Source organism: Pristis pectinata, chromosome 4, assembly GCF_009764475.1.
Source record: "Pristis pectinata isolate sPriPec2 chromosome 4, sPriPec2.1.pri, whole genome shotgun sequence".
Taxonomy (NCBI): domain Eukaryota; kingdom Metazoa; phylum Chordata; class Chondrichthyes; order Rhinopristiformes; family Pristidae; genus Pristis; species Pristis pectinata.
In genome coordinates, this window is record NC_067408.1 from 64,828,155 (window position 1) to 65,041,180 (window position 213,026).

At 40.9% G+C, this 213,026-nt stretch overlaps 3 protein-coding genes across 11 annotated transcripts; all 3 read right to left on the reverse strand.

Annotated features, from left to right (window-relative positions):
* Nucleotides 1-36,422: 36,422 nt before the first annotated feature.
* LOC127569993 (E3 ubiquitin-protein ligase SIAH2-like) lies at nt 36,423-51,199 on the reverse strand. Of its 2 annotated transcripts, XR_007956285.1 has the most exons (3): nt 50,993-51,199; nt 39,265-40,096; nt 36,423-36,457 (listed from the first exon to the last, which is right to left on the reverse strand). XR_007956285.1 is itself a non-coding variant. In XM_052015148.1 (2 exons), the coding sequence occupies exons 1-2, from the start codon at nt 51,125-51,127 to the stop codon at nt 39,554-39,556; spliced, it is 678 nt and encodes a 225-aa protein (XP_051871108.1). In that variant the 5' UTR covers nt 51,128-51,199; the 3' UTR covers nt 37,505-39,553. The 2 variants fall into 2 exon arrangements, 1 of the variants encoding a protein (XP_051871108.1); XM_052015148.1 differs by lacking the exon at nt 36,423-36,457 and having other exon boundaries at nt 37,505-40,096.
* A 29,131-nt stretch (nt 51,200-80,330) lies between these two features.
* Nucleotides 80,331-173,809, reverse strand: zc3h13 (zinc finger CCCH-type containing 13). Of its 7 annotated transcripts, none has more exons than XM_052014727.1 (20): nt 173,638-173,809; nt 157,647-157,779; nt 152,662-152,771; nt 149,196-149,307; nt 147,098-147,212; nt 143,001-143,140; nt 142,374-142,522; nt 138,827-139,027; nt 136,644-136,829; nt 132,062-132,366; nt 125,458-126,396; nt 122,794-122,985; nt 120,977-121,442; nt 117,839-117,936; nt 115,249-116,250; nt 111,815-112,276; nt 105,466-105,618; nt 100,145-100,345; nt 85,123-85,286; nt 80,331-82,253 (listed from the first exon to the last, which is right to left on the reverse strand). In XM_052014727.1, the coding sequence occupies exons 2-20, from the start codon at nt 157,761-157,763 to the stop codon at nt 82,083-82,085; spliced, it is 5,283 nt and encodes a 1,760-aa protein (XP_051870687.1). In that variant the 5' UTR covers nt 157,764-157,779; nt 173,638-173,809; the 3' UTR covers nt 80,331-82,082. The 7 variants fall into 7 exon arrangements, with proteins under 7 accessions (XP_051870687.1, XP_051870686.1, XP_051870685.1 ...); XM_052014726.1 differs by having other exon boundaries at nt 105,466-105,615; nt 132,062-132,369; XM_052014725.1 differs by having other exon boundaries at nt 132,062-132,369.
* A 12,450-nt stretch (nt 173,810-186,259) lies between these two features.
* Nucleotides 186,260-206,074, reverse strand: LOC127569472 (carboxypeptidase B2-like). Of its 2 annotated transcripts, XM_052014163.1 has the most exons (11): nt 205,936-206,074; nt 205,504-205,579; nt 202,187-202,311; nt 201,644-201,755; nt 195,520-195,621; nt 195,328-195,432; nt 193,404-193,508; nt 192,750-192,840; nt 189,525-189,727; nt 189,338-189,422; nt 186,260-187,176 (listed from the first exon to the last, which is right to left on the reverse strand). In XM_052014163.1, the coding sequence occupies exons 1-11, from the start codon at nt 206,010-206,012 to the stop codon at nt 186,992-186,994; spliced, it is 1,266 nt and encodes a 421-aa protein (XP_051870123.1). In that variant the 5' UTR covers nt 206,013-206,074; the 3' UTR covers nt 186,260-186,991. The 2 variants fall into 2 exon arrangements, with proteins under 2 accessions (XP_051870123.1, XP_051870124.1); XM_052014164.1 differs by lacking the exon at nt 189,338-189,422.
* Between the last annotated feature and the right edge of the window lie 6,952 nt (nt 206,075-213,026).

The following is a 213,026-nucleotide window of genomic DNA, read 5'->3' on the forward strand; positions in this document are numbered from 1 at the left end:
CTATATTTAAGACAGGGATTGATAGGTTCTTGATTGGTAAGGGGGGGTTAAGTCTTACGGGGAGAAGGCGGGAGAATGGGTTTAAGAAAAAAATCAACCATGATTGAATGGCGGAGCAGACTCAATGGGTTGAATGGCCTAATTTTGCTCCTATGTCTTATGGTCAGGTAGCATCTGTGGAGAGAAAAGGACAGTCGAGGTTTCAGGTCAAATCCCTTTGTCTGGACTGACTGGACGAGTTCAGTCATCCAGTCAGTTCCTCCGGCATCTTGTGTATTGTTCCTGATCCCAAAGAGCTGAGGAGATGAAATAATGCACCAGAGTGCCTCACTTCAAAGATTTATTTCCTGTCCAATCCACTCAACAACCAGCAATGTTTGAAAGTCAGGTAACGGGTGAGTTGATACAGGGGTAAGTGAAGCTGGAATTCCAGTACATTTTATAATTCACGGATGGTTGAGAGAGATTGGAAGCTTGGATGAGATTGAAGGAATGATGGAATGAGTAGTGGAATAAGATGAGAGGTACAGTGACTGAATGACAGGAAGGGAAGGGGCAGGAGAAGCCCAAAAGTGGGAAAGGGTAGGAAGATATAATGGAGTCAGCTGAATTGCAGACTGAAACTTCTTTTCATAGCTCCTGACCTGCTTGTCAGGGATTTACACTGGCAGCCTGCATCAAAGTATAACATGCTGTCAAGTTCACAATGGAGCTAATCACAAAGTGCATACAGATTTGAAGCTGGGATGCTAAACTCGCTCTAAAACCTCTCACCAGGGTGACAGGGATAATCTCAGCCACATATACAATCTCAGCTGGCATTGTGTTCATCATTTAAAGGGACAGCATCCAGGACTAAACAAGGCACAACTGCTGCACATTGGCAGCACTGATGTGTTGGCCTTTCGACAAAGCCTTGCTCCAGTCATAAGGTGATGCAATGTTCATGGTTCTTGTTCCTAATCCATATCTGAACAAAAACAAGAGTAACTATTTATATTAGGGGGTTGCTAACATTGCTGAGATACCAGGACAATTAGGCCTTGGGTAGTTCAGAGTTCTTATTATAAAATGAAAGTGATGTCCTTTTTTTAAGCAATGATCTAAGCTTCTTTTACATTTTCTCCCATTTCATAAAGCTTGATTCTGTTAAAAAATGTATTGACAAACTATGTTTGCATTACATGCAGAATGTACTCTCAGAATACCTTCTCAGAATGTACTTTTGCATTGCAAATCACAGTTCAGATATACAATACATATTCACAGCTAGTATAGTAGATAGGCAGAGTTCATATTCACAATTCATTGTATATTTACAATATATATCCACTGTGTATATTCAATATACAATATATGTTTATGACATCACAGTTTATTGTGTCAACTAATGGTACCTGTTTCTGGTACGTGATTGCAGTGCTGAATATTTACTGTATATATTACAGTATTGATTCACTATCTGTTTGTGATATATAAACAGAGTCTATGCTTGTAGAGTAGATTCATGATATATACTTAGTGTATAATCACAATAGATGTTTGCAACATACGTTCATAGAGTATTACATCGACTCACAGCATCTGTTGTGAGATGTATTCAGAGCTATGCTTGTAGTGTAGATTCATATTTTTACAGTATATAGTCACAATAGATTTTTGCAACATATGTTCACAGAACTCACAGTATCTGTCCTTGTTCTGCATTCACAATTTATGCTTGCTGTGTAGATTCATGATATACATTCAGAATATATGTTTGAAGTGTACATTGCAGCTTTATATTCACTATGCATGTTCCTGTTCTAATGAGTTGCCAACACACTGAACCTTTCACAATATTCTGCTGTCAGATGCATTGTTTTTTTTTGACTGTTGATGACTGTTTGGGGAGCTACTCCTGAAAGGTTCCAATTTCCAAAATGATGTGAAAGCTTTCCTGCTCTAAGCCTTTCTCTCATCTCAATGCAGGCTAGATACTGTCTCAAACTGTAAAAACACTTTAATTTCTGCAGTCTGGAGACATCTCTCACTATTGTATTTCTAGCTGTCAATGTTGAATTATTCTGACAGGCATGTATGCAAAATAATTCCTTAGAAAAACATTTACAGGACAAGAGCTTCCGTGTACAGGTTTAAATTGGCTTTGAAGTTGAACTATCTTCTGTTGGGGACTAACAGAAATATGGCCAGTATGAAGCATTTTCCTGTTTTGCGAGTTAGGATGTTCCCAGACCTGGCTCAATATCGTTGAAGATTAAAGGAGCCATTGTTTCCTCTTTTATTTTCCCTTTATCAGGGTCTTTTGAGAAGTGCAAAATAGATAATATCAGTTAAATGCTCAATGTATATCCTGATCATTCTCGCTTTTACCCAGTCCTGTTACCCCAAGTGATGCACCCTCTGATTTACACTGGTTGTTTGTCCAGTAATAACTGAACTTTAATTCCCACCTTTGCTTTCATATCCCTGCACAACCTCAGCTTTCAGTCACTGGAACCACCTCCAGCCCAAACAAGATCTTTGATAATCATGAAATCATGGAGAGATAGCACAGAAACAGGCCCTTCAGCTCACCTAGTACATGCCAACCATCAACCACCCATTTACACTAATCCTATATTAATCATTTTTTATTCGCCTCACATTCTCATCAACTTCCCCCAGATTCTACCTTGGTATAAAACCGTAGGAGCAATTTACAGTGACCAATTCACCTATCAACCTGGGATGTGGGACGAAACAGGAGCACCCAGAGGAAAACCACTTGCTTACAGTAAGAACATGAAAACTCCACAGAGAGCACCCATGGTCAGGATCGAACCCGGGTCTCTGGTGCTGCGAGGTAGCATCTTTACTAGTTGCGTCATTGTGCAGCCCACTGAACTTCCCTAAGCTTCTGCTGTGCTCTCAGATGAAGCTCCCAAACAAACCTTCCCTCCATCGGAAAGGAACAGGCAGAAGATACATTTTGGGAGTACTACTGAGGCTACATCATGCACCATGAATGGTAGGATCTTAGGGAGTATTAAGGAACAGAGGGACCTTGGTGTACAAGTCCAAAGATCCTGGAAGGTGACAGTGCAGGTAGATAACATGGTTGAGAAGGCATGTGGGAAGCTGGTCTTCATTAGTTGGGGCACTGAATACAATAACAGGGAGGTACTGCTCCAATTTTATAAAACATTGGTCAGATCTCAGCTGAAGTACTGCATGCAGTTATGATCACCACCCTATAGGAAGGTAGGTGATAGTGCTGGTGAGGGTGCAGAGGCCATTTATCAGGATGTTGGCTGGGACAGAGTGTTTCAGTGATGAGAATGGACGGGAGAAGCTGGGTCTGTTTTCCCTGGAGCAGAGGAGATTGAGAGGGGACATGACTGAGGTATATAAAACCATGAGGGCTATAGATAGGGTAGACTGCAGGATACTCTTGCCTATCTCACAGGTACATAATACTAGAGGACATAGATTTAGGGTAAGGGGTAAGAGATTTAGAGGGGATCTGAGGGGGGCCTTTTTCACCCAGAGAATGGTGAGTAGCTCGAACACGCTGCCTGAGGGGGTGGTGGAAGTAGAGTAATTGACAGTATTTAACAAGCACTTGAATTGCCTCAGCACTGAAGGCTATGGAAGTGCTGGAAGATGGGATTAATATGGGTGGGTGCCCCTGGTCAGTGTGGACGTTGTGGGCTGGAATAGCCTGCTTCCGTGCTCTATGACTCTTTAACAGCAGAAGTTCAAAGTGCACAAGCAGTGGACAGGTCAGGACTGTGAGAAGTGCAGCTACTTTGAAATTGTGGATAAAACCTAAAACAAAACTTTGCTACTTTTAGCCTTACATTGCAACAATGTCAATTTAATGAGAAATATTGCTAACACCAACCTCAAACAAATGTACTGAGGCAAAATTACAGACACCTGCGCTTTCACAAAGCAATTAAAGCCCTTCAGCCTCAGTTTAGAGTTTGGAAATGTCACTTTGCGGGAATTGCAAATGAGTCAAATTTAAAATGCAGATCGAGGAGCCTTTTCTTTTGATCTTGGTCTGTGTAAGTACCATTCCAAAAGCTGCTTTGATCCCACATGAATATCTGGTGAAATTATGAGGGCTAATGTCGTTATAGATCTCATCAATGATCATAGCTTGAGGAGATTGGCTTAATCTGTGCTCATTGTGGCTAGGAGCCTGTTGCAGCTGCAAACCAGCCCCCAGTGTATCCGGGATGTGCCACTGGCTCAGAACCAAGCTGATTATGAAGATTGCATGCGGTGAGGTTTAATTCTGCTCTGTAAATAAATGCACCATTGGAGCCCCATCTGCCTTTCACGTGAGGCTCTTTAACAAGAAAATGTAAACATTATTAGTGGGGACAGTGAAGAGGTGAAAGAGAGGAATGGTAGGAAAGTCGGAGGGGATAGAGGGTGGGGGATAATGGGGTTATATTAATTAAGAGACAAGGGAAATAACACCAAAATCTTTAACAATGATTACCAGCAGAGAGAGAAGGATCAAAGTGGAAAGAATTCAACATCTCTGAACAATACCATCATAGCTAGCTTTAAAAAGCAGTTAGTATGGTAACATTTAGTCTAAAGCAGAACATACAGAGGAAGTGTCGCATTGGTCTGAAGTGGCTTCAAATACAGTTGATGTTGCAGTTGCAGTATAATTGGGAATCATAGCATGACTGGACACCAGAGGCAGGTAGGCAATACTCTGGGGGCAATTGCTTCACTCCACTTCCTTGATAGGCCAACTTCTACTCAGCAAATTTAAGTTGGTTGATAGCAAAAACCATTTAGTTGTTGGCTTAATGCTGGGATATCTTCTCCTTGTTGCTTTTAGACATTCTCAGCTTCTGGCTGAAGTGGGAAACCACAACTGATGTGTAAGGAATGACTTACACACCATTGCTCTTCCATAGTTATTGACTGGTTCTCGTGTTGGTATCTCTTAAAGATGTTGGTTTGGTCATTACTTGGAGTCACTGATCCGACTGACTACCAATAATATGTTGCTCAGAGATAACTCTCCCCCCAGCCCTTAACCCACATACACAGCCTTAAACTTAGCCTGTGATGCAGATTTTATATTCGCAGCTTCTTCAATCTCATCACAGATAGAAAAAGTGAATCTCAAAACCTGACACAGCAGTGCAGCTGGTAGAGCCGCTGCCTCACAGTTCCAGCACTCAGATTCAATCCTGACCTCAGGTGCTGTCTGTGTGGAGTTCGCATGTTCTTCCTGTGACTGTGTGGGTTTGCCCCGGGTGCTCTGGCTTTGTCCCACATCCCAAGAACATGCAGATAGGTCAGTTAATTGGCCACTGTAAATTGCTCCGAGTGTGTAGGAGAGGGGTAAAGTCTAATGGGGTTGATGAGTATGTGGGGAGAATAAAATGGGCAAGGGTAGGCTTAGTGTAAATGGGTGGTTGATTGTCAGTGTGGACTTGGTAGGATGAAGGGCCTGTTTCTGTGCTCCACTTTCTATGGCTCTATGACTGTAATATTCAATAAACTATGTTATATCAAAGTAAGAAGGGGTTAGAAAATCAAGACTGGACACATCGGGCTAGAAATTCTTCCCTGTTGAAGAGGTGCTCTATGAATCAGGAGAGGTGGTCAATGTCATTTGGTAAATTGGTTTGTTATTGTTACATGTACTGAGGTACAGTGAAAAATTTGTCTTGCATACCGTTCATGCAGATCAATTCATTACAACAGTGCATTGAGGTAGTACAAGATAAAACAATAACAGAATGCAGAATAAAGTGTCACAGCTACAGAGAAAGTGCAGTGCAGACAGACAATAAGGTGCGAGGTCATAACAAGGTAAATGTGAGGTCAAGAGTCCATCTTATCATACTAGGGAACCATTCAATAGTCTTATAACAGCGGGATAGAAGCTGTCCTTGAGCCTGGTAGTACGTGCTTTCAGGCTTTTGTATCTTCTGCCCAATGGGAGGTGGGAGAACAAAGAATGTCTGGGGTGGGTGGGGTTTTTGATTATGTTGGCTGCTTTACCGAGGCAGCAAGAAGTGTAGACAGAGTCCATGGAGGGGAGGCTGGTTTCTGTGATGTGCTAAGCTGTGTCCACAACTCTCTGCAGTTTCTTGCGGTCACAGGCAGAGCAGTTGCCATACCAAGCCTTGATGCATCTGGATAGGATGCTTTCTATGGTGCATCAATAAAAATTGGTGAGGGTTGATGGGGACATGCCAAATTTCTTTAGCCTGCTGAGGAAGTAGAGGTGCTGGTGAGCTTTCTTGGCCATGGCATCTACGTGGTTGGACCAGGACAGGCTATTGGTGATGTTCACTCCTAGGAACTTGAAGCTCTCAGCCCTCTCGACGTCAGCACTGTTGATGTAAACAGGAGCATGTACTCCGCCCCCTTCCTGGAGTCAGTGACCAGTTCTTTTGTTTCGTTGACGTTGAGGGAAAGGTTGTTGTCATGACACCATGTCACTAAGCTCTCTATCTCCTTCCTGTACTCTGACTCATCATTATTTGAGATACGGCCTACTACGGTGGTGTCATCTGCAAACTTGTAGATGGAGTTAGAACAGAATCTGGCCATGCATTTCTGGGCTCCAGCATTCAGTACCGTGGGCAGAAGACCCACGGTACTGAGCATGGTAGAAGAGGCACAAGCACTCACAAAACCCCTCCCTCTGTTATCTCCAACATTATGGGGTGCAGGGGGTCATGGAGGTGCATTGGTGGGCAGGGGACATTTGACTGGCGGGCAAGACTCTGGTGGGGAGGTGAAGAGTGGATTGTGGGGAATGGGAAGGAGAGGATGATCAGGGGGACATGATTCAGGAGAGATTACTGGAACGGTGCTGAGGAGATAATTGATGAGGGCGGTGGCAATAATTGGTCCAGCGAAGGAGGGAGGGAGTCAGGACTAGGCTTTTGACTATCACCAAAGTAGGCGTCAACCTTCCAGATAAGGCCTAGGGAGCTCAAAGACCAAGTAAATGTTGGAAGGGTTTCACACACACAATGCAGGTTAAGCATTGATGGCACTGCACCTGCCTGGTAATGTGTTTATACGTGTGTCACATGCAAAGAGCAGAAAAATGTTACACCAAGTGAAAGAATTTCTTGGCCACTTAATTCAAACAGTATGCCTGATCGAAAGCAGAGAATATTCCATATTTTCCATTTTCCACATCTATATTTCCTTATAACATAGAAAGAGGCCATTTTGGCCCATCGAGTCAATACTGGCTCACAGAGCGATCCCAATCCCCACTAACTTTCCCTGTAATCCGTTCTCCCCACACATTCCCTTCAACTCCCCCTAGATTCTACCCCTCACCTACACACTAGGGGAAATTTATAGTGGCCAATTAACCTACCAACTCACATGTCTTTGGGATGTGAGTAGAAACCCTCCATCAACATCTGAGGGGGGGGGGGGGGGTGCGGTTTCACCACTGACCAGAAACTGGACATAAATACCATGGCTGCAAGAGCAGGTTGGACTGGGTGTTTGCGGTGAGTGACTCACCTACTGACATCACAAATGTTTCCACCACCTACAAGGCACCAGTAAGGAGTCAGATGAAATCCTCTCCACTTGCGTGGATGAGTGTAGCTCAACAACTCTCTCGAAGCTCAGAGTAGCCAGCGCAATGCTTGATTGGCACCCTGACCATTAGCCTGAAATTTCATTCCTTCCACCACAGGTGTACAGTGGCTGCAGTGTGTACATCTGCAAAATGCACTGCACAGGCTACTCCAACAGCACCTCCCAAGTCCACAACCTCTACTGTAAGAAGGACAAGGGGAGTAGAATTTGTGGTGGATCGTGGCAGATCTCTGCAGACACCAACATTGAAGAGAAGATATCGAGGACTCTTTGCAATCAAGCAGCCGCCTGATGAGAGCTTAACCTGCTGAGACAGAGAAGGATCCTAATGCTGACTGGGAAACCAGTCTAACTCCTCTGTTCAGCAACCACATCAGGATGACGGCAGCGACGAGCACCTCGGGAGGAGGAATCCGCAATACTGTCAGAGTGATGGTGAAGAACCTCAGCGATGGGAACCCTTTCACAAGGGAGCTCTTCATCAGAAAGGTCTTGCTGGATATGTGCAAGTTTGGGGTGAAGGACATCTACTGCCTCCAGGACTTCAGGGGTAACGGGTACTTCGACGTTACTTTCAAGCACCTGGCGGGATGGCAGAAGCTGCTGGAGGACTTTCGGGAAAAGGGGAACGAAGCTCCACTGTCACTGCTGAAGGTGCAGCCTCTCTTCACCCTCCCCACCCAGAAGGAACGTGTGGTAACGGTGCACATGTTTAACCCACATGTGCCCATGGTGGATGTCCTCACCTTCCTGGCTCGGTACGTTGACGGAGCAGGAAGCTGCGTCGACATCAAGGACCTGTTTGGGATCTGGACCAGCAAGTGCCAGGTGAAGGTCAAGTTGAGAGTTGACATAAATGGATCCATCATTCACCCCCCCCCCCCCCCCTCAGCGTTTGCCATCGGAGGGAACCGTGGATACATGGTGTACACGGGACAACCCAGGGTGTGTCGCAACTGCAGCAAACCCGGACACGTGGCGGCCCAGTGCAGCGCAGTCATCCGCAAGAACTGCAAGCAGGAAGGTCACGACACAAAGGACTGTCAAGCAAGCAAACGTTGCAACCTGTGCGGGGAAGCAGGCCACCTCTGCAAGGCCTGCCCAAAACGGGCCTGTACCTACGCACAGGCAATAAGAGGGGGTGTCAGCACCAACACGCCGGGGGACACTAACACACCCCCCACCAGCACGGGGGCCTCAGAAGAGACTGAGACCAGGGAGGGTGAGGATAGCCCGACCGCCTCGAGTTCCCAACCCCCAGCCGTGAACTCCCCGCCCCCTCCCCAAGAGGAGGAGTCAATGGAAGAGGGAGTGGGGGAGGGACAGGAAAGGGAATGGCAGACTGTGGAGAGGAAGAAGGCACAAAAGACACCACCCAAGAGACAACGGGCCACAGAAAACAAGGATACTGGAAAGAAAAGAATAATGCAACAGTAACCTCTCCTCGTCGGAGGATGAAGGCAACAGCAGAAGCCGACGACGGAGGCAGAGGAAGCGGCAAAATGGAGGAGAGAACGTGGAAGAGAAACAACAGACAGGAACAAGTGAGAGAACAACCTTGCCTGCCGACCCCCAGCTCTGGGAGACCGGGAGCAGCACAGAAGCTGTCACCCCCCAGCTCCGGGAGACCAGGAGCAGCACCGCATCTGATGCAACCCAGCACCGGGAGAGGAAAGAAACTGAACCACCAGGGAAAGGAACAGGGGCACAGTCGGATCCACCCCCAGCGACACCATCAGCCTCGCCATAAGGGACCCCACACCCAGGGGGAGACCACTCCCAATATCTGAGCCCGGAATCGGTGAGGCAGGTCACCAAAGCTGTGGGCATGAGGGCCCAGGACAAATGAAAATGGACTGTGTAACTGGAACTGAACTCCAAAAGAGCCATGGAGATAAAACTGGCATCTCTAAACATGCGCAGTGTGAAGAGCAGTTCCTCGCCAAGGCAAAGGCAGATGTGACTTTCTTACAAGAGTGCGGGCTACCACACCTCCACAACTATCGGAGGTGGCCGCGATGGTGGTCCCACAGACTGTCGGTATGGTCAGGGGGCAATGATTGTCGCGCTTCCGGCCTGGGGATTCTGATGCGGGGGGGGACTTCTCAATCACCGGGGTCAGAGAGGTGGTGGGGGGGCAGCTCCTCGTGGCAGATGTGATGTACCAAAACACTCCGCTCCGGCTAATTAATGTGTACTCCTCACCCGTGCGGAGCGAGCGGCTGGCTGTCCTCCAGCAGCTCCCACCGCTGCTGGCGACGTCCCGGCCGGTCATTCTGGCCGGTGACTTCAACTGCATCATCGATGCGGCTGGATGATCCGGCAGTGCCGACAGCAGACTGGACGGCACCTCCAGACTCCTGATAGAAACGGTAAAGGATGCCAAGTTGCGCGACGCCTTCAGCACCCATGCAGGCGGAGCACAGCCACAATACATCTGGTCGAGGTTGGACGGCTCAGCCCGGTCCTGGATCAACTTCCTGTTCGTGTCGGAGCCAATCGCGGTCAGATCCACCAACGTCACGCCGGTGTTCTTCTCTGACCACTGTCTCCTTCAGGCCTCCTGTCACCTACAGGAGGACCAGAAGGCAGGCAGGGGGACATGGAAGTTGAACGTCAAGCTGCTGACCCCAGAGAGCATTGAGGAACTAAAGAGGGATTACATAGGTTGGAGAACCGTGAAACTCCTCTTTGACTCCCCTGTGCACTGGTGGGAAGCGACAAAGGAGAACGTCAAGAGGTTCTTCATCTGCAGGGGGGTCCAGAAAGCAAGACAGAGTCAGAGGGAACTGTGCCAACTCCAGACAGACCTGCAGCAACCCCTCCTTCTGCAGTCGAGGGGGGTGGATGTGAGGGAGGAACTACGAGAGGCAAAGAGCCGGCAAGCCCAGCTCCACGCCTCCGAATCCTCCAAGATCATCTTCCGATCCAGGGTTCGCTCCGTGGAGCAGGATGAGATGTGCTCACGTTTCTTATTCCAAAAGGTGCACAGGGGGAGCTCTGTGATCCACAGCCTTAAGGAAGAGGACGGCTCAGTAGCATCCTCACAGATGGACATATTAAGGATCTGCAGATCCTTCTACGCCAGTTTGTACGACAAGAAGGCCACAGACAGCACCACCTCCCAGAACTTCCTGTCCTCTATCACGGAGGTCTTAGATGACAGCAAGCGGGCGAGTCTGGACCAACCACTGACCCTGGAGGAGATGACTGGCTCCATCCGTTCCTTTGATTCGAATAAAACTCCCGGAAGTGACGGCTTACCAGTGGAGTTGTACGTTGCTCTGTGGGACTGGATGGGCCCGGACCTGCTGGAAGTGTACAATGCTATGCTTCTGTCTGGCAGTATGTCAGAGTCTATGAGGAAGGGCACCATTACCCTCATCTACAAGCAGAAGGGGGAGAGGGCAGATATCAGAAATTGGAGACCCATTTCACTGTTGAATGTGGACTATAAGATCCTGTCCAAGGCCATCGCCAACAGGGTCAGGTCTGCTCTGGAACAGGTGATCCACCCGGACCAAACCTGTGCTGTACCTGGCAGGAAGATCTTTGACAGCCTTGTGCTGCTCAGGGATACCATCGCCTATGTGTAGGACAGAGGGGTGAACATCTGCCTGGTCAGCTTGGACCAGGAGAAGGCCTTCGACAGGGTATCACACATGTACATGCTGGACGTGCTCTCCAATATGGGCTTTGGGGAGAGAATCGGGAATTGGATCCAACTGCTCTACACAGATATCAGTAGTGCAGTCCAAATCAATGGGTGGGAAACAGACAGCTTCCCCATTAAGTCTTGAGTCAGGCAGGGCTGCCCTCTCTCCCGTCTTGTTCGTGTGCTGTATAGAACCCTTGGCCAAGTCCATCAGGAAGGATGAGAGCATCAGAGGGGTGACGTTGCCAGGCAGTGAGGTCACCCAGGTGAAAACCTCCCTGTACATGGACGACATCGCCGTCTTCTCGGACTTAAGGTCAGTTCACAGATCGACCAGCATCTGCGACCAGTTTGAGTTGGCATCAGGGGCCAGAGTCAATCGCACGAACAGCGAGGCCATGCTCTTCGGCAACTGGCCCGACCGATCCATCGTCCCCTTCACCGTCAGGCCTGACTATCTGAAGGTGCTGGGGATCTGGTTCGGATGGGCTGGAGTGTGCAACAAAAATTGGTGGGAGCGGATTGGGAAGGTGAAGCAGAAACTGGGACTGTGGGAACAGTGCTCCCTATCGATAACTGGGAAGAACTTGGTCATCAGGTGTGAGGTGCTCTCAGGGCTGCTGTACTTGGCGCAGGTGTGGCCTGTTCCTCACTCCTCTGGCTTGGGAATCACCCATGCAGTCTTCCAGTTCATCTGGGGATCCAAGGTGGAGCGGGTCCAACAGGTCACCATGCACAAGTCCCTGGACAATGGGGGTAAAGGTGTCCCCAATGTCACCCTCCTCCTGATGACCACCTTCGTCTGTGGCTGCATCAGGCTGTGCGTGGAACCCAAGTATGTGGGCACCAAGTGTCACTACGTACCGAGGTTCTACCTGTCCCTGCTGTTGCGAAGGATGGGCCTGGCCCCGTCGCCACACAACGTCCCAGTCAGCTGGATGCCACCGCGCTACCTGTCCTTCATGGAAAAGTTCTTCCAGACCAACACCTTTGACCACAAGTCCATCAGGCAGTGGTCAGCACGGAACACCCTACAGGAACTGCAGGAGAAGGACTCAATGGATACTGTGGGGTGGTTCCCTGAGCAGACTGTCCAGACCATCTGGCAGAATGTCTCATCGCCAGAACTCACCAACAAGCACCAAGACCTCGCTTGGCTGGCGGTGAGAGGGGCCCTCCCAGTCAGATCCTTCCTGTATGGTTGGATCCTCACTCCCAGCGCGCGCTGCCCCCGGGAGGACTGCGCTGGGGACAAGACAGTCGCCCACCTCTTTGCGGGCTGTAGGTTTGCGAGGAGGGTGTGGTGAAAGATGGAAGGGTCCTTGTCACGGTTCATCCCCAGCAGCTGCGTAACAGAGGATTCTCTGATCTACGGGCTGTTCCCGGGGACACACACAGAGACGGACATCAACTGCTGCAGGAAGGTCATCAACTCGGTGAAAGACGCTCTTTGGTCTGCCCGAAACTTGTTGGCCTTCCAGCACTGTGAGATGTCCGTAGGGGAATGCTGCCGGCTGGCACATTCCAGGCTGCATGAGTACGTGCTGAGGGACGCACTGAAGCTGAGTGCAGCCAACGCAAAGGCTCAGTGGGGAAGGACTACAGTTTAGGACTTTTCTGCCACTGGAGAGGGAGGGGCAGGGACAGGCGAGAAATCCCCTAAATATTGTAAATACGGGACCGGGTAGCTTCCAGGGAGCCACACGTGTGGCATCGGTGCTGTGTTTTTTATATATATACATAAAAAGGTAACACTAATGAATGATCTGTACAAGAATGTAAAGGTTTGCACTGTTTTGTAATTGTATATAGTTTGTCTTTTATTATGAATAAAGTTTATTTTGAATTAAAAAAAAGGACAAGAGGAGTAGGTGCAGGGGAACACCACCACCTGTTCCCCTCCTGGCTTGGAAATATATCTCTGTTCCTTCAGTGTTGCCCAGAACTCCCTCCCCAATAGTATTGTGGGAGGATGCTCACCAGAAAGACTGCAGCAGTTCCAGAGGGTGCCTCACCATCATCTTCCCAAGGGCGATTAGAGATGGGCAATAAATGCTGGCCTTTTATCCGGGAAGCAACTAACTGGAGTAAATTGTGCAAGCTCCCTTGAAGAGTGGTTGTGCTTGCTGCTTAGCCTGCACAGTAAACTTTCAGAACATGATTCACCCATTAACTATTCTAGTCCACCCATAAATATCAAAGGTCCAGTAATCCATGTGCTCCTGTGATTTACTCAGGAAGTATTGAGTGCTGGTGAATCCTCTTATTAAACAAAACCCTGTATTTCTTAGAATGTCACATCATATTTGAATTCAAAGAGAACAGCTTTGGAGCTGTCTCCTATGCATTGAACATCTCAATGAAACTTGAATATATTTACTGATACCTCCAAACTCCTTTCTCGATATCATTCCTTGATTTTCTCCGCTTGTCACAGTAAAGGATGTTAGCCTGTCATCCTGTCTCGAGCAGTCAATGTTTTGCTAACAGTCCCAGCAAAGCTCGCGTCCTGTTTATCACTGAAGTGACGTCCAGGAGGAAAATCAATCACCTACCCACATCTCTGTTGTTTATGGATGGCATCGCCGTCTGTGAGACTCCCCGTGGCCCAGTGGAGCTGCCTGCTCCTGCTCTGCAGTACATGTGACTGGGGTTCACCAACAGATAGACCACAGAGAAGGAAGAAAGCGTATGCCCTCCAAAAGAAAGATGGAAGCACACAGTTCAGTTGGCCTCTGGAAAAAAAAGCAGATTGGTCATAGTCAGCAAGAGATAAAGCAAAGAAACAGGCCTTTTGGCCCACCAAATCCATGCAGACCATCAACTATTTACGTGAATCCTACATTAATCTTATTTTTTATTATCCCCACATTCTCATCAGCACCGCACCCCAAGATTCTACAACTCACCCACACACACTGATGGCAGCCAAGTAACCTACCAATCTACATGCCCTTGGGATGTGGCAGGAAACCAGAGCACCCAGGGGAAACTCACACAGTCACAGGAAGAAGGTGCAACCTACACGCAGACAGCAGCCAAGGTCAGGATTGAACCTGGGTCATGAGGCAGCGGCTCTACCAGCTGCACTACAGTGCTGATTTCAATGGATTCAGTGGCAGATTACACTAGATGTATTAACCTGTGGAAGGATCTGCTCCTCCTCTCCAGGTGTTGGCATTCTCTGACCTACCATGCTCAGTGGAGTCCCCTGCTGCCTCGGCCAGAGCTTCTGCCCTTGAGCCCGCCTGGTGCAGAGGTGACCATGGGAGGGCAGGTTGGGTAGGAGGAGTCCTTTATGTTGTGTGTGTCAGCCCCAGGGACAAGACCAAGCCGGAGCTGAGGGGAAGACCTATAGACCTGCCCGAGTTGTTGAGGTTATCCGGCGCTTTCAGATAATGTTTCAGATTTCCAGCACCAGATCGGTTATCATTGATTAGTTGACACCCTGAGTGTTGAGAGTGTTTACTTGTGCAGTGTTTTATTTTTGCATTGTAAGCAGGCAGGCAGGGCCTGAAGGCAAGTCGTGGGGGGCCTGGGGTCATGTCTGCTGCCAGAGGACAGCACAACCAGAACAAGCTCCCTTTGCATCTACCTCCTCCTCCTGCTCCCTGTGCTCTCAGGGGAGTGAGACTGCACGACACTCTGCTGCCCACTCCATATCCTGAGAGTGCCACTGCCAAGTATCGCACAGTTGTCATGGCAACATGGCGGAGGCTGAATACCTGCCATTCCAACACCAGGATCCCAACAGCTAGTGCATCAGCAGCCAGGACAAGCGGCCCAGTAGCCACCCTTTGCCACAGTGGCTCAACTGCAGATGGGCAAGTGGACTTGCTGATTTGGGGCGGTGACTTGCATCACTAGCAGTGGGGGGGGGGGGGCGCGGTTGGCATCTCCTTCTGTTACACAACACCTCTGTGTGGGTACACCGTGTCTGCAGAGCAATGTCAGTGCAGCCAATGGGATCCTGCACTGTGGGATGCCAGGCATTGTCAAAAAGCTACAACCCACTCTGACAGGGAAGGATGGAATGTAACCAGCTCCCCCATGCAGGATGCAACATCCCAAGTTGTACCTGCTGCTGGAAGGAGCCCTTTACGTAAAAGCTCATGACCCCAATCATTTTGACAGTCATTGGCAAATGCAGTCTGTGCCCTGCTCAAAGCTTGCAGCAGATTTCAACACCACCTTGCTTCCTGAACTGCAGCTGCCTCACTCATTGCTCCTCACAGATGTTCAGATTGGGAAATTGCTCCCTGGGTGGATATCAGCTCCTGCTGAGAGCCCTCTGCATCCTGTAACCTGGTCACATGTCCTACTCTGCTTGCAATCTGCTTGCCCTCAATAATGCTGCAATGCAAGGGCAATACTTACTAATGCACACATAGCTGGGAACAGCTGGTTTGTGCAGAAGTCTTGAAACCAGTGCAAATTTATTCAGCACCTGGCACACACTCCCTGCAGACTCTAGTAATTTTAAAGAATGCTAGAAAGCACCAAAATCTTGTAAATGTGTAGCGAGAGGCGGTGAAAATCAACGAGCAATTAAACAGGGAATAACTGATGATCCCTCTTGTTCCTGGGGGTACCTTCCTGTGTGGAACATGTCTGTCCAGCATGGTAGTGGTAAGAGCACTGAACTCCCAAACAGCAGCTATGTTATCAAACCACTGACTCATATCCTGATTTCTGAAGATTAAGGGAATTGAGGGATATGAGGAGAATGCAGGGAACTGTGGCTGAGGTAGAAGATCAGCCATGATCTTGATGAATGGTGAAGCAGATTTAAAGGGCTGTACAGTCTACTTCTGCTCCTCTTATCTTAGGTTCTTATGTAAATGATGTAAGACAAGGAAATTATACTATTATACTATCAATGTTAGAAATATGACACCCACACAGTGTTACTAGAGGAAGATCCATCAGACCATCTGAACAGGGATAAGCCAGAAGCCTTTTGTGGCGTAGAGAACACACTGAAGAGTCTTGACAACACTGGCTCCCATCAGACAGACTGTTCACTGTGGCAGCTAATTGCAGCTGCAGCCACCACCCAACCCTATCACAGCTGGATCATAATTTGCAGCCAACATCTGTCACAGTAATGTGGACAGTCAAAGTCAAGTTTATTGTCATATGCACAATTACATGTATGTACAGGTGCAATGAAAAACTTACTTGCAGCAGCATCACAGGCATGTAGCATCAGAGACACAACATTCACAAGAAAAATATAAATTATACAAGAATTGTACAAAAAAAGAACACAATTAGAACAAATAAAAACAAAGTCCATTGTAGTGCAAAGTCGTCATAGTGTTGCTATACTGAAGTAGTTATTAGAGTTGTGTAGATTGGTTCAAGAACTGAATGGTTGAAGGGAAGTAACTGCTCTTGAACCTGGTGGTGTGGGACTTCATGTACCTCCTGCCCGATGGTAGCTCCGAGAAGAGGGCATGGCTCGGATGGATATTCCAGGAAATTGTGGTGATGGCCTTGAGTTATTTCCCAGTCCATGCCACAGTATTGGGACCCTCCTGCAGCTCCAGAGACCCTCACCAGATGGCTACATGTCAGAAGTCTGATTAAATCAATGATCCACTCGAGATAGCTGAGTGAAGGGAATGAATCTGGAATGGCCAGAATTGAAGTATTAAACTGCTGAGCAGATTACCCTGAGGCTGACCTGCTCCACAGATGCCACTGACATTAAAACTTTAAGTAAGAAGGCACTTTTACTGGCGATCAGGCATGTTCTTTGACTGACAACAATTTTTATGTGAACATTTATTAAGCTCCTGTGTACATGTGGACTGCAACCAGCAGCGATGTGTGAGCAAGGATTGCAGGTGGCAAGGGAGACAACAAGAAAACCCTCTGTATAAGGGTGTCATCGAGTCCATAGAGTTAAACAGCATGGAAATAGGCCCTTCAACCCAATTAGTCCATTCCAACCAGATGCCCATCCAAACTAATCCCATTTGCCCTCATTTTGCCCATATCCTTCTAAACCTTTCCTATTCATGTACCTGTCCAAGTGCCTTGTAAATATTTTTATTTTAGATGTCTCAACCACTTCCCCTGGCAGCTCATTCCATAAACCTATCACCCTCAGTGTAAAAGAGTTGCCCCTCCAGATCCTATTAAATCTTTCTTCTCTCACCTTAAACCTATGAACTCTAGTCCTTGATTCCCCAACCATGGGAAAAAGACTCTATGTATTCACCCAATCTATGCCTCCCACGATTTTATACACCTTTATAAGACCACCTCTCAGTCTCCTATGCTCCAAGGAAAGAAGTCCTAGCCTGTCCAACCTCTCCTGATAACTCAGTCTCTCGAGTGCTGGCAACATCCTTGTAAATCATTTCTGCACTTTACCAGCTTAATAACATTTGCTTTTTAACTCTGAGGCAAACCAGTCATTGATAAATGAAATTAGTTCTGGATATTTCACCCATGAAGACTGGACCCGGCACGGTGGTGCATCTAGTAGAGCTGCTGCCTCATGGTGCCAGAGAACCTGGTTCAATCCTGACCTCAAGCACTGTCTGTGTGGAGTTTGCACGTTCTCCCTGTGACTGTGTGCGTTTTCCTCTGGGTGCTCCAGTTTCCTCCCACATGCCAAGCACATGCAGATCTGTAGGTAAATTCAAACTGTAAATTGCCCTTAGTGTATAGGTGAATGGTAGAAACAAACACTCTGCCCCAGGAAGGCATTACCAGACAGAAAGAGGATATGGTTCGTGGATTTTCTTAAAGCCTTGAAAAAATGCAACATTCCCCACTGACTCCTGGGAATCCCTGGTCAATGACCACTCAAAAGTGGAGAAGCATTCGAGAGACACTGAGAAACTTGAGCACAGACAGCAGAAAAAGTGCACTATCTCCCAAACTATCCAACTGGCTGCTCCATTGGGCACCTCTTGCTCCAGCTGGCCAATGGTCTGTAGGTTCCACATTAACCTCATTAACTACTGCAGGATCCACAAAAACAGAGTGGAAATAAGTCATTCGTGATCCTGATGGAGGGCCTTAAAAGCAGTAAAGAGATCATAGTAAAATGTCCCAAGACATTCAAAGGATCAATTTTTCAAATTTCCACATAAAGCAGTCAGCAAGAGCTTGTGCAAAGAATTAGGTTTCAATGAGCAACTTGAAGGCTGAAGGTATATGATAAAATGGGTTAAGGCAGCTGAAGGCACAACTGCCAGCTGACTGATAGAGTCATAGGGTCATACACCACAGAAACAGACCATTTGGCCCATCATGTCCATGCCAACCAGTGGGCACCCATCCATATTAATCCCACCTTCCAGCACTTGGGCCATAGCCTTCCATGCCTCACCGATTCTAGTGCTCACTCAGACAGTTCTTAAATACTGTCAGCAAACTCTGCTTCCACCACTCTCTTTGGCAGTGTATTCCAGGTACTCACCATTCTCTGGGTGAAAAAGATCCCCCTCGGAATCACTCCAAGTCTCTTACCCCTTACCCCAAATCTATGTCCTGACTGATGAAAGGAAGGTTTGGGCAAGAGGTTGGAACTGGAGGACAGAGACCCAGGAGAGTTGTGGGGCTGGGGGGAGGTTACAAGGAAAGCCTGGTCAGGTGAGACTTGTCTGCATATCAGCTCCATGTGAGATGGAGCCTGCAGACTTCCTCCTCCAATGTCAGTGTCAGGTTGAGCTCTAAATCCTGAATCATCCCAGAATTTAGCAATGGTGAGAAGTTTGGCTGTAACCACTGGCCCACTGTACAATCCCATTCTATCACTGTACAACTTTAATCAGCATTGAACTTTCAATCAAATTTATCAGACACTACCTCCCTCGACAAAGTCATGCTGATTATCTTTGATTAATCCCTGCCTTTCCATGTGTGGATTAATCCTGCCCCTCAGGACTTTTTCTAATAACATCCCACCACTGATGTTGTTTCTCAGGCCTGTAGTTATCAGGATTACCAGCTAATGCCTGCTGTTCTTCTTGAATAAAGGTACCACATTGACTATCCTCCACTAACCTGTCACCTCGCTCATGTCTGGTGAAGATTTAAAAATTTCTGTTGGGGTTCCAGCAATTTTTGTCTCTTGCCTCCCACAGCAACTTGGGATACACGTCATTAGGCTCTGTGGATTTATGAAGCCTGCTAAGATACCTAATATCTCTGCATTTATAATGTTAATATCTGTTGAATTTCACCTTTCCCTAACCTACCTGAACACCCCAGCTATAACGCCTTTCTCCTTGGTAAATGCAGACGAGAAGTGTTCATTTAAGACCTCTGGCTCCAGGCTGAGACTGCCACTTTGATTACCACTCTTTATCATCTTACCAACTTGGCCTTAATATACATAAAAAGCTTTGGAATTTTCCTTAATCATGTCCACCAGTGATGTTTCATGTTCCTCTTTGCCCTCCTGATCTCTTTTTCAAGTACCCACTACACTTCCTAAACTCCTGAAAGTCTTCCCGTTTTCAGTTCTCTCTACCTGTCACTTACTTTCTTTTTTTGTCTTTAACCAGCCCTCAATGTCTCTTGACATCCTTGGTTTGTAGGGTTTGCTGTCATTTCCATTCACCTTTAGGGGAAGACACTGTCCCTGAACACTTACTCCTTCACACTTAAATACCCCCCACTTGTCAGATGTGGACCTACCCAGAAGTAGCTACTTCCAGTCCCACTTATTTCCCTGTAACCCACTCTCTCTCACATGCCCGTCACCTCCACACTGACTCCCCTGCCACTACCTACATGGGATAATTTACAGTCACCAATTAACCCAACAACCATCATGTCTTTGGGAAACTGGAGCAACCAGGGGAAATCCACGGAGTCACAGGAAAACATGTAATCTTCACACCTGAGATCAGGATTGAACCCACATCCCTGGAGCTGTGCATTGTGCTGCCCTGACCTTCCATCTCCATGCCCTGAAACCTATTCTGTGAAGCACTGACTCTGATCAGATAAAGAAGGGCACCAGAAGCCCAACAGCAGGAGTTAATAGAGTCATAGAGTCATACAGCACAGAAAAAGGCCCTTCAGCCCACCCTCTCCATGCCAACTATCAAGTACTAGTTCTATTTACCAGCATTGGATCCATAGCCTTCTATGCCTTGGTGATTCAAGTACTTGTCCAGACACTTCATAAACGTAGTGAGAGTTTCTGTCTCCACCACCCTCTCAGGCAGTGTGTTCTTCATTCCAACCGTCCTCTATGTGAAAAAATTCTTCCTCATATCCCCTCTAAACCTCTTAGTCTTTACCTTAAACCTATGCCTGCTGGTTATAGATACCTCTGTTATGTGGCTCAGTTAGTGTCTGCTCATTAATTCACAACATGCAGGCGGATATCTTTCATCAGCAGTGTGCTTTGTCTGTCCCATTTGATGGACCAGAAAGCAAATGTATCATATCCACTGATAAAACATAGATTGCCTGTACTTGTGGGAATGTAGGTGAGCTGGAGTGCTGAATATTGCTTCCCCTTCATGCTACACCTATCCTACAGTGAACTATAATGAAAGTGCTTGCTCCAATAGCACTGTTAAAAAGCACAATCAGTGGGGACACTTGCCTTGGCAGAGTCCCTCACTCTTAGTCTGAGTCAGAAGGTCATAGCTTCCAGCCTCACTGCAGGAGACAGCACACAGTCCAGGCTGACACTTCAGTGTTGTACTGCACACTGTCTTTTGGATAAGATGTTACGCTGAGGCATTGAGGTATTGTTAAAGATCATCTGGGACTATTTCAAGGAAGAATAAGTTTATCCCTCAGTCAACATTACAGTGAAATACAACTTGGAAGTGAATGCAAAGCAAGAATGAAAGGAGAAAAATTTGCAATTATACAGTGCCTTTTACATCCCTTGTGAGGAATCCTACAATGCTTTAGAGCCAATGAAATATCTTTGAAATATTTCTGTGCAGAAATGTATAAGAAGTGTCAGCCAGCTTGCACACAGTGGGATCCCTCAGAGTATTCCATAGAAACCATAGAACCATACAGCACAAAACAGGCCCTTCGGCCCACCATGTTGTGCCATCCATCAAACCACCCTCACACTACCTAACCCCTTCCTCCCGCATATCCCTCTATCTCACATTCCTCCATATGTCTATCCAACAAGCTCTTGAACCTGTCCAATGTATCTGCCTCCACCACCAACCCAGGCAGTGCATTCCATGCACCAACCACTCTCTGGGTGAAAAACCTCCCCCTGACATCTCCCCTGAACCTCCCACCCATAACCTTAAAGCCATGCCCTCTCGTCTTGAGCATTGGTGCCCTGGGAAGGAGGCGCTGACTGTCTACTCTATCTATTCCTCTCAATATTTTTATATACCTCTATCATGTCTCCTCTCATCCTCCTCCTTTCCAGTGAATAAAGCCCTAGCACCTTAAGCCTCTCCTCATATTCAATACTCTCTAATCCAGGCAGCATCCTGGTAAATCTCCTCTGCACCCTCTCCAACGCCTCCACATCCTTCCTATAATGAGGCGACCAGAACTGAACACAGTACTCTTAAGTGTGGCCTAACTAGAGTTTTGTAAAGCTGCATCATCACCTTGCGGCTCTTAAACTCAATCCCGCGACTTATGAAAGCCAACATCCCATTGGCCTTCTTAACTGCTCTTTCCACCTGTGAGGCAACTTTCAATGAACTGTGAATATGAACCCCCAGATCCCTCTGCTCCTCCACACTGCCAAGTACCTTGCCATTACCCTGTACTCTGCCCTGGAGTTTGTCCTTCCAAAGTGTACCACCTCACACTTCTCCGGATTGAACTCCATCTGCCACTTGTCAGCCCAGCTCTGCATCCTATCAATATCCCTCTGTAAGCTCCGACAGCCCTCCACACTATCCACAACACCGCCTATCTTAGTGTCGTCCGCAAACTTACTAACCCAGCCCTCCACCCCCTCATCTAAGTCATCTATAAATATCACAGAAAGTAGAGGTCCCAGAACTGATCCCTGCGGGACACCACTAGTCACTGCCCTCCAATCCGAGGGCACTCCTTCCACCACAACCCTCTGCTTTCTACATGCAAGCCAATTCCTAATCCACACAGCCAAGCTTCCCTGGATCCCTTGGCCTCTGACCTTCTGAAGAAGCCTACCATGAGGAACCTTATCAAACGCCTTACTAAAATCCATGTAAACCACATCCACCACACTGCCCTCATCAATCTTCCTGACCACCTCCTCAAAGAACTCTATCAGGCTTGTGAGGCAAGATCTTCCCTTCACAAAGCCATGCTGGCTGTCCCTAATCAGTCCATGATTCTCTAGGTGTTCATAAATCCTATCCCTTAGAATCCTTTCTAACAGCTTACCCATCACAGACGTGAGACTCACCGGTCTATAATTCCCCGGCCTATCCCTATTACCTTTTTTGAACAAGGGGACAACATTCGCAACCCTCCAATCCTCTGGCACCATCCCCGTGGACAATGAGGACTCAAAGATCCTTACCAGCGGTTCAACAATCTCCTCCCTAGCCTCTCGAAGCAGCCTGGGGAAAATCCCGTCAGGCCCCGGAGATTTATCTGTCTTAATATTATTTAACAACTTCAACACATCCTCTCTCTTGATATCTACAACCTCGAGAACATTACCCCTACCAGCACTCCCTTCCGCGTCATCAAGACCCCTCTCCCTGGTGAATAACGAAGAGAAGTACTCATTGAGAACTTCTCCCACTTCCGCCGCCTCCAGGCAAATTCTCCCACCTTTGTCCTTAATCGGACCTACCTTTACCCTAGCCATCCTCCTACCCTTCACGTACTTGAAAAAGGCCTTGGGATTTTCCTTAACCCTACTAGCCAACGCCTTTTCATGTCCCCTTCTAGCTCTCCTCAGCCCTCTCTTAAGTTCCTTCCTCGCTACCCTATATTCCTCACGGGCCCTGTCTGAACCTTGCTGCTTATACCTCATGTACGCTGCCTTCTTCTCCCTAACTAGTTGTTCCACCTCTCTCGTCACCCACGGTTCCTTCACCCTGCCATTCCTTCTCTGCCTCACTGGGACATATTTATCCCTAACATCCTGCATTCTGGTAACATTCTGGTAACAACTAGATGATCAGTTTTAGTGATGGTGAGTAAGGGATAAACCTTTGGCAGGACATGGGGATAACCTCTCTGCTCATCTATGGAATAGTGCCACTGGCATCAATATCGAATTCTTCACCTCTGATAACTAATTTGATTGAGTTTTTTGATGAAGTGATTGATGAGGGTAGGGCAGTTGATGTTTTCTACATATAATTTAGTAAAACATTTGACAAGGTCCTTCATGGTAGGCTGGCCCAGAAGATTAAGTCGCATGGGATCCACAGTGAATTAGTATATTGGATCCAAAATTAGCTTGGTCATGGAAGAGAGAGGGTAGTGATAGAGGGGTGCTTTTCTGACTGGAGGTCTATGACTAGCGCTGTTCTGCGGGAATGAGTGATGGGATCTTTGTTGTTTGTAATATATTTTAATGATTTGGATGAAAATGTAGGTGGTCAGGTAGTCTGCAGATGACATGAAAATTGATGGAGTTGTGAATAGTGAGAAAGGTGTTCAAAGGATCCAGCAGGATATGGATCTGTTGGACATTTGGGTGGAAGAATGGCAGATGGAGTTTGCCATTTTGTTTGCCAGACAAGGGTGAGGTGATGTATTTTGGGGGGGGGGGGTCAAATGTCAGAGTATACAGTAAATGGCAGGACCCTTAGGAGCATTGCTGTACAGAGGGATCTTGGGGTATAAGTCCATCGCTCCCTGAAAGTGGCAGCACAAGTGGATAGAGTGATAAAGAAGGCATACGGCACTGAGAATAAAAGTTGGCTAGTCATGTTGCAGCCTTATTGAGCCCTGCGTAGGCCACATTTGGAGAATGTGTACATTTCTGGTCACTACACTATAGGAAGGATGTGACAGCTTTGGAGAGGGTCAGAAGAGGTCACCAGGATGTTAATGTCCCGTTAGCCTTTGAAATACAGAAGGGGTAGATTTAACCCACCCTGCCTGATGGAATGAAAGGATATGGATGCTTTGGGGAGGGTACAGAAGAGGTTCACCAGGATGTTGCCTGGATAAGAGAGAATAAGCTATTATAAGGAGAGGTTGGACAAACTTGGATTGCTTTTTCTGGAGTGTTGGAGGCTGTGGGGCAACCTGATAGAAGTATATAAAATTATGAGAGGCATAGAAAGGGTGTATACTCAGAGTCTTTTTGCCAGGGCAGAGATGTCAAGTATTAGCCAGCATAGCTTTAAGGTGAGAGGGGGAAGTTTAAAGCAGATGTCTGAGGCAAGTTTTCACACAGAGAGTGGTGGGTGCCTGGAATGTGCTGCCAGGGGAGGTGGCAGAAGCAGATACAATAGCAACATCTAAGAAGCATTTAGACAGACACATGAACAGGCAGGGAATAGAAGGATAAGGACCATGTGCAGGCAGATGGGATTAGGTTAGATTGGCACTGGGGCCGGCATAGGCATGGTGGGCTGAAGGGCCTGTTCCTGTGCTCTATGTAACGCACTCTCCCTGTCTGTATCAGAATTGGTCATTTCTGTTGTAAGTCATCCATCTGTGATATTGGTTCAGACTTCTTCCCCCTCCATTAACACGCCTGATCCAGTATTTGCAACGTATCACACTTCTGCATCACCCTTTAACTTCCCCATTAACAACTCATCTCCACGGCAGCCTTGGCCTCACCCTATCATCGATGTTCCCTTTGTTTTATCCATTCCTCTTCCTACACCCTCTGCAACTTAAAACTAACTTCTTTCTCTCTTTCCCAGCTCTGACAAATGTTAACTCTGCTCCTCTCTCCACAGATGCTGCTTGACCTGCTGAGTGTTTCCAACGGTTTCTGTTTTCATTTCAGATTTCTGGTACCTGCATATGTTTTGATTTCACCCACAGGATTTTCCCCATCCATGCGAAAGAGCAAACTTTGGGTTAACATTTCATCTGAAAGACCTCTTACATCTGAAGAGGTCTTTCAGATGAAATGACTTTGAAATAAATAGAGAGAACAGTAAGATACAGACATTGGGAACTAGATAGCCCTGAAATGAGTTAAGAGACACAAGAGACTGCAGATGCTGGAATCTGGAGCAACAAACAATCTGCTGGAAGAAATCAGTGGGTCGAGCAGCATTGTGGGAGGAAAGGAATTGTCGACTTTTGGGGTCTGACATCTGATTTAGGACTGATGCAGGTTTTCGACCCGAAATGTCAACAATTCCTTTCCTCTCACAGATGCTGCTTGATCCACTGAGTTCTCCTAGCAGACTGTTTGTTGCTGAAATGATTTAATTTGTCCCAAAGAGAAGATACTGAACTGTATCAGGACCATGGTGATCATATCTATTATCATAGTCAGGATATTTAACCACAGCCTTTAGTATTCTCCAAACACTAAAAATGTCTTGTTGACTCCAAGTGCTCATTTAAATCTGGAAAGCTAGAAAATACTTTGTCTCAGACTATCAGAGATGCAAGTGCAGTTATTTCTGTACTGTTGCTAATTACGGTTTATTTAAGAAATAAAAATGTTCTTGTGTTGTCGACTGCACAAATTGAAAAGCTGAACCAACATTTGAAATTGAACAATTAACATTTAATTAGACATACAAAACTGTTGGTTTAAAGCAGCCCAGGGGGAGCTATCTTATTAGTTAATTCCAGCACTTTAAATTTTGTCACAGATTTACTAAAATTGCTTTTTGGATGCTAATGAAGTGCTAATCTAAAATGAATCTCCAGGGTTTGCAAAAAAAAAGCAGCCTATACATAATGGGAGAGAGGCATCATAAAACCAGCGTCTGGACAGACTATCTTAGACTAAAATGACTTTGTATAAAGGCAATAATCATCGTTATTATTCCCTGCCTCCCAGTCCTCATCGTTATTAAACCCTAAAGGATGGTGCTTTATTTCAGATTAGCCTTTGGCTCATACTCCAATTATTGCAATATTATTTGAGGATTAGGCTAATTTTTCTGATCTACAAGTAATATTCTATCCTGGTGTACCCCTGCAGGAAACCTTATCTGACCCATTCCTAGATTCAGAGTTCTAAGCTTTGGTGACTTGTTACAGTAAGTTACCATAACTTCACAAGCCCCAGATTGCTCACGAGTGTTAAGGGGATGACAGTCACTCTTTTATTTACTGTGCTTGAACCGACTCTTGCTTTAAGATGGTTTTCCCAAGTGGGTCTCATTTCTGTGACTAATTATCATGTACTGTTTATCAAGCAGGAACACAAGGATATGATGTTTCAAACTCATTGTTCCAGAGGCCAATGGGGACAAAGCAATCAGAGAGCTTCATGTGTCACTGTGCCAATGCTGTGTTGAAACAGGATATAGTCTAACCCCTGTGATTATCTCAGCAGCTGGGTCATTAAGAAAACTATGAGTATGCTTCCATGGGGAGTGTTGCTAACGTGAGCCTCCAGCAGCAAGTGACAGGCTGACATTGAATGGGGGTCGGGGCAGCTGGCTGGGACCAAGGGAGGTGAATGTCGAAACAATGGCTATCAATGACCTACAGAAGTCGGGGAGAGCTCCAATAGAGAAGGGGATAGGCAACTTGCCCTTAGCTTTAGATGAGAGAAAAGGAGATTTTAAGGTTACAGCACAATGAATAGACCTGCTGCCTCACAGCTCCAGCGACCCTGGTTCAATCCTGTTCTCCGGTGCTCTCTGTGTGGAGTTTGCACATTCTCCCTGTGTAGACCGCATGGGTTTCCCCCAGGTGCTCACACATCCCAAAAACATGCGGGTTGGTAAGTTAATTGGCCACTGTAAATTGCCTCCATTGTGTAGGTGAGTGGTAGGATCTGGGGGCGGGGGGGCAGAATTTGATAGGAATAAAAGGGGGTTAGTGTAAATTGATACTTGATAGCCATCATGGACTTGGTGGTCTGAAGGGTCTGTTTCCGTGCTGTACAACTCTGTGACAAAGAACAGGTTCTCCAAAGAAATGTTGAAGACTTCAAACATCAGGTGCTAAATCATAAGTAAACAGGCAAAAAAGGCACACTTGATAGAATTGAATGAAGTGTGCAGTAAAGAGTGGGGACCAACATATAAACCTCCTCCTCTCCCTTTTCTGGGACTACAGAACCTCCCAATGTACACATATAACTAGCCTGCTCTATCATTTGGCATTCCTTTGCATGTTATGATATGAAAGGAAATGAATGGTGCTCATGTGAGTGTAGAGAGCCTTCAACTGTTTAGAGTCAGAGTTGGAGTCAGGGCTTATTGAACAATGTTGAATTGACAGCTTCTTTTTGCACACAGTGCCATTTTCTTTATCATTGAGCTTATAACCTAAATAATGCATCCTTATATCGAGCTGCCTCTTGCCCATTCCTTCAACCTTTTCTGGTAACTTGTTCCACAAGCCTAGTGCACTTTAGTCATTTTGTCTCTAATTTTCTCACCTTGTGTGATGCCTTTTCTAACCTCAGGATTCCACACCACCACACAGTCATTGAAAATATTTCTGAAGTGTTATCACAGATATATTGTAGGAAATATGGCAGCCTGTTGTGCTTGGCAAGGACAACAAACTGGAACTGACAACAGCCTGATCATCTGTTTCCATGATGTTAAATGAAGAATATCTATTCGCCAAGGCACCAGGGAGACCTCCCTCCTCTTCTTCAAAGCTGTACAGCGATATCTTCCACCTTTCACCCGAGAGGCCATGGCTCATTTGAAAGACTCAGAGTGCAGTGCACCAGATGGTCAGGGTAGATTTTGGCCTGGAGGGAAACCTGTAAAATTCTAACCCAGACAAGAATGCCACCACGAGCCATGGATGACAGATTTTTGTTTTCCTCTGTATATTACCTCATACCAGGCAGAATCTTAATGAATCGGTCCTACAGTCGTTCCATTCATAGAGCCACACAGCTTGGAAACAGGCCCTTTGGCCCAATAGGTCCATGCCGATCAAGATGCCCCATCCAAGCTAGTCCCATTTGCCCATGTTTGGTCCATATCCCTCTAAACCTTTCCTATCCATGTACCTGTCCAATTGTCTTTTAAAAGTTGTTATTGTATCTGCCTCAACTACTTCCTCTGGCAGCTCATTCCACATACATACCATCTTTTGTGTTTAAAAAAGTTGACCCTCAATTTCCTATTCCCTCAATAACATGCTGCACTTGCTCAAAAATTGATACCTTGCTCAGATTTTTCACACAGATTCTCATCATAAATACATTCTACAGCCAGACTTACATCTAGCTACTTTTGCTAAGGTGCCAATGACCCCTCTTCTCCAGCCACTGTTGTCTTTGTAGTGAAGGTACTTCCAACGGATGGCAAATTCCTGGATCTCGACCCAGGGAGGATGAAAGGATGGGGCTACATTTCCAGTTAGGATGGTGAATGACATGAAGTGTAACGTGGAGCTGAAGGCACTGCATATGCCTGTTTGCCTTGTACTTCAAAGGAGTGTTTGAGATCTCTATTACATCATAGCTGTCAAAATGATGAGCACTTACCTGCCTCAATAAAATCCAACACCCCATTAGTTTGTTGTCACGTCCTTGTATGTTTGGGTGCTGCTTTCTGTGTTGTGCCAACTTCACCCCCCAAATCCCTCTATTTCTTCACATATAAATTTTAAATTTTTTAAAATTTTGTTTACAGCGTGGTAACAGGCCCTTCCAGCCCAGTGAGTCCGCGCCGCCCATTTTAAACCCAAATGAACCTACCCATACATCTTTGGAATGTGGGAGGAAACCGGAGCACCCGAAGGAAACCCACGCAGACACAGGAGAACGTACAAACTCCTTACAGACAGCGACAGAATCGAACCCCGATCGCTGGCGCTGTAATAGCGTCGCGCTAACCGCTATGCTACCGTGCCACCCATCTAACAGCTCAACCATCTCTCCCATAGAAGCAGAAATATTCAGCAGGTCAACTGGCATCTGTGGGAAGAGAAACAGAGCTAACGTTTCAGGTTGATTACACTTCATCAGTTAACTCTGTTTCTCTTTCCACTGATGCTGCCTGACCTACTGAGTGTTTCCAGCATTTGCTGTTTTTATTTCAGGTTTCTAGCATCTGCAGTTTTTTTGGATTTCCGTCTCTCTCAATAGTTTTGTTTGAACTTCTTATTCCGAATGCAAATGTAACACTTAACATCAACTTACTTTACAGCAAATGATGTTAATGAGTTTGAGCTTATCAGCAAAGATCACCTTTAATTGATTGGATGTGTAAGTAGCTCAGGAAGACCATTTATCCAGGCATAAGCCTTTATATTGTAAATTGCATCATATTGTCTTTTAAATTTGAATGTAGATCTTAACATGGTGCTGTCCATGGTATCCCTTGGTATCTCCCCTGAATGCATTCAAAGGTAAATTATTCCTTCCACTATTAGCACAAGGATATGGGATGACTCCTTATTGTCTCCTCTCATGTCAGTTCACAGATGAAGGAGGTTCTCTGTCTCTCCCAGTAACTTTAAATCACCACACCTTTGCACACAATACTAGTACAGATATTGAACTAGCTGGGAGCTGTTTAACCAACTGCTTCTTAAAAAAAAAAGTAAAAACGGAAAAATCTAAATGTTGTTGTTCATCATTAAGAAATGCAGTTATTGTATAGATGTTCCTTTCATTTTATAAATCCATCCTGAAAAGTTATGCAATTCCTTGCAATTCCCCTCTGCTTGAAGCAATGGGTTTTAATGAACATCTGAAGCTTCCTAATATCCCAGAAGATTCTCCAAACAATCCTTTATGTGGGCCACTCAATAGCATGTGAATTATTCAGCATATCTTTATTCCACAAGTGAGAGCTGTTTCCTGAGCTGAATGTGGAATTGCACTCCAAAGCTGGGCATGTTTTATTCTGAGTGCCCAACGAGAGTGAGAGACCTCTGTGGGTTCCCACTCAACAGGCTCAATTCAGAAATCCACACCACCCTCCCCTCACTCTCTACTGCTCCAATATACTTCTTGAACATTTCTGAAGGTGAGTTATAACATTTTATTGCAAGCAGAGTCAATAAATTCAGATTCATAGGAATGAAAGGAGAGGAATAGGCCATTCAGCCCCACTAAATTGTTCTAGAAATATAGAAGCATAGAATGGTACAAAAAGGCTAATTGGCCCATTGAACGTGCTCTGGTTTCTTCAAAGATCATCCACTTAATCCCATCACCATCCTCTTTACATTTTGCATTCTTTTCTCCTTTCAGCCTTTCTCCAGTTCTCCTTTGAAGCAGTTATCCTATTAAGTTAGATTTCAGTTGTTCTGCATCTTATCTCTTTGCTAAACTAAAACAAATAAAAACGCACTTTCAAAGTGTTTTAGATTCAATTGTTCTTTAGGGAGAGAGTTTCAATTATCCATTCCCCTTTGTGTGAAAGTATTTTCTGGTTCTAGAGTGGTTCATGTCTATTTTTACACAGGATTATATGAGACAGGCCATTCAGCCCAGCACAGTTCATGCTTCACTCAAATCTCCACCCATCTTTCCTCATCAAAATCGATCAGCATGACCCTCTATTCCCTTCTCCCCCATTTGCTTGTCCAGCCTCCTGTTAAATTCATTATTATTCACTTCAATCACTCTCTGAGTGAGAATTCCACATTCCACTCACTTTTTGGATAAATTGCCTATTGGATTTCTTGATAACCTCTACTTGTGGTTTTCCCCACAAGTGGTAACATTCTCTCTGTATCTACTCTCTCCAGACCCTTCATCATTTTAAAAACCTCTACTGGGTTATCACTCAACCTTCTTTCCTCATGAAAAGAGACACAATCAATGACTGAGCCTCCAGAGTCCACTTCAGAAAGAATTCCAAAGATTCACCACTCTCTGGGTGAAGAGATCCCTGCAGATTTCAGTCATTGAAACCTACAAAATTCTCACAGGACTCAGCAGGGTAGAAAGGGGGAGAATGTTTCCCCCAGGAGTCTAAAACCAAGGGATACAGTAAGAGAATAGGAGCTGGGCCATTTAAGACTGAGAGATTTCAATCATTTATTTATTTAAATCCTCTGGTTTCCTCCCACATTCCAAAGACATACGGGTTAGAAGTTGTGGGCATGCTATGTTGGCACTGGAAGCGTGGCGACACTTGCGGGCTGCCGCCAGAACACTCTACGCAAAAGATGCACTTCACTGTATGTTTTGATGTACATGTGACTAATAAAGATATCTTATCAAGATCATAGATTTAGAGTCATATGGCTTGGAAACAGACCCTTTGGCCTACAGAGTCTGAGCCAACCATCAAGCATCCATTTATACCAATCATACACTAATCCTTTTTTGTTCTCTTCATCTTCCCATCAAGTCCCACCACTCCCCCAGATTCTACCAATTTACAGTGGCCAGTTAACCTACCAACCCCCACATCCTTGGGATGTGGGAGGAAACCAGAGCACCTTTAAAGAACCCATGTCGTCACAGAGAGAATGTGCAAACTCCACACAGATAGAATTGGAGGTCAGGTCAAACCTGACCAGCAGCACCTACCACTGCACCACCACAGTGCCCTTTCATAATTGTTGCAAATAGCTGTATATTCCTAAGATCTGCAATTCCTTCCCTAAACCTCTCCACCTTCCCAGCCCTCTTCCTATTTAAAACCCACTCCTTTGGCCAAATTTTCAGTCACCTGCCCATTACTACATCACTTTATATTGCTAGGTGTTAGAAAAAGCACAATTTGATACAAGTTACCAACACTGACTTCTAAAAAAAAGTAAAAAAATAATGAGGGGCTAATCACCTTAAAAAATGCCACCGAGTCTATTTTTGGTAATTTGCTCCTTTATCCACTATCTTAAGCAGTCTGGACAGTAAGTTCATTAAATCGGTTAGAAAATTTCCCACTGTTTTACGAGTACACAGTGAGTGTTATCCTTAGGAATCCTTGCGTAAAGTACCTACAATGTAGAAGATCATTTTCCTCCGCGTGTCTCTTAAACCTAAAGTATTGTAATATTCAATCACTCTCCTGCCAGAGAGGGCACATCAATCCAAAATAGGTTCCAGCTGCAAAGTAAAACCTATACTGAAATTCTAATCCTCTTCACAAGCATTATTTCTCTTTTTAGATAAAGAACCTGATTTCTTAATGGAACAAAACCCTTGGTAAACTATTTTCAATGCAGCATTAGAGTTATCTCTACCAGGTAGGTTTACTGAAAGGAAATTTATTTACACAAGCTAATTCTCCACAAGACAAGGCTTAACTCTTAAATGACAGAGACTGTGACACCTTATTGTAGTTAGTAATTTTGGAAAGACAGGAGTTAGAAAATTTTTAAAAATGCAGATGCTGGAAATCTGAACTCATGTTAATTGATTGTTGTCCCCGCAAACAGGATGCAAAGATAAGGCACAACATAGAGAAGATCAATTCATTTATTCACCTGTGAATGAAAAAGTCACTGGTAAGTTACACAGAAATCCCCCACAACATAACTGTTACTTTTCTCCAGCACCATTCGGTTAACACACCAAATAAAAATATTCATACATATAAACTATTCTACAAATCAAAGACCACTGTTAATACACACACATATTTGTTGTTTTCTTAGTATAAAAAGATCCATAGATTTGAGCATCAATTCCATTATCAAATTACAATCCAATCAATACATGTCACAAGATTAAAAAGGGGAGCACAGGATTTTAATATATTTTCCAAGCACTGCGAGTATAAAAATAATTATCAGCAAAGATTAATTGGGAATGTTGAACAAACAATTTCTCCAACAGTACACTCCATGAGTACATGAGATTTTAAAAATATTTCTAGTTTCCAAAGTGAGGTTAATGAAACCTAAAGAAAGCTGGGACTGCCATTGTTATAGCTGTTTTCATGTTGTTAGGAAAACCCCAGTGCATTCTGCTATCAGTGAAGTACCTCAGAAGCGTGGTCAGTGTTGCAAAGTAGAAAATGTGGCAGCCTAGTTGTGCACAGTCACACAATGAGGAATGAGCAGATGATGTTTTTAGGTCTTGGTTGGGCAGATGTATATTAACCAGGGAGAGTTTCCACATTCTTTGAAATAGCACTCTTCTTCCCCTCCCCACCACCACCACCACCAGCCTCCCCCTGCCCCCCCAAGGGCAGACAGGTCCTCAATTTAACATCTCATCTGACAGATTTCATCTCGGATGGTGTCATACTCCCTCGGTGCTGCACAGTGTGTCAACCAAATTCATGTGCTCAAGTCTCTGGAACTCCCTCACTCAAAGGAAAACCACTGAGCCACAACTGATTAATGGGGCCTGATTTAGCAGAGAACTTCAGGGTGAACTATACTTGCCATGTATATTGACAGCTAAAGTAGAACATGGCAAATATGGGGCACAGAACCATTCAGCCCATGGGAGACTGGTTAACAGAGAGGAATGTGATAACAGTGTGGTGAATGAACCAGGAAATTGGACACTGTCAGATGATACCTTCATCCATATGTTGTCATCTAGAGAATGAATTACTCCATTGGTCTCCTGGGCAGCTATTCATTCCTCACTCTCCATAAGCCTGATCCTATACAAAACTCTTTCTTATCTGATGTCAAGTTCCACCCAGTCTTCACCTCCCAACCTCACTGCTACCCCCATCATCTCCTATTAAAGTCCAACCCTCTGTTTAAACTCCTGAACACTTCAGACTGTTTTTCAGCCCCTCCCCTACATCCTACTTTGGCAGCTGTGCCTTCTGCGGTCATGGTCCTGCTTTATAAAATCCTCAAACCCCTCTTCTTCTCACTTGCTCTTAAAGAACCTCCTCTGAATTCACTTCCCCAACAAAGCCATTCTTAATCCGTTCTTCTTTGTCTCTGTGCCTGTTTTCTTTGCAAAGCATTTATGGGACATTTTTCTACATTAATAGGTTACATAAATACATTGTTGTTGATGAAGATGATAATGGGTCTAATGTGAAGTTCAATCATAAAGCTCAGGTAATATGATGGATAACAATGGAGCCAATCATTGCATACAAGTAGTCATCTTATCAGTGAATAAGGTCACTGTTTGCCAGGACAGACCATTAGGTCTGATGGTTGTCTTTCAAGGTTCTATAAACTAAAGCAACATAAAATAGTGAGGACACAAGAGACTGCAGATGCTGGAATCTGGAGCAACACACAAAAAGCTGGAGGAACTCAGTGGGTCAGGCAGCATCGATGTTTTGGGTTGAGGCCCTTTATCTGGACTGAAAGATGGCAGGGAGATAGCCAGAATAAAAAGGTGGAGGGAAGGGGTAGAGCAAGAGCTGGCAAGTGATAGATGGATCCAGGTGAGGCGGAGTAAGGGGGGGGGGGGGTGATAGGCAGATGCGGGAGGGGAGAGTGGGAATGATGCCAGAAGCTGGGAGGTGATGGGTGGAAATGACAAAGGGCCAGAGATGATGGAATCTGATAGGAGAGGAAGGTGGAGCGTGGAACCAAGGGAGGGAGGTGGGGAGACCAGGGAGGAGTAGCGTGGGAAGGGAACCAGTGGGAGGAGTGTGTGGGTGATGGGCAGATGGAGAGAGTGGAGGAGGGGGAAAGAGACAAGGTGATTGGGCCCAGGTAGGTCAGGAGGAGACAGAAAAGGGACTGGGGTTGGGGAAAAGAGGTTACCAGAAGCTGGAGAATTCAATGTTCATGGCACCAGGTTGTATTCTACCTAGGTGGAATAGGAGATACTGTTCCTCATTGTAAATACGAGCGCTTCATATCCACCTCAGCAGGAGCAGCACCTCATATTCCGCCTGGGTATCCTACGACTTGGTGGCAGGAACATTAAATTCTCCAACTTCTGGTAACTGCTCCCCCTCTGTCCCTTTTCTCTCTCCTCCTCATCTATCTGGCCCCCTTGACCATGTGTCTTTCCTAGCCTCCACCCTCCCCACCTGCCCATCCCCCATAAAATCCTCCCACCAGTTCCCTTCCCCCATTGCTTCTCTCTGTCCTCCCTTGATTCCAGGCTCCACCTTCCTCTCCCATCAGATTCCATCATCTCCGGCCCTTTGCCACTTCCAGCCACCACTTCCCAGCTTCTGGTACTCCCACTCTCCCCTCCTGCATCTGCCTATCACACGCCCAACTCCCCCCCACCACTTGCCCCTCCCCCCTCAATCCACCTTTGCCTGCTAGCTCTTGCTCCACCCCTACCCTCCACCTCTTTTTACTGGCTATCTTTCCTCTATCTTTCAGTCCAGATGAAGGGTCTCAACCTGAAACACCAACATCCAATTCCCTTCATTGATAGAGTAATGAAGTTCCTGAACTGTGAAGTAAATTGCAGCAGTGGGATCAAAGTTGCACTGAACCATGGGCCGAACCTCCAACAGAACCTGAGTTGCATGAACAGGGAGCTAAACCAACCAATGATAGAAAGTAAAGAGGAGGAGAGACAATGGACATCACTTCAACACTGGGTGTGAGACAAGCGATTTTGAAATGGTTGCCCAATACATTTCACCCAACTTTAGCAAGAATACGAAATTGAACTGGCTGTCTCAACTGAACAGCCAATTCAATTTTGCATTCTTACTAAACTTGCAATCAGCTTATATTTGACTACAGACAGCTTATATCAGACTAAATTAAAACCAGTGGGCCAATAAAACAGATGGCAAGGAAATGGGGACCAGGCACAATCACAAAATGGTGTACCACCAGATAAGGGAGACATTGTTACCAATGCAATTGACAATGATGGGACTGGCCTGCCCCAGAACTGGAAGGACAAGGTCATACAGGCTGCAGGGCTCACTGAGACATCAAAGTACAAGACCCTGAGAGATGAATAGTACACTAGAACCAGCAGGTCATGTGAAATACCCCTTTTACGATGCCCTCTCATATTTAAGCCAAACAATAAACTTGTGTTCCTGATAATTTTATTTAAACACTGTTTTGCATTGCGTCAAAAGTTTAAAATTTTATGATTGTTCAACTGTTTTGTCAGAAATGGCTGACATCAAGGAAGAGGTAAGATTCCTGCAGAACATTCATTATGGGACTTAAAGAATGAAATGCAGGACTGAAGTTACAGTGTTAAGCCAGCTTTGAGAACATGCTGCTGAGAGCAGTCCATACATGGGACACCTTTCCTCTCCAGCATCACTTCCTTGTCAGGTTGCTGTCCATCACTTGCAAAAGGCTAGTATGCAGGTACTGCAATAAATTTGAAAATGAACAGTGTTATTGTGTATTGTTAAGGAAAGTAAGTACAAAACTAGTGACATTATGATTGTTATATAAGGTACTGGGGAGACCATTCTGGAGAACTGTGTACAGTACTGGTCTCCGTATTTAAGGAAGGATGTTAGAGAAGGTTCAGGGAATATTTACTAGACTAATACTTGGAATGAGCGATTGCCTTATGAGGCAAGGTTGGACAGGTTAGGCTTGTACATGCTGGAATTTAGAATTGAGGACTTGATTGAGACATACAGATATTGAGGAGTTTGATAAGGTAGAGGTGGGAAGGATGATTTATCTTGTGGGAGAATTAGGAGTCACTGTTAAATTAAAATATTGCCCATTTAAACCATAGTTGAAACATTTTTTATCATCTTGGAGGCTGTGTGTCTTTGTAACTCTCTCCCTCAAAGGTCAATGGAAGTAGAGTCATTGAATATTTTTAAGGCAGAGGCAGACCTATTCTTGATAAGCAAGGGGGTGAAAAGTTACCATGGGTAGTTGGGAAGGCTGAGATTACAGTTAGATCAGCCATGCCATATTAAATGCTGGAACAAGTACAAAGGACTGAGTGGCCTATTCTTGCTCCTAACCTGTATGTTCCTATCATGCTGTTGATGAATCTTTGCTCCCTCCCATTGGCAGAATATTTCAGTTCTGACCCAGAACTCCTGTGCTCTCTCGCCACTAACCACACCCTCTCCTTAACCACACTCTCACTGGCACCTTGTTCCACCTTGAACCAAGCTCCAAATTCCATGTCACCAAGACCACGTTTTCAGACAAGAGTTACTGTGGCTGCCTCCGTCCTCTCTCAGTTCCTCCGTCATTTAAACCATTATCCAAGCATTTTTACCCTCTGTAAACATAACCTTCCAAGCTCCAGCTGCCATATACTGCTCTGTTCGATATCCATTCCTCCATTGTCCCCCTCCTCACTACTCCATAATGGCTTCCTGTCCCTCACCTCCTTTCGGTCCTCTCCCCACCCTCCCACGTCTGTACCCTTCCAGCTGTCTCTGCCTGTCCTCATCCATCAATAGCAGTAGAGCCTTTAACTCCAGACTCCTCCACACCACAGCAACTCAGCACATACAACATCCCTTTTATAACACCTTCTTATATTTAAGTCAATACAATAAGCTTGTGTCCTGATAATCAAAGCTTTATTTAAACAACTGCTTTTCCTTGTGTTGAAAGATGAAAACCTTAACACTTCTCAGTCCTTCCCCAAAACCAAACACTAGTTCCAGCAAGGATCAAGTCCTCCCACCTTGGCTCATTGACCACCCTCCCTTACTATTTCCATTTACCAAGTGCCCTACAAGAAGGACAGCTGATAACTGCTATGTCCAGTAGGAAGGAAGATTTCTCCTGACCAATAAACTTCGCAAAATCATAAATACAAATTTAAGGAGCAGATAGTGAATATGTAACCAATACTTTGTCACATGGATTACTTAGTGACTCAGCATTCTGTACTTTGTTTATAATGGCTAGCAGCTGAGGTGGATGCTGATTGTGTGGGACAGGTGATAGTGAACAGCAGCTTTCTTTATATCTTCCCCTGATAGGTCCTGAACCTCAACATTAACTGTTTCTCGCTCAAAAGATGCTCCCTGACCTGCTGAGAATTTTCTGTTTTTATTTCAGAATTCCAGCATCTGCAGTTTTTAATTTTCATATCTCCTGCCTCTGGTGTTGGTGGAATTGTAGGTCAGGGGAGCTGTGAGACAGTTACAGAGGTGAAGTGGTACACCATTGGTCAGTCGAGGTTCACTGCACCGTCCCAGCCAAACCCAAGACTCTGGTGGAAGCCTAGAATTCCAAATTTCTTTGAGGCTGTTTAACAACTTTGCTGGACTCTTAATTGGGGAAGGTGGTATCTAGGGATGTATTCAGGTTATGGTGATGTGGTGTTGAAGCTGGACTTCAAAAGTTTGGACTACTGACCTTGAGAGATGGGAGTTCAAACTTCACCCTAGCTGCTGAGGAATTTAAATGCAGCTAATTAAATTTTTAAAAAAGCATCATTAATGGTGACCATGGAACTACTGGATCGTCATAAAAACCGACCTGGTTTACCGGTATTCTGCAGAGGAGAAAGTCTGCCCTCCTCACCCTGTCTGGGCTAAATGTGACCACAGTCCCAACAATGTGTGGTCCTTAACCATGGGAAGGATGTGCTGGAGAGGGTGCAGAGAAGATTCACCAGGATGCTGCCTGGATTGCTGTATTTCAGTTATAAGGAGAGATTGGATAGGTTGGGTTTATTTTCCCTGGTGTGGAGGAGGCTGAGGGGTGACCTGATAGAGGTGTACAAAAATTATGAGGGGGATGGATAGGGTAGATAGTCAGAATCTTTATCCCATGGTGTGGGTGTCTAAGACAAGAGGGTATAGGTGTTTTAAGAGTTAGGAGGTTTACAGGGGATCCAAGGAGGATTTTTTTCTCCCACACAGAGAGTGGTAGGACCATGGCACGCGCTGCCCGAAAAGGTGGTGGAGGCAGGTACTCTCACAACATTTACGAAGCACCCAGATGAGCACTTTAATTGCCAGGGCATAGGTTATGGAGCTAATGCAGGTAGATTGGATTAGTATAGAAGAATTCAACAGTCAACCTGGACATGGTGGGCCGAAGGGCCTGTTTCTGTGCTGTACTACTCTATGCCTCAGCAAGAGTCTCAGTTTGAGGGCAGTCAGGGATCAACTGCAAAAGGTTTACCAGGACAGAATTACCCACATCCCAATGACCAGTTACAAAGCGTTTGCACTTACAATAACTTCTGTAAAGCAAGCCTGTCTTACAACCAGGACACAATAGTTCTGGGCTGGGGCCATTTCTCATTCTGTGGAGATCAGTGCTTCAAACCATGGCCTTGCAGGAGGAGCTGAGAAATGTTCAGTGTCGGTGCACAACCTGGAAACCTGAACCGTGCTTGCTCCAGGGTGGTGGGACACAGACCGATCCATTACAAAAAAGAAAAGTCAGCTCACGGGCTTGGTATAAAAATGTTTAGGAAAACGTCTGGAATAGGAACTGAGGAGGCAGTGGTGGCTTCGGCCGTCAGCAGGAGGATATGGTCACGTTGATGGCGAGACTTCCGTCACTTGCAAATGTTTGGGCCATCACCGTGTCAAAGACCAGGCTGTCAGTGCTGGTGCCAGTCGAGGCTGGTCCCTCTGCCACCCCCCGTGGAGTGGCCTCCCAGGTGAGCCTCCGGCGGTGTCCGTTCAGCAGCAGCCGATAGGAGAAACCCTCCGCTTGCCTGGATGTCCCGAGCAGCAGCACGAAGGCCAGGAACCTCTGGTGCCCCTCCTGCTTCTCCAGCACCAGCACAAAATGGTGTCCGAGGCAGGACTGGACCGTCACCCAGCCTGCCGAGCCCGGCAGGTGGACACCGGTGGCTAGGAAGACCACGCTCTCTCCCTGCAGCCTGGCCACGCCGCGGTGGCTGGTGGCCAGGTGCGGCAGGATGGCATTCAGGGGCCCCTCCCACTCGCAGGTTGCTCCGGGGCACGGGCAGGCCAGCAGGCGTTTCTCGGAGAGGTCTTCGGTGTCGGGCACCACCTCCCGGTGCAGAGAGAGTGGGCTTCGCGATGGCAGGCGCTGGGCAGAGCGATGGAGGAAAGGGAAAGAAAATACGGAAGAGCCCCAGTTAATATTCCTGGACGGTCATTGTCACAGGCAGTCAGTGACAACAATAAATGGTGAGACTGGGTCACCTGGGTGCAGACGTTGGGACTGGATTATCTAACCCCTTGTAGAGTCAGAGTCACAGAGCACAGAATCAGGCCCTTTGATCCATCGTGTCCCTGCCGGCCACCAGGTGCCTATCCATCCGCTGGAGGAACTCAGCGGGTTGGGCAGCATCTGTGGGAGGAAAGGAACTGTCGACATTTCAGGTCCAGACCCTGCACCTGAAACATCGACAGTTCCTTTCCTCCCACAGACTCTGCTCGACCCACTGATTTCCTCCAGCAGATTGTTTGTTGCTCCAGATTCTGGCATCTGCAGTCTCTTGTGTCTTCTACCTGTCCATACTAATCCCATTTTTCCAGCACTCGGCTCAAGTCCCCTCTTACAATTCTAAACTCTAACCTTGCCTCATGAGGCAATCACTCATTCCAAGTATTAGTCTAGTGAATATTCCCCGAACCTTCTCTAACATCCTTCTGAAAAGCAGGGGAATGGAAATGAGCAATGTTACAAATGCACAGCAATAACATTAAGTATCTGCTGGCTTTGGCTGTGCAATTATTCAGCGTGCAGGGAAGAGAGCACGCTTCCTGTCGTAAAATGATATATAATAATAAGATTCGCATCTGTCAAGGATATTCCTTTGAAAATCTGAGCATATGTTTGAAAATTTCAGGTTCATTGCTATCAAAGGTGGCAATTTACAATGAATATCAATTTCCACAGTTGGGAAGTGATTTTTATTCATGTTCTCATTATGGCTTTCACTACATAATCACAATGTAACCTGTCATGTCTAAAATGTAGCAGATGGATAACCAATAGCCGGGATACATCACTCACTTACAGAGATGCATACATTGTTACAAAGCCACTTTAAGATGCGGACTTAATTTTAGATTCAGCCACTCCACTCTTCTTATTTGCATGTAATTTTGGAAAGCAAGTGTAAAAACTGGAAGGGCTAGAGTGCACGCAGCAGAACAAGTATAAAAAAGGAAATAAAAGGGAGCAGGAGAATGTTGCAAGTGAGCTGATTAAAGGAGGTGAAGCAAGTTCTTTTGTCGGACAGATCAAAACAAACCCAGAAGTGGAGAGCTCGAGCTGAAGACACAGCTGCTTTCTGTAAAATAAAGGCTGGAGAGCCTGCTGAATAAAAAAAATGTTCAGAGCCAAAAATGTGATGTCTGGAATATCAAAGTGTTGATATTCCTTTGAGGAAGATTAAAACAGAGACATACAGCACGTAAACAGACCCTTCAGCCCACCGAGTCCATGCTGACCAGCAACCATTCACTTACACTAATCCTACATTAATCACATTTTTTTATTCTCCCCACATTCTCATCGACTCCCCCCAGATTCTACCACTCACCTACAGTAGGGTTAACTTACAGTGCCCACTTAACCTACCAACCCAATGTCTTTGGGACGTGGGAGGAAACCCACGCAGTCACAGGAAGAACATGCAAACTCCACACAGACAACGCCGGGGGTCAGGATTGAACCTTGGACTCTGGCGCTGAGAGGCAGCAGCTTTATAAGCTGCACCGCTGTGCTGTCCATAAGCACAATGTCATTCCAGCAGATCAGCTGATTTAGATATTTGATAGAGTGAGGATAGGAAAACTGACTTCCTTGGTGGGCAGGCCCAGAATAAAATGCCAAGGGCTGAATGTCTCACTGCAGCTCCTTTCCCTAACCATAGACAAATCAATCAGGCTGTAAAAGCCCATTCAGGAAATCACAAAGGGATTAAAGCAACACCAAAGAAAGGAGAAAAAATTGTGGATGCTAGAAATCTGAAATTAAAACAGAAAATGCTGGAAACACTTAGCAGGTCAGGCAGCATCTGTGGGGAGAGAAACAGAGTTAATGTTTCAGGTCTCTAAATTGGGAGAACTGTCCCGCAGCTTAATCAAGCAATAGCCAGACCTAGTCATACTCATGGACCAAACTCCACCGTGACAATCCCTGGGTATGTTCTGTCCCACCAACAGGACAGGCCACTAGAGGGGGTGGCATTGTAGTGTTCAGGTAGGAGTGAGAGGCCCTGGGGGCCCTTCACACTAGTCTTGTGGCATCAGGTCAAACAGGGGCAAGAAAACCTCCTGCTGATCACCACTGCCCATCCTCGCTCAGCTAATGGATCAGTGCTCCTCCATGCTGAAAAACTCCTGGTGGAGAGACTGAAGGTACCAAGAGCACAGAGTGTACTCTGGGTGTCCATCATCAAAAGCGGCTTGGTAGCATCACCAAAGACCAAGCTATCTGAGTCCTGAAGGACACAGCTGACAGACTGGGTCTGGGGCAGCTAGCGAACAAACAAGGGATAAGCCTACTCAACCTTGTCCTCACCAATCTACCTATGGTGAATGTATCTGTCCATGACAGTATTGGTAGGGCCACCACATGGTCCTTGTAGAGACAAAGTCCTGTCTTCACACCGAGGGCACCCTCCATCATGCTGTGTTACATTACAGGGGTGGCACAGTGTGCGAGCAAGAAGAACTACTGTCTCACAGTCCCAGTGAACCAGGTTCGATCCTGACCTTGTGTACTGTCTGTGTGAATTTTCTCCAGGTACTCAGGTTTCCTTCCTCAAACACATGCAGTTTGGCAGATTAGTTGACCACTGTAAGTTGCCCCCAGTGTATAGGGAAATGGTAAAATCTGGGAGGAGCAGATGGGAATGTGGGGAGAGCAACATAGGATTAATGTGTAAATGGATGCTGGATAGCCAGCAAGGACTCAGTGGGCCAAAGGACCCGTTTCTGAGCTCCATAACTCTATGATAAATGAGACAGACTTGGAACAGATCTGGCAGCTTGGAAAATGGGTGGTGTATAGCAAGGGTACAGCAACTGGAAGCCTTGCTCTGTTGGAACAAGGAAGTAACTCCCACCCAATGTACATTTGCCTCTGTGTCTTAACAACCTGCACTTATACAACTCCTTTAACATAGTAAAACCCAGGATCTTCAAAGGGGCGTTGTTTTTAAAGACAGAATTTGGCATTAAACATTTTAACATTCTTTCATGCAAGGGTAGGTGATAAAATGCTTTGTCAAATATTTACTTTTAAAGGAAGAAAGGGAAATGGAAGATTCTGGAGGGAATTCCACAGGTTAGGCCCTGGGCAACTTGAATGTGAACCAATGGAGCAAAAGGTCAGGGGTCACCTGAGGTCAGAATTCAAGGAGAACAGAGAGCTCAGAGGATCATAGGGCTGGAGGAGGTTATAGTGATAGGAAGAGGTGGGACCATGGAGGGACCGGAACTTGAGAATGAGAAATAGTTGATGTTTGAAAGACAAGTAGAAAAGAATATCTGTGTAAAGAACAGGAGTAATGTGAGGAATTGTGAAGGAATCAATGGAGAGCCAGCATTTGCACATTATTACTGGGCATGAGCATTGTCTGGGAGTCAGACTTTGGACAATTCCTTTGAGAATTTGGGAATAATACTTCTGTTTATGACACAATAGACAGGAAAGTAAGCTGTATGTAGAACAGAGGAGACTGCAAAGGAATTTATATAGGTAAGTGATTGCTCAAAGACCTGGCAAATGAAGTATGATGTGGGAAAGTGTGAAAATGTCCATTTTGGCAGGAAAAATAAAAAAACAAAAATCACATTATCTAAAAGGTGAGAGATTGCAGAGCTCTGAGATAGAGGGAGGTCTAGAAGCCCAAGTGCATGATTTGTAAACATGGATTAACTGGAAGGCTCTCACAAAGCAGGGGCACAAACACAATGGACCAGACAACCTGGCTCTGCTGTACAATTTCACGATTGGCTGTTAGTCACATGTTTTGGATTGCTTGGACACATTTAACTCAATAAACTGAATATCTGTTCAAACTTTTTTTGTAAAAGATGCTTCATTCTGTATCTAACCCATTTAAATTTTTTTTATATAAGAGGGAGCTTTGTTGTTAATCAGACCCATTTATTTGTCCTTTGTACCTCAGGCCTCATTTTTAAAAAAAATGTTTTTCTTATTGGCTATTTTAAGAAAACTTTGCAAAAAGCAACAAAACAATAAAGAAACAACAAGTTTCAAAGCAAAAGCTGCCAAGCTAATTTGAAGAGAAACCGATGAATAAAGTGGAGCATTACAAAATACAACAATTTGTATGTGAGGTCGACTGTGTCCTTCTCCACACCCAAGTAATGTGCAAAGGCATTCCTCTTTATTGCTAACATTACATTTATCTGTTCAGTTAAGTTCTTCTGAGAAAACTATTACAAAAAAGATAGTGGTTTAAAATTTAAGCCAGCAATTCAGAAGCTCTCCTGAAATTCTGGTGATTGTGTCAAGTGAGGAGACACTCTGAACTCTCAGGTTGATTCAGTATTCTGGGAGTGTGCATTTGGGTAGTGATGGAATGGATGGAATTCACCACATCAATGACCAGAGTTTTATATTCCAACCCATTAATGACTTCTCCATATGCAGTATCTGAAGAATGCTTGTATTTTATTGAACGTAGAGTTATACATAGAGGAAATAGGCCCTTTGGCCCACCAAGTCCATGCTAACCATCAAGTGCCTATTTACATTAATCCTACATAATCCAATTTTATTCTCCCCAAATTCCCATCAACTCCCCCAGATTCGACCAGTAAGCTACACACTAGGAGCAACCAACCCACCAAATCACAATTCCTTGAGGCATAGGAGGAAACCAGGGCACCTGGAGGAAACCCAGTCATAGAGAGAACATGCAAACACCACACAGGCAGCACCATGCTCAGTGATCCCAACTAAAGGCTGTCCAGGGCAACTGCGAGGCTGAGACCCAGTGGAATGATAAGCTTGTCTTTGCTCCTGGGGCAACTACAGTGGTTCAGTGTGTTTCCTGCAGTTTGTGATGAAACCCAGTTGAAAATGGAGTCTTTATGGAGCTTCCGCTCAATATTAACAAGTTGCATAAAGTGGATCAACAGGAGAGTTAACAAAAATATTGGAGCATTAGAACATAGAACAGTACAGCACAGAACAGGCCCTTCGGCCCACAATATTGTGCTGACATAGCTAATCCCTCCTACCTACAGGACGCCCATAATCCATCTCATTCATGAGCCCATCCAAGCCCCTCTTAAAATCCCCCAGTGAATTTGCCTCACCGCCCTATCAGGCAACGCATTCCAGGCATCCACCACTCTCAGTAAAAAACATACCCCTCACATCTGTTCTGAACCTACCCCCTCTCACCTTAAATGCATACCCTCTGGTATTGGATCGCTCAGTGATGGGAAAGAGATATTGCTTATCCACTATCTGAGCCCCTCATAATTTTATACACTTCCAACAGAGGTGCACTGGTGTAAAGGTGCAAAAAAAATGTTTCACATGTACTGTATGTTGGATGGATGGTCAAAGGATGTGAAGTGGTATCACATATTGAGCAGATCAGAATTACTCAATGATGCCAACCCTTCACACTGCAACTATGCCAGTGTCCATCTCCCAGGCCCTGAAGAACTCCATAATCAGTGATGGAACAAGAAACCTTTTGGAGTGACCTGGGGTGTCAACAGCTCATTCAAAACCATGCCCTTTAATAGGCATCAAGGGTCAACTACATACATACTGCTACCTTAATGAAGCCCAGGATTAGACACAGGGTATTTGGTGGAATGTGTGGATGTGGGGTGCAGGGAGGGAATGTGGAGAGTGGACAAATATGGAGTGAGGAAAAAATGTTTAGGGGAATATGGAGAGATATGATGATGTTGATATAAAAGGGATGGAAGGTAGATATTAGTTATAAGGGGGTCTGATGAGATGGATGTAGATAAGAATGAAGGGGGGTCTGATGAAGGGCATATGGAGGGATAGAGAGATGATGAAGGGCATATAGAGGGATGGGGAATATGAAGAGTAAATATGGAGAAATGATGGATTAGGTGAGGCAGATATGGAGTATTGGGGATCTGATGTGGATATAGGGGGACAGGAGTATGATAAAATAGATATGGAGGAGTGGGGGATATGAATGGATGTGCAGAGGGAAGATCTGCTGAGGTAGATATGTCAGGTAGATGGATCTGATGATGTTGATATGGACGAGTGGTGACATGTGGATGGTTTTGAAGGATGGGTGAATGTAACAGATGGACATAAATCCTTCTCTGTCAGAACTACCCCATGAAGAAAACTCTTCCCCCCCCCCTCCCATGACAATTTAATTGGGGCAAGTTTGCAGCATTGCAGTATTAATGTAACACAATCTCATCTAGTCCCAAGAACTCTGTGCATGGGGTTTACAGATAGAGCACTAACTCTTCATTCAGTGAGTTCAGTAGGCATCAGAGGATGTGGAGGATCTTCACAGCCGCATGACTGGACAACTAAACCGGTTAGTGCACAAGACTCAAACTCTAGATATTCTGTGCATCATGCTGTGAATTTGGAATGGGTTGTTTGAAGCTTAATGAAAAGGAGCTGTCGAATGGAAAGGCCAGTTTCCCAGATACAATCAACATTGCAGACAGGAATATGTTATCAGAGTTCCGGAGGAATGAGCAGAGTGGGATGACATCAGCATCCTCAAGGACCTTAGTGAAGAAAGGCCAATTGGAAGTAGGGGAGGGAGATTGATTGACAGTAGGGTTTTTTTTAAGGATCAAGGCAAGAGATTTGCTATAGCTGGTGGAAGAAACAGCTGAGTAAAGCGTGACTGTAACCTTATGTTTAGGAGGTTGGTGGGTGAGGGAGGGGGCATAAAGAGAGGAAATGGAGAGGGTGAACAAGGGGAGGCATTCATAGAGCTGGTCTCAAAATCTTGGATCAGGGAAGTAAACAAAAATTAAGGAAAGTACAAGTTTATAAATGTTCACTTGCAGGAAGAATATTTTGTAACTGAAGTCTTCAACAGCACCGATCTGTGACATTTATTGAAATAAATGTCCTTTAAAAACCTCTCTCAGTCTAAGTGCCATTAGTAACATTGCCAGATAGTACTCAAATTAAGAAACATAATTACTTTTCCACCCAGAGCAGCACTGTAATAGGTTGGTTAAGCACTAATAAACCCCAAGGCTACAAATAATTGCTAAATATACTATCCTAAGTGCTGTTCTTTAAAAGTACATTTATTTTCCAAATAATATTACTTCCATTTTAAGAGACAGTTCTGTTTAAATGTTGAATCAAAGAGTCTTTAAAAAAAACTCCATATTCCCTAAAGGAATTTCCTTGCTAGCACTGTCAGATTAAAGGGGGAGGGAATGCAGAGGAAAATAATTGTCATCATCAATACAAAAGGCTTTTAAACTATGCAAAGCTGTTAGTGTCACAACTCATTTCTTGATTCACCCTCCATATCATGCAGGATGAAGCCCTACAGATGTTATATAAGTTTTCTTTGGTTCAATTTGCATCTGAATATACTTCCAAAACGGTATTTTGTTAAAATGCAATACAATTTTGAGGGATGGTTGAAGAAAAAAAAACTCCTCTCCACTTGGATATCTGGGGAGGCGGCACGGTAGCGTAGCGGTTAGCGCGACGCTATTACAGCGCCAGCGATTGGGGTTCGATTCCCTTCGCTGTCTGTGAGGAGTTTGCATGTTCTCCCCGTGTCTGCGTGGGTTTCCACCGGGTGCTCCGGTTTCCTCCCACATTCCAAAGACGTACGGATAGGTTAATATGGGTTTAAAATGGGCAGCGTGGACTCGTTGGGCCGGAAGGGCCTGTTACCATGCTGTAAATAAAATTTTTAAAAATTTAAATTTAAATCAACCTGGCTAGAAAGCCTATGAGTTCTCAGCTGGTTTATCTGATAGTTCAAGGTGGAATTTGCAAGAACCTTAAAGTCATCGTTAGGACACTAATGGGCAAGATCAGATTAGCTTCATTTGATTACCTCATCGTGATACTCAGACTCAGCAACAGAAAGACTCAGATACTTCGAGCCAAGGGATCAGGATCTCGGTTTACTCCCTGGGTGTGTAGCTGCTGACATGGAGCAGCTGCCAATGTTCAACCCCTTGACCTGAATGGAAATAAAACTCCAGAGTTTCTGTAACTCTAAATCAATTTGTGACACCAGTTGTACATCCAGGCAGCAATCTGATAATCAACCCCAAAATACCCTCCTGCATTTATGTAACTTCCACTTTAAACTGGCATTGATAATGAGAAGTGAGGAGTTGTGTTTGCTGGCCTTATTTTGCAGGTGGCTACTAGGATGGAAAGTGTGCACTTCCATCTCTTTTTAGCTCACTCACTCTCTGCTGTGAATTTTGTCATTTTGCCAGCCTGAACTCCCTGTGAGCCGAGTTCAATCCTGACCTCCGGTCCTCTGTGTGGAGTTCTTTCTGTGACTGTGGTTTCCACCCGCCCCCCCCCCCCCCCCCCCACATCAAGAGCTCTGGTTTCTTCCTACATCCCAAAATGTGCTGGTAGATTAACTGGCTTCTGTAAGTTACACCTTATTGTTGCTAAGTGGCAATCAAATAGATGTGCGTGTGTGAGAGAGAACAAGTACAAGGAGTATAAGGAAATAAGGGGTGGGAGAATGGGCCTGATGGGATTGCCCCACCCCCAGAGTCAGCATGGACCTAACAGGTCACATGGACTCCTTTTGTGTTGTAATAAGAAAGAAAGACAAGGAAGTCATCATCTTTCTGACGGAACATTCAACTAAGACCTGAGCTGTCCTACCAGGTAGACATTAACAATCCATTGACATTATTTTCTAGAGGGGGATTGGGCTGGGTTGGGAGGGGTGGTCAGTGGTGCTCAGGACTAGTGGGGGCACTCTACAGTGTTATTACCAAAACAGACCATCTGATCATTACTACATTGTTGTCACAAATTGGTGCTACGTTGCCACATTTTCTTCACTGTAACACCAATGTAAGTGCATTTAACCGGCTATAAAGTGCTGACAGGATTGGTCTGCTTGGAACCAGCATGGGGTCCATGGGCCAAATGGCTTTGTTCAGTGCTGTGATAACCCTGCGATTCTAGCTGCTTTGGGATACCTTGAGGGCACAAGGGTGTGTGTATATGCATGTGTACCGTAATAGAAAACAGAAGCAGGAGTAGGCCATTCAGCACTTTTCATCCGCTCCACCATTCAACATGCTCATGGTTGACCCATATTCCCACTCTCTCCCTGTAACCCTTGATGCTCTTCACGTTTACAAAACTAGTTGCCTGCTTCTTAAGTGTATTCGGTGACTTGGCTCCACTGTCTTCTGTGGTAGAAAATTCCACAGGTTCACTACCCTTTAAGTGAGGAGATCTCTCCTCTTCTCCACCTAAAGTGTTTTACTCTTAAATTCTGAGACTGAGGCCCTACATTCAGCCCGCTGAACTCTGTCAGGATTTTGGCGGAGGGGAAAGCACACCTCCAGTGACTCGGGACCCAAGGTGCTGTCTGTGTGGAGCTTGCACGTTCTCCCAGACACGCAGACGGGTAACTTAATTGGTCGCTGTAAAGTTGCCCTCAGTATGTAGATAGGTGGCAAAATCTGGAGAATCTTGATGAAAAAGTAGGGAGACAATAGGATTAGTGCAGGTGGGTGCCTGAAGGTTGGTGCGGATTACGTGTACCAAAGGCCCTGTGTCCATGCTATATGACACTGGTTTTCTTTGCACTTCAATGAGATTCATCTTATCCTTCTGAACTCGAGCGAATACAGGTCTGATCAACCCTACCTCTCCTCTCCAGGAGAGAGTCTGGTGATCCTTCACTGGACTCCCTCTGTGACAAGCAAATCTTAGGTAAGGAGCCCAGAACACCAAGGCCCTGTACAACTGCAGGAGTTACCGTGACGAGTGACGTCCCAAGTCTTAGCAACACCTAGATACTCCCCGCACATTACTCTGCAAATTAACATCTTTTCTTTAGAAAAGGGCGGTTTGGGTTCCCTGATGTTCACCGACTGGCAGCGGACGAGCGAAAAATCAGACGGAACCCGCAAAAACACGAGGGGCGCACCGCAAACTTCCAGCCGCGAATTCGGGGCAAACTTGTTCCTTACCTGCCCGGGCGGGCACCGAGTGGCGACTGTGCGTTTGAATTCGTGGAAATGCAGCGGCAGGATAGAGAGACGGCTTAAAAGCGGCCGAAGTAAGCGCCAAGCGCAAGGCGGAGAGCAACGGCGAGCTGCCCTGCACCTTCCCTCGGGTCCGTTCCGCACGTCACCCTCCGGTCAGGCGGCAGCACCACGGCAGTTCGCGGCGAGGGCGGGACGTGAAGCGGCGGCTCCGTGCTCTCAGCGCCGGCAGAGGGGGTTACAGACAGAACCCCAGGTCGGGGGAGGGCTATGGACAACCCGTGTTGAGGGGAGTTACAGACAGACGCTCCGGGGCAGACCACGGATGGAGAGGAGGGGGAGATTCAGGAAGACCCTCCCAGGGCAGCGAGGGTTACAGGCAGACACCAGGGTTGCAGACGTTACAGGCAAAAAACCCCACTGGGACAGAGGGGTTATAAGCAGCGCCCCGAGTTGGGGGTTTCAGGCAGACCCCCAGTACAGAAGGGTTAGAGACAGACCCCCCCAGAGAAGGGCGGGGGGTGTGTGGGTAGGGGCTGATAGACTGCCCAGGGTAGGTGGGTTACAGGTAAGACCCTCCCAGGTCATGGGTAATGGGCAGACCCCCCAAGGCAGTGGGTGTTACAGTCAGACCCCACTCTCCGGAAGGGGGTTACAGGTAGACCCCGATAAGGGGACAATATTCCACAACGCCGATTGATCCAGGCTCGTAGGTCCAGGTTAAAGCGCACCGCTGATTTCCGGGACCGGACGCCCCACGGCTCGGTCAGCCGCCTGCTGGACTTACCGTCAGGCTCGGTGTCGGTCGCACAACGCACACAAGTTGGACAGCGGCTGAGAAAGCGGCTCTCGCCTTGCAGTACTGGTACCTGAAGTGCACAAAGTCTAACACAAAACCGAAGCAGTGCGTGAAGAAAAGCATCGCCACCAGCGCACGGATTAAAGGAGCGAACTCCGATCCACAAGAAGCGAGCGAAGGGACAGCCCCAGCAAACACCAGAGTTTGGTGGCGCTTTGCAAGTTCTGATATTTCCCTTCAACATAAAATACTCGGGAGTGCTTGCAGCAACGCACCAGCCAATCAGGAGCCCGGCAATGTTATCCTCACGATCCAGGACCTCCAATAACAAATAGCCCCGCCCTCCACTCTGACCTCCCCCACAACCCTCCCCCGCCCAAGGAACAGACCAGACTGAAATACGCCAAAAAATAGCCCCCAGACCAAACAGTCTGTGATTTGTAGCCAGTCAGCCTGGGTGATTTTCCGAGGACCAGAGACAGCCACACGGTCTCGCAGAGACCTGGATTACAAGTGGCAGCGCTGAAAATATTGCAGCATCTCAGCGATTTGCTTTAACGCAGCACTTGTGAGTTCGTTATCTTTGCTGAGCGAGTTTCAGAGATTAAAAAAACACGTTTAAGTGGTCGCTGACTCAGGCGAGGAAAAGCATCAAGATCTGCAGACAATCTGAACTGGAAACAGAACAGGTACCGTTGGAAAGGTACATGGATAGGAAAAGGTTCAGCAGGTTATGGGCCAGACGCTGGCAAATGGGACTAGTTTGGATGTGCAACTTGGTCGTCATGGATTAGTTGGGCCGAAGGACCTGTTTCCGTGCTGTATGGCTCTATGACACCCACATACATAGGGTTTTCTCATTGTCTCCTTTCCCACCTGCAATCCTTGCTGACACATCAATGCTGGTTGCAGTCCACACTTAGTTCAGGAGCTTAATAAATGTTGTCATAACTCTCAAAACAGAAAACAACACAGATTCTCAGCAGGTCAGGCGGCCTCTGTGGGAGGAGAATCAGAGTCAACGTTTCCATCTGATGCGTTGACTCCTGTTTCTCTCTCCACTGATGCTGCTTCACCTGATGATTCTTCATAACATCCTCTGTTCTGAGCACTTGACTGATGAAGGGGTTACTGTGGAGGAGTTAGGGTTAGTGGAGCTGGCCAGGAGGTAGTTGCCCCCTCAAGTGGCATTCCAACCATTTTTATGAGAGTGGGAGATGGTGAAAGCATTCAAGAAAACACAAGATCATCAATCCTTTCACCCACTCTAACTCATCCCTTCTGCTCCCCTTGTGTAGCCTCCTCAGTTGTCAGTTTTACTTGGTCTAAATGCCTGCAACTTTTCCACTCATGCCTTCTGGGTTTTTTTTGTCCTTTTTTTTAAAAGTCTTCCTTTTGGAAGTTTTGCTAATCCCCAGCCAAGATTATGTCTGGGCTTGATTTAGAGCCCCCTTGTCATGGTGCCTTCCTGTTTTAGGATTTATTCCATAGATGGTGTTTATTTATGCATGATGTGTTGTCTTGAGCTTCAACAGTTTGGGTTGGAGATGTGACGGTTTCAGAAAATGGGAGATCTGGTTTAGATTAAGATGAAGGTAAAGAGAATAATTGGGGTATTTTAGGGCATGGATTTGTTGTTAGGACCCAGTACTGCCAGACTCACTGATTACACAAGATGGCCCTGTGTATATTTTTTTAAATATAGAATTTCATTCCCTCGCTCCAAACTAAAGTTTCTCTATCTTTTGCCCTCTGGTCACCCTCAACATAATCCTTAATTCCTCTGTTACTCTCTGTGGATTCTCTCTTACACCACAGGGTCTCTCCCTCTTCAGTTCTTTGCCCTCACCTAGTAAACCCTTCACCTATGATCCTTTCCTCCAAATATTATCCCCCCCCCCCCCCCCCCCCACTATTACAGGTCTCTCTCTCTCTCTCTTCCTCTCAAGCTGGCTCAAGCAACAACACTGGTAAACTAGCCTGTGCTGCAAATGGAAAGAAAGATGCACCACTTATCCCCCTGTGTGCTGTCTGACAATTCAACCCATACATTTGTATCACTTCATGTTTGCAGATATTACAGACCTGCTTCTTAATGGCCCAGATGTCTATTCAGAATCAATCAAGGCAGCTTTAATTATACAGGTCAAAGAAGAATTGAAAAAGTGGGGAAAAATTTTCTTCCTATTTTCATGCTTGAAAAGACCAATAGATGAAACACAGCTCTCTGTCAAAGCTCTGACAATGCATAGGCCATAAATGTTCTAATTGAAATAAAATCACAGGAGCCTTGCTGTCTAGAACCCTGGAAAGAAAGAGCCAACTTCTAGCAAAAATACTGGTTTGGCTGAATAGCAACAAAATCATTCAATGTATCCAACAGGTTACAAAACATTTGTGGAGCATCATGTCCTTCCACTTACAGTAAAGAGAGATGTAACAATAGAAGCTTCTTTTTCAGTTATCCAACTTCCTTGTCATTTGTAACAATGTAAACTTTTCTTCTGCTTTTTTTCTTTCATTAAGGCAGTCGAAAGAGGAGCAGAGATCAACAAAGTACACATCAACATAAGATTTAGAGGGGAAATGGGACAAACACAGGCAAATGGGACTAGCTCAGGTTGACACCTAAATTGGTATGGATGAATTGGGCCAAAGGGTCTGCTCCTGTGCTGTATAACTGTATAACTCTATGACTCTAAGAAACAGGAGCGGGAGTCAGTCATTGAGAGCCCCTCAAAACAGCTCCATCATTCAATTATTGGGTAGTCTGGATGAAGAAGAATGTCTCCAATAAAAAGAAAAAATTGGCAACTCCTTGCAACATTTAAGAAATTCAATCTCAGTGACAATTTCCTGCACCACTCCCATATCCCTCTATTCCTTTAATATCCGGTAATATCCAGATCTTTAATATCCAGATCCCTGTTTTGTACAAAGTCGATGACTGAGCTTCCACAGCCCTCTGGGGCAGAGAATTTCCAAAGGTTCACCACCTTCTGAGTGAAGATGTTTCTTTTCATCTTAGTTTTAAATGGCCTATTCCTTATTCTGAGACTGTGAACCCTGGTTCTAGTTTCCTCACCAGGGGAACCATCCTCCTCTCTGTCCAGCCTTTAAGAATTTTGTATTTTTCAATGAGATCTTGTCTTCTAAACTCTAGACAATACAGGCCTGGTTTACATTATCTCCCCTCAAATTGCAAACCCACCACTTCTGGAATCCATCTGGTGAATCTTCAGTGCACTCCCTCTATGGCAAGTACATCCACAGGTAAAGAGACCAAAATGATACACAGTGCTCTGGATGCAGTCTCACCATGGCCTCATTTAATTGTAGTAAGGCAGCTTTCTTCTAGTACTGAAAACCTCAAGCAATAAAGGCCAACATACCACTTGTCTTCGAACAGCTTCCTGCAACTGCATTTTGGGTTTCAGCAACTTGTATACAAGGAAGACCAGGTCCCTTTGAACATTTCCCAATCACTCATTATATAAAAATGTTTAATAAAATCATTGAGATTTTACCTTTTGGAAGACTTTATCATCTCTTAGGAGCTACTGAGTCCAATTAGCTGAAGTCCTTTTGTACTGAAATTTGGTTTCTCATCAATGGCCAAATATAAATGATAAATGCCACTGTCACATAGTGGGAAGTATCTTACCATGGGACATCCAGCAGTGAGGGGGATAGCGATGGAGGAAACCAAGCTGCTGGGAATTATTGGGTAGTCTGGATGAAGAAGAATGTCTCTGATAAAAATAAAAAAATTGGCAACTCCTTGCAACATTTAAGAAATTAACTTGCCCATTGCTGTTTTCTACAGTAACAGAGAACTGACCATTGTGCACTTTTGGTGTCAGTGAATGTGCTCGTGAATTCAAGGCTGCAAGGAGAGAAATGTTTACTCTTCAGTTTATAAACTGCTTCCTGGCAAGGAGAGTGACTCTGGAATACTATACCATTTGATAAATGATTGTAATAAACGGCAATTAGATACAATAAACTTGAGGGTTGGAATTACTCACTGATTTAGTATTACACAGTGAAATCAGGTGGTAATGACATATTGTTCCTTTGGTGTCAGCATTTCCTCTCTTTAATACAAATTACACATACAGAAGGCCACTTTAGCATGTTAAATCTTTGTTAAAATGCAGTTCTCTTATGCCAGTTGAAGTAAAGACCAACTTCAACAGGAGCAAGAGAGGTCAGCCAGGATGAATGCACTGGTTTAGATTAAGGGCTAAGAGGTTTAGAGGGAATCTGAAGATGAAAATTTTTACCCAGAGGGGTGTTAGAATTCGGAACAGTTTCTGCAAGGGTGGTGGAGGCAGAGGCTCTCAGAATATTTAAGAAGTATCCGGACAAGCACTTGAACAGCCAAGACATAGAAGGCTATAGACTAAATGCTTGAAAATGGGATTTGTATGTTTGGGTGCTTGATGGTTAGCATGATCATGGTGGGCTGAAGGGCCTGTTTCTGTGCTGTTTGACTCTAGGATGATGAGAGGTGTGACTCCAAATGCTGCTCTCTGCCCCAGGTACCAGTCCCACTGTAAGGGACCAAGGGTCGTGGGGAAGTTAAGTTTCTTACCAGTATCACTAACACTTGTACTGATTGTATTAGCCATTTTCTTACTACTACGTTGTACTGACCTCTATTGGCTTGCCATCATCTCTGAAGAAGCTGTCTCACGAGGGAACTATCATATATCTGGTGTTACCAGGCTGGCCCTTCACCGTGAACAGAAGTACTGGAAATTTCCATTATCCCAAATGTTTCACCACCAAACACCCACCTCACATCACTACAGCAGATTAACTCATGAGAAGCTATGCTGACTTCCCCTTCTCCATCACAGTGTCCTGCTGCTCAACACTATTGCAGATGTCCACCGTGACATTGGGTAGCAGCACCCAGTGCAAAGGTGGATCCATTTCATTATTAAACTCTGGTTGCTTGAGAAGCAACCTTGTCATTGAAATGTTCCGTCAATTTACAAGTCATCTGTCTCTGCATCAATATAATTGTTCAGCTGAGTTTCCATTCACTCTGAGACTATGGATAAAGATGGGCCATTTAGGAATGAAATGAAGGGAAATATCCACTCAGATCTGGTGGATGTCTGGAATTCTCTAACATGGAGATTGATTGTATTCAAAAACAGAGATAAATAGATTTCTGGATATGAAATAAATAAAGTGATAATAGGGATAGGGTAGGAAAATGTTACTACAAATTAGGGGTAGAGTAGACCACTTGGCCCCTCAAGCCACTTAATATGACCATGCCTGATCTGATTGTAACCTCAACCCCACTTCCTCATCTGTACCTGGTAGCCTGTAACTCCCTTCTTTATCTAATATCTGTCTAGCTCTGCCCTAAAAATATTCAAAGACTGGTTCCACTGAGGAAGAGCATTCCAAATGCTCTCGACCATATGCAAGAAAAAAAAATTACTTATTGAAGGGTGTTCTGTTACTTATGGCCTTGCTTATAGCTTTTTAGCTCTTCAGAAAGACAGTTCCTCCGAAAGCACAGAACTCGCTCAGTGCTCCACCGCATTGTCAGTGCAGATTACGTGCTCAAATTTTGGTGTGGGAGGTTTGGAACTACAATCAGCTAACTTGGAGATGTCCATTTTCCCAATCAAGTGGAGATGATATCTCCTTTGTAAAGAGAGGAGACTGTTAGTATTTGTCAAATGCCTCAGTACTGCTTGAATAGGAGGCATTGTGTATATCAGATGAATTACAGGACAGCATTTAACATACACTGGTTACAGCATTGTGATCATTGACCTTCCTCAGGCTCTGCCTCCATTGGGAAACTATGTAAATCCCAGGGGAGACCAAGAGACCTGATACAGAGAGACCACCTCTAGAACTCATCCACCCCTGGTTATTAAAGGCCATATTCTCCTACTTGGGATAACGAAAGGAACTGCTGCATGTGATCCCTGGAGTTTGTGGCACAGTGGTGCAGCTAGTAGAGCTGCTGCCTCACATTTCCAGAGACCAGAGTTCAATTCTGACCTTGGGTGCTGTCTATGTGGAGTTTATAATTATAATTAGCCTCTTCTTTTGATGTGCAGTCAGCCTCTTGCAGGTATCCAGTCCTGAGCACTTAGAAGGTTTTTTTTGTGTATGGACAATATAGTTAACACACATTGAGTTTAATTGTGTGCCATTTCATAATGTGATATAAAAGCATCTCCACAGGTCCATACTTCACAGATTTGACTTCTGTGCATAACACTGTATAGCAGACAGCTCAGGAGATGCTCTAGTGGATATTGAGCAGAAAAGAAATGGTTTGAAGGCACAGCAAAATAAATGATTTTATAGGACATTTGAAGATAATAGTGGGAGCAATTGCCCAGTGGAGGAAACAGCTCCCTCTGATGGTGGCACGGAACAAGTAATAGTCAAACTCCAATAATTCACTATCCGCACATCCTGATGTTTCAGCAACTGGCACACTGGAGCTCCAGTTCCTGTACTCCCTTTAAACTTGCTGGGTTCATTGAAAGTGTATTCTACTGTGTAACATCTTTTAAAAAAGTGAATTAATGTTGTGTTGGAGTATTAATAAAACCCAGTTTGGAAAATGTACTAATTGGGTAACATCAAACTCTTGAGCCTTAAGGATTAAAGAAGTTGTACTGTAGTTTGGGTTCATGATGGACAGGGAGCATGTGGAACAGGTGGCAAAAGGGGATCATGGACTGAGTATGACCTAGGAGGGATTGGAAGAGAAAGATGAAGAATATAGTTGATTCACTGGGTGACGGCAGGGTTCAGGTTGCTGAGAATTTGTATGGGATAGGATGGATGAGACAAATTTTGAATAGATCGAAGCTTATGAAGAATGGAAAAGGCAGCTCCAATGAGGAAGTTGATGAAGATCATGACTGATGCTGGAGAAATTGTGGTTAATATTTCAGTAATAAGATTTTAAATGGGTTGCAAACTACAGGTGGAAGAAAGCGGCATGGCAGAGAAGCAAGTCTGTTGGCTGAGTGTCGGAACCCTCGAGGGTTCAACCAGGAACCAATGGGGTTGAATCCAAAGGCTAATACACGATGGTAATTATTCATAATAAACTATAATGGTTGCCTTATTCAGATGACCCCACTTTACAGCTGTTTGGGTTACAGAAATTCACTCTTAGAGAATTCACAAATCACTACGCAAAAAGTTGAGATATGGAATAAAATTCACTCTCACGGAACTGATGTGAATGCCTAATTTGCAGCAAAATGGGGAAATCCACCCAGTGGGTTCAAATACTGCCTGGGGTGTTGCATCTTTGTTTATCATTGTCATCAGCTGCAGGGAGGTGGATGAGAGGGGGTGGTGGTATAGGCATTCACTACTATAATTTGCTGCACTGATGTCACAAGGGAAGAATGGCATTGGGCTTGAGGGAGTAACTCGTACTGAATAACGAGTGAGATCTAGAAACTAAATGGAGCCAGAAGTCTGCTTGTGCTGGAAAAAAAATCTGATTTATTTCAATAATGTTCCAAGGATTTGATTGCACTTTTGAAACTTCAACTTTATCTTTAGAAACTCATGCTATCTGAAGATTTCCCTCCAGGAAAATTAATAAACCAGTTGTGCCTTGTGTCTTGATCCTTCCTTATCTCATCCGAGGCTCATCACGGATCAGTCACTGAACAGCACTCAAGGCACTCATTCTTTCTAATGACACAGATAAATCCTGAATATGAGAGTCTTCTTCCATCAGATCTCCAGGCAACTCCTGTGGTCACCCTTAGCTGGGTGGCAATCTGGTCTTTAATTTTATCTTGGATCCCATCAATTCTGACTTTAGCTGTGAATTAGGTAAAAGGAACATCACGATTTTCATGCAAGCTGAAGTATTTCCATCACGTTATTCTCCTATCGACTAAGTCTAATAAATTGATACAGAATGAACTTAGATAAATCCATCGCTTGTTTAATTAATTGCTTTTATCCTTGCTGAATAGTCTTGAATTGTCAGTGTTTCTGCAAAGTGGCTTGCTATTCCCAAGATCATGCACCTGACCTTTCCTAAGGATCAGAGTTATGTCAGCTATTTTCTAGTCTCTCGAGGACAATAATACTGTACCATTATTCTCCTTCTTTCTAGACTCATTTATTTTAGTCCTCTTGGATGTGTTCCACGTGAATGAACTGTCTTTTTCACCTTCAGATACTCTCATTTTCGAATCACTGGTACACACTTAGAATACTGTGCACAGTTCCGACCTCCACAGTACAAAAAGGGAAACAGAAGCATTCGGGAGAGAGCAACAAAAGTTTACCAAGGTAATGTTGTAAGTGCCAAGGAACAGGAACCTTTTATAAGGCAAAAAGAGAGGTGATCTAATAAAATTATGAAACAATTTCACAGCATAAACAGTGATGTTTCCACAATGGGACATAAGTGCATGATTGTCAATATGTTTTCAGCAGGTAATTCAGGAATAACCTCTTTACTCAGACAGTGGTAAGATGCTGGAGACAGCTGCTGAATGAAATGGTTGAGGTGGATACTCTAGATAAGGAGAGGAACTGAAGATGGGTATAACATGGCTCTAAAATTCCATATAATTTAGTGTTATTTTCCTGGCAAAGAAGGTCCACTGGCCTGGGCAGTGAAGTGAAAGCTGGTGTATAAAATGCTTTTCTCTGCCCTGACCGTTACCTTGTTGTTAGTGGGATATTAGTGTGTGAATTAGATACTGGATTTCCTATGTCATTAAGACCACACTTCCAAACTTCATTCATTAAAAGCTTTGGGCAGGAAAGGCTCTGTATGAAAGTAACATCTCTCACTTTCTTTCTTTTATAGACAAAACTTTATTCTCATGGCTACCTCAAGAAAAACACTAGATAAAGATTTACCTGTAACTTCGAGTTCATTTTACTTGCTTAATTATTATTAAATAAATGCACCATGTATGGCTAGCTCTTTCTGTTTACAATTTGAAGAATCATCACATCAGCAGAAAAAGCTGAGTTATCATCAGGTGAGTCATTAGCACAATCCCTTTTCTCTTAAAGAAGGATGTGAATTCTATTTTCCCTTATTTATTACTACTTGACATATTCGTTTATCACCATATAAATCCTATATGTGACAGATGTAAATCGAATGTGGCTTCTCTGACACATATGTTTTGGTCCTGTCCTCTTTTGGAAAAATACTGGAAAGACATTTTTAACATTATTTCAACTGTATTGAATATTGATTTACAATCTCACCCTATCACTGCAATTTTTGGATTACCAAGGATAGAGTCTGGCCATTTATCTGCTTGCGCTTACCGTATGATTGCCTTTGTTACATTAATGGCCAAACAATCCATTTTGCTTAAATGGAAGGATCCAATACCCACTACTACTTTTCAATGGTTCTCTCACACTATATCATGTTTAAACTTGGAAAAAATTAGGAGTGGTACTGTTGATCCTTTGCTTAAATTTGAAGATATTTGGAGTCCATTTATTCAATATTTTCACATGATATAGATCCCTCTTCAATAACTTTCCAATTTAGAGGAACGGATTTGGTGACATAATATTGCTCTGTTTCTATTGAGAAATTTCAGTCCAGTCTTTTTTTCTTCTGAAATTTTTCTTTTTAGTTTGGTTTGATATATTGTTTATAATTTATCTTATTGATTTGGGGATTTTTTTCTTTTCTTTTATATACACAATAAATCTTTTTCTTTTTTTTTTATATTATATTCATTTACTAAGAGATCGTGGGATCTACAGACTTTTTTTTATATTTTATTATCCTTTGTGATTATCTATGCCTGATCTCTTTGTATTACATGTACAAACATCGATGTTTCCAATATTAATCTGTATTAATTTGGAAACTAATAAAAAGACTGAAAAAGAAAGACATTCATGAGAATATGCTGTTTAAAAATGTTCTTATGAAGATAATTACTACTATGCGCAAATAACTTGTAAAATTTCCCTAATAACCAGTGATTTGCTATTCTATTTCTTTTTAAAAGAGACTTACAGCCCAGTGTACACACACTAATCCTACATTGATCCCAGTTCATTCTCCCCACATTCCTGTCAACTCTCCTCCCCAGATTCTACCCCTCAACTACAAGGGGAATGGAGTAACTAGGGCAGAGTTTGGAATTTAGGGAGGGTGGAGGATGGGAAAGAAACAACAGGAACTTTTGAGCAGTTAGGTCTGGAGGTGACAAAGGTACATGTGAGGGGTTTAGTGACAAAGGGCAGAACAAGAATAGTAGGTTGTATAGGTGGAAAGAACCAGTTTTTGTGGTTGAACGGATGGAGAGTACTGTTTCATATCCTTAATTTCTGACTTCACAAGAACAGAAGAAACAAAATCAGGCCATTTGAGTCCTCTTGCCTGCTCTACCATTCAATAAAGCCTCAGGATCATTTTTTAGCACTAACACTCTATCCCTTGATTCCCTATATATCCAAAAAGAAAATCAACAATCTCTGTCATGAATATACTCAGCAAATTCCAAAGATTGCTCCTTGTCCACTTTGAGTGGTCATGGGCCAGGAATTCCCAAGTTCCTGGAGTCATACAGTGGGGAAACAGGCCATCTATGCTAATCCCATTTTTCTTCTTACATTCCCAACAACTCCCACAGTTACGCAGCTAGTAGACCTGCTGGCTGACAGCTCCAGCAACCCAGGTTCAATCCTGACCTTGTGGGCTACCTGTGTGGCATTTGTTTATTCTACTGGTGACTGAGTGGGTTTCCTCCGGATGCTCCAGTTTCCTCGCACATCCTAAAGACCATTAAGATGTCTTTATTAGTCACATGTACATCAAAACACACAGTGAAATACATCTTTTTGCGTAGTGTTATGGGGGGCAACCCGCAAGTGTCGCCACACTTCTGGCACCAACATAGCATGCCCACAACTTCCTAACCCGTACATTTTTGGAATGTGGGAGGGAAGTGGAACACCTGGAGGAAACCCACACAGACACAGGGAGAACATAAAAACTCCTTACAGACAGTGGCTGGATTTAAACCCGGGTTGCTGGCGCTGTAAAGCATTACGCTAACTGCTACACTACCGTGCCTGCCCAGGATATAGGAGCAGAATTAGGCTAGTCAGCTAGAGTCTGCTTCGCCATTCAAACATGGCTGACTGTTTTATTTCCTCAACCCCACTCTCCCGCCTTCTCCTCATAACCCTTAACCCCCTTACCAATCAAGAACCTATCAATCTCTGCCTTAAAGACACTCAATGACTTGGCCTCCACAGCCCTCTTGTGGCAACAGATTCACCACCCTCTGGCTGAAGAAATTAATCCTCATCTCAGTTCTAAAAGAATGTCCCTTTATTCTGAGGCTGCGCCCTCGATGAGTGGGTTGGCTGCTGTTGCCCCCAGGGTGTTGGTGAGTAGCAGAACCTGGACAGAGCTGATGGGAATGTGCGGAGAATAAAATGGGATTAGTGTAGGATTAGCCTAAATGGGTGGTTGGTGTTCAGCACAGATTCAGTGGGCCAAACTGCCTGTTTCCATACTGTATGACTCTATAACTCTCAATGAATCAGCATACAGTCTCATGTTAATTTTATTACAACTTATTCCCAGAGGTTGCAATGTTAAATCCAATAATATGATTAATAGCACGCAAACACACCACTTGCAAATTCTCATGCTTACTACCAAATATATCAGTATAGCCTCAATCCTGGCATCCTTACCAATGTGCTGTATCCAGTCATCCTACACTGCCTTTGTAAACTTACAGGGTAGATTTTCAGCCACCAATCAGAAGCAAGGAGCCAGTTGCTTGTTTCCTGCAAAAAACAAAGGTTTCTGCAGTTTTGAGGTCAGTTGGGACATCAGTGGTAACTAAGCGAGACCTTGGAGAGTAAGGAAAGTGAGCTGGGAGGGTTGAGTCTTAGCTAGTTAAAGCCTTTGTAATGTTTGAGAGGCTCCACCAAACCAAACACTGCTTCACCTGTGGGATCCCCTTCAGAGAGACCTATACATAAACCAGCTACTGTCCCTCGTTGCAGTGCAGACTACATCTCAAAAAATTCCTCAATTTGTTGTAAAGAACATCCTGCTATTGTGAACAATGCTATATAAATGCATATCCTTCTTTTCTCTTTGACTCCCTGCCCCCATTGCTGGTCCTGAACATACACACCGTAATGGTGCTCCCTATAGTGGCAATCGATGTCCTCTGTATTAAGACCTCAGCATACCCATTCTAAACAAGATGTTTATAGTCTGTCCACCAAAGTAATAGGCCCAGGAGAGAACTTCTTTGGCTATAACTGAGGCATTGTCAGAAAGGGAGCATTCCCTATTCCCACTGTTTTCTGGTTTCCAACAATTAAGGAGTTTACTCAGGAGAATTAGGCCTCTTCATCATTTTATTCAATTTCTAGGCAGTTAAAATCATCTCTAGTTCTAGATTTTCCAGCCCCTTCTTGTGATAGTACAGAAGCAACATGAGAGGATCACTGTTTCAGAACTTCTGCAGGAGCTGTTTGCTCTTTCAACAGTCTGAATTGTTTCCCTTGAGTGCACCCTGTCATTGCAGCTGTAAGTTTCCTGTTCCTGTAGAGATCCTGTTCCCTTCAGCCGTCACTCACACCCAGACAGTCTGTGTCCCCTGAGCACTATTTCTCCAAGAAACCATGACATTATCAACACTCCCACATAAGGTAGACTCAGATTGTGAAATGAGAAAAAAGACTTGCATTTTCATGCTTGCAATCTCAGGACAACCTGAAAGCACTTGTGAAATACCTTTTTGAAGTGTCCCCTCTGTTGTAATTCAGGAAACACAGTGGACAATTTGTGCACAGCAAGCTCCCACAAACAGAAATGCAAAATATGGACAGATCAGCTGATGCTGATTAAGGGATTAGGGAGGAATTTCCCTTCTATTTTTCAGTGCATTGCAGTAGAATATTGTTTGTCTCCTGGAAAAGCAGGTAGTTTGACGCCTCACCCAAAAACAGCAGCTCCAGCTGTGCGACTCTCCCTCAGTTCTTCGCTGGAGTGTCAGCCCAGATAACATGTGGTCAAGTCTCAGGAGTGGGCCACTGCCCTTGGACTCTCAGCAGAAGAGTTGCTATTAAGCATTGAGCAACATCAGTGCATTTACAAGGATCGAAGGAGAAGGACCCAGAGGCAGTACAAATAATCTACAATAAATAGCACATCCACACACTGCTCTTGACAGCTTTGAATGTAGCCGGTCTCCTTACCAACATGATGTAGCAATCTTGACTGAAGATAAAAAAAACTGCAGGTGCTGGAAAGCTGAAATAAAAACAAAAAATGCTGGAAACATTCAGCATGTTAGACAGCATCTGTGGAATAAGAAACAGTTAAAAGCCCACACAAAGTGTCTTTGACCTAAAATATTAACTCTGTTTCTTTCTTCACAGATGCTGTCTGACCTGATGAGTGTTTCCAGTATTTTCTGCTTTCATTCCTGCACTTGCTCCCAGTTCCCTTCCACTCAGGCCAAGTTCCCAATATCCCCCTTGCTCTCATAGTAAATGTCCTGTTAGCCTTTGAAATATGGAAGGGGTAGTTTTAACTCACCCTGCCTGACAGAATGAAAGGGTGTGGAGGCTTTGAAGAGGGTGCAGAAGAGGTTCGCCAAGATGTTGCCTGGATTAGCTATGAGAGGTTGGACATACTTGAATCATTTTCTCTGGAACATTGGAGGCCAAGGGGTGATCTGATAGAAGCATATACAACTATGAGAGGCACAGGCAGTCAGAGTCTTGCTCCCATGATAGAAATGTCAAATACTGGAGACTATAGGTTTTAGGTGATAGCAGGAAACTTTAATGGAGATAAACGAGGGAAGTTTTTTTTTTACACGAAGTGGTAGGTACCTGGAACATGCTGCCAGGTAAGCAGAAATGCTGTTCTATGTTCTATGAATGGTTATAGTGCTGAAGGAAGCTCATCAGCATGTCAGATCTGTACTGGATCCATGCAATAGCAATCCAGCTAATCTCAACACCCCGCCTCTCTGACAAAAATTAAGATGAATTCCAGAGAGATATCTACAATGATTCAGATAAAACAATTTGTTAAAATGAATATTTGGCTCTCTTTGAACTGTCATTTTTGTTAGAAATCCCTGCTTCAATAGGCGGGGATGAATTTTCAAATCCTCCAAATATAGCTGAAGTGGAATAAAGAAAGTTTTTCTATCATAATGATGACACTTCAAAAGTACTTTGAAAATCCCAAGGTCAGGAAAGGTGTTACATCACTCAAGTCCTTTTTTTTCTATACTTCTTTTTTGAGTTAGATTGAATCTATCATGAAATCTATGAATTTGGTTGTATGTTCCTTTTATTTAAAAAAATCTACCAGACAGGCAGAGCAGTGCAGCAGGTAGTGCTGTTGCCTCACAGCTCCAGAGACCCAGGTTTGATCCTGACCACTGGTGCTGACTGTGTGGAGTTCACACGTTCTCTCTGTGACCAGTTTCTTCCAATATTGCAAAGCTGTGCTGATTGGTTGGTTGGTGTACTGGCCACTGTAAATTATCCCTACTGTAGGTGAGTGGCAGGAGAATCAGTAGAGTTGATGGGCCTGTGAAAAAGACTGAATGAGAAGGAAATAAGTGGGGGAGTGGGACTGATGGGAATGGTTCGAGAGCCAAAATAGACTTAATGGGTCGAATGGCCTCATTCTCTGTCCTAAGAGAAATATAAAACTTGCTTTGTATACTGTATGCAAATTTCAATGCATACTGATTTGACATTATATAGATTCAAATAGCAGAACAGAACACTGTATTTGCCTGCTTGAACATTCAGCTTTATTAGCTGCTTAGTAATAAAGTACAGCACATTATGTATACTTCTTGCACTTGCAAAGATCAATTTATCTGCCACACTATGTGAATGTCCTTATTAGAGTCATCCTATCCATTGTCCTTTGTCTTGTTCACTTTACTGCCAGGATCTTGAAATTGTTTGTGATTATCACATTGCGATTGCCTGTAACCTCTCCTGCCCTGAACAGGCTGCTATCGAAATTTTCACCTCAAGGTGAAATCACAGCTGCCAGATCTGGCAACCAATTTGGGAAAAGTGCAGGCTAATTTTGAGAACAATGCAGAAGCAGCAGCAAATTTAAAACAAGTATTTGACTGTCAATTTTAGTATTGTGACATTACAAGTCTTTGCTTCACAGACAAAATGTAGTGTGAGTGGAATATCTTCACATAAAATCTAATACACTTGAATCTGGAGCAATTTCCATTAAGACAACAGTCTGAGTGAAAACAGAGAGCGGTGTGTATTTATCTGGATTCAAGCTCATCCTTACATTCAGTTATCCTAGGAAGAGATATGCATCAAGAGCATTTAAATGAAAACAGTTAATTTACTTTTACCCAGCAAATAACAATTGCCTCAATTGGGAAAGTTTTGATCAGTATTTAAGATATTTATTTATTAGTCACATGTACATCAAAACACACAGTGAAATGCGTCTTCTTGCGTTACTGAGAATGTGCTGGGGGCAGCCCGCAAGTGTCGCCACTCTTCTGGTGCCAACATAGCATGCCCACAGCTCCTAACCTGTACATCTTTGGAATGTGGGAGGAAACTGGCGCACCTGGAGGAAACCCACGCAGTCACGGGGAGAACATACAAACTCCTTACAGACAGTGGCTGGAATGGAACCCGGCTCGCTGGTGCTGTAATAGCATTAGGCTAACTGCTACACTACCAGTCATTGAAAGTGCCAGGGCAGGCTGAGAAAGTGGTTAATAAGGCTTTATCAATAAAGGTATGGAGTATAAAAGCAAGGAAGAAATACTGAACTTTAATAAAATGCTGATGGTTTTTACCCAATTGTTCACTGCAGTGAAATCTGATTGGTAAAGGATGCACAAAAATAGGAATTTGCAGTAGGAGTAGGTCTCTTAGCCCTCAAGCCTGCTTTACCAATCAATAAGATCAGGGCTGATCTCCTTTCATAACCTCTTGTCCTGCCTATCTTTTAGCAACCACACCACTGGTTCCTTCATCCAAATCATTGATATAAATTGTAAAAAGTTGAGATCCCTGTTCTTATCCCTGTAGCACACCACCTTGCATCCTGCCAACCAGAAAAAGACCCACTTATGCCTACTCTGTATCCTGTTAGCCAACTGCTTTTCATTGTTATTGTTGGTATCCAGCAGAGGTTTTGTACAGAACGGAATATAATGCTACAGAAGGCTTGTGATAAGGTGCCACATTATAGGTTTATTAGCAAAATTGAAGTACACGGCATAAAATGGAGATTGATAACACAGATTTGAAGTTGTCTAAGTAACAGACGGCTGAGAGTCCGTGGTGAATTTTTTTTGAACTGGAGGAAGGTGAATAGTGTTGTTCCCCAGATATTAGTGTTGGCACCTTTGCTTTTTTAAAAAAATATATTAAAGAGATAGATTCAGGGGTGCACGCCACAATTTCTGAATTTGCAGATAGCACAAAAACTGGCAGTACAGTATTGTGAACTGTGGATAGTGGTGGATTACAGCACAATATAAACAGACTGGAGGAATGGGCAGATAAATGGCAGATGGTTTAATGCAGAGAAATATTGAAGTGGTGCATTTCGGTAGGAAGAATGAGGAGAGGTACTATAAAGGATACTGTTCCACAAGGGCCAGAGGAAAAGAGGGACCTAGGGTTATGGGCACACATCATTGAAAGTGCCAGGGCAGGCTAAGAAAGTGGTTAATAAGGCTTTATCAATAAAGGCATGGAGTATAAATGCAAGGAAGTAATGCTTTATAAAACACTGATCCAGGCTCAACTGGCATATTGTGTTCAGTTGTGGATACCTCATCATAGGAAGGATGTGAAGACATTAGAGGGGGTGCAAAAAAGATATATGAGAATGGTTCCTGGAATGAGGGATTTTAGATAGAAGGATAGATTTGAAAGGTTGGCATTGTTTTCTTTGGAGAAAAGACAGCTGTGGAGAGGTTTGATAGAAAAGTTTTTCCTCATGTCACTGCCCATTCCCTTTCCTTTTACTTGATACCTGTGACCTCTTGACCCTTACCCCTCCAATAAAGGGAACAGCCTCCTACAATCCACTCTGTCCAGACCCTTCATCATTTCATATATTTCACAAGATCACAAGACAAGGGAGCAGAAGTAGGCCATTCGGCCCATCAAGTCTGCTCCAAAGAAAAGGAAAAAAGAAAAAGAAATGAGAAATTGGGGGGGGGGATAAAAAACCTTACCCCAATTTCCGGCCTTATCCCCATATGCCTTGATAACCCAACTATTTAGATATCTATCTATCTCTTCTTTAAATGCCTCCAAAGACCTGGCCTCCACTGCTGTACGTGGCAAGGAATTCCACAAATTCACCACCCTCTGGCTAAAGAAATTTCTCATCTCTGTTTTAAACCTGTACCCTCTAATTCTAAGATTGTGCCCTCTCCCACCAGAAGGCACAATCTTAGAATTAGAGGGTACAGGTTTAAAACAGAGATGAGGAGAAATTTCTTTAGCCAGAGGGTGGTGAATTTGTGGAATTCCTTGCCACGTACAGCAGTGGAGGCCAGGTCATTGGAGGCGTTTAAGGAAGAGATAGATAGATATCTAAATAGTTGAGGTATCAAGGGATATGGGGATAAAGCTGGAAATTGGGGTTAGGTTTTTTTTGGCCCCCCCCTCAATTTCTCATTTCTTTTTCCCTTTTCTTTGGAGCAGACTTGATGGGCAGAATGGCCTACTTCTGCTCCCTTGTCTTGTGATCTTGCGAAATATATGAAATGAAGGGTCTGGACAGAGTGGATTGTAGGAGGCTGTTCCCTTTATTGGAGGGGTAAGGGTCAAGAGGTCACAGGTAATTGGCAGTGACATGAAGAAAAACTTTTTTTTAAAACACAGCTTGTGGTTGGAGGCTGGAATGCACACCCTTGTAGATGTGGGGTTGGTAGGCTCCATTTTGGCCTTCAAGTGGGAAGAAAACACATATATGGTGGGGAAAAATCAGTAAGATTATGGGGAAAGGATTGGGGGATAGTGGATGGAAGCTTACATGTAAGCTTCAGCAGGATGATGTGTACTGGAGCTGAGACTTAACGTTGGGTCACCAGATCTTACTGATATTTATGAATCAATGCTGTTAAGAGTAAGGGTGAAGTTGACTAGAATCAGTAGAAACAGGAATTACAATTTCAGCAACCAGAGATTGGAGCAGGAACCCCTGAAATGTAGTACCAGGTCAGTAGATGAGATGTAGAAATCATGTGATTTCCCAGAGACCGATTAACTTAACTGAAACAAATGGATAGCCACAGACAGAACAATGTTCTGAGTGTTTGTTGAGGACAGTCACAAATCGATTATGTTTGTGATGACGGCCACAACCCTGATGTGAACTTCATTGCTGTCATGTCCAGGCTACAAGTAGAATACACATCAGTGGTTGAGCAACGGAAAATAAGAACTGTGGCTCATCTGAGGGCCCACACAATAAATGTAATCAGAGGTCAAATGTAAAAGGCAACAAACAGCACAGTACTTCAAGCACAAAATAAGAAAATAACAGTAAATCTAAAACAGAAATGTAACAGTGCTTAAGGCATTATTTAATGGACTGCAACTTGAGAACAGGATGGTGAACTAATGGGTTCAGACTCCTTCTCTGACATCTCAACCTCATCATCAGTTTCAGCAGATTAGTTTGAGCAATAGTAACCTAGCAACAGCTCTCCAGGGTGGCATACTTCCATGCGAGTGGCAGGATCAATGTCAAAATTATCTTGGCTTTCGAGATGAGACCAAAATTGAGTTTTTTTTCCTGTCTAAAAAGCATTGGTGCTATTCAGAGACTGAGCTGCTATTTAAGGGACAACTTCTACCAGTGACATTCCCAGAAAGAAATTTAGGTATTTTATTCCATTTCTCATTTTGTTCTGGTCTAGATATTAAGATATGGTGAACTCAAAACCCTGCCTTAGGAGAAGATGGGGATTTGGAAGTGCTCTTTTAAATAAAAAAAATGATTTTATTTTAAAATTGTTGGTCTTTTAATCTAATTATGTTTTCAGGAGCTGCATATTTCAAAGCCAAAAAACAAACAGTTGGAGGAACTCAGTGGGTCAAGTTCCTCCAGCAGTTTGTTTTTTTGGCTCCATATTCCAGCATCTTGTGACTCTGTTTCAAAGCCATTTCAATATGGTTTTCAGACCAAAACAGGCACACCTGTATTTTTACTTCTTTCCCCCCCTACCCCTCACCTCACCCTCCAACCATCACATAATTACTGCTTGGAAGGCTTATGAAAAGAATCACTTTATTTAGTTCCCTGAACTTATTCTGTCATTCATTTAGATCACATCCCACCTGTACCTCAACACGAATTACTGGCCTTCAGATTACACATCTTGATATCTTACCCACCAAAGTATATCGAACCCAATAATGGCATTTCAATCAGTAAACACAAACCTTTGCAAAAGAGAATTAGAGATTTCCATTTCCTTTGCAAGAAAGAATGCCAAGTGATTTTTCTGCTGAATAACCCGAGTCTGATCTTTGGATTATGACTACTTTGTTCTGGTATCCTACCAACTGATGGGCAGCCTTTCAAACACTTGGGAATTCAAAACATCTTAATACTTTGTATAACTTCTGTTGTTTGGGATCTGGGCAAGGCCAGGATTGACAGCCCATTCCTAACTTCATTGCCCTGAAGACCATAAGTTATAGGAGCAGAATTAGGCCATTCAGCTCATTGAGTCTGCTCCACCATTCAATCATGGCTGACTTTTTTTCAATCCTATTCTCCTGCCTTTTCCCCATGACCCTTAACCCCTTTACCAATCAAGAACCTATCAATCTCTGCCTTAAATACACCCAATGACTTGGCCTCCACACCCTCTGTGGCAATGAATTCCAGATTCACCACCCCCTGGTTGAAGAAATTCCTCGTCATCTCAGTTTTGACACTGTGCCCTCGGATCCTATACTCCCCTACTAATGGGAACATACTCTTCACGTCCACTCTATCCAGATCTTTCAGTTTTGGTAGGTTACAATGAGATCCCCCCACTCATCCTTCTGAACTCCGTTGAGTACAGGACCAGGGCCATCAAACAGTTCTCATACATCAAGCCTTTCATTCCCAGAATCATTCCCAAGAAGAAGGTGGTATTGAGCCACTTTCTTGAATTGCTGTGGTCCTTCTGGTGAAGGTGCTCTCACAGTGCTGTTGGGGAAAGAGCTCCAGGATTTAGACCGGGTGACGATTTGGATTTGGAGGGGAACGCAGTCTGTTCATGTAATCATAAAATGCCAATGGTTCTAATGGTGGCCATTCAAAGAACACATGGAGAAGCTGAAAAACGAGAATTTAAAGAACAGTGTATTTCAAGTTTTCTTTCTTACCAGATGCTGCCTGACCCACTAAGTGTTTCCAGCATTTTCTGTTCTTATTTTGGTGTACTCCAGAAAATGGCCAAGAGAAAATGGACAAAGGACCCAAAATTTCTTTGAGCCACTTGTTGTGCTGCACATTACTCAGTTGTTGAGAACTGTTCTCCAGTACTGAGAACCAGGCTGCTCTGAACGTAATGATAAATTAATAAATTAGTTTCTCCTTCTTTCAAAGCAATTTTAATTTCACTGATATTATCAATAACATGAACATACAAATTAGGAGCAGGAGTAGGCCCCTCAAACCTGCTCCTCTGTTCAATGAAATCACGGCTGACCTCATTGTAAATTTAACTCTGCGTACCCACCTGTCACCATAACTTTGCACTCACCTGCTTATCAAGAATCTATGTACTTCTGCCTTAAAGCTCCACCACCCTGAGGAAGAGAGTGGAACTCGTGACCTTCTGAGAGAAAAAAAATTCACCTCATCTCTGTCTTAAAAGAGTGACCTCATATTTTTACAGTGATTCCTTAGCTCCAGAAAACAAGCTATCTTCCTTGTTTAGCCATGATGATATCAACTGTCCTCTTGAAACCTTGAGAAGGCGTAGCTTTTAAAGATTGTATTGCCTTTAGTTTTAAATCCAAGGTTAAAATCAAAGATATTTATTTTCACTGTGAAGCATAAGGGGACTATCCTCAGTGATCCCTTGGCAGCAAAATCAATAGAAACTGGATCTGTCTGAAAATATGCAATAGCATTGAGGATTGTCAGTCTAAAAAATACACTGAGTTCAACCATCCATCAAAAAAGTAGCTTATGAATAAAACATCCAGTTAACAAGTTGAGGCATTTGAGCCACTAAATCGTCTTGATAAAGTGCCACTAGTTTTAATATTGATGGTCAGGCAGAGATGAAGCTGCATAAAAACTTATATTGCAGTTATATTGCAGTCCATCTATAAACCAGAATACTCAGCTCTATAAACAGTGTGCTTGCATGCAGTTTCATTTACTGCCTGCTATATTCCTAAATTTTATATTATTAACATCAGTTTCAGCATTGGGTGATCTTCTGCGAGATCTAGCTGATGCATATACATCCCAATTATTCTTAAAAATAAATATACCAACTAATGCAGGCCTTGAAGCAACAAGTCAGGAATCTTACAGGGATTAAACAATACAGAATACAAATTTAAAGGCAGAAGTGTGAAACAGTCTGGAATGACTGTCACTGCTTGTATGATGTATGACAAGTGAAGGAGAGTTGCACGGAACAGTGACTACTCAAAGCCATTCAACACGTTATGCATCAGATTGGCCATCGCAGAAGTGCACTAGCAATTTTTGCTTGGGAATAAATGTTGTATCTGCCTGTTTACTAGATCAATATTAGACTATTCCTATAATAATATAACATTCATAATCAAGTTCTGTTGGGTCCTTGTGGTGCTGAAATTCTCACAGGATACTTACCAGTGGTGATGTTCCCCTTGTCCTTCTTGGTGATAGAAATCACAGGTTTGTGTGGTTCTGTTAGAGTAGCATGGATGAGTAACAGCAGTGCACTTTATACATGGTACATAAAGTGCTATTGTGTCCCTGTGGTGGAGGGAATGGATGCCGAAGAAGGCAGATGGGGTACCAATCAAGCATGCTACTTTGTCCTGGATGGTTTTGAGCTACTTGAACTTTATGCACCTGCACCCATCCAGGCAAGCGAACAGTATTCCATCATGTTCTGATGTGTGCCCTATAGACGGTGGAAAAGTTCTGTGGTGTCAGGAGGTGAGTCACTTGCCACAGGACACCCAGTCTCTAACCTGCTCTTGCAATCCAATATTTATATGGCTGGACTAGTTAAGTTTGTGGTCAGTGGTGACCTCCATGATGTGGAGGACTCAGCAAATAAAGCCACTGAATATCAGGGGCAGAAGATTAGAGTTTCTTGCTAAAGATGAATAACCCTTGGCATTTTTGGGGCATGAATGTCACTTGCCAATCAGCAGCTCAAACCTGAATGTTGTCTCAGTCTTGCTGCATGCAGACATAGACTGCTAAGGAGCTGTGAAAGGAACAACATTCTGCAATAACCAGACAACATGCAGACCTCTGACCTTATGAAAGGAAGGTCATTGATGAAGCAGCTGAAAGTGAATGGGCCTGAGGAACTTTGGCAGTGATGCCCTGAGGCTGGTGTGATTGAACTGAACCCAACCATCTACCTTTGCATGAGATGGGACTCCAACCACTGAAATGATTTTCCCTTGATGCCTATTGACCAGTTTTACCACAGTGCCTTGATAGCATACTCATGTCAAATGCTGCATTGATGTCAAGAGCAGCCACTCTCACCTCACTTCTGGAATTCAGATCTTTGGTCCACATTTTAATGAGGTCTACAGCTGAGTGGTTCCAGTGCAACCCAAACTAGGAATTAGTGGGTGTGTCATGTGCCGGTACATGCCATTCGATAGCACCATTGATGACACTTTCCACCACTTTGAAGATTGAAAGATTAATTGAACAGTAATCAGATGAATTAGATTTGCCCTGCTACTCATGGACAATACCTGGACAATGTTCCATTGTTTTACAGATGCCAGTGTTGTAACTGTACTGAAACAGCTTGGCTACAGGCTCAGCTAGTTCTGGAGTTGCTGTTTGATCTCATAACATTTGATGGATCTATCGTTCTCAACCTTTTCTTTATCTTTTTAGAGTGAATCAAATTGTCTGAAGATGAGCTTCAGAATGCAGCTGATGGCAACAAAGTGCAAGACCCCTATGGTAAATTCCACAGGCTCCCCATCTGAGGTAAACAATGGAGAATCTTTTCTGGATACCCCTTCTCTTCAACTGGGGCTGTCCCTTGCTGCTCCAGTTGGAATGTTGCATTCTTTTTCCAAGGAAGCTTTGAGAACATCTTTTCCATTGTTTTCCAATCTTTTCTTCTATCCACCTTACAATCTTTTCCCATGGCAGAGCTTGGGATGGAGTGATTATTTAAGGAGTCTGTTGTCAATGCTGGGGATATTGGTCTGGGAGAGGACACCTGACATTGGTTCACTTATTTTTCCAGTAGTTCAGGAGGATTCTGTAAGGTACCTGTTCAATGTTTCAAGGTGCCTGTTATAGGTAGTCTAAGTTTCAGAAGCATATAGGAGGGCAGGAATAACTGCTACTCATTAGACCGTGAACTCTGCACTTGGTTTGAGATGTTAATCTTCAAACACCTTTTCTCAGTCAGTCAAAGGCTATGGTGGCACATTGAAAGTGATGATGAATTTCATCGTGCCACCGTGAAGCAGATGAATTTCTGTGGCAGATTTTTACTGGGGTGCTCTGCAGTTCCTCATTGTTAATGGATTCAGAATGATTTAGTGAGATTGAAAAAAGCCATGAATTGTGGTTGGTGTTATTCACTCCATTTCCTTGAAGTTGTAGTGCACTGAAGATCACCTCCACTGTGCCTCTAGATGGACAGAATTCACAATGCGATTCAGGGAGCAGCTCTTTGGCCAATGGGAGGAGGCAGTTGAGGAGAATCCTGGTGTTGACTTTCCCTGTGGTAGACAACAGGGAGCTCCCTTCGTAGTTATCATAATTAGATTTGTCTCCTTTTTTTTAAATGAAGATGGTCATAATTAAGGTGTCTCTGGGCTCTCCTGGCATATCCACCTCTTCCCAGATGTGGCGGATTTGTGACCACAGGTGCTTACCACCAAATTTTAGAACTTCAGCCAAGATACTGCTAACCTCAAAGGCCTTGTTTCTTTTAGGTAGATCTCAAGAAACCTGACACAATCCAGAACAAAACAGCCCACTTGACTGGCACCCATCACATGTCTAAATATTCATTCTCTCCACCATCGGTGCACAGTGGCTGCACCTGTGTACCATCCACAAAGTGTACTGCAGTTACTTGCCCAGGCTACTCCAATAGCACCTCACAAACCCATGATCTCTATCGCCAAAAGGAGAAAACATTAAAAAAGATACCTTTTACTAGTTAGCTTTTACACTTCAAATTCTTTTAGAAATTATATCAGCAACTTGCAAAACAACTTTAGACTGACATATTCAGAACCCATTAGTAATGCAATGCAGAAAAACGGAACCAGAATGGTCAGTGAAACAGAGAAGTTCCGGAGGACTGCTATCAGTAAGCACGTACATAATATCTGGCTGAAGAAATTATAACTTCTGCAGATTGTTTGAATATGACTGCATCTAAGACATATAAAAACTAATTATTTTACTCCTACCATGGTGAATAGGATGAAGGTGTGGGTATGGGGTGTGCATCAATTGGATCCAAAAATCACTCTGCTTCTCTGCCTGGCCAAGTACAGGTGTTATTCAAACACAGAATATTGCATATGTTCTTTAACCAAGTTAATATGATTATCTGCAATTTTTCAAATTTGTCAGCATCTGGCCAAGTCATTAAGGACTGAAGCACAGGGATAAAATATTATTGATTGCTTCGGCTCTAGACTAGATTAACATCACCTTTGCCATTCTTTCATTTGCTTCTACAACACCTCTTAGTAAAAAAGTAAAAACAAACTTAAAATAAAAGAGCGTGATACAGATGTTAAAAAAAATAATTGCCTCCTGTCATTGAGATTGAAGAATGTGATCTTGAGATTTTGCCACAATCCACAATTTAATCAACTTTCACCCTCAAGTTTATAGGATCATTAAAAATCCAATATTTCTGAACATACATTGCATAAGACCAATCAGCTTTGATAACAAGGCATGAGTCATAACTTTTTAACGTACCTGCATTTAGCTTCGAACAATCATATGGAGGATGGGATCAACCACTTCACAGTTCCTACTGCAGCCCAAGTAGTATATATCTTGGATAGACACGTTGATCAGCAAGGTGCCAGGTTTGATCGTTGATTGTTTTGAGTCAATGAATCCAAGCACTGATTGCATGCTATAATTAAGTACAATACACATCACAGAAATAGTTTGGTGTTTGTCAGAGTTTATGCTCCTCCATCCCTTTTCCTTGGTTAAAAGCACATCAAACTTTGGAGCAATTTGTAAATAACAAAGCTTATAAAGTGGCAAAAATTTGAAAGAATGTAATGCTTTAATACAGGGCACAATAATAAAACATAACTTACATTTACGATTTAAAAATCTCATTTAATTTTCCTACTAGCATGAGTTTTTATATTATGAGCAGACTCCCTGGAAGGACATTTGTGTTTTAGGGTGTTAACTCTTCATTGAAGCTGTTAGGCAGGAGAGGGCAGGAAAATTTATGTTTTTGAAATTACATTAAATACATTAAAGACCATTATTTTAACTTTTAACTTGCAAACTGAGATTTATACTTTGAACAATCATACCTTGAACAAGTAGTGTGGATCCCAAATCTCCCTTCTTTAAAGATGATCTCAGGTGAAAGGGTATTCCTTTAGGTTTGAGGTAAATGTATATTATCAGGGATAAACTTTGAACATTTTTCAAACTAAATGGATGACATTTAATCGTAATTTTTTAATTTAAACAATACAAACATCAAAACAAATTGCTGTGGCGATATCCAGTCCAGCTGGCAAATGGATTAACAGATCTCTGAACATTAAGCAAGAAGATTCTCGTATACTGATGGTGATACCAGTGTTAAGTTAAAAACATGCTATGTAACTAAAAACTGAATTTTGAAGGGACATAACTCATAATTTTAAATAAACAGCAATGTATTAAAGTGCCTTCTAATTTCAGAGCATGTCATCATAAATTCCTGCAATTTATAATACTTGAACCATCAATAACATGGTATACACTTAAAATGTACTCCTGGACCATCCATTATCCTACATGTAATTGTTTTTTTTTCTCTCAGTATGGATTTCATATATAAAACAACTTAGAAAATTAGCTCAGTTTATCAATTAAAAAAACATTATTAAGCTCCAGAGATAAAATGTGATTTTGATAGAAGAATGCTCCCTCTGGGTAATGTGTTAATAAGTCCTTGGACATTGCACTTCAATGGGATACAGTCAATAAACAATGCATTGATTACATGACAGAACACTTCATAATTTAAATAACATGCTGCAATAAAGGCCATTGATTCATGTTTGGAGTTATAGCTCTGTTTTCACTACACGGGAAAAGGGACATCAGGGAGGTTATTTAACAAAACAATCAAGGTCAACATTTTTTTTTACAGATCAATAATCTGTTCACGACACACAATGAGTTAGTTTGTTTATTCATTAATTTGTTTTACATTTCACTTTACTGAGGATAATTCCTTGAAAGGAAATTTTGTCCAGTATTGGTATCCAGTAACTTTATTCTTATTTTCCCATGGTAACCTGAAGAGTATGTTTCAAAGAGAGAAACTGTATTTCAGATGACTCACCAAGTGTACCCATTGACTCTAGAGAGAATAATGGGCTGTAAGGGACTGGTATTAGTGCCCATGTATAGCAGCGACGCTTCCTTTAGTCATCTACTAAATCAATTAAGATTCACTTCCCCTTTTACCCTTTCAATACACTGCATAATATAGGGATTTAACAAGTAAGTATCACCACACCAACCACAAGGACCTCCAATGTTGTGCCGGCCCAGCTTCTGTAACCTGTTAACCTTGGTTACAATGAGCACTTACTTCACATGTTGCAAAATTTCAGGTTCAAGTTGTCCCTTTATCAAAGCACAATGCTCTGTCGTCATTGTTTCATAAGGCAGTTGTCCTGACAAAGGCCCTTTTGGAACAGCATGAATACTCAGTCTGATAGTTATTCACTGAACTTAACTGGTAGATGAGAACAAATTGATTTCTCTCAGTGTTTTCCACGGCAAATAGAGGCAATCCGGATTGCTCCTTAAGGAGGCTATAGATTCTGGGACAACAACAATGTTAAAGACTAAGATAGACTTCTGTTCAGTAATCAAGTAAAATGGAATTTAGGTGCACACGTCATCATTTAACTGAGTATACCTTAATGAACAGTCACCAAATTCAGTTATAGAGTGAATTACAACACGGGTTATATGGCCTTCTATTCTCAGTAATATTTGTACGGTGACCTTAGTATTTCTTTTTTCCTTAGGTTTGTCTAATTTCATCTTTGAACAAGCTTTGATCTGTGAGCAAAGTATCTCAGTAATCAGCCGAGTTCAGGCATTTTCCCTAAATATTTTTCTTCCAATTAAAGTACCCACAAATGGATCTTAGTATCTATAATGAACAAAAACACAAGATACTGGAGGAACTCCGCAGGCTGGGCAGCATCTGTGGAGTAAAACAGTCAATGTTTCGGATCAGGACCCTTCTTCAGCACTGAAGATAGGAAAAGGGGAAGCCCAATATATAGGGGCGAAAAACAGAGCAGTGATAGGTGGACAAAGGAGGGGAGGCAGGTTGGGCACAAGGTGGTAATAGGTAGATGCAAGTAGTCAACAAACCAGCCAACAAAGGTGGTGCCACGGTAGTCTGGTGTACTGAACTCTACCTTGCAGAGGTCAGATGCCAACTCTCGGACACTTCCTCCTACCTACCTCTGGACCATGACCCCACTGAGGACCACCAGAACATTATCTCCCACACCATTACAGATCTCATCACTTCAGATCTCCCCCCACAGCTATCAACACGATAGTCCTGCAACCTAGGATTGCCCAATTCTATCTTCTCCCCAAAATCCGCAAGGAGGACTGTCCTGGCAGACCTATTGTCTCCGCATGCGCTTGCCCCCCTGAGCTCGTATCCTCGTACTTGGATGCTATTCTGTCCCCCCGGTCCAAACCCTTCCCACCTACATCTGTGACACCTCACATGCTCTCCAATTCTTCCATAACTTTAGGTTCTCTGGCACACACAACCTCATCTTCACTAAGGACGTCCAGTCCCTATATACATCCATTCCCCATCATTACAACCTCACCAGCCTCCACTTCTTTCTCGGCCAGAGACAGAACCAGTCCCCTTCCACTAACACTCTCCTCTGCCTGGCTGAACTTGTCCTCTCTCTAAACAACTTCTGTTTCAATTCCTTTCACTTTCTACTGCATTCGGTGCTCCAAGTCTGGCCTCGTCTACATTGGTGAGACCAAACACAGACTAGGTAACTGTTTCGTAGAACACCTATGCTCCATCCGTAACTGCGATCTGCATCTCCCTGTTGCCAGTCACTTTAACTCCCCCTTCATCACTGATTTGTCAGTCCTCGGTCTCCTCTACCGCCAGAGAAGTCCAAATGCAACTGGAGGAACAGCACCTCATTTTCCGTCCTGGGACCTTACAGCCTAGCAGCACAAACATTGAATTCTCCCACTTTAAGTAAACCAACCCCCTCCTCCCCTACCATGCCTCTTTTCTTCCCTTTCCTAGCCTCTCTCTCATTTTTCTCCTTGCCAATTTTCTTTTCTTCTGTCTCCTTTTCCTTTCCTCCTCCCATGCCACCTGCCTCCATACCTTTGACCCATCCCCTGGTGGCTCTGCTCTCCCCTCCACCCCCCGCATCTGCCTATCACTATCTTTGACCTGCATCTACCTATCATCACCTTGTGCCCACCCTGCCTCCCCTCTTTTGTCCACCTATCACTGCTCCATTTTTCACCTCTATATATTGGGCTTCCACTTTTCCTATCTTCAGTCCTGAAGAAGGGTCCTGACCCAAAACGTTGACCATCAGTTTCTGTCCACGGATGCTGCCTGGCCTGCTGAGCTCCTCCAGCATCTTGTTGTTTTTTCATTTAGATTCCAGCATCTGCAGTCCTTTATTTTTCTTTAGTATCTATAATCCAGTAAATTCCAGGCTATCAGCAATTTAATCCACATAAATATGTTTGCTGAAGTTAAATGTTGGTCATGGCAATTTACCACATCCATTTCAGAATGGTGAATATCAGACTAAGACCATTTTGACAGACTAAAACAACTAACATATTTATTTTAAATTCAATAGGGACATAACGTATAAAAAATTCATTATAAAAAGCAAACAGTGCAATATACAAACAGAACATATAAAAATGTCCACTTTAAGCCAGATATCCTGCAAAATTTGATTCTGACAAAATATAGGTTTAGTAAGGCAAGTTTGTCTGCTATTGGGGAGATGAATTCAAAAGATTTCGCCTTTTCTTGAATGTGGTTCAAGTTGATTCCTTCAAGTGAGCTTTTGTGTAACCAGTTACCAAAAACTGCAAATTAGTTTCACAAACTTGCAAAACCTGTTAATTTCAAGTTAGATTTACAGATGGTGCCTGTGCTGCATCATTCTATAATTCAATAGTTTTAATATTAACATATGGACATTTTCAAATAAATACATTTATGCAATTGTGGATACCAACAAAGTTCACACACTGATAACAGGAACACTGCATTTAGTCTGTGGAAATTCATCTGCTCACAACTTCCCATCCATAGAATCTGACCAGATTTTCTCAATGGTTACACATTTTGTTTAGATTAAAGGAAATCCCTGCTCTTTGCATTACTATGTCTGTTAACCATTTAATATAGGCAAGCTAAAATGCTCTATCATCAAGAAATCTGTGTAGTACTTACTACTACTTAATGAGGTTTCCTTCTTTCAAAGTTACAAACCATGGATGAAAAGTATTCCATTGTGACACTGTATTTAGCACAAAACACTCACCTTTTAAATGTTGCTATAACTATGATGCTGAAAAACAACAATTTTACTGGTCTGGAATTTATGATTGTAATGATGGAGAACTTGCCATTGTTATTATGTAAAACTGACATCAACTTCCAGCATCTGTACATACACAATTAAATGAGGAAGTCTCTGTCAATGATACCCTGCTCCTCCACAAGATCCACTGTTAAAATCTTTGCTAGGGCACATAGCACAATCAATACATTCTTATCATCTTCAATTTATAAACTGTTCTCATTGTTTAAAAAAACAATAAAAATGCTGAGTCTTCTTGAATGAAGTGCAACCAATTTTTTAGCAATATAACAAGTCACAATTACAGGACAATCTGGATGCCCGGGAGAAACTAATTTTACGTGCAGAATGCCATTGCTCCATTCCATAGATTTATAAAAAAATAAACATAAACTTTTTTTTTAAAGTTTGCTGATGATACTTCAGAATGATTCTGCATGTTCCATTCGTTATTTCACTTATTATAAAATTGAGAATTGCTAATCGTGCTTTCTACTCCCTGCTTTTCAGTCTTCAGTTTGAATGTCTGATCAGTTCGCTTGATAACTTCACAGTTTCTGGATGCCAGATCCCAGTTGGTGTCAGACTGAAAGTCATTTTGCCGAGTACGATGACAGCAAAATCAGTGCCATTAAACTGCAATCACCTACAATTCCAATCCTTTTACATATAAACAATAAAAAGACACTTTAAAACAAAGCTGTGAGGGTTTTATTAAAGATTTCAAATCTGTACTGCAAAAATGAAACATTCACTTGTCCAGTACATAGAACAGTATTTGAATTCTAAAACAAATGGTCTTGAAACTGGAAAATTAAGTTTGACCATGCCAGGTCCAATGTTAGCTTTGTAAATAAGCAAGTGACATCCTTCCAAATAGTCAGGTGTAGGATCCAATTCTTTATATACAGATTCTCCAATATCAAAGTCAAAATTAATCCATGATGCTGCCAAAAATTTATGAAACACAAACTTCCTGTTTAACTTTAGGTCGCGAAATCTTACTGTCATCACTTTTTTCCTGTATGGGACCATGGCATAATGCTTTGCGTTTGAATAATCGAAGGCTTGATCTTAGAAGATCGTTGTCCACAACTGGTTGATTTGTATACATGTGCTTGGTTGCACCCTGATAAAAACAGAACAAACAAAATGTATGTCCCAATATCAATAGTTAGATTTGCCACAGTATCAAAAATATTCTCTCATAAATCTCTCAAGAAGTCTCATTACCACAGACTTCTAGGTGAACACTGGTGTAAAGGGTCTCTTGGAGGAGAGTATTGACACTGTGCAAAGTAAAGCTACATTTCTAAATGTTTCAGAGATGCAGGTAGTAAAATACAGATGCATCCCAGAGTTTAACAATGACAGACTGTGCCTACCGGTATTGTATCACATTGCAATACAGTGACAGAACTGTACTCATCAGTATAGAACTCCATGTTTATGAAATGACACAAAAGTTGGTGGTGTTGTGCAGGATAGTCTTAGGTTAAAGAATGTTATGGATTGGCTGATAAATTGGGGAGGCAATAGAAGATGGAATTTAATCTTGATCAGTGTGAGGTGATCTATTTTAGGTCAAATAGGGGTAGGATAGAAGTACTGTGTACAGGTCTGGTCCCCACACTATAGGAAGAACATGAATATACTGGAGAGGGTGCAGAGGAAATTTACTGGGATGTTAGCTAGGATGGTACATTTCAGTTAGGAGGAGAGACTGGATAAACTGATTTTGTTTTCCTGGGAGTAGAGGAGGCTGAAAGGGTATGTAATACAGGATCATAAGATTATGAGGGATGTAGATAGGGTAGGCAGTGAGAAACTTTTCGCCACCATAGAGATCCTGAAAACAAGAGGGCATTGGTTCAAGGTGAGGAATAAGAGGGTTAGAGGAGATGTGACAATGGTTATTTTAACGCAGGGGGTTGCAATCTGTAATGCAGTGCCTGAGAAGATGATGGGGGCAAGTATTGTCACATATTTAAAAAAAGTACCTGGATGAGCATTTAGATTACAAGGCATAGAAGGTGAGAAGCCAAGTGCTGGTAAATGGGACTAATACAGTTAGGTACTTGATGGTCAGTCTGAAGGGCCGGTTTCTGTGCTGTGTGATTCCATGAATCTGAAGTGACAGACCAGTACTCATGCGTACCAGACCCCAGTCTTAAACAACAATAGACCCATGCCCTCTAGTTCAATTCCCAAATGTTTAAAAAATGATAGTCTTTGCCCACTGGCAGTGTATTCCAGTTGTAGGGTGACAGATCTGTACTCCACAGTACTATAACCCAGTGTTATAAAGTGAGACTTTTTTCTCCCAGTATGACACAGAAATGTTACACAGTGACAGATACATGCCCACCTGTATTATCATCTAGTGTCACACAGTAACAGACCTAGACCCACTGGAACATTACCCATATTAAAGGTATGTATGTCCACCAGTATGATACACCAGTGTTATAGGGACAGAACTGTGTCCAGTGTTATACAGTGGACAGTTGTGTGACTGCCAGTGCTATATCTGTTAAACAGTGACAGACCTGTGCCCACAATTACAGTACCCATCTTAAACTGTGACAAACGTGCCCACTAATACTGTATCCAAGTGTTATAGTGATAGATCAGTGCCCACCAGTACTGTACACCAGTGTTATAGTAATGAAACGATCCTCAGCAGTACTGTAATACAATGTTGTACAGTGACAGACCTGTCATCACCAGTACTGCACCTGTGCTATACAGTAACAAATCTGTCCCCACCAATACTGCACCACAAAGCCTTAGTGATAAACCTGTCCTCACCAGTACTATGTCTGTGTTATGTAGTGACAGATTGTTCCCACCAGTACTGTACTTGAGTGTACTGTACTATGTACTACACTGCACTGTGACAGACCTGTACCTGTCAGTGCTGTACCCCAGTGTTATACAGCTACACTTGTGCCACCATTATAGTGCTATTAAACTGTGACAAACCTGTTCCACCAGCACTGTATCTCAGAGGTATACTGACAAGCCTATGTATGCTAGTACTGGACCCCAATGTTATACAGTGACAAACTCACTAGCCACAGCCTCCACTGTTCTGCTCCTGCTCACCACATACCTCTATGTGATATCACTGGCAGCTCTTTTTAAGTAGCTGGAGCTGGCCTGTGCTTTCAAAGCAAAAAGTCCAGTCCTTGTTGGATTCATAGGAAAACTGGCACCCTTATCAAAGTCATATGGGGTAGCAGATTTTCCTTTCAGTTATGGGAAATTCCATATTACTTGGCAACCCTAGTGGTCCCCCAGAGCGATAAAAAGCTTTATCGTTGAGAAGAGAAAGAGGGGGCAGAAGTATTTAGGAGTAATTAATTGCAAACAGCAGGCAGTGAAGGCCTTTGCATTGATAGTATTGCTTTTCCTGGATTTTGGAATTCATGATTTGGAACTCATAATATGTTAATGTAGGATTCAAGGCAAGCAAATGTCTAGGCATAGAACAGTGAAGACATTTTCCAGATGCTTGCATTTATTTAATGTCTTTAGAGCACAAGACATTCAACAGCACTTTTTCTGTTGGGCAAGAGATTAAAAAAAAGTTTTGGATGAGTAAGTGAAGGCTTGGGTGAGAGGATGGATTTGAAATTTAAAAGAGCTAGAGAGAATGAATTGAGAACAAAAAACTGAAAGTAGTAGCTAGGTCTAAAAAGGGAGATCCAAAACAAAAGTCTAATTGCTTACTCTGACAATATTGTAGGCTAAAGGGAAATACAAAGGAGTTAGAAATGGAGTCAAAGAAATGCAGGAGTGAGGAGAGGGAAGGGAGAGAAAGTCTGAAGATAATTAGAAAGGTATGGTGGAGCAATGCAATATGAGGATTCAATATTGTAAATGTATACTTAATAACAGAGTTATAAACATCTGTACTTCCCTATGTCAAGCAAAGATCTAGACGCAAATCAATGTTTGTACTCAAGAAATACAATAAGGAGATAGGTGCTTACTTTCTCATTTCTTACTAACTGTTTACGGATGGCAAGATCCCTCCGAGAACAAAGTGCTTTACAGCAGGGTCCCAAATTGCTCAGCAGATGGGCTCTTTCTTCCTTTCTCTGAATAGCAGCCATGTTGAGGGCTCCAAGTTCATCTTCAAAAATGTTGTCCCCATCTGCACGGAAAGAAGAGTAGAATCAATGAATTTGCATTTACATTGAGAATATGTAAAGCATAAACATCCATAGAAATGCAAGGAAAAGACAAACAAGCTAGAACTATTAACATAAGGTTTTGATAAAGAAGACAATTTATTTCCACTAGAAGAGTTGCAGCAAATCCACAGGCCATAAATACTAAGAATTGACATAGACAATTCAGAATAACTTTCTTTATCTAGAGAGTGACGAGTTTGTGAAACTTACTACCACAGAGAATAGTTGAGGCAAATAGTACAGTTATATTTAAGGGGACACAGGCTTGCATAGGCAAGAGAAGGGAACCAATGGTAACATTGATAGAATTAAAGGGTTGAAGGAAGCCTGAGTAGAGCATAAAGACCAGGATGCACTGGTTGGTAGAATGGCCTTTCTGCGTGCTATATGTACACCATATTTATGTACTTAACTCTGATCCTGTCCTTCAACATTAGATTGCCTGTCTTACAAAGCTTCTCATTCTTTGGGTGCAATTTACTCTTCACAACTGAAAAAACAAATTACCTAACCAAAACTCATAAAGGCTTAAATTACTATAATGACATAGATGAAAAAACAGAATGTATTCATGGAGTAATTCACTGAATCCAGTGTTTGAGAGGCAAAGGGAGTGCAAACCAGACACAGGGCAGTGAACTGTTGTATTAATTCTACAATATCTGCTATTGAACATGGCTTTGTAATCTGTCCCGGGACTTCTTCAGGAAGCTTCAAAGTAGGGCATTTGACTACCACAAATTCCTCTATCATAGGTTTCTTAAACACAAAATCACCAATTTAGTTAAAGAAAAATCAAGCTATAACTACATACAAAATTAACATCTGAAAACTGGGGCAAAATGTTAAAAGGTGACTTTGGTATGTGAATAATAATATTTAAAAACTGAGTGGCAATTTGATAGTCTAATCTTGCTCTTTTTATTTCTTTTTATCTGAAGATTGTATAATGTGCATACTACAGAAAATTGGGATGGAAGCTCTGAGGCTGGTATTACAAGAACATGAGAATCCAAAGGATAGAAGTAGGCCACTGGGCCTGCCCTGCCATTCAACAAGCTGCTCCTGTGCCTCAGGTGGATTATCTCATCCAGTAGCAGTATCCTTGCATTGTGTGATTCACCCACAAAGTCTCAGCCCTGAATATATTCAATGACTGAGCATCCACGGCCCCCAAGCAGAGGATTTAAAATCCTCTGTGAAAAGAAATTTCTAATTTCACAAAACAGCTGACCTCTTATCTCAAATGCACCCTCAAGTTGCGGACTCTTCAGCCAGAGAAAAGACTCTTGGCATCTACTCTGTCAATTCTCTCAGAACCTTGAATGTTTCAACAAGATCATCCATCATACTTCTAAGTTACAGTGGATATCAGCCAACCTTAATCGATCTCTCCTCTTGGGACAACCACTCATCCTTGACATCAATTTAGTGAATCAACACAATGACTCCAAGGGAATCTTTGTTATGGAAACCGAACCTCCTTGTAATATTCCTAAAGTTTCAACAAACATCTGAACAACCTCAGCAAGACTTTCTCACTTTTGTTCTCCAACCCTCTTGCAAAAAAGTCCAACACACCGTCTGCATCCTAACTTCTTGCTTTATCTGTATGTTTACTTCTGCATACTGTACTCAAAGTGCATGGCCTCACAGTTTTCACATTATACTCCGTCTGCCACAATCTTGCCCACTTGCTTAACCTGCCTTTGCAGACTCTTTGCATCTTCTTCACAGCTGTCGTCCCCAGATAATGTGTCATTAGAAACAAATATTTTGCATCTAAGTTCTTGTGAACAGATGAGGGCTGAGGATTGATCACTGTGACTAGCAGTAACCAGTCAACCTGAAAATGACCTGTTTATTTCTGGTCTTCATTTCATTCTTTAAACAAACTTTTATTCAGGTTGATATATCACCTTAACCCTGTGGCTTCTATTTATGTAAAAAACATTTCTTTCAGCATTGCATGTGATGCCTTTTGAAAACACAGATACATCACATCCACTGGATGCTCCTTATCTATCCTGCTAGTACATCCACAAAAAAAAGAGCGAACAGGACCACTTGCACCTCTATGCTTTTACCCTTGACTCCATCAGAACCTTGTGAATAACACATGACCTCAAGCTCAGCTTCCTTCTCTCATCACAATTATAATACCTGGATCTTTTCATACTACTCTGTTGGAATGCTAATCTCCAAAGTACTATTGTTGCAGAATCCTAGTCCATCCCCTCATCATCAGAAGGTTAAAATCATACAGCACAGAACACTGTCATTTGTTTGAGAAGAGTTTTACTATTAGCTCCACACCCTTGCTTTTTGGCTATAGCCTTCTTTTCAAACAGTTATCCAATTTCTTTTTTGAAAGTTACCACTGAGTTTGCTTCAATGAGGTTTTCAATCTTTGATGATAGTGCAAAATATGAGTGGTCCAATAATGAAGACTTTTCTTTAGAAGAACTCATTTTTCAATGTGCCATTTCTTAAAAGAACAGTGTTCAAATATAATTGCAGTGCTAGTTCTAGAATTGCAGGAGCATGGCACAGCTGGAGACTCCCTCTTCTTTGAGGTCCTGATCAGACATTTATCTCTATTTCCTATTCATGACTGAAGATGTCAGAGGAACAGGGGAAAAAATGTATTCAGTGGTTGCTTCTTATTAGAATATTTTACTAATTTGTATGTGCAATATATATGAATGAATAAAGACCATTGAAAGAATACTCAATCGATTTCAAAATTTTACCCAACCTACACAATGCTTGTTGGTTTCCGATATTATCACATTATAAAATGTTACCAGTGTTTGGGACAACTAACCAAGTATTTGTCAGCAGTTTACGTCATTGTCTTGGTTTCAGTCTCCCGCTCTCTCTCTCACACACAAAATCAATGCAGTTGGAGAAAAATACTATAAAAAAAAGCAAAGTGTACTATGATGGTACAATTTATATTTTGATTCAAATTCAAACCTCTTCTTCAGATCTATTAGAGACAAGAAAGGCTATTTGATTTAAAAGAGTGCAAGACTGCAGACCTGTGCAGATACCAATCCATACCGCCTATGGAAGTCAGACTCAGATCCATTTAACACAGCATACAATGTGTCACATTGATTTTGTGATACTAATAATTTATCTGCATCTTTTCTCTCAACACCAAGATCCTGAATTTTTTTATTTAGAACCATAGAACACTACAGCACAGAAAACAGGCCATTCGGCCCTTCTAGTCTGTGCCGAAACGTTATTCCGCTAGTCCCATTTACCTGCACCCAGTCCATAACCCTCCAGACCTCTCCTGTCCACGTGTCTATCCAATTTATTCTTAAAACTCAAGAGTGATCCCGCATTTACTACATCAGATGGCAGCCCGTTCCATACTCCCACCACTCTTTGAGTGAAGAAGTTCCCCCTAAGTCTTTCCCCTTTCACCCTAAAGCCATGCCCTCTCGTACTTATCTCTCCTAGTCTAGGTGGAAAGAGCCTACTCGCATTAACTCTGTCTATACCCCTCATAATTTTGTAAACCTCTCTCAAATCTCCCCTCATTCTTCTGCGCTCCAAGGAATAAAGTCCTAACCTGTTCAAGCTTTCCCTGTAACTCAACTCATGAAGACCCGGCAACATTCTAGTAAATCTCCTCTGCACTCTTTCAGTTTTACAAATATCCTTCCTATAGTTAGGTGACCAGGACTGCACACAATACTCCAAATTTGGCCTCACCTATGTCTTATACAACCTAACCATAACATCCCAACTCCTATACTCAATACTTTGATTTATGAATGCCAGGATGCCAAAAGCCTTTTTTACAACCCTGTCTACCTGTGACACCATTTTCATGGAATTATGTATCTGAACTCCCAGATCCCTTTGTTCCTCCGCACTCCTCAGTGCCCTACCATTTACTGTGTATGTCTTACCTTGATTTGTCCTTCCAAAATGCAACACCTCACACTTGTCTGCATTAAATTCCATCTGCCATTTTCTGGCCCATTCTTCCAGTTGGTTCAGTGCTTACTAACATCATAATCCTTTATGTCATTCTATTAGTACAACTGACAAAGGTTTTTGATAATGGAATTTATTCTTGTTTGATAGTTTTGTTTTGAATATTTTCCTTTCTTCATTGGAATATCACCTACCTTGAGGGATATTGAGAAAGCCACTTGTTGGGACTACACATGAAATCATCATCACTACAATGCAGATTCAAATTCTAAATGTGATACCTTATCATACAAAATTATGCAAGCTCATTTTACCTAAAATTAAAAAACAACTCAACCGCCTATTACAAACATATGTTCTTGAAAAATTGATGGAAGAAATCTTGACCTGAGGAAGAAGCATAGAACTCAAAGAATGAAAACAAAGCTGCTAGGTAGATAACCCCTTTCTGTCCATTTGTGTGGGAGTCATAACACCAATTCTCAGGACCAATCTACTAGAGATGATTCTGCGTACTGTAAATTAAACCTAGATTAATGATTGCTTGGATTTGGCTTCCCACATGAAGTTGATTCAGATGGATGATAACACTATATACACAGAACTTATCCTTTAGCCTTCTACCCTGTAAAAAAAAATGGTAGCAATGTTGAGGTCACAACTATCCATTTAACAGGTAATTGTTTGAATTCAGTTTGTGTGTTTGAACAGTCTAAATATCTCCAATGGAAGAGGGAGCATGTGCCCTTACATGCCTCCTCAAAAATAAAATTCAAACATTTGGCCCTTTCAAGCAGCATCCTACTTTTACAAGATAGAACTTTCTTCAAGTCCTACCACAAGGTCAATTTCTCTCCATCATGTCTTCCAGTTGTCACCAGTCTCAGAGTCTCGGACTTCTTGCAAGCTTGGTGTTATTGTCTATTTTCATCTCTGAAGCAATGCTTGCTACAGCCTTTTCAGCTGCTGAAACTCTTGATTATACCTGCCACCTCCTGATGTAATTGTGTCAATGTCTTCAGACTGACAACTTAATCTTATATCCTTTGGGTTTATGCAAAGATCTACTGTAAACTCCAAAATCCACTTGAATATCACCCAAGTCTTCCCAACCTGTACAGACTCCTAGTCCCCAGAAGCTTCAAATAAAATACCATCATTCCTTCATGGCTTTGTTACTCCTCACTTCTGTAACCTACTCTAAGTGTAAAAATACCCACCCATGAGCCCCCCATTTCTCTGATACTGCCTTTCCTTATCCATGCTTGTTTACCATGCATTCTGCTACCAGGGTATATTCCTCTTGATTAATCCATACCCATGCCTTCATCTTAACATGACTAAATCCTGAAAGTCAACATCATGGGAACACTTGCAGCATAAGGATGTAGCAGTTCAAGGCGGCAGCTCACCATCACCTTCTCAAGAGCAGTTAAGGATGGGCAATAAATGGTCTTGTCAGCAATGCCCAGAAAATTAATAAAAGAAGATCCAACCTACCACCCCTCTCTTATCATCTCTCCCTTCTCCTCACTACACCCAATAAAATCTTTAAAATCCTTCTCTGTCAAGGATATTGTTCATCAACATTATTCCTTGCTGACCTACAAGCATTCCATACCACCAAGTGCCTGTAATTTTAGCTTGGTGTCCTTTTGATTTATTGATTCCATCTAAGGAACATCTTGAGATATTATCAATGCTGAAGATGCTCTATTAAGGTAGTTTTAGTTATTATTGTGGTTATTACCACTCTAAAATAAAGAAAATAAATCCATATACAGGTGACCCCTGTGTCACGGCTGTTTGGTTACTGTAATTTGCCCTTACAGAATTCACAAATCACCACCTAAAAATCTAAGATATGGAATAAATTTTGCTTTTACAGAACTCGTGGGGAAATAAAAAATAAATGCAGGCACAAAATGCGAAAGAAACAACAATTTTTGTCAGATTATACATTGTTCTTTGTTGTGAGTTATACCATTAAACTACCTCACCTACATTTGATATGCACTTAAAAGTGTATGCCTCCATTCAAACTGAAGGCTGGAAGGTGATGAGTGGAGACACAAAGAGGCTGCCACCTACCTCCAATATCCTCTCCTCCTACCTGGCTCCATCTGCTCTATTTTCCCTTTCCTTATCTGTCTCACCATCACCTTTGTTTGCTTTTTGCTTCAAACTACAGTATCGGTAGTTGATTGAGTCTCCAATTGCAGCTGCTGACCACTTAAAGAGATTTACTTTGGAAACTGACAAGGCAATCTCTTAAATGCACCCCCTACCCTCACTCCTGCCAAGAACCAGCAGCTACAGTACTCTCAGTACTGTTGAGTGAAAAACATCTCACAGGAATGCATCTCTACTTATAACATGGGAAATTGGGTTGCATGTTACAGAAGATTGCAGCTTTCCAGGAGTGCAACCTCTCTGTAATGCAGGGGTCACCTGTACATTTTCTCCCCTCTGCTGTTAACAATCAAAACTGTAGTGGGCACATTAAAAAAAAACTGCACCATTCACATGTAAACAATTAATTATTTTTAAAAAATCTAATTTCTTCTGAACAAAAGGACTCTCAGAGAATGGCAAAGCCACTTTGTTGTGGGCAAGCATTGGTTTATTCTCTTGTCTGTGTTGTCAGGTGATCTCAGAGAAGGTGGCAGTATCAGTATTAACAATAGCAATCAACAGCCATGTTAGAAGCTAACTGTGGATACATAGTGGGAGGAAAACATAGAGTTATGGCTGTAAACCCCACACTGTCAAATCTTTCTCATGATAGATATCCAAAGGTGTCAGTATCTCCTCAATCATTTCCCAGTAAGAAGATATCAATATGCTTAAGGAAATAGCAAAAACCAAAACTGTAAAGAAGAATTTAGTCTTCCTAGAATCTTGAAAATGCATAAACACAAGTCAGTGATCTTTTTAATCCTTTTATTCCTAGGAATTACATTGTTTTAATGGAAAATAAATTTTTCATTTTCATCCAATGGTAAACATTCTACTATTTAGTAACTTAATAAAGTGCAAAAATCAACAAAAATTAAAGACAACTAATCTACAACAATGAAGCTTTGAGGTACACGGCCAAATGAGGAATGAAAATTGATTCTAAACCATATTCAAAATTCTCTTCTCAGTTATGCTGATATAAACCCATGAGACACCAAAACGTTTAAATCCATGCTGTAGAACCTTTAGTTTCTTCCAATTTGAAGAAATAGAAATATCACCAGGACATTCTGGCATCACAAGTCTCTCTATGAAACAGACACATGCTCATTAAGAATCTGCATCAAGAAAAAATTGCAACAGAGGATACACACTGCAAACAGGGGCTTAGATGTGAGTTTCCACATAATGTAAAATTTTAGTTTACTGAACCTGCCTTATGAAATATTTTATTCTGAAACATATATTCTTATGATTGAGGCCATTCAGCCCATCCAGTATATGTTGGCTCTCAGAGTAATCCCATTCTCCCCACTATTTCCCTATCAGCTATTCTGTCTCACATGCACATCAACGGCATACTGATTCCAATATGATTTTTCCACCAGCCACCTATATTAGACATTATTTACAGAGGCCAATTAAACTACCAACCAGCATGTCTTTGGGATATTGGAGGAAAGAAGGAGAATATACAAGCTACACGGAGATATTACTTGAGATAAAGATTGCACTTGGTTCATTAGAACTGTGAGGCAGCAGCACCACCTCATGTCACCCTCTCATGCTTTGTATGTTTATTTAATGTGGGTTGGTGTGGTTTCATGGTCAATTTGCTTATGAGGTGCTTGAAGACATAAGAAAACAAGAGCGGAAGTAGGCCACTCTGTCGTCGGCCTCTCCACCCTTCATTATGCTCATGGCTGATCTACCTAAGATTCAGCTGTTCTGGGCCAGTTCCCCATAGCCCTCAATTACCTGACCTTTCAAAAAAAAGATCGACCTCCTCCTTAAATACCTTCAATAATCTAGCCTCCACAACCTTCCAGGGTACAGAATTCCAGAGATTCACCACCCTCTGCAAGAAGAGGTTTCTATGCACCCTCAGTTTCAAATGACTACCTTCCTTATCTTGTAACTGTGTCCTCTCAATCGAAATTCTCCCACTACTGGAAACATCCCAACATCTACCCTTTATGCTCCTTTAGAATTTTGTACATTTCAAAAAAAAAAATCACTCCTCATTCTTCTAAACTCCAAGAATAAAGATGGAATTTCCTTAGCTGGCTTTGATAAGTCAACGCATTTATTTGCCAAGCTAATTTCTTTTGGACTGCCTTCATTGCTAGTATATCCTTTCCAAAAAAGGGGACAAAACTGTGAACAGTATTCCAGGTGAGACATCGCCAATAAGTACCTCGTCAAACTGTAACGGTACTTCCACATTTCCAAACTCCAACCCTCTTGCAATAAAGGCTGACATGCCGTGTGCCTTCCTGACTATTTTCTGCACCTGACTGCTAACATTTTACAACTTGTGCACAAGAATACCTCTATACTTCACTTATCTGCAATCTTTTTCCATTAGGTTATAAGCTGCCTTTAGAATCATCTTACCAAAGTGCATGACTGCACACTTTCCTGCATTAAACTCCATTTGTCAAGTTTTTGCCCACTCACTGAACCTGTTTGCATCCTGTTGCAGAGTGCAGATATCCTCATCACAATATGCCCTTCCATCTACTTTTATGTCATTGGCAAACTTGGATATCTTACAATTTACCTCCTCCTCCAGATGATTAATATAAATAGTACATAACTGAGAGCCCACTACTGATCCTCGGGACACTCCACCAGTTCCATCCAGCAAATTTCAATTGCATGTCTTCTACGTGATGACCAAGCTCTAATTGATGCTGAGACGTTTCCTCCAAGGCCATGAGCTCTTATCTTGTACACAAGCTCTTATCTTGTACACTAGCTTGTTAAATGCCTGCTGGAAATCCAAATGCTCTATATCTACAGGCTTCCCTCTGTTGACTTTGCTTGTTACATCCTTGAACCCTAGCAAATTTGCCCTATCAAGAGGGGCTAAATAGGTTGGGTCTGTATTCTTTGGGGTTTAGAAAAATGAGGAATGACCTTATTGCGATACTTAAGATTCTGCAGGGTCATAATGGGGTATATGTTGAGATGTTTTCACAAGTGGGAGAGTCTCAAATGAGGGAACAAAGATACAAGATAAAGGCCTGGTCATTTACAGTAGAGATGCACAGAAGTATCTTATTGCAGAGAGTGGTGAATCTCTGGAATTCTCTACCCCAGAGGGTTTTGGAGGCTAGATCATCAGAAGTATTTAAGGTTAAATTCTTGAAAGATCGGGGAATTGAGAGCTTATGGGGCACTGTCAGAGAAGAGGAGTTGAGGCCAACAGAGATCAGCCATGATTACATTGATTGGTGAGGCAGATTTGAGAGCCAGGTGGCCTACTGTTCCTATTTTCTTGTGTTTTTGTGTCAAACATGATTTACCTTTCATAAAACCATGTTGATTTGGTTTGATTACATTAAGCTTCACTAAATTGCTAACTACTTCTTCCTTGATTATGGATTCCAGTATCTTGCCAACAACAGATGTTGAGCTAACAGGCCTATAATTATCCACTATTGCTTCCTTTCTTCCTGAACAAGGGAATCAGAATGGCAGTTTTGCAATCCATTGGTACTCTCCCAAAACTCAGTATTGAAAAACTTCAACCAAAACCTATCACTGCAGCTGTTTCCTTTAAAATCCTCGGGTACAGGAAACCTGTCTACCTTTAGTCCCATTAGTTTTTCCAATACCTTGTCCCTTGTGATGTTACAAATGCTTCCATACGATTTGAAACGAGCCCATCAGATATCTTTGGCATATGTGTAGTGTCCACCAGTGTGAAGGTGTGTAAAGTATTGATTCAACTTGTATGCCATTTCCTTGTTTTCTGATATTAATTCTCCAGTTCTGCCCTTTAGGATCCACACTTACCTTAGCCATCCTTTCCCTTTTTGTATACCCATAGAGACCCTTGCTGTTTGTTTTGATATTACTTGCCAGTTTTTTCCCTTATAATCTCTCCTGCTGGTTCCTGTAAAATTCCCAGTCCTCCAGTCTACCACTATTTTCTATTATAGTTTATTGTTGTTGCTCAATTGCAAATGTTCCTGTATTATGAAGACTAAGGATGATTTCATGAATGGACATCATTGAGAGGGCATAAAAATAGAAAACTCCAGGAAAAGTCAGCAGGTCAGGCAGCATTTCTAGAAAAAGAAAGAGAGTTAACATTTCAAGTCAAAAACCCTTCACATGAACTGGGAGAGTGAGAAAACAAATTAGTTTTAAGTTGTCAAGAGGGTGAGGAAGGGATAGTTTGGATAGGGTGGGGCCAGGATAAATTGTTGATGAAATCATATGAATGATAGGTTAATGAGGGAAGCTAGAATACAGAAGGACATGTAAAAGCTGTGAAATTCAGGTCAGACCCATTTGAAAATCGCAGCACATCAGGCTGTGTCAGTGGTGAAAAAGAAAAAGAGTAAATATTGCAGATGGATAACCTACAGCAGATTCATATAGAGAAAGCCAGTTACCTGAAAACTCTGAGTTACCCGAGGTTTGCTTTTCAAGTTTACGTTGGGCCTCTTTGGAACAGTGCAGGATGCCACAGACAGACAGATAGATCAGAGTGGGAATGGAATGGAGAAGTAAAGTGACAGGCAACTGGAAGCTCAGGGTTGCTCCTGCAGACTGAACAAAGATGCTCCATAAAGTGGTCACGCAATATGTGTTTGGTTTTCTCAGTATAGAGGAGACCACATCATGAGCACGAAATGAAAGACTCTAAATTTAAGAAGTGCAAGTGAATTGCTAGTATTTGGGTCCCTGGATGGTGAGAAGGGATGAGGTAAAAGACAGGATGTCTGCAGTTGCATGGGAAAGTGCTGTGAGAAGAGGAGCGGTTGGTGGAATTGTGAAGGGAATGGCCCCTTCAGAATGCAGAAAGGGGAGGGAAGGGAATGATATGTCTGGTGGTGGAATCTTGTTGCAGATATTGCATTGGATGATCAGTTGAATGTGGGGACTTGTGGGGTAGAAGGCAAGAACCAGGGAAACTCTATCCTTGGTCGGGCAGGGGGGATGAGAGCAGAAGCATAGAAAACAGGTGATATGTTAACCCTGTTTCTCTTTCCACTGGTGCCATTTCACTTGCTGAATGTTTCTGGCCTTTTCTGCTTTTTTTTCCCGGATTTCCAGTATCTGTAGTTTTTTTGATGATCATTTACCAAGAGACTTCCTAGTGACAAACATTAGGAAATAATAGATAGTGCCAATTTTTCACCCTGCTGACTCCTGTAGAGTGTAGTTCCCTGCTGGGAGAGCAGGACATTGAATTGAGTGTGATTTTGAGGGTTCAATAAGATATGCAGAGTAGCCAAATCACAATAACTAATATAGATTATGATTCTATGTTTTCCCATCAGATAAAATTTGCTTACTTATTCATCTGTGATATCCCAGTAGTACACTATAACCTTTCCCTATTGTTTGAATTTGTATTCAGAGTCTCACCATTAGAGGCCCTTATCATTGATACTGGAGTCACTACTGCAACAATTTTTCAATTACGTTTTTTTTCTCTTTGTAAACCTTAGTTATTTGGTTATGAAACTTTCCACCTGTTTCTTACTGAAGTTTGTATTCAATGAGTGTGGTAGTTTATGGTTTCTATGAAAGTTTTTTTGTTCACTTCTTTACATGACAAACCAGACTTGAAAACTGTTTAAAAAAAATTAAAATGTAAATGTAATTCATGAACCTCAGTGTAACATTAAGGGAATTGCTAAATCAAACAAAAACACTTAAATCAATAAATGTACCTTCCTTTCCAATACCCCAAAATTTCCCAAACATTAAAAAGTCTATTAAAGTGATATAAATAAACTATATCACAAATATTTCTGATTTAACAGATACTGAAAAACAGGGCATGTTATTAGAACCAAAAGTATACATAAAATTTTCCAACAATACTCTCAGGATGTGCACTTCATGGAAAATTCACAAAGAACACAAACAACTGTAACAGCAAGAACACTTATTTGCAGACTTCTGAACAAGTGATTTAATATTAATGATAATGGAGAATACAAACAAAGGAAAAAGTATTGAAAAGTAAACCAAAATTAAAAGCATATACTTTGCTGACATCTTAAAACTGATGCAAATAAACAGACTGAATTATATCTCAATCAATGTCATTCTATGCTGTTAAAAGATCAATAGGGTGCTCCAACATTAATGTGGCTATCATAGCCACTACTTTCATAAGATATAAGTAGTTTCAAATCAGAAGCAGAATAATAAGTAAAAAATTGCTTCTCATAGTATTATGTCTACCTTTCCTTCAAATGGCCCAGACAACTTGTAGGACTTTCCGGTCAGTACTGAAAAATCACAGAATCATAGAACTATACAGTACAGGAAAAGGCCTTTTGGCCCAACTCATCTTTCCCAACCCAGTCGCTAAGTTGCAAAGGATGACACTTATTGTTGACTTCATAGACACCTACCTACAAGGCTTCAATGGACTTTGTGGTGTGCATTTCCCCTTTGTGAATAAGTGTTCTCTGCTGTTATAGTTTGTCTGTGTTCTGTGTGAATTTTCAGTGGTCTGTATAACTACATATCTTGAGTGTAGCTTTGGAAAATTTCATGTATATCATTAGTTCTAATGGCATGTTGTTGTTAGATGACTTCTGCAAGTTGCTGTGGCATCTTGCAGAGTTAGCACTAAGCAAAAAATGATGCAGGGTCTCAACCTGAAATGTTGACCATCCCTTTGCCTTCACAGATGTTGCCTGACACACCAAGTTCTTCCAACAGTTTATTTTTTTGCTCCAGATTCCAGCATCTGCAGTCTCTTGTGTCTCTAGTGTTATTATTAAGCTAGGTGAACATAGACTAAAGAATTGAGACAGACTCCAAAACCTAATTCAACCAAAGGACATTTGCCTCTGAGCATCTAATCTCCCAGAATTTTTCACAATTCAGTGGGATCCTCTCCCAATCTGCTAGATTACAGATTAGAACATAGGTGAATCCTGCTCAGTCTCTCCTCATAGCACTCTCATCTCAGAAATCAATCCAATGAGTCTCTTCCAAGGCAAGTACATACTACCTTGGGTACCAAGATTAGAACTACACATAGTATCCAGGTGTGGTATTGTCAAAGCCTGTTCCATTGCAACAAGATGTCCTCACTATTGGACAGCAACCAGCAAATTCCATTTATACAGTATTTTTATTGTAGAAAAATCTTCCCAAGGGTGTTCCATAGGCATGTCATCAAGCAAAAAGAAATTAATGCCATGGTACACAAAGAGATAATAGAACAGATGAACAAATACTTGGTTTAAGCAATGTCTTACAGAGGACAGAAAGGTAAAAAGGTGGAGAGATTTAGGGAGGGAACTCCAGAGCTTAGGGTTTAAGCATGGCTATCAGTGACAGAGCAATTAAATTTGAGGATGCATAATACAGAAATGGAGGAGCGTAAGAATCGAGGAGGGCTACACAGCTGGAGGGAGTCATAAGAGATAAGGAAGGGTGACAGCACAGAGGGAATGAAAAATGAAGGAGAGTTTTAAAGTTGTGCTGTAGTGAGAAGCAGTGCAGTTCTGTTTCCAAACAGAACATCAGAAATTGCAATTGATAGACTTCAATTCTGTTGAGGAGCTGAACAGAATTATTGAGTACAATAGTCATAAATCAGAATTTGCAAACTTTGGAGGGTTGGGGAGAGTGTGGGTAAACAGACACTTCTGGTAATACTGGAAAAAAAATATAAATTTGTAACTTCATCATGACCATGAAGGTCAATTCATTTTCAGTAAGAATCTCAATGAAATGCCATGGCCTCAAAATGTTTTACTGCTTTTAAATGGTATTTAAACAAAGTTGTGTGTTACCCTAATGCTGTTTTTAGAATATCCATTAACATTATGGTCTTTAAATGAAAATTTCCCAGAACAGATTTGTTGGGTTTGTCTGTGCAACACTGCACCACATCAGTTTCACTGCTACTGCATTGACCTATTGCAAATTCTCATAGCTGTCGCACTTAGCTTTGCAGCTTCAACCTAGGCAGCCAGTTCTCAAAAGATCAGAGGGTCCTGAAGAGGCCATTGAAGGCTACTTGTGAGAGCTATGTTCTTTGTGTGAGGGGCCGATGGAGGAATAATACCATATGAATGATGAATGCTTGCATTTTGTGGAAGGCTGCAATGCTAGCAAATCCCCATACCTGCTTTGGGCAGAAAGAAAAATAAACATAGTCTCCTCCTCTTAAATACAAGTGATCTCCATAATGAAGCAAAGAGCAACAACTGTGAGACGTGGCAGAAATCAGCAGCAGTCTGGAATGACCTCAACCTTCACAGGTTGGCTCATTAAATAGCACAGTTTCAGGGGAAGCAAGGTTAGTAAAAGCTGGTTATTGAGAGTAAATAAGAACTGTTGCTTTTCAGATCTGTGCAATTAAAAAACATACCGGAGAAAATGTTGGGAGTTGACTATGTTGATATCATTTGGGGAAGTTTTATACTGGAAAAAGGTGCCAGGTCAAATGGAAATCCACCAAAAATTCAGGGGTGGAATTTCCCCAATGCATTAATAAATCCAAAAACCGGTACAATGATGACCTACTTTGGACTGTCAATTTTCACAGCATAGCGCCATGTTTTTCCACAGAGATCTGCAAATGAATACATCTAATAGCTAGACTTCCACTACTCAAATTATTTTGTATATTAGGACTACTTTACAGCATCAGCAAAGTAATAATGTGGGTGTGACATACCTTTAGTGTTGTTGATAGCTGCCCGACAAGTTTCATTGACCTTTGCAAACAATTCTGCACCAGCCAAGCGCTTGGATATTCCAGCTCGTAGCAGGATTGCACCAGGAGTGAATTTTAACAGAGCAGCTCCGGGCTCCTTTGGCTCTTTGGGCTGCTTGGGCAACAGACTTGACCAATCGACATCAATCACATCCATGGGATCTACAAAATAAGATTTTTCTTCAGTTTAATGCCCAAAATGCAATTTTGAACTGGGTGACAAAACACTTGCAAAGGTATGTGTTGTTCTTAAGTGGAGATTGAGGATCCTCACTCAACAGACTTTCCCACATCTCAGAAACCATTTTAAGCTATAACTTGGAGTTTTACAAGATTACAGAAAAATTCTGAGTCATCTGTTCAAAGACACACTGTTCCAATAAAATATATAGAAAACCTTGTTCATAATTATCAGCTTGAACCTGCAATTTAAGTAGATTTTCCTATTAATTAATACATAGTATTGCTAGTTCTTAGTTAAAATACAACCTACAACTGGAGAACTATAACAAATATAGCAAGACAGTTATCTCTTAAATTCATTTCAATGTCATGGAAGCCTCTGTTAACATTAATGTTACAGCTGGCAAATTATATGATTGCTCTTTATTTTCACTGATTCTCACTGAAATAGTAGAAATGAACTTCTGGAAAAATTTTAAAGTGGTCTAAGCAACATTTACTAAATTATAAGACTTGCTTTACTTGCTAGTCTTACAATTATTTTTCTTCTAGCATTGATGTTAACACAAGAAATAGCAATGAACAGCCCAGGACATCACTGCAGGAGTTCCTCAGAGCAGAGTCCTTCACTTAACCATCTTCAGCTACTTCACTAATGACTTTCCTTTCATTATAACGTCAGAAGCGATGATGTTCATCAATGATTACACAATGTTCAATTCCACTTGCAACCTCTCAGTAAATGAGTTAATCTGTGCGATATGCAGCAAAACCTAACCGACATTCAAGCATGGGCTGATAGGTGGCAAGTAACAATCCCATCACGAAACTGCCAGGCAATGACCAACTCCAACAAGAGAGACTGTAAGCACCTACCCTTGAAAATCAATGGCATTACCTTTGTTGAATCCACTATCATCAACATCTTGGGGATCACTACTGACTACAAACTGGCTACATAATACTGAGGTACATGAGCAGGTCAGAGCCTGGGTATCTTATAGTGAATGATTCACCCCCAAGCCTATCTACCATCCTGAAAGCTGTTGCATCATGAAATGCTCTCTGCTTGACTGGATGAGCACAGTTCCAACAACACGAGAAGCTCAACACCATCCAGGACAAAGCAGCTCACTTCATTGTTACCCCATCCATCAATCTAAACTTTCATTCTTTTCACCTCCAACAAATATTGGCTGCAGTGTGTACCATCTACAAATGCACTACAGTTACCCACTTAACCTAATCCACCGACCTCAAGACCTCTACCACTAAGGAGGATAGGGGAAGCAGATGAATGAGGAAATCACCATCTGCAGGTTCCCCTCAAAATCACACTCCATCGTGACTTGGAAATACATGCCCATTCCTTCATCACTGCTGGGTATAATTACTAAAGCTTACAATTGCAGGGTGGAAAACCTTCATCAGAAGAATTGCCTCAGCTCAAGGAGGCTCACCTCCAACTTCTGAAGGGAATTAGGGAAGGGCTCACCAATCAAATCCAGATCCTGAAGAAAAAATGTTAAGAACAGGTATCTTCCAAATCTGATAGATTTTCTTATTTTTCCTTCTTCTGATAATAGGAAGAAAGGAAGGGAAAGATAAATTTTGTTATGATAATCCAACAAGTCTGGTTTGAAGCAGACATGGTTAGGCAGTCTTGATATCCAAGGTAGCCCCTTCCATCCCCTGCCCTTTCTGTTTGAAAGTAACTATTTCTCAAAGAGGACTGGATTACAACCTTGAGGTGGAAAGCAAAAATACAAAGCTTTTCTCAAAAGCATTTTAAAGTAAGGTAACTTAAGCTGTCATCTAAATAGAGGAAATAAATGGGTTAATAATGATGCAAAGTGTTTTCTTACTGCACAGAGTATCAGACAGGTATGGTCCAGTAAAAAGCAAGGACAAGGATGGCAAAGTAAAGGAATCCTGGATGTCGAGAGGGGCGGTGAATTTAGTCAAGAAGAAAAAGGAAGAATATGTAAGGTTTAGGAAGCTAAAATCAAACGGAGTCCTTAAGGATTATAAAGAAGCTAGAAAAGAACTCAGGAAGGGAATTAAGAGAGCCAGCAGGGGCCATGAAAAGTCCTGGCAAGTAGGATTAAAGAGGCATTCTCTACATACATCAAGAGCAAGAGCATAACTAGGGAGAGGGTAGGACCACTCATGGATAAAGGAGGGAACATGTGCTTGGAGGCGGAGGATGTGGGCAAGGTCTTAAGTGAGTACTTTGCATCAGTATAAACCAGAAGAGGTTTACTAGGATGACGCCTGGATTAGAGGGCATGTGCTATGAGGAGAGGTTGGACAAACTTAGGTTGTTTTCTCTGGAGCGTCAGAGGCTGAGAGGAGACCTGCTAAAGGTTTATAAGATTACGAGAGTCATAGAGAAGACAGCTGGTATCTTTTTCCCCAAGGTCAAAATATCTAATATTGGAAGGCATGCTTTTAAGGTGAGAGGAGGTAAGTTCAAAGGAGATGTGTGGAGCAAGTTTTTTTTTACACAGAGAGTGATGGATGCCTTGAATGCACTGCTAGGGATGGGAGTGGAGGCAAGAACAATAGAGGCATTTAAGAGGCTCTTAGATAGGCACATGAATGTGGAGAGAATGGAGGGATATGGACATTGTGTAGGGAGAAGGGATTCATTTAGTTAGGCATTTATTTACTCGTTTAATTAGTTTGGCACAACATCGTGGGCAGAAGGGCCTGTTCCTATGCTGTACTGTTCCATGTTCTATAAGAATGCACACAAAATCACGTCCTTCATTTCTTCTGTACATATCTCCTTTGAAAGAAAGTAGCACAGAAAATACATGAACCAACACAATATAGAAGATAACTCAAAAATAAAGCTGAGCTTGCAAAGGTATACAAGGACCAAGAAACCAGTATGGTTAAATATGGATGTTCAACTGCAGAGCTTAGTAATACATCTGGCTAATTTTCAATATCTCTGGACCTGTTGGAAATGGCAACTCCTTGACAATGTGAACGATGGCTTTAGCGGGCAATCTGGTCCTAGCCCATTGGACCTAAATAGTCATGAATAACTGATCCTGCCTCGAGCTATTTGTCCCTGTATATCAGGGCCACAGTTAAGCTTAAACTTCTGCCCTTGTTGAAGTTGGCTCAGGTTTGAGACATGTATAAATTAATAGATAACTACAAAGGGTAAATGTAGAAACTGCAGACACACACTGGCTTAGAATGTTTGGGCAAATTGATCGAAAATAGATGAATATGGAATATAGTTTTAATATGTGTACTATGGAAGCTTATTGTGTGCGAGTGATGGTAACACTGTATTTTTAAAACTTTATTTGTACAGCACAGTAACAGGCCCTTCCGGCCCAACGAGCCCACGCCGCACAATTACACCCATGTTAATCTATTAACCCGTATGACTTTGGAATGTGGGAGGAAATTGGAGCACCTGGAGGAAACCCACGCAGTCACGGGGAGAATGTACAAGCTCCTTACAGACAGTGGCGAGAATTGAACCCCGATCATTGGTGCTGTAATCGTGTAATGCTAACCGCTACGCTACCATGCCTGCAAAGCATGTTAGATGGGAAGTGATTATTCAGAACTGAGGGCAATTTAAGCAAAAAGCTATAATTTATCTAAAGATTTGTTTATGGTCTAGCTCAGAGACAGCATGTCTGATTGAGATTATGAGTACCCTGAGATAGCATAGATGGAAATGACAATGTATGGTTTCCTTAGCATTCTTAGCCACAGGTACAACACTGCCACCTATCAGTGAAACTGCACATGCCACACAAGTAAGAACTAAGTTGGGTCAGAGCAAGTCATCTGATGTTGCTTGGGAACCATCCTGCCAAGTGCACAAATCTGAACCTTTTTCAGAAGTTTTTTGATTTTCATGAGAGTAAACTATTCTGTGCAGAGTGTGGTCATGGTCTCAATGTTTATTCTGCTTGTGAGTATTTAGATTTTCTTCCACATTGTTAGTTTTTAACAAATTACAGGCTAATTTATTTCTGAAAGTGATGTACCTAAATGAACACAGAGGTAGTCCATTCGGCCCCTTGAGCCCGTTTCACCATTTAACAAGATCACAGCTGAACTTCTCAACACCATTTTTCTGTCCTTGCTGCTTATACTTTGATTTATCTAATATCTAGAAATCTATCAAGTCTCTGTTTTGTATGCAATCAAGGACTCAGACTTCACAGGCTCCTGGGATACAGAATTAACCTCCTTTCGAAATACAACACTCTGCATTGGCTGAAAGTTGAGCCATCAATCTTTTGGCTTGTGTGGACCAGCGCACCATGCATCACCCACCAGAATAGTCTATACTGGACTCTCAAGAACATATTCAATTTCTATATATAACAGATACCCTGCATTAAAGAAGATAATTGACATGAGACCCTTTAGCTCTTGCAATCAGCATCAGATATGCTATTGCATACTGGCTCATAGGTGATTTTACTTTCTTTGGTAACTCCCCTTACCGCAATCGAATAAAATATTTAGCAAGGAAATTAGGCAAACATAACTTATAATATTCTGTTAAGAAAGAAAAAAGAAATAAGTTGGTCCAAGCCTTTGTCACAGAATGATCAGTTAAAAATGACAGTCCCTTGAACATCACAGTTTTGACATCTTTTGATATTTCCTGAGATACTTAAATGTAAACATCTACAATTTAAATATGCCTTTGGTCCAATGATTGCATAAAGAGTCTTCCACCATTTCAGTCCTTCAGATGGATTTGAGTTCAAAAGATGAATAACCTCCACTGAATAACTGTAAAATCATTGAATGACAGTAAAATCACAATGCTAGGAAATTAAACGGGACAGCATCCAATGCAATATAATTTCATACAGTAAATGGTAATATTCTTTCAACAATAATTTATAGGACAATTAATTATGGGAAATTTACAGTTTTGCATTTTAGGCAGTTTGTGCTGGTTGTGAAGGGAGATATTCAATTTAGATCTTTTGAATAACCTTAATTTTTTTAACCATGTAGCATTATAAATTGTTGAAAAATTACTAAATACATAATACAAAACCCATTTTATAGAAACAATGCAGATGTTTTAATAAGGTTACCTGATATTTTCTCTTCATCCTGGCTTTCCTCTCTTTTTCCTGCATCATCAGCCAAAATTTCATCCAGCTCATCATCACTAATTGGTTCATATTCTTCACAAGCTCCTGACATGGATGACTGCGCATCATCTACTTTCCCATCTTGCTCACCTGCTAATACAAAAATAAAAGATGTTGGTTGAATCTATGGAACAATTAATCAGGAAACTTTTGATACTCATGAATGAGTATACTCATGAGTATCCCATATACTTTAAACGAAATCAATCATTTTGTTGGGAGTCTGTTGCTCCTTACAGCACAGTAAAGTACTATTAGAGATAATCTCTGACTGATTGCTGCAGAGTTCATTGGCAGCCAGTGGCACATTCATGATGATTCCCCCCATCCTTACTTTTCCCATTTCTTTCTCATGTGCCCATCAATTCCGCTTTGATCCTTTTACCTGCTACCTCCCGTTTGATGCTTTTACCATTAAGGGGTAATGTACAATGGTCAGTTCACTGATCAGTACATCTTTGGTATGTGGGATGAAAGTGAAGAACCCAGTAGAACCCCACAGGCAAACTCTACAGAGACAGCACCGGAGGTCAGGATCCAACCTGTGTGCCTGGAGCTGTGATACATCATAGATAATTGCTTCACCACCATGCCTCACGTTTGACACCCCACTGAAACTGTCTGAAACTTAAACTACTTGACGCAGTCTTCCAGCATGCTGCCCTGAAAACAGGATAGGATCTGACTCTGAAATTACACCTCAAACTTTGGTAATATTTTGAAGAAAAGAAAAAAATGGACACACTCTCGCATGGGAACACTCTAACTGGTAACATGTCACCTTGTTGCAGTTCTTGCAAAAGTAAACCAGCTCATGGGTCTCACTTGTACTATTCAAAGCTATTGAAAAACATGATGTTACCAATACCCTATTATTCCACCCATTACCACATTGTTCTGCAACCACTTCCCCCCCTCCCCCAAAATGGGGTTTACTATGACAACAGTGATAACATTTCAAATAGTTGTAAAGAGTTTTCAGCATGTCCTGAAAACGCACAAGGTGTAATGCAAGTGGAAATTTTTGTTCTTGTGGGATTTCATTTGAAGAAAGTGCTGTAGTTTGCTTCTCTGCTGTTTAAATAGGCTTTTACTTGAGTAAATTCATTTTTTGTTGTATAATTGACTGCTTACGTTGAGAATCCCAACATATGCTTTGCCCCATCTGTAATTCAACAGTTGACATAATGTTGTCAAAAGACGCTCTTTATTTTAAAATCTGGTACTCCAACACAGTTTCAGGGCCAGGGACTGCTACAACTGCAAAATGCATATGCTCAACATAAATACTGTAGAAATTAAAAGCCATGCATCTATACGCTACTCCTGTCAATTTTTTAAAGGAGAATCCTTATCACATATTTATAGTAAAAACATGAAATTTGTCACATTATAATTACACTTCCAATCAGTGGAGGTGCATCAGTTTTACATATCCCAACTCCTGTACTACAGAAAAATTGCACCTTATTTCATCATTGCTGCAAATTTTGCTAACTAGAAACAATATTAAATTCCAAATACAAAGGTAGGCATTAAAATTACAATTCTGTGTCACCCCCTAACCCCATTTACCCTGAAGATGTCACTTTTCTCGTAATGCATATAAAATATAATGGAAGACTGAGAAATACAACAGGTGGAGAATGATATAGAAAAAGCCAAGAGAAAGGATTCAGGATTTTTTTTTAAAGAAAGCTGAATTTAACTTAAATGTCAGGTGTGGCTCATTTGGTATCAAGAAAGCTGTGTGTTTGTCCTAAACCTGAAACATAAATGTTGATGATTTGCTTGAAGATAAATACCGGGCAGCCCTCCTAGGCTTCTATCAATGCCACTCTATAACCAACTATTACAAACTATACATAACAAGTTGTTGTCTGATGCCTCTGGCAATCAAATAATTGTACAGTGCAGAAGGTGTGCATTCAACCTATCATGCCTGTGCCAGCTCTTTGAAAGAACTGCCCAAAGGTCCAAAGCCCAGAACCCTGCAACATTTTCATTTTCAAGTATTCATTCCCTTTTAAATCTCACTACTGAATACAAACAAGTGAATTAGAAGGAGGTATATGCCACTCGGTGGCTCAAGCTATGACTTCATAAAGTCACAGGTGGTCTAATTGTAACCTCAACTCTGTATTCCCATCTACAAATAATAACCTTTCACTTCTATTGTTATCAAGTATCTACCTACCTCTGCCTTAAAAAAATTAAAGTTTCTGCTTCCATCACTCTTTGAGGAAGAATTCCACACTCTTACCTCTTAGGATAAAATGTTGGTTCATCTCTGTCTTAAATGAGCAAGCCATTATGTTTAAACAGTAACTCCTGGTTCAGGATTCTCCCACAAGAGGAAAAACTCTCTACATATCCATCTTGTAAGGCACCCGTTTCAATCCAATCCTCCCCACTCTACTCCAATAGATACATGCCCAGTTAGTCCAACATTTCCACATAAGATAACCTCCCCATTCCAGGTAAAGTCTAGCAAAGCTTCCCTGGACTGCTTCCAACACATTATCATTCCTTCCTTAAATAAGGAGACCAGTACTATACACCAGATGTTGTTTCTCTAATACCCTAAATAACTGAACCATAAGATCCTTACTCACCTGCAAAATAAAAATCACATTCTTTTAGTCTTCCTAATTATAGCGTACCCCATGTTATGGCAGTTCGGGTAATGGAAATTCACCCTAACAGAATTCACAAATCGCTACCAAAAGGTTTGTGATATGGAATAAAAACTTGCTCTTACGGAAGTTACATGGAAAAAAAAACAGAAAATGTACACAGAGAACAGGACTAATTTACCAAAGACAAAGATTGCAGGCTGCTGGTTCAAACCGGGAGGCTGCTTCAGGTATTTGCTTTGGAAGCTGACAAGGCAATCTCTTCTATGGATACTTGTACAAAAATACTTTATCAAACAATGTAATATCCATTTCCAGTTAATTAAAACAGCAACCCTTTCTCTTAAAATAGAATCAGAATTCCCTTACCTATAAACCACACACCCGCAGATGCATTACTGTTGAGAGCAAAACTTCCCATACAACGTGGGACTCAATGGGGAAAAAAGGGTTCACTTTACGGAAAATCATGATATGGATGGTTTTCTAGGAATGCAACTTCTCTGTTACGTGGTGGTACTCTGTACTTGATGTATCCACATGCTAGCCTTTTGCAACTCATACACAAGGATGTCCAAATCCCTCTGCATTTCAGAGCTCTACAATCAGATAATATACTTTTGTATTTTTCCTGTCAATTTCACATTTTAGAACTTAGAACACTACAGTACAGTACAGGCCCTTTGGCCCACAATGTTGTGCCAACATTTCATCTTGCTCCAAGATCTATCTAACCCTTCCCTCCCACATAGCCCCCTATTTTTCTATCATTCATGTGTCTATCTAAGAGCCTCTTAAACGGCCCTAATGTATCTGCCCTCACAATTTCTGCCAGCAGTGCGTTCCATGCACCCACCATTCTCAATGTATGACATCCCCTTTATACCCTCCTCCAATCACCTTAAAATTATGTCCCCTTGTGTTAGCCATTGTCGGACTGAGAAAAAGTCTCTGAGTGTCCACTCGATCTATGCCTCTTATCATCTTGTACACCTCTATCAAGTCACCTTTCATCCTCCTTCTCTACAAAGAGAAAGGTCCTAGCTCGCTCAACCTATCCTCATAAGACATGCTCTCCAATCCAGGCAACATCCCGGTAAATCTCCTCCGCACCCTAAAGGTTCCACATCCTTTCTATAATGAGGCGACCAGAAGTGAACACAATACTCCAAGTGTGGTCTGACCAGAGTTCTATAGAGCTGCAACATCACCTCGTGGCTCTTGAACTCAATACCCCAACTAATGAAGGCCAACACTCCATACGCCTTCTTAACAACCCTATCGACCTCTGTGGTAACCTTGAGGGATCTATGGACGTGGACCCCAAGATCCCTCTGTTCCTCCACGCTGCTAAGAGTCCTGCCATTAACCTTGTATTCTGCCTGCAAATTCGATCTCCCGAAGTGTATCACTTCACACTTATCTGGGTTGAACTCCATCTGCCACTTCTCAGCCCAGCTTTGCATTCTATCAATATCCTGTTGTGATCTACAGCACCCTTCTACATTATCCACAACACCACCAACCTTTGTATCGTCAGCAAGCTTACTAACCCACCCTTCCACATCCTCATCCAAGTCATTTATAAAAATCACAAAGAGCAGGGGTCCCAGAACAGATCACTGAGGAACACCACTGGTCACCGACCTCCAGGCAGAATACACTCCATCTACCACCACCCTCTATCTTCTATAGGCGAGCCAATTCTGAATCCACACAGCCAAGTTTCCCTGGATCCCATGCCTCCTGACTTTCTGAATAAGCCTTCCATGAGGAACCTTACTAAAATCCATGTACACCACATCCACTGCTCTACCTTCATCAATGTGCTTTGTCACATCCTCAAAGAATTCAATTAGGCTCATAAGGCATGACCTGCCCCTCACAAAGCCATGCTGACTATCCTTAATCAGCCTATGCTTCTCTAACTGCCCATAAATCCTGTCTGTGAGAATCTTCTCCAGTAATTTGCCCACCACTGAAGTAAGATTCACTGGTCTGTAATTCCCAGGATTATCCCTATTTCCTTTCTTGAACAAAGGAACAACACTTACCACCCTCCAATCATCCGGCACCACTCCTATGGCCAGTGAGGACGCAAAGATCGTCGCCAAAGGCACAGCAATCTTTTCCCTAGCTTCCCGTAACAACCTTGGATATATCCCATAACAACCTTGGGTGACTTATCTATCCTAATGTTTTTCAATAGTTCCAGCACATCCTCTTTCCTCACATCGACATGCCCTAGCATATCAGTCTGTCATACGCCATCCTCACAAATGTTAGGGTCTTTCTCCGTGGTGAATACCGAAGCAAAATATTCATTAAGGACCTCCCCCATCTCTTCCGACTCCAGGCACATGTTTCCTCTTTTATCCCTGATCTGTCCTACCCTCACTCTAGTCATCCTCTTATTCTTCACATACATGTAGAATGCCTTGGGGTTTTCCTTGATCTTACTCGCCAAGGACTTCTCATGACCCCTTCTAGCTCTCCTAAGTCCATTCTTAAGCTCCCTCCTGGCTACCTTGTAACTCTCCAGAGCCCTGTCTGAACCAACTTTATATACCATCTGCCACTTCTTTGCCCACACACTTAACCCACTTACATCACTATGTAGGTTTCTTGTGTTTCTTCACTTACTTTCCCACTTACCTTTGTGTCATTAGCAAATATACCTTCAGTGTCTTCGTTAAGTCATTTATGTAAATTGTAAAAAAAAAAACTGAGGCCCTAGCACCAAGCATTGTGACACATCACTTATTACATCTTGCCAACTCCCTGTTTTCTGTTAGCCAGGCAATCTTCTATCCATGCCAAAATGTTACCTCCTACACCATAAACATTTATTTGTTGTGGCTCCTTAATTAATGCCTTCTAGAAATCTATGCAGAGTACATCCACTGGTTTCCACTTTATTAACAACACATTACTTCTTCAAAGATCTCCAATAAACTGGTCAAAGATAATTTTCTTTCACAAAACTATGCTAACTATGCCTGATTAGCTTGAATTCAGAAAAAATTCTAAGTGTCCTGCAACCTGTCTAATAATAGCTTCTAATGTTTTCCTTATGACTACTGTTAAGCTAACTGGTCTGGAATTATCTGCTTTCCGTCTCCCTTCTCTTAGACTACACTTAGTATTTTCTAATCTAATGGAACTTCCCTGAATCTAGGAATTTTTTGAAAAAAATAAAATCAATGCATCAATTATCTCACTAGCTACTTCTTTTACAATCCTAGGGTGAAACCAGTCAGGACCTGGAAAAGTTTCAGCCTGCATCGCCAATAGTTCTCCCTGCATCACTGCCCTGGTGATTATCATGGTCTTGAACCTTTCACTTCCTTTCAATTTCAAAGTTACCTGCTTCCTTCATCCTTTTAGATCATATAAAAACAATTCTCACCCATTTCCAGCCAATTGCCTTAAATCTGTGTCCGCTGATTAACAAACCTTCTGCCAGAGAAAACAGTTTAGTATTTATACTATAGAAACCTCTAAATCCATATCTAGGCACTAGAAAGTGCATCAGACAAGAAGCTGAATATTGCTCCCAATGATGTTCTCTCATACACGTATCTTAAATTAATGTGGCCTCGGATTGGTTTTAAAATTTTCTCTGTGATTAATCTTTACATTTTAAGCACTACCTTCAATGCTGTCAACAGGCTCATCAGCATGGACCTCTTCATTCTCTGATTCCTTCACTAGCTCCTTTACATCTCTTTCACAGGTTACTGCAGCTGTAGTTTCAGTTTGCTCAAGTTGCTTCTCAGTTTCTCTTCCTGGTCTTAGTTCTATTCGGGTTTGTTCCAGCATGGAAGCAGCTTCCAGAGATCGTTCTTTGTCTTTATCAGGCACTTCTGCTGATGGTTTCTCTTTCTCCTTTATGACCTCTCTTCGTCGGTCTCTATTTCTGTCCCTGCTTTTACTCCAGTCCCGATGTTCTCCATCCCGCTCCCATTCTCTTCTCTCTCGCCTTTCTCGATCACGGTCCCGTTCACTATCCTGAAGCTTTTCTCTGCTCTCAAAGGACCCAGTCCTAGAACGGCCTTGTCGATCTGATTCAGGCGAGCTTCGTCTGGAACTGTGGCTCCTTGAATCTTGTCGATCTATAAAATGTGGCAAGATCATATTGCTCAGGAAAATAAAAATGATTGCAAGTTTATTTTTCCATTAATGTATTCTATATCAAAGGGATGACACCTGCTGCCATGAGCAGCCACATAACAACATCATCTCATGTCTTCCTATCTGATAAGCTCCAGTTATTCATGTGCTATAATCAATGTCAATTAAAGTTACACAAATTGTACACTGTATATTACTAGCATTAAAACAGAGAAAGTAAGTCCTTAAACATAAAAATTGATCAGAATAAGTTTGGAAAGAAGTGATATTTAAACTCTAGAACAATGATACAAAGCCTTTTCAAGTTAACTCTTGGGACAAAACAAGACCTTGTAAATGTTTCTGCATGACTGTGCTCAGATTTGTTGGCTAGAGTCTGTTCTATCTTGTACTGATATTCTGAAATATTTTGTAACTTACAGACAATAATATGCTGGTACCTCACTTAGTGCTCTCGATTTCTCCCAGAAACAAGAATACGAATGGGATCAGTGTTAAAAGGGGCCATTATAAAATTAATAGAGCTATGGCGTGAACCTCTGCTGATTGTTGTTGGTCTCGCATTAATGAATCATCCATGGCTCAGTGCATAGAAGGTTCTTGTGAAGATTGTTGTGTGGGGGGGGGGGGGGAGGCTGGGGCAAGCGATACAGCACTGAGAACTGAGGGGTAGAGCTCAGGATTGTACCCTGGCTGGCACAGTGGGTGCGGGCGATTGTTGTGGACAGGGAGCAGCTGCTCCAATTGTTGACAGGCCATTTGGATCCAACGGTCTCTCTCACCACCACCTGTTGAAAGCTGCATCATATCCAAAGAAGCTGTTGAGAGAGGCCTAATGCTGTATCAACATATGGAGCAACTGCTGCTGGCCCCCAGTGATGGCCCTCACTCACAGTGCCAGTCAGGATGTAACCCTGAGTCACTTCCCAGTGGTGCTGCCATGTTCTCATACCCTTAAAACTACCTTCCTCAGTTATTCCGTTATTATCACTTTGGCATTTCTTTATGCACTACAGATTGCACTGCAAATCTTTGCACCATTCTGTTGTTTTGCACTCATTATTGTATTTATTGGTGCATTTGTGTTAATTATTACCAAACATACTGTTTACTTTTGTGAGCTTCATGCGAATAAGGAATTTCATTGCACCCACGTGTATATGACAATAAACCAATCTAATCTAACGTCTCACCGCTGAGCTGCCTGCCCCAGCCCACTCAAATCTACTCCTCACAAGCAGCCTCTCCACACCAAACCATGGGTGATTCCTTGCTGCAAGGGAGACTGCAGAAAGTAAGTTCCCAGCGGAGCAGTGCACAACATGAGTGGACCTCTTTTTTAAAGTACTAGCAGGTATGTTCCTGCAAGTCTTGGAACTGGAGGACCAATAGCGTTAATACAAGCCAGTGTTCTGTGGGGTATTGGTATATTATGGTCACTTGTACCGAGATACAGTGAAAAACTTGTCTTGCATACTGTACGATCGCTATGTGGGGCACCAGCTCATAAATAAACAATCAACTTTCTACATTGACAGTGACAAAAGAATGTTCTTGATACTGGATTACAAAGACTTCCTTGGAAATGGGTCTAGTGGTACTGATTAACCAATCAACTTATATGTCCTAACAATATAGCAGCCCTAGCACCAGGAACTGGAATTCTTTCAGCGTATAGTATGGTTCTATGCCAAAGCTTCGATGGATATGTAATGCCGGCTGGCCATTGGTACGCACTTGCTGATTAAAATCTGATAGAACCTCTTATATACTTAGACCCCCAAGCCTTGGCTCTCATTTTCATTCTCCTGGGTCTCTGGACTTCTACTTGTAACGTGTTCAGATTGTAAGAATGAAAACTCCATAGCAGAAAAGATTAACCACAACATGTATGAATTTCTCAATAGCTTGGCTGAAAAAATCTTAAACACAATGACATGTTTGTATCCGCTTCAGTCTTCCAGCTGGGGAAAGATTGATCATTTCCAGCTGTCAAGTCTAACTTCCTCATGAAGTTTAGATATTAGTACCAGGGACGTAACTTGAAATCTTCCTGGTCTGTGTGGCTCATCAACCTACAAGTTTAAATTAGCTGTGACATGAGTTAGTCCTCTAATAGACTTTCAGAAATATCAGCATCTCATTCTATGTATCATATCCATGTAGTAAAGTGAAACATCCATTATAATAGAAAATCTAGCAAATCAAAAACATTTGGTTCCACATTTTTGGTGTAAATAACAGGATTGTCAGATTGGATTTACATCAATCAGAAGGAAATTGGAATGCACCTGCAATGAAGCTTTGCAAAATATTCCGGCAAATAATCATCAAGAGAAATTGGAATGCGAAGAAGGGAAATTTTGCTGTATAATATAATTATTTATAGTTTGAAATAAATACTAATATCACTATTGCAATAAGAAAATCAATTCTTTCTGGTATCTTCACATATATTAATCGTATAGATTTACTCTGGATCCTGGTAACATTATTGATAAAACTGTCGCTGGTTTTCAGCAGATTTCTTTGCTTTCAATAGATTTAGTAGTTATAAGATCAGGGGGCAGTCATTTAAAACTGAAATGCTTAGGAACATCTTGGCACAATGGACAGTAAATCTCAGGAATTCTCTACCCTGGGGTGTTGTGGAGATTAAATCATTGGGGTATTTAAAGAGTAAGTAGATAAGTTTTTGAAAGATTAGGGAATTAAGGACTGTGGGGAACTGGCACAGAAGAGGAGTTAAGGCCTGAGGCAGATCAGCCATGATCATATTGAATGGCGAAGCAGGCTTCAGAAGCCACGTAACCAACTCCTATTCCTATTTTCTTTAGTTATGTTCAGTTTTTTCATTCTTTGTTGCGACTATTGGGCATAAAAAGATAAACTTTTAGTTGGTATGTTTTACTGCTTACACTTAACACATCAAGGCAAGTGATAATCTTACAACCTGAGGAGGTGCTGCGGCTGGGCTCTCCACGCTTGAGTTGATCTATTCGGGATTTACGTTCACAAGACTCGATATTTCTGTACTTCTGCCCATCTCTTGAAGTTCCATGCTGTAGTCTCCTCCCACCGCCCTGATCATCTCCACTACGATGAGTAGATTCGTTCGATGGTGATCGTAAACGGCTTGAAGTCCGGCTGCGATTGCTGCCAAGGCTGCTGCTCCGTTTGTGCTCATCAGTTTTACATGAACGGTTATCTGCCATGGTAGGAGCTTCTAACTTTTCCACCTCAGTTCTTTGACCTTTCCTTCGAGACTCTTCAAGGCTCTTGTCAGAAATTATACTTTCTTCACGATCTGGCACATCTCCATCTGACCAGTCACTGAAAACTACATCTCCGCCTCCCTGGGCATTTCCTTCAGCACTCTTCTCAGATACTTCTTCAACAGATTCTTCCTTTACTGTTACAGGTGGAGTCCTGGGACCCTTCCACTTTTTGGTCTGTGGGACTACTTCCTCATCAGAAGCATCTGAATCTCCTTTAGAGCGTTTGCGTTTTTTATCAACATTTTTTTTCTTTGAAGTTTTCCTGGGTGACAAAACTGTTTCCTCTACTAAGGGCTCTGCAATGTATTTTTTGGTTCCACAATCATCATCTCTTTTGTTCTTCTTCTGAGACTTTCGCTGTCCTTTGCTCTTTTTCTTGCTATGTTCATGTAATCCTACAAGTCCTTCTCTATCATCACCAATATGGTGCGCAGTGCTGTCAGGTTCTCTGCTTCGCGAACTCTCAATGCTCTCTGCTATGTGCTCTCTTTGCTTGTCCCCTGAAGCTATTCTTTCTCTCATGGTATGGTCGTCACGCCTCCTTGTGCTTTCCTTTTTATCTGACTTCCTGTCATCATCTTTCCAGCTGCTTGTTCTGTCTTCAATAACACGTGGCGGACTGAGCGACCGACAATCTTGTGGACGCACAACTTGACTTAACAACCGGTGCTTTTCACCTGGAGCAAATATACATTTCATTTAGAAGCTGACAGGTTGTTAAAGAAATTCTACAGCCATACAACTAATTTCCACTGCACTGGCATACTGTTTCTACAGAATCCTGAACCATCATTCATTCAACTTAGTTATTTTTGCCTTACAAATTTAAAAGGTCACAATGGCAATACTTCCAACAGAAAGTGAGGATTACTTTAACTGAATTAAATATTTTATAATTTTAGTGCTTTGGATGGGGTTGCAGCACTCCAAAGCCCTGGTAGCTGATTTATGATAACCTTTAGAAAAATTTACCAATGCAATTCCAGTCAGACACTGGCAGCAAAGAGGAACATTCATACAGAGCTATCCAGGGGATATCATGAGCAGAGTCTAATTAACTCAGTTAGGCAATTTCCTAGCCAACACATCTAATGACTATTACTTAGTTCTGACATAAGTTGTTCTGTTTCATCACTAATGAACCCAATAACAAATTCTGGAGAAATATCTTTACTTGGGAATGGTTAGAAAGTAAACGTGGTTGAAGCAAACAGCATAGAAGTCCTTAAGGAGAGGCTAAACAAATACCTGACAAAAAAAAATAGAAAGAAATTCAGAAAGGCAAGGCACAACAAATGGAGGGGAGTATCATGTGAAGCATAGGTAGAAGCTTAGACCATAAATACAGGCTTAGTGGCAGTACAGTAAGTGCAACTCCAGTGACCTGGGCTCCATCCTGACAGCCAGTGCTGCCTATGTGGAGTTTGCACGTTCTCCCTATGGCTGTGTGGGTTTCCCCCAGGCGCTCCAGTTTCTTCCCACATCTGAAAGATGTTTGGGTTGGTAGGTTAATTGGCCAATGTAAATTGCTCCGAGTATGTAGACAAGCAGTAGAATCTGGGAGGAATTGATGGGAACATGAGAAGAATACAATGGGATGGAAGGAAGAATTAGATTAATTGCAGCCATTCCCGCCCTCACATTTGGTTTAAGATTTGAGAGCTCTTTTTAATATTTCCAGTTTGTCAATAAACTGTGTGTTTCGATGTACATGTGACTAATAAAGGTATCTTACCTTATCTTAAAGAAAAATAACAAAAGAAGTCTTAACAGTGATGGAAATTAAGGGATAAATTAAGAAAACAAAAAAGGAATTTGGCAATCATCACAAAATTCAAATGCAACCTAATTAATTTTATTTTGGACCATAAAATGCAATTAATATGTACCAGTACTAAAAATAGCGTACTGGTTTCCTGTGCAATGCTTCAAGCCTTTTCATGTCTCAAAGGCTAGTTCATTTAGGAGGAATAACATTCTACATAGTAAACATTAAATTTCAAAATTCACTTAATGTGAAACTCCAGCACATTCTGAACAGGTATGCAATTTGCAATGATTTCTCATGGAGTATAAATGATTAAGGAAGAGCAGATTTTCTGATCTGTTATGATTCTTTTTAAAACTTTCTATAGCATATCAAGTATTTAAAGGTAGTAGTGATAAAGACCTTTTGCAGAATATAATTTGTGGAATAAGAAAGCTGATAGGCAATTGACACTTGTTAGAACACCCTTTATTAAATGAATACATGTTACGACTTACTTTTCTCTTCACTACTGTTGTAGGTATCACTATCAGGAGATTCGTCACGGGCTCGCTTTGCCAATGGGCTCAGGCTGCTTTCTGTCCGAGGTCGTTTTCTAGCAAATAGAAAAATCAGAAACATATTCACCCTGTGGGTATACAGCAATTTGTAAAATCCAATTGCTTGACCACAATGAAGACACTGAACCACTGTAGTAGCCTAAATGCATATTGGTTAAGATTAATCAACTTATCCAAAATTTGTCAAACTCTTATCCATTTTAGCTAAATGCACTATTTTTGCTTTGAATGCATAATGTAATAATATTTTGTTTGAAAATGGATCCATTATTCGTCACATTTTTCTCAAATTACACTTGAATAAATGTATATATTTGAGCATCAATGAATTATCCTTTTAAGATACTACTCAAACAATATTCATAACTCATCTTGAACAGCTTTTCTTGCAATCAAAAATGTTGTTATGATAAACCACTATGGACATCGGACCGCTGGAAAATGATGCTGGAGAGATAGTAATGGCGAACAAAGAAATGGCAGACAAACTGAATAAGTATTTTATGTCAGTGTTCACTGTGGAGACACCAACAACATGCCAGAAATTCAAGAGAGTCAGGGGGTAGAAATGAGTATAGTCACTATTACTAACAAGGTGCTCGGGAAACTGAAAGGTCTGAAGGCAGATAAGTCACCTGGACCAGATGGACCACACACCAGTGTTTTGTCAGAAGTAGCTGAGGAGATTGTGGAGGCATTAGTAGTGATCTTTCAAGAATCACGAGTCAGGAGTGGTTCCAGAGGACTGGAAAATCACGAAATATCACTCCACTCTTCAAAAAGGGAGGGAGGCAAAAGACAGGAAATAGGCCAGTTAGCCTGACTTCAGTGGTTGGTAAGATGTTCAAGTCCTTTATTAAGGATGATATTTTGGGGTACTTGGAAGCTCATGATAAAATAGGCTGAAGTCAGCAAGGTTTCCTTAAGGGGAAATCTTGCCTGACAAATCTGTTGGAATTCTTTGAGCAAGTAACAGGCAGGAGAGTCAGTGGATGGTACTAGACGGATAGAAGATTGGCTAACTGGCAGAAGGCAACAAGTGGGGCCTTTTCTGGTTGGCTGCCGATGACTAGTGTGTTCTGCAGGGTTCGGTGTTGGGTCCGCTAATTTTCACGTTATATGTTAAGGATCTGGATCATTACCACAGGGGAATTCATTGCCATAGACGGCTGTGGAGGCCAAGTCATTGAGTATATTTAAAGTGGAGATTGATAGGTTCTTGGTTAGTAAGGGCATCAAAGGTTACGGGGAGAATGCAGGAGAATGGGGTTGAGAGGGAAAAATAAATCAGCCATGATCGAATGGCGGAGCAGACTTGAAAGGCTGAATGGCCTAATTCTGCTCCTATATCTTATGGTTCATTATCGTAATTATGCATGGAATGATCTGTCTGGAGGGCATGCAAACAAAAGCTTTTCACTGTACCTCGGTACACGTAAATTGATTTATTATTGTCACATGTACTGAGGTACAGTGAAAAACTTGTCTTGCATACCATTCGTACAAATGAATTCATTACACAGTGCACTGAGGTAGTACAGGGCAAAAACAATAACAGAATACGGAGTAAAGTGTCACAGCTACAGAGGAAGTGCAGTGCAGGTAGACAATAAGGTGCAAGGTCATAACAAGGTAGATTGTGAGGTCAAGAGTCCATCTTATCGTATAAGGGACAGTTCAATAGTCTTTCAAAAGCAGGATAGAAGCTGACTTTGACCCTGGTGGTGTGTGCCCTCAGGCTCCTGTATCTTCTCCTGATGGGAGAGGGGAGAAGAGAGAATATCCCAGGTGGGTAGGGTCTTTGATTATGCTGGCTGCTTGACCAAGACAGCAAGAAATATAGACAGAGTCTATGGAAGGGAGGCTGGTTTCTGTGATTTGCTGGGCTATGTCCACAACTCTCTGCAGTTTCTTGCAGTCCCAGGCAGAGCAGTTGCCATACCAAGCTGTGATGCATCCAGATAGGATGCTTTCTATGGTGCATCGATAAAAGTTGGTGAGTGTCAAAATGGATATGCCAATTACAAAATAAACTTTAAAGGTAATAGATGCTGGTTTATTTACACCATGAGTTATCTGCTTGAAGCAGCTTTGAGTAAATCATGTGCTTATCTAATCTTCATTAGTTTTAAACAAAGATCTATTTTAATCTTGACATGATACAGCAACAGTGGTCAATAAAAATTATTTATTACAGGACAAAACCAGTTTCATCCAAGAATGGGAACAAATTGTGGACAAGTACTCCAATAGGTTTTAATCATTTCCTGGGATCTAGCTCTACTGAAGCCTTCAAACTACAACCTGTCTTTTTGGCTGGGTAACATTTTGAGGAAACAAAATATCTTTAAAAAGGATGCCGAGCCTCAGCCAAATACAGTATATGCATCTTAACAATTTACCTGGCTGTAAGAATTTCACATGCTCTTTGAATGCTTTTCTATCTACAACATATAGAAAAGACTTAGTCTAATAGTCTAAAATTCTGATTGTATCATTGACATATGGATACCACATTGTTTAATTTAAAGTGATACTGAAAAAATCTACAGAAATTACAAAGCAACTCAACTTCTTGGTCTTCACTGAACTACCAAGTAAAACGAAGCAGAATAGCAAGATAACCAGAGATATGATAAATTTGGGATTTTTTTGTCTTGTTAACAAATTTAGGTGTTGTTAATTAATTAGTAGACCACAGGGCTGAGGAGAAATTTCTTTACTCAGAGGATGGGAAAAATTTGTAATTTTCTGTCATGGAGGATGAGGAATTGAGATCTACTGATTTGCAAGCATTAATGGCATCAAGGGATACAGGGACTGCACTGGAAAGTGAAGCTGAGGTAGAAGATCAGCCATGATTTTGCTAAAGGACAGAGTAGGCTCTCAGTGCCAGATGGCCTCCTCCTAATTTTTTTTTTACATATTCGGAAACTTGGAATAATTATTCTGTTATTTCCAGATTATCATTCCCATGCATTACTTAATTTGGCTTTAAACAGGTTTGAGAATGATGTGGAAATTCAGTTACAGCTTAGAGGTAACATTTGGAAAAGTACTTTGAAATCAACATACCTTGTTTTTCTTTGTCCATGACTTTCTCTCAAATCCCGTTCCTCTCGTTGATCATCCTTTTTATCTTTACGTTCATCCCTTGCTTTATCCTTCTCATCCCAGTCTTTTTGCTTCTCTCTCTCCCTGTCTCTCTCTTTAACCCTCTCCCTTTCCTTTTCCCTGTCCCGTTCTCTCTCTCTGTCTCTCTCTCTATCTCTTTCCCGTTCTCTCTCTTTGCCCCTCTCTCGTTCTTTTTCTCGATCTCGTTCACGGACTCTTTCACGCTCCCTCTCTCGATCCAATTCTCTTTCCCTTTCTCGTTCTCTATCTCTATCACGATCTTTGTCACGTTCCCTTTCGCGGTCTCTTTCCCTTAGTCTATCATCACGCCTGTCTTCGCGATCGGATCGCCGATCATCTTTTCTTTCCTCATGGTCGTGATCATCAGTCCTCCCTGGATGTCGTGTAACAGTACCAGCTGTGTGGTCTGTAAAATAAGAATAAATGAAGTAGTACAAAAAAAGTTGTATAGAATCATTGAAATTTTCTGTACAGGAGGTAGCCATTTGATTCATCATGCTTAAGCTCAACTTTTGAAGTCTATCTAATTGGTCGTTCTTTTTCCACCATCGCCTGAAAGTTTCACTGATATGCAAATACACAAATCTCATTTTAAAATTACTGTTGTAAAATTTTACATATACTATTCCTTAACCTACAAACTAAAAGTGTTGCCAAGTCATCTTAAGGAATATACATAATTATTTTTGGCATTTTTCATGGCATCTGAATGATTCACAAGGGAAAATAATAATTCATTATCATCAGAACAGAATTGAATGTTCAATTTTGAAGAGAAAGAAATTTTAGGAGCTGAAAACTAAATTCAGACTGCCTGATTTATTTACATCTTTTTTTTTCTAGAATTACCTATCAAAATCTTGTCCAGACAGAAATCATGGATTGTGTGATTAGAAAGATGCTTTATGATGTCAATACTTCTCCTAAGCACTCTTGGAGTCTGTTTTTGTATATTACAGTTGCAAATTACCACTTGCAATATTGTTGGATTATGATTTTAGCAAGTCTTCCCCATGTCAGTTCAGTCAGCTTGTCATAGTGTGTGTGAGTGAGAGAGAAAGAGAGGGAGGAGAAAAATAATCAGTCATTTTTAATGCATGTTTAGCCTTTCTGCAGTCTAACAATTGTTAGTTTCTGAACATAGTAAACATTAATTGCTTGCACCAGCTGGATTAGACTAAAACAAATCACTAAAGAGGTGAAGAGACAATTGACTTTCAATCTTAAATGCTTTGCAAAGTCATCTAAGAACGACCCCAAAATCTACATCAGTAGCAACACTCTGACTCTTCCCTAAATGCTTCCACTGTTTCTTACTTGTTGTTTTGTTTGAATGATATTCAGTACTACATGAGCAGAAACACCTCCAGTTAAATACTGTGATGTCATTGCCTTTGGCTGCCATCAAAAGCTGTTTACCTGGTCACTGATTGGTCTCTTGCTATCACTGTATCAGGCTAAACCAGACTATACACAACGTTAATATCACATCCAAGCCCAAGGGGGCTTCTGACTACCTATTTTACACATCATGAAGAATGCCTCCAATACTTCCCATCTTTACCTTCATGAAATGCAATTAAATCCAGAGTAAACAAAAAAATCAAATTTTATTTCAGCATTCAATTAAGTTTTCCTTATTCAAATTATCAGATATCAGGATCATTCAAAAGAAACATTTTCAGTTCTGAACCCAGGTAACAGGAAAACTGGTTTGCCTTCAACGTACTACTGCTACTATTAATTGCTACCCTTACCTCTCTCCCGATCTCTGTTTTCACGCCTTTCCCTTTCCGTATGGCCACGCCTGTCAAAGGAAGCATCTCTGCTTTGGTCTCTATCATATCGATCTCTTTCTGTGTATCCACCTCTTGTATCCCAGTTTTCATGGTAATTACTGCTTGTGCCATGTGAGTCAAATTGGGCGCCTCTAGTTGTTCCACGGCTCCCTGGAGCAATCAATGTTTATTTTGTGGTACAAAATGAGGACTTTATCAGAAACACAGCAGAATCACTTAATAACAAAACCCTAGAACATCACTGTAAAAGTATGTTTTTTTTATATAGAATCTCCATGAATAAACAAAATTAATTTTCCAAAATACAAGACCCTGAGGTAGTCAAAAGTAGAATTGTATGCTTTTGCTTCCTCAGATTCCTTCCTAGATATGAAACCTCTCTAAAACCTGAACAGAAGCTTCATCATATATAACATATTTGTAGTATGACAATCAGATACACATTTCTTCAATCTAGATAAACACCTGTCACTTTAATTCTCCATCCCACTTTCACTCTGACCTGTATGTGATCTCCGCTTTGTTCCAACAAGGCACAACAGAAGCTTAAGGAACAGCACCTCTGCCTGGGACTCAATATCAAATTCAACAATTTCAGATAACTTGCTTTTTCTGTGTGTATCTGAAATGGTTTGCTTTACGATAAGGTTATCCAGTTTTTCCTCTCTCCTTTCACTTTTCAACAAGAGCTCTGACCTGAATTTCACAGCTCTAACATGTCCCTTGATTTGTCTTGTTTTTCCTATTTTCCTCATTTAAACCTTAAACGAATGGCTCCTTAAATGTTGGAATTAAACTGGTAATCCTGGCCTCACCATGTCAGAGGGATTCCCCACTCTCTTCTGCAACTTAAAATTAACTTGCTTCTCACTTTCCCCATTGTGATGAAAGGTTTTTGACCTGAAACGTCACTTCTATTTCTCTTTTAATGACTTGCTGAATGTTTCCAACATTTTCTGTTCTTACTTCAGATTTCAAGCACCAGAATTTTTTTTCGACTTTCAATTACTTAAGGTATTATTAATCCCCTTGTTCAGCAAAAACCCCTGGCAAGAAGTATGAGAAAAAAGTAATTGCTTGTGTCTACTTCCTTTAACATCCTCAGTAATTACAATGACTTAAAGCCAACTAATTATGCTTAAAATAATTTGTGCAGAGATAGTTCACATAGTAACACATATGGAAAGGACTCGGTAATGTTTTGGTGGTTGAAGGGCAAATGTTAGCCTCTTATCATTGTACTGAAGTATTAGCCCAGATTACTTGCCCAAGTCCTGATGTACGGTTTGAACCCAAGATCTCCTAATGCAGGTTCAGGTGACACCAAGGAACCAATTTTTAGGTTTTCTGTTGTAAATATATCTATCAGATTGTTGGCTTCATCCACCTTCTTTTGCTAAGTTTGGGCAATCTCATACAGAACAACAACCAGGATGTGGACAAATGAAGCATTGTGTTCCAGTTGCTCTGGATTTTGTGAATGTATTGAATGTTTCAAGGGGAGTCCTTTTTAAGATGCTTGCCTTGTTCATGGTATTACTCAAAATTACTGTATAAATCAGCCACCTAAGTTGCAGTTCTACTCCCAATTCCAAGCCTAGGTCAGTCTCACTCCTGATAATTTTTCTATTGAGAAATAGCTTTTGAAAATTTATGCCAACCTTTACATAAATAAGTACACCTGTTCAGGCTTGCATGGATCCACTATTAAATCCAGCTCCTCATAGGAGAATCAGGAGACATAAACAACTGAAGGAAAGGTCTCGAGACAGGTGTGCTGTCAGCTGGGAAATATGATAACACACTTCAGCAAGTCATTTATGGTCAGATATTTGAAGGAACAAATGGGGATAGATTCTAAAAAGATACCATGGTAGAACAGTCTATTACGTAAAAGCTTAGCACACAGCTACATAAAGGAACGAGAGAGATTCAGGTCAAGCAGAACAAATTGTCCAAGCAAGTTAGGATCCAAACACAAAAGCACAGATTATTAGGATGGTGAATTAACTCATGAGTCATGTTTTGGAGAAATGGCAAAATGATGATTAAATAAAATGTTGTGTTCCACCCTTTAAGGAGAGAACAAACCTCTATGGCATTCCTGTTGACTATGATTCCCTTATCAATCAATTTTTTTTTAAAGAATGATCAAACATTGGCAAAGTGCAACTCATGCATGTGGACAGCTTGCAAATTAAAGCTTGCTCACAGATCCTTCACTTGAATATACCAACAATCTCCACCTTAACAAATTAGATTAAATGTAACTTCTAAATGAAGGCAAAAGTTGATTCACAGAATGAAATGAAAAATTAGGGAAAAACACCAAAAATAAACCCATTGATGTTAAAGTGCATGCACAAGGACATAAATGAGAGATGATTTTGTTTTTCCACAACCACCAGTGTGACTGTAAAAATAGGAATATACCCAGATGATTTCACTGACAGAAATCTTCTACCAATCCATCTCATCTAGTATTTATTTCAGATTTTTAACATACCCACAAAACAGTACTAGAAAGAATTCTACAAGATTCCATCAGGAATCATGAGTGCTGGTGTCATAAAATTTGAATTATGGGCCTGAATGATTAAAATGAAAACATTAATATCTCACCTTTTTCAGTTGATTCTGGTCCTCTCCCTCTTCCTCTGGCTGCCCTTTCACTCCTGGTCTCACTCCGGCCTTCTCCTCTGGAATCGCTCCTGGTGTCTCCCCTGGCCTCGCCCCGGCCATCTCTGGTCTCGCTCCTGCCGTCTCCCCTGGTCTCGCTCCTGGTGTCTCCTCTGGTCTCCCCCCGGCCGTCTCCCCTGGTCTCCCCCCGGCCGTCTCCCCTGGACTCACCCCGGCCGTCTCCCCTGGACTCACCCCGGCCGTCTCCCCTGGACTCACCCCGGCCGTCTCCTCTGTCTCCCCTGGTCTCAGCCCGGGTGTCCCCCCTGGTCTCACTCCTGCCGTCTCCCCTGGACTCACTGCGGCTGTCTCCCTTGGTCTCGCCCCGACCATCTCCTCTGTCCCCCCTGGTCTCACCCCGGGTGTCCCCCCTAGTCTCGCTCCTGCCATCTCCCCTGATCTCGCCCCGACCGTCTCCTCTGTCTCCCCTGGTCTCGCCGCGGCCGTCTCCCCTGGACTCATTCCTGCCATCAATCCTGGCTTCACTCTGACGATCATTCTTGATGTCAGTCCGGGAACTTTCATCCCTGCCATGGCTTCTGCTGTAACTGCGGTCCTCATGATGCTGTTCATCTTTCCGATGGGAATCTCTGCTATCTCGATAGTCATGTGTATCACGGCCAGGACGTGACTCTCTCACATCCCGAGAGTCTTTGCTCTCCTTGTAATCTCGAGTGTCTCTTGTATCACGAACCTCACGAGATTCCCTGGTCTCTCTGCGCTCAGTGCTGTCTTTTACTTCTTTATGATCTCGATTGCTTCTGTTATCACGGGTTTCCCTGGTTATACGCCCGTCCCTTTCTTGGAGTAAATTCTGATCCAATTCATAGTCACGCCGGTCTCGACTATCCTTGCTCTCCTTGTCTCGTTTTCCTCTGCTTCCTAAGAAGAAAATCTGCATTAATGTCTAAACTAAATATCCTCTATAAATTAGTTGAGAAAAAAGCTAAGTAGATTAAAGATGCATATGATACCAATTGACAATGCAGTGAAAACCTAAATGCACTAGATGGCTGTGTGCCAACGCAGCTGTATTAGGAAAACCATTAGATAAAACAACATTGATTAATAGTTATTTAATCACCCTTTAGTAAATTGATACAATTATTGGTTATATGTTAGGCAAAGTCCAGAGACAAAAAATGTGAATACTAGTTATTAATTACAAACAAATTGTCACTATACTGTTCCATGAATTTAATGTAGAAATGATTTAGTTTTGTAACTTGAAGATATTCAAATCTGCTAATTTTATTTGTTTACTTAGAATATTAGGGGACAATTCATCCTTCATGTAAAGCACATACTCATTAAAATAATGGAACATAATAAATTGTGGCTACTTTTTAAACATTCCTGAAGGGATGGTAGTTGTCAAGAATGGATTTGTACAGCAGGTCATTGAGTTGCCATCAATACCTCTTTTACAAGTCATATGGTTCAGAAGGAATTCAGTAAGAGTTAATGGTACATATTGAGGGATATATGAAAAGGAGTTAATGAGCCATTCAAGAGACTGGTTGAACATCTGGCTCAAAGTGAGGAACTGCAATCACAAAATAGGCAAGGATGCTCTCACATTGAAGTAGTTTGGATCAGATTGAAGAAGTATTAATAAAGGACAATGGAGAATAAACATAAAATCTCATCCTTTTATCAAGTTCTGAATAATTTTATATGGTTCTCTAGTGAGTCTTGATACAAGGACTGACTTCTAGCAAGTCATTTATCCATTAACATAGCAGATCAATTCAAATTCAAATAAGGATTCAAATTAAGAATATAAAACTAAATTACAGATAACTTTCTTTTCATTTTTAAGTATAGAAAGGACTTTATAGGACCAAAACAAAAATGTTTTGGAATAAAAAGGAAATGCCCGATGAAAAAAAGAACAAAACCAATTTAGTTCATTGGAGACACAAGAGATTCTGCAGATGCTGGAATCTGGAGCAAGGTGAGGCAGCGGTTCACCTGTGAATCCAAGGGTGTCACTTATTGCATCCGGTGCTCCTGGTGCGGCCTTCTCTACATCAGTGAGACCCGACACAGATTGGGTGACTGCTTCGTCGAGCACCTTTGCTCCGTCCACCGCAAAAGCAAGGATCTCTTGGTGGCCAGGCACTTCAATTCCACATCCCACTCCCATACTGACATGTCTATCCAAAGCCACCTCTACTGCCATATCGAGGCCGGATGCAGGTTGGAAGAACAACACCTCATATTCTGCCTTGGTAGTCTCCAACCTGACAGCCTCAACATCTATTTCTCTAACCTCCAGTAACTCCTCCCCTTTCCAGCCCCCCCCCCTTTGTTTCCCCTTACTTCTGTGGCCCACTCACCCCTTCTCTTTTGCCTCCCACACCCTCATGACCTGCCCATCTATTCCTCACCTCCTTCCCTTTATTCCATGGTCTGCTGTCCTCTCCTACCAGACTCCTCCTCCTTCAGTCCTTTGCCTCTTCTACCTATCACCTTTCAGCTTTTTACATCACTCACTTTCATCCCCCTCCCCCACCCACCTACCTACCTTCCCCCCCTCACCTGGACTCATCTATTACCTGCTAGCCTGTGCTCCTTCCCCTGCCCAAACCTTCTTATTCTGGCTTCTGCCCTCTTCATTTCCCATACTGATGAAGGGTCTCCACCTGAAACGTCAACTGTTTATTTCCCTCTATAGATGCTGCCTGACCTGCTGAGGTCCTCCAGCAGTTTGTGTGTGTTGCTCCAATTTAGTTCACCTTCTACTTTCCCGGTAGTTGCACGATGTAATCATTGTCATTGAAATTTATGGCAAAATGACCATCCAATCCATCAAGTTCTTGCCAGCTGAAAAGGTTCTAATGTTACGGACTAAGTTACTATTGGTGAATGTCCCTTTAAGATAGAGCATAGTGGTGTGTGTGTGTGTGGCATGGTTACGACAACAGAAGATAAAGGACGTAATGACGTTTTTGAAGGGAGAGGGAGAGGGAGAGACCAGCCTGGTAGTCTCTATCGATGGATGAAATACAGTAACTGTGTCTGTCACTACAATCCACGTATGGATTGTTGGAGTAATCCAGTGGAGTCCACTTTGTTGTTGACCTGTAAAGGGAAACAGGTATTTGTGTGGACGGCCACATCTCAGATGCCTTTCGGGGTGGCAGATACTTCGGAACAAAGCAGTGGAGTTCACTTTGTTGTTGACCTGTAGAAGGAAACAGGTATTTGTGTGGACAGTCACGATTCGAGTGCCTTTCGGGGTGAGGCAGATGCGGTGGAGTAGTCACTGCTGAGTAGACACTGAGGTGTCGTATGGGTTCCATCGTGGAACATTTGGATTTCGTAATTACTCTCTATTTTCTCTCTACATCCACATTTCCTCTTCAGTCAACGGTGGTTTTGAAGAAGCCTTTGCTCATGTTTCACCTTATGGCTTGCTGAACTGAACTTTGAAAACTATTCCTGGACTTGAAGTTTGGGAGTTTGCGACACACACTACAAGTTTAGTTTTTGGGGTTAATGTTTAAGATTTAACATTTTTACTTCTAACACTCTAACATTTTTACTTTTATTTTTCTTATTATCATAAGTAGTTATTAATAAAGTAGTTTTTAACACTTATACATGACTTGGTGTGTTTCTTTTGTTGCTGGTTTGTAACACTAACCAATCTGAAAAATAAAATCCAGCTTCAAACTCTTGGTTCAAAGCCCTGTAGGTTTCAGCACATCAAGTACTCTTCCAAATACCTTTTAAATGTGCTGAAGAGTTCAATCTCTATCTCTTTTGTTAGTATAGCTCCAGACCTTCACTGCTCTCTAAATGGAAAAATTAGTCCTCAAGTCCCCTCTAATCATTCACCTCTGGTCCTTCTACTAATTATTTTAAATATCTGTATCCTAAATATTGACCTTCCTATTATAAGAAAGATGCCCTTACTGCCGAATCTGTTAAAGTCCCTCATAATCCTGTACACCTCAGTAAATCACCTCTCAACCTCCAAAGAGAACTATCTGAACCGAACCAATATTTCCTTATAACAGACCTGGCATCATAAATCTCCTCTCTACCCTCAGCTTTCTTTTAGTAGAATTGCACTGTTACCCCAATCAGTGTTCATGTCTTCAAACACAATCCCTCTGTTTTTGTATTCCATCCTTTGTCCAAAGAAATGGAAGTATCCCACATGCATGAATTATCATCTTAGCTCTCACCCTGTTACCTTCGGGACTTATGGATGTGTATTACAATGTCCTTCTACACAGCAAACCACCATCTACTATATATCCCTTGCAGTGTGCGACTGAGCCAAAAGCAGCAAGTTTCACTTCTCTGGATTGAAATCTACTAAACATATTTCTGTTCTCATCAGTGCACTAATATCTTTCTACAGCTTTCTTCTTCATTATCAACCACACAGCTAACTCTTGTATTGCCTTCTAGCTTCTGAATCATTCAAATCTAAATCAATGATGTGCACAAGGAAAAGCAAAAAACCTAGTGCTGAGTGAAATCCCACTGCAAACTGCCTGTGAAGATCAATCAACTATTATACTGCTACTGAGCCAATTCTGGATCCAACTCACTATTTTTACCTATACTTCAGTCTGCCTTGTTGAACATCTTTGTAAAATCTATGGAAACTACATCAGAAATGCTTTCCTCCTCATCTGCAAAAAGTCCATATTCCTCTTCCTACATTTGTCATTTTCCTTGGTTGTGAAAGAATTCAATAAGAACCAACTCATGCCTTCTAACTCCACACAGAAGTTATTATTTTTGGTCTCTAATAGGCTCTGCTCTCTTCTTTCTTAATGAAGTAGATGACTAGTCAGGCCAATCAAACTCAAATCTGTTTAGTCTACAAAAATAGCCAGAGATGAGGCAGGGATCTGCAGCAGTGGGAACCATCCATACAAACACACCTTCTTCTCTCGAGTGTGCTAAACTTTTCACACTCACACCATACTCATACACTGCATTCCATCATTATTAATTGTTTTCACCAACTTTCTGGGAAGATTGCTCCATCGATTACACCACTCATTGAAATGATGCTTCAGACTGTAGCTGCCTTACTGAAAACCAAGTACATTACATTTTACCCTGATCAAATACTTTTGAAAGAAAACTGGTGAGATTGATAAGATCTCCTTTCATGTGCCCAAACTGGTCACCTTTCAAGAATCTATTTCTATCCATAATACATATCAAACTCACTAGTTCATCATTTCTTGGTTTGCTTTTGCTACTATTTAAAACAAAACAAATTCGAGTTGCCTTTCTCCAGTCACCACTGCAGTATTCAGAGATTTCTGCAAGATTCATGCCAGAGCTCCTGAAATCTATTTTATTCAGGATCCCCAAATCCATTTAATCTATCCTCAGTTTTTTTATACTTGCAACTACAACTGCATTGGTATTGTAAATTATAAAACACCCCCTTGGTTTCTTTTCAGAACAAATAGATTAGCTCACCAATCTCCTCTCTTTGGTAAATATATTCAGAACTTTTGCAACTGGTTTGTTATCAAATGTCAGGTGCTCAACCAATTCCAGTGGCTCAAATCTATCCCTTATACTTTTCTTTCTAAATGCAACTATAAGGCCTGTTTTTCATTTTCTTAAGTCATATTCAATTGCAAGGCTGTTTCTTTGCCAAATCTCCTCCTTTTCTCTCTGCTTCCACAACTAATGGATTTCACTAGTGTATGTTTTATTAAACATACTCTTTGACATGAAAGGACTACTCAAGTAAAAGTTGCTTTTGTTCTTAAAAAAATGCTACACACCTAGCCAAAACTTCCCTATTTGTTAGAAAGACATTCCATAGGAACCAAAAATCCACTCTCAAGTACTTCATGCAAAGAAAAGGTGAGGAAAGTATATCAACTAGCAATGAGGTACAAAATTAGAGGATTTAAAACAAGAAGATATCTTTCAGTAAAGTACCTACTGTCAATGGAGAATTTGGTGCAACCTATAAAGGAAATGTTTTGACAAACTTTTCAGCGATATAGGTTAATCAAGATTCAAATAAAACTTGTGAGAAAACAGTAATAAAAGACAAAAGGAAAGTAAAAAATGATAGGTTCATAGAATACACATTCTTTTTCATAATAAATAAAGCATTCAGCCTCAGGAAGCTTCTAGACTATGTACTACTTTCACAATCAAGGATGCAGGCACATGTTCCAGCCCATTGTTATTTTCAATCAGTTTTAAAATGTTTACAGGGGTGTAATGTCTTGGATAATATGCCCATTTACTACCCCATTTATGAGACATAACCTTCATCCTATTGAAGGATAATTTTCCCTCTTTATCCATTTCAACTACCTCAGTGAGAAAGGAGTTCATTACATGGAGAACTGCAAGTTTGAGCTTGTGTCTCACTTTGCATAATAGCATGATACTTGCACTAAATTTACAAATATAGAAATTTTCAATGTCATAGCACTTAACTGTCAAAAATAATCAGAAGTCAAGGATCACTTGGAATTGGAACATTTAAAAAAGCGTACTTGCACTCAGTTAAATCTTTCTCAAAAATGCTTTTTACCTTCTCTCTTCTCATGATGTCGCTCTTGTAATGGCGACTTTTCTTGCTCATGTTTGCCTTTTTCTCTTCCAGAAGACCTATGCCTTATGGGACTTTGCTTTCTCTGTGGAGATGAAGAACGTGGAGCATATGGTGAAGGGGATCGTTTTCGAGCCAGAGATGCTGCACGTTGATAGGACGGTGAAGTGGAACGTTTGTGGCGGGGAGATGATGATCTTCTTGTTGCGGGTGAACCTGACCGAGATGATGGAGAGTGTTGTCTAGACACTGTGGGAGTTTGATGTTGTCTCTGAGAAGAAGGTGATCTGCTAGAAAGGTAACATTTGAAAAGGTCACTTATACAAAGTAGTTTTAAAACAGTTGCCAAGTACAAGCAGTCCCCGGGTTACGCAAGGGTTCCATTCCTGAGAACTGTCCATAAACCAATTTCTCCCCAAGTCAGAAACATCTGTTTTCCTCAGTAACCCATACTGTATTGCTCTACATACACTTGCTATAATTCTTTGATTTCATTGAATAATCATCCTAACACTACCCATAATTAAGCCAATAGAATATACACTGTATCCAGTCATTAATGAATAACATGAAACATTTTATATTATTATTAGTAGCTTGAAAATGCTTTAAAAATGTATGGGAGAATTGTGTTCAAGTCAAATCATTCGTAACCCGGGGAGCTCCTGTACTGTTGTAATTTTAGCAGATGCATGTCTAGCCTATTCGATCTCTCCTCATAAAACGTGCTCATTCCAGATATCGGTCTAGGAAACCTGTTCAAAATTACTTCCACCACATTAACATGCTCCCTTAAATAAGATCGGTACTGTACATGGTACTTCAGATGTGATTTCACCAATGCCCAATATAACTGAAGCATAATCGCCATACTTGTATATTCAATTCTTTCCAAAATAAATAATATGCTGTAAGCTTTCCTAATTACTTGCTATATTTGTAAATCATGTGCGATGGCACTCAGGTTCCTGCACATCTCAAGGCTCTGCGATCTCTTACCATTTAGATAATATACTTCTTTGCTTCTTTTTTTTTTGCTGCCACAGAGACAATTTCTCCATCTCCCACATTTGCCACATCTTTGTTCACTCAGTTTAACTACCTAGACCCCTTCCTTTCCTTGTTGTATCTCTCCTTAACTTATTTTCCTACCTATCTTTGTGTCATTGGCAAATTTTGTAAACATGCCGATCATTCAAGACATTTATAAAAATTGTTAAAAAGTTGTGGCCCAGCATGATTTCGTACCAACCAGAAAGAGACCAATTTATGCCTACTTTATATTTTGCAGTCAACTTCTATCCATGCCAAATGTTACCTCCTACATTATGAGCTTTCACTTTTCCCAATAAATTTTGATGTGGCACCTCATTAAATGTCTTCTGGAAATTTATGTATAGCAAGTTCCCCTTTTATCCACAGCACATGCAACTTCCTCAAGGAACTCCAATAAATTGGTCAGATATCAGTCCTTTGACAAAACATGTTGGCTTTTTCTGATTACCTTGAATATTTCTAAATGCCTGACTACAATATCTTTAACAACAGCTTCAAATATTTTCAAATGTCCAATGTTAAATGGGGTCACATTTACTACTCTCCAATCTGCAGCAGCCCTTCCAGAATCTTCAGAATTCTGGAAGAACCATGCCTAGGTCTTAATGCATGCAGGAATGAGGTATATTCTATTAGCTTTGGATTTTGGAATGGAATTGAGCATTGTACAGTTATCAGTGAACATCCCTCTTCTGATCTTATGATGGAGGGAAGGTCATTTGATGAAGCAACTAATGATATTGAGTACTAGGACAACGCCCTGAGGAACTCCATATCTTCTGGAGTTGCAATTTTAAAATGGTTACCTTGCCTTCTAAACCTAAGAATTATGGGGATCTTCTTCTGAGGGAATCCCTCCAGGATGACTTTAAACTTGTTTTAAACTTTATTTACTGCATGGTAACAGGTCTTTCCGGCCCAACAAGTCCACGCCGCCCATTTAACCCCATGTTAATCTACCCGTACATCTTGTAGGGGTAGAATGTAGGAGGAAACCAGAGCACCCGGAGGAAACCCACGCAGACACGGGGAGAACGTACAAACTCCTTACTGACAGTGACAGGAATTGAACCCCGATCATTGGCACTGTAATAGCATCACACTAATCACTATACTACCGTGCCGCCCCATAGTTCTACTCCAGTTTTGAGGGTTCTGACGTGACCAATGAGGCCAATGTGAGAACTACCACAAATGGGACTGGAGGTTTCTGATCAAGTTTGTGAGGCGGTGTGTTCATTCTGCCATTAATGCAGGGGTTCTGTGTGCTCCTAATCCATGGATTCAAGATTCTCAATGCTCCTTGAATGCTCCACCTCTAATTTGAGTATTATAAGCTGCCCCACTTAAAAAAAAAAGGCACAAGCAACTTCCATTCCACAGTTTCAGGTATGTTCGTTTTCTAATCTGCAGTCTTGTTTATACAAATGGGAAAAATGGGAGAGAACAACTGGCTATAACTAGGATCCTGTGTTATGTCTGAAGGCATAGAAATAATGGATCCAGAAAATGAACTTGCATGCTTTTCAATATTTCACAGGGCTAATGTCCAACTAAAGAATATTCAAATGTTAACTTGAACAATGATTTATGGAACATGATCAACAAAAAATGTTGACCCTTTAAGTGATCACTGCTCTTCTAATCCACATAAATGGCAAATACTCCTGATCTTGATATCAAAGCTCTGTAATGATAAAGGGAAAAAAAAAGCCCTTAAGAGGAAATATAAACTTGTTATTCCACCTCTCAAAAGTCTAAAACAATTTCATCAATGGATTCATTATCAGTATTTCTTAATCACTTCTGAATCTAATTCATATTCCTAAACTTAAAGATTTACAGAATTAATCAATTATTGAATCTAAACTAAGGATAACCCCTGTTTAACCACCAAAGTAAATTTATTTAGCATTAATCTGTTATTTTCCCTCTGGAACACTAACCTGGAAATGCCACAGCAAGATATTAACAAGGGATAAACTGGCAACAATAAACTGGCTACTCTCATTCCCAAAACTTCTTATACTAAATATTTTGGGTTAGGTTGTCAATCTGTGGGCAATAGGGCAAATGTCCTTCTTGTTCTTCTCATCATCAGAGATTATTAGCCTCACTACTAACTACCACTTTGATCTGATCCATGCCTTCATTCCCTTAATCCAATTCCACATGACTTTATGCACCCAGATGGGCTTATGCTAGAGTGTTCAGGCTAACTATCAGATTGTTTAAAGGATGTTGTTGAAGGAGCAGTCATAGGGTTAAGGTTAGAGTTAATGGAAACATAAGAACTCAGTCACTCAGATTGAATTCAGTTCTTGATTTGCTTGGATGCACCATGAGTTTGGAATTCACTAGCTGATTCAGTTGGCTGAATCTGTCAACTCACCCTGTCTTGTGATTCCTCAGCATTACACTGGAGAATCATCACTTGACTTCAGTGGAGTTGGTAAGGCACAGACTTTCGGTGGTAAAGGGGAAAAGGCATATTATTTTTTTAAAATTACTTAGCTTAAGAACTATCCAAAACATTAAGTGTTTTATGCATTCTTCGTTAAATTTATTTTTTTAAATTTTAAGTGTTTAAATGTTTCTGAATGTCAAAGATATTTAAAATTGTTAAAATTAATTACAGCTTTGACAGAAGACCAAACTCCAAACATAGCTTTGCCTTTCTTCAGTGCATATACTGTATGTCAATTGCCATCCAGTTCTTGCTGCTGAATTCAAGTGTAGGGAAGGCCAGCAAGATATACCCTACACATCCAGTCCAAGAAGCTATGGGTGCTCAGTGGGTGGTGTTTCCAGGCAGCAAGCTCAGTGTGGCATGATCCAGCCTCTCAGTTTCACTGTTATCAGCACTGGAGAGGACCAATATATGGACTTGTGTAGACAGAGACCCTATTCCCATTTTAACTATGTGATATTGTATTGGAATACAATTGAATATAATTGGAAGTCAGGAATCTTTCTGAATCTACTGTCATTCAGCCCGTAGGTTTCTTGGACTTATGACTCAAGAAAAGGCTTTCTTAAAAAAACAGGCATGTACATTAAAATAAATGTTAATTACCATAGTTACAGGAATGTTTCTTAAATAAGTTCTTATTTTTGCTGTGTTTTTTTGGAGTAACACTATGCCTTGGTTTTTATTATAGCACACTTTGGTGCTTTATCACACAAATATGAAAATAAATCTACTCATCACTTGCTTCCTCTGCATTCCATCTTCCAGTCAAATCTTTTGCCTGATACAATCAGCCCTAATTAGGATTAGCTTGTTTGTTGTGTGCAGATATGCCAAATCACAAACTAGAGTAAACATCAACCCAGCTTTGGATCCTAACCTGTTTAATTATGTTATTGTGCATACATAGAAAAAACAATTCTGCTAATTAATAGTATACGTACATATCCACATTATAAGCTTGTTGTATACTTCAAAATAATTTGTTGTACCTATCACTTCCATTTATCTGTGGACACAGTTTTGAGGATTCTATACCTGTGACGTGGAGAGAAGGAATGCTTTCGAGAAGAGGAAGAAGAAGTTGACTTAGGTGGAGCTGGAGAGGCTGATTTTCTCCTTGCTGCTGGTGGGGAATATTCTCTGGAACGAGAAGAGGTGCTGCCAGATTGTTCTTCAGGACTTATAGACCTCTTCTGTCTACGAAGGCTATCAGTGTGATCCCTGAAAGTTAACAAGATAGAGACCTAACCTGCAATGGTCTATTTTATCAGTTCTTCACTCTATCTGCAATGTTTGACAGTACCCATCCATTAACTAAACTATTCATAATTTTCAAGTTTCTTTCAGATGCACAGAATAATATAAATAGATTATTTTAAAAGTCCGTTTCAGTCACAACTTGTAAAACAGCACAATTAGAAATGATGAAAATAAAGAAATACATTCAACATTTTTGTGTTATCATCATTCAAGTAATAAAGAAATAGAAAATGCTTACACTTTGCTGGAAGTATAAAACACCCTTTGGTAGGCCATTCTGATGTAAGGCAAGGAAAAGGTACCCAATCTGCATTGTGACATTTTACTTGCCTTCTGACGCTTGTGTTTTTGCATCTTGACAATATTTTTATGGTGTAGGCATCTCAATTTTGCAAGTTTCTTAGATATTTAAATTATAACTCTATCCAATCATTTGAAGAGTGTACTGCTATTTCAGCTCTCTGACCTGCCTCCTTTGTTCTAACATCAGTAAATTTGAGATTGTTCAAAACCATGAAGCCTGTATACTGAACTATGTCAAATCCTGTCACCCATTTCTTGTGTTTGTTCACCTGCATTAGTTCTTGGTTACATAACTAATTGATTTTAAAACAATCAGACTTATTTTTCAAATTTCTATGACCTTACCCTTCCCCATTTTTAATTTCCTTCAGCCTTATAACCCTCAATGATCTCTGCACTCCTTCAATTCTGTCCTCAGTTATTCACTTCATTCCTAGCAGCCACGGCTTCAGCTGCCAATTTACTCTGGAATTCTCTCTCTAAACCTTTCTACATCTCCCTCTCTCTCACTTCCCTCCTTTAAGATGCCCCTGAAAACAACTCCTTGATGAAGTTTTTGGTCAGGTGTCCTGACATTTTGAGAATAAATTCAAACTATGTTTGAACGTTAAAGATGCCTACTTGAAGGCAGACCAATGGTAAAAAGTTTAAAGGTATAATAACTTACTGAAGTCTCATTCAAACAATGGAGTAGAAAATTAATCACTGTGTAACATGGTCCCACGGTTCATAATTTAAAACCACTATAATTCTGCCTTTTCCTCTGATCAGGAGTCATAACAGGCACTTAAACAGAAGCCAACATTTCCAGAACCAATCCAGACACACAGTTCTTCTAAATATCCACTTAATTGTTGCAAGTTAGTTTTAAAAAAACATTTAGCTTCAACAAGCAAAGTTGAATCAATGTACTTGTTTTTAGTTTTTAAGGGATGTTTAATTCAAATACGTCATTATTTTGAACTGAAAAGCTCAGGATGTAGTTACTCAACTGAAGTCCTCAGACTTCTGTACGGCACAGAGAGATACTGAGCTGCTGCTTAAATGTGGGCAGACTAAACACACTGAATTCAAACCAGGAGTCGAATATAACTAGGAAATCAAAAGAAAATATGGCTGGAAATACAAAAGAAAAGCAGAAAATACTTTAAATAGTTGGGCGACAACTGAGAAAGGAGAAAATGAGTCAAAGTTTCAGGACAGTGACATCCCTTTCAAAATACAAATAAAAGGTCTTGGATTCTAAATCCATGCATGCTGCCTGGTCCTATGTTTTTTTTCTGTTTTTTATAATTTGGAAGTCGGTTGATTTCAAAACTATTAATGTATTTTTGAAAAAAATGTGCAGCATATCTTTTTGAAAATTTGCTAAACATAAAATACTTTTTCTGGGAAAAGGGCCTTCATGTGCAAAGGGTTCCATTGTTTTCATTTTGTTCTACCTTTTGTTGACCTGTCATATTTTTCCGGTATCTATGTAAAAGCACCAAATAATGCACTGGAATTAAGTTTAAATAGGGTTGTGCTTCTAAGTACGACAAAAAAATCCTAATTTAACCTGTACTGTGTTATGTACAGTAGCAATGGCAGATTACTCAATATTGTAAGAAAGAGAAATATAAAAAATAAACTGTATCAAGTACAGTGTCACTCACCTGTGTTTTTCTTTTTTCTCTTTATGCCTTTCTATATCCCTTCCTCTTTCTCTACTCTCTCGGACTTTTTCTTCAGTTCTGTCTTTTGCCCTTGGCTTTTCTTTATGCTTTTTTGTTGATAGAATCTCTTCATGAATAGGGGGTGGCGGGCTTGGAGTACGAGGTCCTTTCTTTTTACCCTGCTGTACTTTTGAAGATTTTCTGGGAAGAAAGGTAATGCACTAGTTACAACAAAGGCACCCTCATAATTTAAGTTAAATGTGTCTTTGCCTTAGCTTCAAAGATAAACAGTTCAGTAGGAAAAATGAACTGTCGAGGAATAGTATTTTTTTTAAAAAGTCGCCCGTTGAGTTTGGAATATCCATTTAGTGAAGGAATAAAAACTCTGCATGCTTAAAACATCACAAAGCAATGGCTAGAACAATGATTTAAAAATTAAACTAATAGTGAACATTTGACTTTATTTATGAGATTAAAGCCAATTCAAATTTCAGTTTTTTTTAAAGTTAATCATACAGCCCATAGAAATACAAAGTACATTATATCTGTTCATATAATGTGAATTGTGAAAGCATGGATTGCAAACAAAGTGCAATGAGGTTCAACAGTCCCATGGAGAGGTCAGATTACTAAATTTTTGAAAATGGGTCCAGTGAAAGAATGATTGTGCAGAGGCAGAAGAGGATTGTGGAGGGCAGCTCACTAGTTAGGCCCTCCAGTTTAGCTATATTCTAAAGGCACTGTTAAGAACTAAATTGCATGGCAATGCTTGATAACCTGCATGACAGAAGCAGCCATTTTACTTGGTTTTGTGTCACATTCATAGAGAATGTTGATGTGAAATGGCTTAAACTTCACACAGTGTCTAATGGTTATGCTTTTAGCTTCCCTTTAACCCTTCCAGCCTTTAACATAAATCTATGAACTCTGTTATCAATCCCTCGCCAAGGAAAATTCCTGTTTGCCCTGTCTAGGCCTCTCATAAACTCTACACCTGAATTAAATCTCCCCTTGGTTTCCTTTTTCCAAAGAAAACATCCCAGCCTAATAATTCTATAGACCTGGCAAGATTCTTGCTAATCTCCTCAGCAGCTTCTGTACGGTCATATACTTCCTATAATGTGGTATCCAGAATAATGTTTTACCATGTCCTAGAATGGTTTCCCTGCTCTTATAACACTATGTATTAATTCTAAATGCAAGCATTCTAAATGCTGTCTTAACCTACTCATATACACTCCAAAGTTTGTGTTCTTCTACACTCCTTAGCATTTGACCATTTTTAATATTTTCTCTTGCTTTGTTTGCCCTTACAAAAGAATTACCTAATTCTTTTCTAGATTGAAATCCATTTACCATGTTTACGCCCATTTAATCAGTCCACTGATATCTTCCTGCAGCCTACAAGCTTCTTCCTCACTACTAATCACTCTGCCAGTTTTGTTATCCTCAACAAACTTCTTAACCATGGCTCCAACATTGTCAAGATCCTTAATTAACATAGTGAAAAGCAAGAGGCTCAGTTCTCAACCCTGCAAATCCCACTGCATAGAGTCCTTCAATCACTCAAACTGTTGTTTACCATTGTTTTCACTCAATTCTTTTCCCATATGTCTTTTGTCAATCCTACATGCTTTTACTTTCAAGATCAATCAGCCATGCAGGACTTCACTAAAATCCTTGCTTACCCTCATTGACTTTCCTTGCTACCTCAACAAATTACCTTAGTAGTTAGACGTAACTTAACAAATCTATGCTGTCACCGATTAACTGTGCCTCTCTGAATATTGTTTCTTGCTATCCATCAAAATATTTCCAGTAACTTGCAGATCACCAATGTTAGGGTAACAGGCCTGTAATTACTTGGCTTATCTACTTATTTTTTAAATAACAGTATTATATTAGCCTCCTTCCACTCTTCTGGCACTATGTTACATTCAAAGAGAATTGGAAAATGATAGTGAGACACTGAGCTGCTAATTCTTCCTTTGTATCTTTTGAATGCCTGAGATTTTTATTTGGGTCTGGATTTAACCAGTTTTAAAGATTGTACACCTTAATCTGTTTATCATTTCCAAAACTTCACATTCTTAATGGCAAGCAATCTCCCTCTTCCACAAAGGCAGATGCAAGTACCAGTTTAAGAGGATGATGCCTTCTGTGTCCATAAACAGGTTACCAATTTGTGTCCATCTTGAATGGGGGAACTGGCTCGAAGAGCCAAATGGCCTATCCTGTTCCTATTTCCGATGTTTCTACATAGATCCCTTATTATTTCAGACTCCTTTGTGGGGTTGGTGGGGATGGGGGTGATGGTGTCAAGATAATGAAGTGAACTACAGATTATTTGAAGGCTACAGTATTTTTTTAAGAAGAACCTGGGTAAAATTAACAATAAAATAAAAATGGTAACAAAACTTAATTGCCACATGTCAACAACTATAACATGCTTCATTCTTACTCAATATGTACCACAGCTAGACCATTTATTGTTGCTGCTTCAGAAACCACAATCATTTCTGCCTACGCTGCCTCACAAAGTTATAAAAATTCAGTGCTGCACAAAATCAATGCACTCCTCAGAAGAACTAAAAGCACAGAGCAAAGACATCAAAAGCATAATCTTGTCACTTAATACTACACCAGCCAAGAAAGTATTTTAGTGAGAACCCTATTGGTGGTCAGCTCAAAAGGCACAAGAAAAGTCTGCAAATCTTAGTATACCTACCCATTTCCCTTTATCCACAGCACTTATTACGGCAGAAACTGAGCTACGAATGCAAGATTGAATGCTTCTCTGTATCCCCAATATTTGTGGGCCACAATATTGTACTTCCAGCATGATAAAAATATCAAGTGACGATGTCTTATGGTAACAATGTGTCTCCAACTTGCGGAACCCTCTTTATTGTGGTAGGCGTTCATTTTCTATTTGCATTTCAAAATAGTAATGTTTCAACTTCAACATTATAATAACCTCAGACCAAACGCCTGAGATGAAATGACTCCTATAAAAGTCAACCCTGAGCAAGGCTAGAGTCCCTCTACTGCCCTATTTAATGACAATTATAACTCTTTCCCTTTGATGCAAACATATGCAAAAGAGTATCAAAATGCTAATTTTATGAGTCTGTTTTGAATGCTGATGTCTTGTTGGTTGGGAGAGCAAACATTCTCTGGCTCATGCAGTACATACTTTCTAAACATTAGAAAGAACAATCAAAGGAGTCATGAGGATTACATCCCTGAATTCCAAATTGATTTTTCCAGAAAGTAAACCTTCCCTTCAGCTTTGCAGACTCAAAACTTGACAACTGCAAAATTAGTGAAAAGTGCCATTAACATAAGGACAATAATTTTAAATAAATTATTGGGCTCTAAATCCAAAACTATTGCCATTAGACCATTCAAAAATATTAGTTTTTATTATTGTTCAACAATATGATTAAAACAGCAATTAATCAAGTTTAATTTTAACTAACAATATTTTTTTAAAAATCTCTCAGTAATATTAATTTAATCAATGTTTTAAATCCATCATACAAACCTTTGTTGGTCGCCTACAGGAGATGACAATCTTGATCCTTTTTTCTCCTTCTTACCAGAAGGTAACTTCGGGCTAGCTTTATGTTTAGGCGATTTGCTTGCATTTCTTGGAGATGGGGAGTGTTTATTTCTCACGGGTTCTGGAGATATCTAAGTAGAGAATTATTTTATCTGGTCTGAGGCATTAAATTTATGGCAAAATGAAGTTGTTTGGTCGAGTACTTGCTCAACAGCAGTCCCTTTAGAAGGAGGCACAACTGATGTTACCAGTACCAGACCAACATAGGTTACCCATGCTACAAATTTAGTTTGCCATTAGCATCTACCTGATAACAAATTTCAGAGGAAGTCAAACTCACAGTTCTATATATAAACAGTATGATTTTTGAGCTAATGATAGATATAAATGCCTTTCTCAATAACAAATATTAAATGCCAAAAACAGGATTTATAAAATAACAGTTTAGAAAACAAACATGCTCACTACTTTTCTTTGAGGAGCAGTGATGATAATTTAGTATAGACATCATATAATACGTCATGGTATCAAATGTAATGATTTTATCCACTACAATTTCTAGATTTTATCACTGCAACATTGCAAACATGAACCCTCTTGCACACTAACCTCCTTCTTGATGACTATTTCCTCTCTTTTTTCCATATTCTCTTGTTCAAGTTTCATCAGTTCTCGTTGTATTTTCTGCCGCTTCATTTCAAGGGACAGCTCATGATCATAATCATAGTTAACATCCCCATTATCAGAATCTGTAACACAAATCACCATGAAAGCAAAACAGCTATACTCAAAAAAAACCACAATTCTCGGTAAATACTGAAGTCCTCCTTGCCTCTCCCAAAGCACAGGATTAACAAAATGATGTAGTCATAAAAAAAAATTACTTAAAGTAGCCTGGGAGATTTTAAAGTTTCACATTTATCACATGCTAGCTATATTTCTTTTATTTGCAAAAAAAAGAGATGTCCTTAACTGTAGTTAAGTGCCCTGACTTAGCCATAAATGTTTAACAGTTCAAAATATTGCTGATTTTAAAGAATAATCAATCGAAGGATGCCACTTTGAATTGTACTCCGCTAAGTTGCTCACATAATTCAGCATTTCATTTACTCTGTTGACTGCATGTCAAGCCATCAAATGAATCATCTTGGCTGTGACTGATCATTCCACAGGGAACTGCTGACACTCAGCTGCTCCTGGGTAATTCATTCCTGGATTGATGCGGACCTGCCGTGTAAATCCAGGATCAGGTGGATGACATATTGTCACCCGGGGAACCTACCTCTACGATCCTCTATCAACTTGAACTTGCATAGGATAGGAATCCTCATTCACTTAAATTGAGATTCCCACTTGGAGATCAGGAGGAGATTGGCAAATTCAGTAATTTACTTTATTTTAATTTTTCTAATTACTTCTTATAGCTTTGTGCTAATTTTTCAAATGTTTAATTTTAAATTTTTTACATAATTTCTTAAATCAATTTTAAATTGTTAGATGTTTCTGAATACAAGACACATTTAAAATTGATAATTGTTAACTTTGAAAAACTTTGAGAGGAGGCAAAGCACCACCTTGGGTATTGCAGGGGTCAGGGTTACAGTCACGCATCATCAATGCCAAGTTACTGCTAAAGCCTTGTTACACCTAGCTAAGTGTCTCTCAGAAGGGGGAGGTAATGCTTAATCAGCTCATTTGATCCCTCATCCAGACCAGGCGAGTGCAAGGTCAGTGCTATTCCAGGTGGCAGACTAAATCCCACTTGATTCGGCCTCCTGTCAAAAAGCAAAGTTGTAAGTGCAACTTATGTTTCCAGATTTCTGACACTTTTTTTTCACATTTTTTAACATTAAAATGCTTATGCCTTTCATTCTCACAATTATATATTTGGTACAACTCATGTTGTAGATCAATGGATATCTGTTCATATTCAATCAGCTACCCCTCACCATCTTATTGGCTACCCTCAAAGTTCGACATCATCTGTAAATGTAACCAGCCTGCATTAGGGTTCTAAAACAGAAATCAAATTTCAGCAGGACAAAGTCAACATGAGAGCTTTAACGAAATGCAAGTTGTTTACATAAATTAGAAACAATAAAGGTACTTGTATGATTCTACAGCCATTTTGTTTTACTGTCCACTTGCCTCCAGTAATACCACACGAGCAATTAACAAATCCAAAATTTTATTCTGAATCTTTATTATTTTAATATGATATAGCCGCGTCCTTAGATCCTGTGCAGATCAGCTGGCGGGGGTATTTGCAGACATTTTTAACGTCTCCCTGCTTCAATCTGAGATTCCCACCAGCTTTAAGAAGATCACTATCATGCCAGTACCTAAGAAAAACAAGGTAATGTGCCTTAATTGCTACCGCCCAGTGGCCAGCCTCCCAGTAAACCTCAACCCACCGCAATTCGCCTACTGCTGAAACAAGTCTACGGCAGGCACCATCTCCCTGGCCCTACACTCATCTCTGGAGCATCTTGACAGTAAAGACACCTATGTTAGACTATTGTTTATTGATCACAGCTCTGTCTTCAATACTATAATTCCAACCAAATTCATCACCAAACTCCAAAACCTCCCTTTGCAACTGGATCCTTGACTTCCTGACTAACAGATCAAAATCAGCAAGGATAGGCAGCAACACCTCCAGCATGATTATTCTCAACACAAGGCTGCATCCTCAGGCCCCTACTTTACTCCCTATACACTCATGACTGCATCGCCAGATTCTGCTCTAACTCCATCTACAAGTTAGCAGATGACACCATAGTCAGTAGTGGGCCGGATCTCAAATAACGATGTCAGAGTACAGGAAGGAGATAGAGAGCTTAAGGACATGGTGGCATGACAGCAACCTTTCCCTCAATGTCAGCAAAACAAAGGAGCTGGTCATTGACTTCAGGAAGGGGGGCGGTGGACATGCTCCTGTCTACATCAACGATACTGAGGTCGAGAGGGTTAAGGGCTTCATTCCTAGGAGTGAACATCACCAATAACCTGTCCTGGTCCAACCACATAGATGCCACAGCCAAGAAAGCTCACCAGTGCCTTTAATTCCTCAGGAGGGTAAAGAAATTTGGCATGAACCCTTTGACACTCAACAATTTTTATTGATGCACCACAGAAAGCATCCTATCTGGATGTATCACAGCTTGGTATGGCAACTGCTCTGCCTGGGACCGCAAAAAACCGCAGAGTTGTGGACACAGCCCAGCACATCATGGAAACCAGCCTCCCATCCATGGACTCCGTCTGTACTTCTTGCTGCCTCAGTAAAGCAGCCAGCATAATCAAAGACCCCACCCACCCACCTCAAACATTCTCTCTTCTCCCCTCTCCCATCAGGCAGAAGATATAAAAGCCTGAAAGCAGTACCACCAGGCTCAAGGACAACTTCTATCCCGCTGTTATAAGACTATTGAACAGTTCCCTTGTATGATAAGATGAACGCTTGACCTCACAATCTACCTTGTTATGACCTTGCACTTTATTATCTACCTGCACTGCACTCTCACTGTAGCTGTAACACTTTATTCTGCATTCTGTATTGTTTTACCTTGTACTACCTCAATGCACTGTGTAATGAATTGATCTGTATGAACGGTATGCAAGACAGGTTTTGCACTGTACCTCAGTACAAGCGACAGTAATAAACCAATTCCAATGATGCAGCAACTACTTGGGATAGGGTGACCCTGCACAGAAATTTATTTATGACACCCTATTGGGATTTTCTACGTTACAACTGGGAGGTCACATGCAAAGAGTTAACAGGGTTGTTATCGACTACCTTCTTCTGAATGCACACTGGCTTTTTACTTTAACTGCATTCCATTATCAAATGTAGAGAAAATGTGTATTTGTAATTGCCTGACTTGGTGGGTTTATACTACTGTAGTTAAAATTTTTGAAATCACGAGTACAGTTGGAATCCAGAGACACTCACAAAGTTCAATCACTATCTGTATAATTGCTAGCACTTAAAAAAAAATCTCATATTTTAGTATTTCAGAATAAATGTCATCCTTTCCTCAGGTTGTCAGGTTTTCTGACCTCACAGATGTTCAAGTTTCCCAGCAATACACTACAGGAAATCAGGATACTCTGAAGAAGGCAAGGGTCTGCGCCTTCACCATTTCTCTAATGTTTTTCCAACTGATCTTTGGGGTAAATCCTTCATTTCAGTTTGGATTCTTCATTAATCTTCTTCTCACTTGTCTTAAATTATGGGCTAACAATTAAAACCATTATTTCCCTCCTGAGACTCTCGTAGAAGGCACGTAGGGGCGAGGTATTTAGTGACATAATATCGCAATTAGAAACAGATTTCTTTCCCAATGGGAATTATCTCCAAGAATAAGATAGCTGTAAGACTACACAATATTCTTCCCTCTCTGTCTCACCCTGCATACACAACCTGTACTTAACTGGAAAAGGACAAGTATGAAGCATTTAGGGGAAAAACAGAAAAAAAATCTGTTTTGTTCTTTTTAAACAATCTAATTTACATTGTCATAAAACATAGAACAGTACAGCACAGGAACACATCCTTTGGCCCATGATGTCTGTCGTACTATATTTGTTAAATCTACCGATACAGTTACCTTTGTGACAGTCTCACATTCTTTTACAAATTTACAAATGCAATTTTCACTATTAGTATTTTTTGATTATAGAAATAAAATAGAATTTACCATCCCTGCCTGTTTCCCACTCAGCTGATTCTTCTTCACTTTCTGGGGTGCGTTCCTTTGTAATTTTCAGATTAGCATCATCTTTTTCTCTGCGTCTGCTTCTTGAAGCATCCCTCTAAATAAAATAATTTGTTTTATAGTACTGCAGAAAACAAATAACACATTTATTGCAGATTATTTCCTCTGGTTTAAATTTGCCACAAATGTAACTTTTGCATATAAATCATGAAGCCTTAGAAAATTGGATCAGTATTAATTGGTTCCCGATGTTCAATGTGGACATGGTGGGCTGAAAAGCCTGTTTCTTGCTTTATGAATTTATATCTCTATAAGTCAATACTGATACAAGGAAGTTGTAATAAATTTACAAGCACGGAATTCTATTCCACTATTTCCTTCCTTTGCATGAAACTCTCATCTCAAACACAATTTTCTTTTGGTCCAATGATCACCATTCACCATTTCAACTATTTTAGGTTTTATAGACAAATGGCTATGGAATGCTGCTTTTTTTTTGCAAGGGGTATCGAGAATAAAAGCAGGAAATTTTGATCAATCTTCACAACGCACTGGTGAGATCCCATATGAAGTACTGCAGTTTTTAAGGAAAATATACTTGACTTGAGGCAGTGCAAAAATTGCCTAGGTTGTCTTCTGATATGAAGGGAATGATGTATGAAGGACTAAACAGGTTGGGCCTATACTCATTGAAGCTTAGAATGAGGGGTCATTTTATTGAGACATATAAGATTCTGGGAGGGAATGGCAGGGTGGATGCTAAGAAGATGAACCCCAAGTGGGGGTTTTCTAGGATTTGGGGACATAGTTTCAGAATAAAGTTTCACCATTTAAGATAAGTTACGACAGAGGTAGGGAGGGATTTCTTCCCTTGAAGGGCTGTGACTCTTTAGGTGGTCCTGGTGGCCAGCCACTTCAATTCCACGTCCCACCCATACTGACATGTCTATCCACAGCCTCCTCTACTGCCATGTTGAGGCCAGATGCAGGTTGGAGGAACACACCTCATATTCCACCTTGGTAGTCTCCAACCTGACGGCCTCAATGTCGATTTCTCTAACTTCCAGTAACCCCTCCCATCTTCCTCCTACTTCGTCTTCCCTCATTCCTGTAGCCCACTCACCCCTTCTCTTTCCCCTCCCCTTCCCATCTATTGCCCACCTCCTTCCCTTTTTTCCCATGGTCTACTGCCCCCTCCTACTGATTCCTTCTTCTTCAGCCCTTTGCCTCTTCTACTTATCACCTCTCAGCTTCTTACGTCACTCCCTTTCACCCACCTCCCCCACCCATCTACCTTCCCCCTTTCACCTGGACTCACCTGTCACCTGCCAGCCTGTGCTCCTCCCCCTCCCCGACCTTCTTGTTCTGGCTCCTGCCCTCTTCCTTTCCAGTCCTGATGAAGGGTCTCGACCTGAAACGTCAACTGTTTATTTCCCTCCATAGATGCTCCCTGACCTGCTGAGTTCCTCCAGCATTATGTGTGTGTTGCTCCAGATTCTAGCATCTGCTTAATCTCTTGTGACTCTTTAGAATTCTATCCCCCAGAGAACTGTGGAAATGAAGTCATTAAATAAGATCAAAACAGACAGTTACAGATACCTGAACTACAAGCAAGTCAAGGGGTATAGGGAGAGGAAAGTGGTGCCGAGGCCAAGATTGGATCAGCCATGCTTGGGAGGATCCAACTGGCTAACTCCTATTACTGTTTCTTAAGTTCCCGAATGGAATTGCTTGGGCTATTCATCCATAGATTCTGAGGTCTAAGGTTCCAAGGCAAAGAAGTGTGCATGGAAATAAAATAGTAAATCAGTTTATTCTACCTGAAGTCCTTTTGAAAGAACTATTTATCCTTTCAATCTACAATTCTTAACTTCAGCAATAATGGACACCAACTAAAATATTTTCAACTACAGCCCAAAGTGGTGCAACAACCCAGTTTTTGATAACTAAAAATTCTCCCAACAAGTTGAACCTAATTTTTATTAATTAACAAAAATTAGTTCCCAAGCCCAAGATCAAAAGTTTAATTTATCTGGAATATTGCTTTTCATCATAAATTTGGAAATACAATCATTTGTACCCTCGTTGGAGATGAGGATTCATCCTGGGCTCTCTTCTGTGGCTCGGATTCTACATCTTGCCTTTTATTCTTCATTCTCTCTCGTAAATCACCAGTTGGCCTTTCTGGAGATCTGCATATTGACATAAAAGTAACATATTCACAAAAAGTAGAAATTCCCTTAAGGGCTTTTTGATTCTATTCTTTCACTGAAAATCATAAAGGAGTGTGTACAACCAATGTGTTAGTCACATTAGTAGATGTAGTTACAGATGTACAATTCAACCATGCACATCCCAGACTTTTAATTTAGTTTTACAACTTGAATAACTCATTTAGATTTCAACATTAACTTTGTAATCAAAATGTCACGCACATCCAAATACGTAGTTTTGATGCTAGCACTTTTCCCAATTAGCTCTGGGCCATCACCAAATATTGAACACTATTATATTCTACAAAAAAAGAGTACCATAAGTTCAAGAAAATTTACAACTAGACATATCATAAATCACAGTTAAGTACAGAAGAATCTGACCACTTAAGTTGGTAAGGTACAGATGCACAAAAGTGCAAATGCTTTGTGGCAGCTTTAATTCATATCCAGACACTGATATTTAAAGCTGAAACATCTATTAGTACAACCAGGTCAATTCGTGCATGTGCAATGATTGTTTTGCATATTTGCTTGATATCAACAACATGTTTTACTAACAGTTCTATTGCAGCTTAAGCAGTATTTTATTTGTTTCAACCAAGTATTTAAATGAAAGGTAATGCTGAGTATTCAACCAAACATTTCATTCATAATGTACACGATCTTAACTTGAAAAAGCTTTAGAATTTTGCTTAAGATTTAGATGAAGTAGTATAAAGGCAACTTTGTATTTAAAAAGCTTACTAACATATCCCGGGTCAAAATAAATCACGATTATCACCATCAATTCACTAGATGTTCTGGTCCAGCATGTGGGCTTCCGTTTGCATTTATATTGGGTAGCCTTTTCCTAAATGGCAATATTTCATGATCTGCCAGGTTTTAATAACAGTGAGATTATGGACTATGATATGGAACATCACATATCTCACAGATGATCTTTTTAAGTTCTAATGCATGGAAGTTGAATTGCTGCACGGACAACAGTTCAAATAAAGTTTAAAAGTTGCAAATTAAAAGTAGGAATATTGCACATATTACATACATATCAGGCTAACAGTAATGAAAAAAGTCAAAATTGCAAGCCTGCAACTCATTTGGACCTGTGGCACAGGCGAGGTTTTCAGCTGCCCTCATGGACGGAAAAAGAAATTAAGTTCCCTTCACATGCGAGACAGGGTTTGCATTCAAGGACTAGTCATAAATTTCACTGTTCACAGGGAAGATAAAACTTTATGAGATCATAATATCTATTCTTAAGTCACAGCAACTTCACCCTGACATCATAAAGTACATTGTAAAGTATTTTCAAAAATTAAGTTAAATTCTTGTATCTTTCTATAAGAGATGAGCATTAAAACATATGGAGTTGATGCTACCAAAGAACCTGTAATATTGGGTAGTCTTCACCTAAATGACCTCTTAGAAATGTCCCAAAGCACATCCCACATTGTTATATAGTGCTTATGTTTTGTACTCAACTGTGCAATCAAACGGCAATATTACATGAAAATAATGGACACCAATGAGTTTCAAAAGTTCAGGCCCACAATTTCCCAATCACTCAATGGCAATAGTGGATTGGAGAACCTTGCTGTTTTTCCACTGCAATGTGGAAATTGGCATTTAATGTAATTAATGTGTTAAAGCTGAAATGTAATACAAGATGTACCTCAAAGAGCAAGCATATTAAATTGGTAGAAATAAAAAATAGCAGGAGGAGTAGGTTGTTGTCCCCTCGTGCATGTATTGCATTAAATAAGATCAAGGCTAATCTTTTCCCTTAATGCCACTTTCCTGCACAAACCCTATGTTCATTGATTCCCTTAATATTTATAAAATCTATCAATCTTGGCCTTGGTCAGTCACTCAGTGTATTTGAGTCTCCACATCCCTCTTGGATAGAGAATTCCAAAGATTCACTATCCTCTGAGTGATGAAATTTCTTCTCATCTCTGTCCTGAATGGCTAGTCTCTTAACTTGAGACTGTGGCTACTGGTTCTGGACACCCCACTAGGGAAAACATAATCCCTGCATTATCTGTCAACTTCCTTAAGAATTTTGTACATTTGAATAAGGACACCCTTCATTTTTCTAAACTCAAGAGTATAGACTTAATCTCTCCTCATACAATAAACTCACCATTCCAGGAATCAATATTTCTGACGCAGTATCTGCTGGGTCTTATATAATTGGAAAATGTAGTCTTTACTCTTGTACTCAAAATCCTCCCACAATAGTCTCTCAAAATCGTTCATTAATTCACAATTCAAAAGTCAAGGTCCTATCTATCAATAGACTTCCAGGTATTAAAGGAATCAACAGATACGGAATTGGTGCAAGAAAGTGGCACTGAAGTAAAAGATTTTACTGAATAGCAAAGCAGACACACGGGGCTAACTGCCTACTCCTATTTTTATGTATTATGTTCTTAAGACATAACCGCCGCTCATTCCTCCTTTAAGATGCCCTCAAAACTTAGCTGCTTAACTGGTTGAGTTCTTCCAGCATTTTTTTGTTTTCCAGATTCCAGCTTCTGCAGTTTTAATTGCATCTCAGAACTTACCTCTTTGACCAAGCTTTTGATCATTTGCACTTTTACCTCTTTATAATAGCTTGGTATGTAATAACACTTCTGTGAAGAACCTTAGACCTCTTTACTGTGTTAAAGCTGGTATATAAAGACCCTTTGAGTCTGCTTCATCATCCAACATGATCATGAACAATCTATCCCAGCTCCACCTTCATTTACATTGATTGACTTTTTTGATATCCAAAGATCTATCAATAGCTTTTAGGAATATAGAACAACTGAGTTACCATCACTGTCTAGGTGGAGAATTCCAAGGACTCACAATTCCAAGTGAAGAAACTTTTCTCAATCTTTAGTGGCTTCTCCTCATTCTGAGGTCATCACCAAGAATGCCAGACTTCCCAACTTAAGCAAACATCCTTTCAATACCTGTCCTTCAAACCCCTTAAGAATTGTATAGCCCAGAATTTGTGGTCAGCTTCCACTGACCTTAGACTAAAAGGTTTCCCACAAAGATCTAGTGTAATCTCTGTGGTAAGAACATCCCATTTCCCAATGTCTGCTGCTGCTAGGAAACAATTTAAAGAGGTACCTGGTGTCTGTCAGTTGTTATGTCAATAAACTTGCTCAGCAGTGAATATTTATAGTTCAGAGCCCAGAAAGCAAATTCAAATTAAAATTTTAAAAATTATACAAAGTGCTAAATGAAAATTGGAAAGAACAGGGAAAAAACATATCATGATGCTTCACAAAGGAATTATTAAAATCACTTAAGTTCTTAACAGTTATGTTTTACCTTCTGTATGTGGCACTGTATCCTTTACCTCTAGGGGAGGATCCATGAGTAAACCTACATGTGTTCCCATATGGACAATGACCAGTTTTCATCCAATTACGACATTGCGTCTAGGTTAAAACACAGGGAATTTTTAATTATACAATTGCTGAGAACAATTTAAAAATATATATTTGCCCAATATAGGCAGAACAGAGTTTGGCCTTTCTATCACTTTAAACGCAAAATCTTCTGGTATATGGAGGTAATGAGATACTTCTGTACATAAGTTAAACTTCATTATAGATATTCAAACATTTATCTCCTTTAGTCCACGACTAATTCTTGGGTCAAAGCTTTAATAGGTTGCTGAGTGTTTTGATACAATATAACATTCACATAGAGTTGCATATGCTTAATGAAGCAAACAACTCATGAATCATTTGTAGAAAGCCATTAGGCCAAAATATAAAGTAAGATATCTGAACTAAATTGTTGCATTTGATTTTATACATACATTTCTAAGTTGGTGCTAAATGACAATGCAAACTATGACGAAATTGTGAAATCATCAACTAAAATTCTGTAAAAGGCACGGCTATAGAGAATTCATAAAGTCAGTACAACACACATCAACTTTCTCAATCTCCACATCCCAGGTTTTGATTTTCCAAAACAGCTTCATAGTTTTAACAGAATTCATAGTAAAATTTAAAGCTATCAAATATTTCATTAACCACAGCAAAGTTCTACTACCTAACAAAACAAAATACTACCTAATCTCCTAAAGTAAATAAAATAATCTTTTTAGAATTCGTCTGCAGCCACATTGGAACTTAGATTATCAGACTATGTTAATTTCCAACTCTGATCAAGTCTGGCATGACACTGATTGTTACAAATGGAATGAAACAATTTTTAATAATAATTAGGACAATTTTATCTTTGATCTGGTTCAGCAATGATACTGATATTAGAAACTAGATACTATTCACATAGGATTTTGAAAACTAGATAGACATGTGCCTCCCTCTTGCTCCCGGATCATGGTTTATTTTTGATAGCTGCCAAATCCAACACAAAACAGTATTTTTCAAATTAATAGTTTTAGTTAAGTAAAATGCATTGCACAAAAAAAGTTACTACTAATGTGAACAAGCTGTTAATTTCTGTCTCCATATAATTCCATGCTACCTAAAAACACAGTTTTAACAAAATAGTTGATCCGTGGAGACAAGAATTTCCCAGAATTGGCTCATTGTTTTAGAGTAAAAATATTCTGAAAATAGCTTCTTGTATTTCACTATATCATGTAGTTTGTGACATTAAGAGAAGGTGGTAAATAGATGGTAAATTTACCCATTAGATATCCTGGTACTGAAGGCTTTGGGGGTTATGCGTTTTATTCAACAACTTAAGATATAAAATCCTAGTTTTAGAGGAATATATCCACCAACCCTCACAGCTTCTTAATTTAATTAAAGCAACCCGCACCTTTTCTCTGTTTTGAACATAAAATGAATTTGATTCGGACTGCTGCATCATCCAGGAAAATTAATTTTCATAACTTCTGTCAGGTTTGGAAACTAAGGAGACAAGATCCATTTCCAAACTCAGCTCTTCTTTTTCATCTGTGCAGGTAAGAATTACAAGACTTCAAACCATTGATGCAAGCCACATTTTGTTAATATTGTTATAACAGTACAATCTTTCAATCCTAACTATTTAATATAACTACGAAAAGAATACATTTGTGGGTCCGAAAACTAATTAAGAAATCCTTAGTACTACAATAAAAAATGTACATTATGATGGTTTAAAGCTTCTGAAAGCAAAACTTTCACATATCAAAGACTGTAATTTGGATGTCTTTGCTATCTAACATTATGAAATGCACAGACTGTTTGAATGTGAGTAAAAAAAAACAAAATTCTGTGGTTAATGAAAATTCGAAACAAAAACAGCAATGCTGGAAACACTTAGCAGCATGGCAGAATATGTGGAAAGAATGGCTGCGTATGTACTTAAAGAGTTTTCTCATGGCTGTTTACAGGAGTTTAAAAACATTATTTTGTTCATTTATAACATGGATACAACATTGAAGGCCGATGTTCTGAATTTGTCTAGAGTACTTCTCAAAATTATTGCTCAGCAATAATGCTGTATTGATTAGAGAGAGTATATTTTTATTGTATGTAATGTTTCTGTTTTGGTTGCCAATGAAAGGGAATAGATCACTCATAGATATATCACAACTGTTTTATTTTATTCAATTGATTGTTATTTGGATATCAGCAGGATGAGTTTCTTTAAAGTGAATAAAGTTGATAAAATGAACATGTATCCCAGCCAACAGTGTTTATCCTAACCACAGCAGAGCAAGTTGAGAGGTCAGTTGTCATCTAATCACAAAATCCGATGTGCTTAACAAGGGTGGAAGCCAGTTAGATACCTACAACAATGGCTGCAGACTAGGTGAGGTGGTAGAATCACAGATGCTGCTACCTCACCTTATAACAAGTTCAGCTTTTCCTCTACTCCACTTAGCAATCTGGCTAAAGATATCCTAAAACATGGCATCAGCCAAGACTCAAATTTGTTACTCCTAGTCCATCAATAACAATGACAGATGATAGTTGTTTTCTGAGCAACATGTTTGAAACCCATGAACACATAACTCCACTGTTAAATTTTGAGATAGCCTGGTTGCATCTCAAATAATTCTGGAAATCATTACACAATAAATGTGCACCAATGTTAGCATAAATCTTTTGGGAACAATTTTGATCTCATGTTATAAAGTTATGGCTAAAGGTCTATATACCTTTGGGCTAGAAGGTATAATCAATGTTATACAGTGAATATCAAACATGTGCTCACAAGATAAACACTCAAATAAAACTGATGTTGAGATAGGTGATTTCTAAAGTCATACTGAACATTAAGAAATGAACCTCTAGGAACTATAAAACATGAGACAGTAGTTGACATAATGTGTTTTTCAAATATACGCAGAGCAGCATATGCAGTGGAACATTCAAGTACAACTATGAAAATAGTGAATTTTGACCCTGGATTTTGTGGACACTTGATACAGCATTAGCATTTGAATTTGAAAACTTTCTCCTCTCCACTAAGTCAGTGGTGTTTCACCACGATCACCAAACTGAGCCTTTATGTTTAATTTTTTGGAAGGAAACATTTTTCAAAAATAACAGATCAGGGAGAAATTCTATGTTGATCATTCAATAAGGTAGTGCTAGAACGATTTAAAAAAAAGAGAATTGGCAGCAGGTGGAATAAAATAAAAATGCGGAGGACACCTCAAAAAAGTAATGAACCATTAATATCAGATGAACTTTTGATGCTGCAATTCATGTTTCATTTCTATACGACACATCTATACCTATGCACAAAGTGCAATGTGAAAGCACACTATTGTCAAAATCATTCGAAGCATAAAATGTTTAATAATACACTTTTTCCATTGTACCTTAAAAGTTGAACTCTAGGGAACCAGAGAAACATCAAGTATAATATACTTTTGTAAATTTGGTCGTCAAGATTATATATTAATACTTGTAACTGGAACCATTTTCCAATTTTGGTATTGGTTTCATCAAGTACTTCCAGATCGGATATACCTTAGAATGAGAGTATGGTCTGTTTGAAAAAAGTGCATTGCCATTTCAGAGAATAATCCTCGGTAATAACAATGGAATTTCGTGTACTTCCTTCACCACCAACCATCTTGTTTTCTCAGTGAACAAGGCTGCCAATTGATCTGAAGTTATTTGTGTGCATTTTATTTAAACCCTAAGCCATGATAAAAATGGGAGTTACAGTGGAGTTCACTGATGTCTCAAACATTGCAGAACCCAGCTCCTAGATCACTCCTCAATCCTCAGCTGCTAAGCACATTTACATTTGCAAAAGATGTTCTCTAAATAATGACGATGATGCAATGTTATTCAATTCTTCAAGTTGCCAGGGGTTTGGTAATAAATACCTTTCCAAACAGGAGTTCTCATATACAAAGTTATGATGTTGAAGAACAGGGACGTAAGCACCTAAGGTATTGTACAACATCTGCAAATAATCAAGATTATGCATCTAAACTAGTTACAGGGATATAGTTGGTGTCAGAACATAAAAGAAAAAAAGTAAATGAAGAGGACTGATAGACAGATGTGAAATAATTAACATTCTAAAACACAGTTGATAGTTAAAACTTGATGTTTAAATTACAATTAACTTTAGGATTTGATAATACATTATAAAATATTCAAATGTTTGAGGAGTTCCCACTGGGTCTATTTATTTTCTGTGTTAATATTTTGGCTCCATGTAAATTTCTCTGCTACTCATGTGTTTGGTTTAAGGTTTAGAAGGCATTAATTACAGACTAAAACTCACTCAACTTCTTCCAAAAGATCAGACTTGCAGTTAATATTATCACTACCCTACCCTGACACTCAACACTTCCTTAAACACTTCTTCCCCTTAAATCATAAATTTCGGATCAACAATCATTTGCATATAATGTTCAACAGTCCTCTGGCTACTGATAAATGTTTTGTAGTGTTTAGGGCAAGCAAAAATGCATGAACTTTTAAAAAATGGCAGAAGCTACTGTTCTGGAATATTATGGAGCTAAAACGTATAAAGTAATACCAGTAGTTAATTATCTTTAAATTAGTGATATGCGATACAGTGGCACAAAAATTTTAGAAAGTGGATTCCAGCATGCCCACTTTTCAGCTTAAGAATGGTATATAGAAAGGTGGAGAAATAAATTTCCAAGTAGGCCAAAATAATCTAAAATTTGCATCTGAAAATAGTAATGCAAAATCAAAGTTATTAGATTAACCACTGATGTAATTAAGTGTAATTTTACCAAATGTTATATTAAGTTATTTGTTCCTGTTTATCTTGAGCATCCTTTTAAGAAAATGTTTAGTAGAAATACTGAAAAGTAGAAGCTGTCTCAGTCATGAAATACTGACCTCAGCACTTGGCCCTGTGCTAGGCCCAAGCCTTTCAAACACACTGGGTCTACGAGACGTGCTCTCAGAAATGGTCTTTGAATTTTCAACTGTAACCTTCCGTCTCACTTTTGACATTCTGATTCATTGGAAGCTAAAAATAAAAAGACAACCATATGAAAGTGTAAAGGACAAAATTTAGGTTCTTCATTTGCACTTTTAGGTATAACTGCGATAAACTGAAAACTGAAGCACCAGATATAGCTCTGAATCAAGTAGATTATATAACCAAAGATTGTTTCCTTGGGAACACAAATTTGCAAATCGAAACACAAGGATAATAAAAATAGGCTTCTCCTTAGCTTTAAAATTGTTCTGGGGTTTGGTTGATTACACTTGTTGAGATTGTCTGGCAATATACTGAATCTCTAAGTTTATTCTGCAGTCTTTACAGCCATGATTTTCAAAAGCCCACAAAAACAAGATGAATGTGGAAAAGTTCAACCAATCTTAGATTGCCCATTTAGGAGAGCCAAGAGCCATTATAATAACCAGCTACTTATTCTGTACAATAATTATTCTTTGTGAAGAACTTGGTGAGATCAGTGCCATATTTCCCAATCTTACAAGCTCTCATCAGCCATTGTGGGTGAGATTTCTTGTCAAGTTTATATGAAAATGTAAATAGATATATTTTAGGAATAATTTGGCAAGGCTCCAGTACCAGGGCTGAACTTTATTGGCGACAAATGCAGAATAGAGACATGCCACCATTGTATCTGTGCTGGCAGTAAATTCATGTGAGGTTGTCCATCTTGCCTGTGTAAAAGATGCCCAAGAGTCAACAATACAATACAGTTAACATCTCTAGCAATGAGGCCTTAGTTACTCTTAGTCAGCTACGTTGGGCAGGCTACATTGTTTGCTTGCCAGATACTAGATTCCTGAAACAAATAATCTATTCCGTGTTCTGTCATAGGAAGAAACTTCCTTGAAATGCAACATTCCAATGTCTCCTGGAAACCTCTGACAGCTCAAAGTGAAGAAGAAGCAGTTGGGATGGTATTGACAACCTCAAGGCCACGCTTCAGGAGTGCACAAATGACGGAAGAAATGCATCACCTCACAAACAAACTAACCACCCAGCCTATCAGCCACCTCCTGCTCCATTTGTGGAAGAGACTGTGGCTCCTGTATTGGCCTCACCCACAAAACTGGAGTGGAAGCAAGTCATCTTCAATCTCAAGGGACTGCCTAAGAAAAATAATTAAACCAAAGGTGTAAACCAAAAAAACTGGCTCACAGATATGCATATAACACCGCCTGTAAAGGAAATTCAATAAAGGTTGTGCTTGTTCTGTTGGAGTGCAGGATAATATGTAACTCCACCTCACATTTTTTCTATTAATTCTTTCATACTCTTACTTAACAAAAATCTGTTATGATTTGTCTTGAAAATTTTTATGATCACAGATCATGTCTGATTTATGTTGGCCTCAGCTCCATTTCTGTGCCAAACCTCTAACATTCAGACACTTAATCTCCAACTTAAATTTATCTGTAATATGGCCTCTACCAACTTTTGAAGGCAGAGAATTCCAGAGATTCACTACCATCTTAGAGAAGAAATTTCTGTGCACCTCAATTTTAAATGATCGGCTCCTTAGTTTATAGATATGTCCCCTTGGTCATGACTAGTGAGAACATCTCAGCATCTACTCTGTGAAGCCCCTTAGGATCTTATATGCTTGAATAAAGTCACCCCTCCTTCTTTTAAACTCTAAGGAATGCAGACCAAAACTGACTCCAGGGTTAGTGTCTGTCTTCATATATGTATTTTATCATTCTAGCTTTGTGGATTCAGTACTCTGTACAAATTAAGTTCTATTCCATTAACAGTGAGATTAGCAAGTTGACTGTTAACATTTTGTGGGACAAATATACTTCAAGATTTTTAATATGGTTCAATCTGAGCAGGGCTTACGTGGTGTGGAGAATTGAGGAGGTGGGGGGTGGGGGGGAAGAAAATCAAGTATCACTGCAAAGCCTCTGGTTCAGCAAGTTGTGGATTCACATCCCATTCAAGAGACAAAGGCACAAAAATCTAGACTGATAATCCAATTCAGTATTGAAGGAGCACTGAAATGTGGAAATGCTATTTTTCAGATGAAACATTAAACCAAGGGCATATTTGGTCTCTCAAGAAAATGTAAAAGATCTCATGGTTCTATTTCAAACAGGAACAGGGTGCTGGGCAATATTTATCCTCCACCCAACATTGCCATAACAGATTATCTGATGATTAGTTTGCTGTTTTTACAAGACTGGACAAACTAGGTCCCATGTTTTCTGCAATAGTGATGACGTGCAAGAAACAACAGTTGGCCTCATGCCCCTCAAGCGTGTTCTGCCATTCAACTAGATCATTCATGATCTTTCATTTCAACTAATTTCCCACCAGATCCAATCAATTGATCTCAGCTTTAAATATAACTAAGTATGAATTCCTAAGATTCCCAAACCTCTCAGGCGAAGAAATTTCTAGTGCTAGACTCGCCAGGCAAAGGGAACAATTTTTCAGCATCTGCCTTGCCTCGGCCCTTTGGAACTCTATAGGTTTCAATTAATTCAATACTATTCTTCAGAACTCCAGTGATTATGGGTTAATTCTTCTCACTTTCATCACAAATCAATCCTGTCATCGAACCAATCAATTGACTAAGTCTTTGTAAAGTGCCTACAAGGACAGATTTTGTCATTCTTAAGACGTAGATGCTGCAGGAAAGGTCAAAGTTGATTGCTCATCTCTAATTGCCTCATGAACCGATCAACCATTGTAAGTTAAGACAACCACACTGGTGCACTGGTCACACTGAGGCCAGATCAGAAAAGGCAGAGAGATCGTTCAAAAGTGAATTGGAGGGAGTTTCCAATAATACCATTACCAAAACTAGATTCTCACTCCAAAGTTGTTCATGGTGAGGTTGTAAAAGACATTGGTGAGGCCAAATTTGGGGTATTGTGTGCAGTTCTGGTCACCTAACTATAGGAAGGATATCAGTAAGATTGAAAGAGTGCAGAGGAGATTTACTAGAATGTTGCCAGGTCTTCAGGAGTGGAGTTACAGGGAAAGACTGAACAGGTTAGGACTTTATTCCTTGGAGCGTAGAAGAATGAGGGGAGATTTGATAGAGGTTTACAAAATTATGAGGGGTATAGACAGAGTTAATACGAGTAGGTTCTTTCCACCTAGACTAGGAGAGATAAGCACTAGAGGACATGGCTTTAGGGTGAAAGGGGAAAGGTTTAGGGGGAACATTAGAGGGAACTTCTTCACTCAAAGAGTGGTGGGAGTGTGGAATGGGCTGCCTTCTGATGTAGTAAATGCGGGCTCACTCTCAAGAATAAATTGGATAGATACATGAATGGGAGAGGTCAGGGGGGTTATGGACTGGGTGCAGGTAAATGGAACTAGCGGACTAGAAGGGCCTATTGGCCTGTTTTTCTGTGCTGTAGTGTTCTATGGTTCTATTTACTTTAATTCAAATTCCCACCTACAACAGCAGTGGTAGGATCTGAATTCATGACACTGGATCATAGTCCAGGTTTCCAATAACAAATCTAGTAATTTGAACACAACGCTATATACCACAAAGTATATCCTTCCTGATAATAATAAACGCTGAACGATTGTAGCAAGACTACATTATTATTTTATTCATGCCATTTGCATGCTTAATGGCTTGTGTACTTTCTGTAGGTCAGGAGTGAGGCCAATCAAATTTCTCTGAAGACACAAGGGACTGCAGATGCTTGAATCTGGAGCAAAAGACAAACTGCTGAAGGAACTCAGCAGGTCAGGAGGCATCTCTGGAGGTAAAAGGATGGTCAACTTTTCAGGTCAAGACCCTGCATCAGTCCAAGTTTGCTTCAAATTTTTCTGAATGTCAGGCTTCTTCCCATTTAAAAAAGTTTATCTACTCCTCTTCCCAAATGAGGTAACCTTCCACTTGTCACCTTCTTGCCTATCTATATCACTTTGCACACCTGATGGTTTACTTTCCTATCTACCACTGTTATCAACAAATTTGGTTGCATTACAATCAATACCTGCTAATTCTAAGGTCATTAATGTAGACTGTAAATAACTGATGCCACAGCAATAATCACTGAGGCACTCCACTAGTTAACAACCTCACAACTGGAACATGACTATTTATTCCTACTCTGTCTCCTAGTCAATCCTCTGTCTGTGCTAATGTATTACCCATATCCCACAAGATCTTAGCTTGTATCACCTCAAGAAGCAGGTCCTGAAAATTGAAATACTATATCTTCTGGTTCCCCTTTAACAATGCTCCTAGTCATTTCCTCAAAAGACTCTGTGGCCAAACATGACTTCCCTTGCACAAAATCATAATGCCTCTGTCTAATCATGTTACTCTATTCCAAATGCTCTGCTATCACTTTCTTGATAATAGACTCCACACACTCCAAACAACTAATGTCAGACTAAGCAGTCCCTTGTATTCTTACATAGTCCTGTATCATTTGCTGCTTTGCAACTGTGGAGACTATTCTGGGATCAAGGGAACTTTAGATCCCAGATCATTATAGCCAGCTCTTCTAGAATTTAGTATACAAGTCAGTAAGAACAGAGAATGTGTAAGTTTTTATAGAAGGGTTATAGAGGGGAAGATCAGCACTTTGGATCCTCAATATATCTGGAATGCTCCTTTGTGAAACCAGATACAAAATATTAATGTCTCAGGCATTTCTTTATTCCCAATCACAATTCCTGTCTCAGCGTTTAAGGGGACCTAGGTTAACCTTCATTATTCATGTCCCTATTATATACATTGCTCTTACAATATATTAATATTTTTGGCTGCTTTACACGTTATATTTTAATTTTATGGTCATTATTTTAAGTTACCTCAATCTTCAGGCTTTCATTTTGCAACATTATAAACCTCTTTTAATCCAATACTGTCCTTAATCATGGAATGAAACATAATTTCCAATGGAACTTTTATTTTTTCCCCTAATGGAATGTAACTTTGTTCAGAACTTTCATTTTTCTTAAATTTGTGCCACTGGTTATCTCTATTATACTATTCAGTCTAATTGTCCCATCCATCCTAGCCATTTCATCCTTCAGACCTATGTAATTGGTGCGTTCTTTGTCACAAGGCCTATGTGAGTTTTTAAATGGTGCACTAAACCATAATTATGATTAGCAAACTCTCTGCTCCTTAAAAAAGTAAACATTTATATATGTGGATTGTATTTCCCTCATTAATATTTCATGCTTTAATGGATTTTTTAAAAAATCAATGTTTATGACTCTTGCTATTTCTTAGCTCCACCCATAAGGATTCCACTACTTCTGACCCTATGTCCCTTCTCTCTATTCATTTTATATCATTACTAACCATCAGAGCCACACCACCCCCTCTGCCTACCTGCCTATCTTCCTTATACACTGTGTACCCCTGGACATTTAGTTCCCACTCACAGCCTTCCTTAAGCCATGACTTGGTGATTGCCACAATGTCGTATTTTTTAAATTTGCAGCTGCGCCACTAGGTCATCCACCTTATTTCTAATGCTACGTGCATTTAAATATAGTACATTTAGACCAGTATCTGCTGCAGATTTCACTGTATTTCTATTGCTCAGCAAATTATACTGTCTTTTCACCTGCCTGTCCTTCCTTCCATCTTCACTGCACACTGTCTTTGACTTGCTCCTATATACCTCTTCCTCTATCCTAACATCCTGGTTTCCTTCCCCCCGCCAAATTAGTTTAAACCCTCCCCTACAGCTATATTAAACATTCCCGCCAGGATATTGGATCCCTTGGAGTTCAGGTGTAATCCATCCTTTGTGAATAGGTCATACCTCTCCCAAAATGATCCAAGAATTTGAAGCCCTGCCCCCTGCACCAGTCACTCAGCCATGCATTCATCTGCCAGATCTTTCTATTCTTACTTCCATTAGCACGTGGCACAGGTAGTAATCCTGAGATTACTACCCTGGAGGTCCTGTTTCTCAACCTTCTTCCTAGCTCCTTGTAATCTTCCTTCAGGACCTCCTCTCTTTTTCTACCTATGTCCTTGGTACCTACATGTACCAAGACTTCTAGCTGATCACCCTCTCCCCTCAGAATATTCTGGACCTGGTCCGAGACATCCCATACCCTAGCACCAGGGAGGCAACACACCACCTGGGTATTGTTGTCAGGTTCGCAGAATCTCTTATCTGTTCCCCTCACTATAGAATCCCCAATGACCACTGCACTTCTCCTTGCCCGCTGGACCATGGCACCAGGTACAGTGCCAAACTCCTGTTTGCCATGGTCTTCTTCTGTCAGGTCATCCTCTCCAACAGAATCTAAAATGAGATACCAATTTTTGAGGGGGACCACCACAGAGGTACTCTCAACAAATTCCTTATAGCTTCTGTCTATCTCCTCCTCACTCTCCCTAATCAGCCGAAGGTCATCGAACTGCAGCTCCAGGTCCCTAACACGATCCCTGAGGAGCTGCATCTCAATGCACTTTGCACAGATGTAGTCCTCAGGGAGGCTGGTAGTCTCCCAGGGTCCCCATATCTGGCACTCCAAACATAACACCAATCCCAGGGTAAAAGGACAATAATAGCAGTGATATATAGGCCCCCTAACATCAACCAGCATGTGGACTATAAGTTACAGCTAGAAATAGAAAAAGCGTGTCAGAGAGACAACGTCAAGATAATTATGGGGGGATTTTAACACGAAGGTGGATTGGGAAAGCCAGGAGGGAAGTGGATCTCAAGACAGCAGGTTTGTGGAGTGTCTATGGGATGGCTTTTTAGAGCAACTTGTTGATGAGCCCACCAGGGGATCGGCTGTTTTGGATTGGGTCCTGTGTAACGAACCAGAGGTGATTAGGAAACTAAAGGTAAAGGAACCATTAGGAACTAGCATTCACAATATGATTGAGTTCAGTTTCAAATCTGAAAAGGAGAAGCTGATATCAGATGTGTCAATATTTCAGTGGAACAAAGGAAATTACAGTGGCACGAGAGAGGAACTGGCCCAAATTGATTGGAAAAGTAAGCTAGCTGGAGGGACGGCAAAGCAGAAATGTATGGAATTTCTACAAGAAATAAGGAAAATGCAGGATAGATATATTCCAAGAAAAAAGGTTATGAGTGGAAAAATGGCACAAATGTGGATAACGAGAGAGGTGAAGGCTAAAATAAAAGCAAAAGAGCAGGCATACAAGGAAGCAAAAATTAGTGGGAAAACAGAAGACTGGGAAACTTTTAAAAACTTACAGAAAGAAACTAAGAAGGTCATTAGGAAAGAAAAGATGAATTATGAAATGAAGTTGGCAGATAACATTCAAAAAGATACCAAGATTTTTTTTTAATATATGAAGAGTAAAAGAGAGACACGGGTTGATATAGGACCAATTGAAAATGGTGCGGGAGAGATTATAATGGATAACAAAGAGATGGCAGAGGAACTAAATGAGTATTTTGCATCAGTCTTCACTGTGGAGGATATCAGCTATATACCGGATAGTCAGGGGTCTTAGGGGATAGAAGTGAATTCAGTTAAGATTACTAGAGAGAAGGTGCTCGGGAAGCTAAATGGACTAAAGACAGATAAGTCTCCCGGACCGGATGAGGTGCACCCCCAGGTTCTGAAGGAGGTGGCTTCAGAGATTGCGGAGGCATTGGTGATAATTTTCCAGGAATCAAAAGACTCCGGCATGGTTCCAGAGGACTGGAAGGTCGCAAATGTAGTTCCGCTGTATAAGAAGGGTGGGAGGCAGCATAAAGGAGATTACAGACCTATTAGTCCGATATCGGTGGTGGGAAAGTTATTGGAATCAATCCTCAAGGATGAGGTTATGGAATACCTAGAGGTGCAAGGCAAGATAGGCCCAAGCCAGCATGGTTTCGTGAAGGGAAGATCCTGCCTGACCAACCTATTGGAGTTTTTTGAGGAAATCTCAGGTAGGGTGGATAAGGGAGAGGCTGTGGATGTTGTGTATTTAGACTTTCAAAAGGCCTTCGACAAGGTGCCGCACAAGAGGCTGATTAATAAGATGAGAGCTCATGGAATTACAGGTAAGATATTGGAATGGGTGGAGCATTGGCTGGTAGGCAGAAAGCAAAGGGTGGGAATAAAGGGATCCTGTTCTGGTTGGCTACCGGTTACTAGTGGTGTTCCGCAGGGGTCGGTGTTGGGGCCACTTCTTTTTAATTTGTACATTAATGATTTGGATTATGGAGTAAATGGTTTTGTGGCTAAGTTTGCAGACGACACCAAGATAGGTGGAGGAGTAGGCAGTATTGAAGAAATAAGAAGGTTGCAGAAAGACTTGGATAGTTTAGGAGTATGGGCAAAGAAATGGCAGATGAAATTCAATGTTGAGAAATGTGCCATTGTACACTTTGGAAAAAGAAATAAACGGGCAGATTATTATCTAGATGGGGAGAAAATTCAAAGTACATAAGTACAAAGGGACTTGGGGGTACTCATGCAGGATACTCTAAAGGTTAACCACCAGGTCAGATCGGCGGTAAGGAAAGCGAAATGCTATGTTAGCATTCATTTCGAGAGGTATAGTGTATAAAAGTAAGGAAGTGTTGATGAAGCTCTATGGGCACTGGTGAGGCCTCATTTGGAGTACTGTGCGCAGTTTTGTGCCCCTTATCTTAGGAAGGATGTACTGATATTGGAGAGGGTTCAGAAAAGATTTACCAGGTACCTAATTAGTCAAGATTTCCTGGAATGAAAGGACTTACTTATGATGAGCGTTTGTCGGCTCTTGGACTGTATTCATTGGAGTACAAAAGAATGAGAGGGGACCTCATAGAAACATTTAGAATGCTGAAAGGACTGGACAGAGTAGATGTGGTTAAGCTATTTCCCCTGGTGGGTGAGTCCAGGACTAGAAGGAACAACCTTAGAATTAGAGGGTACCGGTTTAAAACAGAAATGAGGAGAAATTTCTTTAGCCAGAGGGTAGTGAAATTATGGAATTCTTTGCCACGTACAGCTGTGGAGGCCCAATCATTGGGGGTGTTTAAGGAGGAGATTGATAGGTATCTAATTAGTCGAGATATCAAGGGATATGAGGATAAGGCCGGAAATTGGGGCTAGATAGGAATAGTATTAGTTTAGCTCATGGAGCAGACTTGATGGGCCGAATGTTATGTTCACAAACTAAATAACCTACATCAGTACAAATGCCTATTTTGGAAAGTAAAACAAAATGGCCTCAATATAGTGCATTTTGAGCAAAAGACAAAGGCAAAGCTCGAATAATGAAATTTGTCAGTAGTGGCAATAATCATAAAGCCAGATTTAAGAGCCTCATACGTGAAGTATCCTACCACTTCATTAATGTGAACTGGTTCAGTTTTCCCAAAGGCAGAATTTAACTCAGCTATTCAGGCTGGAAGGACCCAGGGTCAGTTTTTGATCTGTACTGATCTAATTGACCTTGACATTCTTGAGGCAGAAAGGTATGGTGCTCAGTTCAAATGTTGACTTGATAAGTATCCAGTGACCTCTGCAGGAAAGTGAACACCATGTCACTGAGTGCAGAATTAGATTTTCCTGTAATCAGCTTCCTACCACTAGTCACCATCCAAACTTCTACCTGAAAAATAGTTATTTCAGCAACCACAACACTGGAAACAGGAAGTGAAGAAAATTAGAAAATAAAATTCAGAGTCAAGGGGGAAAAAAAAAAATCGGGGTTGAAGTTCAATTTCCTGATAATTTATCGCTTACAACGTTATAAAATCTCTTGCACTTGGAGAATGACAGCATCACAAGGTATTTTTTGAAGCTCGTTACAAAAATAGTAGTATTCTACTTCTTTCTTTCCCAATTTAACTGGATGCTCTCATACACTACTGAAAGAGGTCAGAGATATGAATGTGCATACATCTCAATCAGTATTTAATAAATAAACAAAATATTTGTCATTCTCACTGAGCATGCTACATTTCTACTGATGGATGGAAAACACATTACTAAACTTTGAGAAACCAAGGACTGCAGATGCTGGAATCTAGATGAAAAACACAATGATGCTAGAGGAACTCAGCACGCCTGGCCTGCTGAGTTCCTCCAGCATCATTGTGTTTTTCATCTACATTACTTAGCTTTGTTTTGTGCTGCTATTACCGTGGACTTCTTTGTTCATTCATCCTACACACAAATTTTATCAACTGCCATCAGAGCTAAGGGTTGGAGGTAGAACATACCGCAACCTACTTGAATTTGGAAGCTCTCAGTGAAAATTTACCACCCTTTCTTCCCAGTGAATTGCTGTCATTTGATTGTTGCCCACAGAATCAAAAATTCTGTGATGCTCTAAACTTGGATCATGCATGATTAATTTGAACTTAACCAACTTATGGTACTTTCAAGTATTATGTCAATATTGACGACAGGTTGCGAAAATCGATTACTTTGCATGCTACTTTCTTTACCCAGTATTCACTATGTGCTGAATGAAAACTGTTTTGGCTACTTTGATGGTTTCAGCAGATACCATTAGAGAATAAAAACAGATTTATTTCAGTAAATACTTTCAAGGAGTACTCACAACACAAACCACCCCCACTCCACCAGCCCTCCACTTTGGTACAGTTTGTGTGTGGACTTTGGATGGCATTATTCAAATTTACAACCGCCAAGAGGTCAAAATTTTGCTCCTTTATCAAACTGAAAGGCAAGTTCTCCAACTCAAAAAGTAAAAGAGTACACAACACCCACAATGTTGTCAAGATTACCTTCATCAAAACTATGAATTATGTCATATTCCTTAATGGCATACAAGGCTGGAACATGGTAGATCCCTTCTGGCCTCTCAGAAAAATAGTTCTAAAATATTAATTAATCCAAGAGAGTTGCAAACCTGAAGTTAAGTTGGCTATTCCTTCCATCAAAGAACAAAAGAATAATTAACAGAAAAATATAAAAGCAAGAAAGAGAATCCATCTGTAATTATCTTCACCTTCTGGTCCCCTAGTATTCTTTCCCAGCACCAAACTTTAGTGATGATTCTGAAAGTATAGAAATCCAATATTTATCAAAGTACTAAAGGAAAAGATTCTACTTGATTCAGATAAATGAAACCTAGCCAACGAATATATGGGGGTTTAAATATCTCACTAATCTGGAAACTATCTGTGGAATCATCACAGGTTTCCACTAATATTAGTTAAAAATAAATCATTAACATTTCAATATAATAAGGAAATTATCTGAATGATTTTGGCTCTCTTGTATATTCTGATTAAGTTATGTTTATCATATTGTGTGAAATTTCTAAATTGCTCTTTAAGCTCCAACACCTCTTGTTCATAATGTACATTCAAAATCAAAGCCTTAGGTTCAAGCTGACAATTAATGCAGATTGTAGCATTTGTTAGTAGTTTGGCAAAGTGTTCCAGATATGGAGCAATTATAGTAATGGCAGGACAGCACTGAAGACAACTGGAAATTACTGCAACTGGAGCATAAGTGTTAACTTCCTAATTGATGTGGCAACACAGTGAACATAACACTTTTCCAACAATCTGCAAATAGTAACAACTGCCTTTTGAGTTGCATGTATAATCCATAAACTTCTACTTAGTGCATTGCCTAGATCCAACTTCTAAATTTTACATTATATCTATGGACCAAAGCTCAAATCATATCTACTGAGAACTTGAAGAAACATGAAACCAGTAAAACAAACTTAAGCAGTGTTTCAAGTAGATCAACCCATCACCTAGACAGACTCTCATCCATTTAATCTGTGTAAACAAAAAAGTTGTTAGCCTGAAACAATCAAGCAACTGGTCAAAGTGGTTGTAAATATAAAAAAACACAAACCTTTGCAATACAACAGAACAAGGGAGATAATTTTATGTGGATATTGTGCGTGAAATAAACTCATTCACACCCCCATTCAAAATACAAACATTTGATATCAGCATATTAAAACGAGCTGAACCTTCCACTGACTGGCAAGCCACCCAAATTCACCATTCACTTGTCCATAATCTTCCTCATTCATGCAGATGGCTGTAGATCAGTTGCCCACTGGAAAGCTGGCTCTCAGTTGGCTGGTGAAGCCAAATGCAGAGATATCTGGTGTTGCATTGTGCTCACCTGTCAGTTGACAACCAGCTTCTCAGTGGGGGGCCTTGCTCTTAGAATGGTCTTAACAGCTGGTAAGACCCCATCCCAGACTAATATTCAAAGCTGTTATTGAGTTTAAATGTGACTATCTTTGACATTAACAAACATTCAACAACTCAAGAACTATAAAATATAAAATAATTAATTTCTTCAAATAATTTTGAAAAAATTGAACTAAAAAACTCTAGAACAATTAAGTCTATTTAAATTAACTCAATAAAACCAAATAAGAAGGAAATTAATTTGTACTTCCAGCCATTTCTTCCCATTGAAACCTATGGGCTTGTTAGACTTCCTGGGAAATATGAGGAAGTTTGCACTGCACAGTTCAGGTATCCTAGGATTGTTGAACAGCAGAGCAGAAGGCAGGATTTCAGCTTAAATTCAGAGTTCCATTCTTACAACCAGTTAAGTATGCAAATGATATATTCACACCCATTATTCTTTTGTTTTTTTCATCATGCAAAAGGCAGATTATCATGAAGATGCTTTCAGAGCCAAGGAGCAACAAAACATTTCATTTCAGTCTGGTGACTTGTAATATTTTACAATATAAGTATTAAAATCTTTCAAAATAATTTTAGTCTATTTTGCCTCAAACAGCTGCTGAGGGAAATTTCTTCACAACCTATTCCCACATCTCCCATTTCATTTAATTTCAGCAATTCAAACAAATCACAACTTCATAATGGCCCACGTAGTCCACCAGATGTGATAAGAAAATTTTGGAAAATTATAATTAACAAGAATTGTGCAAAAGTACTAGAGTAAAGAAGATACTACATCTGTCAACAAGATGATAAATTACAGGTTAATTAAAGCATTGGTGCACAACTTTTTTCATGTAGAGTGGCAAGTTGCCAATTCAAATTAATTTTGTGGGCCATTCAAATTAAATGTGTTTTACTATTAAAAATGTCAATCCTGCAATGGAAGCTCTGGATATGAAATTATTTGTCTGTTTACAGTAAATTTCATAGTGTAAAGATACCATCCAGAAAGTGAATGACAAATTTAAAACTAGAATACAGCTTCAAATTAAGCCACATCTACAAGGCAACGGTATACATTTAAATTATTAAAGAAACATTAAGTTCTTCACACAAAGCTTTTAAGATAAAGTGACAAGACAAAAGCTTGAGAATCAATCAACAGCTGAGATGCTTCAATAGGTTAGCATGAATGGGTCTTGAATTGCCTCCACGTTTGAATTTCTCTTGTAACAACTACACACAATCCATAGACAATACCTCCAATTATTCAACATTTTTTAATCCTGCTTTTCTTACAAGTTTTCTCCCTTATAATAGGATGAAACCTTTCTTGAGGTGCAGCTCTACAACACTTGTTGTCCTTTGATGCCTTATCCTGTTTGTAGTATCTACTTGTGAACTTAAGACTGTCTGTAGGCTATTCAAACACAAAGGATCTAGCCTGTTCTTGTACCCACATCACGTGCATACACATGTACTTCAACTAGAAATTGCCTAAAAAGCATATAAGCTAACCTATTTTCCCTTTTAATCCAGGATATCAAAAGTAAATTGTTTTGTTTTTATCACCACCCTAAGTAAAATGAGGTAGAACCTGGCCTATTCACTTTTAATGAGACACAAGAGACTCTTGTCCAGATGAAGTGTCTCAACCCAAAATGTCGACTGTCCATTTCCCTCAACAGATGCTGCCTGACCTGCTGATTCCTCCAGCAGTTTGCTTTTTCTATTCACTTTTATCTTCAGATAATCCACTGGGGAGCATTCTTTATGTGCCTTCTCTTTTTAAAGAACTCAGGAGCAAATCTGGAATGATTTATTGTGAAGATCATTCTCAAATAGCTATGTGGAATAAAATTCTTAAAAACAAGCACAATGGCAACAATTTTCTTTTACAATGAGCTTGAATTATATTTGAAACAATAAGAAAACCATAATAAATCTAACATTCTCATATCACAGGCATGATCGACGAAATGATTTTGTTTTGCACTGTAGAATACATTTCTGAGAATAATAATGGCAACTTTCTATTTTGAAATTGCAAAACTATATAAACCTAAAAAAAAGCACATTGGATATATGGGGATACTATGCCACGTTTCTTTCTCCATTCTAAACAGCATTGGTTTGCCTTTTGCCAATTATTTTCAAGATAAAAGAATCACTGAAGCTAGTATTGCCCACCCTGAATTGAGCTGTGGTGATACTGCCTCTTTAAACTGGTGAAAGCTGTCTGCGGCAGGATCTCTTTTGGTGCTGTCAGTGATGGTATTACCACTATTACCATATTGGTAGAGGTTGTGGAATTGAATGGTGCTACCAAAGTAGCCTTGGTGAGTAATTACAATGCATTTTGTAGACGGTGCATACTACACCCATGATGCTCTCATGGAAGCAATTAATATTTAGGTTGGTACATGGGAAGTCAATTAGACAGGCTGGTGGTGTTTCTTGAGGATTGTCACAACTGCACTCATCTAAGTAAGTATAATGTATCTCAGCACACTTCTGACAAGCTTTGTGAACGATGAAAAAAAATGTTGGAGAGTTTGGAGTTGGATGACTCCTCAGGATCTCCAACACTGATATGCACATAGCCACAGTATTTATATGGTTGGTCTGGTTCAATGGTGATCCCCAGAACTGGAAGACTCAGCAACAGCAATGCATGATTGTCAAGAGTAGGTGGCTGAACTCCCTCTTATTGGTAGTGGCTACTGTCTAATGCATGTGTCATGCAAATGTTACTTACTAAATCAGACAATACCTCAATGTTGTTAGATCTTGTTGCATGCAGGCATGGGCTCCTTCATTTTTCTGAGGAGATATGAGTGGAATTGTACTTTGTGCACTCATCAATGGATAATCTTACTTCCGACCCCATGACGGATGGAAGGTCATTGATGAAGCAGCTGAAGATGATTAGCCCAGGGACCAAGCCTTGAGGAAATCCAGCTAATGAAGAGGTTTCCCCTTGATTTCCATTGACTCCAATTTTACCAGTGCCTTTTGATGCCACAGTCAAGTACTGCAATAACATGAAGCACAATTGTTCTCATCTCACCTCAGAAATTCAGCTCTCTTGCCCAAGTGTGGATCAGGAGCGCAATGAGGTTTGGAGCCAAGTAGCCTTGTAAGACTCAAAATGAGCACTGAATAATCAGTAATTAGTAAGTATATCACAACACCATTGTGTCACCAATGACACCTTCTGATCATTGCGAGAAGATGAATGGAGATACATTTAGATGGATTGGACTTGTCCTGTTTTTGTGGACAGGGCATACCTGGTAATTTTTCACACTGTTGAGTAAATCCCAATGTTTTAACTGAATTGGACAAGTTTTTCTAGTTCTAAAGTGGAAATAAAATCAAAATACGCTAGAAATACTCGCTCCAAAGGGAGTGCTTGACCTGTTGAGCATTTCCAGAATTCTGTTTGTATTTCAGACTTCCAGCATCTGCATTTTTTTTGTCTAGAGGCAATTCTTTAATAGTACAGCTAATAAGCTGTCTGGTCTCTCTCTCTCTCTCTCTCTCTCTCTCACACACACACACACACACACAGGAGCTGATCCCAAAGTCCCTTTAACATACACTGCTGGTTGACAACGGAGGATTTTAACAATCGGGGCCTGCTCTTTTGTCCTGAGGGGACCATCTGACCACCTCAATCCCAGGAGAGAGGCATCTGGCGACTCGGCACCAAGGGCCGTGGTTCATCGGTCTGCCAGGCCTCGCAGATGCTGCCATGAAGCGTCCCACCGGCCTGGGCGCACAGCTGCGAAGCGTATAACCATGATACCTGGAGCGGTTGAGGTCGCCGCTGGGCTGGGGAGGGGTGGGGGAAGATGATCTTCCTCCGCCGTCACCGCTGCTGCTGCTGCTGCTGCTGCTGCTGCCGCCGTCGCCGCCGCCTCCTCCTCCTCTCCTCCGGCTCGCGCGCTCCCTCGCGCTCGACTGCGTCGCCGTCTCGTTCCCGGTTCGGTCACGACGTCATCGCCGCGCGACGGCCCTCGCTGGAGTGGTGCGCGTGCGCCGGCCGTTGTGGGCGGCGCTCTGTTGGCGGCGGGGGAGCCGCCCAGTCGGGCTGCGCTGAGAGTGGGTGAGAAGCCAGACGCTGGACCTGTATTAACGCAAACAAAAAGCGGTTCACGTTGGAAAGACCTAGCAGGTCAGGCAGAGAACCTGAGTCAATGTTTTGGTTGACGAGTTTTTGTCAGGGCCAGCTGAAAGGAAACTTAGAGAAACAGGAAAGAAGACGGAAACAGCCTGTGGAAAAAGTTAATGTTTCAGGTCGAAGAGCCTTGATCAGAACCGGGATGGAGAGAAAACGACTTAGTGGTAGCTGGAGGAATGGCTAGGACAAAGAGGATACCTCTGCTAGGGTAAGACTAGGGAAGCGCAAAGGAATAAGTTGCAGAGGTCGATGACCTCTGAGGAATAGAGCAGGATTTGGCCATCAGGTCAGGCTGTGTTAACGGAGAAAGAAAAACTGAGTCAATGTCATCGATGATATGACCTAGCCTCTGATAGTAGAATTTGATACTGAGTCTGGAAGGCTGCGACGTGTACAGGTGGAAGACAAGGTGCCATTCCCCAAGCTGACATTGTGCCTCACTGTAACAGTGCAGATGTGGCATGTCCTGTGGTTGCATGGTAATGTGCTGAAAGGGGAGTGGTTAGTGAAGATGTAAGAACAGAATAAGGAGGTGTGAAAGGAACAGTCCCTACAAAATGCTGAAAGTGGAGGGGGAAAGTGTCTGATGGTGGAATCTCTGAAGATCCCAGACATTGCGCATGATAATCCATTGAATGTGTAGGCTGGTGGGGTGGAAGGTGAGGACCAGGAGAAGTCTATCCTTAGTCTGTCCAACAAGAGAGGGTGTGTGTACAGAGATGAGAAATATATGAAATGCAGCCAAGGACTCTTAACTAATGTGGATGGGAAGCTGTATTTCAGGAAGAAGGTAGACATCTCAGAATCTCATCATTGGAGCAAATGTGAAGGAGCTGGGAGAATGGGATGAAGAGTAGTTGAGATAGCTGTGGGTGTCTCTAGCTTGTATTGGATGCTTTATGCTAGCCTAAGCTCTGAGATGGAGATACAGAGATCCAGAAAAGGAAAAGACAGGGATAAACCATGTGAAAGTGAGAAGGTGGTGGAATTGGCCCCAAAAATGAATTTTTTGAGTTCTGCACAAGTGCAAGAAGGACACCAATGTAGTAGTCAAATTGAGGGAAGGGGCCCCATCAGGATCGAAACTAAATTTATTCCACATATCCCACAAAAAGACAGTTGTAAATTGGGCCCATACAAATTCCCATGGTACACTTTTGATCAAGAGGATGTGCAATCACTGAAATTGTTGAATGTGAGAATTACTTCACCCAGATGAATAGTGTGTTAGTGGTGGGGAACTGGTTGTGCCAAAGTTCAATGAAGAAGCAGGGAGACCTCAGCCCATCCTGATGCAGAATGGAGGTGAAGAGGGATTGTATGTACATGATGAAGATGAGCTGGTTGGAGGACAAGGGAATTGGAACATTTCAAAGTGGCATAGGATGTTTGGAATGCAAGTGGGAAGGGACAGGACTTGAAAAGAAAGGATAAAGTCAGTGTTGGAAGAAATAGTTCAGTGGGGCAAGGGTGCCAAACTTTGTGACTCCCTGATCCACTCTTCTCTCTCCACCAACAGTTCCCCTTGTGTCACTTCCCTGTGCAGACACAGGAGATTCAAAACTTGTCCTTTTGCCTCTTTCATTCTCAATGTCCAGGGACCAAATCAGTTCTTGCAGGTGAAGTACTAATTCACTTGCATTTCTTCCAATGTAGTGTACTGTATTCATTTGTTCACAATGTGATCTCCTTTACGTTGAGGAAACCAAACAATGATTGGGTGATTGCTTTGTAGAGCAGCTGCATTTAGTCCACATAGGCAATCCTGAGTTGCTTGTTGTCTGTCACTTTAATTCTCCAAACCAGGATTCAGTCTAGTGAACCTTTGTTGCACACCCTCCATGTCAAGTTAAACAAGGGGATCAGAACTGTATACAATATTTTGTGTGTAATCTTACCAAGGTCCTGCCTTTCTGTTTTTCATGCTGAAGTGGATAACTTCACACTTGTGCACACTATGCTGCATCTGCCATGTATTTGCCCCCAATCAATTTGTCTAAATTACCTTGAAATCTCTGTCTTTTGCACAATCCTATCCAGTTTCATGTTGTTGGCAAACAGGAGTTCAGTTCCCTGATCTAAATCATTGAATTGCTCAGCCCTGTTAGATCCGGTTATTTCCAAATCAGCAGGTTCTTTCAGGAGTCCAAGAGTGAGTTGAAAACAACTTGGTGCTTCACAGAGTTTTGTTGGAAAAGTTTAAAACAAAGAAACAGTCACAGAACACATGACACTAGCTTTACTACTAGGAGATGAGCTGAGCCGAGCTGAGACAAAGGAACTAAAATGAGCAAGAGAGAGAGGGGCAAGCAAGATAAGCAAGAGTGAAATAGAGGCAAGAGAGAGGGCAAGAAAAGCAAGAAAGTGATGAACAAGAAACGACACCTTTTATACCTGAGGTAAGAGGTACTCCTTAGATAACAATAGTCCAATCAGAAAACCTATTAGAGATCTGTGGCAAAATCAACCAATGAGAAAACACGTATTCAGCTGATGGATGAACCAATAAGCTAAGAAGCGGTTATATCTTGTACAGCCACTTGGAGTGTATTAAATACTATACATGTTTAAAAAAAACTATTTAAAACAGTGGAATCCAATAGCCCCAAACATTGAGCTTTGTTATACCTAATTATTCATTGTCTGACATCCTGTAAAGAAACCATTTATCCTTGCTCTCTGTTTCCTGTCTATCAACCAATTTTCAATCCATGCAGGTATATTATGTTCAAAGGGAATTTTGCACACATTCCTCTTATGTGGAACCCGAACAAACCAAATACTCCACATCCACTGGTTCTCTCTTACCTATTCTACCAGTTGCATCATCAAAAAGCTCCAGGAGGTATGCTAAAAGTAGTTTCCCTTTCATAAATCCATGTTGACTTTGTCTAATCCCATGGATATTTTCTTAGTGTTCTATTATCACGTCCTTTATAGTAGACTCCAGCATTTTCCTTACTAATGTTAGGCTAACTGGTCTATATTTCAATATTTTCTATTTTCCTCTTCTTTTTACCTAGTAGGGTTGCATTTGCCACTTTTCAATATGAAAGAACAGATCCATAATCTGTAGAATTTTGGAACATGACAATCAATACATCCACTATTTCCATGGCCACCTCCTTTAATACACTGGTATGAGTGAAGATCTTTCCATGTGGATACATAGAATGAGGGAAAAAGGTCTCTGTAGAGGTAAGATTAAAAAAACATCTTTCCAAAGGAGGTTTGGAGTTTTCAAGTTTGGAGTATTCAAGTCTACAGAAAGTGTTCAAATAAGGAAGAACTGTCCATGGTGTCGATAAGCTCAGACTTGTTTCTTGTCAAAATATCTTTTCTATGAAAACTGATGACAAGAACTAATTAAATCAAGCAATTTATGACCTCAAGAATAGACTGGCTGTATGATAAAATCAAAAGTGAGGGGTTCACATCAATCAAATTGTCACAGATGTGAATTTTGCATTTTAACAAGGGTATTTGAAGGGCAGACTTCGGAAACTTGGAAACACATTGTGGACAGGATTGATCACCTGTACAGATGGGACAAACTCCACTGAGTGAATTTTGGAGTGGGTTGTATTTGGATTCAACTAGAGTTAACATAATCCTGTTTAAAGATAAAAGTGGTAATGGTTTAAGGGGGTCGGTAGTGTTTATTTTGTAGTTTTTGCTTTGTATTTTGTAGTTTTTTTTATATATTTACTGTTTTCTTTGCACTTAGTATTTTTATGATATCTCTTGCTTGTTTTGTAGTGTTTGCAGAGTATTTGTAAATACAATAAACTAGTAAAGAATATAGAGTTGTACTGCTCCTTTGTGAGCCATGACAAGTTTTGCCCCAGCTAAGGAAGTTCAGGTCAAATTCACAACTGGTAAGAGAGGGCAGGTGTAAGGGCTCCTTGCCTGAAGCCTTCTGAGACTATGCCAGTTGTATATAAGAGCAGTTGAGCTAGTCTCACTCCTTGACCTCTCTGCACCGCCCTACAAATTCTTTCCTTTCACATACTTGCCTTGCTTCCTCAATTGCCACAAGTGAGTCGGCCTCCACTACTACTCCTGGCAATGTATTCCAAACTCTAACCACCTGCTGTTTTGAAAAATATTTCCTCATGTTATTTTTGAATATTTGCCAAACACCTTCATTCCATTTTGAACCCTCTGCCAATCTTATAATGGAACAGAAAGACATCATTCAGCCCATGGATTCTATGTCAGCATCCATGTGAGCAATCCCATTAGTACCATTCCTTCTCTCCTTATTTCCCTCTATCCCTGTAACTGATTCTCATGGTCAATCATAGAGACAGAGTGCAGAAGCAGGCCCTTTAGCTCGCCGAGTCCACATCAACCATCTATTTCACTAATCCTCCATTAATCCCTTTTTTATTTTCTCACATTCCCATCAACGCCCCCCCCCCCCCCCCCCCCCAATTCTACAACTCACCTATATGCGCTGGGGCAATTTTATGGCGGTCAATTAACCTACCAACCTACATGTCTTTGGGATGTGGGAGGAAACAGGAGCACCACGGGAGCCCATGCCATCACAGGAAGAACATGCAAACTCCACACAGACAGTACCCAGGGTCAGGATTGAACCCGGGTCTTTGGTGCTGCAAGGCATCAGTTGTACTAGCTGCAGCACTTTGCCATCTTCACATGTGCTTGTCAAATTCCTTTCAATTCCTTTTTTTAAACCATTAAGGAGTAATTTACAGTAGCCGGCATACTTTTGGGATGTGGTATGGTACTGGAGAAGTTGGAGGAAACGCAAACAGTCACAAAGAGAATGTGTCACAAGGTCAGGATCCCTGGAGCTGTGAGCCAGCACTAATTGCTGCGCTAGTGTGCTGAACTGATCAGTTCTGATTAAGTGCCATTGAACTGAAAAGTTAATTCTGTTTCTCTCTCCACAGATGTTTCCTTACCTGATGAGTGTTTCCAGCATTTTCTGTTTTCATCTCAATTACATCTGTCTTTGCTGACGTCTGCGGTGTCTTTCTTGGTGAAGACTGCTGTAAGATACTGATTTGGTTCCACAATTATGCCCTTTGTGGCCTCTGATTGGTCCCACTTGTCTTGCGTCTCCCTTCTAATTTAGGTGCCTATACATCATTTTTGGATTTCCTTTTATGTTTGCTGCCATTCTTTTCTCTTGCTCTTTCTGTGCCCTTTTTCTTAACTTTCTTTTTGAACTTACTGTAATTAGCCTGATTCTCATTTGTAATCTGGCATCTTCCATATGCTTTTTTTAAAATTCCCTATCTTTTGGTTATCTAGGGAGCTGAGGCTTTACTTTCCCTACATCTCCCACAGAACTGTACTTAGAATACAGCTGAACCATCTCTACTTTAAGTTGTTCAATCACAGTTTTGGCTGCCAAGTTTTAATTCCAATTACTGGGGGCAGATCTGTTCTCATCCCATCAATATTTCTATATTAAGAGTTATCCTTTTCCATAGTTGTTCTAAACCTTGTGATGATTGCTGTTTCATAGATGTTTCCACTGACTCTTGCTCCATTCAGCCTGGCTGATTTCCAAGAGATAAATGCAGCAATATCGCCTTCCTCACTGGGCCTGAAACCCAGAAAGTTCTCTTGAAGGCACTTAAGAGATATTCCCCCTCCCCACCTTTGACCTTTGTTATTGTTAGCCTGGTGTATATTTATATAGTTGAAGTCCCTTGTTATCACTACCCTGTGGCTTTTGTACATCTGTGCAAAATTGCTTTGGAATATTCTTCCCACATTTGGCGAACTATAAAATAATCCCCGCAGTATAAGCTATTGTTCCTTATTTCTATACAGATCTGTCTTTGATTGTCCTGGTTGTCCATCCTCTCCAGTGCTGTCATACTTTCCTTAATTATATTGACTCTCCTACTCCTTTCTTCCCTTCTCCATTTTTCCTGGAATATTTAGAATGCACTTCAGCCCTTTTTGGCTTAGTCTCTGTTATTGCTATAATATTGTAATTCCACATGGTTATTTGTGCCTGTAACTCACCAACTTTATATGCCTTTTGCATTTACATAATGCAGTGTAAGCCATCATACACCCTGTACTTTCTTTCAGTCTGCTTCTCTATAAAAATCTTCTGTTACAATTTATCTCTCCCTCTCACTTTTAATACTACCTTCCTGTGCCCAGCCCTTGCAAAACTAGATTAAACTTTTCCCCACAGTACTAGGAAATCTTTCCTTGGGAATGTTGATCCCTAATCTGTTGAGATGTAATCTGACTGACCTATACCAGTCTCACCTACCCCAGAATTAAACCCAATGCCCCAAACATTTAAAGCCTTTTCACCTGCACTACCTCTCCAGCTATCCCTGCAATCCTTTTATTTCTTTATTTAATGTAGCACTGGAGTAATTGAGAGATTGTTAACTTTGAGGTTCTGGTTCTTAATCTCTTTCCCTAATACTTAAAATCTGCAGGATCTCATCCCTTTCCTTTTGTCTATGTCATTGGTCCTGGTGTTGATCACAATATTTGCTGTGCACCCTCCCTCTCGAAAATGATTTGCAACCACTGAGACATCCTTAATCTTGGCACCAGCGAGGCATCATGCCATCTTAGAATCACTCTGCAACAAAAATGCCTGACTGTTATAATATCCCCTATAATTATTACCCTTTTGGCCTTTCCCCATCCTCCCTGTACAGCTGAGCCACAATATGGTCTTGGGTCCATCCACACTCATCCGGGAAACTTCTCCCCCAACAGTAACCAACTGAATACTGGTTAAAGCAAGATACACTTGTGGGTCTCCTGAATTACCTGCCTGCTCACGTTTGTCTCTATGGCAGTTACCCATTCCCTCTAATCCTGCATTGTCATGAGCAACAGTGTGACTGACCACCTCCTCCTGAAACATGCTGTCCACAAAACACAGCCTCGCAGATGTGCTGTGGTGATGTCAGTTGTTACTTGACCCAGAGCACAGGAGTCTCCAGCTAACAACACTTCTTGCACCAATGGTTTTTCAGGGCATGGAAGAGCAGCCAGGATTTTCCACTTTGTTGTTGTTGAACATTCCACATTCTGAGGTGCCCTGCCATGCCTCGATTTATTAAATAACTCAACTGAGAAAGAAGAATCTTAACATATTACTACTATTAGATAACTTGCTGTTTTGCATAACCTGAAGGAGCTTCTTTAATTCCATGTTTCTTTGCTTAAACCAAATACTTGTTTAGGCTCATTGGGCCTCTTATCTTTTAAACTTGCCAGGATCTTTAGTACAGTATTTTGCAATTTATGCCTGCCTACGAGCAAAGATAGATTTCTAGGGGATGGCGTTTTTATTCTAGGCATTTTTAAATAAACCACAGTGCTCCATTTCACATAATATGCAAATGATAGATTTGTCTGAAAATCTAATGTGCTTTAAGCATAATCTTGAACAGCCTAAATTGTTGTATGAATCATGAGCACCTAGTTTTTCTCCATGTGTTTAATGAGGCCTTTCACCCATCTCTGACAATTATCCAATGATTGACTGGTAGCCATGACCACTTTTGTTTTGAGGAAGGGAAGCAAGGTCTCTGTGATCGAGTTTAATTTTGGATAAGGTAGCCATCAATTGAAATTCTTAACCCTCTGTGATCAACTGAATAATATTTTGACCTTGGGAAGAATGCAGAATCCCAAGGTGAGTGATCAACCACTCTGACCCATCATTTGAATCTGGAAGAAAAGTTTATCATGTGAGTTGGGGGAGAGAAGTTTGCAATGGGTGGCGGAAGACTTCCCACTCTGTTCTGTTTAACTCTGTAAGTAGCACCTTAGTAGCAAGAGTGGTTCCAACTGGATAATCAACAAAATGCTTACCAGTCATGTATTGCAGCAAGAATTACAGTGAAATTGCAGCAATATATCCTGATGTACCCAGTCCATAAATGATGGTGCCAGTCTGCTCATGTGGACTCAAATAAATGGAGTATTTCCAAATGGTAAAACTATCCATGTGGATTTTGAAATTACCTGGTTTGGAGAACTATAAATGTGAACGAATTGAGCTACACATGCATGAACACTGCATCCCCCACCAATCTCAGCAAGAATCCTTTGCTTACTTGAACTTTTCCCATTTTTGTTGCATTCAAGGGAATAAGAATATTTTCAAGGGTAAAATTGAAAAATTTACTCAACACACTTCCAATTGTTACATTGTTATAAATTATTCTAACGGTTGGGAATTATTATAAACTAGCTGCTATACCTGACATTGCTCAGGTTATTATGTTGACAATCATGATGTTTGCATTTATTTCCATGCAGTCAGGTTTTATAGCACTCTTCAAAAATGAAATAAAATCTAACAAATATATAATTATTCCATGAATGATATAATTACAGGGTTAAAGTTATTAAGTTTAACTAAAGTTACCAATAAAAACATACTGAAAGTAAATATAAAAATTACATTTAATATAGGACTCTTTAAGTAAATATGTACCTATGCACAATGTGTAAATTTACTTGATTTCAATGTTAAAGTGCTTCAGAATAAACTATATTTCTTCCTTTTCAGTCTGGTATAAAAATGTCGAGATTATTTTTAACTCCAACTCTGGACAATCCCCAATATATAGCTGACCCTGGGAAAAGCACTGAGTTTCGAGATTAAGGTCAATAACTTTTTAGTGATTGTGCTTGTGCCTTGTTAATGCTCATAGCAAAACTAAGTTGAACAGGGAACTGAAGTCTCTTGAATTGAAAATATAGATCAAATGGGATAATTGATATCTGAACGATGAAGACGTTTTCCCCAATAGCATTACCAGTCATTACTGCAGCCTCAATTACATGTGGTAGTAATTTTTGAACTAATAGTCTTGTGCAGTTGCATGTATTGGTGGATCCAAATTCCTGATTTAGCATGATTGGAGCATCTTTTAGTTCAAGATTATATGATGTCATCCCAGATTATGTGGCTATTACTGAGACGTGGCTGACGTCAGGGCAGGAGTGGATATTGAATATTCCTGGTTTTCGGTGTTTTAAGAGGGATAGGGAAGGGGGGGAGAAGAGGAGGAGGGGTGGCAATACTGGTAAGGGGCACTGTTACAGCTGTGGAAAGGATGGATGTTGTAGAAGGATCATCTCTAGAGACTGTATGGGTGGAAGTAAGGAACAAGAGAGGAGCAGTTACTCTACTAGGAGTATTCTGTAGGCACCCCGGTAGCGGTAGAGATATAGAGGAGCAGATTGGCAGGCAGTGTTTGGAGAGAAGCAAAAATAACAGGGTTGTTATAATGGGAGACTTCAACTTCCCAAATATAGACTGGAACCTGCTTAGTGCCAAAGGTTTAGATGGGACAGAATTTGTTAAATGTGTCCAGGAGGGATTCCTGACACAGTATGTTGACAGGCCAACTAGAGGGAATGCCATGCTAGATCTAGTTTTAGGAAATGAACCGGGACAGGTGAAGGATTTATTGGTGGGTGAGCATTTGGGGGACAGTGACCATTGCTCCATAACCTTTAAAATTGTCATGGACAGGGACAGGTGCAGAGAGGACAAGAAGATATTTAATTGGGGAAGGGTGAACTATGAGGCTATAAGGAGAGAACTTGGGAGTGTAAATTGGGATATCCTTTTTGAAGGGAAATGTACCATGGAGATGTGGTCGATGTTCAGGGATCTTTTGCAGGATGTTAGGGATAAATATGTCCTGGTGAGGCAGAGAAGGAATGGCAGGGTGAAGGAGCCGTGGGTGACGAGAGAGGTTGAACGACTAGTTAGGGAGAAGAAGGTAACATATGTGAGGTATAAGCAGCAAGGTTCAGACAGGGCCTGTGAGGAATATAGAGTAGCGAGGAAGGAACTTAGGAAAGGGCTGAGGAGAGCTAGAAGGGGACATGAAAAGGCATTGGCTAGTAAGGTTAAGGAAAATCCCAAGGCCTTTTTCACCTACATGAAGGGTAGGAGGATAGCTAGGGTAAAGGTAGGTCTGATTAAAGACAAAGGTGGGAGAATGTGCCTGGAGGCGGCGGAAATGGGAGAGGTTCTCAATGAATACTTCTCTTCAGTATTCACCAAGGAGAGGGGTCTTGATGACGCGGAAGGGAGTGCTGGTAAGGGTAATGTTCTCGAGGTTGTAGATATGAAGAGAGAGGACGTGTTGAAGTTGTTAAATAATATCAAGACGGATAAATCTCCAGGGCCTGACAGGATTTTCCCCAGGCTGCTTCGAGAGGCGAGGGAGGAGATTGCTGAACCACTGGTAAGGATCTTTGAGTCCTCGTTGTCCACGGGGATGGTGCTGGAGGATTGGAGGGTGGCGAATGTTGTCCCCTTGTTCAAAAAAGGTAGTAGGGATAGTCCAGGGAATTACAGACCGGTGAGCCTTATGTCTGTGGTGGGTAAACTGTTAGAAAGGATTCTAAGGGATAGGATCTATGAACACCTGGAGAATAATGGACTGATTAAGGACAGCCAGCATGGATTTGTGAAGGGAGAATCTTGCCTCACAAGCCTGATAGAGTTCTTTGCGGTGGATGTGGTCTATATAGATTTTAGTAAGGCATTTGATAAGGTACCTCATGGTAGGCTTCTTCAGAAGGTCAGAGGCCAAGGGATCCAGGGAAGCTTGGCTGTGTGGATTAGGAATTGGCTTGCCTGTAGAAAGCAGAGGGTTGTGGTAGAAGGAGTGCCCTCGGATTGGAGGGCAGTGACTAGTGGTGTCCCGCAGGGATCGGTTCTGGGACCTCTACTTTTTGTGATATTTATAGATGACTTAGATGAGGGGGTGGAGGGCTGGGTTAGTAAGTTTGCGGACGACACTAAGATCGGCGGTGTTGTGGATAGTGTGGAGGGCTGTCGGAACTTACAGAGGGACATTGATAGGATGCAGAGCTGGGCTGACAAGTGGCAGATGGAGTTCAATCCGGAGAAGTGTGAGGTGGTACACTTTGGAAGGACAAACTCCAGGGCAGAGTACAGGGTAAATGGCAAGGTACTTGGCAGTGAAGAGGAGCAGAGGGATCTGGGGGTTCATATTCACAGTTCACTGAAAGTTGCCTCACAGGTGGATAGAGCAGTTAAGAAGGCCAATGGGATGTTAGCTTTCATAAGTCATGGGATTGAGTTCAAGAGCCGCGAAGTGATGATGCAGCTTTACAAAACTCTAGTTAGGCCACACTTAGAGTACTGTGTTCAGTTTTGGTCGCCACATTATAGGAAGGATGTGGAGGCGTTGGAGAGGGTGCAGAGGAGATTTACCAGGATGCTGCCTGGATTAGAGTGTATGGAATATGAGGAGAGGCTTAAGGTGCTAGGGCTTTATTCACTGGAAAGGAGGAGGATGAGGGGAGACATGATAGAGGTATATAAAATATTGAGAGGAATAGATAGAGTAGACAGCCAGCGCCTCCTTCCCAGGGCACCAATGCTCAAGACGAGAGGGCATGGCTTTAAGGTTATGGGTGGGAGGTTCAGGGGAGATGTCAGGGGGAGGTTTTTCACCCAGAGAGTGGTTGGTGCATGGAATGCACTACCTGGGGTGGTGGTGGAGGCAGATACATTGGACAGGTTCAAGAGTTTGTTGGATAGGCACATGGAGGAATGTGAGATGGAGGGATATGCGGGAGGAAAGGTTTAGATAGTGTGAGGGTGGTTTGATGGACGGCACAACATGGTGGGCCGAAGGGCCTGTTTTGTGCTGTATGGTTCTATGGTTCAGGTGGTGACAGAGTTTAAAAGTTCAGCAGGAAAATGCACAGCCTCATTGTCACACATTCAATAGATTTATATTGTACAAGTTGTCTGGGAAGCTTATAAAGAAGATCTTTATTTATGCACTGAGTCATTATTTTGGTGCTAAAATTGCTCTTTCACGCTACCAGTCATGCAGTAAGTATTAGTATTAACTGGTGAAATTGCAACATTATAACCTGATGTACCGAGTCCATAATTGGTGCTGAGTGACATTTGAGAAAACAGCTTGCACTAGGTCATGAAGTGGTGTAACAATTCAGCTCAGTTTTTCATTGAAATCATTACTGTTGAGTCTTTGTGTTTAATTTCCCCATTTCCTATGTAAGTAAATTCAAAGCAAACTCTCTCACAGATGGATTGCCTGTAAAATGTGTTTGCATATTGGTTTTAAAGTGGAATTGTTTAACATTTCCCAGAGATGTGATGTTTTAATACAGGCTTTCAATTCGTTTGTTTTATTACTTTGTGGAATTACTGATAGCATTTGACGAAAATCTCCAGCTACCACTGAAGTAACATCTTCCATCAATTTATTATTGTGTTTAAGATCTTGCAGCATTTGTTCTAAATCTCCAGTGGCTGCTTTCTGAGCCATTGTACATTCATCTCAGACAAGAAGTTTACCATCTTTTAAAATTTTTTTCCTTTGCAGTTCCCCGACCAATGTTACATGTTGGAGTCTCCACATTTGTCAAATTTAGAGGGAGTTTAAAATCCAAATGTGGAATTTTTCTTCTGACAAAACTATTGAAGATGCTCCATGATGCCACGGCCAGGTCAATAATGTTTTGTCTTCAAACGTTAGTCAAAAATAGATTAATAAGGAAAATTTTTCCTGTTCTATTAGAAGCATCCCCAAAAATATAATTCCTAGGTCATTGCAACAGCCTCAGTATTAGTATCTAAGGAATTCCTTTGGTATCTCACTAAACATGATTCTTTCTCTCAGATATATACATCTAACTAGTTTAAATCATAGCTGATCTCCTGCAGAAACTCGCTGCCCAAAAACTAAATAGTGTACACTTTTAATTCAGTCAGTTAATTCAAATTTTAAGCACTAAATTTACATATTTGTTAAATTCAAATAATTGGAGAATTAAAATATTTTGATTCAAAATTGACAGTATTGTCTGGAATGGATTGTAAACTAGCAAAATTATAGTACATGCACATAAAAAAAGCCAGAGAACAGTTGCATCCAAACATTTCTGTTGATGTTCATGAAAAAATAATCAATGTTGTTCAAGCATTTTGAACGGTGTGGTGTAGGATTTCTTTCAAAGCAATTATGGCCTCTTCACAAGTTGGTTTTATTAGTTCAGGTGGGAGTAAAAAGCCATATTTCCCAGTATCACGAAGTTCAAAAGTAAATGAATATTTAATGCCCAAGTCATAAGCCCAGTCATCCGAACATCCACCAGATAAATCTGTAACAATGATGAGAAAGAGATTTAGAGATCTATTTTGAAAATTTTCCTTTCCAAGCCATTACTTCTTGTTAACTAGCCCTAGTAGAGGATCATTTCGCAGGTCGATAAATTCATCCAATAGTTAACAAGCCACGTTAGACCCAGGTTCACTTCATAGTCTGTGTTAAGTTAGCAACACTCAGCTCCACCAACTGTGGAGGCATCACAGTTGACTTCTGCTGCAAAGTTGGGGTAGAAAGATTGTCTCTTAATGTAGTTCTTCTTGTGGTCCAGTAGCCAGGAAGTATGGTCAAAGGTTTACAGGACAGGTTTCAGTCTGTCCATGAGTCTTTCTGAAATCCAGTTTGAATTTATAGAGGGTAAATCATATCTCATGAGCTTAATTTTTTAAGGAAGTAACTAAAGTTGTTTCTCTAGTAGTTTAAGTGGATTTTCAGAGGCATTCCACAAGGTTGCATACAAGGGACTTGTAGCTAAAATTAAAGGTCATTGGAATTGATGGCAGCTAGAGATTGTTTAGATGGTAGGGATAATCGGTGTGTTCTCAAATTGTGATGTCCCACAAGGATCTGTTCTGGTATTTCAGTTCAATGTTCAGTGATGTGAAAATTTAGGTTTAGTAAGTATTGTAGGATGAAGCATTAAGTTACAAAGAGGCATTGATAAAGTGAGTGGACACAAGTCTGGCAGATGGATTTCCAAGTACAAGGTGGATCAATAAGAGAGACTCAAATACTTTTTAAATAAAAAGGAAAAACAGATTCAAACATATGTACACAAGTTATTGTAATCACAAGATCTCATAATGTTTCTCCCTCAATTTACCTTATCAATACCTTTTTCAAAAAAAACAAAGGTTTTCAATCAAGTAATCCCTTAACCTTCTATATTCCAGTGTATACAAACCACTATTTGTAAACTGGCCTTGTGCTCTAATCCTTGGAATCTTAATAATAGTTACACAGATTGATTACTTGACACCACTCCGAATAATATGATTCCAAACTAACAGAATTCTTTGTCAATGGAAATCCTGCTGGCTCCTCCCAAACTAGCTCCTGAAGTTATATAGGAATAATGCATCCCTGTAGCATCAAATAATAGTTTTCAGATACATTACTTACTATATCTAAATTTTCACTTCATTGGGAACCTGGCTAAAGGCTATCTGTCTAGAACAGAACTGAAGCACCAGAACAGGTCTCTGTGTGACATCACAATTTGAATACACACTAATTATTCCCACACCATTTCCTACTGACTAAATGAACTCTAACTGCCTTCAGTTCCATGAGATCTTTAATTTTATTTCAAAATAACAAAGTTCAAAAATCATCATCATTGATTATCATTTGGTTAGTCTGTTGTCTGTTCCCTCTGTGATGAAGTTACAACCCAGTTAAGACGTTAATGAACTTTCCAGTAGTTAATTTATTTTTCAACTCTTGGTAAGGAAGTGAGTGATTTACTGTGACAAGATGTATTTCATTGGAAGTTTATGCATCTTCTGTGAACTTAGACATTATCAATCTTAACAATGATATAAAAGAATGCAATTAAACTGCAATATGCTGAGAAAGGTATTTAAGTTTTGAAAGTTGATGTGTCCATCCTGTCTGGTGCACGTTTGGCCTCCAGATCATCATGGGACTGCATATGTGTCTGAATATGCTTTATATTCTGTGTGGTGCATTGTGATAAATTATAATGACTAAAGTTGCTGTGATTTTTAAATATTAGAGTTAGGGTGGTTGACAAAGATCAGAGGCAACATAATTAATCATTATTTTATACAGTGAATTGTTGTAATCTGGAATGCACAGCTTGTAAAAATAATGGAAGCAGATTCAGTGGTCATGTTCAGAAGAAACTTCAACTTTTGTTATTCATTTACCAAAAATGGGTGTAGCTGATACAGCCATTATTTGTTGCTTATCCCTGATGAATACCTCAAGAGAAAAGTGCAGGGCAGTAGTAAAGTAGCATGTAAGCATAATTAATTGGATAACCATAGAGCCAGCACAGTGACTATGAGCTGAACGCCCTCCAATGTAGAATGGAAATCCATTAATGCATCAAAGAGACTTCTTAAATCATCACTGTGAATTGTTCTACTGTGCTATTTAGCGAACTTTAAAAATATAAAAGCCATGCTCACAGATTGTTTCTGCTGAGTTCCCATATGTGTACCTGACCCCATGCAATGACCTTAGAGCACTGGCAGCCTTCCTTGCCAAGTAATTCTAAAGAATAGAGAGATGATGAGGATTAATTGATATAAAATTAATGGCTGCTCTTTCATGTAAATACATAAGCAATTTTACAACATTTGAGAAATTCCTTACCAACTCAATATGATCCTTCGATTTGGATGTTTTGTAGGAATATGGAAACAAAATCATTTGAGAGTACGAATGTATTGAGATATAGCACTTGATGTGATCAGATCTCTGTCTAATGAAAGCAGCTACAGCTTTCACCTCTGGTTCTGACTCTGGGTATTGTCCACGGTATATTTCACTGCATGGGTTGTTTGATGTACCATGACCTGTAAAGGGAAAATAACCAAAATATGCTAATAGGTTGTTAAATTCCCACCAAACATAGTTCTCATGGTGAAGCTTAATTTATTTAAGCTCCTTTTCTGAATACTTTAACGTTTTTAGATTGTTGTACTATCTTAAATCAGCAGTACATGTTCACTTTTATCATAGTCCAGTTTCAATAGGATAATCTGTGTGAAATTAGTTATTGCCATAAAAACTGGATTTGCTAGTGCAAATTTGTCTACATTTTGTGGTATTATAGATCTAAAGACCTTGCAGATATGAACTCCTCAGTGTTTTGGGAGCTATTTCAGACTAATTTTCATGTGAAGATACCCAACTGTATTGTGTACACTTGTCCAGTGACCTCTCTCACATGAATTCATGGATATTGTTTATTTGCCAGCCAAAAAATTGGGGTGAATCTTTTTTTGATGATCTTTCACTGCCTTTCTGCAGAAATGCTGCTTCTGTGATGATGTTTCTTTTGGCCGGGGTGTTAAACCATTGTTCCATCAGGTCTCCAAATTGTTATAAAATGTCTATTTTGGTGAAAACTGGGGACATTCTCTTGGATATCATGGCCACTGTTTATTGCTCAACCAAAACCAATGAAACAGATTATTTTGTCATTATCTTACTGTTGCTTGTCTGATCCTGTGCTGCAGATTTTGTTTTTGTACTTCCTACAAAGCAACATTGACTGCAATTCAAAATTGCTTTATTGGGTCTAAACCTTCAGGTGAAATGTGCTGTATAAATGCAAGTTTATGTGAATTCATTTTTGTGAGCTTGTGAGCCCGGCTCATGGGATAGTATTTCACTGAGGAAATATTCATGGAGAAATTACAATGATAATTTTGCAGCAGAAATGGTCTTGTGGCTTTTTTCAGCAGGTGCCTTATCTTCAGCTCTTTACCCATTCAGCATCTTTGTCTTTATCATTCAGGCATGGCAATTAATTGGTGATGTTAGAACAATATTCAGTCACCACGGATTATTTTATTAGGGTAGTTAAAGTTCCAGCTGGCATATCAAATGGCAGGTTGCTGCATTCAGTAAACAGTTTTTTTCAGGAACCAAAGGACATTGATAATGACTTATTTCATACAATTTTATTATGTTATCCTAGGCTCATTGGTGGAAATCTTACCTCTGGAATCCCACAAGGACATTTTCTTGACTGACATGTCAGTAGAGTATTGAGGGAGTGCACCAAAGTTGTGAGAAGTAAAAGATCCCTACGTTGAAGCTGGGAGGTGCATAATAGCTAATATTTATCACACATTCAGCTTCAGAATAAAACATCCAGTCATTTATCTCATTTTTGTGAATCTTACTGTGTAAATTAGTATCACTTTTGAATTTCTTAAAATGAACCCAGATATCTGTCAAAACCATGCAACAACACCATGGGATCTGGGCAAATGGTGGATGAATCGATGGTGCTAATGATCATTGTCCTTATCAAAAAGGCAAGTTGATTGTGAGGCCTGGTAAGATTTTATCACTCCTGTGCACAGACTACTGGGATGTATCATCCTCTGGATGATACTTATTGTCTTATTATTGAGTTGGTGATGCTGACCACATGTTGCAACCAAGTTCTTGGCTCTTTTGGACTTGCACATATTGAGGTCAATTTCAAAAAGAGATCCAAGATTAGCCAAGTGTTTGCACATTATCACCCCACACTCTGGATCATGAACCTAATGGTGAAGTGTGTATACCCCTGGTTATGGACAGTACAGAGCAATCAGCACCCACAAGGTGGACAATTGTTTCTTATACTGGTGAATGGCAGACAGTAGAGCTCCTCAAGGTTATACAAGCACAATCTTATAGACAATGTGCCAGACTCCTTCATCACAAAAACAGAAACAGAATTAGTTCATCAGAAGGGTCTTGTTAACTCTATTTCTCTTTCCACAGAGAACATTTCTCTTGACAACATTTTCTGTTTTTATTTCAAATTTCCAACATCTGCAGCTTTTTTTGATTTTCCTTCATCACAATTTCTGGATATGTCCTGTCCCAGCGGCAGGATGAACTCATGAGGGGCACAGAGATATGCAGGTGGGAGAGAATACCACGGACTAGTCTATATTGATTCTGGTCTCATGACATCAGGTCAAACATGAGTAAATTTATTTACATGTTTCCTCACTGTATATAGGAAAGCCATTGAACTCTTCAAGTCCATGTCCATATTCCTTCGCACTATGTTCTCTCAGGTTCTACCACTTACCTACACATTAGAGGCGATTTCTGGTTGCAAATTAACCTACCAATCCACATATCTTTGGGATGAGAGAGGAAACCAGAGCTCCAGGGAGAAACTTGTATGGCTGCATATGCAAACTGGAGGTCAAGAATGAATATGGGATGCTTTAGTTATGAGACTATGCCATCCCAGGTGATAATTATGAGGAAAAGTCTTCCTGATTATCATCTACCATTTTCAGCTGATGAATCAGTGGTCCTCCAAATTGAGCAACACTTGGACTAAGAGTATTAAAGGCACCAAACGTACTCTGAATGGGGGAGCTTCAATCTTTATTACCAACAGTGGATAGGAGCACTATTATTGTCCAAGTTGGTCAAGTCCTAGGTCTGTAGCAGATAGTGAAAGGAGGAGGGATAAACCTACATGTCCTTATCCTCAGCAATCTCTCTGAGGCAGTTGCATCTGTCCGTGATAGCAGTGGTAGAACTAACCAATTGTTCTTTCTTGACCCAGTTATCGTCATTTTTATGTTCATTCATTAAATCTATTGCTGTGGCATGCTTCGAGTGAATGGCTTCACTTACAACTAGCGATAAATGTCCCTGTGACAAATTGTCTGCTTACAACACTGAAAGTAACAAAACTTGCACAGCAGATGGAGGTTTCTTGAAGCAATATAAGACGGTCACAGAATTGGACAATAATTGTTATCAATATGGAGGCAGTTCAGCCAAAGGGAAAGTTGGAATAAACATTATGGTTTAAGCCTTGTGCATTGAAATGTTTAAACTACTCACCACCCCAGCCTGCATCCCAGTTGCGGTTTAGGTCAGTACCAATGCATTGCCCCATATTATGCTTGGAAAGGTTCTTCCTCCAAAAACGATTCTGAAATATTCAATTTAGAACATTTTGGTTTAAATGTTTAATGTTTGAGTTGTAACCAAGTGACAATATGGAAAATTCTAAACTGTAGGATTTTGTTTTAACTTCTCTTTTAAATGATGCCTCTGAAGAGGTAGATGGGGGCTCAGTTTAACAGCTCGGTAGAAAGGAAGCACCTCTTGACAGTTCAGCGCTTCCCCCAGTTCTGCACTGAGAATGGCAAAATTCTTCCACAGCTGATACATAGAGATTTCTTGGAGATCTTAAATATTGTACTTCTGTACCATTTTCTGATTCAGAAGTGTGTTACCCCTGAATCCAAGCTAACACTTTGCAGTAAAAAGTGCAGATTTTGCTTGTATCTTGCCTTGAATACTCCAGAGATTCCTGTGAAACTGCTACATTTTCATAATTTGAAATGGAATTGAAACACAGATCAATTGTTGTAACAATAGCCACACAGCATCATCTCTGGTTACGGATTAGCTTGCAGTATCCACAAATCGTGAAAATTATTATGTTAAATAAAAGTTTTAATTTATCCATGAGCAAGTTAAACGTGTTACCGTTGTCCATGTGTAATCGTAGCCATCAACATTCCATACAGGGAGGATGTATATCTCATATGAATTTAAAATGTCAGTGGTCACATGGTCCTTGGTATCTAAAAGCTAAAATATGACAGATTCAAGGCATTTATTTGGAGATACATTGACAAAACTATTATCTACACGTCCAAGGATAGTCCCACCTACATAATTTCACTACTTAATGATGTTCAAAAAATATATCCTAATGGTTTCTGTGATAGTTATGTCATTTTGTAGCAAGCTAAGAGCAGACCATTCAGCGGTTGAATCTATCCTACCAATTTACTAACAGAATTTTTCTTCCAAACCCCTATATTTTATTAGAAATCTTAATGTATTCTACATTCCTGAAACACTTTGTGTGAAGAGCACATCTGAAAATTAGCAGCTGTTCAGAATAGGAAATGACCCATACCTTCATGCATTTAGAATTGGACAATATACAGGTACAGACTGGTATGTGGTAAGTGATATTTGTGCTCCACAAGTGGCAGCAATGGCTCTTTCCAACAAGAAAATGTCTAACTACCTTTGATATTCAGTGGCATTATCATTGCTGAGTTCCACAACAACATCCTTGGGGTTTCCATTAACCAAAAACTGAACTGGATCAACTTGTAAATACTATGACTACAAGAGTAGATCAGAGGTGGCATATCCAGCAGTGAGTGACTGAGTTCCTCACTCTTCAAAGTCTTTCCATCTTTTACAGATAACACTTGGTCTCAGTCATATCAACATCATCCAAGATAAAGTGGCCTGTTTGTTTTGACACCACATTTGTCACTTTGGACATAAATTCCTCCACCACAAGTTCACCCTGGATGTAGTGTGTACCCATTACATAATGTACTGCAGCAGCTTGCCAAGCTCTCTTTGATAACACCTCCCAAATCTGTGGCCTTTAACATACATTAGGGTAGAAATGGAACTCAGCAGGTGAGGCAGCATCTATGGAGGGAAATAAACAGTCGATGTGTCGGGCCAAGATCAAGGACCAATGAAGGGTCTCAACCCAAAACATCGACTGTTTATTTCCCCTCATAGATGCTGCCTCACCTGCTGAATTCCTCTAGCATTTTGTGTATGATGCAGATTCCAGCATCTGCAGAATCTCTTGTGTCTTCGGATAGAAATGGTAGGTGCAAGTGAGTGTTACCACCTGCAGGTTTCCTCCAAGTGACATCACTGTGACTTAGAAATATATTGTCATTCCTTCATCAATATCATGTCATGAGATATCCTAATTCCAACAAATGATGAGAGACTTGGGCAGTTTATTGCTGATGTCAGAGGATACATGAGCTGCAGAGTAGGCCTAATGAGTTTGACTGATAATAGTTAGACTGTGTAGTTATCATGCTATCAATTCAGTAGAATGTAAGATTGTTATTCTGGAGACATCATCACATGACAATTTGCTTTCTGCTACCTATCACTGCTATGACTGCCCTATCCATCATGCCTCTGCTTGAAAATAGGAACAGGAGTAGGCCACCAGGCCCCTCAAGCCTGCGCTGTCATTCAGACCAATCATGGCTGATCCCTGCTGACCTTAACTCCTCTTCTGTGCCAATTCCCTATTACCCTCAAGTACAGCAGATTCCTGTACCAGTAGAAAAGTGAGCAGATTCTTTATTGTGCAATTGGATCTCTCTTGACAGTCAACACTTTTTATTGCCATTTCAGAATTTTTCTATAATCGTCAAACTTGTTCAGTGAAAAATTAAATGCCAACAGTTTTTAATGCTTTTATGATCTTTTCTCTTGCATCACCTGCAGCAATACTCTGGGCACTCCAGGACAATCCCAGAGGGGTGCATTCCAAGTATTTAGGTGGGATGCAGAGGAAAACCACAGTTAAATGTATGTATATGGTCCATCTTTTTAACTTACTTACATCTTGCACAAGCCACTGGCAGAATGCAGGTGATATCCATTCCTGGGCGTGAATACCACAGTCAATCCACAACGCACCTTTTGGCGTGTCAGCACCTCTGAAAATCTGGGGCGGGGGGGAAAATGTTGCTTGGGATGAGGATATAGTAATTCTTGAAAGAGGAATATATCCACAAATGAAGTGCAATTTTACCTTTAAGACATAAATTAGACGTTTCTCAGCTGATGGCCCGATAAGTATTCTTTGAATGAAGGATGGATATGCTCTTATAATTTGTGACATCCATAAATAAATCTGTAAATAATAGCATAATATCAAATAATATAATTCATATTACAATATAGGTCATAAGTAATCAATATGGATTACTATACATTAAAATGATTGTGTTCAGGAGTGACTTTTGTCTTCCGTATGTGTCAGGGATATTCATCATTTCCACTGACATGTCAGTCATTATTATGTTTGAATCTAATGGTCATTGAAATAAATGGCACAAGTAGATTACTTGCTCTAAAGTTGCAAATAATGTCCACTTGTCTCAATCGTGGTACTTCTGTCTGGCAGGTGTGGGTTTAAGTCCCAGTCCAGGACTTGAACATTTTCTTGCCAATGGAATTTGACTTGAGAGAAGTTGTGATCAAATTGTAGTCACCAAAACCTAAGTGAGACAATCAAACATTGAGAGAAGTGCAGAGAAGAACCATGAGGTTGATCCTGTTAGAGTGATATGTACTGTAAGTAAGGGCTGGGAGGATGTGGCTTTCTGGCATTAGAGGCTTGTCACACAGTTAAGAATATAGAACCATTTAAACCAAAATGCACACGTATGAATTGGTAAAATCAGAATATTCTTTATCATTACAAAGAAGGACTAACTTAGTTCCCAGATAAAGTAATAAAGGTGAAAACCTTTGAAGAATTAGATATAGCAGTCTGGGAGACTGTAAGATTGTTTTGGATTAATTGAAAAACCTTTGCAGAAAAAGTGTCCAGTAATTTCTCCAAAGGATAACTCTGAAATTCATGAAAAGAAACATTGAAGTTACCTGAAACTTGCTTACAGTGAAGGTTGACCTTGAAAGTTACCATTTGAGTTCAGCATTAAGCTGCTTGTTTGAGACTTGATTCTCTGATAGTCAAATGAAGGCCATTAAGGTTTTTGAGCTGATCAAGCTATAAAGCTGTTAAATTAATGACACCATTAAGATTTGTGTGTGGACAGCTGCCTGTATCAGGGACATAATTCATTGGTGAGACCATACACAGACTTGGTGACTGTTTCACAGAACACCTGTGCGCCGTCCATAACCACAACCTGCATCTTTCCATTGCCAGTCACTTCAACTCCCCCTCTCACACTATCACTGATATGATAGTCCTCGGCCTCCTCCACTGCCAGGTGAATTCCAAGCGCAAACTGGAGGAACAGCACCTCATTTTCTGTCTTGGAACCTTGCAGCCTAACGGCATGAACATTGAATTCTCCCACTTTAGGTAATCCCCACCCCACTTCCCCACAACCCCTCTTTCCCACCATGCTTCTTCTCTTCTTCCCTTTCCTAGCCTCTTTTTTTCTCTCTTCTTACCTTTTACCCATCCCCCAGTGGATCTTCTCTCCCCTCCTCCTCCACACCTGCCTATCACTATCTCTTACCTGCATCTACCTATCACCTCCTTGTGTCCACCCCTCCTTCCCTGTTTTGTCCATCTATCACTGCTCTGCTTTTCCCTCCTATATATTGGGCTTCCCCTTTTCCTATCTTCAGTCCTGTAGAAGGGTGCTGATCCAAAATGTTGACCGCCTGCTTTTCTCCATGGATGCTGCCTGGCCTGCTGAGTTCCTCCGGTATCATCTGTTTTTCACATGATTCAGACCGTTTGTTAAATCCATGGGCAGTGCGTAAATTGCATTAAGTGGCCAGCTATTTTTAGGTCACCCCTTTGATAGCATCCACTGTCATTTGCCCAGCTGCACTTTTAATCTGTGTTAAGAAGGAATGACTAAAAGGGAGTCAGAGAATATGGGATTCGACAGGGAAGTGGATGAGGCCCCGGATCACCTTTGGGCTCAGTGAATTAAAGAACAGGCTTATGAGGTCTTATGGCCTACTCTTATTTTCTTATGGGGAATCCAGCCAAGTCTTCTCTAGAGAACATAAGACTTTCAGACTAACTACTCAGCAGATACATCTCCTCCTTTGAATTGCTCTCCAACTGTTAAACTTAAAACTAATTTACAGCATCAGTTGGAGCCCAAACGCTCTATCTATCAAGATCAGGCCTCCGGCGGATTTTGCTGTTCAGACTGTTCCCTGGCAGAAGGCACATACACCTCTGGGATAGGTTGTATGAGAAGGCTGTCAGTGTGTCAGTGTCCATTGCCATCTGACAATGGAGCAATGCCATAATCCAAACACTATCCACTATCTTTCAGCCTTTTTCATCACTAATTTAATGCCATTTTCATAGATGGGATGTTAGCTGGGACAAGTTTTTTTCCTGAATGGTTGTGTTGAGAGCAGGAGGGGTTAATGAAAATGCATCAGTCCCTAATGTTTCTATAATTGCTGGAAAGGTGTTGAAGTAAAGCACATGTATTAAAGAATCAAAGTTAAAGGGGTTAAACTGTCTCTTCTCAAGCTAATAACTGTTTCTGATTATTTACTACTTTTGAATATTTTAGGGTAACTTTTCTCAGGTGGTCTTCTCAGTTTCATAGCCCTTTCTCTGACTGTTTTCCCTTCAAGTACGGATCCCTCTTAGGAACTCAGGTTTAGTGAATTTACTTGTAATGCAATTGCTTCATGTCCAGTGACTGCTGATCACTATTTTCATTTATTTATTTATGCATAGTTGACAATTCCTGACATAAATTACTTGCTAAAGTAATGCACCAAATTTACAGGCTGTTCCCCAGTAACAAACAGATTCTCTTTTTACAGACATCCATAAGATGATTTGTCAGAAAATAGTCAAAAATTATTCTATGCCTAACTTCACCTCCACAGTATTGTGATGAATGGCATCAAAAGCACACAAGACTAATAAGAAAGAAAAATTACTTAAAGTGGAGAGGGAAAGGGAAAACTAGTTCTGCCAGAAATCTGAATTCTTCCCCTTTGCCATCAGATTTCTGAACAGCCCATGAACACTACCTTGTTATTCCTCTTTTGCATTATTTATTTATAACTATAGTAATTTTTATGTCTTGCACTGTACTGCTGCCGCAAAACAACAAATTTCACAACACATAATAAAGCTGATTCTGATTCCTATTCTTCTGATTCATTCATAGGAATAAACATATGTAGGTCATTTTGAAACTAATAATATTATGGGAGCTCATTCATATGTAGGGGGTGTCTGTAAATCAGGCATTCTTGACCCAGGGATGGCCCGTATACTACAACATGAGTAACATCTGAATGGTTTCACCTAAAAACCACTTCCTCATCACTGGCTCATTGCCCATCCATTTCCCTTCTTCATCTGCTCTTTAATTTGTTTTAATGTGGACATTTGTACAAGTCTACAATAGAGAAAAGGATGTTTTTTTAAATTCATTCTCAGCATCTGGGCATTACTGATAAGACTAACATTAATTCCTCTAATTGCCCTTGAAAAGATGGTGGGGAGTTTCCCTTAAACCACTGATGTTCATCTGATGGAAGCATTTCCACATTGAAGAGGGAGTTCCAGGATTTGGGCCCAGTGACGATGGAGGACTAAGGATATATTTCCATGTCAGGATGGAGTGTGATTTGGAGGGGAACCTGCAGGTAGTGTTTTTCCTGTATGCTTGCTGCTTCTAGAGGTTGTGGTTTTGGGAGGTGCTGTTGGAGTGGACTGGGCAAATCATTGCAATGTATTTTATTTACCACTGGTAAAAGGAATGAATGTTTGAAGTGGTTGATGGGGTTCCTATTAAACTGGCTGTTTTGTCCTGGATGGCATCAACCTTTAGGAAAGTTAGTGGTGTTACACTGATCCAGGCCAGTGGAGGGTGTTCCATCACATTCCTGACTTGTGCCTTGTACATAGTGGAAAGGTCTTAGGATGTTAGGAAGTGATTCACTTGCTGTAGTATACCTAGCCTCTGATGTCGGCACAGTATTTATGTGGCTGATCCAGTTGAGTTTTTGGTCAGTGGTGAGTCCCAGCATGTTGGTGGGGGACTCTAATTGTAATGCCATTGAATGTCAAGAGTCTCTCTCTTGTTGGAATACTTATTGCCTGGCACTTTAATGGCATGAATATTACTTGCCACTTTTTAGTACCTTCCCACTTTATTGAATTGGTGACATTAAACCTCCACCAGAGATAAAACAGGCATGTCCTCAAGAGTAACTATGATAAGAAAATAGGATTTCACTTCTATGTGCAAGTGGCAAGGGTGTATTTTATATTTGAACTTTGTGCACATTACTGAGTCCCTCTCCAAACCTCAAAGGCTGTTTCTAGGACTCGAGCTGAGAAAAACATCTTCACATGACAATTTGTGTAATTCTGATCCTCTGGGTTAGCATAAAGACGAAGGGAAGTAGAGCAAGTAACAAATTAACAAAGCAAAATGACGGTGAACAAATGAAATTCCAAATTCCTTAAATTAATATACCTACCAAACCTGAGGTGTTGCTGAAATGAACTTGGACAATTGTCTATGTTGCACTTGATTTCTGTGACAAAAATGAAGCATTCTTATCTGCAGTGACTCTTGGTATTGGTTATATGTCTTGTGTTATAATACACATGTGGCTGAAATCTAGATTCACCCCTTAGAAGATGCAGCTTATTATCAATATTATTCTCAGGGTAAACTGTAGTATGGTGATATCAAGGCACGTACTTAAAATGCAAATGCACTGAGTATTGGAATGGAAGGTTCGATTAAAATTTAATTGAAAAATTTTAATTGACATTCTTTAAGAATTTCAGAACCACATGATTAAATTGACTTTGTTCTGGTCACTTTTTAGAAGACATTTTTCCATCTGTGTTGTACAGTTGAATTATCTTTCTGAAGCCATCTAATATTGATAGGTCAAAGGCCAGTCTCTGAGGACAGTCAGTAGCAATTGACTGCATAAAAGTTAATGCTTAGATACCCTATAGCTGGCTTTTATCATTTTGAAATTACATTTATTATATCACCTCATGACCTCCAAAGTTCAAGGAAATACAACTCACACTTTTAGTTGAATCCATTTTGCCATTGTGTCATTTTAGGGAACTTGTACTGTATTCTTGCTTCCCCCCCCCCCCCCCCAACCCCACCCTGGGGACGTTGGTGCCAAAAACTGAACATAGTAATTCAGATGCAATTTGATTAGGAGTGTACAGCTGAGGTATTATCTCTTCCATTTTATATTCAACCCTTCTGAGATCTAGGCCAACTTTCTTTCAATTTGCCTTTCTGGTTACTTTTCATAGTTTTACCAGTGTTTAGTGATTTGCATGCATGAACACTAACATTTCTTACTCCAGCCTCCTGCTCTTTTACCACTTGTCTTTCTCGGATCCATACTGTGGGTTTATAGCTTTGCTCAGTCACGTAGGCTGTCTGAGTCCTTTGTAAATTCATCAACCCAACTTATTATGATTCTTAATTTGGTATCATCTACAAATTTTAAAATATAGCTTAAATGATTTTCATATCTATTTGTGGTGACAAGCTGAGGTTCCTGATCCTTGCAAAACAAAATCCATTTTTACATACAATCAGTGGGAATACTATCATTTTTTCTACTTTCTGTCCTCTTCCTCCCTGTTAATTATGAACCCAGCTCTCAAGGTTCCCTACAATTTACTGTATTTTTATAAAATGCCTTCTTAAAGTATACAGAGATGAAATCTATGGATACTTCCCTACCCACCAAACTGGTGACCTCAAAAATCTCAGCTGGATTAGTGAGAGATAGCCCTGCCTTCACAGCTCCATGCTGATTCTTTGATCAGTTTATGCCTGAGGATATGCGCAATCTGATGATAGATTCCAGTAACATCCTCATGACTGCCCTTAAAGTGACAGGTTTGTAGTTACCCATTTTCTCCCTCCCTTCCATTCTAAATGGTGGAGTGATATTTGCTATTTCCCAATTCAATGTAAAATTCCTGATTCAAGAGACCATTGGAGTATTCTGATCAATATATTTGCTATACCTTTCTCCTGGGATATAATCCAAGAGGAAATGAAAATTAACTGCACTGATCCCCATTGTTTTAATAAAAATTGAATACTTAATATGTCTGCATCTCCCATAACCAATTCCTTTTTCAAGAGTTCAAAATAAAAGTTTTTTAAAAAAGTTCTTACCTCTTGCAATGGATGATACGCTTCATAGTAAGAAGAAATGCCACGGGGTCGAAATACCTGATTTGTGTGTTTTTGTTTTTTTATGAGCTGTTCAACATCCTCAATCATTACCCTGAAAATGACACACATTTGAGTATTGTGGACAAGCAAACTAGCTGGACGGTAAGTGATTAGTCAAACTAAATTAGTTAAGAGGAAGCTACCAGGAGGAAACTATCAAGCTTCAGGGATCAGCAATGCTGTTAAAGCTCCCGTCATTGTCTAGTTGATAAGGGCAGTGTCAGTAGGAGTGCTACAACTAGAACTCTTCACCTTTTGGGTTGGGGAGAGGAGAACATCCAGGTTTCCCACCCCCAACTGCTTTACAATAATTCCTGCTGGAAGTTGAGCATGTGTGGGTGGTCGGTGAGGTAAGAAAGCACACTTGGTTGCCAGCTCTCACTTTGGGACTCACTCCGAAGGAGTTGCACTATACCAGAGAGCTTTGCAACAGAATCTTATCTGTGACACCTGCATCATTAGTTTATGGAATGTTTGGAATACCTGTATGTGATGTTTCGTGTAGCCAGCTGTGTCTTCACCTCTTCAATATTAGTTGCATTGATATAAAGGTGGATTTCATTGTTGATTCCGATAGCATCAATTGAGCTTGGTTGCCACAGAACTGCCTGCAGACAACACCAACTTCCTATTAATATGTTCAAACATATCAAAACCAGTCTTGACTTTAGACATTGTTTATAGTTGTATTCAAATTAACTTAAATCTTTATCTGTCAAAACAGAGATCCAGCTAGTGTTTGATTAACTCGACTGAGTTTTGTATTGATCAGGTGGGGAGAATAGTGCAGTTGATGTTGGTATGGATTTTCATCAAATGCTGTTTGAAGTATCACAAATCAAGCTTGTTAGTAAAACTGAAGTCCACAGATTAAAAGGCCCAGTAACAACAATAGGTACAAAATTGAGGAAGGGACAAGAGATGTGGTTAAGGTGATTGAATGTTGTTTTGATTGGAGTGATTTATACAAGTTCAGCAGTGTGTGATGATTGTTTTTGTAGGTAAACTTGTACTTTCTGCACTTGTAGATAAAAGTACAATTTTGAGATTTGCAGATGACATGATTGGAGCATTAGGAAGGTCTTAATAAACTTCAAGGGGGCATGTACAATGTGGTGGAATGGACAGACACTTAACATTTGAAATTCATTACAGAAAAGGCTGACATGGTGGCCTCAGCACTAGTGAGGTGAGTTCAATCCTGATCTCATATAATAATAATTCTCTGTGACTGGGTGGGTTTCCTCTGAATGCTCCGGTTTTCTCCCACAATCCAAAGATATATGGGTGTTAACTGAACTGCCCACTGTAAAATGCCCCTAGTGTGCATGGGGGTGATAGAATTTGGGAGAAGTTGATGGGAATGTGGAGAAAATAAAACGGGATTAGTGTAGGATTATTGTAAATGTAGAATCCTGGAGTAAACGGAGAGCAAATCTTTATGCTAAATCTATATACAATACAAATTCAGCCCAGTGGAGTTCTCGGAACCACAGCTGAGGAAGGATAGGAAGGATGTGAAGGCTTCAGATAAGGTATGGAATGAATGACATAATGATTCCAGGGATGAGGGAGTACAAAAGCTAAGCACAAGTATATACCATGAAATATAAAAGCTAGCTTCAGTTGTTCTGACTGCTTCTTTCCTGAATGCAGAATTTAGTGTCTGTTGGCTGGTCGGCCACGATTCGAATGCACTTACCTAATTGTTCCTTAATTTTGATGCAGAAGGATATTCTGATGAAAGCTTGTGATTTGCTTCGTGGTGGCACCTGGTGTTGCTTTCTTTCAGTGAGGGAGCAATAGCATAGCAGTTCAGCATCTCTAACAGTGAATGCAAAACCTCATTGGAATTTTGGAAGGTTACTATGAACAAGTTGGCTGTTAGATTATGTACGCATTGGTGGTGCAGAAGTTAAATTTCCGGACCAATAATCCAGAGGCATAAAATGACAGTCCAGAGACCCAAGATCAGTCACCACCATAGTAGGTGTGGAATTTAAATTCAGATTAATAATGTGGGGCAAAAAAAGCAGTTATTAATGGTGGAAGGGTGTTATTCTGGCTGGAGGTCTGTGACCAGTGGTGTTCCGCAGGGATCAATGCTGGGACCTCTGTTGTTTGCGATATATGTATATGACTTGGATGAAAATGTAGATGGGTGGAATAGTAAGTTTGCAGATAACATAAACATTGGTGGAATTGTGGACAGTGTACAGGGCTGTCAAAGGATACAACAGAATATAGATCAGTTACAGATATAGGCAGAAAAATAGCAGATGAAGTTTAATCTGAGCAAGTGAAGGGCATTGCACTTTGGGAGGTCTAATGTAAGGGAAAAGTATACAGTTAATGGCAGAACCCTTAACAGCATTGATGTTCAGAGGGATTTTGGGATCCAAGTCCATAACTCACTGAAAGTGGCCACGCAAGTAGATAGGGTGGTAAAGAAGGCATGTGGCATGCTTGCCATTGGTCGGGACATAGAGTATAATAGTCAGGAAATCATGTTGCAGTTATGTAAAGCTTTGATTAGGCCGCACTTGGAATATTGTATGCAATTCTGGTCACCCCATTATAGGAAGGATGTGGAGGCTTTGGAAAGGGCGCAAAAGAGGTTTACCAGGATACTACCTGGATTAGAGGGGATGAGCTAAAAGGAGAGGTTGGACAAACTTGGGTTGTTTTCTCTGGAGCACCAGAGGCTGAGGGGAGACCTGATTGAAGTTTATAAGATTATGAGTGGCATAGATAGAATAAACAGTCAGAATCTTTTTCCCAGGGTAGAAATGTCAAATACTAGAGAACATGCATTAAAGGTGAGAGGGGGAAAGTTCAAAGGAGATGTGCAAGACAAGTTTTTTTACACAGAGAGTGGTAGGTGCCTGGAACAGGCTGCCGGGGGAGTGGTCAAAGCGGATACAATAGTGGCATTTAAGAGGCTTTTAGATAGACACATGAATATGCAGAAAATGGATGTGGATCATGTGCAGGCAGAAGAGATTTAGTTTAATTTGGCATCGCGTTCAGCATAGAAATTGTGGGTAAGGTTAAAGTGAAGAACACAAAGGTATGCCATCCAGCTATTCGGAGCATATATAGAGTTAAAGGCTATTCAGCTTCTGAAAGTAGTTATAAAAATGATAAATGTGGCAGAAAGAGATGAATGGCCTCTAGTTAACTGAAACTTGCCCAGATAGGATGATCTTCATCAAAACCAGGCTGGGGGCTTGCTGTTAGTCTGATGGTTCAGAGAAAGAAAAAACTGTTAAGAGCAAGCAATGTGTAAAGAAAGGAATTATTTAGTGATTTTCATGTCCTTGGGTTGCCTCAAAGTACTTTACAGCAAATTAAGTACCTTTTGTTGAGTTACTTTTGAAGTTGTACTCTTTGTTGTAAAATAGGAAAATTTGTTCCCAATTTGCACACAAGATTCTACAAAATGCAATGTGATGATGACCAGCTAACTTGTTTTAAGTAATTTTATTGAAGCATATATTGAACAGTTTGTGAGAATAGAATACACCAAGCCAAAGAGAGATCCTACTATTTTGCTCTGGTTATAGTTCGATAGGTAAGAGCAGAGCCAACTGAAGGCAACTCTGCTGAGCTGGACAGTGGAGAAAAGTATTGGAACTTAGTCTAAATTATCTGAATTATTTTGATTGCATGCTCCTGAAGTACATTATGGAATTCTAAAGCAAATTGTAAAATAATTAAAATTGTTCAATAAAAGGCAAAATCAAAACACTGTAATAAAATATTGACAAGTGTCTTAAGCCAGTAGAGTTAACTTTTACCTGATATTGGTTGGATATTTGTTTGATAACTTGAATCTCTTCATCTGATTTAAGCTTGATATATAAAACCTGGTCTCTAAAAAAAAATCAAACAATATGAATATTTTCTGAAGATAATTTGACATTTACAAATTAACAATTTCACATGTTGATTTCATATTTGATGATAAATATTGATCAACTGCTGTAAAGATTTATTTGATCCCCATTGTCAACCTACATTTATTGAAATTGGAAGAGTAATGCTAAAATCAGAATAGATTGATGCAATCTACTTCAATTTCTCTTGTGAAAGAGCAATAAATAAACTTCAGGCCCAGCTTTGTGACTGCCAATCCAGTTTGATTAACCGGATGTTTAATTGCTGTCATCTCTGCAAAATAAAGGCAGATTACACTGACACAATTTGAAGCTTAAGATTCCCACAGTTACCTTGTTGGGGAAGATGCAACTGCTCCATCAGTAAGGGTACACAGCAAATATATAAAAGCTAAAGTATAATATGCCATCTTGGGTGACACTGGAAATACACAATGCAGAAAGATTTTGTGTCCTGTCACTTAGCCTGGACTATTGACTTGTGGGACGCACAGTATTTGCACTCTAGTTAAAGTTTATACTGATTGGAATCCAGCTTGCAAACAAGGTTGTTGTGAGAACCAGTTAGGAATGCATCAGAATTGGGAGTTGGTGGGAGGATGAAGAGAGTACAAGGATAACAAGATTAGATTCCTTTTCTCCTACTTTATGTAGAGGTGTCATTCTATGCTTAGTTTTTGCAGCCCAAACAATTTTCAAGCCCTAACAATTTACCCCTAACCTCATCCAGCTGACTTTAAGTATTTAAGTGAGGCCAGTGCAATTGTAGATCTGAGATTTGTTTAACACTTGCACTGTACTGGGGTTTAAATTATAAAACAAAGTAAATTGAAGTCTTTGCCAAGTGGTGGGGAAGTGAAGAGATTTGGAGCTTGAAGATTACTAAATTGAGATTACTCCTGTTGGCAGTAAAGTTTTGTAATTTATTTTGTCATTTTCAGTGTAGGCAGTCACGGTCAGCTTAATTTCATTGCTCCCCTTTGCTGTGTTAATTGTTCTTTGTCATTCTTCCTAGTCTCGTATTTTCCCTTGTTATGCTCATCACAGCTGTCCAAGTAATTAATGCACATTTCTTTTACTTTCAATTTTCACATGTCTTCATCCATGATATCTTAACTTTTGTATATAATGGCCTTTATTCCTCTTGGACTTGTTTGACCATTTTAGATGTTTTTCATTGTTTAATATCATTACCATTATTATTGTCATTTTATTTTCTTAAGTCCTATTCTCAGTCCCTCAGAGTTGGGGTTCCTTCAATGTATTACCGTGATCTTTGTCAGCTTTTGCCCTTGTCAGTTATTATCCTAAATCTAATCACGTATTGATGGCTATTGCCCAGATATTCCTCCAGTTTTATTTCTGTAGATATCCAGACAATAAAATTTTGAATAAGAATATAGGTGTCATGAATCCCTGGAAATTTTGAAGTCACTGGTAAAGTAAAGCCGGGCAAGAATATAGGATGATTAACTAATTTCACCCTGCAGTATCTCCCTCCCCCACCACCAACTTCATTATCATTCACCAGTTAGAGTCATAGAGTAATACATCATGGAAACAGGCCCTTTGGCCAGAATTGTCCATGCCGACCATGGTGTCCATCAAGCTAGTCCCATTTGCCCCGTTTGGCCCATACTCCTCTAAGCCTCTCCTGTCCATGTACTTATCCAAATGTCTTTTAAATGTTATTGTTCCTGCCTCAACCACTTTCTTTGGCAGCTCATTCCACATAAACACCACTCTCTGTGTGAAGAAGTTGCCCCTTGGGTCCCTTTTATATCTTTCACCTCTCATCTTAAATCTATGCCTTATACATTCACATAAATTTTAGTTCCCCTTCCCTGAGAAAGAGACCAAACTACATTCACCCTGTCTATACCCCTCCTGATTTAATACACCTCTATAAGGTCACTCCCCAATCTCCCACATTCCAAGGAATAATGTCCTAGACTGCCCAACCTCTCCCTATAATTCAGAGCCTCAAGTCCTGGCAGCATCCTCTTAAATATTCTCTGCACTTTTTCCAATTTAATGTCTTTCCTATAAAGGGGCAACCAAAACTGTACATAATACTCCATGTGCTGTCTCACCAATTTCTCACCAACAGCATAGCGTCCCAACTCCTATACTCAATAACCTGATTGATGAAGGCCAGCGTGCCAAACGCCTTCTTCACCACCCTGTCTACCTGTGACACCGCTTTCAGCGAACTGTGTACTTGTACTCCTAGGTCCCTCTGTTCCACAACACTCTAAAGGGCCCTACCATTCACTGTATACGTTCTACCCTAGTCTGACTTCCCAAAATGCAGCACTTTGCACTTATCTGAATTGAAAGCCATTTACTATTCGTCAGCCCACTTAACTAGCTGATCAAGATCCCTCTGTAATTTTTGATAACCTTCTTCACCGTCTATGATACCACCTATTTTAGCATCATTTGAAAACTTACCATGCCTTGTACGTTCACATCCAAATTGTTTATATAAATAATGAACAACAAAGGTTCCACCACTGACCCCTGTGGCACACCACTAGAACAGGCCTCCAGTGTGAGAAATAACCTTTGACCATCGCTCTCTGCTTCCTACCATCAAGCCAATTATGAATCCAATTAGCACTTATGAATCTCTCCCTGGATCCCATGCGATTTAACCTTCCAGACTAGCCTGTCATGTGGGACCTTGCTAAAGTCCATGTAGACAATGTCCACTGCCGTACCCTCATCTATCCTCTTGGTTACCTCTCACACATTGTTTCTACTAGCCTTAATCAACTGGAGGAAAGTTTCTGCGATAAAGAGGGTTTTAAGTGCAAGGATCACAGTTTCAAATCTGAGCTACAGAGAGACCATTCTAGTGAGAAGAGAGTGAGTCATAGCACCATATTTATAGAGTTATACAGTAGAGTAACAGGCCTTCTATCTCACCATATCCGGGCCAATGTGTTCCAGATTCCAACCACCCTGATGCATTTACTTGATGTAGCTGAATTTTTGTTCCTTGCATCACTGCATATTACTTTTATCTGATTTGCCTTGGCTAATTGGTAGCATTCTAGTTCTGAGTGAGAAGGTTGTAGGTTCAAACCCCTCTTCAGAACATAAACACAAAACCTGTTCTTTCAGATCATCAACCTAATGGCTTACCTGACCACTGACATAATTTCCCCTTTTATTAGCTCCTACCCTTCACCACATGCTTTTGCCATCTCATTGCAGAACACCAGGAGGCGGCACTTGCCCACAAGCACTCCCACCACTGAGGAGAGAGACTTTCATAAGAGGAGGACACCATGCTGTTGCACATGACACCTTCATGCACCAGCCTGGATGGTGGCACTTCGCAGAATAGGGCTGGTAGTGCTGGGTGGCATATTTCATGTTGTGAGGCAACTGACTGCAGCCCAGTCAGAAACCTGGGTAGCTTGTGTGTCAACTCCCTGGAGGGAAAGGTCACATGGGGGTCTGCTCTGGAACACTCATGAGAATTACAATAGGATAGCTGACAGAAGGCTGACATGGCTGCATATGGCACGGAGTCTAACCTGTTCTAACGAACGTTACAGCTGACAAGGAGCATGGGTGTGTCTTCAACTTCTCATAAGACTTTTTGAACAGAGCCTGTAGCACCCCTGTTGCCAGTCAGGAAGTGGTGGGCACCTTCATACCAGTCACAGTGCAGTGGTTGATGGCAGAAGTTTCAATTCCTTTGGCAGCACAGTAGAAACCAACCAAAGTCTGCCTGGTACAATAGCTGCTCAAACCACTGCATCAAAGCTCTGTTAACCACCAGATAGGTACACACTGCTGCCATCACAGCACAGAGAATGAAGGCATTTTTTGCCAGACCAGCATTTATTGCTTATCCTTAATTGACATTGAGAAGCTGATGGTGAGCCATATTCTTAAACTACTGTACCCCTTTTTTGTTAATAAGTTTCAAAATGAAGACTTGGCTATGATGGAAACGTGCCAAGATATTCTCAGTCAGAAGATGCTGGAAACACTCAGCAGCCCAGGCAGCATTAATGGAGAAATGACCAGCCAATATTTCTCCTTTCACACATGCTGCCTGACCTGCTGAGTATTTCCAGCATATTTAAGTTTTATTTTGGATTTCCAGCATCTGCATTATTCTATTTTTATACTTCCAAGTCAAGATACTGTGTGACTTAAAAAGGTACTTGCAAGTGGTAGCATCCCTATGTACCTGCTGTCTTGGCATCCTTGGTGGTAGATGTCATTAATTTTGGAGGTACTGTCAGGGTAGCTTTAGTGAGTAACTGCAAAGGAGTGAATTACTGATGAGCCTTTTCTGATCATTATAGCCTCAGGTCTATTTTTAGTAAATATTTTCTAGTGTTGTTAGATCCATTTTGTAATGTAAGGGACAGAACTACACTTGTGTAGATAAGCGTTCTTGGAGGAATTAACGATGTAATGAAATTGGGCTATTTTATCACGATTGTAACTATTTAGTGGGAAAGGAGAAAAAAATTGCTGGCTAACCAATGCCTTAGGCACATATGTTATGTGTGTGCACAGCATGTTAGTTGATACTGCAGTTCTTAGTGAACAGAAGCTGGAAGCAGGAAAATGACCCTTGCTGCTGCTGCTGTCCCATTGCTATCATGTCTGCTACTTTGAAACAGATGGTACAGAACTGCAGTTGGTAATTTGCCAACCCACGGGCCACAGAGATGATCTTTTCTGGTTGGCCTGCAGATTAAAGCATGGGCAATCTGGCTCCTGCCTCCTGATTTCTTGGCACATCTTCTATCTTGTATTATTCAACCATGAAATATCCAATGGGACTGCCTCAAAATAAACCATCGTTCACCTCACTCATTGCTTACTGTGCAACTCTACATTGCACTTGCCTCTCACATAGTTTCCACAAAAGCTTATAAAGTTTCTCTTTCAGACCTCCTTCTTCCAGTTGCTCCTGTGGCAGTTTTTGAAATGTATTGATTACAACCAGCTTCTGGTGTATTTTATATTCCATGTAATTATCACCTCTTCTAACAAAAAAATGCATTAGAAAAAAATAAAATTGGCAAAACTTTTACCATAAACTTTCTGTAAATCTGACCATTAAAACTCCTTAAAAAGAATTCTTGGGCATCACATCCCTTAAGCTCAGTCCAATTGGACTTAAATATGTGCTCAATATAACTCTAACCATCCATTTAATAACAAAGTTCCACCGCGTCCAGGGCCTTTTGCCACCAATGTGTATTATTTACTGTGGGTGGAATGAGTCTACAAGGTACACATTGGATTCATTGAACATGGTTACAATGCAGCTTAAATTATCTTTGACAAAGACAGTCTGAGGATTCGAGCAATGTGGTTATGCATCACTCAGAGCAAGATTTGTAGAGAACTTTAAGGAGATCTTCACGGATAGATTTCACACAATAAATTTACGCAGACAGAAGTTGTGGCAAATGATGTGAATCTATTTTTGCTTTTGTTAGTTCAGGAAGAACAGTTCACTGCACCATGGGATCTTATGTCAACTGCTGAATAGGTAAATGGGGCTCAGTTTAACCTTTCCACCGAAGAACAGAACCTCCAACGGTTTCCTCAATTTTGTGCTGAAGTGTTAACCTGGAAGTGTTCCAGAGATTTAAAGTAAAACCTATACTGACTGACTGACTGTGAAAGTGCTACCAGGGAGCCCCACAATGATAGGTTCTGCACTGTTAGCAGGTTTGACATTAGTGATTCTGCTATGATTTGATTCAGAGAGGCTGAGGCATGTAACAAAAATTGGCTGGAGCGGATAGGTTAAAGGAAAACTGGGATTGTGGAAGCGGCGGAAGCACCTTCTCAATGAGGTGGTAATTAGGTGCAAGGTGCTCTAATCATTGTTGTACTTGGTGCTGGTGTGGCCAACTCCTCTGCAGTGGCAGCACCCAAGCCATTTTCCATTTCATCTGGGGATCAGAGATGAAACGTGTCTGATGGGCCATGATGCACAAGTCCTAAGACAACTGGGGGGTGGGGGAGGCAAACCCAACATCACCTTTGTCCTGATGGGTACCTTTGTATGTGGCTGCATTAAGCTGTGCAAAGAACCAAAGTATGCAAACACCAACAGTCACTATGTGCTGAGATTCTACCTGTCCCTGGTCCTGTGAAGGATGGGTCTGGTCTCGTTGCCATGCAATGTTCCATTCAGTTGGACTTTGCCACATTACCTGTCCTTCATCGAAAAGTTCCTTCAGAAAAACACCTTTGAGCACAAGCAACAAACAAAAAGCTGGAGGAGCTCAGCAGGTCAGGCAGCATCTATGGAGGGAAATGGACAGTTGACATTTCGGACCAAGACCCTTCATCTGGGGTCCAGGTGAAGGGTCTTGACCCAAAACATTGACTATCCATTTCCCTCAATAGATGCTGCTTAACCTGCCGAGTTCCTCCAGTTTTCTGTTTGTTGCTCCAGGTTCCAGCATCTGCAGTCTCTTGTGTCTCCACTTTTGAGCACAAGCCCATCAGGCAGCCGTCAGCTCAGAACACCCTACAGGTACTGCAAGAGAAGGATCCTGTGGGATGGTTCCCTGAGCAGACTGTCAAAATCATTTGGCAGAATGCCTCATCAGCAGAACACACTAACAAGCACCAAGACCTTGCTTGGATGGCAGTGAGAGGGGTCCTCCCCTTCAGATCCTTCCAGAACAGTTAGAGTTTCACTTCTAATGCACATTGCCTCGAGATGGCTGCGGTGAAGATGAGACAATCACCCACCTCTTTGTGGGCTGTGTTTTTGCAAAGAAAGTCTGGAAAAGGATGTAAGGTCCTTCTTGAGGTTCGTCCCCAGCAGCTGCGTAACAGAGGACTCTCTGATCTACGGGTTGTTCCCAGAGACACATACCTCGTCGGCTGTTGTGAAAGAAGCTCTTTGGTCAGTCCGGAACATGTTGGTCTTTATGGTGCAAGATGTCATAAGGGATTGATGCTGACTGGCAAATTCCAGGTTGGAGGAGTACATGAAGCTTGGTGCAGCCAATGCAAAGGTTTTGTGGGGAAGGATTGCAGTCTAAGGTCCTTCTGCCATTAGACATTGAGGGGCTTACTCATGTGGCTTCCTGGGAAGTTTGTACAATCCCAGGAAGCCACATGAGTGGCAATAGTACTCTGTAAACAGAATGTGCTAAATGGATAGAACCAATAACACCATGAATGTATAGACTGAACAACACTATAAGCGACTCTAAGAAAGCCAAGCACAGTTTTTCGTATTTCTTGTACATATTTTTATGAGTAAAGTTTAATTTTGAAATTATAAAAGACTGTAAGTGCCCCTGGCTCTCAGGCAAAGGAATTATAGATGAATTGGTCAACTAGGATTCCCATTGTGAGGGAAAGCAATACGAGGAAAAAAGCCAAATAATGTAAGTATGCAATATTTTCTT

Coding starts and splice junctions, on each gene's coding strand:
- LOC127569993 (XM_052015148.1), bottom strand. CDS start 51,127: ATGCTTTTCTTCACGCACTGCTTCGGTTTTGTGTTAGACTTTGTGCAC. Junction 40,097..50,992: donor GACCGACACCGAGCCTGACG/GTAAGTCCAGCA, acceptor CGCTCTGCCCAG/CGCCTGCCATCGCGAAGCCC.
- zc3h13 (XM_052014725.1), bottom strand. CDS start 157,763: ATGTCAAAAGTGAGACGGAAGGTTACAGTTGAAAATTCAAAGACCATT. Junction 122,986..125,457: donor ACCAGAATCAACTGAAAAAG/GTGAGATATTAA, acceptor TGATTGCTCCAG/GGAGCCGTGGAACAACTAGA. Junction 105,619..111,814: donor GCCTGTTGACAGCATTGAAG/GTAGTGCTTAAA, acceptor TTTTTGTATTAG/CAGGTGAGCAAGATGGGAAA.
- LOC127569472 (XM_052014163.1), bottom strand. CDS start 206,012: ATGGCATATTATACTTTAGCTTTTATATATTTGCTGTGTACCCTTACT. Junction 195,622..201,643: donor CGTATCATCCATTGCAAGAG/GTAAGAACTTTT, acceptor TATTATTTACAG/ATTTATTTATGGATGTCACA. Junction 195,433..195,519: donor GTCTAATTTATGTCTTAAAG/GTAAAATTGCAC, acceptor CCCCCGCCCCAG/ATTTTCAGAGGTGCTGACAC.